The sequence below is a fragment of the Heterocephalus glaber genome, unplaced genomic scaffold, assembly GCF_053883595.1.
Source record: "Heterocephalus glaber isolate CG9 unplaced genomic scaffold, H.glaber_assembly_v1.0 deba00000331, whole genome shotgun sequence".
Taxonomy (NCBI): domain Eukaryota; kingdom Metazoa; phylum Chordata; class Mammalia; order Rodentia; family Bathyergidae; genus Heterocephalus; species Heterocephalus glaber.
Window position 1 is genome coordinate 45,868,163 of NW_028258142.1, and position 243,793 is coordinate 46,111,955.

The following is a 243,793-nucleotide window of genomic DNA, read 5'->3' on the forward strand; positions in this document are numbered from 1 at the left end:
TCCTAGATTGATTAAATTTTATTCCAGGAACAGAAAAATTTTTTATGATTATAGCTTCCTTAATTAGCAACTGAAGTAACTTTTAACTGTGGGTTATCTCCTAAAATATGATTCATTAAAATTGGAGAAACTCTTGATTTATGCATATAGTTTCCTATGCCCTTTGTGATCCTTTATTCAAATTACTAAGTAATCAAATTGCCAAGTTATGTTTACAACCAGTGTTCTAATTAGTTTGGAATGGCAGGTCATTTATATGAAGCCACATTACAAGCCAGAAAAAGTGTCGTATTTTTGAACTGAATGGTTACCTCAGATCAGAGTTCTACTACAATTTTTACCCCCTATTTTCTTAATTTGAAATGCCCCTCTTTTTATGTAAGAGAGAGAGGTTTTTGTATAGTTATTCTTTAAACTTTGCCATTTCCACCCCCAGCAGGTTATCAGATTGGTCATGCGGAGGGTAAGACATTTTGTAGGTAGAGCTGCTGACTGATGTGAAAATTATATATCTTTCTTTGTAAAATTTGGCAGGCAACACAGTGTGGTGAAAAACAACCTGAATTTTGAAGTTTGGCCAAGATTACAATCTTGAGGTACTAATTACTAGTTACTTTATACAGTTTACGAGGTGTGTATGTACATTGGAAATTATGCTTTCTTACACACAGTTGCTTCAAACATAAAATAGGCATATAATTTTTATGCTGCTAGGGAGTGTAAAACGAGAGAATACACAATGAGCGAGAAATAAAGAGAGAACACATACAAGCGCTCAGGCCGTAGCTGTTATCTGTGGCTTTCAATTTGGCCTTTCATTAAATAAGCAGTCATCAAGTACCCACTATGGTTTCGGTATCATTTAAAAATAAATCTTCCAGATGACTTCTTAATAAAAGCATACATCATAGAATATTTTATTATAGTAAAAGAATAATTGATAGTTTATCATCTGGCAAACTCTCTTACTCTATATCTGCATATTTATTATATAATAATAATGATTAATATTTGTTAGGGTCCCCCTAAGCACAGAGCATCTTTCCAAAGAACTAAGGATAAGGTAAGTCATATGATTTCATTTTTAAGTATTTTTTTATATTCTCATTCCTTCAAAATCAGAAACTCATAGGTTTGTGTTTTCTTTTGGATAAAAGCAAAAAGTCCATAGTTTAATCCTATGTATTGCTTTTAACAATGAGAAATACATATAGAAATGTCTGTTGACATGAATATCCTTTTTGTGTAGTCATGTCAGATAACCAGCACATTGAAAATTATTAAGAATAATGTACAGATGTACAGCACTCATTACTCAGTGCCCAGCTCTGTGAATTTCTCATCTAGTCTCGTTTGACATTAACTCACACCATGCAGGATGTATAGTCTTATCCTCATTTTACACAATTAGAAAAGTGGAGGATAAGGTAAATTGTTCAAAGTCTCACAGAAAAGAGGTGGCAGAATCCAGACTTGAAGCTCTTTACTGACATGCAATTCTAGACTGCAGCTTCCCTTGATGTTTTTTATTTTGCCTTGTGCCCAAATCCTTTTTCTCTGAATGTTTCTAGGGTAAAAAAGTGAATTATGCCTTATTCTTATATGTGTTGTAATATACAAGACAAGACTATTTCAACCAGTGGGAAGAATGTGAGAAAGAATGATGTGAGAAAGACACCACATCACTGAGGTTGATGGGGTAAGAAGGCCACACCAACGTTAACATCATTGTTGAACATGTGAGGATTCAGCACTGTGAGAGTCTATTGTGCATCATTTCCTTAGGTCATGGCCAGAGTGCAGTAATGGAAACAGTACATTTCCCTTCAGTAAAAAACAAAAGAAAAGAATGAGAGGGCTTGCTAATAACCTCTGCAGAAAGGTAACTGGCAGCATCAGCCTGTGACTGAGTAGCCTATACAGCAAGAAGACGCCTTTAATGTTGGCAGCCACTAGACCTGCTACATGTGTGCTGTGTGCCTCTCTAGCCCTGCCCTCATTTGTCAAATTCTATGCTGCACCCGCAGCCAAAATAATATTAAGAACAAGCTCATTTGAATTTGGCTTTACAAAAATTATTTTTTTACATAAAAGGTATAGTTGAAGATAGCTTATGAGGATACATTTACATGCTGTTTTATGTCAGTCCTCAATGGGCAATATTGCTGAATTGTTTGTTAACGGTGGTATGTTTCAGGAATTAAAACTTGGGTTTGAATCATTATTACCGTCCTAATCATTTCTAACTTAATATCCAGGGCTCAGATTCCTCTTCTGCATGATGGGGATCCAAGTACCTCAGGAGGTTGCTATGGGGATTGTATAAGGAAACTTGAATTACACATATAAAGAAAATATAAATTATATAAATAGAGCAAACAGAATGACACTTGGCTTATAGGTACTCAGTAAATGATGATAGAGCTCCACATCTTTTGTTCTAAAGCTTAAAACAGCTAAAGCAAATGTAGACAGAAAACATCACCAGGAGACACAGAAAACAACAAAAAGATTGAGTTTAACTCAAAGAAAGTGAGTTTTTAGTGAAACCAAAGTGAGAAATGTGAAGTGAAGGCAGCTAGGTGTGTTTGAAGTGGCTCTCCAGGTCCTGGGGAGGGCTTGGTAGAGGAGCAGGATGGAGGTGCTGTTTGATAGAGCTGCTGCAGAAGTATTGCTTTGGAGGTACCTCAGATGCCGCAGTGGGTCACACACTGTTCTGTGTTGAGATGCTCTAGTGTTTAATTATGTAAACGACTTCTCCAGGGGATATTCCGGTTGCCTGCAAAGCCACGTCCACTATGCCTTGTTTACCACAGTAATGAACACACAAGAGTCTTCATATTGAAAAAGACGTTAGTTTACAATGGGGAGTGGGAGCTGCAGAGGAAGGGTAACTGAAAATGCTGTAGAGCACATTATGGCAGTTACAGGATGGCCAGGTGCAGTCCTTGACCTCAAGCAAGAGGAGGACTTTAAATGAAGGTGTTAGTATAAAACAAAGAAGTATTTTCCCAATCAGAGTTTTCCAAACAGCAATTGAAACAAGAAAAAAAATCTTTTAAATGATTATCATCAATCTTCAGAACTTGAAGACAGAAACTAATCTTGTAAGTAAGCTATTTTCTCATTGTAACAGTTTATATTACATTTCCTAGCACAGAGCCTCACACATAGTAGGGCTCCCTTGTTTTCTTCTCTGTCCTTTTGTGTCTTTCTGATCCAATGAAAACTTCAGAACTTATTAGGGACCCAGGTCACAATGCAACAGTGGTATTCCCTAATGGACGCCAAGGCACATTTGCATGATAAAATATCTTTTTTTTTTTAACTTACAAAAAATGTCCTGCATAAGATTTGTGGACCCCTTCAGGGTCAAGCATTCTCTGTTCTCACAGGACATGAAAGTGGAAGCATTTTAACAAATAGAAAGAGTGGGGTTTCTTTTCTCTGTAGTAAAGGCAGTAGAAAAGTTCACGGACTTGTCCTTAGGTTTTATGAATGGGATGTGAAAACTCCCACTTTCCTTTCCCAGAGGCTCTTTCAGAGAATAACTCCTTTTCTAGTTCTGCTTATGTTCTAAATCTTTGCACAAAGCTAGTAATTTATAATTGCTTCTTTGAAATTGCAATTTGACTGAATGTATAACCTCGGTCTTCAAGCATTTCAAATTCTTTTTGGCAACTGCAGGAGTTTCTGTTTCAAAAGGGAAAGCTCAGTTTACTTTCTTCTTTAATTATGTGGGTTGCTGGTGGTTTTAATCTTACTAAAGAGGTAAGTTTTGATCAAAAGAAGAGATACACAGTGAAATACAAAATCATGTGGAATGTCAGGCCAGCAGCACCTTACAATTGAACTCCTCTCCTTAATTCTCTCAGAACACCAACAGTCAGGATTTGTTTGCTTTACTCTGATTTCTAAGAGATAACATTCCAAATTTCAGATATATGATTATTTATAGTGACAAAAGATCATCTCCTTTTATCCAGATAGCCCATACTTTTCTATTAAGGGAGAACTTTGGGTTAAGTTTTTCCTTTTTTTTTTAGTTTGTAAACAGTAAAACTTTACATCTTACATTTCTAGAGGGTGGGAGGTCCAAGAACAAATTTTCGTGTCTGACAAAGGCCACGTTTTGGATTGTGCCTTTTAATCTTGTCTGCACATAGTGGGAAGTCCTATATTTTTATCTCAGCAGTCACTAATTTTACCTGACATATGACAAGTTTTTAAAACAGTGACTCTTTTTTTTTTTTAAATAGCATGTTTGTTAGCATAGTATCATCCTTAATTACTTCTCAGGAGATACAGCAACATCTAAACTTACAGCAAATTTGGACAAGGTGTTGGGTGATTTTCATTTACTAGAAGTCAGGCAGCGTTCCAGTCAACCCGAGAATCCACTGGCTGAAGAGCAGCAAGAATCATCTGCTTTGGGTACAGCCAGATTTGGAGAGCTTGAGGGTGTCTCTGGAAGAGTAGATGAATTTTTGAAAACTCTAGCAGTTTAAAACCTCACCAAAGAGAGTTGCAAGGCCTCTGTGGTCAGATTGCCTGTGTCTAAATTCTAGCTCTGCCCCTTAGGAGTTGGACAATCTTGGAAAAGTTACTCAACTTCTCCATGTCTTGGTTCTCTCACTTACAAAATGCTGGAAGATAATACTCACTGAGTGATTTCAAGGATTAAATAAATCATTTTAAAAGCCTGATAGGGCATGGCAAATAGTGATTGTTTATATTTACAGAAGAAAATCCCAGATAATGGGAAAACCAATGTAATCTATAGCGTGGGTTGGTAAACTATGGCCCAGAGGCTAAATATGACTGGCCATCCATCTTATATAAATAAAATTTTATTGGAACACTGCCATGCCTATTCATTTATGTACATATATGGCTATTTTCATGGTATAATAGCACAGCTTAGAAGTTGCCTCTAAACAGAGGTCATATAGCCTGCAAAATCTAAGATACTATTTGGCCCTTTACAGATAAAGCTTGCAGGGTCTAAACTATAGTCTTCTTTCTTTTGCACGGATGTATTTCCTTTGTTCAATAGTAAATTCTTTTACCACAGATCTGGCAGAGGTACTTCCAGCTACTTCTTCCCTCCCCAGAAGCGTGAGAGTCTGTAGGTCATGAAACTCCCATGAAGCAGCACATTGTACCACCAATGAAGCTGACAGGCTGCCCAATGTCATAGAATGAATTGTGACTGGATCTTTTGTGGTAGTACTGTGGACCATTGAGACTAATACGAAAATTATCTTCAGAGCATTTATGCAAGATAATTTAATTTAGAGCTCATAAACAAGATCAGAGTTATGTGGTTTAACAAAAGGTCTCCTTATGTGTACACACCCTTGCCAAAACCATGATGAAATCCTGAAACATGGCAATCTTAATGTGCTCTAGATATACATGTGGCAAACAGAACTGACTAGTCTATCTGTTCGTAAATACTACTGTTGCTATTTGAAGGCACTTGGAAAACATGGGAAATTCTATTAAATATGAAAATGTTCTTCTTCACTATGAGATCCATATCCTAATAAATATGTTCATACCAAAGTCTTGATATGAAGTTAATTTTTCTTTAAAAAGTTTTGTATTCCATAACAAACATGGAAAGAGAGGAGTATATCTGTTTCCAGCATCCTTCATATTTATTTGAATCTGTCCTTGTTACACTGCATGCTTATTTCGAATAGGAATTCCTGTCTGGGGACATGTCGTATAGAGACTGTAAAGTATAGAGCTGGATAAGAATGGTTAGGTCTACATTAATCTGAGACTCAAATTAAAGTTCTTAAGAGACATGCAGCCACTCAGCAATGCGCTCAGCGTTAGGGCCTTGCTTTTTGTTTTGTTTCAGTTCTGGGGATTAAACCCAGGGCTCTGTGCATGTGGTAAGTGCTCTACCACTGAGCTAAATCCCCAGCCCCAGGGACCATCAGTGACTTGTTTGATTCAGCAAGTTCTTATTTAGAACAGCCTCTATGTAAAGTATGTGTGGCCATAGTTCTTTATGTTGGACTAGATATATTGGTATATGTGCTGCTGAAGCAATCATTGGACTAGGTATATTGGAACTGTAATTCTAATACCTGCCTACAAGATTCAAATAAAGATATTTTAAGTTTTTGATTCTCTAAAATAATATATAGAATGTAAGTAATCACTAAATATTATATCTTATTATAAAATCCATATTATATAAAACATTATCTACACCTAAGGGAAGCAGATCAAAATAAGACAAAGTTTTAAAATTTACAGATTGGCAGAGATGATAATGTTTGATGATAGGCCATGTGTTGGATCTGAGGGGAAATGACCGCTCTCATACATGGTTGGTAGAAGTTTAAATTTGACATTTTTTTGGGGGGGAGATTTGGCAATAATTATGTAAACACATTCCTTTCACCCAGTATTTCTACTTCTAAAGTTTATTCTATTGACATTCTAATTAATGTACAAAGACAATAATAAATGTATCAAGAGCCTACGACATATCAGTTATGAACTGAATTATGTCTTACAAAATTCGTGTGTTGAAGTCCTAACACCCTCAAATCTTAGAGTTTCACTGTATTTAGAGATATAACCTTTAAAGACATAATTAAAGTTAAATAAATGAGGTTGTTAGTGTGTGGCCCTAATCTAATATGACTGCTACCCTTACAAGAAGAGGAAGAGACACTAGAGGATGCCTTGCCATTTAAAGGACTTGAACAGAAATATTCACAGCGATCTTTATTTTACTGTTTAGATTCTCATAAAAGAAAGAAGACTAAAAAGTAAGAAAGAAGACTAAGCTCTAGACATATGAGACCTAGAAAGAAAAAGTGTGCAATTTTTGAGCGATCAAATTTCATTGGAAATGATTGGTTTTATATTTATTTATAAATATTTAAACTAATTCCATACCATAATATAAAATATAATACTATAGGGAAAAAAATGAAGCAGTAAAGAAGAAGTTAAGGGATACTACGTAACAGAGACTTGGATTTCAGGCAACCTCACAGACTATAATAATGATTGAGTCCAATTATCCTAGAGCTTGAAAGCATGATTTTTGGAGTCAAATTTTGTAGATTAGATTTCTAGCAGGAATCAGCAGACGTGTTCATATTAACTTAATTTATGGAATATTTAATACAGGGATGGAGAGAATCACATGGAGTAGACCTATCAACAGCAGTGGTTACTGTCTGGCTGGAAGAGATGAAGGCATGGGGTGAGGGGCTGGTTCCTGGATCTCTGAGGGAGTGAGTTACATAGAGAATGCTGTTCTGAGAGGAGCAGAATCTTCAGTTGAGGGACACAAAACCTGAGGTCATCCAGCAGGGAGGGAGCCCAGGGAAAAGCACCCAGCCGTTGTCTCATTCCTCCCTCTCATCTGCTGCCTAAACTCACTTTAGTTGGAACTACAGGAATGTGGAAGGGAGGCTCACCCATTGATGCCACTCATAGAGGTTTACCACCTGGCTCGGAGATTAGGATGGAGAGTGACCCCTAAATATCAGGGCATTGCTGAGGGCTATGTGTCTCTCAATAACTTTAACTTGAAGATTATTTTCCTGTACCAGTGCTTTTCCAGTTGACATGTAGGCATGACCTGGCCCGCTGTTTTCAAATTGGGTATCTGGAGGGGCAAATGAAGAGGTCAACACAAGCACCTTTCTGAATTTGTTTCATAGCCTTGCTATCCCTTAGCCATGTGCCTTTGGACAAGTTATTCAGTCATTATAAGGTATTTCCCAATATGTAAAATGGAGTCAATAATATCCCAGAGGGCTGTTGTAAGGATTAAGTGAATTAATTTATGTAAAGCCCTTGGCATGATGCTTTACTCAGAGAAACGATCAATCAGTGCTATTTCATTGGTACTACCACCCGGCCTCCCTTCATCACTATCATTGTATTTAATTCTCCAGAAACATATATTGTTGATGCATGCCTGTTCTGATCTTGATCTTGCAAGGACTGAGACAAAACTCACCTAGGGGCTGCTTTGATCTCCTGCAGAGAGGGAACAGCATTTTGTCCTGTCACTTGGCCCAGAACTGTCCTCAGTTAACTATGTTTTGGAAGCCTCAGTGTGATTCCTATCAGAAGTCTGACAATCATAACAATACCATCCCCGAGTAAAATTTCTTTCCTTTTTTCTTTTCAATTTTTCGTTTTACATGAATATATTATATTGTCAGAGGGTGACAGTGTTAATATCCCTTGTCTGGTAATAACTTCTGGAATGTCCATGAGACACAAAATGCCACCATAGTTAGGGAAAGGACAATCACTTTAATTGTTTTTTTGTTTGTTTTTGACACAGTGTCTCGCTATGTAGTTCAAGCTGGCCTTGAACTCATTATGTAGCCCTGGCTGGCTTCAAACTCATAGTAATCATCCTGCCCCAGCCTACTGATCGCTGGGATTATAGACGTGTATCACCATGCACTGCAAGAACAATCACTTTACTACATTAGCTGTCAGTATCCTCAGATAGTTTTAGAAACACTTTGTGTAGATTTTTTCTGGACCATTCATTCTATTTTTGTTTATAAGTGTGGTATTTTAAAGATACTTTTGAAAAAAGCACCTGTGTGCCTCAAAATAAGAAAGGGAATAGAACATGTAATTTCATTGAATTGGGGAGATATTAATTTCTCAACAGTGTATACAGCTTAATTCACTATAGAAGGCAGATACATGAAAAAATTTTAGGGTAGCTTATCTTCACGAATTTTGATTTCTTGGCTTCTGATTATTTTTATAACAACCATTAACCAAAACTTCCATTTTGAAATATAAGATTAGCCTGTGAGCAGTGTATTTTAGCTATTTGTTGGATACACTCTCAGTTTTTCCATGAGAATCATTAAGCCCCGTCTGTGTCTCCTTTTAGTTTGATTTTCCCTTCTCATGTTAAGCAAAGGAACTTCACTGAAGTTTGATCAGTGTAGCCAGCCTGATAAATATTCCCTTCTTTATATTTCTTTTGAAATCACCTACATCAACCAGTTCTTACTTGTTCATGACTGTAAGGGATGCTGTCAACCCAAGATTCTCACCTTTGCCTGACTTCAGTTACTGTAAGAGGTGCTGGAAATGCTAGCGATGGAGTAGCTTTACCCTAAAGAGCAACACACTAACATTTTAGAAACGGAGCCTTTAGAACATGACAGTAAGGCATTGTGATCACCACAAGTCTTTTTCTGGAATAAAATCTAGTAAATCAATAGATTATGAAAAAAATATTAGTTCCTGTATGTCTATGAAGCATTGATTTAATTATTTCAAATAATATTCTGAGGAGAATGTTTTCTTCTCTACAGTAAGGAAGAATTATTTAATTTTGCCATCTTCACATTAATTTGAATTTAAAATGTTATGAAGTCATTTACTACCTTTCCTGTTTTGATGATAAATTTGGTACCGCCACCACAGCAGCTATGATCTACTGGGTCATGGTAGGGTGGTTTTCTGTCATTAATATGCAGGGGGACTTGACTTGTGAAGTAGAGGTTTATAATGCTCAAATGAGCAGCAGGAAAAGCAGGGGATCTTTAGGATCTTGAATGGAATGGATTGGCAATGGTATAAATAAATTATTTTTTAGGGTAATAATATGGAGCTCTCTATGTTGCCTTTGTTCCATTTTCATTACTCCTTGGATTCTTGATTCTGGAGGAGGGAGGTTTTTGCCAGTTCTTTTTGGGTTACCAGAGCCCATTGGCAGGATACTGGCTGGATTTGAACTGGGGGAACAGAATTAGATTACCAGTGCACTAATCCACCGGTGATTATCACAACTCTATGATCCAGTCACCTCCCCAAAAGCCCCACCTGTGAGCCTATGAGGCTTTTGGGGGACATCTAGATATAAACTATAACAGGCATCAATATCCCAGCTCTCTCTACACTCCTTTATACCACCAAAAGTTCTTATAACATACTGTACTATGGATTCAGTGTTAATGTGAGTCCAGGTTTTTCCTGCTTTGGGAAGGGAAATTGAAGGTGAATTTCCTTTAATGTTATTCTCTTGGCTTATTAAAACTGCTTATATGTACCAAGCACTTTCTCTGTTCAAACAGTTAATGTCAGAATGATATAAAAAGAAAATAGAGATTAACGAGTGTGTTTGGCTATTGTGGATTTCTTTTTCTAATAATTCAAAACACTTTATAACATATAAAAATTTCATATAATATTGGATTTTAAATAAAATCTTATGTCAGTTCCCTTTTTTCCACCTCTAACACACACACACGCACTCACATGCACACATAGCCATGTGCCAAAGAGGAAATCAGCTTTGTTCTTAGACACAGTGGTGTTTGGTTAACTAAAAATCTGAGTACAACCTGGATCTCATCCAGTGTCCAGGCGCAAATGTGGAAAATCAACTCCAGAAGACATTTCCCAACTTCACCAAGGGGTTTATTTTTTTTTAATAATGAAAATCTATCATAGTAATTCAAACACTCTCCAAATCGTGAATTGATTTTGTTCCAAAAGTCCACTTGTAAGACTGTTGTCAGTGCTCTGAACTCATTTTTCCATATAAGCTATGATATAATGTTAGTTCCGTTCCCACAGGAGCTCCTAGAAGCTTATTTAACACATGTGCATTGAAGAATGCTGCTCTAAAATCACTAGTACTTGAAGAGTCTTTAGAGATTTTCAACTTGGCAAAACCATTTAACTGCACAATGGATCAGAGTGGCAAAGTGACTTGCTTAGGGTTATCCAACAGGGCCAAGACTTTCAGGCCAGTGACCATTCCCCTACGGTGTAATTTATAAAATTGGACCACTTTTTACCCTTACGTGTCTGAAAAGGCTACTTGTGAAAAGCACCTATCATTTTAGCACTTGGAAGATCCTTCCCATGCATCAGGCTCATGAAATCTTTACAACAATCCTCTGATGATCATAGGGCAATCCTCCAATGATCGTAGATCCAAATAGGGATCTTGTCCCTATTTTAAGGGTGAAAACTCGGAAGCTCCAGGATGCAATCTAAATTGCCCATAGGCACACAGTTACTAAATGAAAGACTTGGGACTCAATCCTAGCTCTTGCTAGTTGGAGGCCAGAGTCTCCTCCTCACTGACCTCTAGCAGGAGTATGGCCCTGAGGCCTCCACATTGGGGTGCCCCAGGTAGGGACCAGCACCAGCTGTGTAGGTGGGAGGTGGGGATGGGAGGGATCTGCCTGGAGAGGCTATAGTTTTGAAGGAACAGAGAGAGGAGGAGAGGAGATGGGAAGTGAAGACTTAGGGCTCTGATGATTGTGTGGCTTAGGGTGGTTTCCAGGACTATGGTGAGGTTGGCAGTTGGTTCTCAGTGATAGGAGGTCGAGATAATTGCAGAGTGCGTGAGTTGTGTTTACTCTTTTACATTCATGTCACTTTTCCTCAGGAACAATCTATCATCAAGGGCACTTTTGCATTAATAAATCATCTACCTCATGGTTGATGTTTTCATGAGAATATTGTGTAGGCCACAGTACCTTGATGTAAATTGTTGTTAAGGATTTAAACTAAACCCTTATTGGGCAATATAAACTAAAATTTTCAGTAAATCTCCCTCTACAGCTTTATGGATTTTAACTTCTCCCTTTTTAGAAAGAAACATTTACATCCAGAAAAGGAACTTATTGAATCTGAAGGAAAAATTGATTTCAGCTGCGGATTTAATAAGGATCTGATATTATTTATATGTTGTGATTTTGATTTTATCGTATTCCATGAAACAGAGGGGAAAAATGCTCAGGACCGCGCCCCTTTCTGCTGATGTGTGTTGCTGAGGCGGAGCCCAGTGTGTCATCACACTGGTTCAGATGTGGGGAGGGGTGATGTGGGCTGGGGATGCTCATGAAGATTCCTCCTGCTTGTTCAGTAGTAAAGATGGAGTCAAATTCCAGTCTGCAGCCGGGTAGACTAAGGATGGAAGAAATAAAATCTGTAACAGCAGCCTGTGGTCTGGAGGCTCACTGCAAAACTGAAAATGGTTCCAGAACAACATCATGTTTCAGTGCCATGTGCGGCATTTCTAAGTATTATGTCATGTGGGGATTTAATTTGCATTCCTCAGTGCTTAATTTTCATTGTGAGGGGTCTGTTTGTTCACTGATGCTTTCAATTTATTGCCCTGTTGTTGCAAAATGTATCACTCAGAGTTGCTGATCCTGTTAATGTCAGGAAAGGGAGGGAAAATCCCATATGGCAGGACATGGAATGAATTTATGAATTGGCTAGAAGGCTGTGTCTACCTTCCTTTATGTCATTTATTTCATCTTATTATTTCTCTGTCTCTTTCTAATTTTTAACTTTTCTTGGACTGTATTCTTTTTATTTTTCCTAACTCTTGTCTTTTTCCATCTCCAGATTTCACTCATATCTTACCTATTTTATTCTTCCCTTTAAAATATAGTCACTTCTCTCCTACTCTCTCTTCTTATCTGTTGAGTTTGAGTTCTCTCCCATTCCTCTTCCATAACTTGCTCACAGTTACTGCCTACCTACCTACTCTTTTTGATTTATTTCCTTTTCCTTCTTTGTCCATAATATTTATTGAATATGATGCCCCTTATTATTTCTTTTATTTGCTGGGTATTGAACCTAGGGCCTTTGCACTAAGCTGCATCCTCAGCTTTTTCTTTTATTTTTTGTTTAATTTTTCAGGGTCTCACTAAGTCACTCTATCGATGAGGCTGGGCTTCAACTAGTGATCCTCCTGCCTCAGAATCCCAGTTCTGGGATTACAGTTGTGCATTGCCATGCTTGGCAGCATGGCCTTGTTTTTAATCCTCTTGGATTGTAAGAACAAGGCTGGCTCTCAGCTTAGTGGCTATATCCTAAAATATTTTCAGGGAATAGGGGATAGTTTTCTAAATCTCCTAGACTAGGGTTGTTGAGCCATCTCAAAACATTGGTAAAAAGTTAGTATATGAATCCAAAATATTTGTCATGTTTGGATTATTAGCCATACTGATGATAATTCTATTTAGTCATGAGTGTTTTCTAACTTGGACATATGATAGTAAAACATGTAATGCTTTCTGTTTTGTGGAATATTGGGGAAAAAAGATGGAGTACAATATTGTGGAAAAAAATGGACTTTTGGGTAAAACATATGAATTTTAATTAGAACTCTGCCCCTAATTAGCACTGTATTATAGGCAAGTTATTATCATAATTTATTGATTTATTATTATTAAATATCTCAAGCTCATAGAGTACTATATATTAGAACATCTGCTTAGTTACCGTTTAGCTTTGTCAAATCTTATCATTTTGTCATATTAATTTCAGATCACTTTCTTTTTTTTAAGGATTAAAATATTACACGAATTACTTATTGCTGTGATTTGGAGTATCTTTAACCCTGAAATAGGTCTAGTCACCTATCACCCTGGCTCATGAGAATTAGCAGAACATATCTAAAGTGTCTACCATATGGTAAGTGTTGAAAAAGCTAGTTTCTTCCCTTCGTATGTATAGCATCATGAGTAAATAATTATTAGTAATCTTGCAGACCCCATATGAATTTTTAAAATGTAACAGAAGATGCTTTTCATAACAAAAGAGGTAACATGATATAATTTGCTGGCTATAAGTAGCCCCTAATATTGATTTTGTTGTTATAAAAGTAAATGTGGGGCCGGGGATTTAGCTCAGTGGTTCCGGCACCTGCCTCGCAAATGCAAGGACCCGAGTTCGATCCCTGGTACCAAAAAAAAAAAAGTAAATATGATAGTTCTACCACTGACTTAAGACCTTGGACCAAAATTTAATATTTCCTAAAACTAAGTTTCTCAAATGTTAAATTTTGATAAGTATTTGAAATTTTAAGCATAACCTAGTTCCTTACTAAATGCTTTTTGAAAACAGTATTTTCTAGTCACTTTATTATTTGAGTGTAAAATATTTAAAAGGTTTTCCTGGGACATAGGGTTGAAATGCATTCTAAGTGAGTTTTCCAGCTGTTGAGCTGGGAAGCATTTCTTTTGGTAGCTGCTATAGCACCTGCCCTAATAATAAGCTACTGTCCAGGCAAATGAGGAAATCGTCCCAGATGGGGAGGGGGTGGCATATCAGGGAGGCTGGATTACTAGGAGAATCATTGCCTAGAAAATTCCATGGGTGTCTGAACTTAGCTGAGCAGCACAGGCTTATCATCATCTATTCACATTTATTAAGTGTCTACTGTCAGGCACTATTCTATGCATTTGATATATAGCAGTAAATGAACAGCCAGAAATGGAGCTTAAATTAAATGGAACACTCATGAAGTGTTGAGGATGAGGAAACATTACATAATAGAAATACAATGGGCCCTCGAGTTACAACCAGACCGACATATGAAAAACTTGGGTTATGACTGGAATTTTAGTTTTAAGTTACAACCAAAGTTTTGAGTTATGACCTGAATGCTGGCCGCTTATGCTTCCAGATGGTCTCAGATGCAGATTTAACCCTTAAAGAGTTCTGGAAGGAACACTGCAACATCATTTCTGTTGTGGGGTTAGTTGAAAAATCTGGAGCCAGTGTCTCTCTAAGGTTACTGAGATCTGCCTGGAAGAAAGTGTGGCCTAAAACTGTACAGGAGGGAGATCTTGAAGGCTGTGTAGAGGAGCCTGACCAACTTGAGTTACAACCAGCCTTCAAGAACGAATTGAGTTCATAAGTCAAGGGTCCACTGTAACTGAATTTACATGTTAGAAGGCTGTAAATGCTATGGAGAGAGAAAAAAAGAAGGGGAAGTGGTTAGGAATTGCCATGTAGGGGCAGGGTTTACAATGGCTGTGGGTTAAATTGTGTGTTCATTGCTTCGACAGATGTGTTGAACAATCATTCCATTTAGTCAGTGTAGTGACAGATGGTCCAAGATCTGTGTGATCTTGGAGTGACTTGAAGTTCACTAGGGCATTTTATGTGTGGCAGAGTGTGACCAGGTGTGACATAGGAAGATAGAAGAAGGGATACCTATATTTCAGCTCTTTAGAGGTCAAGGAAGGATTTTTGGGCAGAGGAGACAGTGTAGAGTGATGATAGAGGTGGAATCTATAGGACATGACTCCAAGTTGGGAATGATTGAGGCAGGAACGAGGCCTGGTTCCTGCTTGGGCACCAGGGTGGAGGTGGTTCTGTGGGTGGAGTCTGAGAATACAGAAGGAGGAAGTGGGTTTGGAAGAGGGTTGGGTTTGATGCTGTAGTGTTCTGAGGGCAGTCTGACAGATGAGCTCTGGTCTCTCCTGAAGAGGGTTACCAATCAGTGGCTTCAAGCATTCTTTCTGGAGTTTAGATAAGTGGATTGCCTGTTACCTCTACTGGTTTTCTGTTCTAAATACTTGAATGGGACAAAATGCCTGTATCTCATCTCTCCTCTCCTGTTCCAATTCAACTTCATCTATAACACATTAGATTCACAGTTTCTGTTATAAACCGGAAAAATCAGTATCTATTGATGTCATGAGTGTCAAAAAAATATATATATATCTGATATATATCTATATATCTGTATCAACAGTTATATCTATCTATCTATCTATCTATCTATCTATCTATCTATCTATCTCAGAATTTGAATGTAGTTTCTAAGGTCTTAATGTAGAATTCCTTCCACTACAGTTTCTGATATGGTTGCATATTTGAAAGGAATGGAGACGAACTTGCATTTTCCATCAGAATGGTGTTTTTGTTTTTGAGTCAGAGTCTCACTGTGCAGTTTAGGCTGGCCTTGAACTCACTGTGTAACCCAGAGTGGCCTCAAACTCATGGGGATCCTCCTGGCTCAGTCACTTGAGTGCTGGAATTACAGGCATGTGCAACCATGTCTAGCTGGTGTGCTGGTTTTAAAACATACCTTCATATCTTTTGACAAATCTCCTCCTGTTAAAAAGTGAAATCTAATCCTTTCTCTTTGAATATGGGCTGCCCTTAGTTTCTTGATTTTAGAGAATAGAATGTGGCAGTGTGACTTAAAAGGCTAGGTTAGAAGAGGTGATACAATAGCTGGCTGGCTGTGTCTTGGGATGAGTCACCATGTTGGGATGAAGCCAAGGAACATGGAGAAGATTTCTCTTGTGACTCTTATTCAATGTAGTACTTGAAACATTAGCTAGGGCAATCAGGCAAGAGACAGAAATAAAAAGGATATGAATAGGAAAGGAAGAAGTCAAATTATCATTATTTGAAGATGCCATGATCCCTTACATGGAAGTCCCAGAAAGTTCTATTATAGGCATCCCAGTTAGATAAAAATTAATATATGGCCAGAAAGGGACTGGACTCTCAAGGAATTCAGTGAAAAGTGGAGACATCAGAATTGTGGTGGAGGCACATCTGAAGATAGGCCTCCAGATTAAAATGACAATAGCCAGATTTACATACTTCCCTAAAGAATGAATGAAAGCTTAAGCTTATACTATCTTGGTACCATCCTTTTAGGATTTCACATAGAAACAGACCATTATCTCACTAGGGGTGGACCATCCTCCCTCATCCACTAAGCCTAAAACTAAGCCTAAACCTAAGACTAATATTACTAAGACTAAGACTAGAGACAAGACTAAGACTATAGATTATCAACCAAGGTTAATGATGCCATCTGTATGCCCTTGCTACGTGCCCCGCTTCCATATTGGATCAATATTAGCTAAGCGACTATAATTGTAATCTTATTGGTTGATTATAGTTTTACCCACCTTGTGACTTTGCCCTATAAAACATTCTCAGAGGAATGACTCAGCAGCAACCCACGTGGGACTCCTCCTGTCTCTCTGGAGCTATTCCTATTCCCTAATAAACCTTTCCTACTCTTTTTTTTGGTACCAGGGATCAAACTCGGAACCTTGTGCTTGGGAGGCAAGTGGCAGAACCGAGCTAAATCCCTGGCCCACCTTTCCTACTCTTAACATGCTTTGGATTTCATTCTTTGACTTCAGGGGACATGAACTCAGCACATCTGACATCTAGCAGGTTGGGAGTTATCTCCTATATCAGTTCCACCAAAGGATTCTTAGAATTACCGAAATTCAGCAATGTGGCAGTATAAATAATCAACACCCCCAAATCAGTAGCATTCCTGTGCACCAATAATGAACTCACCAAAAAATAAATTAGGAAAACAATACCATTCATAATAGCATCAAGAAAAATTACATAGAATTTAACCTAACCAAGGAAGTGAAAAACTTCTAGAACAAAAACTGTAGTATCCTGAAAAAGGCAATTGAAGAGAACATCAGAAAATAGACATCCCTTGTTCCTGGATAGGCAGTACCAATATAAGCAAAGTAGCCATACTACCAAAGGTGACATATAGATTTAGTGTAACCTCAATCAAAATAACAACAGGATTCCTCACAGAACCACAGAAAAAAATCCTAAAATTTATATGGAACCAAAACAGACCTAGAATAGCAAAAGCAATCCTGGATAATGAGAGCAAAGCAAGAGGCATCACAATCTTGGACCTCAAATTATTTTACAAAGCCACAGTGATAAAAACAGCATGGTACTGGTACAAAAACAGACATGTGGACCAGTGGAGCAGTGGATACAGAAACAACCCCAGACACATCAAGGTACCTGATCTTTGACAAGGGAGTCAAAAACATGTGCTGGATGGAATGCCTCTTTTGCAAATGGTGTGGGGAAAACTAACTATCAAAATGCACAAGATTGAACCCAGACCCATATTTCCCACTCTGTATTAAACTAAAATCAAAATGGTTCAAAGATCTGAATATTAAAACAGAAACGCTTAACCTGCTGGAAGGTAAAATAGGTAAAACTTTTGAAGTCATAGGTGTAGGCAAGGACTTTCTGAACAGAACCCCATTTGCAAAGAAGTAACATCAAGAATCAATAATGGGAATATATTAAATTAAAAATCTGCACAGCAAAGGAAACAATCAGAAGAGTGAAGAGACAAGCTACAGAATGGGAAAAAAACTTTTGCCAACTACTCCTTGTACAGAAGATTAATATCTAGAATATATAAAGAACTCAAAAATATTAGGCCCTTCCAAATAAAAATCCAATAAAAAATGAGCAACTGAAATGAATAGCTATTTCTCAGATGATGAAGTACGAATGGCCAATAAATACATGAGAAAATGCTCAACATCTTTGGCCACTAGAGAAATGGAAATTAAAATGAAACTGAGATTTTATCTTATTTCAGAAAGAATCACTACCATCAAGAAATAAAATAATGACAAATGCTGGTGAGGCTGCAGGGAAAGAGGAACCCTTACACATTTTTGGTGGGACTGTAAACTAGTACAACCATTATGGAAATCAGTCTGGAGAGTCCTCAAAAAACTAAAACTAGAAATTCCATTCAACCCAACTATTCCCCTGTAAGAGATCTTCCTGAAAGAGTGAAAGATATCATATTACAATGATTCACACATACTCATGTTTATAGCAGCAGAATCCATAATAGCTAAATCTTGGAAGTGCTATATGTTCACCAGCTGATGGCTAGACAGAGAAAATGTGGTATATAAACAATGGAGTACTACTCTGCTATAAAAAAAGATAAATTTGAGTCATTTGTAGGAGAATGAATTCACCACAAATCCATAATGTTAAGTGAAATAAATTAGACACAGAAGGTTAAATATTTTATAATTTCTCTTATACGAGAACCCTAAAGTATAAATAGATTAAAGAGCAAAATAAAAGACAGATAATAGGAAACAGGAGGATAGATCTTTTGCAAATGGTAAGAGGACCAAGAGATGGAGGGAGAGGGAAGTGGGTAAGGAGATGTAAAAAGAATTAAGATGCATTATGTGCTGTGCATGTACCGGCTACCTACAATAAATGTATTCATTATGCACTGCAAATATGTACTAAAAAAAGGAATGTATTCTGTTGTTTTGGGAGAACACTGGAGCTATCTATTAAGTCTATGTGTTTGAAGGTGTGATTTAATTCTATTTCTTTGTTGATTGTTTTGTCTAGTTGATCCATTTGTGATGGTGGGGTATTGAGGTCCCCCACTTCAATTGTGTTGATGTTTACCTGATCTTTTATGTTTAGCAATGCTTGTTTTATTGAAGTTGATTGTGCCAGTGTTCAGTGCATGTATATTCATGATTGTTATTTCTTTCTGTTGAATTGTTCCCTTAACTAATTTGTACTGATCAGCTTTGGTTTGAAGTCTTTGACAATAGAATAGTTACTGTGTTTTTGTGTTCCTGTTGCATGAAATATTGTTTTCCATATTTTGATTTTTAGTCTATGAATTTCTTTTCAGAGTAAATGTGTTTCTTGTACACAGCATTGTAGGGAACAGGGAAAGGGGACGTTACTAGAACCTCTGCAGTAAATCCTAGTCTACTGCAAGCCACGGCAGCACAAGGTGAATTACAGGAAAGGTAGAAAAATGAGACTGAGAAGAAGCTGAGTTTTGGCTCTGATCAGCGCTGCTCTGGGCAGCAAAGACGAAAGCCCCCAGTTTACTGCACCATTCAATACGTTGGGAGAAACAAATGTAACAAATGACTTGCAGAGAGTTCAGTACATCCGGGTAAACAAGATGTAACAATCCAGGAACAATGAGGAACTGAGTAGATGTTTGTTTCTCCCAGGATGTTTTCAGCTCCCAGGATGTTTCTTGTCCTGGAGAATCACAGCATCACCGGATCATTGAGGTCTCTCAGTTGTGACCGGAGGACAAAATGGAAATATGTCTCGGAAGTCCATAGCTGGGCTGTAGGCAGGAGAACTAGGCTAACCAAATGATTTTTCCCTAAGATTATGTAGCATTGCTCCCAACACAGCATACTGTTGGCTTTTGTTTTTTGATCAAATTTGCCAATGTTTCTTTTTTTTTTTTTTTCCCTCCATTAAGTTTATTGGTACATTTTCGGTATAAAATACAGTTACATTCATCATTGGGACCTTGTACCTTTACACGAGTATCTTGGTTCTTATTTTTTTTCCCTTCCCTTGCCCTCCCTTCTCCCCCTCCACCTTTTCCTATTTGCAAAGACCTTGTTTCCATTTTTTTTCCTCTTTTCATATTTTTTTCCTTTCCCTTTTTCCCCTTCCCCTACCCCTCCCAATTCCCCTGGTCTTTTAGACCTTTTCTTCCTGTTACACAATATCAGTTATACATTTTTTAAATTACAATATTAAGATCTAGGAGACATTACCACAGATTTTACAGAATTTAAAAGGATATAGAAAGCATATTACAAAAATCTTTTTTGAAATAAATTTGACAACTTCTAAGAAGTACCTTGGAAGACAAATTAATGAAACTAACTCTGGAGGAAATATAAAATTTGAATAGCACCTATTAAAGAAAGTATATTCCTAGCTTGAATATATGACAGCAGGCTCATAAACATTTTAACTGATAAATTATATCAAAGCAGAAAAAAGAAAGAACACTTCTCCCCTCATTTTAAGAAATCAACATTGTGCTAATCCTAAAACTGGATAAAGATAATAGAAGAAAAAAGTATGAACATAGATAGAAATTTGTTTAACAAAACAAACTATTAGAAGTCAGATCTGGCAGGATGTAGAAAGTGGTTTTGTTATAGGGATGGCAGTGTTGGTTCAGCATTGGAAGATCCACCCCCAAAAGTCATCATTTTAACAGAGGAAAGGAAAAAGCCATATGATCCTGTCACTAGTTGGAGAAAAAGTATTGGACTAAATTCTACAGCTGTTCATGATAAAAGCTATCAGGAGCCTAGAAGTAGAACAGAACCTTCTCAACAAATTAAAGACATGTACTCCATACTTCCAGCGAGAATGCCTTATATAAATGGAGAAGATACAATGCTTTCTCCTTAAAGTGGGGAACAAGGGCAGATGTGCTTACTCTTTATCTGTCCATTAAACTTTGAAACCTAGGCCCCACCAAAATAGTCTGGCAATAAAAATGACACAGCTAGGATAGGATTGGCATGGCAGAAGCAAAATCTTTATATGTAGATGAAATGATCATCTCCAGAGAAAATACTAAGAAATCTCTAGGAGCCCCTAGAACTTGTACTTGAATTTAGCAGGATTAGAAAACACAAGGTATATATAAAAATTCAGGTCTGTGTATACTTGCTATAAATGAAGAATTGGATATTTAAATTTAAAAGTTATGTAGGAGTATAAAGGACCTAGAAAAGTTAAAAACAAAAACAGTGTTGGAAGACATTTAGTACCTAATTTTAAGATTTCTTCTAAAACTACAGTAATCAAGGCAGTGTTGGTGTAAGGAAAGACATATAGATCATTGGAATAAAACAGAGAATCTAGAAATAGAACCACACATATATGGTCCATTGAATTTTGAAAGATTATTTAACATTAGCATTTTATAGAATATAAACTCAATTCAAGAGCCAAGGAAGAGATAGTGTTTGCAGCAGACAGCACTAGAACACCTGGTATCCGTATATAAAAAATTAACCTCAACCCTTTACTTCCGTACATGAAAATAACTTGAAGGGATCTATGAACCTAAATAAGAAAGCCTAAAAGTATAAAACTTTAAGAAGAAATTATAAGGGAACATATTTATGAATTCAGGGTAGGCAAGAACTACCTAGGATACAAAAAAGATGATGTATAAAAGAAAAAAATTGATAAATGAGATTCCATCAAAATTTAGAACTTTAAATGACATCATTAAAATGAAAAGTAGTCCTTAAACAGACCATATTTACAATGCATATAACCTATGAGCAGAATATATAAAGAATTCTTAGAGCTCATTAATAGACAACCCAATTCAAATGTAGACATAAAAAGATGATAAATAGCCAGTATAGGACAAGGAATGGTGTGCGACTCTAGAATCAGAAAAATACTAATCAGTACAATAATAAGATTGAATTATACACTCAGTAGGGAGATGAAGCTCAAAGTCCTTGTCATGACTTTTTCTTTTTGTTGGATTCTCCCCCTTTGCGTTTAATTTGTCACACCCAATGGAGTCATTCTGCTGGGTTTCCTGGGGTTGTGATCTTCATTGTCTTTTCCTAGGGTATTGTCTAAAATTTTTTGGAGTGCCGGTTTGGTATTCATGAAGTTCCTGAGGTGCTCTTTGTCATGAAAGTATCTTATTTCTCCATCAATTTTGAAAGATAGTTTTGTAGGGTACATCAGTCTGGGTTGGAGGCTGTTTTCCTTTAGGGCTTGAAATACATCACTCCAAGCTCTTCTTGCCTTGAGGGTTTGCATTGAGAAGTCTGCTATGATTCTGATGGGCTTTCCTTTGTATGTGACTTGTTTCTTTTCTCTCACTGCTTGTAGAATTTTGTTCTTCTGTTGGATTTCTGGAATCCTAACTATAATATGCCTATGTGTAGATTTTTTTGATGAAGGCTAGCTGGAGTCCTATATGCCTCACTTATCTGTATGTCAAGTTCTTTTCCCCTCCTTGGGAAGTTTTCTGCCATCACTTCTGTGAAGTTTTTTTATGTCATCTGCACTCTCTGCTGTTTCTTCATTGACTCCAATCAGTCTTATGTTATTCTTCTTTGCATCGTCTAGCAGCTGCTGGATTGATTTCTCGTGTTCGCTTACAATTTTAAAGCAATTTTTCTTTTCCTGGTCACTAATTGCAATCTTATTTTCTATATGTGAATTTCTATCCTCACATTGGTTCATTCTGCTGTGCAGACATTCAGTGGAGTTTTTAATCTCTTGGAAATCTGTTTGTATCTGTTTTATGGATTCCATTTGTTTTCTATGTTGGGATTCCATCATGTTCCTCAGATCCTCTATTTTTTTATCTGTGTCCTCTCTAGATTTATTAATCATGTCTTGCACCATGAGCACAATCTTTGATGTTATCTGAATAATTATTTCTTGATTTCATTTTTCCCAGATCCTCTTTTGCCAGTTCAGAGAGTCCAGGTGGTTGAGTATCAGATTGTTCCATCTTGATTCCCTTTGGGGTTGCTGTAGGTGATCCAGAAGTCTGTTTTTGAGACTTGTTTACATGTCTTCTCATTTCCACGGGAGAGGGTGCTTCTGGAGCCCACACGGCTCACCTTCTCTGCTCTAGGAGCTTGGGATGGCGGTGGGGGAGCTTCCTTCCGGGTTCTGGGACCAGCTCACCTCCTCTGTCCTAGGAGCCTGGGATTGATCTGTTTCTTTTGACTGGGGAGTTGAGACTGTACACATTGAGGGCCAGGCATTTAGCTCAGTGGTTGCGCCACCTGCCTCGCAAGCGCAAGGTCCTGAGTTCGATCTCTGGTACCAAAACAAAAAAAATTGTATTGAGAGTTATAACTGAAAGACATGGACTTATTCCTGTCATTGCATTATTTTCCTGTTGCTGATTCCTTTTTATTCCCCTTCTGCTTAGCTGCTCACCCTATCTGGTGTATTTATTTCATTAGACTTTTTGACATTGTTGGCTTCATTGTCTCTTGCTAGAATATCCCTGAGAATTCTTTTACAGTGCTGGTTTTGTGACCATGAATATCTTAAGGTTCTCTTTGGTCATGGAAAGACCTTATTTCTCCATCAGTTTTGAAATATAGTTTTGCAGGATATATCAGACTAGGTTGGAAATTGTTTTCACCATTAAGTATGATGTTATAACTGTTGGATATTTGGAGATGCCTTTTATCATATTAAAGTTCTCTTTTAGTCATAGTTTGCCGAGACGTCATTCTTTTAAAAGCAGGAATGAATTTTAAATATTGTCAAATGAGGTTTTTTTCAGTACCTGTTAAGATGATCATGTGGTTTTCTTTTTTAGTTTATTAATAATGTGGTTTACATTGATTGGTTTTTGAAAATTAAACCAATCTTGCATTCTGAGATAATTTCAGTTTAGTGATGACATATTATCCTTTTAATATATTGGATTTTTAAGAGATGTTTTTGCATCTCTGTTCCTAAGGGATATTCAGTGAATCTTTCTTTTATTCCATTATTTTATTCTTTTATTTTTATTTGTCTCAGTTTGATTTTTGCATCAGGATAGCGATGGGCTCATAGAATGAGTTGGAAAGTGTTCCTTCTTTTTCACTTTTCTCAAAGAATTCATCTCCTCTCCTCAGATATTTGGTAGAATCAACCAGTGAAGTCATCTGGTCCAGGGTGATTTTTGTTTTTCTTATTTTTAAAACTTCTTTAGTAGTTGTAGGGCTATTTAGGATAACTATTCCTTCTTGAGTGAGCTTTGAAATTTGCATCTTTCAAGGAGCATATATATTTAAGTTGTTGAATTTATTGTCGTAGAGTTACTGATAATATTGCCACATAATCTTTTAAATATATGTAGATTCTATAAGTCATGTCCCTGCCCTCTTTGCTGATGTTGGTGATTTGATTCCTCTATTTCTCTCCCTCCCTCTCCTCCCCTCCCTCTCTCCTTCCCTCTCCCTCTGCCCTCCCCCCTCTCCCTGTCTTTCCCTCCTCCCTCTCTCTCCCTTTCTCCCTCTTCCTGATAGCCTGCCTAGAGATTTATCAACTTTATTGACCCTCTTAAATGATTAGGTTTTAATGTCATCAATTTTTCTCTGTTATTTTTCCACTTGCTATTTCAACTCTGATCTTTAGTATCTCCTTTATTCAACTTACTAAGGGTGAATTTGTTTTTGTTTATCTTAATCTGGTGGATGCTGAGGTCATTGATTTGAGACAATTCTTTTATAGGCTTTTGGAGCTATAATTTCACTTTAAGTACAGCTTTAGTGGCATACTTTGGTACTCCTTCCCTGCACCATGGCTGCCAATTCTCTCAAGTCAGCAGTTGGGTAAATAATGGGGTTTTGCCTCATTTATTTCTTATCTCTCAGGAATTACTGTTCTTTATCACTGGATGCTCAGTATTTTGAGAACCATTGTGTCATATATGTAGTCTTTTAAAATCTTTGAAAATTCTTTCAGGTAACTGTAAACCTGACCGGTTAATCCATCATATGTGGAAGTAGTTCTTAGGATTTTTAAACAAATGTGCTCATTTATGAGCATTGCTTTGATTACTTTGGAGTCTATTATTCAGTATATTTATTCAAATATAAAGTAGACTTGGCATTCTACTAACCGTGAGGCAGTGTAGGATAGTGGTGCTCAGACTTCATTCCTCTTTGTGGATTTCTGACTTTCTAGTTTCCTACATAATTTGCTTATTTGTTTACCTTCTGTCCTTATCCCTCCTTATAAAGACTTTGAAGAAAAGGATTTTTGCCTGGTTGGTTTCTGCTGAGGTTCACATGCTGGCTCTGTCAGTTTTACTAGCTAGCCAAAATACTTAACCTCTCTGTGCTCAGGTTCATCATTTGTAAAGTGGAAATAATAAGTTGCTGTGAAGGTTGAATGTGTTAACATATGTAAAACACTAGAAACAGACCCTGGTATGTAGTAAGTCATTGTTGTTAGCGATGTTACTGAACAGCTCTCACTAAAGCCTGGACAGGGCAACAAGAGATGATAAATACAGGCTCAGCTCTTGCAGCTCAGTTACAAGCCAGCTGCATTTAAAACTGTGAGAAAGAACATTGAAATGGACATCTTTAGTGCAAATATTAGCTTATTACTAGATATAATAGCTATACTTTTTCCAATTAAAAGGAAATTTGGTCTTGTTAGTTTGTTTGGGCTGCCATTTAATAACACAGATGCACACAGACTTGGTGGCTTATGCAATAGACATTTATTTTTTTCACTGGAGGTTGTAGAGCTTAGCTATCCAGGATCCAGGTTCCAGGGTTGGTTTCTGGTGAATGCTGTCTTCCTGGCCTGTAGATGGCCATCTTTTCACCATATCCTCACATAGCCTTTCCTCGTGCTTGCGAGGATGGAGAGAGAATTTAAAAGACTCCAACATGAATTTTGTGAGGACACAATTCAACCTATAACAAATATTGACTAATAAATTACGAAAGGGCTCCGATGGCCCAGAGGAATATGGAATGAAATTGTATTATTGAATCTGTTTCTTTATCTGAAAAGTGAGGATATTTGAAATCCTTTTAGCTAGATGTCTTTTGGAATTCAGATCATTTTTACTTTAAAAAGAAAAAAGTGCATATACTCCAGAGTACATAATATATTACCTCCCTGCACAGTTTGGAGTGGAACCCTCTAATCAAACACATTTAAACCATTTGACAGCAAAATGTATGAATGTTCACCTTAATTGGATAAGTAAAGATTATTAAAATCCTGAGTTGGTTCTGGTCAGAATTTACTGCTGTATGCTTAGGGAATAATGTTTGGGTTTTAAGAGCTTTATGTATTTTGAAATTATTCATATCCTTTATAGAATGTTTTGGAGAGGAATAAATATGTAAAGTGCCTGACATATAATCCAAACTCAGTAAATTATTACTGGTAGCATCGAGTCCTATTCTTAGTCTGATGTTGCAGTAGTATCACAGCAGTAGTTATTGTGGTACTATAAAAATGAAGAGTCTGCTAGAAGTGTCCCTCAGTTTCCCTGGGCACTCAGGCCTAGATGAACTATAGATTATGTTTTAGTGAGGGTTTGGTGGAAGTCAAGGGCCTGGGATACCCACTCTCAGTGAGGAATGGGGGAAGAGAGGCGCTGTTTAGAGTTGTGACAGATGGAGCTCTAGGTTACACTAGTTCCCAAAATGCTAGGAATGATGAGAGACAGGTATTTCTCAAGGAGTTCAGAACATATGTGATTGTGGAAAGAACCTGAGATTTTGTAACAGAATACCTGGTTGGATTCCAGCCTACATTTTACTGGCCTTGTGATCTGGAACAAATGACTTAATCAGATTTTAGATTTATTGTCAGTAAAATGAGGATTATATGGAGATTCTTTTTTTTTTTTTTGGTACTGGGGATTGAACTCGGGGCTTTGCACTTGTGCAGCAGGCGCTGGAATCACTGAGCTAAATCCCTGGCCCTAGGAGATTATGTCAACCTCTCAGGGCTGATGTGAAGTTCAAATGAGAGAATGTAGGTGGAGTCATTTTGTAACACTTGATAGTATTGTCTTGTAAACTTATATTTTTCTTTGCCTTTTTGGCAAAAGTATCCCAGGTTTTCTTTGAAGGGGAAAGAGTTAATCAGAAGGCAGGAGTTTGAATTCAAAAGTAACCTCCTACTCATTTCCTGCCAAACTAGCATTTCAGCTAGACGCAGGGAGGGGAATTCTGTCACTGAAGGCACTGTGTGTGTGTAGCTACTGTGAGAGATGAACCTCTGAAAATGAAGTAAAATGAATAAAAGAAATATAAATTTCTGATATTGGCTTCTCTCCCTTGACACCTAGCTCGTTCCTTGCAATATATCTGTCCTACCTTCTTCTGGGGTTTTCATTTATGTAAATTAATTAATTTCAACTTATATAAATTAGATAAGAAATACATATTTGAAAAATAGTGAATGGTTGTTGTTCTGTATATTGATGATGCAATCTTGGCTTCTGCTAACCTGGGATCATATTTTTTCTTCTTGTTGCTGTGTCATCAGTTGTTTTACTTTAATCTTAAAGCTACCTCACATACTCACCTTTGGTCTAATAAGCTCTTCAAAACCAGCCTAGTGTTTCCAGAGACACTGGCTTAATGACTTCCATGCCCCAGGCAAGCCAGTCTGGTGCAGTGGCAGGAGTTCAGGTTTGTCATCCTCAAACCTGGCTTTGCATTCCAGCCGTTACTTAATAACGCTGTGACACAAAAACATAAGTCATCTCTCTTAACTTCATCTTCCTAATATGGAAAACAAGAAGACTTCCTACCTCTTAGGATGAATGGTGTAATAGTTCTAAATAGTTTAGAACAGTGCCCAGTGCAGGGAAGTTATGTTTATTATTGAAAAACTTTGGAATTTGGCTCCAGTTCATAGTCTACTAGCTGTGAGAACTTAGGCAAGTCCCTTGTCATTTCTGAGTTCTTGTCCTGCCTTATGTGACAAAGAATAACAGAAATACCAATCTATGAGGTTCTGAAATTTAAAGAAAACTACAAATAAAGCTCTGGAATGTAATGGAAACTGGGTGTTTTTAATGCTAGATGTTCAGTGGCTTAGTTGGCAGCCAGGAGGGTCTGGGTTTAAATCCTGATCTGCTGCTTAGCCCTTTTTAGCCTTTTTTGAACTTCACCGCCTCCCTCCAAGTAAAATGGAGGATAACACCTTCCTTGCATAGTTTTTGTGATGATTAGAGAAAATGTCTAGGAAAATCTAGCACTTTAGTAAAACTGCTCACTCAGACAAAGAAGTAAAAGCAGCAAATAAACATATGAAAAAATGTTCAACATCACTGGTCATTCAAGAGATACAGATGAAAACAACACTGAGATTCCACCTCACCCCAGAAAGAATAGCTGCTATCAAGAAATCAACCAATAAAAAATGCTGGTGGGGTTTTGGGGAGAAAGGAACCCTTCTCCATTGTTGGTGGGAGTGCAGACTGGTACAACCATGGTGGAAATCAGCATGGAGATACCTCAAACAACTAGGACTAGAGGTCTCATTTGACCCAGCTATTCCTCTGCTGGGTATCTTCCCAAAAGAATTAATTACTTATTTTTTGTCTAGTTGGTCTATCTATTTGTGACAGTGGGGTACTGAGGTCCCCCACTACAATTGTATTAGTGCCTATATGATTTTTCATGTCCATTAGTATTTGTTTTATATAGTTGGGTGCACTAGTGTTTGGTGCATAGATATTTATGATTGTCATCTCTTCCTGTTGGATTGTTTCCTTAACAAGGATGTAGTGTCCTTCTTTGTCTCTCTTAATCAGTGTTGGTTTGAAATCTACTTGATCTGCAAAGAGGATAGCTACTCCTGCTTTTTTTTGGGTTCCCGTTGCATGGAGTATTGTTTTCCACCCTTTAACTTTCAGCCTATGAGTTTCATTTTGAATGAAGTGTGTTTCTTGTAAGCAGCATATTTTTGGATTTTGCTTCTTGATCCATTCTGCCAGTATATTTCTTTTGATTGGTGAATTGAGACCATTAACATTGATGGTTATAACTGAAATGTATTGACTTATCATTGTCATGACTTTTTCTTTGTGTTGGGTTCTCCCCCTTTACATTTAATTTCTTGTTGCACCTGATGGGTTCATTCTGCTTTGCTTCCTGGGGTTGTGATCCTCCATGTCTGTTCCTAGGATATTGTGTAAAATTTTTTGGAGTGCTGGTTTGGTATTCATGAAGTTCCTAAGGTGCTCTTTGTCATGAATGTATCTTAATTCTCCATCAATTTTGAAAGATAGTTTTGCAGGGTACATCAATCTGGGTTGGAGGCTGTTTTCTTTTAGGGCTTGGAATACATCACTCCAAGCTCTTCTTGCCTTGATGGTTTGTGTTGAGAAGTCTGCTGTGATTCTGATGGGCTTTCCTTTGTATGTGATTTGTTTCTTTTCTCTAACTGCTTGTAGAACTTTGTTCTTCTGTTGAGTTTCTGGAATCTTAACAATTATATGCCTTTGTGTAGACTTTTTTTGATCAAGGCTATTTGAAGTCCTATATGCCTCTCTTATCTGAATGTCAAGTTCTTTCCCCCTGCTTGGGAAGTTTTCTGCCATTACTTCTGTGAACAGTTTTTTTTTTTTTATGTCATCTGCACTCTCTCCTGTTTCTTCTTTGACTCCAATCAGTCTTATGTTATTCTTCTTTGCATCATCTAGCAGCTGCTGGATTGATTTCTTGTGGTCCCTTACAATTTTGAAGCAATTTTTCTTTTCCTGGTCATTAATTGCAATCTTATCTTCTATATGTGAAATTCTGTCCTCACATTGGCTCATTCTGCTGTGTAGACTTTCAGTGGAGTTTTTGATCTCCTGGAAATCTATTTGCATCTGTTTTATGGATTCCATTTGTTTCCTATGTTGGGATTCCATCATGTTCCTCAGCTCCTCTCTAGATTTATTAATCATGTCTTGCACTAGGAGCACAATCTCTGCTATTATCTGAGAAATTATTTCTGATTTCATTTTTTCCAGATCCTCTTTTGTTGCCAGTTCAGGGAGTCCAGGTGGTTGAGTATCAGAGTGTTCCATCTCGTTTCCCTTTGGGGTTGCTGTAGATGATTTGGAAGTCTGGTTTTGAGACTCATTTACGTTTCTTATCATTTTGACCCAGGGTGGGGGGTGTTGTGGGCACCCACATGGCTCACCTCCTCTGAGCTGGGAGTGGTGGGACAGTGGCTCAGAAGCCCCCTTCCTCTGGGCCAGGATCAGTGGGTTGGATAGCGGCCCGGAAGCCCCTTCTTCTGGGCTGGGAGTGGTGGAATGGATGGTGGCCCAAAAGCCCCTTCCTCAGGTCTGGGAGCAGCGGGATGGACAGCAGCCTAGAAGGCCCTTCCTCTAAGCCAGGAACGGTGGGACAGTGGCTCAGAAGCCCCTTCCTCTGGGCTGGGAGCAGCAAGAAGCTTCCCAAAAGAATTAAAAGAATCATACCACAGTGATAAATGTGCACCCATGTTTATAGCTGCACAGTTTGTAATAGCTAAAGCTTGGAAACAGCCCAAGTGCCCATCAACTGGAGACTGGATAAAGATGTGGTTTTTAAAAAAAATAAAATGGAGTAGGACTCACCCATAAAGAATGAGAAACTAGAGACATTTATAGCTAAATGGATGCATATTCTTAAGTGAAATAAATAGGACACACATGTGTAAATACTGAATAGTTTCTCTAGTCTGAGAAACTGAAAGTGTAAATAAGGATTAAAATGATTAAAATGAATAATTGATAATTTGAAATAGGAAGAAAAGGTCCAAAGGAGTAGGGGAAGGGGAAAGGAAAGAAGGGAAAGGAAAATTATGAGAAAAGGAAAAAATGGAAAGAAAGTCTTTGTAAATAGGGAAGGGTGTGGGGGGGAAGGAAGCACAGGTAATGGAGAAAAAATAAGAACCAAGGTACATCATGTACAGGTACAAGCACCCAATGATAAATGTATACGTATTGTATACCTAAAATGTACCAATAAAAGAATTTAAGCAAAAAAAAGTAAAACTGTTCAATAGATGCTAGAATTATAATTTATAGTATTAATAATTTGTGTCTCTGATTTCCTATGATTCTTAATTTACTGAAAATTACTCAATATCTGAGAAGCATGATTAAACATTAATTATTCTCTTTTCAAACCTGTGCACATTGCAGTATTGGAAAAAATGAGTTCTTTTTTTTTTTCTTCTGGTACCTTGGGCTTGCGAGGCAGGCATGACACCACTGAGCTAAGACTTCAGCCCAAAAATGAGCGCTTGACATTTAGTTCAAGGAAGCAATGAGATTGGGAAGCTGTCGGTGGGTCTGAAAGCACAGTGGAGCAGAAAGCAATTCAAAATCCTTCCTGCCCAGAATTCTGTTCTCATCCTCACACCTAGAAAAGATCTAAATAGCCCGAGTCTCTCAGCCTGCCAGGGAACTGAGCTGAGTTTATACATAGAGTTTATACATGTAACTCTTATTTTTTTCCTTTTTGAATATGGTTTGGACCAAGTTACCAAAAGGTTAGTTGTATATAACCCAGAAAATAAGGAACTGGACAGTTGGTCTACTCAAACCTGACATTTTAAAAAATTTGATCCAATTATATTGAACTGAGTTATAATTGGAAAACTTGAACAATTTTCCAAATTTTCTTCCCTCATGTATATTCAATTTAAATATATACTTGCTAATTTAAATGTGCAATGTTTTTTGACTTTCAGCTTTGTAGGCCAGCTTGCCTGGAAAAGTGATAAAGGCATTGAGTGATATTCTCTTGGAATATAAGGGAAAGACAATTCCCTTATTTCCCATGATGCATTTTATCAGTGAAATGATTATAAAGTAATAATTACTAAGATATTTGAGAAAAAAGACAATCAGTTGAGTAACTTCAGTTTCATGGAACATATGGCAACTTGAATAATTTTAAATCATAGATATCTAACCAGATTTCAGCTCAATCTGTAGCCCCCAAACAATGAGTGTATTAGTTTCCTGGGGCAGCTGTGACAACAAGACACAAACTAGGTGCAATAAAATGACAAAATTTATTGTCTTACAGTTCTGGAGGCCAGAAATCTGATATCGAGGTGTCAGCAGGCCATGTTGCCTCCAAGGCACTAAGGAAGATGGATTGTGTGTGGCTTTTGGTAGCCACAGCTATTCATTGTCTCCACTTACCCTGTCTTCATGTGCTCTTCCCCATATGTTTTCATATCATCTTCCTTCTGTGTGTGTCTGTTTCTCTGCCCAAACTTTCCCCTTTTCTAAAGACACAGGTCATATTGGATTACGGCCCACCCTAATGACCTTATTTTAACTTGACTTCCCCTTTAAAGACCTTATTTACCAAAAAGGTCACATGCTCAGGTACTAGGGCTTCATCATATATTTATTGGGAGACACAATTCAACCCATAACAGTGAGTTCTGAATTTCTCATCCAAGAAAGCTCATGAATTTTTCAGTGTTTACCTTACCCACAGCCAAGAAACTCACTGGTATTCTTCTCTTCCTCTTCATCATCTCTGAAAAGCATGAAACATTCACATATTCCAATGGCTATGGTTTTTCCAAAACTAAGAATGTTCTTGATGTGTTGTACATTTATTTATTTATTTATTTTTGTATTTTTGTACCGGGGATTGAACTTGGGTCCTTGTGCTTGTGCAGCAGGTGGTGAAACCACTGAGCTAAATCCCCAGCCCTATTTATTTATTTTTTATAATCTATAGAGTTCCATAACCCACACAGCATAGGGTCCGAAGCTGGGGAGAGCAGTGGGAGATGAAGAAAATTAAAAAATACTAAGAAAAAAGGATACATACCAAAATTATGGTTTATAGCTGGGACCAGGTGGGGCCATAGCCTGATGAGCTAATGGCTGCCTGGAGTCCAGCGTGCTCTTTATCTATAGTGTAAGACAGACAAGAGAGAAGGCAGGGTAACTAGTGCCACATGGGCCACATGACCTAGGCTGAATGTGATTGTCTCTCGATCCGGGCACGTGCAGAAAGGGAACAAGGAAGAAGGATACATAATGTAACGGTCTCCTGGGGCTGTGCCATCTGGGGCCTACAAGACTGTGTCTTGTTTGACTATCTAGTCTATGGAGGAGAAAGGAAGTAGGAATTAGGCAAAGGGCCATCTTTAGGCTTGGCCTGCAGCAGTAGAGGAGAGTAACTGAACATTCATACTATGCTGTTTACTTAAATGGTAATGTAATATATTTAAAGGAATCAAATCATTAAAAAATTTTAAAAACGAAATTTATTTATTTTTTGAGACAGGGTCTCACCATATAGTTCAGGCTGTCCTTAAACTCACTGTGTAGCCCAGGCTGGCCTCAAACTCTTGGTGATCCTGCCTCAGCCTCCCGAGTGCTGGGATTATAAGTGTGTGCTACCATGCCCAGTTCAAAATGAAATTTTTTGAGAAGTAAAGAACTGAGAGTTTAGTTGTATGCATGCATGATTTAACATTTACAGAGTTGGCAAACACAGAAGCTAAGTAAAAAAAAAAGTATTGACTAAGTGTATACATACCAGTAGCTAATAGGCAGAAATGTAATAGTTTCCCTGAGAGAGGTTTTATAGTGAAGCTTGAAGGTAGGAAGAGAAGTACTCATATTGCTAGAGAGATTGGGGAAAGTTAGTCTAAAAAGTGAAAAGTGATGTAAAACTTTAGAAAGTCGAATGGGCAAATTGGTGGACTTTAGTCCATAAATGCTTACAAAGTATTGGCTCTCTGCCTGTGTTCTCTGCACTTGGAATATATCATGAACAAAAAACTGTCCTGTGTGTGTGTGTGTGTGTGTGTGTGTGTGTGAACATATGTAGTGAGGAAAAAGAATACAAATAAGTAGATGACATAGTACATTGGAAGGTGATAAATGCTTTTGAAATGGAAAATAATGTATGATAGAGAAAAGAGGACGCAGAGAACTACAGGGAGGGAGGTTGTAGTATTACATGAACATTCAGGGCAGGACTCACTGAGAAGGGAACAGCTAAGCAAAGACTGGAGGAGATGAGGGAAGCAGGTGGCTCTCTGGGGGAAGAGCAGTGTAGGAAGAGAGAAACACCAGTTCAAAGGGCCTGAGGAAGGAACATGCTGAAACATTTAAGGAACTGGCAGGTTTAAGCAAGGGGGAGAAGTAGGAAATGAGGCTGTTAGGAGGACTTGTGTTTGTATCTGATGGAAATGAGTAGTCATTAGAGGTCTGTTTAAGCATAACAATGACATAGACTCACTGATTTTTAAAGAGGGTTTCATTGGCTCTCTAGGAGGCAAAGATAGGAGCAGGGTCATTTGGGAAGCCATCGGGTATCCCAGGTGAGGAAGAGTATGCCTTGACTAGAGTGGTGGCTATAAAAGTGAGAAAGGAATGGATTAGATTCTGGATATATTGTTCTCTTAATGGTGTTCTTATAGCCAATAGCTTTTTTCTAATGGAGGAAATGCGGAATATAAGAGTCAAGTGTAACACTAAGGTTTTCGTCTTGAGCAGCTGTTGGATGGAGTTGTTATCAGCTGAGAATTGGGGTCTATAGGGGTAGTATGTTTGTGCAATGGATGTAGACAGAAATCAGGAGTTCAATTTGCAGTGTGTTAAGTGTGAGATGTTTATTAGACATCCAATCGAAGATGTTCAGTAGGTAGTTGATAGAAATTTAGAGTTTGGAGCTGAAAATGTAAATTTGGGAGTCGCTGCCATATATAGATTGGATGTGCTCTCCAAGGGAGTGAGTGATAACAGAGAAGAAAACCAAGAACTGAGTTCTAAAACCTTCTAGCACCAAGGGGAGAAAACAGGAAGGGAAACTGAGTAAGATTAACTAGTGAAGTAGAAAGAATAACAATGGATTTGTTTTTGTAGTAGAGGTTTAATAGGCTATTGGTATAGGACAAGGAATAAATAAATGAAAGGGTTGAAAATCAAACATAAAATCTAAATTTATTAGACACTGAAACTGAGGTAGTTGATAGAAGACTTGTTAGCTGGGTGTGGCCTGTAGTCCCAGGACTTGGGTGGCTGACGCAGGAGGATTGCTGTGAGTTTGAGGCCAGCCTGGGCCACATAGTGTAAGGCCAGCTTGAACAACATAGTAAGACCCTACCTCAAAAAGAAAAAAAAATCCTAGTCCCTTGGTTCAATCAGAATTTTAGGAGCTTCTGAGAAAATTTTTCTAATGTGCAAGATTTAGGATATATACCTTATTCTATCATAGAATTTGGTGAGGGGCTGTTTCATTCTGAGTTGTTCAAAATAACAAACTCTTGACCAATGGTAGATTTTAAAGAAGCTTTCATAGAGATAGCCACATGTAAATCAGCATCATTTCCTTAAAGGCTGGATAAGGAAGAGGTTGTAGGTGCACAACTATAGACTTAAGGATACTTTCCTGAATGCTGATGCTGGCCTCATGCTCTTTAGTCTTTGCTGTGGTAATCTGTGCTGCTTGTTGACCTTTGATCCATCAAAGGCTTGGGTTTTCTTCTTGCAGTGTGAGTTATGAAATTAAAAAACACTTGATTCCAAAAGGCGACAGAAGTAATATCTTTTGAAATTTAAGTGTGATATAGGAATATACTAGAAAAGAAGATGTGGAAATTCAACAACATCTCTCAGTGAAATGAAAATGGGAGGAGGTGCTTTGCTACCTCCCAAGACACACGGACCCTAGTTATGTCTTCCTCAGCTTGGAAAAACGCTTGAACACTGTATAGAATTTTTATTGATTGTTGCTTGTGGCTGTTGGGTAATTGCCGACTAAATTGGTATTTCAAAGAAATACTAAGTGTTAGCATTTAATAGCTTTTGAAACATGCTGTAAGACATTTTGGGTTCCATTTTCTTTGTTGCTTTTTTGATCTAGACTCTCAAGCTTTTTCAGAACTGCAGCAGGAAATTTAGATTTAACCTCAAGAGTCAATGTTTTGTCTTGTGTCTCCTCTAATACAACACAGATGTGAGGACGGCTATATTTTACTTGAACACTTACTGAATTTCTGCCCTATTCCCCTTCTCTTTTAAATGGGAAACAGTCTAACTCCAGTGTTCATTAAACTCAGAGAATAAAAGTTATAATCTTGAGTATGTACATGGAGAGAGGATATATTTAGGTTATTTACTTAAATTACAAGCCCTTTAATTGAAGGAATAACTTTCCCACTGAGAAAAAGACATGGAAAAACAAATGAAAATATGAAAGATGAAAAAATCGCCCTCCTAAATTGTTCTTATTTTGCCTGGTATGAGTGTCAGTTCATTACTTGCACAGCCTGTAGTATGGATGAGATGTCACTTTTTAACATTCATATTCTAAGTTTACAATGCCTAAACATTATAAAGGTTAGTTTTTTTTTGAATTTCGGTATTTCAGAGGATATCACAAATCATCTGGATAGTTCAGTAACTTGTACATTGCCCAGTTTCAACTGTTTGCTGCTTATACCCTTGCAAGGTCATCTGGTCAGAAGAGGATCCAATCTGTCCAGTGACGGTGGGTATAAAACAAAACAAAGCAACCTAGCAGTTCCTTTGCCATACTGCTACATTTGCCTCTCAGTACTGAATCAACCATATGGAAAAATGTTTAGGTCAGTGGCAATTTTATTTGAGGGGAAAAATCCACTGCACAGTATAGATGCATAATACAAGCCTACTTCTGTTGCTTATGCATTGTTTCTTTACTGGCTTAGTGACCTGAACTGGTTCAACTAACCTAAACTAAATGTGTCACAAATTATATTTGTACTCTGGCTAGAGATAGTTGATTGCAGACATCTCTATTTGTTACTGAGGAAAATATACACAAAGCCTTGTCCTCAGACCAGTTACTGATTTGTTTACTTTGACAGTTAGAATTAATCATGCAATAGTCAGTGCTGTCCAAAGAGAGAATGGTGGCCTCTCCTGGGATGTAGTGAATTGTTGGTCAGTGCATCCAGGTGACTGGTGTGGCTGTGGCATGCACCCACGAGACTGCACGGCAGAGATCTTATAAAGAGACTTATCCACCGAATGGCTGGTTGGTCTGTTTGACATTGGTCGCCACTTCTAGGTGCTCTATTGGTGCATTCCATTCATTCCTTTCAGGATGAACAGTATCTGGAGAGGTTGATTATTAAATCAAAAATCTGAATTCCTATTCAAATCTGGTCTGTTGTGCACCAGTGGACTTGCTAATTATGATATATGTATTCTTGGCCATGGTATATAGAATCAGCACTCTGTAGGAGGCACATTTAAAAGTATTTATTGGTTTGGTGTTGACATTTTCTTTGAAATTTAAAATTTTTATCATGTGCTCATTAGGAATTCTGGGCATCTGTTTTGAAAAAACTCAAACAACCTGTGTTAGCTGGTACTTCTAAAGTAATTGGTGTGGTAATAACAACACCAATAATTGTTAGTGGTTCCACTACTGCTGCAGGCAGCAATTTAGTGTAGCTAGTAAAGAACTATATTATTTTATAATAAGACAGTAAAATATTTCTACTATTTTTATCTTGGTATAACTTATCATTGTAGAATTATAATAAATCTTCATTAAATGTGTAGCTTTTTTCTCTTGCCTGCCACATAGAAGTCTTTACATAGTCTTGCCCTTACTTAGACTTTGTACAGCATTTACAGGTAAGGTGAACCCAGAAAGGTAAAAAGGTACTAGATGAGAATGTAACAGGCTATTGGTTCATAATAACCTGAATTTGAAGCTCAGCAGTGAAACCGATTTGCAGCGTGGTACACTTTTCAATTTCTTTGATTTTTTGGGAAAAGACAGTGGACCTCACAAAATTCTGGCTGACATAGGTTCTGTGTCCGATGAGAGACATTTTTCCTAAGAGGGACCATTTCTCCAGCTGAGCCTGGGACATTAGATAAAGAAAGAACAGTGAAATAGCTTAAAGGCAACATCAGACCTTCTCACATCCTTTTCTCCTCTGTGTTATGGGCTTGGTCCTTGTTCAGTGGGAGGGAGGAGGTCAGAGTTGGGAGTGAAAAGAGCCAAGAGGGGTGGAACCGCGGGTGTGCTCATCAGTGAAGATCTTGATGTTTTTGCTAGATTGTATTTAGCTCAAATACTCCTGGTTGGCAAAGATGAAAACCTTTTAGACTTTGATGAGCACATCACTAAAATGTCTCCTCCTAACACGCATTTTAATCTATTTCTTTGTAGGGTTTATTTGAAGAAAACCTTGAAGAAAGTTTTTACGAAGCTCTGCTCGCTTTGGTGCCTCCAGCATTCTTGTTTTCTCGGTTTACTCTCTTGGTGGCCTTACCTCATGTGACATATTCACCAAGCAACCTAGAGGGTTTATATTTGTAACTGCTCTTGCCTTCTCCAGTGTGACTAAAGATTGCCAGGCCTCAGTAGTGTCGTTTCCCTGGCAAAGGCTCTTCCACAGTGGGTGTGTGAATCCTTAAACCAAGCTTGCTTTGGTAAATCCAGACAGTTTCTATATTGTATATTTAATAGCTCTCTGTCTTTTGAAAAGACATCTCAAGCCTTGGGCCAGGGATTTGGCTCAGTGGTTTCACCACCTGCTGCACAAGCGGCAAGCACAAGGACCTGAGTTCAATCCCCGGTACCAAAAAAAAAAAATCAAGCCTTCAGGTGCTGAAGATGGCTGAAGTTATCTCAGGATACCTTGTGCTTTTGGAATCTTATGTAAAGGCTTAGATTTTATACAGGTTGGTATATTGAACTAAATTAAAGAGCTAGGGATTTATAGAACTTCAATTTAATTCCTGTGACTGAGATGATTAGACATTTAAGGTTACTTATGGTGACATTAATATTCTATTTTATAATTAGTTTATTGTGGTATAAATAACAGATTTAAATTTGTTTGGTAGTACAGGAGATGACATGCTTTATATTTCAACAGCAGCATCAAAAAGACCTCTGTGTGTGATGGCTTTTGTCAGCCACACTGGATCAGTGGATGACTTTCTGTTTGGCAAACTGTCAAACTTGGGTGGCCCTGGCGGAAGCTCAGTATTGTTGGAGAACACCTGTAGTTGCGACTGGTTCACATCCAAACCACTCCACCTGGCAACTTAGATTCTCAGGGTCAAGGAAGGGGAAGGACTGGACTTGCACTGAAGAGCAGAGAGCCATGGGAGATTAAAGGACAGCATTCAGGCCTAACCTCAAGTAGGGAGCCAGGCCACGTGAGAAGTAAGCAAGAGCAAAGAGAAAACACTGAGCATGAAGCTACAGCAAGGTATCTGAGGATGCTAGGCTGAGCAAATGGCTACTCAAGGACAAGTAGGAGGCAGAACTCTAAAGGGCCCTGGGAAAGGTTGAAAAACTCGGGTAGATGGAAAACTGTAAGTAACCAGCCTACTTACTTTGAAATGAAAACATCTTAAGGCAAATACACTGTGCAAAAGATCAAGTCACTGGCTGATTGGGGTTGCAAGTTTCACTGTTCTAGCTTTGGGAGGCTGTGCTCCAGAAACAATGCCTAGTGTATTTGGGTCCTGCCATACTCTACCTAAAAAAATGAAATAAATACCAAACTTCATAATAGGAGTCGAGAAGGGTCATCAAGGTAAATGCTAAAGGAGAGGCAAGAAACCGGTCCTTTGCAATTGATTTGAAGCTTTAGACTCTGGCAGTTACAGATACAGTGATTCCACATTCCCTTTACATGCTTTTACTATTTGCCCACAATATTAAAGCAGTCTGTTTTTTTTTTAATGTAGTGTGATCATTTAAATATTAGAAATTAACAGTGAAGCAGACAGGGGCATCTGAGTGCATTAAGTCATTAGATGGTCTTGTGGTTTTTAGTTTCATTTTTATTAAAATGATAATCTGCTCATTAATTTGTAATACAAAGAAGCTATTGAAGTGGAGGAATATTTTCATGTTCTCTTACCAGAGCCAAATCAACAAAACATTAAGGAATAGTAGTTGAAATTGTTTCGAAATCAGAGAAAGTCATACTCTCTATAAATTTCTCATTCTGGTTACTATTTATATTTTTTTGTGGAGACTGAATTGTGGTTGTCATGGCAATTCATTTTCCTACATGAAGCTCTGCTACTTGGATTTCTACTATTTGTACCACATAGCAAGAAAAGATCTCTGTTCAGATCTAAATATTTCCTTTTAAATGATATCTGACCAGAATAGGTCTTTTAACCTTTACCTCATTGCCTTGACATTTAGTCTCTGATCTCTGACTTATAGGATTCCATTTTGATGGACCAGGAAAGAGCCTTATGAACAGGATGGTGTGAAGCTGCGTGTGAGTCCTGGTACCCACAGTGCTTTCTTTGCCTTTGCTGGGTCTGTAGCACGTTCAGTGGCTTAGAGGTCCTTGAAGATTTCCTTCATGTCTGTATACAGTTGGTCTTTGCTTAAATACAGGAAATATTGGCTGGATCTTCTTTTCTTTCCTTCATCTTTAAAAATTTTCTTCCTTTTGCTTTTAGACTTTTTTTTCCCATGTAGTTTTCATGTGTTGTTTTGACCTCACTATTCAACTAAAAATTCTCTTTGAAGCTGACAATGATGTAATGCTTGTCAAATCCCTTAGATTCTCAGAATTTACCATTTCTGGCTTTTCTGTGTCTTTGATACTGTTAACTAGCCATTGTTCCTTGAATCTGTTTTCTACTTTCTGTCTTTTGTCCTTTCTTCCATCCTTACTATCACTCATCGGCTGTGTCATGCTGAAATACTTTTCAGGACCCTGCATGATTCTGATCTTTGAGTGGGCCTTTCCCAACATCTCCTACTCCAAAATGTACTCTTTCCCCCTGGGTTCTTGTTGCATGTTTCATCTTCACTTGCTTGGTGGATTTACTCATGTTTGAGATGCTACTTGTCACTACAAAGGGATAACCTTCAAATCCACACCAAGGGTTCTGACCACTCACCTCCACTGCAGTTCAGTACTTTCCTTTTTTAAAAAAATTTAATTTTATTGGAACATTTTAGGTATACAAAATAATAACATTCATCATTGGAAGTTTGCACCTTTACCTAATCCATCTTGGCTCTTATTTTTTCCCCCTTCCCCTGCCCTTCCTTCAATCCCTCCATCCCTCCCTATTTACAAAGACTTTGTTTCCATTTTTTTCATTTTCTCATATTAATTCCATTCCCTTCTTCCTTTCCAATACCCCTCCCACTTTCCCTTCCCCTTTTCCCCTTTTCTTCCTATTGCACATTATCTATTATACATTTTAGTCATTATTTACACTTTCAGTTTCTCATACTAGAGAAACTATTGGATATTTGCACATGTGGGTCCTATTTATTTCACTTAAGAGTACGCCCTCAATGTGCATCTATTTAGCTATAAATGTCTCTAATTTTTCATTTTTTGTGGGTGAGTACTATTCCATTTTATAAAAGAACCACATTTTCTTTATCCAGTCTCCTGTTGATGGACATTTGGGCAGTTTCCAAGTTTTAGCTATTACAAACTGTGCTGCTATGAACATGGGTGCACGTATATCACTGTGGTATGATTCTTTTAATTCTTTGGGGAAGATACCCAGCAGAGGAATAGCTGGGTCAAATGGGACTTCTAGTCCTAGTTCTTTGAGGAATCTCCATACTGATTTCCACAGTGGTTACATCAGTCTACACTCCCACCAGCAGTGATGCAGTGTTGCTCTTTCCCCGCAGCCACGCCAGCATTTGTTATTGGTTGATTTCATGATAGCAGCCATTCTTTCTGCTGTGAGGTGGAATCTCAGTGTTGTTTTCATCTGCATCTCTCAAATGACCAGTGATGCTGAGCATTTTTTCATATGTTTATTTGCTCTTTCTACTTTTTTGTCTGAGAAATGTCTGTTCATTTCAGATGCTCATTTTTGGACTGGGTCTATATATTTGGGAGGTCTGATTTTTTTAAAGTTCTTTATAGATTCTAGAGAGTAGAACTTTGTCTCAGGAACAGCAGGTGAAAAATTTTTTCCCACACTGTGGGTTTTCTCTGCATTCTGTTGGTGGTTTCTCTTGCTATGCAGAAGCTTTTTAGTAAGAAGAGATCCCACTTGTTGATTGTTTGTGCTAGTTCACAGGCAACTGAGGTTTTGTTCATAAAATCTTTTCCTACACCAATGTTTTCAAGAGTTCTACGTAACCTCCATTCCAGCTGATTCAGCGTTTCTGTTTTAATATTTAGATCTTTAATCCATTTCTATGTTAGTTTAGTGCATGGTGGGAGATATAGGTCTAGTGTTAATCTTTGGCAAATTGAGACCCAATTTTTCCAGCACCATTTATTAAAGAGGCTATCTTTCCTCCAGTGAGGGTGTTTGGTTCCTTTGTCAAAGATGGGATGGCTGAGTGTGTCTGGCGTTGTTTCTGCATCTTCTAACCTGTTCCACTGGTCCTCAGGTCTGTTTCTTTGCCAGTACCATGCTGTTTTTATCACGGTAGCTTTGTAGTATAGTTTCAACTTGGGAATTGTGATACCCCCTTCCATGTCTCTGTTACCTAGAATTTCTTTTGCTATTCTGGGCCTCTTCTTGTTCCAAGTGAATTTTTGGATTGTTTTCTCAAGGTCCATGAAGTATGCTGCTGGGATTTCAATTGGGATTGCATTGAATCTATATAGCAGTTTTGGAAATATGGCCATTTTCACTATGTTGATCCTTCCTACCCAGGAGGAGGGGATGTCTTTCCATTTTCTGATATCATCTTCAATCTCTCTTTTCAGAGTGCCATAGTTTTCAGAGAAGAGGTCTTTGATTTCTTTCTTTCTTTTTTTTTTTTTTTTTTTGGTACCAGGGATTGAACTCGGGTTCTTACGCTTGATTTCTTTTGTTAGGTTGATTCCTAGGTACTTCAAATTTTTGGATGCTATTGTGAAAAGAATTGTTTTCCTCATTTCTCTCCCGGTGAGTCTGTTGTTCATGTAGAGGGAAGCTATTGATTTTTGTGTGCTGACCTTGTATCCAGCTGCTTTACCAAATTTGGTTCTTTTCTCTAACTGCTTGTAGAATTTTGTTCTTCTGTTGGGTTTCTGGATCTTAACTATTATATGCCTATGTGTAGATTTTTTTGATCAAGGCTAGTTGGAGTCCTATATGCCTCACTTATCTGTATGTCAGGTTCTTTTCTTCTGCTTGGGAAGTTGTCTGCCATCACTTCTGTGAACAGTAGTTTTTTTTATGTCATCTGCAGTCTCTCCTGTTTCTTCATTGACTCTAATCAGTCTTACCTTATTCTTCTTTGCATGGGCCAGGGATTTAGCTCAGTGATTCCGGCGCTGGCCTCATAAGCTCAGGGTCCCGAGTTCGATCCCTGGTACCCCCAAAAAACCCAAACCTCATTATTCTTCTTTGCATCATCTAGCAGCTGCTGGATTGATTTCTTGTGGTCCCTTACAATTTTTTTTTTTTTTTTTTGGTTCCAGGGATTGAACTTGGGTCCTTGTGCTTGTGCAGCAGGTGGAGAAACCACTGAGCTAAATCCCTGGCCCTGGGCCCTTACAATTTTAAAGAAATTTTTCTTTTCCTCCTCACTAATTGCAATCTTATCTTCTATATCTGAGATTCTGTCCTCACATTGGCTCATTCCACTACATAAACTTTCAATGGAGTTTTTAATCTCTTGGAAATCTGTTTACATCTGTTTTATGGATTCCATTTGTTTCCTATTTTGGGATTCCATCATGTTCCTCAGCTCGTCTATTTTTTTTAAATCTGTGTTCTCTCTAGATTTATTAATCATGTCTTGCACTATGGACACAATCTCTGCTGTTATCTGAGAAATTATTTCTGATTTCATTTTTTCTGCATCCTCTATTGTTGCCAGTTCAAGGAGTCCAGGTGTTGAGTATCAGAGTGTTTCATCTGATTTCCCTTTGGGGTTTTTGTCAGTGATCTGGAAATCTGGTTTTGAGGGTTGTTTATGTGTCTTCTCATTTTGGGGGAGGGGTGCCGTTTGTGCCCACAGGGCTCACCTCCTCTGTGCTGGGAGTGATGCTACAGCGAACCAGAATCATCCTCCTTTGTGCTGGGAGCGGTGCTACTGCAATTCAGTATTTTCAAATGTTTATAAGACATCACCACTTTCAGAACCTGCCGTCCAATGCTGGGTTCAGTTCCTCCCCCAGTTTCAACCTGGCTATTTGCAATTCCTTGAAGCACCACTCTGCTGATTGTTAGACTGTTGTATCTGCTCCATTCTGTCTCCTCTGATATCACTCCCTATGTAAATGTGGAAAAGACCTACTGTATACCAGTGAAAGAATAGGATTAGAAAAGGGAAATAATAGTAATTTAGTGTCAGCATGAAGATAGCTTAATTCTGAGGACTCAATGAAAGGCTCTCAGGGACCTCCAAGTTCTCAGGATCACAGTTTGAGAATTACTGGTTTAGTAAGTCTTTTTGTAATTTGATATTTTAGTTTTCTTGTTCATGACCTTTCAATTTTGGTTCTGAGGTTTAAGAAAATCTCAAAATTAAACACTATCATATAGTTATAATCTAATATTTACTGATGGAATTCAGTCACCAAAGTTTTATCACGTGATAAAGTGGTAGCTTTTAAAAAAATCATGATGCTAAATTTCCATTTTCATGAGAGCCAGTTTACACTTCATTCTGCTTTCAACTTTTTTTTGCTGCCTCCTGGATTGCAATTTTCTCTAGCATAAAATTAAATTTTTGTTCTTTGTGTTAACGGAGGGCAAAATGCCTACATAGGAATAGCTCTGATGTTAAATTCCATCACTGCACCTTTCCCTTCTTTCTTTTATTTTTATTTAATAAATTGAGTTGTGAGATGTGCTCAGAATTGCTGGATGTGAGGGATTTTAAATATATAGAAAAATTGATCCATCTTTGTATCATGGCCTAGTATAAGGAGAGGCTTCAGTGCCAGGGATCACAGTGTAACATGTTGAGACATCTAACTCCTTAAAGAGAAAACTGGTGACACTACTTCTCTCTTCTAAGATGATGGTAGGTGACCAGTTCTCTTCATTTCCCTTTCTGTCAAAAGAGCCCATTTAGAAAATGTAGATCCAAAGATTTCCAATGCTTTGTATTCAGCAGGTTTATCATCGACTAGTTAATTGTGGTACTCTTTATTCTTCTGGGGATTGAACATAGGTCGGAGGTGTTGAGTATATGGCTGGGGGTAAACTGCCCTAAAAGGGGGGGGTGGATTTAGAACTAGGACTGAAAATGGCAATACTAGTGGGGATCTAAGAAGGTTAAAAATTGTAAATACTCTTTGGTGGGTGCCTCAGTCTCTGGAGAGCAGTGAAAATATCTTCTTTTCACATAATACTTTATTTATTTTTTGAGACAGGTATTGCTACATAGTCCACATTGGCCATGTCGTCTTCCTGCCTTAGCCTCTTGAGTACTTCACATCATACTTTAGTTCAGACTTGGACTGAGAGAAACAGCACTCATGTCACCCCCACCTCCACTGGCACCACTAATGGCAGCAGCCAACTGTGTGCCAAATATTAAGTATTTTCTAAGCACATTGCTAAACTCTTTGCATGTATTATTTTATTAAATTCTCATAGTAACCTTATACCTAGTGCTTTTTTATTGGTCAATATATTGTGTATCTTTGTTGTATCAGTTAGTGTGGTACATTCTAGGGTTAGGATGGTGAGCCAAACATACTCCAAACGGTTACAATACATGGAGTTTACTAGTGAGGAGGTTATAAATCAACTAAATAATTTCATTAATAAGTACACATAGGTGGTTATGCACAGCATGGAATGCCTATGTGTATAATTATTATTTATTGAGCATTTGTTATGTACTAGGCTGCAGGCATAAAAGAGGGTTACTGTTGTCATCCTATGTTTCAGATAAGGAAACAGTAAATTTCAGTAAATAACCCATAACTTGTCAAACTTCAAAGACACATCCTTATCTGGTGTGCTAGAAGAATCACTGGATGCATGTAGAAAGTGTCATAGAATAGACTGGCTGTGAGGTCACTGTTTTACTCTGTTTTGTGCTGCTATAATAGGAGAATTCTTAGGACTAGGTAATTTTTTTTGGTACCGGGGATCGAACTCATGTCCTTGCACTTGTGAGGCAGGTGGCAGACCCACTGAGCTAAATCCCCAGCCCAGGACTAGGTAATATTTATTTACAGTTCTGGAGGCTGGGGAATCCATGGCTGAGGTGACCTGCATCTAGTTGTGTCATCCCATGGTTGAAAGAATCACATGGGTGGAAGAAAGCAAGAGATTGAGCTTATGGCCTCAGAGCCTTTTATAATTAGCACTAATCCATTCACAAGTATGGTGCCCTCATGACCCAAACTTTCCCATTTGGTGCCAGCTCCCAACCTTGTTGCACTGGGGATTAAGTTTCCAATGCATACTTTTTTAGAGGACATATTTAAACCATAGCAGTTATCAAAGGTGGCTAAAGCAGAATGTGCTGTTTGTGTGTGAATGGGGCCACAGCTAGCTTTTCTTCTTGGATATCCACAACTTGGGAATACAGAGAAAAGTGTGTAGTGTGGTTTCTGTATTGAAAGTGAATAGTTACGTTCAGTAAAATATGTGTTCTAAGATACTGTTTTTTAAAATCATTACCAATGAAGAAATCTGTCCAAAAGAAGCATTTCCAATTACCTTATCATGGGAAAGAACCCAGGTTTTCTAGTCTTCAATACAAAGAAGGCATTTTTAGGAGAAGGAAGTTTGGGGGAAGAGATCGAGGCAGGAAGAACAGAAGCTTTTACAGCTAATAGTGGATTTTAATGAGCTTTTTCTAGCCTATGTTGCCTCCCTGGTCCCCTGGATGCACACTCATTTAATCATCAGTACAGGGTGATGTTGGCCAGGTAAGTGACACCAGAGCCCTTTCACTAGCTGTTTCTCCTGCCCCTGTGGTCCTCCGTACTATTACAGGGCCTTAGGAAGGGCTGGAGGAACTGGTACTTGTCCCATCCACTGCTTGAAAAACTGTGTCATGCCATGACAGAGGGTACAAGGTAAATATATGATTGTTTATTTCTTATGGGGAGTGAAAAAATAGTGTCATAAATGTGGTGGACCATTTGCCTTGCAAGCGCAAGGTCCCGAGTTTGATCCCTGGTACCAAAAAACAAACAAACAAACAAACAAAATAAATAAATGTGGTGGAGGCAAGAAAGGCTACCCTCATTGTGGAGAAGAAGTTATGTGGAAGATGAGTGTTGTGTGTAATAGATGACTTACCTGCAGCTTCCTCCAAGAGCCTTGGAGGAACAAAGTGGGCATCTTTTTTTTAAAAACCTCAACAAATTCATGTTGAAAATTCACTTGGAACCTGTCTGAATTTATGGTTCCACTTTCTTATTTCATTTGGGTATGATGTAACTTCAGATCAAATAAATGAATGAGGAAAACAAATTAAACCAAAGTACCTGTGAAAGTAACATTTCAGTTCATACATTTTTGATACCTACTCTTGTTATCCTCTGTTTCAGAAAATAGCCTATGAAAGAATAGTTTTATTTGAGCTCTCCCCTCTTCCCCCACCTCTAGGGTAGGGAAGTGATTCCTGGCTGAGGGAACTCACCCTTCGGGGCTATGATTTTTGGATTGTGTAGTTTATTAGGAATCAGGATTTTTAGGATCCAAATTTCAAAGATTACCTAGTCTAATTCTATCATTGTACATTTATATTTTACCAAAATAAAGTGATGTGCCCAAATTATTTCATAGCTGTTACAGCAGAAATGTGACTTTCTTTTTGCATGATATTTATGTAAAGTAAGAAAATCTGTTCTTCATGACTATTTTTGTTGCTCCAGTCCTCTATTGTTGTATAACAAGTTATTCCAAACTTTGTGACTTCAACCTATTTCTTATTGTTTTTCACAGTACCTGGGATATCTGCTTGGGGTCTCATTATGGTTGCTGTCACATGGACAGGTGCGTGGAGTTCTTTGAAGACTGAGTGGAGGTGGATCTTCTTTATGCATATAGCCAGCAGATGAGCTGGCTGTCAGCTAGGAGCTCAGCTGGGCTTGGCACTGAATCATCCTCAAAGTCTCTTCTGTTCTATAAACTTGGTAAAGGTATTCCCTCTCAAGAGCCTCAGTGCATGAGAATGTCTTAGGTTTCAATGAAGAGATATTCAGTTACTTCTCACTTACTTTAAGATTACACATACATGTGATTTCCATAAAACTGATTAGAACAATTATGTCACCTTGGCAAAAGTATTATAATGAGTGATAACAATAGCATCAAACACACCCTAGAGGACTGGGGATTTAGCTCAGCAGCACAGCACCTGTACAGGGTGAGGTCCTGAGTTCGATCCCTGGTACAAAAAACCCCCAGAACCCTACAGAAAACAAAACACACACAATAGAATATGACAAACTGTGATAACTATTAATTTGCCACCTTTAACTATATGAACAGGATTTGTAGTTATATAACCAAATGTGAAACAAACCAGAAAATTGTGTATAGTAAATATCCCCTCAATATGGCAATTTTACCCTCAGGGGAGAACATTTAAAAGGGGTTAGGGGAAAAATAGGGAAACAGAAGAAGATAAAGAGATTAGAAGCAAGGCTGGAGGACAAAGGAAGATTATGCAAGCTTTAGGAACTGGTGAAGAAGATGGGGAAGAAGAAGGCAGAAAAGAAAGAAGAAACAGAAACAACAACAAAACAAACAAAACTCTAAAAACAATGTTCTTACTCATATAAAAACAAGATCAAGACAAATAGAAAAAAAATAAAATTTATAAATAAAAAAGCAAAGAAAGGAAGCAAAGCAAAAAAAAAAAAAAAAAAAAAGCCCACTTCAAGGCATGTCTTTGCTGTCACTGGTTTACAGAGGGGCCAAACAGAGCCCAAATCCATGTTGATTGATCCCAGCAAGCCAACAGTTGAATTATGGTAATGGGGGATAGTCCCAGCAAACCTGCTCCTTTAATTCCACTGAAGTTCAGGCTGCTTCTGGTTTTGGCTGTGAGGCTGGGACCTGAGTTATTCAGCCCACAACACCACGAGTGACTCCTGTGGGCTTGAAATCAGCTCCCTGTTGACTCGAATTTGGTTGTTCCTCACCCTGACACTTGGAGCCACTAGATGGAACCCACCTGTAGCTGCTCTGAGTTCTGACTTCCATTGGCTCCTTTCCAAAATGGCTACCAGCCAATTGCTCTCTCCTGGCGGGTGGGGGAATCTGAACCTAAATAACTCACTAGCCACTGAAGTCTCTGTTCCACTATCATGTTTCTCCGTGGAGGCCTCTGGGGTTCTAGTAGTAGTTGCATGTGCACTCTGCAGATTTGAGCTGCTCCTCCCAGGCTGGGAGCTGGTGCTCAGGAAGAAAGCTCCTCTTGCCACCTCTCTCCTCCACATTGTGATCCCTCTCTTCACTCTCCCTATGGGCTCTAATTCTTGCTTCAGATCCTTGTTGGGTCCCAAGGACCCACTTTCCTCCTCCTTCTCTTCCTCACATTGCTATATTCCAGTGTCTGGATTCCAAATATCAGAGAGGTTGTTTCTGTGCTGCTCACCATTCTGCCATCTTCCTGGAAGTCCCCTCCATAAAACTGATCAACTGGAGTTTAGAAAATCTTAGCTAAAATGCCCCTTGCTTCTTTCCTGTCTACTTTCTTTTGCTTTGGCTACTTTGATCTTTTTCTATTTCAGAGCAATTGCTTATGTTTAAGGTCTGCTTGCCACAATCCTTTTTTGTGGTTCCCTTCTCTCTGGAACCTTTCAATGGGGACCACCCACTTCCAACATCCTTCATGCTCAGTATAAAGAAGAGTGAGCAAGAGAAACATTTAATTACTTAGCTCAGACTGAGACTATATGGTTGCTGAGAGCCCTAAATACTGACAAGCCCTAAATACTGACTACCCCTGGGTTAGAGGTCCCCTCTGGGCCATGTGACACATGCTGCCTAGGGCTGTGCCTGCTGCAGGGGCACTGGGAGCAGGGGTGCTGCTGAAGTGTCCAGAGCCAGTGTGATCATAAAACTGTTATAGACCTGTGTCTGTCTTCCCACAAGACTGCTATCAAACCAGATTTAGTAATAATAGCTACCATTTACTAATAATCTACAATGTGCAAGATATTCTTTACACATTATTTTTCTAGACAACTTTGCAAGGTAGGAATAATCTGCATATTCAGATGAGGAAAAGGAGGTAAAGAACTGATGTACAACTTACTGAAAATTCCACAGCTGGAAGTGGTGTAGCTGGGATTCGAATCTAGATAATTTTCAAAATACACTTTTTCTTCACCTGGTTATCATGTGTGAATCCATTTGCAACCTTTAAAGCATTGTATAGATTTAGTACAAGTGCCCTTTTTCCTACAGATGTATTTTTTAAATTTATTTTTTATTAGTACATATTTGCCTTACATAATGATCACATTCATCATGGGGAATTTGTATCTGTACATATTTTGATTCTTCCTTTTTTCCCATTCTCTTTCCCTCCCATCAACATATGTTTTGACTTGGGAAACACACCAGTTTTCAGTGGGCTTTTCCAGGATAATTTTGAGTGTTACAGGAGTAACAGCCAATAGTTTCATAATCTATACTGAAAATTTCCCTGTATATAAATTGCCAAGGATAATGGAAAAACCAAACAAGCAAAAACAAACTGACCTTTACCATTTTTCTGGGAAAAGCTGTGCCTCTGGCCCAGTAGTGTGGTGGCTTGCTTGACCCAGCTTCTCAGCTGTTAGCCTGCAAGCAGCCCCACCCCTGTTTGCTGATTGGTAGGCAAAGCCCAGGTCCTAATCAGCAACATTCAGCATCTGCCCTCTGGTACTTGTCAAGTGATGTAAGGTCACTCTGCCACTGAGTATTTAGCTGAATTGACACTGCAAGGTGTAGAATTTGTTCTCCCATTGTCCTTCTGGTACACTACATATAACCTGAGAGGCAGCCCAGCCTCAGGAACAGTTTTGGCTTCTGGTAGTCTGCTTTTTACCGAGCTGCATCTTGGCATTGTGTCATCAGGGATAGCTGGAAGCAGGCTTGTTTGATTGCCACTCTGTGCTGTGAGATGCTGTGAAGGTCAAGCTCTTTGCATCATTTGATTTCTAAGTAGGAGGAGTCATGCACAGATTTCTCTCAGGCCTAGGCATCTACTCCCAAGTAACTCTGTCTTCATTTCTTGAACACTTTAAATTCAGTAATGATTTCACTCTCTTTTTGTTTGATCCCTTTAGTCGTGGGAGGTCTAGAAGACCTAAGGGCATATGTAAGACTAGAATTTCCTTATGTATAATACGCTGCTTTCACAAGGCAAATGACTTCAGTTTACCACCCTGGACTAAAGTAGGTGACCTAAATTTAATGGCCTCTTCGCATAGGGTTCCATTAGGGTACTTTAAGGATAGTAACAGGGTATTTTAGAAGTAAAAGGTTGCTTTTGACTGTTGTGCTTCACTTACACTTGGTGCTCAGCTTTTAAAACAGTTAAATTGGAGAAGAAAACAAAGACACTTTTCCCTCCTCATTTTTGTTTTTCAGTTTACAATTTGGTTTTGGGTCCTTAGGTGGTATTAGTAGCTTTATTGGATGTGTTTTAAACTTAAAGATGATGTGTTTGGTAATTTTTCATCTATCTCTTCTTGGGGAGATAGCTATGTTGACACTTGAATGTAGACACCATTTTCAGAAAAGAAATTTGACCTTGAGTGACCTGTGTGAAGCAGCAGCTGGTTCCTTGTCTGGTCTCCAGGGCCTGGTTTCTCCAGAGCAGTGACATCAAGGAACCAAATGACTAAAGACCATTACACTATGCGCCAAATACCAGTCTTGTGGAAAGTGCAGTCTTTGCACAGTGCTCTCTATGGCCTTGCCTCCTGCCCTCCTCTTGGGCCCCTGGCTCCCTTCTCAGGGCCTAGATCTCATCTGCCTACTCTACAAGTGAGCGAGCAATGCCTCCTCCCCAGAGGAACTCCTCTCACTGCACAAGGGCTGTCCTTAGTGGGCAACCTTGTGCTTATGATCTGATCAGGTCTCCGGCAGGCTATTTTAGGAACAGGAAAAGTGACGTGAAGGATGCAGGAGTATTCTTATAATGTGCTGGAAGGCAAGAGAGGGACTCTCTCATATCATTGTCACCTTTTCTACTCACCCCCTTCCCTTCAGAATGAAAACTATGGAACAGGACTTCCTGGGAGTTAACCAGAGAGTAGAAAGACACACAGGCACAGCTCTGATAGGCACAGTGGTGAAGGAGCCCTTGTTCCAGGTTTTCAAAAGCCTGTCATCAGTTTAGCGCCACAAAACACCAATATTGGGCTTAGGAGTGCTTCTCTACAAAAATTCACTGCTCTCCATCCCCTTTCATTTCAAGGAATTCAGCACAGAGTGCAATTGCACAGGAAAGTGATGACAGAAACCGGGCATGATGGCATATACCTATAATCCAGGACTTTGGGAGGCTGAGGCAGGAGGAACACAAGTTCAAGCCTAGCCAGGGCAACTTAGTGAGACCATTTTAAAGTTAAAAAGCAAACAAACAAGAACTGGGTATATAGCTCAGTGTGAAGGCCTTGGGTTCAACCCAAGTACTAAGTACAGTAATGAGGGAGAGGCATTCATAGCAGCTAGAAAACCAGTGTGGGCACAGAAGCATGCTGTATTATCTTCTTAGCCTCCAACATCATTCCATAATGTTATGTGCTGAGTAGTGCAGGATACAGTTTTTTTTAGCTGTATAGTGCAGGATACAATTTTTAAGTTGAGGGGCCAGGGATTTAGCTCAGTGGCGCCGTGCATGCCTTGCAAGAGCAAGGACCTGAGTTCAATCCCCGGTACCAAAAACAAAAAATTTCTAAGTTGAATGGAAACTATTATGTAACAAAATCATGTGTTCTAAGTAGGAGTTACCTACATTGTAGTCTTTGGTTTGTAAAAACTATAGAGATATGGATAACATGCTTCTAAATTTCCACCATTGTATGCAAATGTAACAACATATATCTGAGTCTTTCAGATCTACCATGGGTATGACAAATACAACTATTCACTCCGTGCCTTTTAAATCCTTGGTTTGAATGGGGAAAAAAATAAGAACCAAGATACACCATATAAAGATACAAGATCCCAATGATGAATGTAACTGTATTGTATACCTAAAATGTACCAATGAACTTAATGAAAAAAAAATCCTTGGTTTGAAAGGAATGCTTCTCACCTCTAACTAAACATATCCAAATTTTTAAGAAAGTGAAACCAAACAAAACCTGGGCTATTTTAGTGATGCTGTCTTATTAGTTACGACCGGGCAGCATCTTACAGTATTTCAAAGCCCTCTCAAATAACTGAAAATGTTCTGGGGTAAAATTCACATTTCCTTATCTGTTTCTAAGCTCAGGCAATTGGACAATGCCTGTCTGCAGGACAGGAAGGTTCCTGAATCTATCTTGACACCACTTCTGGGTAAGAAACGAACACACTGCCAGGTATACTCATAATCCCAGCTACTTGGGAGGCTGATGCAGGAGGACCATGCATTTATTTGAAGCCAAACAGGGCAACTTATTGTGACCTTCTCCCAAAATAAAAAAATAAGAAGGGGTGTGGGGGTACAGTACTTGCAATCCAAGGTCCTGGGTTCAATCCCCACTACCCCTGAAAAACAAAACAAAGAAAACAAGAGAAAAGAAACTATCATGTAAACTCATTTTCTGTGATCTTTATTTAGAATATTTTTCAATCTAGTAAAAATTGTTCCATTAATAGGAAGCCACAGTTCATCTGTGTAATAAATACACAGCATTGGAAGAGAGCATCCTAAATATTAAGCTGTGAATTGGGGTCAGAATAAAACTTTGAACATATTTATGAGGACTTTTCATTACTTTCTAATTCCCGAAGTTTCATTTAAGCTGTCTAAAACCTTTTAATGACCACGAGGAAACATATCTTTTATAGATAACTTTGAAGACCCAAAGAGATGTCATAGTCTGCTGCTCAGAAGGAAGTGTGTGTTTAACTTTGCAACTCTCTGTCAAAGAACACATTGAAGTACTGGGCTAGTTTCTACTGAAAATCATAAAGTAAAGGTACATTAATGTGTCATTACCCTTTAAAATTACTTAATTTGCACCCAGTCTTGATAAAGGAGCTACAAAACACTACAAGAAAACCTGTTTTAGAAATTACAACCTGGCAAGCTAAAAAGGGTTAACATTTTTTTTTTCAGTGGAGTAAAAACGGCCTTCAACAAATTAACTTCAGCTGGGCCTTCCATTCTGCTTGCCTGTCTACACTGACCCAGGGCAAGCTCAGCCTCCGCTGAATACCTTCTGTGCACACCACCTGCATGGACATGGGCTCCAGTCAGGGCCAGGAGTCCTAGCCTTGGGCAGTCTTAGGGTCCAAATTCCTGGTGTCATGTGAGGCCCCTCCTGGCATCAGTGGATTTTCTCTTCAAGCTTTGGTTCCCTGTAGGCAAAATAAGCCAGCATTCTTGTAATGAATGGAGAACATCTTTTATGAGTTCCCAGTTCAGCAAAACAGGAGTTGTGAGACATCCAGAGAGGTGCTGCAATCCAGCACTTGTGCTGTTTGGCAGTCCTGTCTTCGTGCTCAGAAATTGGGTCAGTCATGTTTACTAGTGGTAGCAGCCATAATCACAGCTGTGTTCTTACAGTCAGAACGACGAGCGGTCTTGCAACTGTGTTTAATTTTATAGAACTGGCGTTTTAAAAACTCAAATTTAGTGGAATTCTATTAAAACTCTGGACTTGTGAGCTTCTCCTTAATATCAGTAGCACCACATTAAATTTCTAGAAAGATCTCAGGTTTAATGAAATAGAACCAGCATTATTTTACCACGTTTGAATTGCTAGTGATAGGTTTACTAGAGTCTGCTATTGGTGAGTGAAATGGGAAACACACGTTTTGAGCACAAGATTTCACAAAAAAATCAGGCAGTGACTCAGACTTCCATCACATGTGCTCTGGGAGAAATGGATGTAGATGGAGAAGTCTATTAGAGTATTTGTCTTTTATTATCCCCCCCTTAAAAGTAATGGAAGAGTTGCCAAAGGGCAGTACAGGAACACAATTGGCCTCTAGGTGGTGCCTGAAAGCAATTTAGTGACGGTTGACCCATTTCTAGGTGGAAAAGGTATGGAGAGTTTCCCCTTCTGCACCTGCCCCTCCAGGGCCAAGTCTTCAACACAGTCATCTGTTCTACAGTCTCCACAGGTGGCTCGCGGGGGGGGGGGCTGTAATCTATTCCCCCTTTCACACATTCCTGTGCCTGTAAATTTGTATTCCATTTATATTATTTCAATAAATCATCACTGTTTAAACTGAACAGACAAGAAGGAGAAACACACTTATTCAGAGAGCTTTTTCCAATCAGGTTCTTTCACAAAGAACTTAGAAATACCTGCCTGAGTCTCCCTCAGCCTCCCACTTATCCAGCACTGTCCTGTCTAGACTGAGCAGGCTCGCCTTGTGGGAGCTAGATTTTGTTTGCTGGCAAATGGCGTGTTTCCTAAGGGAATGCCTTATCTTTGTAATTTTCTTGGTAGTTTTTAAAAAAGGTATTATAGCTGCTGTATTTGATACCAAATAAGAATCTGTAATTCCTGTTGAAATACTAGCCATTAATAAAAACAATGACATCCCCTTTCCCTGTGTAAATGTGGGCAGATGTGTGAATCTATATAAATCTCATATACATGTTCACCAAAGAGAAGCGTTAGCATAAAAAATGAAACATCTAGATCCACATCTTAACATATATTTTTTTATTAAATATGTAAAAAGATCAATGCAAGTCAAGTTATTCACATATTCAGACAAAAGACTATTCTACCATGCGACAGTAGGTGGGTAATGTAACATGAATGTGATACATCTGAATAAGATTTTTTCATCTGTTATGCCACTACTTATCTATATTTATAATTAACAATACATATGTTTACATTCCTTTCAGTTTACATTTAATATATAACAAAAGTTTTATGGTGTACTATTTAGTAAAAGTAATCTGAATGCATATTAAACCGTAACGGAAAAATGGAAATACTCACCAGGGAAGGGAGGAATTCTTGGTTCCCTTCTGGAGTTTTCTTCTCTTGGGTCAATAGGGTGTTTGTCTTTTTGTTTTTCCTGCTTTTCTGCTTAGAATGAACACGAGCTTTCTCTTTGCTCCCTACTTCGATCACTTCCAATCTGACAGTGGTAATGGAAGCGCTACAACCAGCCAACAGTGGGCATGAAGTGATAGTAAGAAAGAAGTCAATCTTCCTGAGATGGGAGGAGCAGGGCACACACCTAGGGATACCTGTCCACCGAGCACAATGACATGTGACTGGGTGCGGGGCGTGGAGGAAGCGTGCCCTGAATTGTAAGATGAGAGCCATGATGGGGCCCACCACCCAGGAAGCGAGTGGTGGTTGTATATAGGCAGGGGTTGCAGCCCAAGACTGACTGACTCTGAAACAGGTGTTAAGATTCCCCAAAGCATCCATGACATTATCTGGGGTGCAGCCCAACAGAAGATTTTTAAGATGGGAACAGAAAGAGGAATTCATAGCTCTTCTCTAAATGGTCTGCCCCAAGCCGTTGAAAGGACAATGGAATACAGCTCCTGGGAGAGGTCCCTGCCGGTATCTATAGCTTAGAAGGTTGCGGAGTTGGAGAGGAATGGAATGGTTCCAGCAAGAGTCATCAGAGGTGTATGGAAATAATAGTGTCAAGTGGTTTTGGAGAAGATGGGATCCTGACTCCCTGGTATCTGTTCATGTGCATCCACATGATAGGGGTGTGGTCATGAACCACCTGGCACTGGGTACTACTGAGACGTCCAGGGCAGATGAAGAATATCCTAGGAACCACGGATAGTATCTGCAAGGAGTTATTTATTGTGCCTCTTTACAAGAGCTATTTTTACAGTCAATGAGTACAATGGGTTGAGGGGGCAATACACCGTTAAGCATGATGTCGTACATAGCACGACCACTACCTATAACCAGGTGTGGGAGGATGTCACTGCTGGGAGCCAAGCTTTCTAGCCTGAGAAATGAGCTGCTGCTATAGTGCAGAGCGAGCAGGAGAGAGAAGAAAGGGAAACCAAACACCACAGAACATCTGCACATCAATTCTGCACAGTGTGTTGTAATAATCTCAAAAATACAAGCCATCTTTTCCACATATAACTCAATAAATACCACTTTGCTGCAAAAGATTTATTTTGGAACGACTTCTTTTGGTGCAAAGCTTCAATGCTAAAATTTAGAATTATTTCATCAATAAAGAAATTTCAAAGTTTTATAATACATTATTCAGAAATTTATTTTAAGCTTTTCAATTAAGCAGAGAGTCGGGTGGTCACATTTGTTTCTTATTTTTGATGCACCTGCTAATAAGAAAGTAAATCTAAAGTTAGAAACCGCGTGAAATGAATGATCCAGGAAGGGAGACCATCTGTTAAAAGGGGGAAAAAAGAGGCAAAGATTTTGGAAAGAGACTAAGAAAATGTGCAAATATTAGTTAAAAAAATAAGGAATGCTTTTAATTCATTAATGTTTCCTCTGTTTATGAATTGCCATGGTTTAGCAAATGTCAATGACAAGGAGGGCCCTTGTGTTAGGGGAAATTCCTCATTCCAGAAGATACTGGGAGTCATACGTTTTTCTGTGCTGTTGTTCCAGTGTCAACACCAGACCGCAGAACTATGATTCTCCCTTGGAACGAATGCTCCTCTGAATGAGGTCTTTGGGTCCAGCCTTTCAGCCAGCGTGCAATCTGATGTGGAGCCCAATGCAGCTCAAGCTGCACACCTGGAAGCTGCCCTTCGGGAAGAACTCCCTAGTGTGAATGACAGGATCTGGGCTGAAACCCATGTGAGGAGGAAGAGGGATGAGGCAGGAGGATCTGTACCCACCAAGACCCTCTTCAGACTAAAGATAACTGATGACACTTTGGGGAGAGTGGCTGCCCACCAAAGAGGACCCTGAGAAAGAAAATAACATGAGAACCCAGGAATTGGGGAGGCAGGCAGGAGGGCAGGAGCAGAGACAGGGAAAAGCTGAGATAGTGTTTTCCTTGAGTGAATGTCTTTCAAAACTAACATCATACTGTGTGGTTGTCTAACATGCTGCTCTATGAACACTGGCTGGGCCTTGAAGTCCTAGTTTCGCATCAATTTTTTTCCTTTTATTGTTGTGAGTAGAGGGAAGAACTGACCCTACGTTTTTCCCCCAACACAAGTCACTGTCATTATGGCTTTCATATCAAGTATCTGTTTCCCTTTGTTCCAATTATTTGACCAAATTCATGTTCAGAAGTTAGACTTGCAAACATCAAAGCACCACAAATGCATGTGACATCTAGTGACACTGGGTTGAGAAATGCCAATATAAATACCATATATCAAATTACTATAGTTTCACACCAGGATAAAAAGGGGTGGTGGTGGTGGTGGTGGTGGTAGTTTCAGGGCAGGGAAGAGTTGCTCTGGAAAGAAACGAGGAAAAGAGCAGAACCAATCTCAAGCAGCCAAGTGAAGTTGAAGGTCTGTGACCCTATGATCTCTCAGGCAGGCGGCAGAATGGCCGTCTGCTAATGCATCTTGGCAAAGGAAATGGGGACCAAGTGCAGTGGCTGGCATATGCAACAGTGCGTGGATGGTTAACGGCAGATTGGGAACAACTGGTTTCTCTTGAGCTTGAGGCCGCACATTCCAATTCTCCAGAAGAAAAGTTCCCATGCACAACGGAAGTGTCATGAGCTGCCAAGATGGTTCAGTACTCTTCCTGCTGTTGGGGCTGCTGGTCATGGGCTTGCTCCTCTGCTTCTGGCTCTTCTGTGTGGCCCTCCTGTGGGGCGGAGAAGAAATTTCAGCAGAAATAACTTACTGCGTCTGAGGGCCTACAGGGTCCTAGGCCATAATCTCTGTGCAGCGTGGTGCTGCTGGGCTGTGGAGATGCCAACCTCAGGCACAGCTCACCGTGCAAATGTCTCCCGGCTCCGAGTGGCCAGCACACATGCAGGGACGCCCTCACATCCCTGTGCCATCAGAGAACAGTGGCCTGGAAAGCACAGCCATTAAGCTTTAAGTTCCAAACCTCTCCTCCAAACATCTTGGAAGAAAATTTTCCTCGAACACAACATATACTTTCCTACCCTCTGTAAAAGAACCAATCACAGGGACTCCACACGTCATGATAATCATGAATGAGCCGGCAGGGACATAATACAGGACCCCAGGCCTCTGGACCGTGTTGGACGGCTGCCCCTACACCAATGGCCCACAATGTGGTGCTTTTGATCTGATTCCTGTTTCTTCTCTGCTGTCACTCTTCTTGCTTGTCTAATGTGGGCTTAGAAACCAGAGAAGCAATCTGCTAGAGCTTCTGAGGGGAAGAAAGGATAGAGGCTATTTCACGGCTGCTGTAGGCAAGGAGGCCCTTCTCAACAGACAGTGCAGGAGCTCTGGCTCACGGACTTTGGGGCATATGTTTAGGTTGCTTTAGGCCTTCCTTGCTTACTCTCTCTCACTGACTGTGAACCTGGTAAGTGAGGTGATTCCTCTACTTGGCTCCCAATGACCTATTTATTCATCTGCCCAATCCAGTGAAGAACATCAGGAACACCAACTTAGCCAAAGCTACAAATTCTTCCACTTTTTCACCACATAAGGAATAATTAGTTCTTTATCATCCAAGCAGAAGAGTGAGGCCAATCAGTAACAGCCAACTGCCTCCTCAATACCGGCACAGGGCTTTGGGATGTAGCCTGGCATGTCCATGGCACACAGAGAATTGCTCAGGTCCTCACGCACTTGGGACACTGACTCCCAACACATCCAAACCCAGGATCCTCTCCACATCTGAGCCCTACTCCCCAGAGCCAGAGACATGGCTGTGAAGATCCATTTCAAATACATTATGATCATCTCCCCAGATCCCTGAGCCAGAATAACACCTCTCCTTTCTCCTGCAGCAGTCTGTTCTTCCTGGGCTACAAAACTCTGACTTGGAATCTTGTTTGTGTTGAACTTGGCCCCAGCCACCAGATCCTGAGGTTCCTGCAGTAGGGATTGGGCCTCATCAAACTGTGGCGCATTTCAGTCACTACAACATTCAACACATGTTGTGTAGAAAGGAAGAAATCAGAGGACTTAGGAGTGGATGACCAAGACTATCAGACTACCAGCCAACGTCACACAATGAGTCTTTTCTGAGAGGCAGTCTAATTGGAAGGTTAGGAGCATGGGCTCTGGAATTCACATCCTAGTTCCTCTATTTACCAGCTGTGAGACGTTGGGCATACAATGTAACTGCTCTTTGCCTCAGTTTTGTCTGTAAAGTGGGGGACAATAAAGAGTCCCCATGAAACAGAGTTTTCAGCATGTTTCACTATTACTGCATTGAATCCAATTGAGGATTTAATGAGTTAAAGCTAGCAAAGTGCCTAGAAGAGTGTTTGGTACATAGTAAATATTTTAAGTGTGAGCTGAGCCTATGATTTCTTAGAGGGAGAACTCTGAAACACATTCTAGATGTACAAATAATTTTTTAAAAACAGCAACCCTTTCTATAGAAAGTGACATCATACTGAAGGCCTAGGATCAAATGTAGCACTTTTCTTTCCTGGCTCTGTACCAATGGGCACATTATTTTGTAAATGTGAGCTTTCCCCATGTCCATGCCCACATCCTGTTATCACCCCCCAGCACTGTTCTATTCTGGAAAGTTAAGGCCCAATACCTACTCACTGACCACCTCCTGCTGTCCTTCTGACCCTCAAAATCCTTCCTTATTGCAGATGCTCTTTGGCCCGAGCCTGTAGTACCAGATGGGGCTGGGGCTGTGCTCTTGGCAGCATGCTTTGCCACTGGCTTTGCCCATTGCTTGGCACACGTGAAGGTGGTCCTCTCAGCTCAAGAAGCACCCGAGTTGACACTGCGCTCTCACAGGGAACAGGACGGTGCTGTCCTGAGGCAGCCCAAGATAGGGAACAGGCACTGGCCTCTGTGCGGGCAGGAGCTCTCCTCTTGCATAGGGGATGAAGGAAACTAATGCTCGCAGGACTTTAACAGGAAGGGTGCACTGGAACTCCAGTTCACTGTGCTTGGGCTCCTCTGTATTATGAGAACACTGGGAATTCCTGAAGCCAATCTCGCTGCCCCCGTCCCCACATGGCTCCTCTAAGCCTTGCACACCCCATTCTTGCTGCTGGCAGAGGTTGTACATGGTCCTGTGAGTGTTCCTACTAAGTGGATTAGCGCTGGGTATTTAGCTCAGTGGTTTCGCCGCCTGCTCCGCAAGCTCAAGGACCCGAGTTCAATCCCCGGTACCAAAAAAAAAAAAAAGAAACCTACTAAGTGGATGCTTGTCTTCCTCTCCAGCTCGGCTCTGAGCCTCTCTGGGTTGGGATGCTGCTCTTTATTCATCGTCCTAACTCTTCAATCTAGTGTGGTGTCTTCCTTTCTGTACCAATCAAACTTCAGCTGCTGTGAAGTATGCTTTTCTTACATAATTGCTTTTGTGGATATTAAACTGCTAAAAAGAAGGTCTCAGAAATCAGAATCTGTTTTACATTTTATAGAAAATTTTGTCACAGTTGGGAGTTAAGTGTGGAATAATGGCGTTAACCCAGAACTGAAAGTTGGAAGAGGTGAATTAAGTTTAATCTGCAAGTTGCAGGATCAGGACCCACTAAATAAGGCCCCTCCTCAGGCATTCTTTCCAAACATGTTGAAAAAGAAGGTAGGCTTGTCACCCTTTTCTGTGGCTCTGGGGTCCCCATCTGGCCAAGGGTAGCTCCCATGTGCACTGGGTGAAGTTATAGCCACAGGAAACCGATGGTGAAGTTAGACATCCGCAGGAACAGCAGACTCCAGACCATGCTTATGGTACTGGGAAATTCTGGCATGAGGAGAGAATCTTCCAACTACCAATGGATACTAATGCTTAGGGTGCAAGTTAAGGCAGCCAGAAACTGTGGCAGCACATTTCTGTCATTCTGCAATGTCGCATATCACTAGCAAGAGCTCCCAGCCCTTACAATGCTATTGCGGGTTCCCAGAAAAACAAAACAGAAAGTATTTTCTTACTCCTCATATGAAAATGAAGAGTTTTAAAACCTACCTGTAAGTAGGAGGCCAGGCAAAACCTATGCCAAATGTGGGACTAATGCATTGGAGTGGCATCTACTTAATTCTAATGTTTCTACATCAACCCCTTGCATCTCTCTGAATGTTTAGCTGTGAGAGCTGTTAGATGTCTTTGCTCTTATTATAATCGTTAGAAAGAGAGGCAAATTGGAAGACAGTACTGAAGAAGGGTCCTGGGCACTGTGGGAGGCAAACAAGGGCAAAGGAGGGAGGGGTTTCTCCAGAAGTGCTGGCTGCTGGATGCAGGAAGTGGCGTCAGTCACATCACCACTCATGCTGGCCACAGCCGGCTGTTCTTGCCTCTCTGCTTTGTTTGTGCAGTTTCCTCCTGCCTGAAGAACACTCTCTCCATCCTAGCTTTATAGCTGTTGATATTCCTAGTCATCCAATGCACATGCCATCTTCCCTTGACAGCTCTGCTTGGCCCTTCAGGTGGAGTCTGTGTGCTCCCACTTAAGTTCATCTATGTCTCTGCTATTGCAATTATCACAATCTGACAGCCTCCAGTTAGTTGTGTCCCTGCCTCTCTCTCCCTTGGACTGTGAGCTTTCCTGATGAAGGGCTTGTGTCTTTTTCTGCGTATCCAGTGTTGAATCTAGTGGACTGCAAAAGCCCTCCAACAACAGAAATATGTCTGTAATCAAAAAGCGCTGAGGAAAAGAACATCTTTTTTTCTTTCTTCCCCCCAGTATAGTACTGAGAAGTGAACCCAGGGCCTTCCCACTGAGCTACATCCTCAGCTATTTTTATTTTTACATTTTTTCTTTTGAGGCAGGGTCTTGCTAGTCACCTAGGTTGGGTTTGAACTTGAGATTCTCCATCCTCAGCCTCCCACAGTGCTGGGATTAGAGGATGTCCCACCACACCCAGCTGAAAGAAAATCTTCAGGTTATTGTAACAGTGGCTTCCGTGACCATCAGTACCCTGGGAAGCAAGCACCTATTTATAAGCTGGTGCACCCCAGGTGACAGAATCCATAGGGGAGCAGGTAGCCAATGACTAAGCCCAGACACCAGTGGCCCAAAGAATCCTAACAGAATGAGAATGAGAGAGTCACTGAATAGCCAGCTGGTGATCTGCTCTAAAAACCTCCATTAGAGCTCCACATCTGGGAACTGAACCAACAGATTTCACTACTCAGAACTCCCAGTTGGACTTGTACATCTTCCAAGCGTCATATTTTAGGACTGCTTGACTATAATAATCAGAGACCAGTCACTACCAAACAAAAATATAAGTCATCACTTGGGGGAAGAGATCCCTCCTACCAAAAACCCCTACCTGAAAAGCCAACCCATGTTCATCTAGTCTAAATGAAGAGCACACACAACAATCCAGCCTTTGACTCTTCTGCACCTTGCCATCTCAGATCAACAGCATCATGAACACAGTACTGACACTTCTTCCTGGACACCACACACACCAGACCTGTGCATACATGCAAGAATGGCTGGCTCTGGTAGGCAGCAAGGTGGGGTTGGGGTGTGTGTGTGTGCTGATGATGGGAATGGGAGAGCTAAACTGAGTATGGACATCTAGGCAGGGCTCCCTGGAGTCACACCCATAGGTAAGAGTGCTTGGCCGAGGCCAGCCTGCCTGTCCTTAGCCAGGAATTCAGCAACTCAGGTCAGCTGCAAGATCTGGCATAGAATCAGAAGGTTCTCCTGCCGCTGGAAGCACAGGACTGGGAAGATGTGAGTTTGCATGCCAATCTCCCTCCAGCGCTCAGGCATCACAGACAGCAGCTCCGTGTGCTTGGTCTCCTGGTGCTGTGCAGACCTCATCTGATTTAGCCTTAAACAAGCTTGTGAAGGAATAACCATAACTGATCTCGTGCCTGACAGGCTACCGAGCAGCCTGCATGTACAGAACATTATGTTTATGCCACTGTGGTCACAGACATGCCACTCAACAGCCTCTGGCTTCTTTAATCAGAACGGAAAATATAGGAATTGTATTTTTTTTTTTGGTACCTGGGATCGAACTTGGGACCTTGTACTTTTGAGGCAGGCAGCGGAACCACTGAGCTAAATCCCTGGCCCCCAGGAATTGTATTTTATGAAGCCATCTTGGCCTCAGGAACCTAACCAGGAAGAGTCCCAGTGCTTCAAAGTCTACATTCTGAGCTACTGGCAACCAAGAAAGATGTTTCAAAAGCAGTATTAGGAAAATAATGAAAGTGGTGGTGGGCTCCCAAACCCCAGACACTGTGCCTTACAGCATAAGCAAATTTCATCGCTTAATGGAGTAAATAAATGTTGCCTGTTACTCAGTTGCAGTAAGACAAAGTAAACCTGCTGGTGACTTGTTACATTCCATGGAAATAACAACTGACACATGACTGCACTATGGCATCCTGTGAGGATCCATAGCACTTTGGGTCAAAGAGGCCCAAACACTTCCATCAGCTTTGACTCAGCACACAGAGGTGCTTCAAACCCCAAGCCCTGGTCTCTGCCTTCCACATTCGGCTCAATAGAAGGCGACATTCCACCAGCTCTCACTTCTGCCTCTGGGTGCTGGGCCTCTCCCTCCCCGCACAGACAGACTGGGCGACCCCTCCCCATCTCTGCCAATTGTTCCTCCAGGCTCTGCACATCTGCTTTTTATCACCTGGACAGAGCCACATCCTGGGTCTCCCCCGGCACATTCTCTCATGAGCAGCAACTGGTGATAGGTCCTCCCCACAAAGGAGGCCCCAAGAAGTATTTTTAATAAAGGGCTGCCCCATGGTTCAGGCCTTCCCGGCCATGAGTTACCAAGACAACCAGCTATGAGATAAAAACAGAAGGCTGTGGGGCTTAGAGTAAAGGGAAAAGTATCTAGATGTTTTTCTTCTTTAACCATACTCTGACCTTTCATGAAGAAAGAAGAATCCTTACACAAATTCTTACTGTTCCTTTGCTCAGAGGTGAGAACCTCTTGGAATCTGGCCACACAAGTGCATTTCTCTTGCAGCCCCACCTTTACCCATTTCTTCCTGAATAACTTATGGATGTCTCTCCCAGGCACAGATCAATGGATCCCAACAACAGTGATACACACTCCTCTGGGACTGTCAGGTGTGCTGGCTGAGCTGCACTTCTCATGCGGCCCCAGGGAAGTGTTCGAGGGCTCACGGACCTGCTGCACTCCAACCAGGAGGGCTCCGCATACTTACATGTTCTTCTGAAGCATACAACACTTCCATTAGTCGCTGCACGAGGTCATCATTTTCCTGCCCATGCTCCTGGCAGAGCAGCTCAATTTCTCTCAGCTTCCCAAAGTAGAAATCCCTTTCCTTTTCCACACCTTCAAGGGCAAGTTTTAATGAATGTACCTGTAAGAGAGTGAGGATAGAGAAGAAAACCCCAAAATATACAAGGAAAAATAAGCAACCAATTGTGACTGTGAATAAGGACCTGAAACATGTAAAGAGAGGCACAGAAAACAAGTGGCAATTCTGATGGAGACAACAGGGCTGTCATCTGAGTTCAAGCTGGGGCCAAAATGTACAATTTCAGGAGCATGCTGGTCATTCCTTTCAACTGAGTTGTTTATCAACTAGTCAGAGCAACCTTTCTGCTTGCATGGTGCTACCCAGGCTGAAGGGAGCCTTCCTTCTGCTAATGTGGGCTGGACCACACCTTCTAACTCGCTGCTATGATCTGAATGTTTGTGTGCTCCCCTCCTCCCCTACTCCTATGTTGACACACTAAACCCAATGTGACAGCACTAGGACGCAGAGCCTCTGGGAGGCCATGAGGTCAAAAGAGTGGAGCCTCATGAATGGGGTTAATCTCCTTACGAAAGAGGCCTGAGCAACTCTTTATCTTTTCAGCATAGAAGCCACAGGGAGAAGGCAGCATTCATGAGGAATAGGCTCTCACTAGGCAAATGGATCCGCTGATGCCTTGATCTTCAACTTATAAAACTTCCAGATTTATTTCCAGAGAACTAAATTTGCTGTTGATAAACCACCCAGCTGATAGTATTTTGTTATGGCAGCCCGAACAGGCTAAAATATTCTGCAAGGAAAGGAAAAGAGAATGGAAGAAAGGAAGGAAGGAAGAGATGACAGAAAGGGTTCTAAGTGTGGGTAGATTATTCTGAGAACCCTTGCTTTAGAACCCTTGCACTAAGAGCTAACCTTGGTTTTCGGTTCCTTCAAAAATGATTCTGAACCAAAATGGACAAATGCTCTCCACCAAGAAATTAGGTCTTGGAGCACAAGAGTCCTGAGCAACAGTGAAAGGCTAGCTGGGTGGATCTGTCTGAACTTCTCTAGGTCTGGGTTTGGTTGCATCATTGGAAAGGTGGGGAGGTAAGGAAGCTCCACCTCCTCAGCAAAGCAACTCTCATTTCCTGTTTCCCTCTTGATGCTGGTTAAAGGGTCTTCCAGCGATGTGCAGCTTCTCACACTGTTTACACGGTATAAGCGGTGGGGAGGCACTAACAATGTAATCAGGGCCCAATGCCTGCTTCGGAAGAAACTGGGGTGTGGAGAGAGCTTACTTCAAATCTCAGGCAGCCACACTCCTGTGAGTAAAGCAGCTACACACAGGGTCAAACATTCACACTGTGGCTGGTCCTCCAGAATCCATTCCCTTTTAAACATACTTTGTTCATTTAGACATTATAATGTATAATCTTTGGGAAATAAGTCATTAGGGTCTTCCTTAGATGAGATCTCTCTAGCACATTAAAAATCACCCTTGGGGAAAAAGGCCGAGGGCTTCTGAGACTGTTCTTGCAGAGTGTTTTCTTCGAATTCACATTTGTTTCTCCCATTTAGAAATTTTGTCAGAACCATGGCCAAATACTCCTACGTAAAGTCCACCAAACTCATGCTCAAGGGAACGAAAGCCAAAAGTAAGAAGAAAAAGAAAGAAAAGACGAGAAAAAGAAGAGGATGAAGAAACCCAACTTGATACTCTTGGAATGTGGTGGACAGTAGCCAACTTTGGTGACATTTCAGGAACTATAGCTATTGAAATGGATAAAGGAACCTATATCCATGCACTTGACAATGGTCTTTTTACACTGGGAGCACCACATAAAGAAGTTGATGAAGGTCCTAGTCCTCCACAGCAGTAAAAAATTCTCAAATTGTCTGATTCCAGAATTGCCCTGAAATCTGGCTATGGAAAATATCTTGGTATCAATTCAGATGGACTTGTTGAGCATTTGGATGCCATTGGACCAAGAGGACAGTGGGAACCAGTGTTTCAAGATGGGAAAATAGCTTTATTGGCCTCAAACAGTTGCTTTATTAGATGCAATGAATCAGGTGATATAGAAGCAAAAAGTAAAACTGCAGGAGAAGAAGAAATGATAAAGATTAGATCTTGGGCCGGGGATTTAGCTCAGTGGTTCTGTCGCCTGCCTTGCAAGTCCAAGGACCTGAGTTCGATCCCTGGTACCAAAAAAAAAAAAAAAAAAAGATTAGATCCTGTTAAAAGGGAAACCAAGAAAAAAGATGACATTCCAGAAGAAGATAAAGGGAATGTAAAACAGTGTGAAATCAACTACGTAAAAAAATTCAGAGCTTCCAAGACCATAAACTTAAAATCAGTAAAGAAGACAGTAAAATTCTTAAAAAGGCTCAGAAAGATGGATTTTTGCATGAGACTCTTCTGGACAGAAGAGCTAAGTTGAAAGCTGATAGATACTGCAAATGGCCAGGACTTTTTTTGTTTCTGCCTACTTGTTTTGTTTTCTATGAATAAAATATGCAGTGATAGTGCTTTTATAGAAAAAAAATCACCCTTAGAAGAGTTTTCAAAAATTACATTTGGGGGTTGGGGATTTAGCTCAGTGGTTCCGCTGCCTGCCCCACAAGTGCAAGGACCCAAATTTGATCCCTAGTACCAAAAAAAAAAAAATACATTTGAGCTGTAAAATTTCCTTTTTTTTTCAGTACCGGGGATCAAACTCAGGACCTTGTGCTTGCGAGGCAGGTGGCAGCACCACTGAGCTAAATCCCCGGCCCCAAAATTTCCTTTTTTTAATAAGTCTGGGCTTCTGCACGTGCTATTTATCTGTCTGGAATCACTGGATCCTTCAAAAATACACAGAGCACATGCAACAACCATCTGCTTGTTGTGCACCTGGCAAACTCAGATCCATCCTAGAAGACTTGGGAATATGGTCTTTCAGTGTTAACCTCGTTGATATACACTCATGTAGCCAAGGCATGGAGAGTTGATTTGCCAACTCTTATTTCTGTTCATACTAGATCTTGGACATGTGCAAAAACTGAAGGCAACCAGCTTGAATTTGACAAAAAAGAAAACTTTATTTTGGAAATCCTTTCTTGTTTTAAACAAACAAGCTCCCTATTTGTGCTCAGCCACAGAAATCTGTCAACCCTGAGTTGGTGCCATCAGATGGATCTGTGGCATCAGGTATGCTAGCTTACCCCAACCACGCCAGGACACAGTCCACTCAAGAAACAGGTCTGTTTGCCTCCTGAGTGCTTTGGTTTACACAATGAGCAAATGGCTGAGGCTGTTGTGTAAATACTCAGCCCAGCTGAGCTGCAGTGGTTTTCCAGACGTGTCAGGTAAGAGGTGCTCAGCTACAAACATTCCGTGGTAAAAATTGTCAGCAGCTAGATGATATAATGAAAGATCAACTAGCAAATTAAGTTCCATGTTCATGGTCCCCTCACAAAGACTGATGCCAGGCTCATCCCTCATATGTCACGGCAGACGCCTGAGTGACAGAGGAGGCACTGGAGATGCACCCTTGGGAACAGTCGAGGGCAAGGGCCACAGAGGGGAAGGTGCCTTGTCCACCGACTCAGCATGTCCACCGACTGCTGGTCCCCTGGGGCTTACAGTCCACAGGACAGTCACAGCCGCTGTCTGGGCTACCCAATGCCTACCCCACCTCCACCAGCAGTTCTCCAGCCCAGCACGGCCTCTAACCCACTTCCTGCTGGCTGACACACTGTCCAGAAAGTGTTCCTAATCACTGTCTTTCCCACCCCTGCAGCTTTTGATTCATTTCTATCATTGAATTATCTAGCACAATGTTACTTTTATAGTATATTATGGGAGACTGTCTGAATAAAGGCACGAGGCCAAGCAAATGAAAATTCTTAAAGTTTACAGCACTTGTCACTTTCTCTATTACTACTGTAATTCATGCTTCTGTTTAAGCATTTCCACTTGGCTCCTCCTGGTCCTGGCATTCTTAGCTCCAACTCTGTGATGCCTGTGTGGCCAACTATTAGCCTCAGGGGGCCTTGTGTAAACTTCAATGACAGGAAATGGAGGGAGCAAGCACATCACTAGATCACCAGAGACGTGCATCTGTAGCAAGTGCTCAATACGTATCTTGAATAAAAGCCTCCCAATTTAGGACGTGTCTGACCTTCCCCCTGACAGAGTGGGTTGGGGAAAGACCCACTTCTCCGTGTGAAGGTGCCAGGGGGCAGGAAGGGCAAGAGCAACCTCTTGAAGTAATAAAGGGATCACAAGTACAAGGAAGGCCAATGGACTGTTCCTCTCTTCTCCCTCGCTGTCCTCTCTAGAGTGGCATCTTAGATGGCAGGATAGTGTAGCTGAGGCATTTTGAAGGTCTGGGGATGAGAGGGGTGACTCTTTTTAGGATTTGGACAAGTAATGAGAGCCAGTCCCAATGAGACAAGCAGGCTGGCTCTGGGCTGTAAGAGACAGAGGGGCAGGAAGGACCTCGGGGTTTCCATGAGGCCAGAATTTGGTCTGGAGGGTGGGAAACCTGGGTGTGATGGAGAGAGACCTCAGGGAGGAGAGGAACCCTGAAAAACATGAGGTGATAATATCAAAAGAAACTGTGTTCCTCAGAAGAGGAGAGGTATAAATCCAAAGAATGATTGACTCATGCCTGGTTTAGGTCAACTTCAACTTGCTTGGAGCCTTAGGCTTGAGGCCCAAGTCTCATTATTGCTGTCCTTACTGCCTTTTATCTGAGAAGTAGTTATTACTAGAAACTGTCTTTGGGCTCCAACTGAGGATCAGTAAGTAATCAGGATATTCTAGTTTCTAAATCAAAATCTTATCTGCCGGATGACAAAGTGTTACCCTTTTTCATGAATGCGATCAAGATAGTAAAGAAATACCCGTTGGTTAAACAACTGCCTGGTTTTCAAACTAGATTCTTGATTACAAATATACAATTACCTCAAAAGCTGTTTCCAGACTCTTGCTGGGTCATCAAAGATTAATCACTGGGTCTGGCCGGGTGAGTGGCTGGGAACAGCCTGAGCACCTGAAGTCACGGCTGCTCTTATCATGGTGGAAGGGCCAGGAAGGAAGACTCTAGCACACTCGGAGGGGATGAGGTGCTTCTGTGGTGGACCCTCTGCCCCCAGTGTTTTATTACACTACGTATAATTTTAGGCAAAATTAGCTACTGCTAATTAGAAAGTGGACCAAAGCCAGTAGAGCTAAATTGACTATTAAATTAAAAAGTTCTACTTAAAATACTGCTATGGGCTTGCAACCTTCCCAGCCCTGGGTTCAGTGCTCTCAGGGCACCCAACTTCTGCCACCGTGAGAAGGGTTGGGTTTTTGCTTTGCATGAGTAACCATTTCCTGTGCATAACTGCGGTCTGAGGGAAGGGAAGGTATCTATCCTGTTACTATTATACCACTGGGATTAAGCACAGTATCTGGCACATAAAACAGGCTCGACAAATAATTTCCTTTTGCTGAAAGGAAAGAAAGAAGGGAGTGAGAGAGAGGGGGAGGAAGGGCAGGAAGACAGGGAAGGAGAAGGAGAGAGTCTGAGCCTAAAGCAACCTTTAACACTCTTTAGACTAGCCAAAAGTGGGGAGGTCAGACTGCGGTCTAGCCTGGAGCTCAGGACTGACACTGAACAATAGAGGCGGAGGAGGTGATGTGCAGGCCTGCAGCAATGTGAATCATCTATTCCACCTTAATGTACAGCTTTAAGATTTGTGACTAACATCTTTCACTCATTATAGGCTACTGGCTTTTTCTTCCCGAACAATTCCTTTTATTCATTTTTGCTTGAAACCACTGATTCTGCCTTTCCTCCCTCTTCCTTAGCCCAGGCCTGTATAGGTTTGGCCTCCCTCCCCCTTATACATGTTACTGCTCCCAGAGACACAGCTAGAGATAATCAGTTACCTGCTCATTAAGCTGTATGACCTGTGTTTCTAAATCTTTATCAGACTTGGTTGCTGAGCCACTGGATGAAGCCCTTTTGGCAGACGAAGGACGAGAAGGTGTGGAACCTGGTTTAGATGCTGGACTTGATTTAGCTGCGCCTGAAAGCAACCAGAATACATTATAAATATTGGCAACATTAAAATGATTTTTAGATATATGGCCAATGTGTGGTATAAAAGGAATTTACTAAAAAGTACCAGGGATCCAGTGATCCCATTACAGAAGAAGCATAAATATGTTTAAAAGAACTGAACATGATTAAACTGCAGTGTTATATTGGGTAACTGATTTAAGTTTATGAAAACAGGTTTTTTCTTCTCGGATAATAAGAGGTTGATGCAGTTGTGCCTTCTCCCTCCAGATAAAGAGTAACACCTAAAAGGGACTTCAAGGTTTTTAGAAAGAAAGGTTTTAGATAACTTCAAATTATTACCCTAATTGAGTTGCTAACAAACAAGAGAAAAGGTCTTATCTGTCTCTCAGATAAATACTATAGAAGAAACATCTAAACAAATGTCTATGTTTTTTCTTCTCATACATTTCCTAGCTTCAGCCACTAAAAGAGCCCAGGAGCAATGGCATCTCCATAGCTGTGAGCACCCCGGATGCCCAAATCTTGATTTCTAAATGTTTTTCTACAAAAACAGGTTTCTTAAGAAATTGCTGAGCCTAGGACACCTTGAGTCAAAAAGCAAGGATGTGCTCAGGTACTCTTGTCAAGAGGACACAGTAAGCCACTTGAAGGAGCTCCTGGCCACACGGGCAGTTTGCACATTAGGAAAAATGATGCTGTAACTTACTGTGATGCACTGAAACATAAACATCCATCGGCACATAATGGGGTGGGGTGCAGGAGAAGAAAAAGGATGTAAAGATCTTTACAGAACACTGGCAGCCAGTAAGTATAGAAAAAATGTTGGGAAAATCAAAATTTTGCATTATCCATAATTAACAGCTGATTCTAAAAAGGGTCATCAAAACATCAAATGGGAGGTTTTTAGGGAAGAAGATATTCCTAAGTGTCAAGATGTCACCTTATAAAGTTCTGCACTTAACTATAAAGGGGGAAAATGAATCATTACAATGGGGATTTGGGCCATGGGTGAGCACCTGAAACCAGAGTTCCAAGAAGTATCTCTGCTAATGACATCAATAACAAACAAAGAGCACTGCTTTCAGGTCAGCCCTCACCTCTGACACTCAGCTCACAGTGGACGTATAGACTGTGGCACAAACAGAGATGGCTTCTACAGCCAAGGCAGAAATCGCAAGTTCCATGCAGGGAAGCTTGTGTGCTTCGTGGGTTAAGACCTTCCGGGTCACTGCTGGGGACCTGCCTCTCCCTTTTATCCTGGACGCAGTTTCAGGGAGGGGCAGCTCTGTGTCCACCAATCCCTGTCTGGTGTAGGTGACCCTCCTGTGTGCTCCATGGCCTGATTATCCCCCTCCACACCCCCATACTCTGCCCTTCCAGAAGGCTCTTGCAGGGCAAGGAACTGTCTTATTCATTATAACCCAACTGCATCACACAATGCTTGATGGAAAGACATTCAGTGAAGGAACAAATGTTTAAATAAATACATGAACAAGCAAATAAAACCGGTTATGTGGCTTCCAATTTTACCATTTATTTCCAACTTTATAGTTCTCAACTTTTCTGTTTTCTGACACATTAGAAAGAGGCAAGGGGTTATAAAGGCAGGTATGTGACAGCAGTTACAAGTTTCAACCAATACCCTAATTACAAAGTAGCTAACAAGAAGACTATAAAAATTTGTATTTGTGTGCTTCAGGTGCCTGGAGTCATTAGTTACAGATGCAAGTCAAACACACCCTTGAGAAGCACTGACAGCATTATAGCTGTTAAATATTTGTATATGCCACTCTGTTGTACAGAGGAAAAAAAAACTTTAAAAACTAGGGAAATGCTCAATATACTTTAAAATGGAAATACTATATTGAGGATGATTTAAAATAGTCCTGAGTGTTCTAAGACTAACTCTGCAGGGACCTGGAAACCTCACTTATGCCACAGGGATCCTGGGGATTGCAGAGAGCTGGGGTTTGCTTATCCGTGAGTGGTACACAGCTCTAAGGAAGGACCCTTCCCTCTGAAGAAGCCCGCAGAGAACACTAGTGGGGCCTGGTGTCCCACTGAGGAGTCATTTACGAACTCCCAGGCATGGCACTCTCAGCATTCTCAGAGGAAGTTAGTGTCCCGTGACTCCACCACCACCCTTGTGTGACTTGGGCTGTATTCCCTCCTCCCCGCTCCCACACCTCCTCGAGTGACTAGGGCTGCCATCTTTCAGGTCTCAGCTTAGATGTTCCTTCTTCGGGGTGGCCACAGCATTCTGGGCACTTTGTTGAGAGGGTGTACCAACTGAAATGGTGGCCATGACGTAGGAATTACATCTGCTTTGTCTGGCATGTTGCATACCCATGGCCAAGCACAGTGCCTGACACAACCACAGTCCATACCTTTTCAGAACTCATTAGACAACTCCTAGCAGAGGCATCATGCCAGCAATGACACCAGGGAAATCTTGGAGAACCAAAGATGAAGTCAAAGTCACTTGCCAGAAGAGACAGCAGCACATGAAAGAGCCCAACAAAAGGTGTCAGCCTCCCAGAGAGAGAGTCCTTCCCTGGTTTCCTTTTGAAGCTGCCTGGTGCAATTACACAGGCCCCTTAGCCATGCGCTCAGAACAGGCTCAGTGGGCATGTGCAGTAGGTCAGCCCTTGAGCCTGGGGAAGAGCCATGTGGTTTGGCCTGGGCTGTCTAAGTCTCTGCCACATTCACTCACCTCTTCTGAGGAGAGGAGCCCTGCACAGGGGCTTCCCGAGGGCAGCCCTCCATAAGGCAGGCCAGCAACTGTGCTGTGGCTGGTTGCGGTAACCAAGTGTGGCTCATCAGACACACTCATGTTCTTAGCCTCTGCCTTATCCCATCTGACCTCAATTAAAAAAAAAAAAAGAAGGAACAGAAGCTAACTGCTTGTCAAACAGGGCCACCACTAATTATGTTTCCAGGTATGGAAGGCATCTTGAAATAAAAGTTCAAGTGTTTGATAAGAAGGAGGTGGAGGAGAAGGGGCTATGGGAAGCCACAGTCCAGGACAGCATGGGATGGGGAGGAGCGGGCTGAAGAAGCACTTAGTATGCTGGCTGAGAGACACAGGGCAGGGGTGACACACTCGACGTGGCTACAGCAGAGAAGAGAGCTGCTGCAGTTACTGATGCTAGCTAGCATGGCTCCTGCCTTGAGGAAACACATTCCTGCTTCAGAGCCCAACTTAAATCTGCCTCGGTGGGTCTGACTCTCTGAGCGGTTTCCAGAGTTTCTGCCTTAAAGTGGCATCTGTGTTTCTCCAATTCTGTAAAGGTCATTTGGGGCCAAGGGCCCAGGTCTCTCCCACTGGGCCGCATGAATGTCCTTTATGGCTGGATACCCCTGAGATGGGAAAGGCAGGAAAATCAGATACGGTATCCCCAGCTGCTCCTACACACACATGCACACATGCACGAGAGAAGAACAGTTCCCCTCCCCTGGCCTTCAGTCATGGGTGACACAGTGCAGCAGAAAAAAGGAGGAATGGAACCGAACACAAATGTGAAATCTCAGTAACAGATCAATTAAATAAACAGTTACTGATATTTAAAATTAGAGGGGTTCTGAAATTCTACTAAGTTGTTTGGAAAGAAACTGACAGCAGGAAATAAGTGATAAATGAGGATTTAAGAGGCTGGCACTAATTAACTGTACATCTGTACCACTCTAATGAATAAACAGGGAGAAATTTATAAATTGGAAAGATGGCTGGAAGGATGCTAGTATTGTCAGGTTTAGGGTTTTTAAATACATAGTTCACTAAACTTAAATCCAAGTGGATTAAAGATCTAAATATTAAAACAGAAACACTAAACTTGCCGGAAGACAAGTTAGGTAGAACTCTTGAAGACACTGGTATTCCAGGAAAAGACTTTATGAACAAAACCTCAGTAGCACGGGAACTAGCACGAAGAATCAACAACTGGGATCTCATCCTATTAAAAAGCTTCTGTACTCAAGAGAAATCACCAACAGAGCTAAGAGACAACTAAAATGTGGGAAAAAATTTTACCAGCTGTTCCTCAGAAAAAGGTCTACTATCTAGAATAGAAATGTCTAAAGGAATAGGGGAAGTGGGAGGGGCAGGGGAAAGGAAAGAAGGAAAAGAAGAAATATGAGAAAAGGAAAAAAATGGAAACAAAGTCTTTGTAAATAGGGAAGCATGGAGGGGTGAAGGGAGGGCAGGGGAATGGGGAGAAAATAAGAACAAAGATACGTCATGTAAAGGTACAAGATTCCAATGATGAATGAAACTGTATTTTATACCTAAAATGTACCAATAAACTTAATGGAAAAATAAATAGATACACAGTTCAGGATTAAACCAAAAACTCATCTTCAGAAGAATGATTTGATATGAAGAAATTTACTCCTTCACAACTGCCTCATGATTAACATACACTAAGAAATACTAAATGTAAACACAAAAAATAAAAATGAAATCTCCTTATAATGGCCTCCTTATATTCAATTCATGTTTTACTTTTTAGAATTAATAACAGTGACAATATCCTAAGGTATAGCATACCCTTTAGATAGTTCAGAATAAAATTTATTTGCTTTATAGATTTTACTGTTTTAAAGTGTACCTAGCTGCTGAGGCCAACTATTCTTTCTCACATCATCAGTCACTATTGTAAGGATGTTATTACAAAATCATACAGTTTTTAGACAAGAGGAAAGAAATGGGGGTGGGGATCAGGGTGGGTAATGGGAGAGACAGACACGAGGAAAATAAACATAATGAATCTCCCCAAATGTGAAGCCAGGCGGGAAGGCAGGGCTAAGGGGAAAAGTGAAATGTCAGGGTGAAAGTGATCGCAAGTGTGTTTGTGCCTGTACATATTTAGCAGAGAGAAGCCGATGAACTGAATAACCAATTAAAAAAGGGGGAAAAGCCCTTTAAAAAAGGAAAACTACACTTAATAGGAAGAAAAGGGGCAAAGGGGAAGGGGAAGCGGGAGGGGTAGGGGAACAGAAAGAAGGGAATGGGATTAATATGAGAAAAAGAAAAAATGGAAACAAAGTCTTTGTAGATAGGGAGGCGTGGAGGGGTTAAAAGGAGGGCAGGGGAATGGGGAAAAAATAAGAACCAAGAGAAAGTATGTAAAGGTGCAAATTTCCAATGATGAATGTCATTATACTGTATACCTAAGATGTACCAATAAAATTAATAAAAAAAAAGAGCATTAAAAAACTTGTCAAGATACCTTTACATAAGCTACTATCTGCGTTGCAATCCTGTGACGTGACCACACAATGTCCTGCAGTGTCTGACCCTAGTTCTAGATAACGAGGTCCTGAATGGCTTGCTTCCCAGAATGCCCCACTCCGCTAGGGATCCCACTGCTGTGCCTTCCCCTGCCTCTTCCCTCAATGGTACTTATGTGAAAAACATTTACATAATGGCTTTTGAAGAGAGTGCAGCTACTCTGTCTACAACACAGATACAGATTTTTTTTTCTTGCAGCTATTAACCATTTCAACTTTTTTCCAAGCTGTGTTTGATGATGTTCTGAAAACATAATTAGCGGTAGCCGCATTTTACAAGCAATTGTTTTGCCCCCAAACTTTTCTCTTCCTCCTTAATTTTCCCTTTCAAAATAAAAAGGACATTCAGAAACAGAGGAAAACAGACATAAATTCTGAACAAGTCCCTGTAATTCTCTGAATTTGCCCACTGGATATGGACATGATTCACAATGGTAGCCTTTGAGCAGTTGTGTCTTAATTAATGCCTTTAGGACTTGGGGTTTAAATAAGATTCTAAGACATTTTAACCATAGTTGTAAAAAAAACAGAGTGACTGGTCTGATTCATTGCCTTAGTGAAGCCGGATCATCACTGCATCTAATGTCAGTAATTAGTAGCTTGCTTCATGTTTATGGAAAATGCTACAACATTTTGGGCATATGAGGTGCAATGGATTCAGAAGGGTGAAGCAAATAAATATATTGTACTTGGCTTTATCTTCCATGGTCAGGGCTGTACTGGAATTCAGAATTTCTTCTTACATAATCTGGTCTCTTCCTTTTGCCAAAATCATAAACAGAGGAGCTAAAAATATGACATTAATACTGTTGAAAAGAACCACAGACACAGTAGAAACATGAGCACGTGCGCACACACACTGAGGAAGCCACGGTTCTTCTAGTCATTCTCAACTTCTTCCCTAATTTGAGACTGTTCCTCTCCATGCCCCAACCCTGCCGTCCTTCCCATTCATTTTAAACCCTACAGGATGACTGGAATATGGCAGGAGATGCATCGTATCTGCATTGATTAGTAATCTGTGGATGGATCTGACATTGCTCTCTTATCCTTTTCACTTTGATGAACAGATTTTATTTTTTAGTTGCAATCATAAACTTGCTTTAAAATAAAAAAAGGAGGCCACTGCTCGGGGAAGGCATGTAGGCTTGACTGATGAGAACAGAGTTCCCACAGGAAGAGGACTTCCTCAGTGACATCAGGGGCATCAGGCTGACAGCTCTTACACAACTCTGATGACTGCCAACTCAAGACAGCCCAATCCTTTCCTTCAAAAACAGCTCCTAGGTTCACTACAGATTCTGTATCTGCTCTGCTCTGGGGGTGCGGGGGTGGGGAGACCTCCGTGGCCAGAGCTCAGTCCTAATGGAACTCTAACAGGGCTCTGGGATCCCTGGTTCATGAGGTCATTCAAAGGTTGGTTCTTTCATTTTGGAATCAGCAGTTCATAGCCCTTATGGCTCTATCCTTAGCAGCGCAGCCAGTGGCAAAGTCTGGCTCCTCTTCCTTTTTACTACTTCAGTGTCAGCTTGTGAAAGTGGGCAGCTCCCTTCTGAGCAGCTTTGGGCGGCTCTGTACAGCCAGCATGAGCTGTGTTAATCATGTTGGAATGAAGACCTGGCATGGGACTGGTGAGGACCGTGGTTAGGAGTGGGGTGCTACATCTCAAGGGCCTTCACAGGAATCCTGCCTCTGCTCCATGCTGAGTGGGGTGACTCTCACTGCCCAGCTTGGTTTGGGTTTAGGGGAGGAATAGCAGTGCCTGCGTCTCAGAGTTGGGAGGAGTATACGAGTTCATACATAACAAGTTCTTATACAAGAGCCTGGCACATAGTAAGAGCTCAATAAATATTAGTCTACATTACTATTCTCACTCAGCAAATGGGCCTGATTCTACCAATAATGCAAAAGCACAGTGGTTTCCCATTTCCAGATACTAGCAAAATAAAAATGAAACTGCTGAAATAATAAGGAAATGAGAACCTTCATAAAATTCCAAGAGAATCTTCATAAAAACTGATGAGCCTTGGGGCTGGGGATTTAGCTCAGTGGTTCTTCCACCTGCCTCGCAAGCAGAAGGACCCGAGTTCAATCCCTGGTACCAAAAAAACCCCCCAAAACTGATGAGCCTATAACCCAACAGTGGGCTTGAAGGCATAGGATCCCCTATTCCATGCATTCTCTGACTACAGTAAAAATCAGTGGGGCTGCAGCTCAAGTCTCTATGCTCCTTAAATCTATCCCCTCCTCTCCACTCCCCTCCCCTTCCTTCCTTCAACAAATATTTATTGATCCCTTATTGTGTATCTGGCAAACAAACCACTGGGGATAAAGGATGAAATGCAAAAGATGCCTGTCCGTGTGGAATTCACGTTCTAACAGGGGTTTAGACAATAAACCAGACAAATGAATATGTGACAGTAAACTAGAAAACTTGGTGCTATGGAAAAGAGGAGAGTAGAGCAGGGAGAGGTACGGAGGGTCGGGGTAGCTGAGTGATTGTTTTATATAGGATCTTGGTCTTCTCCAGTTTCAAGTGCTTGCTTTAGACCCACAGGCCATGCTCAGGCAGAGTCCACTCAGGACAGAGGTCAGGAGCACCAAGCACCAGCAGGGCAGTCTCAGATGTACTTCTGGGCAGGAATCCTGCAGCACCTCTGCTGGAAAGCGAGAGCCACCAGGCAGGCGTGGGGGTCACCCTGGCTCACAAGCCTCAGTCCTCAGAGGCTACTAGCTTTGGTTACAACTCCACAGTCATAGCTGCCGGGACCCCTGCAAGGGACACAACAGAGGCAGGAGTACTCCTTAGGTCTTTAAGGCCCTGCTGAGAAAGTGAGGTCTGAACCAGGACCTGAGGGAAAGAAACAAGGTGGCCACCTGGACAGCCAGGTGTAGGGCAGTCCAGGCAGAGGAGAGGCCTATTGCGGTGATGGTGAACCTTTTAGAACTTTCAACGATAACAAACAGCCCACTGTGGCATGCATGCCGTAGGTTCACCACCACTGGCCTATTGGCTGCATAAGGGTCCTGCCACACCTGTTCAGGAGCCAGGTCAGGTGGTCGGCACAGAGGGTAGGGGGCACTGCAGGCAGGGAGGCAGCCAGAGACACACTGCACTCATGGGCTACTGTGAGAAGCCAGGAGCACAGTGACTGTCCTGATGCTGGCTTTAAAAGGCTCATTCTGTCTGCTGTGTGGGGCACAGACTAAGGGCAGATGTAGAAAGGCCAGTTGGGAGGCTGCTGCAAGCAAGTCCTCTGGGCACAGGCAAGATTAACTTTGTTTTGTTTTTTCGTAAAGTACTTGTAATGCTATAGTGGAAAAACCCTACTCTATCCCGTGTAGAACAGTCACCAAATGCCAAGTCATTTACACAATCTATGTTTTGCAATGTTAACAGAAAAAAAAAGACATTCTGTGATTGATAGCATTTGCTGTTGATTCCTGGGCAGCGGGGAGGGCTGAAGGAAAACTAGGCATGGACAAGAGCTATGAGTCAGCCTCGTGCCTTGCTCACGGCTCAGGGGTCAGCACACCGCACAATAAATGGCTCTGTGCTGGGGAGAGAGCAGCCAGTGAGGCGCGCTGCAGGCTGGGGCCTCCGAGGGCGTGGCTGCTCTCACAGAGTGAGCAGTGCCATGGACCCTCCTGGCCGTTCCTGCGATGCGCAGACGGCGACTCCATGGAGCAAGTGGGAATACTCACGTACCGAGTTCCTTTTGCCCTGCTTACTGTCCCCGCTGGAGATGATGTGCTTATTTTTAGCCATCATGTGATTCTCCAGTATTTTCCAGGCTTCGCTTGAGTCACTCTGGTTTCAGAGAATTTTTCATAGGGGGATAAATGCAGGAAAGCAGTTCACATCTTGAAATGGCTTGGGTCTTAAAAATTCTAACTTTTAAACTGTTATTTCAACATGGTGTGTATTTCTTTCTATAAATTACTGACGTTGCATGCCTCCTGCACCTCGGTAGAAAATTAAGCATGCTTGGAATGTATTACATAACGAATCCAATTACCACCTCAGTTTAAATTCTTATTTTTCAGCTGTTCTCAGAGAAAGAGAAATGATCCCAATAAAAACCACACACATCACATCACAGCAATAACTGGGAGCAGCAGCCCCTGGCCTATTGCTGTAGGAGAAGGGAAGGTAGTGGTTGAAAGGGCCCAGCAGACTGAGCCAGCCCACGGAGCATAAAGACACAGTGCATTACCATGACGACACCATCGTGGGTTCCAATGAATTTCTGGCATGCAGCACTCACTTCAGCAAGAGGCTTATAAACTAAGATGACCATTTTGGGGGGTAATCTAAATACTTTATGATGTACTGTCCTTTAATTTCAGTCAGAGTCCCTGCTGATATACAATGTCCCCTTTCTGATGGTTAGTAATGCTCTTATTCAGACTTCCTAGCACAGACATGGTCTGCAGCCACCCTGCAGGTTGGAGCTCAGGAAATTAGACTATCTATAAGCAGAGCCCACCTGAAAGGGCTTCTCTCCTCGGCTTGCCTCAGCTGGCTCCTGCTCTGGGGTTCTCGTTACACCAACCAACCACCAAGCCAGGCACAAGTTGCCACTTATCCTGGGCTTCTTCCTTTTCGAATCTCCATTAACCATCTCGTTGTTAGGCCACTACCCTTTCCCACATGGTCAGTCTTCTGAGTTGTAAGCGTGTTCTTACTCTGTGTCCTCTATAAGCAGAGCAAATTTCTGCTTTCACTTCTAAGTAACTCCTAGTCTGCATTATAATGCACAAATTTGCAAATCTCTGTGACCAACAGACCCTAGGGTGAGTCCCGCCTCACCATATGGATCTCAGCCTCCTGGTGTTCACATGTTTGTAAGATATCCCCTGGCCCCCTGGAGTGTGTGTGTGTGTGTGTGTGTCTGTGTACCTGTGACTCACTTCTAACCAACAGAATATAGCAAAGATGATGGGATGTTACCCCCACCATTATATTACTCTGTGCAGGACTCTGTCCTGCTGGTAGACATGCTAAGGGACTTTCTTTACTGGTCTTGAAGAAATCTCTGCCATAAGGAGCACTCTGCTGGGAAAGCCCACAAGGCAAGGAAGTACATCACTAGGAACTATGAGGTTTCCAGTCGGAAACCAAAACCTCTCTCCTACAGCTGCAAGGAAACTGCCTACAACTGGGGAGCTAAGAAGTGAATCTTTGCCTGGCTGAGCCTTTGATGAGACCACAGCCCTAGTGGGTATCTGGACTGCAGGCTGGTGAGACCCTAAAGTAGAAAATGCAGCTAAGCTGTGTCTGAACCTCAGAATCTGTATGATAATACAAGTGTGTTGTTTTAAGCTAAGTTTGTGATTTTCTTTTTTTTGTTTTTTAAAGCAGCAACAAGGACCTGCCTTACCTCTGCAGCCTTATGTTGTAAAACATCCCTAGAGAACACTCAGTTCACTGAACAGAGCGCGCTTTCTCCTGACTCAACATTTCCTTTCTGTCTGGACAGCTTATCATCACACTCTTCATCTGACCAGCTTCCACTCCTTCTTAAGTATTGGTGGAACTTCATTTTTTTCTAGGAAATGTTTATACAATATGCAAGACCCACTCAGGTGAACTTCCTCTACACCCCGAGTGCACTTTCCTTACTTTATTGTCACCGTCATTTCCCCACCCAGTAGGCTGTGACTTCTTTAAAAACAGCAGTCTTGCTGGAATCACTGGATCTCCAGAATCCCTTCCAGTGCCTCAACAAGAGACTAAATGAATTAATGAGAATTCCAGTAAAGCATTCACAAAAAGGGCAAGGGCTCCAAGAACTAGGAACTGTTTGCAACTTTAAGAAATATTTCCTGAGCACTGTAGTGCTCTCAGGTGATGGCTGGAAAGACGTGAAAAACTGCCACATGTTGGCTCATGGACTGCATCTTCCTTGACCCAAACGAACACTCAGTGATTCAAGTGCAATCAACTCATCAGATACTATGGAGTCTCTTGTGTATCAGCCTATGGGGAAACCATGATTAAACAAGGCAGAATTGGCTTACAGTTTGGGTCACCTGATTCAAAGGGATCCTAGAAAATTCTTCAAGTCAAAACTGTTTTCTATTCTGCTCAACATACCAAGCGACAAGGAAAGGAACTGGTAAAAAAGAAAAATAGGTTCACTGACAACCTGTGATATTCTACTTATGGAAACTGAGAGTGAATGCTGTGTCACTGTCTTTTGAGAACGGATGAAGTTTACTGTCAGGGTGAAGAGCACACTCTTACCTTACTATACCTATAAAGAGAAAAAGGATGATTGGTCAGAGAAACACATGGGCTTGGTTTCAGACTCAACAAACATTTCAACATATCCACGGAGCAGCTGTGTAAGAATGACCCATGCTGGTTATGAAAGGACCCAGTGCTGTTTAAAAGGCTGGGATGACCACTTCTCCCAATGCAGGAGGGACAATCATGGATGCCACCAAGCTTCTTAGCAGAGCCCTGTCTGGAAACAGGAAATACGTGTCAACTTTGTCTCAAGGGCTTACTCTTCACTTTGAAATCCCTCAGATCACCTGCCCAGAGATATCTGAATTGAAGGATTAAGAAATAAGAAATCAGTAATCCAACTGACTGAGGACTCAGAATTCGGGCATTTATGATTGCTGCTTTGGGGGTGATAAAAAGCCTGGAACAAGTGGCTTAATATTTCCTGTATTCATAATGTAAACAAAATGTAGTAACTCTTACTCAAAACCCTATTATAAAGATTAATGGGAATGTTTTCAAACTTTTAAAGACTCACTGCTTTAAAAAAGATAAATGCCAAAGTAGGTATTTCAAGTGATTCAAATGAAAACAATGCTGAGATTCCACCTCACCCCAGAAAGAATGGCTGCTATCATGAAATCAACCAATAACAAATGCTGGCGGGGCTGTGGGGAAAGAGGAACCCTGATCCACTGCTGGTGGGAGTGTAGACTGGTGCAACCACTGTGGAAATCAGTATGGAGCTACCTCAGAGAACTAGGACTGGAAGTCCCATTTGACCCCACTATTCCACTGCTGGGGATCTTCCCCAAAGAATTAAAAGAATCATACCACAGTGATATACGTGCACCCATGTTCATAGCAGCACAATTTGTGACAGCTAAAACTTGGAAGCAGCCCAAATGCCCATCAACTGGAGACTGGATAAAGAAAATGTGGTTGTTTTTTTTGTTTTGTTTTGTTTTTATAAAATGGAGTATTACTCGGCCATAAAGAACGAGAAGCTATAGACATTTATAGCTAAATGGATGCACATTGAGGCAATACTCTTAAGTGTAATGGGACACATATGTGTAAATACTCAATAGTTTCTCTAGTGTGAGAAAGTGAAAGTGAAAATAAGGACTAAAAGGTATAATAGATAATGTGAAATAGGAAGAAAAGGGGCAAAGGGGAAGAGGTAGTGGGAGGGGTGGGGGAAAGGAAAGAAGGGAATGGAATTAATATGAGAAAATGAAAAAATGGAAACAAAATTTTTGTAAATAGGGAGGGATGGAGGGGTTGAAGGGAGGGTAGGGGAATGGGGAAAAATAAGAACCAAGATGGATTATGTAAAGGTGCAGATTTCCAATGATGAATGTCATCATATTGTATACCTTAAATGTACCAATAAAATTTAAAAAAAAGGTAAATGTCACAACAGAACAGCAAATATTTGGTTATTTCAAGCATGAGTAATATTGACAGCTTTTCATTTACTCCATGGACCCTGCAATATGAATTGTTTGGAAAATGCAGTGTGTGGGGGAGATAAGGACATAAAGCTCACGACCATATACGCGCTATGTGAGGAGGCAATATAATCTAATGGTAAAAAGTGGGAGCTTGGGAATCAGCACCAGGCTTCTAATTTCGAGTGACCTCCTTCTAGTAAGGGACCCTGGCAAATAACTGAACCTCTGACTCTGTATTTTAGTTTTCTAAACTCTAAAATGAGGAGAACAATAGCAGTTTAGGATTGCTGTGAAGCTAAATTGAATGACAGGTGCAGTCAATGTGTGCTCAACAGATACTTGCTAATACTACTGAATCCTACATTTTAAATGTTTTCCTTTCCTTTAAATTTCATGGAAAACTTTTTAGATTTAGAATTTAAGAGTTATATAATAATAGTACCACATCTTGTAGGTTTAATCTCTAGGCTTAAAAAAAATTCTACTTTTAAAGAAATTATTTGTCTACTTTGATTCTAGAAAGCTAAAATAATTAAAAATTACAAATTGAATTAATATCTGTCAAAAATACTCTCTCAGTAGACAGACAAATTGGGATGGAAATGAAAAATGCCTGGCTCTTCCACAGACACTGTGAAGAGATTCCTCCTGGAAAGCTAAACTCTTGTTGATTTTGCTTTTATCTGTGCCCAATATTCTAAATACACAGATACTCAATATCAGGGCAGGGCAGAGTACTACTCATATCTTATGCTGTGGTTTTATCAACATTATACGTAGGTGGCTATGGTCTGAATGCTGCAGCCTGCCCCTCCACCCAATCTCTCATGTTGAAACCTGATCCCCATGTTGGTATCAGGAGATGGGGCTTTTCAGAAGTGATTAGATTATGAAGGCCAAACGCTCAGGAATGAAATTAGTGCCCTTACAAAAGAGGCTCAAGGGAGTTTGTTTCTACCACCATCTGAGGACATGGTGTAAAGTTGCCACCTATTAAGAGTTATGAGAAAAGGTCCTTACCAGATACTGGGAGTGCTGAACCTGCTTGCATTTTGTTCTTGGACCTGAGGCTTCCACCACCCAGAACTTGTGAGTAATAAATTTCTACTGTTTATAAGCCACCCAGTTTATGGTATTTTGTTATAGTAGCTCAGGCAAAGACAGTAGGGAAATACAGATTTAATTATTCTTTGAGAAGAAAGTATCTCAATGCCTAGCAGTTCTTCTTATACATCTTACATATGAGGTATGTAAGTGAAAGAACAAAAACACCAATACTACTCTTCTTCCAGGGAGTGAGGGATCTCCTCTAAGAATTTAATTAGCTGGGCCATTAAAGGGTCTCTGGATTTTCTCCAGGTCTTAATGTAGCTAAGGGAGCAGCCACTAAGAGAAATGCAGCTTAGTAATTTCTTATGATGAGCAGGCCAAAGGAACACTGTGCTGATATGGGACAGTGGTTGAATGAAAGACACAGACATTGTTCTGTACAATGAGGGCTGCTACCATCTGTCTGAAAAGAAGCCTTGCTAATTATGGTGCTGGTAAGGAACATGTCTTTCATTGTCGTACTGAGCTGATATTGTACAACCTCTGAAAATTAACATTTGATCCTTGAAGTAGGAAGGTAGTGATTAAGAGGATATGTGGTTAGGTGACTAAGAACAGAGATAGCAGTGTCAAGCAAATATCTGTTGGGACATTATAAGGATAAACAGGACTGACTCATCTTGAAGAGGAGACCATGAAAGGACAAGAAATGTGCCTGTGTCTACCTTACCTGGATTTGAGAAATAAAATACCATCATGAACTGTACTGGTCTAAAGAGCAGACATGGGAAAATGCATTTCTTAGAATCTTTGGGATGAGATCAATACTTGTGGCTAAAGAGTTTCTCAAAGGGTGAGTTATATATTGGCAATAATAAGGAAAAAAAGCCTTGCATCAAGGCACAGGCCTGTTGCCAAGGTTAGGAGCTCCCCAAGTTGCATTTAACAACTTCTTGAGTACTTTTCCCTTGGATTCTATTTAAGTCCCTATTAAATAAAAAAACATCAATACTCTTTGCAGCAATGTAACAAAATCCGGTCCCTACAACATTAACATGAACAATATCCAGGATGTAATTCAAACTATTTGACATATGAAGAGGTAGGAAAATGTGACATATTCTGAAAGGAAAAGACAACCAACAGACGCCAACTGTGAGGTGACCAGGATGGTGAAGTAGGCAGACAGGAACTTTAAAGCAGCTACCATAAACACGTCAGTTAACAAGAAGGCAAACATGCTCATAATGAATGAAAAGATCTGCAAATTCAGTAGAGAGGAAAAAAAGAAAATTAACAACTGAAAAATACAATAGCTAAAATAAAAACTGTATTCAATACTAGAATGGAGATGCCAGGTAAAAGAGAGAATAAACTTGAAGATATATCAATGGAAAACATTTAATCTATAGAGAAAATAAAGACTAGAAAACAAGAAAAATAACATCTCAGAAACTTCTTGCATAATTTCAAAAGCTCTAACTAGGAATAAATGGAGTTCTAAAAGAGTTGGACAGGATGGAACTGAGAAAATAATGCTAATGGAACTCTAATTCAAATAAAATTATATGTTTAGGTATGGCACAGTCATACTGATGGAAACTAAAGATAAAATCTAAACCCTATAAAACATATTTACCTGATAAAATATTTTATATAGGAGATGGGTAGTTAGAATGAATGTTTCTTATAAAATTTGTAGGCCACAGGCAGTGGATAACATCTTTAAAGTGACTGAAGAGGGAAAAAATTGGCTTAAATCCTTCGTCTAGTAAAAATATTCTTTAAAAACAAATATGAAGACATTTACAGAAAGGTATGCTACCACTGAACCAGCACTGTAAGAAATATTAAATATTCTTCAGTCTAAAAAGAAATGAAATCAGTAGGGAACTCAAGACATTCAGAAATGAAGAAATTATAAATAGCAAAAATGTGAAAAATAGATTTTTTTCTATTTCTTTATAATACATAGATTATTTAAAGCAATACTGCCTAACAGAAATACGTGAACCACAATAAGTAACTTAAAATTTTCTAGTAGACACATACAATAAGTTAAAAAAGATTAATTTTAATGTATGAAAAATATGTGAAATATACTCATGATTCCTACATATAATCAATGTAAATTAGATATTTTCAAGTCCTTTCATATCCAGCATATATTTTATACATATCTTAATGGAGAGAAAGCACATTTTAAGTGCTCCAAAGCCACTGTTGGGCAATGTGAGTTTAAAGCAAAAGTTGTACCATTGTTTTGTGGGTTTATAATGCATACGACAAATATATCAAAGGACAGTGGGGAGGAGCTTTGCAAAGTTTCCACGTCTACATAAGGTTTATAATATTAAATATACTGGGGCCAGGGATTTAGCTCAGTGGTTCTGCTGCCTGCCTCGAAAGTGCAAGGACCCAAGTTTGATCCCCGGCACCAAAAAAAAAAAGTAAATATTAAGTATACTGTAAAAAGAATACATAATTCTTAGAGCAGGTACAAAAAATGCAGAGGCATAGTTTAAAAAATAATAATTAAAATTAAATTCTAATTTTTTTTTAAAATCCAGAGGACAATAAGAAAGGAGAAACAGCAAAACAAATAAAAAGAATGAGAAAAAAAAAGATGTTAATTTGGTAGCTCTAAATCCAACCAAATCAATAATTACATTAAATATAAATGAATACTAAAAGGCAGAGATTACCAAAATGAATAAAAACACAAGATCCAACTACATGCTACCTACAAAACACTTTTTATGAGTCTTTCACATATGCAAACAGTTAAGTATGAGAAAGCTAGAGTGGCTATATTATCAGATAAAATAGACTTTAAGACAAAGAATATTTTCAAAAACAAAGTCAATTCAACAGGATGATTTAACAATTATAAATGTATGCATCCGACAACAAAAGAACAGAATTAAAGGGAGAGACACAGACAGTTCCATAATCAATGCAGGAAAATTTAACATCCTCTTTGCAGGCATTGTTAGAGCTAGACCTAAACACAGCAGCAACAACACCCTCCATCCACCCCCAAACAAAACAACCTATTTAGATTATAGAGGATCTAAATAACAGCAACCACCTTGACCTAACTGGTATTTCTAAAACATTATGCAACCAACAATTGCAAAACACATATTCATTTCAAATGCAAATGGTATGCTGACCAAGAGAAGACCATATTCTGAGCCATAAAGTCAAGATCGGAATGAGGATAAAAACCATTCCCACTGCTACATCTCACCATCCTTTCTTTCTTTTTTCTTTTTTTCTTGGTACCGGGGATCGAACTCAGGACCTTGTGCTTGTGAGGCAGGCGGCGGAACCACTGAGCTAAATCCCCGGCCCCTTATCATCCTTTCTTAAAAAACAACTGCCCCAATTCTCCTGCCCCCAAACCAAAGAAACAAAACTAAGAAAAAAAAGTAAAAACGACCGGTTTTTCCCCACAGGTGAGAGAGGTAATGTTTATTTAGATTATAGGTGCTCAACACATGTTCATATATTACTAAACAAATAATGAATACATATTTTAAGATTGTGTGACTGCCCTAAGAGCATCCAAAATTAAAGGAAATTGAGAATGAGTATTTAAACATTCAATATAGTTTCTGAAAAACCTGACAGAATTTATTTAAATCTACATTTAGGGATTTAATCATGATTATTCAAATATGTTATTATTCTATCATACTTCTTAGAGGTTGTTTCCTTTTTGCAACCACTTTTCTACATTTCCATTAACTTAATTTTAAGGCTGAAACACTGAAGTGCCTGAGGAAAAGAGAAAGCTCAGAGTCAATTCCCAAAGCAACTCTAAATCCATCACACTATATTTGTATACTGGAGTTTGATTTAAATACATTAATGTATGTGAATTTCCAAAGTGGCTAAGCTGTAGTTGCTATAGAAACCATGACTTTGAATTTCCTTTTAAGTTTAGTAAGTGCTCACACATAAAAACTGATCTCCCTAGACAGCTATCTCAAGTTGCAGATACGGCTTGTGGCAATAAATTCATAAATATCATGATTCACGATGATGTGTGCACTTAACAGATATCTATCATTATGAAAATGTATTTTTTTTTCTTTCTTTTTTTTTTGGTACTGGGGATGGAACTCGGGTCCTTGCACTTGTGAGGCAGGCGGTGTAACCACTGAGCTAAATCCCCGGCCCTATGAAAATGTATTTTAATGCATGCCCTTGGTTAGTAGATCAAAGGCAATTCAAGATGCAACTTCTCAGAATCAAATTTACCTGGAAGCCATCTACTCTTATATGACACCTTTGCTTATGTTACAGTTGATTACAGTACAGGTAAGTCACCCAACTACACACAGACACCAAATTAGTCTATGGCGTCTCTGAATCTATACAAGAAAAGTTTTTATCTGTATTGAAATAGCAGAAAATCTAGCACCTTCTCTCAAAAACAGAATGTACCAAATACATGGAATGTATGTATTTTATACAGAAGCAAATCCCTTCTTGTGTGTGGCTATTTAAGCACTCTAGATGATGTAAAGGCACAATTTCTTTCTTACTAATGTAAACAGTCTTCTCAATTATTTATCATATGGATAATCCATTCTACAATCACTTTTTCCACTCTAATCTATTCCCTGTTATACAAGCTGCTCCAGCGCTACCATTTTCTGCTCTTAATGAGTAACAGGGCATACAAGTTAATTTTAATATTAGCCTAGAGAAATTTTGGGGGGGGCAGATAAATCTACTGCAAAATTAATCAAGTATTCCAAAGCCAAAACCAAAAAATAATTAAAGACTACTTTCTATTTTTGATTATACCAGCCTCTGCTGGTTTCCACTAACACAGAAAATTAGGAGACGAGGAACTCTTAGAGGTGAGATTAAGAGTTTCTCTGGACTTACATATCTCACCATGTACTAAATGAAAATAAAAATGGATCAAAGATCTAAATGTTAAAACAAACAATCTGCTGGAAGATAAAAATAAGTAAAACTCTTGAAGGCATAGGTAAGGACTTTTTGAACAGAACCTCACTGGCATAAGAAAAAGTACCAAGAATCAACAAATAGGATCATAAAAAATGTTTTTGCACAGCAAAGGAAACAACCAACACAGTGAAGAAACAACCTACAGAATAAGAAAAAAATTTTTGCCAGCTATTGCTCAGAGAACTAGTATCTAGAATATAGAAAGAATTAAAAAAAAAATCACACTCCCCAAAATAAAAAGCCCAATCAAAAAAATGGGCAACTCAATAGACAATTCTCAGAAGAAATACAAACAGTCAATAAATACACAAAGAAATGCTCATCATTGCTTGCCACTCGAGAAATGCAAATTAAAACAACACTGAGATTCCATCTTACCTCAGAATGGTCATCATCAAGAAATCAAATAACAAAAGCTGGTGAAGCTGCAGGAAAAAAGAAACCCTTCTACATTGCTGGTGGGAATGTAAACTAGTGTAACTGCTATGGAAATCAGTATAGAAATTCCTCAAAAAACTAAAGACAGAAATTCCAATTGATCCAGCTTATTACTGTATAGTGTTACAAGAACACCTATGTTTATAATAGCACAATTCATAATAGCCAAATCTTGGAAGGGGTCTATATGTCCATCAATGGATGAATAAATAAAGAAAATGTGCTATTTACACTCAATAGAGTACTACTCTACCATAAAAAAGGATAAAATTGAGTCATCTGTATGAAAATGGATGCACCTCGAGACCATAATGTTAAGTGAAATAAATTAGACATATAAGCTTAGATATCATGGTTTCTTTTTTATGAGAAGCCCAAAATATACATAAAGGGCCGGGGATTTAGCTCAGTGGTTCCGTCACTTGCCTTGCAAGCGCAAGGACCTGAGTTCGATCCCTAGTACCAAAAAAAAAAAATGTGTACACACACACACACACACACACACACACACATATATATAAATAAAAAGCAAAATAAATGAAAATACAAGTAGGGACATAGATCATCTTCAAATGGGAAGGGGAGCAAGAGATGCAGGGAAAGAGCATGAAAAAAGAACGGAGATGTTATGTATGTGGAATGTAATCAATATGTAATGCAAACATGTACTAATAAAAAATAAAGAATGAGGGCTGGGGATGTAGTTCAGTGCTGCCATGCCTGCCTGGCAAGCGCAAGGTCCCAAGTTTGATCCCTGGTACCGAAAAAAAAAAAAGAATGGAAAAAATATTACTCGACCTGATATGACTGTGAGATAAACATGAGTTTCCTAGAGACCTGACTCTCATCAAGTACTTTAATTTATACTAACTTTTGAATGGACAAAACCAAGACTTGTGTATGAAATGTGGCCTTGAGTGGTTTCAGACCACAGGGAGACACACCAGTATCAAGACTGTAAAAATAGTTCATGGAGGAAATGGTTCAGGGTCAGAACCATAAATACAGAATTATAACAGAATTCTAAGAATTAAGTGGGACTTATGAGGCCTATAGGGTCATAGACACACTGGGGCAAGTCAGGCATGGAGCAATTTGATCTTTAGGTAAAGATCTCAGGAGCCGGGGATTTAGCTCAGTGGTTCCGCCGCCTGCCTTGCAAACGCAAGGTCCTGAGTTTGATCCCCGGTATCAAAAAAAAAAAAAAGGATCTCAAGATTTGTGGCTCTTCTTTTACTGATGTTTGCATTTTTTTTTGGTACCTAAGTACTCCTGTCCTAATAAGTTATATGCTGAGAAACTATATCCCTGTGTGTATTATAGCTATATCTAAATTAAGAGCATAGAGACTCTGAATAAGAACCTTAGAAACTCACAAGTAAAGTGCATGAATTTTATAGCACATATTTTAAACACATTCTGATTCTTACAATACAGTTTGGCTTACATTTTCTGGGCTGTGTTCCTAATATCTGGATTCATGACTTCTAGAAAAAAAAGGTCTTAATGGGTATACAGAAGCCCTTCTCCTATTATACTTTTTAATAATGATTTTCTAGATGCAATGTGCGCTTTGGTATAATTTTTCCCTGGTATAATTTTACTATCTCACAATGTCCAATAGTTAGAACATTTTATTTAAAAGGGCAATGATTAATTTGACTTATGAAAATATCTTTTCTCCCTGATTAAGACCAACTTCGACTAAAACTTGGTCAAAGTTTTCAGTAACACAGTCTTAGGAATCTCTGCCCTCTGGTACATGAAAAACTAAATTTATTATCTGTTGACTTTAATGTGTTTTTTGAGCTTTGTCATCTGAGAGGTTAAGCTCTGGAAAATATATATTTCGCTCTCAGGTTCATGGACATTCTATCAACAAGGCACAAGTTTCTCTGTGGCTTTTGTGAAAGAGAGACGAGGGAATTCCTAGACAATGAAGCCAAGACAGCATAATGACAGTTCTGCTTAGGAAAGCAGGAACAAAGGTTAAAAGAAATTAAGGAGACGTTATGATTATGGAAGAAAAGTATTTTGAGGTCTGTTCAATTTCACTACGAAACACTTGAAAAAATGGCAGTTGAGTTTCAAGACCAATGTGTCTGTCACTAACATCTATAGAAAGTGACATTAAGATGAGAAATAGCAGCCGCGCTGATTTTCTCACCTTCTTGTCCTCCCACGTGATGTGCCTTGTGAATTCCACTCTGGGGAAGACACACCACCCCTCTGCACACTTGCTCCTAGACTGATGAAAGTTACTGGCCAAAGTAGGCGGTTAATTTGACTATATGAATTGCTGTTTCCCACACTCCTTATGGTTTAATTTTTATTTAATCTCTCTCATCACTTCTGCTCCAGAAAAACAAATCTTCCTTTTCTTTTTACTGCTCTGTGCCTTTCACTTCATTTCCTCCTTCCAGCTACAAGTTCGTGCCCCTATAATATCTCCTCTTTTTCCTATTTTCAACTATTTCTTCTCCATGGATCTTTCTTCGTCTTGCAAAACTGATCATTTTGCCTTATCCTTAAAGAAAACAAAAAAGATCAAGAAGAATACCATTCTCCTTCAAATCTTACTTCATGAAACTTCCAAGAGTTTTTTCCTCCTACACCAACCTAATGTTTTTATTTTTCCTTAATTTTTTCACTGAAAAGTGTCCTATGCTTACCACCTCACTTCCACAACCCTTATGACCTTGCTGAATTGCTGCAAACCTGGCCTCAGCAGTCAACATCTTAATGGACCAATTCTCTCAAGGACTATCAAACACTTCCTAGGAGTCAGATTTCCTTGGCCTATTTTCACAATATGCAGAACTGTTGATGACCATCATTCTAGAAATTTCTTACTTCTATGATATTGAGCTCTCCTGTTTTTTTTTCTTGATGATTATCATGTTCTCAGTTTCCTCTTCCTCCTCTGCATGTAGAAGTATATATTCCTGAAGACTGTGCTTAGTTTCTTAGTGTACAGCTCATCATTCTATAGTTCCAAGACTGGACTTCGAAAGTCTCCATTTTTTTTTTGGCCAACTCATTCTTTAATCTAGATCCCCCCCCCCCCCAAAGCCTCTTGGTTTCATAGGTGGGGCTTTTGGGAGGAGACTGCATCATGGGGGTATGATACTTATCAGTGGATTAGTCCAACAATGATTTTATAACTAAATGTGATTGGGATGATGAAGCCTGGTTGGAGGAGGTGGGTCACTGGGGGTGTGGCCTGGAAGGGTGTACCTTCCTCCCTCCTTTCATCCTACTCTCTGCTTCCAGCGGCCATGCAGGCCTTCTCTGCCATGACGCTCTGCCTTGGAGCCAGCCAACCATGGACTGAAACCTCTGCAACCTGTGAGCCAAAATAAATCCTTTCTCCTTTAAGTGGGTGTATTGTGTCTCAGCAGTGAGACAAGTAAGTAAGACACAGAGCAATCCAATGGACTCCACCAGGCCTCATCTCACTTGACTTCTTAGCAGATTTAGACACTGTAGCTCATTCTGCTCCCTTCTTCCTGCTTCCTTGACATCCTTCCCTACTTTCCTTCAATTCTTTCAGCATCTTTTCTGCTTCCCAGGCAAACTCTTCTTTCTCTCCGCAACCATTAAATGTTAGAGTTCCTCAGCACACGCTCACTTTATCACTTTCTATTCATTTCTAGCTTCAATTCCATGGATATGTGGAAGGCACAAATGTTCACCTCTGCGCTACACTTCTTTTGAGCTTCAGACACAGGCAAACACAGGGATGCACATGTGCACAAACCGCCGGTTTAGATCTCTCCTTAGGTGTTACAAAGGAATTTCAAACTCAGTTTGTTCAAAACAAACTAAGGATTTCTTCCCAGGTCCTATCTTTTCAGGACTTTGTGAACAATACCCTTCTCCTTGCAGGTATGTGAGACAAACTGAGACATCAAAGAAAAAAAAGTCACACTTGATATCTCCCTCTCTTTTACCTCAGTATCCATCCATTACCGACATTCAATCTATTTTACTCCCTAAATGTCTTCCACAGTGGTCTATTCTCCTTTTTTTGTTACCTCCACTTTAGTCCAGACAAGTAAAAATTCATCTAAAATCCTGGAAAATATGCATATTATTTCTCATATATGTATATATATAGTTTTAAAAATAATACCTATTTCTAATGGTCTCAGTTTACCTTGAATATAGCCATAACTCCCAAAATAAGGGTAAAAAAGGCTTAACAGTAAAGAAAACTATGTTTACAAAGCTATTACTATCATGAAAGTATTGTTAATCATTTCTAATCCATTCTGATTGAAGATTGGGCAGATATAAGTATAAATTACTTATTTAACAAGTTTGAATAATGATTTCCACATTTGGGATGGAAATAAACGGTTTCTGGGATATCACTATTTAAATGTCCAAAACCCAACTGATATTTATTTTTATGACCCAATTTTACAAGAACATACTTGCTTGGTAAAGCCTGCTTTTTGTGGCAAGATGTTTACAGTTTAGAAAGGTTTTTATCCCGAAGAGTGTAAAATATTTTAAAGTTTCAGGTATTTATCCTCAATGACTCACTTCTGGATGGGGGTGAATAAATGAGATGTTGTTCCACATTATCACATAAATATTGGCACTGTCTCTGCAGATGGCAGGATGTACAGTTTCTTTTGAAAGATTATAGATGATCCATATGTAACAATATAAATCATTTCACATTATGGTCTGTTCTGCTAGCAATTAAGCAGTAAAATACTCTGATCAAAATCTAAATAGATTACTTGAAATTTTTCTGAAAGATTAGAGAAAAAATATAAATCTATCCCTGGACTATTATTTTAACATCATGTTTCAACAACATAACATGGATATCTCTGCCTTTTTAATAACTTAAGACTGTCAGACTTATGACAAATTAATCCACAGAAAGATAAACGCAGCCAGACAGATAATAATAAAAACCATCCAAGTCCCTAAAATATTGACTGCTGTGAAGCATCACTCATAAACACAGGGGGAGCACAGGAGGGTCTGAGCAATTTTCTGACATGAAAGTGACTCCACAATTCATGGTGATAGTACCTGCTGTGGGGGAGTTTGCATGGTGTGACTTCTTGGGCAGGTTGAAGATCTGTTCGCCAGGGTCAGGGGGAGGAATTGCATCTTGGCCTTGTCGTGCCTCAACCGGATCATACTCCTTCCCATCATAGTTTGCATCGTAGAATTTCTTAAACCACTGAATAAAATCCAGGTTGTCCTGGAAACGTCCTTTCACTAGCTTCTCCACTGGAATCACCTGGGATAAAATCACTATGTGAGTCACGAATCTCATGCTTGTTGGTATTTAATACAACTGAAGTGTTCCCTAAATATGAATATTTCCTACTTACCTGCAATTCATGACCACTGATATCTTCTGAGCTGCTTAGCCAGCTGTACAGTTAATGTAATTTTTCATCCTATTAAAGAAGAACTTACCCAAACATGGTTCTCCTGAAATATTTAATACTTCTGAGCAAACTAGACAAGGAAGGAATACCCTTAGTTGTCCAGAGAGTCTAGCTCTTTCCCTATAGGATCTTGACTGTCAAGGAATTTCTCCACAAAAACATGGGCTTGGGATGTTGTGCTATTTCAAGACTGATGAGCTTTCCTATTTTTCTTTGTAACACTTTGCCCAGTTGTGGGGGATAGATTTTTAAAAAATTAGTACGTGTTTTTACAGTACATAATAATTACATTCCCCATGAGAAGTTTGTACATGTATGTAACACATCTTAATTCTTTTTTACCCTCCCTTCATCTCTTAGTTTTCTTCCCTATTGCAAAAGATCTAGCTCCCTGTTCCCTATTATCTATCTTGTATTTTGCTCTTCAATTTATTTATAATTTGGGTTTCTCATGTAAGAGAAACCATGTGATATTTAAGCTTGTGTATCTGATTTATTTCATTTAACATTATGGTCTTGAGGTACATCCATTTTCCTACCAATGACTCAAGTTTATGGGATAAACTCTTACAAGGATTATAGCTAATAGAGAGTACAAATGAAAAAACTCAAGTAAAAAATGGATATCAATCTAGTGGCTCATATTAAAGAAACTGAGCTTTCCCAGAGCTCATGTGTAATGTAGAGACTAGTATGTAAACGGCTAACCACAACATAGGCCCCGCATTCCATGGGCTCCAAGAGCACAGGCAGCACACCATCAGCGTGCAGAGGAAAAGAGGGAGGCTGACCAAGGAGTCAGAGAAGGCCCCGAGGAGGAGGTGCACAGGATTCCGGTCAGCTTCCAAGACAGGAAGCTCAGCTTTCATGGAGTAACCTTTCCTATCACAACCTGAAGAGTCAACCAGTATTCCCTATAGAGCCCTTATAGGAATTTTTAGAATTATAATAAGGAAAAAATGGAGTTTGATTGCTTAGCTCTAATTCGGTGGGCCACTATTTTTTAAGGACAATGGAAAGGTACTGGGCCCACTGCAGATTTTACTTCCTATATATCTGGGCAGGAATACTGGATGAATGGAGACCGTGAAAAAGTGACAAAACTAAAGGGTGAGTCAGACTCTGCGTGTGTGTATACACATGCGACTTGGACAGAAACCTAGGGCTCAAAGCATGTGGCTTCACTGTGACAATATGAATGGAAACTATATAAATTAAACTTTCAGTGAGGCTTTGCATCCTCGGGAATTATATACCATTCACATTCTAAAATGTACCAAAAGGACATTAAAAAATATTGAAAGACATTAAATATCAGTGACAGTTTGAAAGGAAAAAGTGATTGTTGTATTTTCGGCCATCCATTAAACTAAATGATTGATAATAAAATTCTCAAAAGTGCTTTCTTTACAGATGAAATAAAAACTGAATCAACTACAGAACAAAATAAACAGAAGCAAACTGTTAGAGAGCACATTTCTCAGGAAGACTCTTCTGATATCCGACACTTGAGTGCTGATATTTCCCTCCTCTCACTTCCCTTTAACTCTCATGGGGACAATTCCTGCTATAGATACAGTTAACAGAGTTTTCATTGTACTGGTTACTTTTATGTCTTTTGCAGTTTTAAGCTTTTGTTCATGTAGTCACTGATTATTGTAAAATGACCTCCTAGAGAATACAGCTCTTTAATTAACATTCTATTGTACTTTGTCTACTGCCAGACTGAGAATTTATAGTTTTAGATAATAGTGGTACCTTACCAGTTAAAATAAGGGTCTTACTTATGTTGACTTAACCTTAAACTCCTGTCAAAATGAAAGTTTCAGGGGTATAAGTTCAAAATCTGAGGGGGGTAAACAAAATTTTGCACAGAACCTTCTGAGATACCGTTGGGCTATGACAGACATAACCAATGTGTAACACTCTCTCTCACAGGACTTATGGGTTCAAACAGCTTAGGAAAGCCACAGAGGCTAACAAGGGCCATAAAGGCTAGGCTCCTTCCACTTCAAGAATTTTCTTCAACATTAACAACTTCATCCATTCTCTATGTGCTCACTTCCAGAAACACGGAGCCCATTAATTTGATATATAGCAAATTCCATTAATAAATCTATGAACATGTGGTTTTTTCCTAATGTAGAACTATGAATAGAAAAATGAATGAAAAAGACACAAGTGGAACTGTTAACTTACTAAAAGCAAGGAGAACCTATACAGCTCTGCTTCTGAAAATGTACAGGAAGACCTAATTGGAAGTTAGCCACAGTAAAAAGACATAAAATAAGTTGAAAAGGATTTGAAAGGCTGTATAAGGCATATTTTGAAATAAAAATTCTGAGAAAATGAGAAGCTGGATTTTCTTAATAGTTTGAAAAGAACATTTTTACTTAAAACACTACTTGTATTAAATTAAAAATATATATAATTTATCAAATTCACTTAACCTCTACCTCTTATAATCTAGTATTTATTTCTATTGCCATAGCCTATTGCTATTATTTATTCAAAGAAAAGTTTTTCATTATTCAAAATTCATTTCTTTGCAATCATTCTATGAGATATATCATGAATGAGAAATATGAATTAAATATGTGTTTTAGTAGTAGTAAACATACAGAAAGCGACTGAGTGGATTTAAGCAGTAGTTCTTCATTAAGAAAAAAAGGACTCTACTACCTAACTCCATTAGTATCACTCTAGGACAAAATTACAATAATTCAAAGGGCGAAAAGGGGGAAATGCATGGACACAGAATTCGAGGGCATATACTATGCTGGGCACTTTCACACGTATTCCCTTATTTCAACTTCATAACCACAGGTAAGGGGTTTCTATCCCAGATTTACAGATGGGTGAGCTTAGACTCAACGACTTTGTAACTTGCTCAAGTCATGGAACTGGGATTCAAAGTGATGCTATTTCCACTGTAATGTGTTGTTTTTCCAAACAGCTACTGAGGCATCTGGAAAATGTAAAAATTTCTCATCTGCAATGCTAAAACACAACATTTGTGGTTCCTGTTACAGTTTTTAGTCTAATGGCTACAAGTTTAGACAATCTCTTGAAATAAAACCTCATACAGGGCTAGGGATTTAGCTCACTGGTGCCACACCTGCCTGGCAAGTACAAGGTCCTGAGTTTGATCCCCAGTACCAAAAAAAAAAACCCCGAACCAAACCAAACCAAACCAAACCAAACCAAAAATACCTCATACAAATATGGGAAGTAGGGTTGATGCTTTATGCTATATATAGATCTCAACTTGTTGATATATCAACAAGTATCCTGCTTATATGTTCCTAGGTTTTTGCATTCTGTTTGAAAAGAATTTTAATGAAAGGATGCATTTTATGGAGGTACAAATGAATCTCCTACCTTATCGACGTTCATTCGCTTAAATGATGCTTGCAGAAGTTTAAAATTGTGAATATACTCATGCTCCAACTTTGCTTGAAATTTTACTTTCTTCAAACTAATGCAGCCTGGAAAGAGCATGTCCATGAACTGGCAATAGGCCGCTCCTAGAAAGACAAGAAAAGTATGTGTGTGAGTCTTGCTTAACCCAGATGTGGCTGAGGATTGCTATGCAGGAAACAGATCGTGTTTACAGACAGGGTCATTCACAGCAGAGCCTTCCTGGTTGTGTGCATTCCTGTAATCACTGCACATACACTTCCTTGTCCATAGGAGCTAGGTGCTGGAGGGAAAGGACCTTGTCTCACTGAAGCAGCACACGTGTCCTCCCCGCTGCTGGCCACTGTGGAGTGCATGGAATGCATCACAGCACCACGGGTCCCTTACCGACCAGCTTCTTGGCAGAAGCTCATTTGCTGATGCCAAGAAAATCAGGGTAAGGATAATTCTTCCTAACTTCTACCAGAGAAAACAAAGGAACATACTTTTTCTCCTAATCTAGAACTACCATATCTGCTCCATGTTATCAACAGATAAGCATTTAAGAAGAGAAAGAACACAAATATAAACATGAGAGAGCTACAAAACTTCCCATGAAATGTGTAGCACAAAATATATACATATGCGTAAGACATTTCCCATCCACCTTGCAAAATAACTGGGGTAAAAACTGTGTCACTAAGCTGTCTAATATCAAAAACAATTGCATACCAATTTAATTGTGGTCTGGAGCAATAGAGTTCCCACCTTAACACAAAGGATGAAGTCAAGGACTCCATGACACTTACTGAAGTTCAGAGTCATGCTGTTTATGACTGAGAAATAAATATAACAGAAATGCTCAATAAGTCCCCTGAGGAAATGGTCATAGGACAAGGTGTTTTTTCCAATTTAAAGAACTCTTAGAACATGACAATTTCTTGAAAATCATGGTGTTTAGTAAAAGAAATTCAAAGCCAGAATTCTTTTTCAATAAGAAAAGTAACTGAGAGGCAAGAACGGAAACCAGTGGCCATTTAAAAATTCTTTGCTCATCCGGATCTCTTGGTCTGTTTTTAGAATGTGCAATGATCAGTCTTTCTGAGGTTGGCTTCCCTCATCCTTTACCACTGAGGCTTCGGTGAGAAGCCTTTCCTTCCATGTGGGCAAGTCACTTTTAGATGGGAAGGGTCCACTCTGTCTCTTATGCCACATAGGTGTGGAACATCCTTTAAGGAGGCAGAGGCAGACAACCCACATAAGAGAGAACAAAAACCCCAGGGACCTAAGGGTTGTAAAACAGGAAATACTGGGGGAACTCATATTTTGTAGGCAAGGGCAGAAAGCGATGAAATCTAGACCATGATAAAATCTCCAGAGTCCCTAAATCTGGCTTCCACTTAAATGCCAGTACCCTAAATACTAGCTAGTGAGTTCCACATCAAGATGAGTTTTCTTAAAAACAAGACCAAATACATTAAACCAAAATCAAAAACACCAAGGGGAGGGGGACATTTAAGAGAAATATCATGATATGGGGGCATTCTTATAGTCATTCAATTTTTTAGTTCATTTTGAAGTGTTATAAGATGTAGTAAATTCCAATAGCCACCTTAACATTATTTTTACATAGGATTGTTTTGTTACTTGCTCTGTAAAGTTTTTTTTAATTTTTGGTACCTGGGATTGAACTCAGGACCTTGCGCTTTTGAGGCAGGCATGGCGGCGCCACTGAGCTAAATCCCCAGCCTAAAGTTATTTTCACTTTTGCAGAGTTTGGGATAAAATTTACTCATGGAAACCCAGGTATTATTCACAAACCAACCAATTAAATCACTCACCTTTAAAAAAAATTAACTTTTGAAAAGAAACATTCCATTTAGAGAGAAAACAAAGGAAAAAAAATCACCTTTAGTGTTACCATCCAAGAGATAACCACTAATTACATTGTCATATGCCATTTTAATCCTTTTTTTGGGAGGGAGTATTATATATTTTTTCTTAAAAAGGTAAAAATACTTTTAAAATATCATATATTATGCATTTTATGTACAGTTTTGTTTTTAATTATTAGTCTCTTTCTGGGTCATTTCAAATTTTCTACCAGTATTTCTTTTATTAGTACATAATCCACCAATATTTTTAATAGCCTCCTGATATTTATATCATGCTTAGCAACTTTTCCAAACCAAGATTACATCAATATTCATGTGTAGTTTCTTTAAGTACTTTTATGATCTCAAATTTTACATTTAAATTCTGAATCCATGTGGAATTTATTTTGGTCTATGATATAAAGTACGGTTCTAATTTTAGTCATTCCAAATGTTAGTCGAAATCTGTCGTTTTTGGCTTCCCTCCATTTGGACACCTCCCTACCTAGGGAGGTGCTATAGGGTATTACTTCCCACCACAGTAGCTGAAGGTGTGCAGGCTTTCTTTTCCAACTCTAGCAATACGGGTGCAGGCCTTTGACCAGAGCTCTGCCTTGGATGTGCCTTCCCAGGTCTCCAAATGGCAGTAGTGACAGAACACAGAGACCATTAGAGCTTAGTCACCACAGCAGTAATGCGACTACAGTCTTGAACAGCAATAGCAGAACAGGAGCACCCTCACCATTATATTCTTATGCTACAACGGAAGTTACGTTCCTATCTCCTTAGCATCCTTTGGTTCTTTCATCTTCTGAGGTTGGCTTCCCATTGACTCTGAATTACTTAATCTCTTTCCTGGAAATTCCTCTTCTGCTTAAACTTGTCAGGATTAACTTCTGCTATTTTCAACTCAAACTGCCAACTGATAAAGTCAAGTAGGTGTTGAATATAAACATTTCACAGGTAATCTATATTTTCCCCACTGACAAGGAGCACTGTCTTTACTATCCTATATATTACTTTCCTAAAACATATGCTTACATCTCTTTCTAGACTTTAATTTTTTTTCTTGTCTGTCTCCGTGACAGTTCCACACTCTCAGTTCTGTATTACTTACTAGCTGTGGGAAAATTTTCCTTTCCTCCTTCTCAAAACTTTCTTATATTTTATCATGAATTTATTCTTTCCATTATATTTTTAATTTGTTGTTCATGGCACATGAAAAATAACAGCTTTTAAAAAAACAAATCATTTTATGATTTAATAACAGCTTTACTGGTATAATTCATACAACACAAAGTTCAACTTTTTGAAGTGTACAGTTAGTAGTAACCACAGAAGTATATATTCATTACTACTAATTCCAGAAGATTTTCATGACCACAAAAAGAAACTGCATACTCATTAACAAAAACTTTCTACATTCTCTTCTTCCCCCACACCCTGGTAACCAGTAATCTATTTCCTGTCTCTATGTATTTATCTATTCTACACATTTTATATAAGTGGAATCATAAAATTTGTGGCCATTGTGCTTGATTTCTTCTATTCAGAAAAAAAATCTCTTCAAGATTCACCAATGTGGTAACACGTGTCAGAATTTCACTCATTTTTAGAGCTGAATAATAATATTCATTGTATAAATATACCACATTTTATTGACCCAATCATCAATTTGTGGACTATTTTGAATACTACTACTACTACTACGAGGATTTGTGTACAAGTTCTTGTGCAGATGTTTATTTTCAATTCTTGTGTGTGTATGTGTGTGTATATATATATAATACAAATATATAAAATATGGAGTTACTAGGTCATGTTAAACATTTTGAACAACTGCTGAACTGTTTTCCAAAGCAGGTTCACCATTTTACTTTCCCACCAGCAATGTATGAAGACCTCCATTTTCCAAATCTTTGCCAACACTTGTTACTGTCTGTTATTTTGATTCTAGCTATCCTAGTGGGTGTGAAGTGGTATTTCATAGTATTTCTGTGTTGTTTTCCCTAATGATTAATGATGCTATACATCTTTTTCATGTACTTTTGATCATTTGTACATCTTCTTTGAGCAAATGAAGATGTTTGTACAAATCCTTTACCCATTTTTAAAAACTGAGTTGCTTTTTTATTGCTGAGCTGTAAGAATTCTTTCCTTCTTCTAGATACAATTCCTTTATCAATATATGATTTAGAAATATTCTCTCCAATTTTCATAATAAATCAGCTATTATATTCCCATAGGATGAGGTCTTTCCCAAACTTGAGTCTGCCTTTGAGTCAAAAAAGGTAATGTTCTCGGGAGGCCAACATTCCAAGAATGTATTAAAAACTGCAATTCTGGAGAACCTGGAAGGAAGCTCCCCCACTGCCATCCCAAGCTCCTAGGGCAGAGAAGCTGAGCCAGTCCCAGCAGCTGGAAGGAAGCTCCCCCATTGCCATCCCAAGCACCTAGGGCAGAGAAGCTGAGCCGGTCCCAGTACCCGGAAGGAAGCTCCCCCACCTCCATCCCAAGCTCCTAGGGCAGAGAAGGTGAGCTGGTCCCAGAAACCAGAAGGAAGCTCCCCTGCTGCCATCCCAAGCTCCTAGGGCAGAGAAGCTGAGCCAGTCCCAGCACCTGGAAGGAAGCTCCCCCATGCCATCCCAAGCTCCTAGAGCAGAGAAGGTGAGCCGCGCGGGTGCCAGAAGCAGGCCCCCGCCCCCCGTGGAAATGAGAAAACACGTAAACAAGTCTCAAAAACAGACTTCTGGATCACCTACAGCAACCCCAAAGGGAAACGAGATGGAACACTCTGATACTCAACCACCTGGACTCTCTGAACTGGCAAAAAAAAGAGGATCTGGGAAAAATGAAATCAGAAATAATTACTCAGATAACAGCAAAGATTGTGCTCATGGTGCAAGACATGATTAATAAATCTAGAGAGGACACAGATAAAAAAATAGAGGATCTGAGGAACAGGATGGAATCCCAACACAGGAAAAAATGGAATCCATAAAACAGATGCAAATAGATTTTCAGGAGATTAAAAACTCCATCGAAAGTCTGTGCAGCAGAATGAACCAATGTGAGGATAGAATTTCAGATATAGAAGATAAGATTGCAATTAGTGACCAGGAAAAGAAAAATTGCTTTAAAATTGTAAAGGAACACAAGAAATCAATCCAGCAGCTGCTAGACGATGCAAAGAAGAATAACATAAGACTGACTGAAGTCAATGAAGAAAGAGGAGAGAGTGCAGATGACATAAAAAAACTTCACAGAAGTGATGGCAGAAAACTTCCCAAGGAGGGGAAAAGAACTTGACATACAGATAAGTGAGGCATACAGGACTCCAGCTAGCCTTCATCAAAAAAAATCTACACATAGGCATATAATAGTTAGGATTCCAGAAATCCAACAGAAGAACAAAATTCTACAAGCAGTGAGAGAAAAGAAACAAAGCACATACAGAGGAAAGCCCATCAGAATCACAGCAGACTTCTCAATGCAAACCCTCAAGGCAAGAAGAGCTTGGAGTGATGTATTTCAAGCCCTAAAGGAAAACAGCTTCCAACCCAGACTGATGGACCCTGCAAAACTATCTTTCAAAATTGATGGAGAAATAAGATACTTTCATGATAAAGAGCACCTCAGGAACTTCATGAATACCAAACCGGCACTCCAAAAAATTTTAGACAATACCCTAGGAAAAGATAATGAGGATCACAACCCCAGGAAACCCAGCAGAATGACTCCATTGGGCGTGACAAATTAAATGCAAAGGGGGAGAATCCAACAAAAAGAAAAAGCCATGACAAGGCTTTTAAAACTTTTAACTTCATCTCCCTAATGAGTGTATAATTAAATCTTGCTACTGTACTGATAAGTATTTTTCTTATTCTAGAGTTGCACACATTTCCTTGTGCTGAACTGGCTATTTATCATCTTCTTATGTCTATTTTTTAATTGGGTTGTCTATTAATGAGCTCTAAGAATTCTTTATATATTCTGCTCATAGGTTATATGCATTGTAAATATGGTCTGTTTAAGGACTACTTTTCATTTTAATGATGTCATTTAAAGTTCTAAATTTTGATGGAATCCCATTTATCAATTTTTTTCTTTTATACATCATGTCTTTTGTATCCTAGGTAGTTCTTGCCTACCCTGAATTCGTAAATATTTTCCCTTATAATTTCTTCTTAAAGTTTTATAGTTTTAGGCTTTCATATTTAGGTTCATAGATCCCTTCAAGTTATTTTCATGTATGGAAATAAAGGGTTGAGGTTAATTTTTTATATACGGATAACAGGTGTTCTAGTGCTGTTTGCTGAAAACACTATCTCTTCCTCGGCTCTTGAATTGAGTTTATATTCTATAAAATGCTAATGTTAATCTTTCAAAACTCAGTGGGCCATATATGTGTGGTTCTATTTCTAGATACTCTGTTTTATTCAAATGATCTATATGTCTTTCCTTACACCAACACTGCCTTGATTGCTGTAGCTTTAGAAGAAGTCTTAAAATTAGGTACTAAATGTCTTCCAACACTGTTTTTGTTATTGTTTTTTAACTTTTCTAGGTCCTTTGTACTCCCATAAAACTTTCAAATTTCAATATCCAATTCTTCATTTATAGCAAGTATACGCAGACCTGAATTTTTATATATACCTTGTATTTTCTAATCCTGCTAAATTCAAACACAAGTTCTAGGGGGTCCTAGAGATTTCTTAGTATTTTCTCTGTAGGTGATCATTTCATCTACATATAAAGATTTTGCTTCTACCTTGCCAATTCTATCCTAATTGTGTTATTTTATTGCCAGATTATTTTGGTGGGGCCTAGGTTTCAAAGTTTAATGGACAGATAAAGAGTAAGCATATCTGCCCTTGTTCCCCACCTTAAGGAGAAGGCATTGTATCTTCTCCATTCATATAAGGCATTCTCACTGGAAGTATGGAGTACATGTCTTTAATCTGTTGAGAAGGTTCTGTTCTACTTCTGGTCTCCTGATAGCTTTTATCATGAACAGCTGTAGAATTTAGTCCAATACTTTTTCTCCAACTAGTGACAGGATCATATGGGTTTTTCCTTTCCTCTGTTAAAATGATGACTTTTGGGGGTGGATCTTCCAATGCTGAACCAACACTGCCATCCCTATAACAAAACCATTTTCTACATCCTGCCAGATCTGACTTCTAATAGTTTGTTTTGTTAAACAAATTTCTATCTATGTTCATACTTTTTTCTTCTATTATCTTTATCCAGTTTTAGGATTAGCACAATGTTGAGTTCCTAAAATGCGGGGAGAAATGTTCCTTCTTTTTTCTGCTTTAATTGTTTGATATAATTTATCAGTTAAAATGTATATGAGCCTGTTGTCATATAGGTAGGTTTTCAAGCTGGGAATATACTTTCTTTAATAGGTGCTATTCAAATTTTATATTTCCTCCAGAGTTAATTTCATTAATTCGTCTTCCAAGGTACTTCTTAGAAGCTGTCAAATTTATTTCAAAACAGATTTTGAAATATGCTTTCTATATCCTTTAAAATTCTATAAAATCTGTGGTCATGTCTCCTAGATCTTGATATTGTAATTTTAAAAATGTATAATTGATATTGTGTAACAGGAAGTAAAGGTCTAAAGGAGCAGGGGAAGTGGGAGTGGTAGGGGAAAGGTAAAAAGGGAAAAGAAAAAATATGAGAAAAGGAAAAAAATGGAAACAAAATCTTTGCAAATAGGGAAGGGGAAAAAAAAAGAACCAAGAAACTCATGTAATGGTACAAGATCCCAATGATGAATGTAACTGTATTTTATATTGAAAATGTACCAATAACTTAATGGGAAAAAAAATTAAAAATAAATAAATAAATGAGAACACAATGATAAAAAAACTGCAATTCCGACCATCATTTTTATTGTCCCTTTACATATTAAAGAGATTAAAAACACAAAAATCCCACAAATATTCTCTTCTCATCTATAGCTTAACTTTCTTAATGGTATCCTTTGAAGTACAAGTTAATTTTGAATTTTTATTGTCATAGATAAGGAACATTGTCTAATTGAAGGTCATGAAGATTTACACTAGATTTTCTTCTAAAAGTTGTATAGTTTTATTATCTCTGTGAACCATTTTTCATTAATTCTTCTGTATAAAGTTGAGTCCAACTTCATTATTTGTATGTGAATACTGTTATCCCAGCACCAGTATTTTTAAAAAGCTATCCTATCTCCACTTAATTGTCTTGGCAGTCTTATAGATCACATTAGCATTTCTAGTAAAGGATATCTTCCATGAATATTTAGGTGCTGGAGTCAAAAGGGGTCCTTGAGAATTTTTCAGAAATATCTTAACTGACTTTCAGGACTATGTGTGTTGCTGTTGCCTGAAGGTACCCATTTAGATACTTTCAACTTGGATTTTCTGAAGGGGACACATCTAAGATATATCATGAAAAGAATACCTTGAAATTAACTGCTTTTACTAAGAACATCTTCAACTGTACCAGGGCATAACCTAAACACGGCTGCTGTACTCCGGTTTCTATCAAAAGTCAACCCTCCATTTATGCTCTGGATCATATCTCCTCTCACCAGAATAACTTCTGCCAATATCCTCACTCTTTATAAATTTCTCTCTGTACATAGTATTCCTAAAGCATATAAATATACTCTAGCATCATTTAAGTTTGACAAAATAAAACAAAAATACGTTTCTTGATCCCACATATCCTTGAGCCACTGTACCATTTATCTCTTCCTTTTTGTAGGAAAACTTCCCGACGAAATTGTCCCTGCTTCCGCTGTTTTGTGTGCCATCCAATTCAATTCACTAAGAGTTCAACTGTCTTTAAATCTTACCACCATCTGATCAAATTCGTCCTGTGTTATCAAATTAGTCACTCTTCTTTCTTTTTCCTATGAAATCTCTTAATAGTATTTGGTCTTAGTATTTCTCATTCTTGAAATTCTGTATTTTCTTCCTTAATTGGAAAAAATAGGTACCAATTAACTAGAAAATTCAAGAATCATTGCCTCTGTCCAGGAAGCCTCAGGTAGAAACAAATCATATCTCTGGGTCATTTACATTGTAATACAATAATGTGATCTACATTTTGCATAGATCCCACTTGCATTACATTGTGCCAAAGGTACCACTGTTCAGATAATCTACCTCTCCTGCTATGAACACATTGGTGTTTTTTGGTGAAACCCAATCTCCTTCCTGGGCCTTCAATGCCATGTGATCAGGTCTCTGTCTACCTCTTCCTTGCCCAATTTCCCTCAAGGAAGCTCTTTTTATTCTGGCTTCCTTCTCGCTGTTCCTAGAATACTTTAGGTCTGCTCCTGCACTGGGACCTTTACATCAGGCTTCACGTGGAACTTCACGTCGCTACTTCCTTCTTGCCATTCAGATCTAGGCTTATATGTCACCTCTTCAGACAGCCCTCCCTTACTGTGCCATCTGAAGTAGTCTTCCAGTCACTCCTATCACTTCAACCTGCTTTATGTCTAGTATGTAACTGTTAACGCATATGTTGGTTCATGGTTTATCTTCTAGGGAATGTTCAAGAGTGCCTGGACCTTACTTGTCTTGTTGTCCTTTCTACCTGACCACTTAATACAGTACCTGGCATAAGAAGGTTTCAATAAATATGGTTAATAAATGAAGACTGGCAGGTTGTAGCAGCTGAATTGCAATAAGGGCTGGCAAACAGCAAAAATTCTAATTAATGTTACTGAACTACAAAATAAGAGGATGACAAAGAGAGTTGCTACATATTCTTTTAAAAACTAGTGGTGGTGGGGTACAGCTAAAACCAAAACAAAACTCTAAACAAAACCAGAACCACTCTGGACATCAAATTTGCATAAATATGAATGATAAGCTTTAGAAAGCAAAATATAAGATAAGTACTTAGGCAAAAGCAATCTGAATTGGAGGGTGTTGTATTTCCTAAGAAGTGGATTATAACAGGTCCATCAGCTCAAGGTGCCACTGTTATATGAAAGTCAGTCAACGGCTTTGGAAATAGGCAGAAGAAAGGGAAACTAGTCCTTCTACAGTGATGTTATATATGCATCTAGAGTCTTATGAATGGTTTCAGTTGTTATACATCAAAAGTGACATAAGAGGACTGACAAGTTTGGGGACAGGAATCCAAAATAAACAATTGGGGGCACTGTATGAGGAAGGCAGAGCTAAAAAATGAACACTCATGCAAAAGATGATGAAAAGCATAACACAATTTCATTTACACCAGATCCCAAGACTTCAACCATACAGCAGTATCATAAAAAGTGTACATTTTAATTTATTTTCTTAAAGTGACTTTTAAAATTTTTATTAGTACATCTGTAGTACATAATGATTACATTCATTGTGGAAAAAATGAACACTTTTTAAAGGAAATCTTTGAAGGAAATATCAATAATAATAAATTTATGGAACATGCATACTAAAATTAAGGAATGAAAATACATTTGTGTAAAATCTGTTAGCGGTTTCACATCTATTTTTATAATTCTGAACCCCATAGTATCCGTCCTTACAAGGGATTTTTTTATATCATTACCTTATTTTATAAATTTAGGAAACAAAGCTTAAAAAATTGACAAGCTAATGAACGGCAGAGTGGAATTCAAACTCTGACCTGAACTCTTGATTTTTTTTTTAAGTTTTTGCTCCTCTCTGTGCTGCTTCTTCGACACTGTAAGTGAAAATTCAAAGATTCAATGAGGGTTTGAAAAAATTACTAGATTATAATTCTAAAAGGAATTACAAAGGAAACTGTAAGAAAACATGAGCCTCTGAGACTGATGGTAGGGGGATCAATTATACCTTGCCTATTTACAGGAGAATCTTAGGCTGGACAGACAAACCATCAGCCTGCCTAATGTTATGATTTTATGTTTTAGCATACAAGTAATATACTCAGAATTTCATTTTACATATATGTGTATATAAAAGTAAAATAAACATTTAATCTCTATATAATTTTATTGCTCTAATATACATATATACAATTCTCTCTCTCTCACACACACACAATCTTAATGCTATCCATAAAACATCTCATATCACTTTTCCAAAAATGTAACACAATCTGAGGAGAAGATATCAAGCCATGTTGAGTTCTGCCACAAACAGCTACTTAAATTGTCCATCTGATTTTCTCACAAGCCAAAGATCGACCATACAGAGATGCCTGTAACACTGAAGGATTTAGCTACAACTTTCCATTTTCTGTAATCTTATTTGGTACTGAAGGGTTAAAAGAAAGAATGACAACTTTAACTTACTAGATACATCTATGTAGTCCTATCCTATATTAACAGGAATTATTGCAGATAAATAATTTGTTTAAAAAAGTGTATTTGCTCAAGCTCAGATCAACAAGAATGGGGAGATGGAGAACAGAGGTGTTGGCCCTTGGATATAAGCCTTCACCATCTTGAATGGGCTGTGACATCCCATCACATCCTCCTGGGCCAATGGTGTTCTTATTTGCAAAACATCAGGGTTGGACAGAGCTTGAAGTTCTAAAATTAGATGATCCTCTAATTCTCAGTTTGTCACTAACTTCTTCTTTAAAGACTACCTGATATTTCTGCTAATTAGGAGATGGTGACATCTCATCTTCATATGACTAAAACCTTTGCCAGGGCTTTTGCTAAGAGCCATCTGCATCTTCCAGTGTAGTTAATATGAGAGAAGATAGTAGTAGGCATATACCCCAGGACCCACAATCCCTCTCCAGATTAAGTTCTGCTGACCCCATCTTCATACACTGCTCTTTGAAATCCTGACATTTATATATATAGTAACATAACTTTTCTGCCATCTTCACTGTTAAGTATTAACAATTACAGATATCTCTCATATTAGAATATCGTTCATTTACAATAATCACAGAATCAGTCTAGCTTTCTTGTTGTATTCAGCCTTATCATTCCTTGAACTGATGCTCCGGCAGAACTGCCTGTTATCGAGGCCTAAACCTTGTGATGAAGCATCTCCTGTGGGAAATCAGGTCTTACTAAGAGGAGAGTGAGGCAGCAAAATACAGGGTTACATATTTCCAACACATCTGCGAAAAGCTCTCTACCTACATAAATACAAGGTTTGGAAGAGATTGATGGCAACTGTGAAATAAGGTTCAGAAAGATTAATGTTTTAAAAGAATTTCAAATACCAAAGTTCAACTGTATCATTCTAATCCAACAAAAATATGATTAAATAAGCAGTGGTGTTGTGTTATTTTTATAGGCATCTTTCATATTCCTGGCATACACAGAAGCTTGACAGCTTCAGTTACCACAGTACTATTTAACTCCCATACTGTGAACTTAGCACACTGTTTACCTTACCTGTTCCTGGTAACAAATGCAAAAATAAAGCTCAAGAGCTCAAAAATCTGGTTTCAACTAAGATTGTTCCCTCTGAATTCCCAGTCCTCAACTGAGCTTCCTGCTTCTTTCCATTTCTTGGAGTTGTCAGAAATTTGTATTACTATTGCAAAACAAGGAGCTTTCCAACTGATTCCAGATAGAGCAAAAGGAGCAATAATCAGTAGGAAGAGTTCAATGCCTGCCCAATGAGAAGGCTTCTGTGAATTGCAGAGTGCTGAAAAGTACCCTATCTTTGTCCTTCAACATACAGAAACTGTCAAAGGACATTCTCATCTCTTTCTTTTATAGAAAAAGCAATAAATAAGCTAGCAATCACTATTCAGGCACATGGGTTTTTAAGAGTACCTGTCGATAAATTAAAAGGCCTTATCAAACTATGTTATTGGTCTTTCACCTGATAAATGCACTGAGGTGTTTTACTAATTCCTGTGATAGAAAACCTTCAAAAGAATCTGTAAGTCTGCAGCATATGGACGTTAAGGCTACCAGCATTCTCTGGCCACAGTCTTCCCTCAAGAATATTTTTTGAAAAATAATGTTACCTTTAGATCAGAATTGTATTGAGAGACTTGCAAGGCAACATTAAAAAGTAGACCTGCCGCAGCAAAAACTGATCTGATACAGTATTAAGATCAATGTACTGAACACTTCTGAATAACCAATGGGTCACAGAGGAAATTTAAGAAATCAGATAGTTCCTACAATTAAATCACAATGACAATATAACACAATGAAAGCCTTCCTAGGAGGGAAATTCACAGCAGTGAATACTCATATTAGGAAAACAGAGCAAGCCCAATTAAACAACCTGATGCTGAACCTCAAGCTTCTAGAAAAAGAAGAGCAGGACAAACTCAAAGCTCATACAAGGGAAGAAATTATAAAGACCAGAGCAGAAATCAATTTAATGTAGACTAAGAGAATGATACAAAAAATTAATGAAGCCAAGAGTTGGTTCTTCGAAAGAATTAAAAAATTGACAAAACCTTAGCCAACCTTATCAGAAAAAGGAAAGAAAAGGCCCAAATCCATGCAATTAGGAAGGAAAAGGGTGAAGTTACAACAGACCCAGCAGAAATCCAGAGGCTCATCCATACCTACTTCAATAAGATGGAAAACACAGAAGAAATGGACAGATTCCTAGACACATATGAATTACTAAAGTTGAACGAAGAAGACCTAAAAATTCTGAACAACCCAATATCAACCAATGAAATTGAAAATGTAATTAAAAACTTATCAACTAAGAAAATCCCAGGCCCTGATGGCTTCACTGCTGAATTCTACAAGACATTTAGAGAGGAACTGCTGCCACTACTGTTTAAACTCTTCAATGAAATTGAAAGGGAAGCAATACTCCCAAATTCATTCCTGGAAGCAAGCATCACCTTGATCCCCAAAGCAGAGAAAGACCCAACCGAAAAGGAGAACTATAGGTCAATCTCACTAATGAGCATAGATGCAGAAATCCTTAATAAGATACTAGCAAATAGAATGCATAAGATCATCAAGAAGATCATACACCCTGACCAAGTGGCATTCATCCCAGGGATGCAGGGATGGTTCAACATACTCAAATCAATGTAATATCAATAGATGCAGAAAAAGCATTTGACAAAATCCAACATGCATTTATGATAAAACCCTACAAAATATTGGAATAGATGGTCTCTACCTCAATCTGATAAAAGCCATCTATGAAAAACCAACAGCCAGTATCATACTAAATGGTCAAAAACTGAAATCCTTCACACTAAATTCAGGAACAAGACAAGGATGTCCACTAACACCACTCTTGTTCAATATAGTTTTGGAGACATTAGCCATGGCAATTAGATAAGAGAAAGAAATAAAAGGAATAAAGATAGGAAATGAAGAAGTCAAATTGTCATTATTTGCACATGACATGATACTCTATATAGAAGACCCCAAGAACACCACCAAAAGTCTTCTAGACTTGATAACCAAATTCATTAGAGTAGCTGGATACAAGGTCAACACACAAAAATCAATAGCTTTCCTCTACATGAAAAACAGACTCATTGAGACAGAAATAGGGAAAACAATTCCTTTCACAATAGCATCCAAAAACCTGAAATACCTAAAAAAACAAATCAAAGACCTCTTCTCTGAATACTATAGCACTCTGAAAAGAGAGATTGAAGATATCAGAAAATGGAAAGATATCCCCTGCTCCTTGGTAGGAAGGATCAACATAGTGAAAATGGCCATACTTCCAAAACTGCTATATAGATTCAATGCAATCTCAATTGAAATTCCATACTTCACAGACCTTAAGAAAACAATCTAAAAATTCATTTGGAACAAGAAGGGACCCAGAATAGCAAAAGCAATTCTAGGTAACAGAGACATCGCAAGGGGTATCACAACCCCCAACTTGAAACTATACTACAAAGCTACTGTGAGAAAAACAGCATGGTACTGGCAAAAAAACAGACCTGAGGACCAGTGGAACAGATTAGAAGATGCAGAAACAACTCCAGACACACTCAGCCATCTCATCTTCAACAAAGGAGCCAAACACCCTCACTGGAGGAAAGATAGCTTCTCTAATAAATGGTGCTGGAAAAACTGGGTTTCAACTTGCCAAAAATTAAAACTAGACCTATATCTCTCACCATGCACTAAATTAAAACCAAAATGGATTAAAGATCTAAATATTAAAATAGAAATGCTGAACTGGCTGGAACAGAGGTTAGGTAGAACTCTTGAAGCACTGGTGTAGGAAAAGATTTTATGAACAAAACCTCAGTTGCCCGTGAACTAGCACAAACAATCAACAAGTGGGATCTCTTCTTACTAAAAAGCTTTTGCAGAGCGAGAGAAACCACTAGCAGTGTGAAGAGACAACCCACAATGTGGGAAAAAAATCTTCACCTGCTGTTCCTCAGACAAAGGTCTACTATCTCGAATCTATTAAGAACTTAAAAAAGTCAGACCTGAGAACACGCCGAATCAGCCCACTGCAGACAGGCAGGTCTGTGCATGCCCTAAGGAGGTCCTGAGTGGCGCGGAAGATGCCGAATCACCCCGCTGCAGACAGGCAGGTCTGCCCACACCCTACCGAGGTCCCCAGTCACGCGGAACACACGCAGAATCAGCCCGCTGCAGACAGGCAGGTCTGTGCATGCCCTACCGAGGTCCTGAGTCGCACAGAAGACACCGAATCACCCCGCTGCAGACAGGCAGCCACCTGATTCCACACTACAAAGACGCAGAGGACACCAGACCACCAGACCAAGGTACTGAGTCCCATTGTTCCCGGCCCAGAGGTAGGGGCTTCTGTGCCGTCGTCCCACTGCTCCTGGTCCAGAGGAAGGGGCTTCCCAGTCACCATCCCTCCCACTGCTCCCAGCCCAGAGGAAAGGGCGTTTGGGCCACCTTCTGTCCCACTGCTCCTGGCCCAGAGGAAGGGTAGATTTCAAACCAACACTGATTAAGAGAGACAAAGAAGGACACTACATCCTTGTAAAGGGAACAATCCAAGAGGAAGAGATGACAATCATAAATATCTATGCACCAAACACTAGTGCACCCAATTATATAAAACAAATACTAACGGACATGAAAAGTCATATATGCACTAATACAATTGTAGTGGGGGACCTCAACACCCCACTGTCACAAATAGATAGATCAACTAGACTAAAAATAAGTAATGAAATACTAGAACTCAATCGAACTCTTGAACAAATGAACTTAACAGATGTTTACAGAGTCTTCCACCCCACAAAATCAGAATACACATTCTTCTCAGCTGCACATGGGTCATTCTCCAAAATAGACCACATACTCACACATAGAACATGTTTAAGTAAGTGCAAAGGAAATGAAGTTATCCCCTGTATATTATCAGACCATAGTGTGATGAAATTGGAGATCCATAGCAAAAGAAACTCAAAAAATTTCATAAGCACGTGGAAATTGAACAACACACTTCTGAATAACCAATGGGTCACAGAGGAAATTAAAGAAGAAATCAGACAGTTCCTTCAATTAAATGACAATGACAATACAAAATATCGGAATCTATGGGACACAATGAAAGGAATCTTATGAGGGAAATTCATAGCAGTGAATACGCATATTAGGAAAACAGAATGAGTCCAATTAAACAACCTGATGCTGAACCTCAAGCTTCTAGAAAAAGAAGAGCAGGACAACCCCAAAGCTCATACAAGGGAGGAAATTATAAAGATCAGAGGAGAAATCAATGCAATGGAGACTAAGAGAACGATACAAAAAATCAATGAAGCCAAGAGTTGATTCTTCGAAAGAATAAACAAAATTGACAAACCTTTAGCCAACCTTGTCAGAAAAAGGAAAGAAAAGGCCCAAATCCATGCAATTAGGAATGAAAAGGGTGAAGTTACAACAGACCCAGCAGAAATCCAGAGGATCATCAATACCTACTTCCAGAACCTATACGCCAATAAGATGGACAACACAGAAGAAATGGACAGATTTCTAGATACATATGAATTACCAAAGTTCAACGAAGAAGACCTAAAAATTCTGAACAACCCAATATCAACCAATGAAATTGAAAATGTAATTAAAAACTTACCAACTAAGAAAAGCCCGGGCCCTGATGGCTTCACTGCTGAATTCTACAAGACATTTAGAGAGGAACTGCTGCCACTACTGTTTAAACTCTTCAATGAAATTGAAAGGGAAGCAATACTCCCAAATTCATTCCTGGAAGCAAGCATCACCTTGATCCTCAAAGCAGAGAAAGACCCAACTGAAAAAGAGAACTATGGGCCAATCTCATTAATGAACATAGATGCAAAAATCCTTAATAAGATACTGGCAAATAGAATGCAGAAGATCATCAAGAAGATCATACACCCTGATCAAGTGGGATTCATCCCAGGGATGCAGGGATGGTTCAATATACACAAATCAATTAATGTAATACACTATATCAATAGAGCCAAGGACAAAAACCATATGATTATCTCCATAGACGCAGAAAAAGCATTTGACAAAATCCAACATGCATTTATGATAAAAACCCTACAAAAAATTGGAATAGACAGTCTCTACCTCAAACTGATAGAAGCCATCTATGAAAAACTCACAGCAAATATCATACTAAATGGTCACAAACTGAAATCATTCACACTAAAATCAGGAACAAGACAAGGATGTCCACTATCACCACTCTTGTTCAATATAGTGCTGGAAACATTAGCCATGGCCATTAGATAAGAGAAAGAAATAAAAGGAATAAAGACAGGAAATGAAGAAGTCAAATTGTCATTATTTGCAGATGACATGATACTCTATATAGAAGACCCCAAGAACTCCACCAAAAGTCTTCTAGACTTAATAACCAAATTCAGTCAAGTAGCTGGTTACAAGGTCAACACACAAAAATCAATAGCTTTCCTCTACACCAATGACAGACTCACTGAGAGAGAAATAGGGCAAATAATTCCTTTCACAATAGCATCCAAAAAACTGAAATACCTAGGAATCATCCTAATGAAAGAAATCAAAGACCTCTTCTCTGAAAACTATGGCACTCTGAAAAGAGAGATTGAAGATGATATCAGAAAATGGACAGATATCCCCTGCTCCTGGGTAGGAAGGATTAATAGAGTGAAAATGGCCATACTTTCAAAACTGCTATATAGATTTAATGCAATTCCAATTGAGATCCCAGCAGCATACTTCATAGACCTCGAGAAAACAATCCAAAAATTCATTTGGAGCAACAAGAGACCCAGAATAGCAAAAGCAATTCTAGGTAACAGAGACATGGAAGGGGGTATCACAATCCCCAACCTGAAACTATACTACAAAGCTACTGTGATAAAAACAGCATGGTACTGGCAAAGAAACAGACTTGAGGATCAGTGGAACAGATTAGAAGATGCAGAAACAACGGCAGACACACTCAGCCATCTCATCTTTGACAAAGGAGCCAAACACCCTCACTGGAGGAAAGATAGCCTCTTTAATAAATGGTGCTGAAAAAATTGGGCTTCAACTTGCCAAAGATTAAAACTAGACATATATCTCTCACCATGCACTAAACTAAAATCAAAATGGATTAAAGATCTAAATATTAAAATAGAAACTCTGAACCAGTTGGAACAGAGGTTAGGTAGAACCCTTGAAGACATTGGTGTAGGAAAAAATTTTATGAACAAAACCTCAGTTGCCTGTGAACTAGCACAAACAATCAACAAATGGGATCTCTTCTTATTAAAAAGCTTCTGCATAGCAAGAGAAACCACCAGCAGTGTGAAGAGACAACCCACAATGTGGGAAAAAATCTTCACCTGCTGTTCCTCAGACAAAGGTCTACTATCTCGAATCTATAAAGAACTTAAAAAGATCAGACCTCCCACATTTAAAGACTCAATCTAAAAATGGGCACCTGAAATGAACAGACATTTCTCAGACAAAGAAGCAGAAATGGCAAATAAACATATGAAAAAATGTTCAACATCAATGGTCATTTGAGAGATGCAAATGAAAACAATGCTGAGATTCCTCCTCATCCCAGAAAAAGTGGCTGCTACCACGAAATCAACCAATAACAAATGCTGGTGGGGCTGTGGGGAAAGAGGAACCCTTCTCCACTGCTGGTGGGAGTGTAGACTGGTGCAACCACTATGGAAATCAGTATGGAGATACCTCAAAGAACTAGGACTGGAAGTCCCATATGAGCCCGCTATTCCACTGCTGGGAATCTTCCCCAAAGAATTTTTTCTTGTTGTTAATTAAATTCTTTTATAGGTACATTTTAGGTATACAACACAATTACATTTCTCATTGGGAATTGTACCTTTACATAATGCATCTTGGTTCTTATTTTTTCCCCATTCCTAGTCCTCCCTTCACCCCCTCCACCCTTCCCTATTTACAAAGACTTTATTTCCATTTTTTCCATTTCTCAGCATTTTTCCTTTCCCTTCTTTCCTTTCCCCTGCCCCTCCCACTACCCCTACCCCTTTGGACCTTTTCTATTTTGCATTATCGATTATTCATTCTAATTATTGGTACATTTTAGGTATACAATATAATGACATTCATCATTGGAAATTTGCACCTTTACATAGTCTCTCTTGGTTCTTATTTTTCACCCTTCCCCTGCCCTCCCTTCAACCCCTCCATTCCTCCCTATTTACAAAGATTTTGTTCCTATTTTTCCATTTTCTCATATTAATTCCATCCCCTTCTTTCCTTTCCCCTAGCCCTCCCACTTCCTTCCCCTTTGCCCCTTTTCTTCCTATTTCACATCACCTATTTTACATTTTAGTCCTTATTTACACTTTCAGTTTCTCACACTAGAGAAACTATTGGGTATTTATAAATGTGTGTCCTATTTATTTCGCTTAAGAGTATCACCTCAATGTGCATCCACTTAGCTATAAATGTCTCTAATTTGTCATTTTTTATGGCTGAGTAGAACTCCATTTTATAAAAAACTCCCACATTTTCTTTATCCAGTCTCCAGTTGATGGGCATTTGAGCTGTTTCCAAGTTTTAGCTATTACAAACTGTGTTGCTATGAACATGGGTGCACATATATCACTGTGGTATGATTCTTTTAATCCTTTGGAGAAGATCCCCAGCAGTGGGATAGCGGGGTCAAATGGGACTTCCAGTCCTAGTTCTTTGAGGTATCTCCATACTGATTTCCACAGTGGTTGCACCAGTCTACACTCCCACCAGCAGTGGAGAAGGGTTCCTCTTTCCCCACAGCCTAGCAGCCATTCTTTCTGGAGTGAGGTGGAATCTCAGGGTTGTTTTCATTTACATCTCTCGAATGACCAGTGATGTTGAACATTTTTTCATATGTTTATTTGCCATTTCTGCTTCTTTGTCTGAGAAATGTCTATTCATTTCAGATGCCCATTTTTGGACTGGGTCTTTAAATTTGGGAAGTCTGATCTTTTTAAGTTCTTTATAGATTCGAGATAGTAGACCTTTGTCTGAGGAACAGCAGGTGAAGATTTTTTCCCACATTGTGGGTTGTCTCTTCACACTGCTGGTGGTTTCTCTTGCTGTGCAGAAGCTTTTTAATAAGAAGAGATCCCACTTGTTGATTGTTCTTCCCCAAAGAATTAAAAGAATCATACCACAGTGATTCATGTGCATCCATGTTCATAGCAGCAAAATTTGTAATAGCTAAAACTTGGAAGCAGCCCAATTGCCCATCAACTGGAGACTGGATAAAGAAAATGTGGTTTTTTTTTTTTTTTTTTTAAATAAAATGGAGTAGTACTTGGCCGTAAAAAATGAGAAATTAGAGACATTTATAGCTAAATGGATGCACACTGAAGCGATACTCTTAAGTGAAACAAATAGGACACACATGTATAAATACCCAATAGTTTCTCTAGTGTGAGAAACTGAAAATGTAAATAAGGACTAAAACGTATAATAGATGATGTGAAATAGAAAGAAAAGGGGCAAAGGGGAAGGGGAAGTGGTAGCGGTAGGGGAAACGTAAGAAGGGAATGGAATTAATGTGAGAAAATGAAAAAATGGACACAAAATCTTTGTAAATAGGGAGGGATGGAGGGGTTGAAGGGAGGGCAGGGGAAGAGGGAAAAATAAGAACCAAGAGAGATTATGTAAAGGTGCAAATTTCCAATGATGAATGTCATTATACTGTATACCTAAAATGTACCAATAAAATAAAATTTAAAAAAAATCAATTGTAGTGAATTGATTTAGAAGTGTGTCATCAAGAAAATGTCACAAAAGAATGAATATTTTCCTTTATCTTTGAAAAGGAAATTTCAGTGTAGTTAAAAACCTAAGTACTAAATACCCTTTGATGAAGATTTAGGTAGTGACATTTATATTAAAAAGTGAAGAAAAAATTAGAGATTATAATAGGTAGAAACATAATATTCACAAGGGAGCTGATATTTTAAGAGTGGTATTTGGAAGAATAATTTTCATAGAAATTATTTATAACTGCATTGAAAACTAGAACATTGCCAAAGACACTGAAATGTAACTGGTCTATTTACAGTTGTTTCATTCAAACAAAGTGTAATTACCTTGTAACTTGGGTTTCAAAATGTTTTAGAAAAAAATAATAAAACTTCAAATCTGCCTAATGATACAGAAAATGATTCAGACAATTGAAGGAATAAAGAAATGGCAGGTGGAGAATTCGCTTGTTGGTCTGAAATATTTTTCATTTGCTAATTAAGGAGCCAGTGCTAGGTGCTCAGTTTCATTCTAGTTCCAAGCACCACTGATTTCCTTTTGCGTAATGTGCTTATCATCCTTCACCTAAGCAAACTATCTGATATATCTCACTTCATAAGATTAATTTGGCTTCACATGGGAGTCAAGAAAGACAGCAGAGGGAGAGGAGCTTGGAGCAGAAGGCTGGAATGGCACATGGTACAAAATGTCACTGGCTTCCAGAAGCCCAATACTGAAACTGGCAGCAAGATGTTCCAGCGGCTGGAGCTGGAGACTAGAGCTAAAATTAGAATCTGGCATTCCAGACAGAGGTGGGAAGGGGACATAAAAAGCCTTTATTGCAAATGAAAAAAACAAGCTAGAAACATACCTATGAAACCTATTCTGAAGGGTTTCTATTTTTTTATTAAGGTTGTGAAAAAGGAAAGTTCCATTAAGCTCTAACATAAAGGGATATAACCTCTCTTATTATATGTTCATCTGTATTATCTTTCTACTTTAATGAACAGAATTTTTTTTAAAGTAGTGTGAGATATATGTTACTATGTGGAACAAAATGTAAAGAAAAGCTTGAGTTAGAGGCAAGAATCTGAAAACACATGCAATTTCCTATGTAATTTCTGTGGTCATAAGTCACCTCTAAAGGAATGCCCACCTATAGATGGTACAGAAGGATGCTATTTTATTAATGAAACACCAGTAAACCAATAAATCCTTACTAAGAATGATCTTACTTTTAAACAAATAATTTAGTTTTGAGAGACCAGACAAATACACATGGAAGAGTCAGCAAAAACATATAACAAAATTATACAGCAAAGACGCATAAATACTAAAAGAATTCAAAAGTTTGCTCAATAAAAACCTAAGAAAGAGTAATAAATATTATCAAACAGATAAAAGTCAAGTCAAACACACAAGGAGCTTGACTCCTATGTGATGATGTAAAACAAGTATTCCATGTTGGAAAGGTCTGCAAATTGGAAAGAGGGAGAGCTCATTCTTGTCGAAGGTGGTCAGGAAGAACAGGAGAAGGTAGCTTTTGAGGTAGGCTTCTAAGCAAGACAGGGAAAAGCGCGCTTGGGTGAGTAGTGGATCTGTGGGGCTGGATGCTGGAGAGGTGGGTTGCAGCCAGATTGCTCAAGGCTTTATATCCCATGAAAAACAGAAGTTTAACTTAATTTGGTAGGTTGTAGGGAGCCATTTACAAGCTCCAATGTTCAGAATCTATTTTTAAGGCAAATTCAATAAGGATAAGAAACATAAAGTAGATGCACTTCTCCTATTCTCAGAGAATTTCTCTCGATTCACTGTCTATATAAATCTAAGAAATTGAACTCAGGTATGGTACTCGAGGCCGAGGCTTTGCGTACATGTAAGATGCAGTGGTGTGATGAATGGACCAGCACAAACCTCCAGTCTACCCTACACAGGGCACCCCTTTCTCAGGCTGCTCTTTTTGTTGCAGAAGTCACCGTCCTTGGGACTGGGAACTCGGAGGTTCCTTCCCAGATCAAACTATTTCACCTTTCTCCCCAAGGCTTACAGATGAAAGCTCCTTCCTTTTGTCGCTCTTCTCAGTCCAGGTCATTAGCTCTCACCCATACCATTAATACCTGCAGCTGCCACTTTCCAGGGGAGGACACTCCTCTCCTCACAGCTCCCAGAGAGGGCCCTAGAGGCCAGAGAGAAAGTCCAGCAGGCTGGGCAGGGCCCCAAAGGAAGCCTCCAGCAACTGGGGAGAACTCAGGAGTAGCTCCCAGGAAACATCCATGCAGATTGTGATACATTACAGAATATTCTACAATGAGTTGCTTTCTTTGTAGCTCCCATGTTAATTTCAAAACACTTTGTTTCCTAAACTTTAATTTTTGTTATTAGGAGGAATTCAAATTAGTATGAGCACTGTACAGTACTTATTTCAGGGATTTAACTATGTGGCCCCAGTAGAAATGAAAGACAAGAGAGACACAGGAAAAGACTTCTGACATTTTAAAATAGTAGATTCTAACACAATTATGTATAATTTTAAAGTTGCTACACATGATTTTATTAAACAATGGCTCCTTCTACAGTTTTCTAAAGTTCTGCCATGAATTGCCATAAGATGTTATCTAGAAGAAATGAAAGTAGAGTATGATTCTCAAGGAGAATGTGAGGAGACATTGCTGGAAACCGTGCTGGCATTCACCTCATCATTTACATGCTTATTGTCAAACAATTGGGTCAGAAAAGCTTATAAGTGTGAATACTTGAGGAAGAACACACCCTTGGAAGGGAAGGGACAAATAAAGAGAAGTATCTTGCTATTTGTCATCATTACGTAATGGTTTCAGGATGGAAAAACCCCAATCTGCAGAGTGATGGTTATTTTAAGAGTTGCAAAGCATTTTATTCTGTTCCCAAGTATGGGATTCCAATATGCCCAAACATTTGAGTGATTTCTGACACTTTTTTTTTCACGTAACATTTATACGTTGGATAAACTATAAATTTTTTTAAAGTTCAGGAAAAAAAGGTTAGAAAAAAATGTTTTCTTGCCAAGCAGCAGAATCTGGGGCTGCCTGGCTTAATCATCTTAATGGCATAAACAGTGAGCGGGCCCACTAGTATTACAGATATCTCCATGCAAACACTGTTCATTACTGTTAGGGAATGTCTGATGGTGACACAGGTTAGGTGTGTACTTTTGTACTTGTTCTGGTTTGCTTTATATTCATGCAAGCTGGAAAAAGGGAAACATCAGTGCTCCAGATAGAAACACATGTCAATGAGAACTCTGGTAATAAAGGAATAGCTTCTAACTGGGTATGATCTATGTTGGTTCTGCATATTGCTGATCCTCTGGTTCTGGCCCACTATCTGACACATTGTAAGTGCTCAGCAAATAAAGTAATAGAGGGAACATCAAAATGATATCTAAATGATACCTTTACTCAAAATTACCATCTTCCTCTTCTCAGCCCACATCTACATGAAAAATCTAGCTTGAATAGCATTTCAATTCAGTTGGACTTGTAATACCTATTAACCATCCACTAAATTTGCATGGCGGTTTGGCCAAAGATCCAAATATGGCTGAGAAAAAGCTTTTTTAGACTGAAATAATCCTCGATTTCTTTGGAGACTTCACGACTTATTATGGAAGCCTTATTGTCCTTTTGCTGTTCTGGATCCCAAGATATACACTGCAGGTGTCTTTTGTATATATTTAACATGCTTAAAACCGACACCTAAACAAAACAAAACAAAACAAAAAAACTGACACCTTCTCCCTGCCTTGATCAATTTTTAAAATCTAAAATGTCCCTTTGTCACCTTTTACGTTTGAATGGAAACCTCATTCTTCCACACTTAGTGCAGGCATCATCTTCTCTATAAAGCTTTTCTGTAAGCAGTGCAGAGCTGTTTCACCACACTGGCTGTGGAAGCCCAAGAGTGGATGGAATCACATTCTAATTAGCTTCTCTCCCGGTTAACTGGTGAGTACATTTTTAAGATTGGTACCTTAGGGAGGTAGTGAAACCTCTGGGAGGTGGGTCCTTGGGAGAGATCTTTATGTCATTGGGGGGAATCCCTCTGGAGGAGACCGTGAGATCCTGGGCATGAGGTGAAAAATTTGTTTCACCATATGTCCCTGCCATGACGTACTGCCTCAACACAGGCCCAAAGAAAGGGAGTCAACTGATCACGGATTAGAACTTCTAAAACTGTGAGCCAGAATGACTTTTCTTCTTTGAAGTAGATTATCTCAGGAATTTCATTCTAGTGAAGGAAAACTGATGAACACAACGGGGGATGGTATCTAACTCATCTTCCCACTGTGCTAGCAGTGTCTGCTACCATAACCATGGGCATCTCAAGAATTTCTACATGGAAAGGGTTTGGATCCTGGAGAATGGCTGAAGCTGGGAAACAGGTAACTCCTTTAAATTTTGCATTAGCTCATCCCTTTATATGTAAGACTAAGAAAACATCAACTTCTCGAATTAAGGGAAAGTACTGATGGAACCTCTTTACATGGCTACCACAGTACAGGCTTCCCAAAATGAATTAAGAACATGGATAACAGTGATATCTTGTTGAGTAAGTCCTTTGGGGGAACCAAGCTTGTAACAAAATTATTCTAGAAGATGTTCTATTTTCCTCAATGCCATAGAACAGAGGAGATGAGGATGTGAAGTCTTCTTGGGAATAAACTTGTTAGAGCAAGTCCAGGTCCACCATGAGGAAAGGGTCACATCTTGGGGTGTAAGTGGCATATCAGCTGTGAATGCTTGGCCTGTCTGAGCTTAGCTAGACATACACACATATATATACAGATTATATATACATCATTGTTCTTCCTTACAGAGTTGTTGCAAGAATTAAAAGAAATAATACACATTAAAAGCACATTGAAAGTGGTAGAGAGAGAGATATAAAAGCTGAAGTATTTTGACATCATTCTGCTCCTAAAGTATAAAAGTATGTCCTACATGCCTGGTTAAAATAGAGACATAAAAATGAATGGATTTGAATTGGACTGTTTCATATACAAAATATGAAATCTTAAAATGCATGTTTTAGATTCAAAGGACAAAAATCAAAGAATAAAATGAAGTCCTTGGCTTCCTACCAGCAAAGAAAGGCTAGGAACACATTGCTAAGATCCTTTAGTTTATCTGCTGAAAAGCACCTGAAGGTTTCTCCAGCTCTGAAATCTTTCCTCAGATAAACACGAGGTGCCTAAGTCATCATAAATTCATTTGTAGAAGGAAGTGACTATTTCCCCCCAAATTTATACTCTTCCTGTAAAAGTCTTTAGATGTTTTAAACTGAAAGGGAGGGAAAGGAAAGAAAAAAAATAGCACTATGAATTCAAAACAATGTTTTATAAGGAACACATCCATCATGTAAAGTAACCAACATCTTGAGAAAAATCAAAATAACTTTCAATATGTTGGAACATACATTTTTTTGCTTCTTGTTAAGATACTGGTTTTTCTAGATCTTGATGAATGATTTCAGAATAAGCATGTCATCGTGTGTTTAAAAGTAGGCATCTTACAAAACACAGACAAAATCAAAAGAGAAGGAGTTCTTTTTTTTTTTTTTTTTTTTGGTACCAGGCATCGAATTCAGGACCTTGCACTTGGAAGGCAGGCGCCGGAACCACTGAGCTAAATCCCCGGCCTGAGAAGGGGTTCTAAAGGTTTCTGTAATTAAAATTATGAGTTAGAAGTCTTAAAACCTATCACGTGTTTGGCTCCAGCAAGGGTTCCCACACCCCTTAACTAAGATCCCTGGCCCTGGAATTTGAGCTCTGGGCCCTAAAGTTATTGGAGTCAGGTCTGGGACGTCCAAGTTTCATCAGTAATACTTTTATCACAGCATTATCTCCAGAGTCACGATAGCTCCCACCCACCATTTAAGGGGAGGTAAAATTCAGAAGTCTTACTACAGTACTTTTAGGAGAGTTTGTGAAATAGCAATATGCTGAATAAGAACCTTGAAGATTGTATTCCGCTATGACCTCTGGGAATTTCCCAGATAAAGGGAAATAGTAAGAGATGAAATTATTCAATTTAAGGAAGAATATATTTTTTTTTACAACTTCCTAAAATTATTATTTTTGTGATCTTATTAAGAATTCAAAGCCAATCATTAGTTTAATTTTTTAATAACACCCATTTGCTTTGTTCCTATTAACTAGATTAAATTCATTGTGATTACATGTTCCTTGATTTCCCATCAAGTATATATACTATCAGCCTTCAATAAAATAATTACATTCCAGCTGATCTATTTTTCCTAGCCTCTTTTACTTCCCTAGCCTTTTTAAAAGCAAAAATCTCTCATTTTGGTGTTTATCACTACCCTAAAAGGAACTTGAGTAGAAATTTGAAAGAACAGGATGTAAAGATGGATTTACAGGTCTAGTCCTGTGAAAAATGCTAATGTAGTCATGTGACAGCTGCCCAATTAGAGACCAAAGCAGTTATCATTTGGCTTCATGGAATTTAAAAATATCTGTTGCATTCCTCACAAAAATGTTAACAGGTTTCCTGAGAATGTCCTGCCTGTGCGCATATGAGTAAAGTAGGACCAGTTTTCACATATTTCTCTGATGAGATCATTAGAAAAACCCTCTCTGAGAGAAGACAATGTGCTTCATGTATCCAGAGCTGGACCTAAGAAATCACTTAATTACCGCCTTGGTTACTGCCGAGAGTCCACATATCTCAAGACAAAGACCACGCTAGCTTGGAGTCTGTCAGTAGAAGAAAGAAACTAAAGCCCTCACACATTCTACACCGAGCTAGTTGTCCTCAACTGACTCCAGAGGACAGCAGCTCTCAAGGGTTTCCCTATCTTCGGCCATTCTGTTGCCCAGAAGCACCTGACCATTCCCAAAGAATCTGAATGAATGTCTTTTCTACCGACTCTCTTTACTTCCTACTTTGTATGTGCCGAGCTGTTCCAAGACAAGATTCACTGTAGTATGGTCTCTAGTCTTTTGCAGGATAGGACTCTGCTGTACTGAGCTATTTGGGGGGTTCAAGGACAATGACCATCTCTTACTTCTCACCTGGTCAACAGACCTGACCCAATCAGGGCTGGAAACATGTTTGTTAAGTTGCATTGATTATTAGAACTGAATCTAGCAGTGATGGGCAGAGATGTGGCCTACTCCTTTCAAAGATATATCATCCATATGTATCAAATCCAAAATGTATAGAGGTGGCTTGGTAAATGAAGGGGAATGCATACATACTTTCCCCTACTATGGTATTTAGCATTACAAAAGGCAGTTAAACAAAACACCCCAAGGAAAACAAAAACACCAATTTATGTTTATCTTCAGCAGCAAAGTGCCAAGATATAAACAAACAAATGTAGAAGGAAAAATACAAAGCCTTTCTGCCTTATATATTCTGCTCAAAAACCAAACTCCCTTTCAGGCCGTGCGTACCAGGGGAAACACCTGAGTATGTTATTGCCCTGCAGCAACTGAACCTGAGGCTGGACCCCCCCCCCCCCATTACCTAGCTTTCCGCTCCAGTTAACTGGTATGCTGAGACCAAGTAAATTGATTTTAAAATTAGCTTACATCAAATAGAACTAGGGAGAAAAACTGTCAGCAGAAACAAAAAGTTCTGTACAGTACATCCAAATATGAATTATATCCCATGATAGTACAATTACCTCTCTAGTAATAGTAACACAATCTGAGATGGCTTAGCTTTCCTACAGAAAATATCAGTTTATAATCTTATAAAGCTAAGTAAACTCGGGCTTGCAGACACTGATGGAACATCTTTGCTTGTTTTCAATAGGAGAGGGCTGATAAGAGCAACTCTACTAAATTTAGCCTCTGAGCTGATTTCATCACTAACCTGTCCTCCTGACAGAGGTCTCTGAGGACAGAAGAGAGGAAGCAAGCACAGGGAACACCCTGCTAGGCTGGGATCAACCTACTTAACAAGTGCAGATCTGCAGCCAAAAATGGTCATGAAGAACACTGTGGTGGGCTCTGCAACAACTGCCATCAGGACAAATCCCAGAGGACCTGTCCCTTGGGTCTCATGGCCACACCTATGTTAACCCCAGAGCACACGGTAGATCCCAGTCCCTTCTACACAGCTATCACGTACCCAGGTTTGTAAATGCGACTACAGTATCATCAGCCAAATTCAGAAGTTTCCTGGAAGATGAAAATACTAGAAACTTGGTCCAAGACAAGCTTGAACCAATTTGGAGAAGTACAAATTGAAACTGAGTCAAATCCTCATCATTTTTCTACCTTTCTTTTTCAAGTCAGTACAGAAAAATACCTAAATTTTTCATCAAAAAATGGTTTAATTTAAATGATGTTTTATTGAATCAGTCAAATGCTCAGGAAAATAAGTGAGCTCCTGACAGCACAGTGACAGCACTGGGTAGAGCGGTAGTACTGTACTGGTGATGTCCTCTCCCAGCGTGGACTGGGTGCCAGCATTTGCTGTAAGTCTGCTGCTGTCTTGTTCTGTGAGGGAGTGGGAAAGAGGGAGGGAAGGTACACAGATACAGAAGGGCAGACTGGGCTGATGGGTTTTGCTGCTTAGATTCAGCCTCAGTGAAAGGAACTGGACACAGGAAAACAGATGTCAGAACTGTTTCAAGGAGGCTTGGTACTTTAGGGAAGGGGAGAGGGCAAGGAAGAGGGAAAGATGCTCTTCTTCACTCCTGTCAGACTCCCTTCCCCATTGCTTTTCCTCCTCTTTTCCATTACAATCCACCATTTTTTTCCCTATTATCTCAAAAAAGATATCTCAAATTGCTAAAGGTGTTCTTAGGGGTTTTTAGTATTATGCTACCCATTCATCTGCTACACCACTTCATAAAACATCTAGTAAAATGGTTTGAGCTGGTACCCAGGCAAAAACACAACATCCACTCCTGCCCCCAAAAGGCAACTGAACAAAAACATAACATACTTCAAAGCCAAACCAATACGTTATTATATATGGTCCAAACCCCCATTCCACAATGGAAAATCCACAATGATTTATCTTTTTTTTTTTTTCCAAAATTTAAAAAATGAATACATTCATCCTGGGGCACTGCTACATGTACACATCACATTTTGTTCCTTTTTGCTTACTCTTCCCATCCCTTCCCTTCCCTCCCCACTCCCACCATCCCTAGATCCCCTTCCTATTTGCCAAAGGTCTAATCTCCTGTTTTCTATCATCTACCTTTAAGACAATGATTCATTTTCAAAACAGATGTAGGTGAGTAGTATATCATCATATTATTATAGGCAATTATGTAGTGGATATCTACAGATCACTGATAGCTCACATTCCAGTTATGCAGCCACTTTTACCTGAAATATAAAAGTTGTTTTTCACAAGAAATAGATGAAAAATATGCACATAAGCCCATGACCCAGATTTAATGCTCAAGGAAAAAGCTCATAAGGTTATATCTTTGGAATAAAATAACAGGATATAAGAATGAATCATTTTCATTGTTTTGCAATTTACTACAATGGGTTCTGAAGTGTTCTACCTTCTTACACCATCTTCTCTTTAAAATTTTTTTTAAAAAATGCTTATATAGAAACAAGAGATGTTACAAAAGGGCAGAATATCTGAGGAAAATGCAACATCAATGTAAAGTAGTATTTCAGCTCTTTATGAGCTGAAGAAAAAATGATGTTAGTTTTAATACTGAGCTACAAGGAGATCTCTTAGCTGGAAATAAAAAAAAAGAAAAGGGGGAAATAATTAATAGGGGAAGAATGCAAAAATGGCATGACCAAGATAGGAATGTAAGTCTTCATAAAGCAGAGTAAGAAATAAAGTTGAACAAGAAAAAAAGTCAATTTAGATATGTAAAAGTATTTTGTGCAGGTTTTTCCAGAGCATGCTACTGAAATAAACCCTCCACAGTAAACTAAAAGGAATTAAAATAAACATTGAAGAAAACTATTACCCCACAAATTTGGCTACATGGGGAGGATAAATCACATAGGTCAACAACATTTAGATTTGTTCTTATCGTAATAGCACTGTCCTAGCTGCCTTAAATGTCTTCTAGAATAATGAAGGGCATAAATAAATAAATTCATAAATAATTAAGAAGATAGCTTCCTCCTGCTAAATGTTGTTAAAAACAAAAGTTGCAGATTAAGTTATGAATAAGGAAACTGTGCCAGACAGATTTTGGATAATTTTTCACTTTTAGTGGTTTGGAGTTTCTCAAAAATGTCCTGCAAGCTCTGGGCTACAGGCAAAAGTATGTGGGCTGCTTTTTACAATGCAGATTTGGAAGCTGCACTCCCAAAGGTACTGACTTAGAAGGTGAAGGGTCCTAGAGCATTTGCTTTTTCAGTAAATACGGATCTGTTCCACAGTTTATACTTTGAGGAAACTACTGTCTAAACTGAAAGACTTCTCTCTAATATGGAGATTAATATGTTTATTTTCCAGCAAGAAACATATTTCAGAGCAGAAGAAAACCTTTAGATCTATTTCTAAATCATCAACCTTGTAACTTTAGGTTGCTAGAAAGCTATCCTAATGAAAATTATGCCTGTTGAGTAGTGATCAAAATGCTGCCTACATATTCTGATCAAATCACACTTGATAGTGGCCATGTAGTTGCAAATGGCTGTCAAATGTATGCCAATGCTTTAAGATAACGACACAAGAATCCTTCACAAATGCTGCTTAAAATTTTATTGAATTTGCCTTGTGGGAAATTTTAGAGATCTGCAAAGATTATATATATTGCTCATCAACATTTACTAGTATATCTTAAAAAATTCTAATTTGCTCTCATTTTATTTGCAACCAAAAACTCTCTAAGTATACTACATGGGAGGCTCCAAAGGGATTCTTTAAACATTTAAGACCAAAGTAGAAATGTTCTCTATAACTCCTCTCCTTATTTCCTTCCTTCTTATTTCTGTTTTTCTTGATAACCAACCTCATTCCCCTTATCTCCACATACATACACCCAGACTGTGGAGAAGATTTACATTTTTGTCTTTCCCTCCTAGTAGCTGCAAACTGCTTTTCATTCATCCTCCAAATGAGCATTTTTGAAGGAACACTGTGCACTGTGGAGAATGGACAATTTCAATATAAAGTGATATGTGCTATTAACAAAAGGATCGCTAACACAGCAAGTGTTTTTTCCTACCAAATTAAAAAGAAAATATTAGAGAGCTCTAGAATGCATAGCAAAAACAAAACAATAATATTTGAGTGAATGGAGTTGAGTAAGATACAGTAAGAGTTGTTTCTGAAAGTAAGTCAGGGTCAATTCATTAGGCCAACAATATATATACCTGGTATATCATCATAACCCTAGTCTACTTTTCTCTAGCTTGCATTGAAGAACAAATAAACTGGTTAGTTACTACCTCTCCTGACCTAAGTCACAGGATTTCATGTTTGAGTCCTAGGCACAGAGAGGTGGGGAAGGGCAATGCCTAGCCAACCACAACGTCTTTCTCACGCGAAAAAGGATTAAGAAGAAAGATATGCCAACAGCAGTGAATGTTAGTCCTCTAAAATATTCTGATCAAGTCCAGACCGAGTGAAGGGAGCATACATAAACTGGTGGGAGCTGGATGCATACATGATCTGAGAGTGGCCACTAGTGCTTTCCAAATTCTGACTGTACAACATGAAATTCTTTTTAAACATGACCCACTGGGAATGACAGCAAAGTGTCCAATACCAATGCATCAGCTGACACTGATGACTCTTTGGTATCTAGTGTCTCTCATGGAATTGCCAACAAACACATTTCAGGAATATTTTCTATTTTCTCATAACATTGTCATGCTAGAACCAGAAGTAGAGAGGAAATTTCTTACCTATTAGTTTACAAGAAGAAAATACTTTTTGTTTCCAAAGAAGGACTATTTATTTCCTTGATAAATACTTGAACCTAAGAATGGATTATTTTACTTTATATATGTCCCTACTTTATTACTGAAATCAAGACTTTTTCTTTTTTACACAAGTTTAACTTAATATGCAATCCTTGCAGATCTACTTGGTATCAAGTAACAGTGCCATGTAGGCATTTAACAAAAAATAAAATATGAGCCTATTCTCAAGAACTCTCGTTACCTTTGGGGGGTAGGAATCAGACATTATATCATAGTGTGGCACTTGTCATTCTGGAGGGGAGGGCAGTGCTCCAGGAACACGCAGGAACCTGGCAGTCTGGAAACCTGGGGGTCGCTTCACTGAGGGCTGGCAGGGGAGCTGCATTTAGAAGTGTGGACAGGACTTTACCCAAAGATGAAGAAGGGAAGAGCCCTGCTAAGCCAAGGGCGTGTGAAAAAAATTCACAGGATGTCAAAGGGGAGGAGTCTTCAGGGAACAAACAAGGAGTGTTTTGTGGGACTGAGGCACAATGGGGAGAGATGTGCAAGGTGAAACTGGGAAGACAGTTAGGTGGCAATCAGAAGACTGAATTTTATTCTGTGGGAGGGACAACATAAACCCCTGAAGGTCTGTAAAGAAGGGTGTCACAAGATCTACTCTATGTTTTAAGCAGTAAATATGGTGGCAAATGGGGTGATGGAGAAGAGGGTAGGAGACAGCATTATAGAGAAGGGTTAAGAGAGCAAGCCAAAGGCAGTTCACAAAACCCGTCAGGGATGGCTCTGCTTTTAGATGTTCAGACATTTTTCTCCCATCTGTTCTTTAGCTATACCTGAATTTTCTCCTTTAAGTATATATCAATACTGATATACATTTTTCCTACCCAAAACCTATCAGGTATGGTTCATAAAATTACATTCTTCAAGACAGTAAACATTCCAGGTAAATACTTCAAAGATGATCTCTTACCTGAACAAAGCTGTTCCACTTTTGTGTAGTTTAAAGATACTATGTCATTAACCCAGGCAATGATGTCATGTCTGCTCATAGTCTCTTGGGTTATTGAGGTAGAATACACATTGACTGCCATTCCCCAGCTAGGAAAAAACAAACAAAAATAAGTTTATTTACCAACACGGAAAAAAAATTAATTTGAATCTAAAGGAGATCATGAAGGAGAGGATCCTGGCAATGCTCTGGGGGATGTAAAAGTCCTGGTGCCTCAGCCTGTTTTTGGCGTACCTTTTTCTTCCTGTATTCCACATAATGTATGTGCCAATCATAATTGAATTTCACAAATTTTTCATGCATCATTTTTTTATATCTCCCCCAAATAGACCACAATTCTTTAGGTCCTGAAATTTCTAATTTATCATTTATTTTTATTTATTTATTCTTTGGTACCGGGGATTGAACTCAGGACCTTGTGCTTGCAAGGCAGGCAATGTTACCACTGAGCTAATCCCCCAGCCTGAAATTCCTAATTTATAACACAATTTAGAGTCTCACTTTTTTTTTTGTCTTGAAAATGCTTTATTGAAATGTGTGACTTATGTGCAGAAGATGTACTTGAAAGACCACAGCTTGAAGACTGGTTTTTGAAACTTCTCAACAACCAACTGAAAATAAGGAGTCCCTACTGGACTTGACTTCTAGTATAACTAGAAGCCTGGTGTAAAATTTTCCTTCAAAACATTTGCCATTACAAAAATTAAAGAAAACAAAGCTCATATTGTATTTGGAAACTGCTGGAGTCTGAAGTTTCAGAGAGAAGCAACAGTTTTTAGACATGTAGGGTGACTTCTTTTTTGGTACATTTGGATGAACATGGGCTTCACAGTTCTCAGAAGAGCACTGGCTGGGTGCTCAAGTCTGTATGCTTGTGTTGAAGAGATGGAGAAAGGAAGGACGAGGATGGGGAGGGAGGGAGAGAGAGAGAGAAGAGAGGAGAGGAGAGGAGACCTAGAAAAGGGCTCAGAGAAAGAGATGGAGTCTCACTTTTGATCTTAAGCCAATGTGTGATAGTAAGAAGTTACCAGATCTACAGCAGTACACCAGAATAGCTTAGTTTTACACATGTCTTCGTAATCACAGTACTTCATTATAAGTACATTATAAGTACTTCCAAGTGTTAGTCTCTTAAGAGTGTGCCCTTCTAATAGATGTGCAGTGGCAAAGCATTCTCTTTAACATTTAAACCTAGGTGAAACTTTACAGCTTCATTAATTTTTTAGAAGGCATAGATATGTATAAATTTTTTGGGGGGGTACCGGGGATCGAACTCGGGACCTTGGGCTTGTGAGGCAGGCGCTGGAACCACTGAGCTAAATCCCTGGCCCCTAGACATGTATAAACTTTTATTTTGGAAACTTTTCAATATATGCAAAAGGAAAGAGAATAAAGTAACAAACCAATGACTGTTCCTTCTTGCCTTTAACAGTTACCAATATTTGATGAATCTTGCTTCATTTATACTAAAAACTGTACTTTGCCAATCCTGCTCAGCCCTGTAAGCCAGTTTATACAGAGTAAATGCCAAGTATCATATCATTTCATTATAAATATTTCAGTGTGAGTCTCTAAAAGGCCATTAAAAATTATCAAATCCCAACAGTATTATCACACCTAAAAATAATTACTTCATATAATCAAATAAGCATTATAATGTCTTACAATTTTGTTTGGATGTGGATTCAAATAACATTCATAGATTATGATGCTTTGGTAAGTTCCTTAGATTTCTATTATCTATGGCTTTCTTAATCTCTAGTCTTCCCTTGTAATTTTTTTAGTGTTGTTGAAGAACTAGGTTGTCTGATAGTTTCCAATTCTGGATTTTGTGCACTGCGTCCCATTGGCGTGGTTAACGCTTCACTCTGTCCTTTGTATTCCTCTAAAGTGTAATTTGATCTAGGGGCTTGATCTGACTCTAGCGCCAATGGGGGTGGGTGGACTCTTTCATGCAGTGTCTGAATTTCCTAATGTCTGGCTGGCTCTTTCTGAGGTATTGTTAGCCACTGATACTTGTCTAGATGTAATGATTCATTAGAAGCTTCAAAGTGATATTCTATTATTTATTCTTGATTTATTAGCTGGAATAATTCTACAAAAAGAAAGTTCCCTCTTAGGTATCCTAAGGTTCAACTCATGTAAGAAGAGCAAAACAGATGCCTAATTTGCTTTATTTACCAGTTCTCCAATCGTGGCCAATGGGGTTTTTATTTTTTGAAGTACTGTACTGTATAATTATGAACTCATGGATTGAAACATTTGATATGTTTTAACTATATAAAACATATTTAGTTAAATATGTTTAACTACATAAAACATATTTGGTGTGTTTCAATCCATCACAGTTGATATATTTATTGATATAGTCTTGCAAGAGCTGGGGTCTTTTGAGTTCTTCTGACTCCTAGCAGTCTTTGGTAACTTCCTTGATTTCTGGTATAAAACATCCAACTTGTACCTTTCCTGGCTCAGAACCAGAAGGAGTCATTTGTCCAAGGGCTCCTCATTCCTTTCAACGGCAAACAATACTTAGAGATATAAAAATAGTATGTTTAGGGCCGGGAATTTAGCTCAGTGGTTCCGGTGCCTGCCTCGCAAGCGCAAGGTCCCAAGTTCAATCCCTGGTACGGGGGGGGGGGGGGGGGGGGGATTATGTTTAAACATGAGCAGATAGGACAGCAAAATCTATAGTTTATAGGTTTTACCCCAAAGTCTACATATTTATGAAATAGTTGTGCTTGGATTATTTACTCTCACTAAAGTGACAGAAATCTGCTCTCTACTTTAAAATGCTAACTAAAGATTATGTGTAGAAATAAAAAAAAAAAATCTATCCACCCACGCTCAGGAGCACCCCTTATTTATAAATTCTCTTCTAAGGATCTGAAAAATCTTACTGCATTGACCATATGTACTGCTTTTCCACAGCATTATTAAAAGTTTTTTGGGGGGGATATGATAATGTCTATCATTTATTAAATTTTTTGCTTTAGAAGTCCAATTAATTTTTACCATCTGTATAAATTACATAAAGCCTTATGATAAATAATAAAAATTTAAAATATTTTGGACTGTTGGATGTAATTTTTGCATAACTTTTGGCAGTGTGCTTTTTTCCCAATGGTTTCTTCTTCATGCAGTAATGAAAAGCTTTTACATTTCCAGGCAATGTACGGATGGCGGGTAAGGTGTCAAGGCCCAGAATTATGCTAGATGGCACTAAACAAAATAAAGATGAACATGTTTTGCTCCAGATGATTTAAAATAAAAAAACTAAACACAAAGCAAGAATACACAAACAGATTGGTGTTTTAGAAAACTAGTCCTTATAGCAGTAAATAAAAATGGTTTGTGATTACATAAGAGAAAAACACAACAAAAGGGCAGGCAGAAAAGTTAAAGGAGCTCTTAAAAAATCCCTGAGAACAAGGAAGAAGTCAATTGCTGCAGTCAATGAATCACTTTCCTCCAGGTCTTCACTAGTAACAGTCATCTAGAGATAACTGTCCTTTCATAAACGAAACATTCGGCATACAAAGGCAAGTAAAGGCACTATATGTCTTCCAGTTTACTAGACAGTCCAGTAAACAATGAAAACAGCAGTGGATTTGTGTTTTGAGAAATTCCAGTTAATCAGCTGGTTAATTATTCACTAGGCTTGTCACTCTCACCTCTGCCATAAGGTTGGCCAACTAACACACCTGCAATCCAGAAGCCAGGTAGCAGGAGCAATCATGTGCTAAGGGACTTGTAGGAAAACTAGGTTAATGGACAGAACAAAAGTTAAGTGTGAGCCAGTGAAAACTGGGAATAATTTTTAAAGACTTCCTAAAGTAAAACACTGACAACACTCAGTGGTGGCAAACCTATGGGATATGCACTGTAGCAGGCCGTTTGTATCATTGAAAGGTCTAAAAGGTTCACCATCACTGCATTAAATGGACTTTAACACCTACCTCAAATTAGCATGGTATCAATATAATTTCTATTTACCACCCATGCTGACTGGACTATTCTGATAATCTACTGTCTCCAAGTTTCATCGAGATGCTTCTACATTCATGTGACTTTGTGGCTGTCTTTTGTTAGTTCCCTATGCAAATGTGCCAGGCCTTTTGATTTTATGCATGATAGCTCTGAGTCCTGACAAGATCTCCTTTGAAGAAGTGCCCTTCTGAACTTCCCATAAGTTACCTGGCTGCCAAGGTGGAAAAAGAACTTTATTCCTATTCTGCTGCCTACCATTTTTCTTCTCAATTCTGTCAGCTCCCACTTTTTCTACAAGTATAATTTCAATATATTCAAACCAAAATTATCAGGGAACCAAAACCTTCACAGGAGAAATATTATGTATTTCCAAATATTAAACCCAGGTGAGAGAATATTAAACAATCTTATCCTTTCCACAGACACACTTCAAAATCTGAGATTTCATTATTAGTTTCTTGTGTCTCAATGTACTGACAATATAAAGCATCCGTCCCTGCAGAGTCTGCAGAAATATTCTATAGTGGACACAAGGAATTTTTACATCATATTAGAGATAAAGTGACTCCAGGTTCCCATTTTGACCCTTGAAAGAATTCTGTGAGGAAAGCAGGGCCAGAATTACATTCCTCATTTACAAATGAGGATGCGAAGTACTGCCTGTTAAGTGAGAGACACAAACTTCAATCCGGAACTCTTTGTCCCTGAGAAGACTACAAAACACATGAATATTCTACTGAAGGTATAAATCCTAACCACTTCAAATATTAATTTCCTATTTAATTAATTTCCAAGAATTAAGAAAAATAAATGGCTTTAAAAGGTAAGGTCATACTGAATATAATGAACTTTCATTCATTGTTCCTGCCTGAAAATAAACTAAAAACCACAATATATTTATACATTGTTTTTGTGAATGTTGGAATGTTTTTCTAGGAAGACGGCAATGCATTTTTTCCTTTTTTTGCAAACAGGAGAGAGAAAACATGCACGCATGCACACGTGCATACACACACACACCCCGGAAATTCCTTCGTATCTCCTTCATATCTCTAAAGTCCCAATACTGGTCCATCTGTGGATAGAGGCTACTGATGTATGACTTCAGAAAAAGGGTAGCCTTAGGCAGAGTGTGCTACTGGTTTTTGCTTAGTTTCATCTTGTATTCGAGATTCAGTAGTGGTACTGGGTAGAGAGGCACAGCAAGTTTATGCTTTGCAGCAATCTTTGAACCATACAAATTAGACACTGCATTTCTCCTTACTAAAACAAATAGAATTACATGTGAGTCAATTGGACTCAAATTATCCTACTGAGCAAAGCCTAGCTAAAGGATGGGCAAGCCCCAAACTGTGGAAACCAAAACATGAATTCTATCACTTTACTAGTCATAAACCCAAAATTCACTTTCAAAGTACCGTCGAAGAAAAAATTTGGCAAGCTTTGCGAATCATTCCAGAAAAGCGTCTCTAGCAAATTAGACAAATATGTAAAATGTCATCATTAGGTGTGTTACTGAAATTATTTCTTATGTAATACATTTTGTATCTCCACCTCACCTCACCCCACACAAACTATCACAGTCATTCTGTAGGGGCAAGGGCTCACTTTCCTCCTTTCCTCCCTTTATGCTTTCCCTGACCATTCCTTTTGGACAACTTGGTGTTTGTGGCTTTTGTTTTCTTTTTCCCTAGCAGGGCTCATGATAGGCCAGGGGTCCTAGGACCCCAGCTCTGGTCCTGTTTTGGGTGTGTGAATATAAGGTAAAGGATTTAAGAAATTAATTTTGGGAATCACGCATGTGGAATCTATTTTGATTTTGATTTTTTTTTTAACAACTAAAGCCTGAGTGTGCCAGGCTTCCCAAGTTTAGACATGACCATCTGCAGAAGAACAACCCTCCATAAGTGGTTGGCTCCTGTCTGCTGCTCTGTACGAGGCCCCCTTTGGCTTAGATTTACTCCAAATCCACTGTGAGGCTGAACCTTTAAAAGCCATTTTGGACTTTATGTCACTTCCTCAAGGATATTCAGTTGGAAACTTCATGTTCATTATAAAATGTGAAAAATTCTATCCACTCCATGCAAATATATTCCATTCACATGTTTTACACTGACAATATCCATGTTTGTGACTGCCTTCTCTCGCATGATGATCTCTATTTTCAGCATGTTCTCCCATCACTAGGGAAAACCATCCTACCAACAGTCTAAGATGAATACATCCAATGCACTTTCACTCAATTTCACACAGATGAAACAAAAAGCAGACTGGAAAAGAGATACAAAGAAATGTTACTTTTCTTTCACTTGAGAAATTTCCTTGAGTCTGGGCATATGATTAGTGAGGCCCTAATAATAATCTACAGCTCATACAGTTTCTTAACTACTGTTTTAAAGATTCCATCACTTCACTGGAAGCCCCATGAGGCTGACCAGGTAGGTGTCCACAACCCTTCTTAAGTGTCTCAGAAGAACTGGTTTGTACCACAGCTCCATACATGCCCAGGTGGAAAAAGCACCGTGACCTATGAGAATGCTTTCCTTTCTGACCACTGGACTCCTATCTGGCCCAGGTCAAGGTCACGTGGTGTTCTTTGGTTCAAGTTTTTAGGGTTGTCAAAATTAGCCTGTTCCTCCAAACCAGGTAAGGGGAGGTGCATTATTACAATGTACTTATAAACATGCTTTTTTATTCTAAAGGAAATTAAACATGGAGCCAAAGGAAGAAACCCCAAGAGTTGCTCTTAAAGAATAATATTGCTTTATGTCTTATTTTCTCAACTTGAGAGGGAATGAAGAGAAACAGCCTCACTCAAATGTGTGAGTTTTCCTCTGAAAAGCCTTGGACACAGAAATGTCCTGCCTGGTGCTTCCTCACAGGCTACCCATAACAAAAGGCTGATGTCAAATCTCCTGTGGCCGTCCCTAATAATGAACTGGGCATCCATAAGGAGTGTCAGTGTAAATGTGTTCCCTGAACCAGAAACTCCTCCGCTTTTCAGCTGTGCATAATTCATTCTCTAAACTCAATACCACAAGGGGTAGGATTTAAACATTTCACCAAGGAAAGGATATCACCAGATCATTCTCAATTCATCACTTTCTCTTTTATCTGTGACCTAAATGTGGGGGCAGGGAGAAAGTTTGAAGACAGAGATGAGGATGAAGAGAAGACAGAGTCCAAGAGGGTAGCACAGAAAGACAAACCTTGATGAGATGAAATCTCCCTGGACAGAGATTACAGATAGCTGAGAATTTCATTTGAAATCAGATAATAAAGCTTCTGCTTAACTAGTGGGCTAACAGATGCATGCATGGATTCTAGGTCTAGGATGGGAATTTAACAGGTTATATTGTGTCTCTAGGTAATAAAAGACATTAAATGCTCAAGGACAGATGTATACCCATTATATTTTTACAGGTTTCCTGGGACGGAATCAAGCAGACAGTGCAAGACTAACTCCTCCAGGCAGGGCCTGTGGGGTGGGAGAGGTCCGGGCACAGTAAGCACTTCTCACAAGGACCAAGGAGAAACAGCAGAACACTGCCCACAGTGACAGAATATACATATTTTATGAAAATAGAGCCACTGAAATGAGCTTTTGCTCACAGTTAGGCATTTGCAGTTCCAAAAGAGTGAAAAAAACCCATGAAAGAAACTTATACTAAGCTGCTTTGAGAAACATTAGACAAACTGAGTTTAATCACAGGGCTGAACTGTCTGTTGTATTCCAGAATGTTCTAGGCTGCCCGCCATTACAATATCAATGTGCACTTTGCTATCATTTGCTGCTTAATGATAATGCTTTTAATGTGGACAGTTTCATTTAGTCTGATAATCAGAAAATTACTAACTCCAGCTAATAATGCCACCTGCCAGAGACAAAGAATAGAAAAATAATGTTCTTTTTTTAGGGTTTCTGTCATCTTATTAACTATTACTTTACAAAACAGATGAAGTAAGCACTTTCTTGGCATATCACCAAGTATTCTATAATATTTTAAAAAAAGAAGAATATGACTAAAATACCCAGATCCCTTCGACTGTCTACAAAAAGAGACTCCATAACTAGCCTTCAAAACTTTCCCTCAGTCTTGCACCCTCCTTGTTGTCGGCATTAATTTTATCAAGTGCACTTCATCAGGTGGCTCTTTGCACACAGTACATCACTTGGCTACGCAGCAATTAAAGGAAAAAGAATAAAAGTTTCAAGGCAGCACTATAGAGATGGATTTTTGTTGTTGTGATTTTTAACTCAGAATTAAGTCAACAGCTATGGCCTTGAATTGGAAACTTGGTTCTAATCCAAGAAATGAGAAAATTCTGGAATTCTAAATAAGTTCTTTGTGGCACTCATAACGTCCACAGATATGAATGAAACTGCATATAATGATAGAGTAGAAGGCTAAGGCTATAAACACACACACTCCTTCAAATGGGCAGAAATGCAGCTGATTATATTTGCCTAAATGCCCATCTGTTTCGGCAGTGGGTGGCTTCATTTGTGCTCTGAAAATAATTCCAATGACCCAGAACTCGTTCCCATGCCACAAGGCTTGGCTGGTCTCCTCAGGGCACCGACTTCTGCTCAGCACCCTGCCCAGCCCTCTTGGCTCCCAGTACCTCTGTGCCTCTTGACCATCTGCCTTCTGTTTACTTTCCCAGCCCTACTTGGCCTTGTTCTCTCTCCCTCAGACCTCTGCTCTCTCCCAGGATCCCAAGTCATTTTCAGTCAGGCTCGAAGCTGCCCTCAAACCATGGCCCCTGCTCAACCTTTGAGCACACGGGGCCCATTGGTACCATAGTGAGTGCTCAGTTCTTAACACTGCACAATGCGATTTTACTCTATCAGAACAGAGCTGGAGAGTGCTTGGTAATTGAATGGACAGGGCCCTGAGGTGGACCTGTTTGGGTGGAAGTGTTCTTCACCTCCAAGTTCTGAGCTCTTCTGTGCTCTTAGCGGTGCTGGGTCCTCCTCAGGTACACATCATCTCTGGCATCTGCAGCCTCTAAACCTTCTCATAACCAGAAACAAATGACGGATGCCAGCTTCAAGGTTAATCCTCAGGGATAACTGGGGCTCCAGGGCTTATGCACAGGAAGAGAGCCTCTTTCCAGCTCTCCCGTACCACTGGCTGCAACTCAGGTTTCAATGGGGCTCAACTGTCAACTCCTCAGCAAGGCCTCCCTACCCACCCCTTGAAGTGGCCTCCTCCAGTTATTGGCACTGCACTGTCCTTTCCTCTCTGACACTAACTCTGTCTGTGATTATCCTGTTTATTTTTGTCTGCCATCTCCTGCCCCGGGAAGGCAAGCTCTATGAAGGCAGGTACTTTGTAGAAGATATTTTACTTATTGCTACAAAAAATGAAATTCTCTCCTGGGCCTAGGGCAATGTCTGGCACATAGGTGGGTGCATAAAACTGAACATCAATGGTGCATGAATATGGGGGAGAGTTTTGTGGGGAGGAGAAAGTCACAGGATGCATGCAACTGTCAACACCTGCCTGCAGTGCTATGCGAGCTAGCTAAAGGGAAATAAATTAGAGTTGAGTGGATTAAAAGACTGTCTTCTATATCTAGGGAAAAACATGAGTAACCGTTTATGCAGATATAAAAAGCTCTCTAGTTGTTCTGTAGCTTTGTGAAAGCTCTGATCTAGGAGTGCCTTCTAGGTACAGAGCTCTCCCACCAACTGGCTGGGTAAACTTGGGCACATGTGCCTAATTCTCTGGCATCTCCTTTTTTTAACTGGTAAAGCAGAGGGGCTAGATTAGATGATATACTATAATAACTAGCATTTACTGAAAAATTTCCACATGCCCAGTACAACAGTAAACAGATCACATGCATTTTCTTATTTTGTCTCCACAACGAGGTCATTAACAGCCACTTTTATGCCACGCGATGTAGGAAAAGGTACAGACTTAAAGAGGGCTAAAGTCCAGTCACAAATATTAAGTGGCAGAGTTGAGATTTGGGCCTGGGTCTGATTCTAGGATTCTTGCTCTTGACCAAATCCCTCCGGTGCTCACACGGCCCCAACCCCCATCCCATGAGAGTAAGTGCAAATAAAAAGAACTCCAATGAGGGCATAATTGTGACATTAATAAAACCATCTTTCTTTTTAAAATTCTATCAAGACCTCACTTTACATTTTAACTAAGATGGTTTTGTAACATAAGTTCCTGTGGGGAAAAAAGCCTGAGATGTAGAGATCTGGGTGAATACTCAGTTTATTGCTGGGAATGGGTTTTGGCTGGAAAACCTACCAGCTGGAACATATAAACCATGCTAATCTTTTCACATTTTGCATTTCTAGTTACTACACACTTTGGACCCAAGTCTCTCAACTTGCTTTTTGTGGTAGATTAGTCAGAATGGACAGAAACATTACGGCTTACAACTTTTTCAAAGCTAACAAAATACTTCAGGTCTGTATCATGACCCATTAAAAAAAAATCTCTCAGTATCTCACTCTTAGAGACTTGTGCCTATCCAAAGGTCTGTATTTAATTGACGGTAAAATAAAATTTTAAATGAAAATGAAGAACCAATAAAATAAAGCCTACTAACAAGATGAGGGAAGTGCAGGTCCGTGTTAAAAAAAATTCCAGCAGATTTCACTTCACATTCCCTCTGCCCTACTGTGCCCATCTGGGAAACAGCATAACATTAAACTTTTCAACCTTATGTTTAGTACTGATCAGTTTCTACATCAAACTCACTCTCCAACCCCAGAAAACACAGTGTAAATGATACACAATATGGGATCTCTCCTGTAGATTCTGAGGAACAGCAAATGGAAATTCTGGTCACTGCCATAGCTGAACTAAGATTATTAAGGTTCAGCCGACCGGTGTAGCTGTGGGAGATACTATCAAAACTAGGAGCATTACTTTATTGCCAGTTCCCCAGGGTCTCATCCTTTCCCAGGTGAAACGATTCTTTCATTTCAGCAAGATTTTTCCCATAACTTCCTACATTTCTACTTCCTGGATCAGAGTTCATTCTTCTTCTCTCCCTATTACTAGTTTTCTCATACTCTTGTTTAGGGAATGAGATACTGTCTGGTATACTGGAGTGAAAAAAGAGTTTTGTTCTTCAATCACTAAAGTAATTTACCATTAGTTTGCTGGAATGAAGAATAAGAAGATTCATAGATGTTTCCATCAGAAGTATCTAGCAGGCCCTGACACTCATTCTCTCACAGTGTCTTGGTGTCTCTCCCTCTCTCCTCTCCACTGCTTTTTTACAAGTCAATAGTAATGCTAATCTTTGTATTAGCATCGCAATTCTCAAAGGGAAGTGCATAAAGGTTTAAGGTCTCCAAAAATTCCCAAGTCTGTGGATGAGCTCAGTACCCAGCTGTGCAAGCTAGGAGGTGGAGCCCGGTTGAAGGTAAGTAATTGGGGGCCTGACCTGGAAGGGTGCATTCCTGTCCCCAGTTCCTGCCTTCTCAGTCTCCGGGCTGCCTCAACCGGAGCGGCTTTCTCTCCCATGCCCTTGGGCCATGCGGTTTCTGCCTGGAGCCAGCCAATTATGGAGTGAAACCAAGAGCCCAAAATAAACCTCTCCTGCTGTAAGTTGCTGGTATTAGGTATTGTAAAAAGGGAAAGTGACTTAAGACACTGATCACCAGGATAAAAAGTGGGTAAGCATTAGGCCATGTTGAAACTGATCAGGTACAGAAATGACAGAGGGGCAGACACATGATAAGACCCTGGTTTGGAGAAGAGAGGTGAGAAATTAAGAGCTTGCAGCCTTTCTACAGACTCTGCAGTTCTAAGATGTAAGGACTTACAGGAGCAATGGACAAGATTTAAGAGATGGTAGTGATGTAACTTATGGGAGATAGTGATCTCTACTGGACCTAGTGTGTTTTATTAAGACTGGGATTCCTAAAGACAGAACAACTGATTAACAGGCAAAGATAATAAAGAAAAAGGAAATTAGTTATGGGAAGACATTATAAACTACTTTACCACACAGAGATGCTACTACAGACAAAATTATCTAAAGAGGGGTCGGGGATTTAGCTCAGTGGTTTCGCTGCCTGCTGCACAAGCGCAAAGGACCGGAGTTCAATCCCTGGTACCAAAAAAAAATGTCTAAAGAATAAGCAGGGTGAGTGGATGAAGTCAGTTTTAGAGTACATATGCGTGTTATAAGTTACTCAGCATTTGAGCCAATGTGAACAGATGAAATTCATAAATTTGGGAACGTGCCTCCATCCTGTTGCCATGTCTAGTTTCTAGGTCCCTAGGATTAATCTTAGAGACCTTGAAACATGTTTAAAGAATTAGGTTTGAATTCAACAATTGAGTAATAGTCATAATTTTTTTTAGCTTTCCAAACTTAAACCAAAGACCTGATACTACACTGTCTCAGTGGCTCAAAAGCAATTTTATTCTACATTATTTCAGCCTCAGCTTTGTTATAATTAACATATTACACATAATAAACACCCAATACCATAAAAACATCAACTGACTCATTATACACAGATTTTTATATTAGAAACCTATCTTAAGTTATTTTCTCATTGCTGAGACAAAATACCTGACATCCAACATTAAAGGAGGAAAGGTTTATTTTTGGCTCACAGTTGGTAGAGGTTTCAGTCCACAATTGGCTAGCTCAGGCAGGGTGGCATGGCAGACAGGCATCACAAAAGAGAAACAGTTCATGGTGGGCAGAAGGTAGCAAAGCAAGCGAGAGACCTTAGCAGCTTTTTTCTGCCCCTTTTATACTCTATCCAGGCTACTGTGATTAGAGTGGTGCCAAACCAGTGGACTGATTTAGTAATCATACACCCTTATCTCAGCATAACACACTTTAGATTCAGTCACCTCTGAAACAGATCTACCTATGACCACGTAAGGCTTGGGCGGGGGGGGGGGGGATCTAGACAAGTCAAAACAAAACCTGTATATTTGCACTACAGAAAATACAGAAAAAATTACATGAAAATATCCATTATTCTTTCACTCAGTTCTAACACATTCCAATCTTTCTAAACTTGTGTGTGTAGTACACTATATGTATTTTTCACATATACACTTTAAAAATGAGTTCATATATATACATGAACACATACATGCATACATACATACATATATCTATAGAGACTTGAAGTGTGCCCCCCCCAGTCATGTGACCTTATGTGGGAGCAGGATCTTTCAAAATGTAGTCGGTCATACTGGATCAGGGTGAACCTGAAATCCAGTGATTTCGTCCTTAAAAGGTGGCCACGAAATAAACACAGATGAAGAAGGCTCTGGGATAATAAAATGTACAAATTGGAGTGATGAAACACAAGCCAAGGAGCACCTGGGGTCACCAGATCAGCAGGACATGGGAAGGGTTCTTCCCTAGACCTCTCAAGAGGGAGTGTGGTACTGCCAACACCTTGAGTTCAGACTTCTAGCCTCCACTAGCATGAAGAGTGTTAAGCCACCCAGTCTCTGGTCATTTGTTATGGAAGCCCAAAGAACCTACGCCAATATACATGTACTTCCATAACAATCAGCTTATTCTGGTCAATACATGAAAATGTTTTATCTTCTTCACATGTAATGCTTGCATCATATTTAACTGTGTATGTATTCCACAATATATTTGATTCTAGAATTCTAATATGTTTAATGCCAAGAATGTATACTTTGATCACTTCCCTCTTTTTGGATAATTATTATCTAAATGTGAGGCAGGCAGCAGAACCACTGAGCTAAATCCCTGGCTCCCAATTATTATCTAAATGCAATAGAACTAAACTGATGGTCACTTAAATGCTAAGTGGCCAAAACATCCTTAGTGAGCTTAAAAATCATGGATTTTTCTTCTCCATCTGTGAATCTTCAGGTGATATTCTGGGGGTTTAGTTGTTTGCTGCAGTCTAAAAGCCAAATGGATATCAACAGTCTGAGTTCCCTAGTGAATAGAAAAGGAAGCAGGTGATCGTCTTATTATTACAAAAAAAAAAAAAAAATCCCATTCTTGGCTATAGTAAACTAAGGGAATCACAGGATGTCCTAATAGTATTTGGCTTCCTTTCATGGAATGTTCTAAAATAAAGCAAAACAACAGTCTCCTCTCCACAAGTCCTCAGATAGCCGTGGCTCAATCAGCCCCAACCAGAACACAGAAAGTCATCGCTTACTGCCTAGAGAGCCAAACACTGCTGCCCTCATGGAAGACAGTAATTCCCTTGAGATTTGGCCTAAAGGTTTTGGTAATCATATGAGTAAGTGAAAAAGAAAGTAAGTTACATTTACAAAATCTACTTAGTAAGTCTAGGGCATTTGTGAAATATATTTTTGGATTCTGAAATATATACGTGGTTAAGAAACTGGGTTTTATCTGGAAAGATTTCCAAACAGTCTGAAAGCCAAGCATCTCCACCCTCACAGAGGACACAGATAAGGAAGTCCTTGGTAGATTTTGCCTTTCAGGTAAACCTGACATTACAAAGCTCCTGCCTGGTCTCTAAATTCAACTTGAGGCAATTTCTCCTTAGGGGCTTAGAAAAATAAGGGGCCAAATTAGCAACAAGAACAAAATGGACAAATCAGGTAGAATGGGAATGAAGTGAGGCAGAGTTAGCAGGCTGGGTGTGTGTGTGTGTGATGATGTTAGCCTCAGAATTTTAAATGAGGGGGCCATCCAACCTTTCATTATTCTGGGCAGTATTTTAAAACCAGGCCAATGGTTCCTTGTTGCATTTAATGATTAAAAAATAATTCTGCACATCCTTTTAAATTTAATAGAGAAATTTGATCTAGCATTAAGAGGATACTTGATATAAAGAATACCTACATAATTATAGCATTTGTCTTCATAGAATTAAAGGAGCATTTTGTATCTGTCAGGACTCCAATTATAGCTCCTAAATTTAACACTCTCATATGAAACTTTAACAGTGGATTTAGTTTTTTTTTAGTTCATATAATTGTTACTATTTTGTATTCAATTTTAATATTAATATGTACAGGCCGAACTTTACTAATTCAAAACTCTAAAACCTGAAATGCAACTCCAAAATTCAAAATACTTTTAATGTTGACATGATGCTCAAAATTTTTTGGATTAGGGATGCCTTTCTATCAGTAGAGCCTCTGGAAATATTCCAAAATCTGAAAAAATTGTAAGTCTGAAACAATCCTGGTCTCAGCACTTTACACATGGGATTTGCAACCTATGTAACAGGCCATGAGCATAACTGCTACCCAACACCATTAGTCATCAGGAAAGTATCAATTAAAATCTCAGTGAGATACCCCTGAATAAGGACGGCCAAAATTTGAAAGCCTGACAATACCAAGTGTTGCCAAACAAGTGAAACAGAGCTCCCATACTCTGCTAATAGGAATGTAAAATGGAACAACTACTTTAGACAATTGCTTGCAGTCACTTTTCAGTTAAATACCAGCCATATGACCCAATCACTCCACTCCTAGGCACACAAAGATATGCACATGAATATTCACAGAAGCTTTATTTATAACTGCTAAAAACAAGAAATATTCAAATGTTCATCATCTGGTGAATGGATAAACAAAATATGGTACTGCTATATGATGGAATACTACTCAGTAATAAAGAGTAATGAACTGCAGGCACACCCAGTATGGATGGATCTCAAAATCATTTTGCTGAGTAAAACAGTCAGGCACTAACAGGCACACTGCATTCTGTATGATTTCATTAATATAAAAGAAATCTAATTTGTGGTGACAGAAACAGAAGTGACCCTGGACAGTGGACAGAAGAGATAAAGACTGCAAAATGTACAAAGAATTTTGGGGGGTAATGGAAAGGTTTAAATCTTGGCTATGGTGATGACATCAGGGCACTGAGTCATATACTTTAAATGGATGCAGTTTACTGTACATAAATTAATTCTTAATTAAGTTGATGAGGGGGGAAAGACTATACATAGTGTGGCTGGTCTGAATTTTTTCCAGACTCAATTTGGCCTTTTAATGAACTTCTGCTATACCATGTATTGTATCAGGTACTCAGGACACAGGGACCACAGATTGTTACAAAGACACAATAAAAAAGCAGATTTAAATGACAAGCATTAATACTTACTAACATTCTTCAAGGAATTTACTTTATACCAGGCAATGCTTAGTGTCCTTTATGTTCTGTATCTCATTTAATACACATAGGAACTCCATGAAGTTGGTGCTGTTACGATTTCCATACGCACAGTAGAAAAATGAGGGTTAGAGAGGCAGTTATAAAGGAGCTGGGATAGAAGAAAAGTCTCACTCCAGAGCCAAGCTTTGTCTAGGACCCCTCCTGCTTCTCCAAGCAGCTTCCAGGCTGGGGACTCAGAGTCCCCAACTGGTCCTAATGAGGGGCAGAAGGGGTTAGGTGGTCCAGGCCATCCTTTCAGTCCAGACCTGGGGGACAGCAGCACACGTTACATAGGTTGAAGAGAAGTTTCCTGGTCCTCCAGAGGACAACTTCAAGTCAGTGCTATGACAATGTTAGCTGCCTGTCAGAAATTCCAAGGACAGGAAAATTGATTTCCCAAGCATCACATCTGTCTCTCAAATTATTGTGCTTTCCAGACCCCAGGAAGAGAACCAGAAGAGTCTTGCTGGCCCCTCGCCCTCCTGTTGCCAAACCCCTGCCTAGGTTCACAGAGCACACATCATTTTCTTCCTCTCCTGGAGACTAAGTGCACATTTGAGGAGCAGGTTTGCCTGAGGAAAGACGGGATGCCAGAAAGCGAGACAGACACGAGGGGAGGCCTGGGGCATTCATCCTGGGAAACCCTCACTTTTCTCTGCGCTGCACACGCTGCCTCCCACCCCACAAACGGATAACTCGGTCTTCTGCTTCTCTTCTAGCAGAGATACTCAGTCACAAGCTCCACAGCCTCTTTAAAGATTGCTGGGTTGCTCACGTGGAGCAGGTCCTGATCCAAAGCTCTCCTCTTTGTTTTTTCTTAATGGCTCAGTTTCGCTGAGGTTTGTGCAGACTGGTGGGTGCGGAGGCTGCGGCAGAGACGCACAGGGAATGCACGCCGCCTGTTTCCTGACCATTGACACAGGATCCTGGGGTTACATGAAGGGCAGATACTGCTCCTTAACTTCTCTAAGGCCGGAGGCTGGGGGTAGCTGAGGGGAGGACAGGCGGTGGCAGCATGGCTAAAAAAGGCAATTACCTGTACCGTCACAGTTCTTGGCCCTATACACTACCTGACAAACAGCAGGGGCTCAATAAATGGGAAGAAAACAAAAGTGTAAAGAGGATGTTGAAAAATAATCCTCTCAGCACAAGATTCACGGAGCATACTAAGCAGGCTAGACACATCACCAAACCCAACACTGGCGGCTCCAGTGTGCGGTGGAGAAAATGAAACAGAATTTGGACGATGGGTTGCTATGTGTGAAAGCTCGAAGGGCTACACGAGGCAGGCGCTGAAACGGCACCGCTCATCTGTGCCTCGCGGTGCTTTAACAAACAAAAGAACGGCACTTGCATTAGCCAAACGGTGAGTAACCACTAAGCGACTTCAGGAGTCCACCGATATTTTGAGATGTTTTCTAACATACTTCTACGCATGAAATTAAAATTCATTTGATTTTTTAAATCCTTGCTGTTGTACTAAATGACACATTACTGTCTGCTTAGGTGATGCATTTATATAGTTTCAATTTTTTTAAAAACAACAAACAGGTACATAGTGACTAATCAACCCAGTCCTCATCCTTCTTAGTTTCTTACCTTTCAGTTTCCCATGTATATCAAGTGAATAGGAATATATACCTCAGTTTTCCTCACTGTATACAGAAGTTAATAAACAGTAATGTACTATTTTTAACCTAGTGATGGCCAATACATACATCACAAAAATCGAGGGATCAAAAGACATGAACCAGAAGTGGTCCAGGAGGTGTATGGACAGGGAGGGAGGGATGAGGAGGGGGTTAAAAAGAAAGGAATTGAGAAATGTCCATGTCCATGTACCAACCCTCCATGATGAATGTAGTCATAATGTACTGCAAATATGTAGCAATAAGAAAGAGATATGTAAGCTTTTTACTTTTCCTCAGTGGCGGCACCACTGAGCTAAATCCCCAAGCCTCAAGAGATGTTTTTAAGGAAGAAGAAACCTTCCTGCTACAAGTTACTCTGCAATGCTCAAGTTTGTGCCTCAAGGTTACGTTAATAAAACATATATACAGGTCACAGTGGGGTATGCACACAGTTTTTACTCACATTCTCCATACCTAAAAGCTTTTCAAAATTATATCAGTGATAATTTTGCCTTTAGCAAGACTAAGAATGGTAACACCAAAATTACTTTTATTAGGAAAGCTGAACCAACTGAAGACTTCTGAACCAACAACAGTCATACAGCAGAAAAAAACAAGACATTCTGGGTGCTCTCTGGGTCCAGGTGTGGGCACCTCTCCACCTTGGACCCCTCCCTTCAGGTTTCCTCCTGCGGACGCCACGGCCTCTAGAAGCTCGTTCATATAGGGCTGTGCTTTACTTATCTTTGTATTCCAAGGGCACAGCATGGAGACTGGCATACTGAAGGAACTCAATAAGTCTCCTGAACAAAGAATTTTATCTCGAACTTTAATAATAATCATATAATACCCAACACTGGGAATTAAAAAAAAATACATTATTAGCAAGCTCAAAACATGCTTGGTCATTCCAAAAAGGGAGTAGATGGTGGGCAGGAGGAGGGCAGGACCTCACTCTCGTAGCTCCCTTTCTTCTGGATTTGTAGGGCACCAAGTGAAAAACACTACAGGGAATTGTGGAGGGCCCTTATGTGAAGGATACCACTGTTTATAACCAAAGTATAATCGTGAACAGAAGAAAGCTTCCCATAGACGTCGATGCCTCTGGCATTACCTCCTAAGGCTTTGCCAAGGTAGGATGACACTAAATAAAGAACAAGGAATTAATGTCTTTAAAACAAAACAAAAGAAAACAAATACCACTTCTAGGAAAAATGAAACAGGATTGCAGAAATCTAAAGTATACCTCCCATGAAGAACACAGTCATTTTATGAAATGACAAACACTGGCCATAAATTTCAAGATTGATTCTGTGTACAATTAAAATATCTCCATAAAGTCTGTCTTGTAGATTTTGTAGATTAGACAAAATATCTTTAGGAAGTACAGTGCTGCTATCAAAACTACACATTGGGAACGATCAAAAGTTTACAGGTCTCCAACAATGTGTGCACGTGTGTTTGTGCGAGCACACTGACGTACATAACATACTCTTCCTTCTTGCCCTACTCACTTTCTGTCCCAAAGTCATGACCAAAATTAGATTCTTTTGTACCTGCTGGAACCAAATGGAGCCCGAAAGCAAAAGAAACACTGAGCTCTTGCCATATTTTCTTAACTAGCTCAGCATTACAGGACACCATCACTAAAAGTTGCCATTGACTTGATCATCCTGTGGATCTGTCACCAACTTCTGCCCCTTTGGAAAAAATAAAACAATACTTTAAGAGAACGTGTCCATGCTTAACTGAGTAAAATCCTAGTAAGCCTGGAGAAATCTGACACTAAGAATGTACTTTTTCAGTAATCTAAGAAATTATTGCTAAGTGGCCTATAAAATTCAACCTTTACCTCACTAATAATTTATTTTTATTACAGTAAATGATCATTTTAGAGATGCATTTAACAAAAACATATTCAGGAGAAATTTCTTTGATTCATCAAGGCAAAAGTTATATATAATTTCTGTTCCTATGCGAATTGTAGGTTTTCATTTTGGAAGAATTCTCTCTATGTAGGCCAGAAACACTGAGAATCAGAATTTTAAAATGAGCTAAGAAACATTGCATGGAGTATTCCAAGAAATAAGGCTGCTTTAAGATACTGGTTGAATAAGACATAACCAATTTAGTATTACAGAGGCAGGAAAGCTGAAAGCCTGAAGTCAGGAAGAATGAAATTATTCTAACATACATACTCTAACACATTTCATTGTGGAAAAAGGTACTTTTGACAGGAGAGATGCAAATCAATTTGTCCTTGAAAATGAAATTGACAAAATTTATAAAGTAATTTTTTATGAGCCAGGATAAACTCTCAGTCCACTTCAGTGGCCACCATCAAGGTGACATCTTCGAACTGTGAGTGTTCCGAGCAATCTCACCAGCCCTGTCTCTAAGTCTTATGGCCATAAACAAGGGAGGATCCTTCACAGTGAAGTACCAGATGCTCTGCTTCTAAGTTTGGGAGGATCAGAATAGTGCTCCACACTGACCACCTTTAAGTCAGACTGCTACCTAGGAAGTGGATGTTCAGATATAAAAGCCATTGTCTGACTTAAGTTCCAGCCCTATTATAAGACGAAGCTGCATTCACTGTTTCTACTCAGAGAAAGCTGTCTGAGTCAGGGAACATCCATCTGCCTTGCCTTGATCCCTGCAGGGTAAGGGTCTTGAGTTCTCTCATAGCCTGTAAATCCTCATTAATTTTGGAGCACTCAGGGTGGGCCACTTGTAGACCCCATTTTCCTTTCAACTCACATTTTAAAACAGGAGGTGGATTCCAGCCTCTGTTCTCAGTGCACTGTTTGTTAGGTAATAAGCCTTTAGTAGTTTCCTATTTCCAAGTTCCTGCCTGCCTTGCAATGTTCCTGTCTCATTTTCCACCACTGCCCAAATGGACAGAGGAGCCAGGCCCATGAAATTATGTCTGATTCTAAAGCCTGTATCTTTTCCCTAAGACATAGGACTTTAGTCTCTTTCAGCATTCTATAGCATACTGGCCTTAAGGATATATTTTCTTACTTTGAGACACTGTGAGCTCAGGAAGTGCAAACCACTTTTGCTAAGCAAAATATGTAAATCTGCTATAAAATGAGCTGATTATAACTTAGACTTTGCTAGAACTCAAGGTCTTTGAAGGAGTACCTCGCAAAGACCTTGGCCAGAGCAGACTCCTACATAACTACTGAATTAATTAATTCTCTGACTGAAATGGCCTATTTACGTTAGTCCCAACATTTCCCCCTCCATTAGTGTAAAGGATTATTTACTGCAGCTTCAAGAAATCCCTATAAACACAAAAAAGGATGCTGCATAAGAAAATCAACTTTCAAAATTCCCAAGGACACTCTCATATTACTGCTCTGCTAAATCATGCACTGTCAACAGACACCATGACCAGCTACAGAGCCTGGGTGAGATTCTCCCCAAGGGCAAGAGCACCCAGAAAACCACTCCATTAATAGAAGCCGTTATAACAGATCCTGAAAAGGAGTTACAAGGTTGGGCACCTAACAAATCATCAAGCAATCTTCTATCTTTCACAAACACTAAGAAAAATATTAAAGGCCAAATCTACATTTTTAAAACCTCCACTGACAGTATAAACCCAGATGATACTAATATGTGCATACTGGAGACACATGAAGCTAGACTTCTGCTATCTATAGCTGCTGTTTTGGGAGATGTGATTTGAAATCTACATTCTGGCAAAAGGCGAGCCATGTTATAACAGTGACTACTGAATGGAATACACTTTCATAACTCCCCATACTATACTCCTCTTTGTTTTCCTTAAAACAGTTTTTTTTTTTTTTTTTGGTGCCTGGGATCAAACTCAGGACCTCGAGCTTGTGAGGTTGAGACTCGGGCACCACTGAGCTAAATCCCCAGTCCAACATTTCATTTTTTAAAATTAGCAAAGCTAAGTGTTTTAGGCCAGTATTTTAGACTTACGTTTTAGTTTGTCCATTTCCTGGGGCCAAGTAATTTTTTTAAAAAAGTATTTGGAAGCACGCTACTGCAGTAGCCATATGTAGTGGTAGCCACCCATTTCTGAATAGTCCTCTAGCCTCATATATTCATTCTCAAAAGCCAGGGGTATGCATACGAAGATGCAGAGGGCAGAGAGCCAGTTAATAAATCTCATTTCCCATCCACATCTGCATAGAACAGAGCTACAGGGAGCATCCTCTCTAGGGAGACCCAGAGCACAATTCACGCACTCTGAATTAAACAGTATCACCTCAAATGGCCCCCTCACCATATGTATCTTTTTAAGCAGTTCTTAAAATATATGGATTTCTAGTGCCCCTAAATGTGGCAAGGAAGCTGAGGCTGAGGAAGCAATCACATAAGAGTGGACATGAGCCGTGGAGATGTGGCTTCCCAGAGCCATTTTTGTACTTGCTTGTTTGAACTGAAATTACTAATCTACAGGAAGCTTGCTTTGCTAATCAAAGTGCACACTACTTTCAATAATGATTTACCACCTATTCTACTCCAGGTTGTGAAAATGGGCTCTGTTTACACTAACAGATACCTGGGTCACGATATCTGGGTCAGGAGTGACAGATGTCTTTTATTTGTGAACAATCTGGTGCAAATGGTATAAAAATAGAAGAGTGACTATTTGCCCCTTAGCTGTGCTGCATGGTCCTATTATCTAGGTGTCCACTCCTCCTAGTACCTGCACTGGAGGCATGGCAAAGAGTTCCAACAGAGTACCTTTCCAGTAACAACTGCATTCTTGTATTTACATTGTTCTTTAAAGAATTTGATTTACATGGTTTTAATTTTTATTTTTTGATGTGTTAGAGATGGATTTCAGGGCCTTACATGTGCTAGGCAAGTACTCTACCTCTGAATTATATCCCCATCCCAGATACCATTTGTTTTAAATGTTTGAAGTTAACCTCACAATATCTCTGTATGAATGGGACCAGATATCTTTATGCCTAACTAGCAAAGGTAGAAAATAAAGCCTCAGATAAAGGGTTTTCTGGGTTCCTATTACAATGGAATTGCGTCTGGCCTTGCCAAGGTCCTGGGCTCACCCAGGGTCCCACGGGACTCCACACAGAACTTCCAAGCACATCTCATTGTTGAGGCTATCCCAAGCTTACAGCCAATGTCAAACTTTTACTTGGTTAAACCTCTACTGAGCTTTCAAACTGCCTTCCAAGTTTCCTTAACAATTAAATGGCTATCTTATTCCAGTCTTGGGATGCCAAAATAATGATGGAACATTTCCGGAAAGAAAAATGTGTCACATTTTTCCTTTCCCTGTGTCTCTTCAGAAAAAAAAAAAAAAAAAGTGGTAGTCGCCTTACATTGGTCATCCACTTTGAAAGAGAAGCAGACTAGTGTGTCTGTTTCCAAGTGCATCCTCTGTATAATGCAAGACAAATCCAATCTTGGAGGCCTCTTTCTTTCCTTCTCCTATGACACCTCTCACTATAGTATCTACTAGTCCTATATAAAAAATACCAACGCAAAGATGCTCTCAGTGACTTAAGAATCTGTTCTGTCAGATCATTATTCAAATTCAGTTTTGCTTTTTATATAATCTCAGGTAGTATTATAGGGACTCAGAAAGCAAACTGGAAATAATTCAGAAAATGAAAATAGTAATTTAGATCAAATTAAAGAAGCAAATAAAATTTTATTTTAAAACAATAATTTATCATGAGAAGGTAACATTTAACCTGTTAAATTATTTTTCATTGCCATTTCAAGTGGGTTCAAACGAGTAATGAAACCCAACCGGGAAACCTCCTTTGGCTTATGTGGTAAAATCTGAACTCCATCCTAAAAGTAACTGCTACATAGTATGAATAGTACATAGTATGAATTAAATCACTTAGGAAATGAGAGTTTCAAAGGTATTACTTCTAAGAATGGTTGAAATAAACGAAGTTCAAAAGCAAATCAAATTTTTTCTTCTTAAATTCTATTTTTAAGTTTTGGGATGTTCACAGAGCACAAAGGTAGAGGAGTAATGAGAGGAGGGGCCGGAATTTCTAATATAGGGTCTTCTAACAAAGAATCCCAGAAGTTGTGGGTCAATTTTGGTTTACATTAAGAGAATAACAAGTACTTGAAATCTCTAAGGATGCCATGTCAACACATTTGTTGGAACCATACCGCATGAGATTTTGGTAACCTCACGGGCACAGCCAAAATTAACTCCAAGTATTTATGTAACTGCCAGGGATGACAGGGCAAAGATTGCTTATAATGTTTTTTTAAGTCAATAATCAATGTGTGCCTTTGGTCAAAGAGAAAGGAAGCAGGATACTTTTGGTCCTATTTTATCATATGCAACATTTATACACACAAAATAGTCTGCTCATAATACCACCTGAATGTTTGGATGAAGGCTTTCAAAAACGTGTTATTTCCTGTTGCTTACTAGCTGAAAGGATGCGCTTTAGCTTTAGTGGTATGTGTGCTCGGCTTCAAAGCAAAAGCATTGTTGGTGGTTATCAAGGTAACATTTAAAAATAACTACCCCATCCTTGGGGGGGGGCAGAAAAATGGAAGCAAAGCTTTTGTAAATAGGAGGGGAAGAAGGGTTGAAGGGAGGGGAGGGAAAAGGAAAAAAAGCAGCAGCAAAATATATGCTGTACAAAAATTCCCTGTGATGAATGTTATCATTATGCATATCTAAAATGTACCCATAAAAAGGAACTATGCTGACAATTAAAAAGAGAAAGAAATAAAAATACCCCAGCACAAAAGAAGTTCAGAGGAAATGTGATCGAATCTATCAGTCTAAGTCTGGCCTTGAGCTGCCTAAGACACTAGCTGCATTCTCCATTACATTGTTATCCTTATCAAACAATGCAAACAATTTTAATGAGCTTATCTACGGGAACATATTGCCAGATACGTTAATGTAAAAATGATGCCAACCACACAGGCCAACTCATTAATCAAAAGGCGCACAATGCAATGACCAAGATCATTCCCATCCTCAAATCAGACCTCAACAAAATACCAGGAATTACCTTCCTACTGTAAATAAGAAGGGCTCCTCCACCCATGCGGAGGCAATAAACTCCTAAGAAAATGCATAACAGCACCAGTTTTTTCCAGGTCCATTACAGTCCACCTCTTTCTTTAAAAAAACCCAGGGTTCAAAGGAGAAAATTTTGGTTTATGTCTGACACTGTGACCTTTGCTGTCAACCCTTGCACCAGTCAGCATGCGGATTTTTTACAAAGCTCCATCAATCTGGCGGTTTAACATCACAGACTGCAGCTTAATCTAGAGGATTCCATCTTTCCCGCACGCTCTCCAGGTTGAGTGCAAACGCTTTCCTCCCCATCCTCCCATCTGTTTTCTCTCCCTTTAGGCGTAGCTACCTAATGGCCCCTTTAAAATCGAAAAGGGAAAGGAGAAAAGGAAGTGCTACAGCCAGTCTCTCTTTGGAAGGGGGAGAAAATAGCATGCATTTTTATCAATGTGGAAGGAAAGAGATGGAGGGAGACCTTTTGCAGGCAGCAAACCTAGTCACAAAATGCTTTTCATCTGCAATCGTGAAGCCTCAATGCATCCCCAACGTGACGCATGGAAACAGCAAATAACCACGCCAGCTTCCACAAATGCACGCCTGTAGCCCGGGTCCGGGCAGTGTCTGCTGCATTATATAACGGGGCGGACTTCCGCGCGTCCCCGCCACCGTCCCGGCCGGCGCCCCGTGCCAGCACCATTACCTGTAGGATCGCTCCCCGCGCACTGTGTGCTTCCGGAAAGGAATGATGGTCCCGTTATCCTGGATGATGTCGTTGTTGTTCTCGCCATTTGGGGACAGGGTTTGGGTCGGCCCAGGCATTGGCGCACTCCCGAGAAAGGGAATAAACCGCTGTCGGCTGGCTGGTGAGGAAGGTGGCTGCGTCTTGCTGCTGCTCGCCTGCTCGCAGGGACCGCGCCTACCGCCTGCTTGCTAGCCGCTGCCGCCTTCTCCTTACTCGGCTCCCGCCCCGCCCCACCCTGCCGGGTCCCGCCCTCCCGGCTGCTGACGTCAGAGCGCCCGGCAGCACACAGGTCACGTGGCCAGCCCGTCACCATAGCAACCCGCTAACTCATCACCTCGCCTCAATTCACACAGGGCCGCGGCGTGACCACGCCGGCGGTTCCAGGCGGGCACCGAGCAGGCCTACATCTGGCATGTAAAACCCCAGGCCACCCCGTAGCCCCCCTCGTAGACTAGCCTTGTCTGAAAACCAGCTCTTCCTCTAACCATTTCCTTTCCGACCCGTGCTCCAACTGCAGCTGTGTACACAAAAGAAGGATTCATGGAAAGGGGCGTGGGAGACCCTTTTAACTCCTTGCATACCAAGTTCCATGCCATGAAAATTAATCTTGGACATTTTTGGGGAAAAAAATCTAAAAAGATCTGGTGGCCAGTTTCTACAAAAGATGCCTGATTAAAGGTGTTAAAATGTCTAGCTTCCTCCTTTACTCTCCAAAGCAGCAACCGCTTCCTCAATAGAAGGAAAAATAAATAAATAATACAAAACACCTAGGAGGAGGCTGTCTTTTCTTCTAATCAATGTATAGCCTTTCCTTTAATAACGTGAGGATTTAAGATTGCAAATTAAGAGATCTTTTGTATAGAAGAGTCACCAAAAAATGTGTTTTTCAAAAAAAAAAACAAAAACCCACCATTTTGGAGTGTCAGTTACCCATGACCCTCCAATTCAAATTCTCTATATTGCTTCCTGATACAGATCATTGATTCCTCGTCATCTATTTTATTTCCATATGAATAACAAGTGACCACCTCATATAGTATTTGGAAGTCTCAACATTCAAGTTGTTCTCTATCACTGCAGTTTTCAAACACAATGGTTGTGAGTCAAGCGTTATTAATATCATCCCCATTTAGAAATGAGTAAACTAGATGGTTTAAATTATTAAAGGTCTCACAGGTAGGAAATGGTAAATAAGACAATGGCACAATGATGTGCACTCAAACTGTACTGATTAAGATGAGAATCAAATACTTTAGCTATGCTCCCAATATGACCACTGTGAAAAGATGACTGTAAATACAATTGCACACATAGTAAAATCTGTGGATTAGATTTTTACATTCTCTACAGACACCAAATGCGTCCAGTACTGTCCTCCAGAAAGAAAAGAGTTTGAAGGATTCTCTACTTATCAGAAGTGACCTCTAAACTTTCATGAGATGGGACAGAAAGAGTTGGGGTATAAAAGACACAGTATAAATACATGTGACAGAAAGTACTAGGCTATGGCTCACTCCCATTATTGTATAGTTTATCAGCTTCATCATTCTGTGATACAGATATTAAAAACAAGTAAAAACTCTGTCATTCCTGACAACTCTTCAGCGTATGTCCCTGGTTATAAGTTATTTCTGGTATCAAGCTTCTGGAATTGGAATCAAATGTTCACAACCCAGATGGTAATGATAATCTCAAACAAGGGGTCCTCTTCTTCTATTTTATACTCTCCTTTTGGGCTATTATTTTCTTTAAAATAATAATAATAATAATAATATTTTCTGCTTCTATTGTTAGTTCCCTGTGTACAAGTGATTCCTCTGTTCACATCTTGATTTATATGACACTTTTTTCTCATATAATGTGTCCAGTTCTGACCTATGACTTACAAGGTACACAGATAAATATCTAAGAAATACACAGCAAGCTTCACATTGCACAATGAAGTAAAGGGACATAACAGGTAGCTGCTGCTACAAAGACCTATGCTTTCTCTTACTATTTCTTGACCCACTGCCGTCAATGTTCTTACTGATTTGTTCCCTTTCACAAAAGGCTCTCTTTAAGGGGTGGTAGTCTGAAGTTGAAAGGCACAGTCTAAAATCAAATATTCAATATTTTTAGAGTATGGTCTCACATTTGGGGGTTCTTTAGAACAGCTTCTTTTCCCATGATCATTCCATATTTAACCAATATGTTAGACATGGTTGGTTTTATCATGAAGACTAAATTGGTCAAGTTTGAATGTATAGCTCGTTAATTATATCAACTCATTTGTGGAACAAATACTCCCACTTTTTTTCTAGGTTGCTCATGAAGGAGGGGAAGATGGCCAAGAATTTGGTTAATGGGCTTACAGGGGAGGGGTAGTGAGTCAGGTGAAGGAGGTGTCTAGGAGCCCTTGTAAATCTTCCTCTTTGAGCTCTCTGAGCCACACTACTATAAAGGGAGCTGGAGAACTCTTGAGACCAGTGATTACCCTCTGAGATGCAGGGGTAACAGGGGTAATAATTTGAAAATATTAAACAGATGTGTTTTCATTCCTCTCCCCATAAATCAGGTTACCTGACAGTCATTCTCCAGTTTAGCCCTGGGGAAAATGGGCGGCAAATTCCACTTTGGGAAAGAGGGTGATACAATATAGGGAAATTGCAGAAGAGACAGGAGGAAGGGAAAAGAAAGGAAGGGAAACCCACACTTTCCCGGCTTAATTGAGTATAGGAAGAAGGGAATGAGGTGGGAAAAAGGAAGGTCACCCATCTGTAGGCCTCTAGGCTCATGTTCTAGAAGGGAAGACATTAAAAAGGCTGAAGACAAAGCCAAAATCTAAGGGACTTGCTTTCGTCTCATTTGATGTATGAGATCTAGGAAACAACTGCCTAGAAAGAATGTTTCAACAACTCTCCTTCTCAAAGAAAGGGATGGCCCTATGATAGTAAAGAGCCCCCTTTCCTGAAAAGGTGGCCCCATCACAGTAAAGATTGATCAATGGCTTGAAATGGTGAGAAGGTAGGCTTGAGTTTGACTCTCCAAAGTATAGAAACATGATGTAGAACATATCCACAAGTTTCTATCTACCCTGTAGGGCACAGGAAGGAGGGTGAGTGCATGGCGCTATCAGAAAGCTGAGTTAATGGTACCAGCGGTGGGAGGGGACATCATTACAACTACCTAGTTCTACAGGGTGGAACTTCTAGGGTAGACCCTAATAAATACAAATAGCCACCTGTGAGGAAGCTACACAGTGCCAGGGATATGTCTATTGGGAGACACTGAAGTTGAAATGTTCAGCATAGGACACTAGCAGAATGCTAATGGTCAGGGTCAGAGCAGCTACTCCTCAGCAGACTCAGATACTATAAATCCAAGGATCAGTCTGAGACCAGGAGGCCCTCTTTGTGTTTCTACCAGCCCCTATTCAATCCTATAGACATCATCTTGTGGAGGGGTTAGGGAAAGGGAAGCAAATCTAAAAGACTGAATATTCATCCAAGTGATGGAGCCATCCAAATATAGCCTAAATTGGAAGAGGCTGTTACATTGTCAGTCATCAAGTTCGAACCTGCTTCTTAAGCCCCCAGCAGCAAATGGAGAGGAACACAGATGGGGGTGTGTGTGTGTGGCTAAGCTATTTTTGTACATTTGACTGTGGATTCAGGTTTTGTTTAATGGATATAGGTATACTTAAAATTAGCATGTGCAAACCACTTTCCTCCATCTCCAAGCGCCCATGGAAAATGACTTCTCTCATCAAGCATCATGAAGTAGGGGCTCTGGCATCTCAGGCAGATCACTGATGATTTAAGTTATTTTATATCTCTAACATTTAGTTTCCTAATCTATAAGGCAGGTTTGATAATAATGGCTCCACAGTGCTGCTGTAGTGTTAAGTGCATTTAAAGCACTTAACACATTGATGGCATACAGCAAACCTCATTAGTGGCAGATGTTATTATATTTAAGTAATATGTTAGGCATGCCCTAAAATGTTCGTTTATTCATGGAACACTGACAACTGGCTTTCTTATGTAGTAAGAGCTAGTAAAACAAGAAGACCTCAAAGAACCCCAGGGTTGTGAGTAAGCAAGGTAAAAACAATTGGCAATTATAACTAGAACGTAACTACTATGGTATCACACAGGGTGGTATGGGACCATAGAAGATAAGCACTGCACACTGGAAACAGGGAAGTAGATTTGAAGAGTTTCCTCAGGTCACCGGTACCCAGCTTGGATGAGTAATAATAGTAGTAGCCTTTCCTGTTTCCTTCCTATGCAACAGAACACAAGTTCCCTTAGGAAATGGGCTCCAAGTATTCTAATCACTGCTGTAGCTTAAGTTCTTAGAACAGGGCCTGGTAAGTAGTAGCTACTAAATGAATGTATAATTCACTAATCTATTTAACAAATATCTAAATTGATTCTCACAACTGCAATGAGAAAATTAAGTCTCAAAGAATAGAAGCAACTTGTCCAGGATTAAATTTCAGGGTTTCTTGGCCCTAAAGCTCACATGCTTAGCCATCAAGCTATGCTACCATTTAAAAGAGGAACAAGGGCTGGGAATTTAGCTCAGTGGTTCTGGTGCCTGCCTCACAAGTGCAAGGTCCCAAGTTTGACCCCTGGTACCAAAAAACAAAAACAAAAAACAAATAAAAGAGGAATAGTAATGCAAGGGGAAGATAACGCAGATATATTTTGTTAGAGGGAGAGAAGGGTATGACATATCTGGGAAACAGTGGGTTTTTTAGTATGGACTGAGAGCAGAGTACACAGGGGCGACAGGGCAAGAGCAAAGGGGAACAAAGGTTTGTGGCCAAACTGAGGAACCGGACCTTAGTTTTGAAGATGATCTGGAACCATGAAGTGGTGTAGGAAGGGAACTGATAATGAAATATATATCAAGAAGGTGTGATGCTGCCAGCAGTATGTATAATATAGTGAAGATGATAAAAAGGAGTCAAAAAGTGATAAAGACCTAAAGTAAAACAGAGGTCAAGGGTTTCTAGAGGAAAGTACAAATTTGAGATATTCAGAGGGTATTACTTTTGGGATCCGGTGACCAATTAGGTGTGGGCATAGACATGGGTGGGAGTTAAGGGTGGGTAGCAAAGGAGAAAGAGGCATCCCAAATGGATCTCAAGTTTATGCTTGGATGACCAAGTGGACAACAGTATCTTTATGCTTGGATGACCAAGTGGACAACAGTATCATTTGTCAATGTTAGGAATACAGATTAAATTGTTGTTTTAGAAGAAAAGTTCTTACAATGTATTCTGGACATAGAGAAATACCTATAGGACATCCTAGTGGTCGCTGCGTTTCATATGTAATAGATGCTCATTAAGTATTTGCTGAATAAGGAAATAAAAGAAATCTTGAAGAAAATAAAGTAGGAAATGAAGTAATTCTTTGCAAAGTCATGAGTCTTCTGATCAAACCAAGATATTCAAGAAAAGAGGAGATACTAAATCAAAGGTCATATATACATATATGTAATATATATTTATATTATATATATATATATTACCAGTAACAAATGGAAATCAAGTATTTGCACTAAAACACTTCCAGCAATATTGGAAATGAACCAACATATTATTTTTTTGGTACCAGGGATCAACCTGGTACCAGGGATTTTTTTGGTACCAGGGATCATGAGGCCAACATATTAATTAATGAGCACCTGCTAGACATCAGAAGAAGTGATACTACTTTTGAGCTCTGATTCTAGTGGGATCTGGATCCCCCCCCTAAAAAAAAAGAAAGAAAAAAGAAAATTAAACCCAATATTTAAATGCATGTTTGGACAGCAGAATTTCTAAGACAGACTCAGAAAACACAGAGCCACAAGCCTGAGAACAATAGCAAAAAAGGAAACCTTTAACAAGTCCCAAACACAGGTCCAATCGAGGGACACTAAATTGGATTCTAAATTTTAATTTTCTTGGTTCCTAGGTTATAACACAATCACATTTCTCTTAGGACTTAGCCCATAGAGTACCAGTAATTACATATTGGCAGAAATTATAGTATCCCTACTTTTCCAGCATGTAACTTTCATCTAGAAAGGGGATTTTTCCATTGACTTGGGTTTGAGTAACTCAAAATACAATAACAGACAAGATACAGATTCACTAGCCAGGACTAGATGTTAATCCTGATCCCATCCCAGAAACACATACTCATCACGAATGCCTTTTCCAGGTTAAAATGTGTTCACTGAAGCTGACAATCATCACTGTCAGAGGCATTCACAGCTGTCACATCACTTCAGATGGGGACTTCCTTTGATTGTTAACACCTCCAAATACAGACAGAAGATCCCATTAGCAGTCACCTCTGCTGCTCTGGGACAAGTCATTCCTCCCATGCATATGTCCTAAGATATTTTCCTGAGGGGAATGGCAGGTACAGGTCATCAATCAAAGGCTTCCACTATGTTCCACGCTCAAAGTGAGTAAGTACATGACTGGCTAGCCAGTGAGACTGGCCCGGAAATCACACTGATGGCACGGAAATGTACTGTATTTGAGGATGTTCCTCACTGTTTTTAACCCAGAAGAATAGGAAGATTTTTATTAGCTCTTCCTCTGGATCTGATGAGAATTTTATGATACACACGTCACCTGGCTTTAAATAATAGCATTTTATTTGAGAAAAGTTCACCAATATTTTCTCCCAGATGAAGAAACTCCTCTTCAGAATCACTCTGTCCTAGTGTATCCTTCCAGTACTGATTTTTGAGATTGTTGTCTTTGCAGATGATGTATCAGCCACATTGAGATCTATGTTGATATATTAAGGCAGAATTTTCCAAATCTTGTCCCAATTCGCAAGCAAAATAGCAAGGTTTCAGTTATGTCAAAACACAGAACAGCCCATTGCATAAGATTTCTCTGCTAGTTTGGAATTTATTTTGCTATCTTCTTTTTCTTAGATTTTCACAAGCTTGAGCTTAATTCTGTGGAATAATTCACAGAACAAGAAGTGAATGCAATTTAAAAACACAGAGCATTATGATTTCTGCAATCACTTGATCAAATCTGTGCAGTGTGAGGTTCTAGTCTATTAAATAAAAATGTGCTTTTGAATTATATCATCTGGTTAAATTTAACATCTTTAAGCATGATTTTCATAAAATACAATGTGATAAATGTTATCATTGAAGAATGTATTAAGTATTATGGAAATACAGAAATTAATTATGCTGGGGGAACTAGGAAAAGCTTCACTGTGGTAGTAATATTTGAATTAGGGTGCAATGTATGTGCTACACATACTGAACACTTCGTATGTGTTAGAAATAATTCTAGACATTGGAGATACAGAAATTTACAAAATAAAATTTCCTGTCCTCATGGAACACATACTCTTGAGTATATTGATAAATATATCTGATGGAATAAAGAGACAAAAAATAATGAAAATATATAGTGTTTTACATGGTGGTAAATGCTACAGGGAAAATAAAGCAAGGAAGTGGGACCAAGAGTACAGAAGAAGGCTAATTATTATAATTTTCAATGGAGTGGCCAGAGTAGGCATTCCTGGAATGGTGATATTTATTCAATGACCTAAGGAAGCTGAAGGAAACAGCCACATGGATATTAGAAGAATGTTCCAGGAAGAGACAACAGCAAATGCAAAAGTTCTGAGGTAGGTGCACAACTTGTTTAACAAACAACAAAAAAGTCAGATGAGTTTCCAGCAGAGTGAGTATGCATATATGTGTATTGTGGGGAGCAGGGAAGTAATTGTAGGAGACAAGGTCCGAAAGATCATAGAGGACTCAGAATGTGCAGGGCTTTGAAAATCCATTGTAAAAACTTAGGCTTAAAACCAAAGTTAGAAACCATTCATTTGTAGTAGCATTGGCAGTGTTGGTCCAGATGTGGAGTGTTCTCTAATCATAGTAACAGCAACAACTAATATTTGAGTACCTTTGATGGGCCAAATGCTATGTTTTACAATGAGTGGATATTTTAATTCTCAAAGAAATGTATTAAAGGGGCTATTATAAGTCTCATTTGTCAGAGGAGATAATTAGTTAAATAAGCCAAATCACGAGCCAGGAAGTGGCAGAACTGGGCATGAAAACACCTGCCAGCTGTCAAAAGACATCATTCTTCTTTGCTTTCTCATCCTGCCTTTTGCTTAACCTAGGAGGAAGAATGCAGAAGCCAGGGCTGGGAGTGGCAAGAACGCAGAAAGACAAAGGATGTAGTTTGCCCATGAGGAGAGAAAGAAGGTAAAGACTATGAGACAGAAAGATCAGGAAGAACTGAGGCATGGACGGTTGCACAGGAAAGCGGTATTCACAGAAAAGAGGGATTGGAAGAAGTGAAGGACAGCAATTGTAAATTATGGTTAAGGAAAATAGGAGGAGGTGGGAGGAAGAAATACAAAGATTTGGGGTTTGCAGTATATATGATTGATAGTAAAATCATTCTCTTACCTTTGTTTATAGTGATTAATGATTTTATGTCTAAGTAAGTCTCAGCTAGCAATGTCCATTTCTTTGATGCCTTCTGAAGGGAGAAGAGACCGCAGGCATTTTTTGATCTTTGTGTTCAAAGCTAAAATCTATCTTCATTTTCTCTATGCCAAGACTGCTATAATTCAAGCATTTGGCTCTAGACATGCCTATTTGAATGCTCTCACTATTATATGTTCATGTCCAAATTTATGAAATTCCTTTATCTCCTTCTCCCACTTCATTTCCATGTTAACATGCATTTTGATGAAGTGACTGGGTCGGACAACTACAAAAGGATGAGAGGCACCTTGGGCTCAGTTGGGTGGCAAGAGAAATGAAGAGACTCTAAGTACCACAAACAGTAATCTTCCAGAAGGTTCTCAGGCTTTCAAGAGAAGATTCCTGAGGGGCTCTCAAATGTCAGCCAACCCACTGGGCTTTGTTGCTGACTTTGATGCTGAAAAGTCCAAACTGCATAAAGAAGCTCAATATAAATACCAAGCCAGGAAAAAGTAGGGGGATGGTTGCTCTAGCAGGTATCAAGGGCCACCAGAGCTTCAGAACCCAGGCCTTCAAGTTGAAATCAGGGACACTGGGATTAAAGGTCTTCCCAAGCCTAGGGCTTCTCTGTCAAGCCTGGTGTGGACCTCAGCAGGGCTGTGGCTCATGGATGGCTCCCTGACAGCATGCGAAGGGAACATGAGGCCAGCAGCTGGGAAGCAGTGTGAGTAATGGAAGAGAAGTTCCCCAATTTCTGACCTCATCCATATAAAATTTTTAAAAAGAAAATTAAAGCAGCTTACTTCATTAGGGAACAAAAACAAAAATAAAAAAAAAGAAGGAAAGAAAAAGAAATGCAACTGGAAATCATGAAGTAAGACTGTTTCCATCAGAAATGTTTTAATTAGAGCTTATTTTTTGTTTCATCATCAAAATGTTTTAATTAGATCTTAGAATGCCAAGTATTCACATTCACTCAACATTTACAGAACATGAATATGAGAGACCCAACTATAGGGTATAGTGCACAAAACCATAATGAGTCACATTCCAGAATCTTCCACTTAGTTTCTATATAAAAGATCAGACCCTAGGAAATCCACAGGGATCTTCCAGGGAGACACAATGAGTCTATCAGTCAGTGGACAGATCTAGAATCAACTTGTTCGAATCAATGAATAGATCTAGAATCAATGCTCTTACATTGCCTGTCTTCATACTTTTCTTCCCAGCCACAATTCCTCTTCAGAGGAGATTTGCCTGACTTCACAGAGGCAAAAGAATCATAAATGAGAAGCAATGGTATGTAGTACAAAGAGCATGTGTAATGAATATTATTTGTCTTCTCCTTCATCTGGGGCATAGTTCTTTAAACCTTGTGGTCTAGCATAGACTAACAACTACAGTATTCCATCTGCCAGAGCTCCCAGCCCAAAGTTCAGAGGTAGACCTATGACCTAAGGCAGGACATTTAGAATATTGCTTTAGGATATTTTAAAACTAAAGCTGCAATGCGTGTGTGTTTGTGTGTGTGTGTGTGGGGGGAGATGCAGTCTTCCTTATTAAAGACAGCACTGAGGAAGAAAATATAATGTAAACTGTATATTTACTATATTTGAATAGAAGAGAGTAGCTGTCTTAGTCACTTTTCCTTATCGATGGGACAAAATACCCAACACTGGCAACTTAAAGGAGGTAAGGTTTATTTTGGCTCAGTTTCAGAAGATTTAGTCCATGTCTGGTAGCCTCAAATACAGAAAATGGCATGGTGCAAGGGCCTAGGCAGAGGAAAAATTGCTCATGTCATAGAGGCCAGGAAGCAGCAGAAAGAAGGGAGGAGCCAGGAGGGAGACACATCCTTCTGGGTCACACCCCCTAATGACTGGCCCTAACCACTTCTGGCCTCCTAACTACAGGTGGGCTGTAGCTTCTTCATAATACAATCACCTTCCACAAGCTTTGGATGTATGAGGCTTTGGGGGGACATTCCAGATCCAAACCAAAATGGCAGCAGAGTAGCTAGAGTTCATGGTTTGGATTAATACAGACTTGGATTTGAAGCTAGGGGCTGGTACTTACAAGTTGTATAGCTTTGGCCAAATTATTCACTTTTCTTAGCCCCAGAGTCTTCATCTATGAAATTATCATAATGAAATTTGCAAGGAGTTAGGGTTTGGGGCTAGATGTCCCCTCAAAGCCTCATGCAGTCATAGGTGGCTTTTTCAGAGGTGGCTGAATCTAGAGTGTGTGATACTGGGAATAAGGGTGTGATTACTAAACCAGTAGGTTGATTGGTTTGGTACCACCCTAATCCTCATAGTCTGGATAAAATAAAAGGGGCAGAAAGACACTGTTAAGGTTCCCTTGTTGCTTTTGCTTCTGTGTGGGTGCCATGAATTGTTTCTCCTCTGTGACACACCTCTGCCAGGTGCCACTCTGCCTTGGAGCAGCCGATTATGGACTGAAACCTCTACAAACTGTGAGCTAAGTAAACTTTTCCCCCTTTAACTTTGGGTGTCAGGTATTTTGTCTCAGCAAGGAGAGAAAAGTAACTAACACACAAGGTAACATCCTGAGATATAAACTCAGATTCTGCTTTGTCCCATGGTAGGGCAGGGTGCTGCTGTTGTTGCTGCTGGCATTGTTGTTGGCCTACACCTTAAAATACTGGTAGCTTCTACTACTTCAGTCTTTTAGCAGTCTACTGCCCTGTGAAAAATCTGATCCCCCTGGGACCACCATGCTCTGAGGACAAGCCATGTGTGGACCCCAAAGGATGAGACTCTCTGGAGAGGAAGAGGGAGAGAGGGAGAGACCAGACAGTATACCAAAACATCAAAGCCATGATTAAAGAAGTATTCTGCAGCTCCAGCTACCAATGCTGATGACATGGATATAGCCAATACTGTGCTGAATCTTGGATTCACAAAATTATGAGATATATCAAAATGGTTATTTTAAGTTAATGAATTTTGAGGTAGTCTCTTATGCAGTAAGGATAACAAAATACGCTGTCGGTTCTCTATCGTTGCATAATGAATCATCCCAAAACCTAGTGGATTACAACATTAGCAATCATCTTATTATACCATTCAGGAGATGACTGGGTTCAGGTAAGTGGTCCTCACTTATGATATCTCAAGTTGCTGTAGTCAGAAAAGAGATGACTACTGAAGTCTTAAGGGTGCCTCAGACTTACAAGTGGTGACTGATACTGTCTTTTTATTTGGAGTTCAGCTGAAGCTATAGTTGGAACATCTAAACAAGCCTTCTTCATGAGCCTTGGAAGCCCTCACAGCATGGTGACTGAGTTCCAAGCGCAATCATCCCTAAAGAGAAGGCAGAAGGGTATGGCAGTTGTAAAACCTAGTCTTCCATCACACCTGCTCAAAGTAGCTACAAAGTCCACCCATGTCCAAGAGGAAGGGATACTGACCTACTTCACCTCCTAAATGGGATTAATGTCAATCTCAAACTGTAAGAAAAATATGGGGGATGGATGATAGCCATCTTTGGAAAACACACCGTACCATACATACCCTAGTCTACCTTCTCATTCCCATTGCATTAGCATGGGGCTATTAAGCAGAAATGCAAGAGATGAAGAGAACAAGCAGTGTGAGTTCCAGTCAGCTTTGTAAGCTCCTGGCAGAGAGAAGCTCATGGCAGAGAACATGAAGAAGAAAAAGTTTTGAGCCTCAACAGCTGACCTTCAAGTTTCAAAAACTTAACGATCCTTTAGAGATTCAGAATTAAAGTTCATGCCATAAGTCACAAGAGTTTAGTGGTTGGCTGGAGACTGATAAGTCAGGGCCTGTTAAGTGTCTCTAAGAAGGGACTCTACTCTCTTTCCTTGTCCTTAGTCACACCCCAGATCAGCTTGGTAGTTTGAGAGCAGGGGAAACCCATACTTTGCTTACATCTGGATGCAAAAGTCTGCAGAGGTTCCTGAGTCACCTGGCACAGAGACAGCAGGGAGCAGATGCATTTAAAGGGGTTGGGACACCACCAGTTGTTCTGCAGAGCTACTGAATAGTTCTGAGAATGGAGGAAGAACAAATCTAACCCCGTGTGGTAGCGACAGGAACATCAGCAGAATAGATTAGGCCTTTGCTTGCTATGCTTATTTTTCTGGGGAAGAGCTGCCACCATGCTCAACTCAACAAATCAAAGGATCCATTTGGGTTCCCAGAAGCACCCTGTAAAACCACAGGCCTGTAGTGAGGGGTCTATATTCATCACCACACTCTCCTGCTCAGTGAGCAAGCGGGCCAGAGGCAGAAGCAGCAGTCAGGTTGGGGACACTGGTTTGGATGACACACCGTGCATTTAGCAAGGAAGCTTCCCCACTACTTGGCTCTCTTTCCAGGTCTGCTTGAGTTGAATACATACCAGCACTCAATTTTGAATCCTCAGAACCTTTACCCTCCCTTCCATCTCTGATTCTGTCACCAAACCTGTTCCTTGCACAATAAACTTGTTCATGAATGTGCCTCCTTTCCCTCACCCTCAGCTCACAGACTACATCAGACATCTTTTTGTGTTTAGCTCCTGAACCTCTCTGGAGAGGTATCCTTGCTTCCTCTCCTACTTCTCAGTGAGTATTTAAATTAATCTGTACCACTTTTCATATTTTATTTCACCACTAGATCTATCTTTCCTTTCTTTTCAGAATTGTTCAGTGGTTCCCTATCACTTTCAAGATAACAATTCCAAGTTTTACTTTGAGTACCTTAGAAATTTACCCTGATCATGTGGAGTAAGAGTGACATTTCATTTGGTTACCTCCTAATCTGAAATGTTAGTTCTGCCTCCCAGCACTGGCAGAAGCAAAAGCTTCCTTTGTTTGAATCCTTTACAAATATTCTTGTAGAAACAGATTCTTCATTTGAATATTCTAGCCTTTAAGTACCATTTGGAAATAACCTTAGCTTCCTTCATTAAACAAAAACCAAAAAACTAGGAGCAGGATAGCAATTTAGTCAAATGAATTACGACAGTGTAAATGTAACAGTATCTGAGGCTGTGGACTCAGTCTACCACCCAATGGACAAGATTCCTTGTCCATTCGAGATGAGAAGAGAGAGTCTAGAATATTCAGCTACCATTGTCTCATCTTACAATTACTTTGAATATAATGAGATTACAACAATAAAAGCAGAATCATGATGTCTTCAGTGAGTTAAAAGAGCTTTAAAATTCACAGAGAATTGCTGAAAGAAATAAAGAATTGTAGCATTGCTATTTCCTGCTGATGGTTAGAATATTCAAAGTTCCACAGAGGGTAAGTTCTGAGGCTGATGACAAGTCCAAAAAATGTTTCCTTGGCCGGTCACTTTGGACACAAGCAGAACAGCAGTCTCACATTCTGCACGCAAAACACTCAACTCTGAGTAAAGTAAATCATTGTGTTTGTGGCCTCCTCCCACATTCACAGAACTCAAGAAGAGTTCCCGAAGTTTGGACACAGTGCTATGGGGCACAGCCAGCAAACTTCACAGCAGTTATGAAACAGCTGCAAATCCATGCTTATGTCATGCATTGTACAAATACTCTATAAAAGACACATTCTGATTAAGAGAAGAAATACAGCTTTGCTAGTACTAATCAAGGTGAAAAGCTGGATTATATTAAAAATACTTTAAGAATAATTCCCTAGTGTCTCCTAATTATGCAAGTCTAAGATTTATAGTGAATCCATATCACTTTTCATACATTATTTTTCCCATGCCCCTTCCTCAGAGCAAGGAAAAAATAATATTTCCATCTTTAAATTTATCACTGTAGCCATTTCCAACATGGAGGGCAAAACGTAACAACAAACTCAAACAAAGAAGTAGAACTGGAACTCAGAACTCCACTGCAGTGATTTACTTGGCAAAAGACAATGCCCTACCTACAGCAATGAGAGATACTGCCATCCTAAATATTGTCTGTGGGATAAAGAAAGACACTGTAATCACCGAAAAATTCTACTTTGATTCTCCTTACATATTAGTAGGCAAATGTAAGAGCCAAGTTTCTGGATAATTTTCTGCATTAGAATCTCTCTACAAGGGGAAATGGAGGTTAAGTGAACTTTTGGAATCTGTCCTGCAGATACTCTTATACATTTTATTAATCTCAGGTTTCTTCTTTCTGTTTGCTGAAGAAAAGTAAGTTATATATTTGTCAGTGAAACTGAAAAACATTTGTGTAAAATGCTTTGTTCTATTTAAGTCTGGGGTGAAATGGCATTTATAGTCGAAAGGCTTTCAGGAAATATTGCAATGGCAATGGATATTCCATGAGAGGAGGAGGATGTTGGATGTAAACAAAAGGGAGAGGGATAGAGTTTGTAATTTACAGAGGGACTAGGAAAGGTCTCTCTGTTGTTCTCAGGTTCAGATTAGGAGCCTGAAAATCTCTAGTAAACTGTATCAAAACCAGGACGTTTTCAAAGTTCCAGTTCATGGTACCAGAGGAAGGTGGCAACTCAGTGAAAACTTAGCAAACATCAATAACCCTGGAAATGGGGTGTTTCTAATACAGTGAGACCCGGGCACCTTCCATGTGCCACAAATCAAATCACTGAAAGATACCTGATATAACTAATATACACTGTCAGCTGGATGCATCAATGCTGTTATTTATACGAACATTTTTACCCAAATGATTTAACTTATTCTTTACTGTGGCATATAGTAGTTCTTTAGTATAATGTGTGCAAAGAGCAATAGGATAATATGTAATATTTATTATGGGGTTTTTTTGTTGTTCTTTTTTGGTACCGGGGATCAAACTCGGGACCTTGCACTTGCGGGGCAGTCAGCAGAACCACTGAGCTAAATCCCTGGCCCTAATATGTAATATTTATGATTAAATAAAAAATAAATATTTTATTTATCACATTCTCATTACAAATGTTTGACCACATTACAAATATTACCTGTTGGAATGGTATATTTTGACTTTTTAACTATCCTAGAGAAATAGTACTGGGTAAGAAACCATAAGGCATCAACAAATTTAAAAATAAATATGTTATCCTAGGTATCATTTTGATATTACCTCCTCAGAGAGTCTGAAAATACAAGTATTATGCATCTTTGCTTTATTCCTTCTTTAGAAAATATCATTCGGCTCAATTTCCTACCCAAACACCATACCCTATCAATTCCCTAACTTCCTCTTTCAATCTTTGTTTCCACCAGATTCGTATTACCCGAAATGTTGACAAGAGCAATAACTTCCAAAAATCTCCCTGTCTCTAGTCCCCTTCCTTCCAACCCATTCTATACATGTAAACAATTTTCCATTTGAAATTTATAAAAGTAATGTATACACTTTAAAAAAAACTGAGGAACAGAATGTATATGAAAAGTAAACACAGCTGTTACTACAACCTCCTACCCCAGTCTCATTTTCAAGAATCAATGGCTTTTTCACTATACCTGTATTTATACCTGTGGCTACAACTGCCTCTCTAAAAATTCATATATATATATCCTACTCTTGATTTATTAACATAGCATCTAGTTGCTAGTAGGAAAGAAATTTAATATACTTCTATTAGTTCTCATCTCTCAATTTTATTGCTAGTATTACTTTTAGTTTTTCAAGTGGTTACATCTACAATTTTTAAGTAACATTCTTAAAGTTATGTTTCTTGTCTTATTCCAAGAACAGTACCTATGGATGCTTCATTATATGTTTCCTCTCAGGCGTCCCTACTTTTTAACTTGTATGGTTTTAATACTGTCTCCTTCATAAAAATAATTAACATTTACATTATGTTGTCTTCCCTGTTTCATTTACAGATTGCTTCTAAGTTTGAAGTCTAGTAAACAGCACTTATGATTATGTAATTTGTTATTTTCTCCAGAATCAATTCTATTCTCTCCAAAGAAAAGGAAATATAATTCTCATTAATTTTTGCAATCAGAAGATAATGAAAACAAAGTCAAATGGATTTTTTTTCACATGCCATTAATTTTCAGAAGTATACCTCATTTTAAGATTAAACTTGAATCTTGACATGTGATTTTTTTCTTTTCCTAGAGCTTTTAATTTTTCCTAGAGCTTTTTGACAGAAGAAACATATCCTATTATCTATTGTCAAAATTACTTATGTTCTAGGTCTATGTTTATATAAATTTTTTTCCTTAAAATATTCTTCATGGAACCTACTATTTTTTTTTTTTGTACCAAGGATTGAACTCAGGACCTTGCACTTGTGAGGCAGATGCGGTGCCACTGAGCTAAATCCCCAGCCTATCTACTACCTAATTTGGACTAATTTCTTTGGTATTACTGCTGGTATCCTGGTATTTCTTGTAACTGAGCTCTTCCATTACTTTTAGCATTTTATGGATGCCATGTTATCCTTTATTTCATTTATTTTTTCTATTTTGCTGGAGTACATCTATAAGTTATTTTTTGATAGGCAAGGGAGATAAAGTCTTCAAATCTTTTCATGTCAGGTTGGCCTTGTACTTGTGGCTCCTCCTGCTTCAGCCTCCCAAGAGCTTGGATTACAGGTGTGCAGTACCACAGCCAGCTGATAATTACATTGTTAATTTATAAGACCTTTTGTGCTTTTTGGCTTAACCTGAGGAACATATTTGGAGAGGGGGACAGGCTAGTAGAGTTTAATGGATGCAATATTTATTGTCTCTTTAAGGATACTATTCACTTAAAAATTTTTCTTCTATTCTTTAAATTATTTTATTTGAATTAGCTACTCTCCTTTTTTCATATTTGCTTTTCTTTTGCTTTTTGGAGTGGGGGTACTGAGGATTGAACCCAGGGCTTCAGCACTTAACTACATCCCCTGCCATTCATCCATTTTTTTTTCTGCCGTGCTAGGAATGGAACCCAGGGTCTCAAGCATGCTAGACAAGTGCTCTACCACTGCACTATGCCCTAAACCTTCTGTTTGTTCATCTGTCTGTCCACCCATCCATCCATCCACCCACACACCCACCCATTGAGATAGGGTCTTGTTAAACTGCTCAGGCTGAGTTTAATTTGTGATCCTCCTGCTTCAGCCTCTGATAATGCTGGGATTATAGGTATGTGCCACCATGCTAGTCTTCTTATACTCTTTATTTTATTTAATTTGCAATATAATCCTATCTCCTCTCCATCTTCTGGAAGGTTGTCAAGTTTATGGTCCCCATTAATGTTTTCAGAATTGCCATAAATTTGTTCTTTTAAAAATTTTAAATAATTCTTTTATTTTTTATTAACATGTATAAATTGTACATATTAATGCGGCTCAGTGTGGTTTTTTTCACATGTGTACAGTAGGCACCAATCAATTAAAATGAGCTAGAGAAGGAAGACAAACTTTCTAGACTGCCATCTTGGAACAAAATTCACTAATATTCCTAGATAATATTCCTAGAGAATATTCACTAATATTCCTTGTACCATGCTCAAGATTTTACCCACAGTCTAAAAAGTATAAGGACCCAATGGGTTTATCATTGAATTTTACTACAACTTCAGAGACGAACTAGTACCAATACTCCTCAAATTGTTCTATGAAACCGAAAGGGAAGATATATGCTTCCAAAGTCATTTGATACCAAAATCAGACAGGGACTCAACAATGACAAAAAAGAAAACTACAGGCCAATACTTTTGATAAACATGGATGCAAAAATTCTCAATAAGATACTTGTAAAGAGAATTCAGGAAATCATTAAAAAGATCATACATCACAACCCAGTCAGCTTCATCACAGGAATGCAAGGATGGTTCAACACACATAAATCAATAAATAAATGGTGTATACCACACAAATAGATTCAAAGGACAAAATCACATGATCATCTCAGTAAAGAAGCCTTTTCTTTTTATTGCCAGACTATTTTCGTTTGGGCCTATGTTCCAAAGTTTAATGGACAGATGAAGAGTAAGCATATCTGCCCTTGTTCCCCACCTTAGGGAGAAAGCACTGTATCTTTTTCATTCATATTAGGTGATTTTGCTGGAAGTATGGGGTACATGGCTTATCTGTTGAGAAGGTTCTGTTCTACTCGTCTCCCGATAGCTTTTACCATGAACAGCTGTAGAATTTAGTCTAATACTTTTTCTCCAACTAGTGACAGGATCATATGGCTTTTTCCTTTCCTCTGTTAAAATGTTACTTATAGGGGTGGATCTTCCAACGGTGAACTAACACTGCCATACCTCTAATAAAATCACTTTCTACATACTGCCAGATCTGACTTCTAAGAGTTTGTTTTGTTAAACAAATTTTTATCTATGTTCGTACTTTTGTCTTCTATTATCTTTATCCAGTTTCAGTATTAGCCCAATGCTGATTTCCTAAAATGAGGGGAAAAGTGTTCCTTTTTTTTCTGCTTTAAATGTTTGATATAATTCATCAGTTAAAATGTGTATGAGCCTGTTGTTGTCATATAGGTAGGTTTTCAAGCTAGGAATATACTTTCTTTAATAGGTGCTATTCAAATTTTATATTTCTTCCAGAGTTAGCTTCATTAATTTCTCTTCCAAGGTACTTCTAAGAAGCTGTCAAATTGATTTCAAAAAAGATTTTTGTAATATACTTTGTATATCCTTTTAAATTCTGTAAAATCTGTGGTAATGCCTTCTAGATCTTGATATTGCAATTTAAAAATGTATAATTGATATTGTGTAATAGGAAGAAAAGGTCTAATGGAGTAGGGGAAGTGGGAGGGGTAGGGGAAAGGAAAGAAGGGAAAAGAAAATATATGAGAAAAGGAAAAACATGGAAACAAAGTCTTTGCAAATAGGGAAGGGTGGAGGGGGTGAAGGGAGTGCAGGGGAAGGGGGAAGAAAATAAGAACCAAGATATATCATGTAAAGGTATAAGATCCCAATGATGAATGTAACTATATTTTATACCTAAAATGTACCAATAAAGTTAATGGAAAAAAAAAAAGGGCCTTTCATAAAATCCAACATCGCTTCATGATAAAAACCCTGATTAAAACGGGTATAGAAGGACCTTACTTCAAACTGATAAGAACCATATATGATAAAGCCACAGCCAATGTCATACCAAATGGGCACATTTTATAACTTTTGGTGAATACACTAGGAAAATTATTGGTATTTCTGATAAATTAGGCACATTATACAACCATTTTTTATTATGAAAATATTAGTTAAGGGGTGCTTTGGGAGATTTGGAATGCATTGTGGGTATTTCCAGTATTTCTTATGGAAAAAATAGTCTTGACTTACAACCAACTTGAGTTACAACACCCCTCGTGAATGAACTGACTTCATAAGTCAAGGGTCCACTGTATGATTTAGATACATGCCAATTCCTCAAAAAACAATGTAACTACTATGTACTGCAAACATACACTAATAAAAAAGATTAAAAAAGACTTGAGACTAACAATAAAAAATAAAATATAAATTTTGAACGACATTCTGGTATTTGGGACTCGGCACAGTTGGACCCTAGTTTATCTTTCTCTTAATCCTCCATTATTAACATTAAAGTCTTTCCCTAGCCTCTTGAGGATTCCTTATGCTTCTGTCGTTGCCTCGAACATCCTTTCTTCTTTACGTTTGTCATTTTACAAAGGTAGCCTCAGCTCAAAGCGTACTTTCTCTGAAGCCATTTACAACCATCATAAAACATCCCTAATACTGTCAGTTTAAAACATATAGTAAACACCATCCACATAAATGATTTTGTTCTTTGTGCCAGCAATGTCAGTTTTTCCAACCAGAATTTTCTCCTCTACCATTTTACCATGTGATCCAAAACAGTTTTACCTAAATAGAATTCAAATTTAAAAACAAATCTTGGTTTTGCCATTTTACTCTACAATAAAAATAACAAAACTTTTTTGAGATGTAGCCTTTTAATACAGCAGAATTCCTGAGTTAGATAATGTTTTTTTTTTTTTTGGGGTACCAGGTTATTGAACTCGGGGACCTTGTGCTTGCAAGGCAGGCGGTGGTACCACTGAGCTAAATCCCCAGCGATAAATTTTATTTTATAATGTAGGGTACATACTTTGTTAAGGAGGAGCCAACAGTGGTTGGATATTCCTAATCCAAGACTATTACAGAAAACAGTTCAATGGAGGCAGTAATGCCATTATGCAATGTTCCAAGCATTCAGTCCATATTTCTGACAAACTGAAACACCAGAAGAGTATGCTAATTGATCAGTCCAGTTTATAACCGGAAGTACTGTTGCATGAATGACATTACCTCATGTGCCCGTGAAACATTTCACTCATCAAGAGGAACAATAATAGAGACACAAGAATTCCAAGAGAGAAACTCAAGCAGGTAAATAAAGAGTCATTGTCTTGAAAAAATCATAACAGAATAACAAGTCAGCATCCAAAGCAGGAGTTGGAGACCAGTTGGAAGATAAAAAGTCTCCAGGCCTGGAAGCAAGTCCTTTAGAGAGGCACTCAGAGGCTTATCTTGACTTTGCTGTTCAAGTTCCCTAGTGTAGTTGGATATTAACCTGACAATCTGTGAGTCATCTGAATAGCTTTCTTGAAGACTGCAGCTTGGCTAACTTTAGAACAGAGACAAGCGTGTCAGGGCACACATTTTGTGCTACCCACAGTACAAGTAGCCAGGTAACCAGATGTGAGCTGATTTTATAGAGCAAAAGCATGTTATCCCGTGCCTAGTGTCCACAGTATAAGTAAAATGGAATGGACCATCCTTTGCTCTTGAGAATATTGTACTTGGAAAGTAAAAACTACACACGAAGAATTTCTTAAAAATCTGAGATAAAATTCAATCAGGAATTCCATAGTACAATAAAAACTGAATTCATAGTGAGTGTGGGGGCACCCAGGTCTGAGACTGCCACTTAGGGGCATAGTATTAATATTCAGTTACCATCTGTAGTTTACAACATACTAAAGTTAGTTTTGAAACAGACTCTGTACAGCATATAATGCCAGGTTATAGAAGTAACAGTATGTAACTCTATAGAATATGTTACAGACATTGAAACTATAATCACAATGGCATGGTGGCACATGGCTATAATCCCAGCACTCTGGGAGGCTGAGGCAGAAGGGTCACAAGTTCAAGTCCAGCCTGTACAACTTAGTGACTTAGCAAGACCCTATCTCAAAATTTAAAAATTATAAATAAAGAGGGTGTAGCTCAGTGTCAAGGCCCTGGGTTCAATCCTCAGTACCGAAAAAAATAAATGAAATAAAGTAAAATAAAATCTACAATCATAAATATGTATAGTAATACGGAAAACTCCTCATGAGATAAAATGAATTAAAAAAGGAAAATACTAAAATATGCACAAAGTCTGGTAACAACTCGGTAGAATTATATGAATAAGAACCAGAAGGATGGGCTGGGGATTTAGCTCAGTGGTGCCACTGCCTGCCTCGCAAACGCAAGGTCCCAAGTTCAGTTCCCGGTACCAAAAAAAAAAAAAAAAAGAAAAAGAGAAAGAAAAAGAAAACATAGCTTACAAAATAACAGGCACATAGGACAAATAGTTCTATAAATCAAATATATAAGAAGACTAAAGGAATGATGAGAGGAATCATGCTAAATGAGTAGATTCTCACTGCTCTTGTCATGGGAACAAAACAAAATAAAAACGGGTAACTAAGATGATAGATGTGCTTGTTTGCTTCACTATAGTAACCTTTTCACTACTTTACGTACCCCACAACATCGTGTTGCATACCTTAAATATACAAAAGAAAATGTTTTCTTTTTTCCAGTACTGGAGAACTCAGGACCTTGAGCTTGTGAGGCAGCTACAGACTGAGCTAAATCCCTGGCCCTCAAGAAAATGTATTTTTAAAAATAAAAAACAATCAAAAATATTTGTTTGGACATGATTATAAATGATGTGCTTTTCATGATTTCTACATTATTTTTGGTCTATTAAATGTTTTTTTTTTTTTTTGGTACCGGGGATCGAACTCGGGTCCTTCTGCTTGTGCTCTACATTATTTTTAGTAGTGAAAATTTTAGAAATCTCATAGAAGCAGAAGAAAAAGTTACACATGTAAGAGGCATTGAGAAGGCTGGTCGTCTAGCTGAACTTCGGAAGATGTTTAATTAAATGACTGTAGATAATGTATTTACTGTAAAATATAAGTATATATAAGTTCCAAGCTGTGTGAAATTTTTGCCAAGATGATAACTAAGATGTTGGAATATGTCTTTGTTTCTCGAGAAATTTTAATCAAACAATTAGTTATATATTTTCTAGACACTAATGGTTGTACTTTTAGACTGGATAACAATAAAACCAAAGTGATGGGGAAGGGAGGGAGAGCAAGTGGGAGAGGAGAGAGGCATATAGGTGTAACTTCTGAGATAATCAAGATTAAACACACACACACACACACACACTCCTATACACACCCCGAGAATGAAAGACATTTACATTCCATTACCTCTGTTCTACCTCCAAGCCTACCCTGGAGGCCTTCTACCTTTTAGGTAGTTCTAAGCAGGTGAATCTAGCTGAGACTACTGCTTGTGGAGGTAGCAAGGTTTGGATATTTAACTGCTTCAGTTCTAATCTTGGCTTTACTGCTTAGTAAACTACGTATCTGAAACAAGAATTTAGTAATCTGACAGAAACTCAGCTTCCCCATTTGTAAAAAGCATTAAAAAGTTTCATACAGGCCACACAAGGATTAATGCGATAAGACATGTAAAGTTGCTAACCAAATGTCTGCTACCTAGTAGGCATCAAATCGAGTTTGTTTTCCCACATTTTCCCCTTTTGTATACAGTTCTCTGGTGTTTACGTGTTTCACAGTGTAGGCAGAAAGGAAAGTGACTCCATCTTGGCTAAAAAGGTTATTTCCAGATCTGGCTCCCCTCACACTGACAAGAGTCCTTAGGCTATCACCAAATTGCTGATGGCAGGACCAGGACAGACTTGTCTGACCATCTGAGATCAGAGTGAGCTTCCTGGAATGGCTCTATTTACATGTTGTATTCAAAATTTTAGTTCGACCTAGTCTGGCTTCTACAGCTGCTTAATATGGTAGCCACCTGCCACATGTGGTTTATACTGAATTAATTATAATTATATAAAATATGAAATGAAAATCACACAATTTCATAACCATATTTGGTATTATCAGTGAGCATATGTGGCTGATTAGTGGCTACCAAATAAGATGGTACAGATACAGAGCATGACTATCATTACAGACAGCTCTGTTCAACAGCTCTCTCAAAGTTCTGGGATATAAAATAAATGTCACAGGGTTAGTCCTATCATCCATGTTCATTAATTTCTTTTTTTACTTTTACCAATACTCAGACCACGAAAGCAAAGTCAGAAGGTGAAGTGGAGTGGAAGAAACACAATTCTTGATTGGGGGCCTCAGTATATGCAACCAAGCCAGGCACCAGCCTGAGAGACATCAATAGCATTCTTTCTACATACCACAGCCCACTTGTAAAGACAATTTTGATAAGATAAGTCAATGTAGTAACTTAGTAATATTTTCCCTAGCAAAAGTGATTATTACTTAACTAGATCATGGTAGTCTATGCAAAAGACAGATTTTAGGGGTATGCAATATACCAAAGGTATGTTAAGCAGTTGGCAGGATTACTTCTATATGCAACACAGTAGTCGCCTCTGGGGTCACAAGTACCTGTGACAAGCAATACAAGTTTTGGTTGAGGGATGAGACCCCATCACACTGTTCAATAAACCGGGCTGGTTCTCAATAATCTATGCAGTCAACAGAGGACTCAGAGGAGTTAGTTACAATCCCCATACAAACACTAATCTTATTATAAGCCAAGAATTAGCAACTCTTAACCCAGTCATTTGGCTTTTATAACATTTTAGGGAGAAAGAATCATGCATTAGGCTACTTAAAAATAAAAGTATTGCTCTGATAAATCAATCTCTACATTTTCCTGAAGAGATATATGTGCCTCTCACAGACTGCCAAGCCGTGCTGGAATGAAAATGGTCACCTGGCTAGAAGATCAGTACAATTGTGCACTCATGGCCTCCAAGCCCAGTGGAGGATCTTCCAGAACATCTTCCCATTTCTTTAGTCACTGCTCTGTCATAACCATTAGTCAGACATTTCAATGCTTTTCAGTTTCCTTTTATCCCTGAATTTATCCCTGCCTTCTTCCCCAGGAGATAGTCTTCCTCTAACTTCATAGAAGCTGGTCAAGCCATTAGATCAAAACCTGTTTAGAGCTCCCAGGCCTACACAGGTACCAAAGGGCACCCATCCTACTTTGTTTCTAGCTTGCTGCAATGATGGAGTGTCCCTCACCCCTGGCCTCCTGCCTTCTCAGAGATCCAATCTAACTTTCCACTGGATGTTTACAGGCCTGTACCTCAGCAGCACTTGAATAGCTCCAGGATGTTCTGCCTTAAATCAGCTCTTCTCCCACACAGTAGCTCTTGTAATGAAGTATCTTAAGAGTCACCTCAACCTATCCCCTCTACTTCTTGCATCTGCCATCCACTCCGATCATGCCATTGAAATCGCCCCCAGCTCCATCACTTACTGCTTCTCTGATGTTAAAACAACAGGCACTTTTTAGTCACTATCTCGCATAACCTCTGTGGACCATTTGGGCTTATCAAACCTTCGCTCATTTTTACAATGCTATTTTCATTTGGCTTCCATGATAACGTGCTGGACTATGGCCTTTCTCCTGGTTCTTGCTAATCTTTATCAGTGTTTGTCTGTCTCTCTCATATAGTAAAATACACACAACAAATATTTAGCATACTAATCTTTTTACATATTTAGTTTTGAGGCATTAAGTACATTCACACTATGCAACCATCACCACCGTATATTTCCTGAACTCCTTCATTTTCCTGAACTGAAATTCCATATCCATTAAGCATTAACTCTCCATTCTCCTCTTCTCCTAGCCCCTGGCACTATAAATCTGACTACTCTACATACTTCATTTAAGTGGAATAATACAATATTTGGGGTTTTTGGGGGGAGGTACTAGCTTATTTCACTTAGTTTACTATGTCAATGTTCATTCATATTGTAGCATAAGATAGAATTTCCTTCCTTTCTAAGGGTGGGTAATATTCCACTTTATGTATCCGTCCCATTTTATCTACTCATCTATCTATGGACATTTAGATTGGTTCCATTTTTTAGTTATTGTGAACACTGCTGCCATGAACATGAGTGTACTGTCTCTCTTTTTCTTAATTTACCCTTTGAATATTGATGATCGTCAATGTTCTACTCTGGATTTCATTTTCTCATTCTATATTCTCCTTGGGCAATTTTACCTATACTTGCAACTTTTTACTTACATGCCAGTGACTTCCAAAACTATATTTCATTTCTGTTTTGGAGTTCAAATCCCAATCCCTTACATTCATCTTAGACACTCGCACCTAAAACTCAACATCTGCAGTACAGAGCTTCTGATTCTTTCCCTCACACTTACAATATTTCCTATCTCAATAATAAAATCAGCAAAATTTCCACTTATTCATGCCAGACACCAGCATCAGCCTCTGCCCATAACAGCCCGGCCACTGGTGGGCACCCATTGAACCCATTGAACCCATGGTCTCCAGAGGACTGCTTCTAACTTTGGCATCCCCAACAGTGTGTTCCCAAGAAAGATTCCTCTCCATTTCTCCCCGCTTGATAAAACAGCAACAGCTCATGCTGTATTCCCTACTTCCCTTACTTTTCTTCTCAGCAATGAAATAGTGCTTACAACATAGCAAGCACTCGGTATGCAGTTCTTGAATTCATTAACCATTGTCCTCTTCCTTTACTCAATCCTGCCCATTTCATCACCTAAATTGTACTCCAGCAAATCTACTTCCCTCTGCCCCAGCTGTCCCACAATAGCCAGATGTTCACTGATTTTCACCTGGTCTACTTCTAATCTTGTCCCTTCCTTCTGACCTATTCTCCACACAGCTGCCAGAGTGACTGTTGCAAGATACAAAACTGGTGTTTTAAACTCGTCTGTTTAAGCCCTTCAACACCTCTTTCAGGATAGACCCCAAAGTCACAAGGCCCTTCCTGATCTGTCCATCCAGGCTTATCTATCTTTCACTCCTGCCTGGATGCTGCAGCTCAGTGCTGAACTTTTTTCATGTCAGATGCATCTCTTATTTTCTCTACAGAGCTTTGGACCTGCTGCTCTTCCCAAACAATTTCCCCTTCTCTGCAGTCCTCTCTCCCGGAACACCTGGCCAGCTCCTCCTTTTCTTGGGTCTCTGACTATAAGTCACTGACCTTGGAAACCTTATGCCAAGGATTGACCTTCTTGTACCAGCTCTGGTTTAGCCCTCCCAGCTACGCGCTCTTGCAGGTCCTGCACATTTCCCACCCAGTACTCCACAGCCAGAAACAGGACTGCCTGCTTTGTTAGCATTTCCTGCAGTGGACCAGGGCAGCATGTTGGCTGGGAACCTGACCACACCCAAATGTGCCCTCTGCTCCCTATGCAGTGATGGAGCCATGGGAGTAGCTTCATTAATATTTAATACATAATTCTTTTCAAAAATGGAAACATTTCAAACATCCAGAAATGTAGGAAAAATGCCTGGGTTATTTTAAACATCCAGAAATGTAAAACAGACTGTGTAACAGCCTAACATACACTCACACTCACCAGCTATATTCAGCAATTGTCCATGTTTAGCTACATTTTCTTTACCTAGTTGTCCATCTCTCTGTATTTGACAAGTCACTGTCAAGTCAATCACAGATAAATGAATTCTTCAGTCTTACCAACACCTCCATAGAACACATAAAATAAGCTACTGAAGAAAAAGAGAAAGAGGAACGAACCATGGACAAAAACCTCTAAGTCCATGTAGGCAGAGTTAAGTGAAACTCAGAAATGAGAAAACTAAGTTCTGTACCAGTATTTCACAAATGGACCATTACTCTACCATTTACTTCACATGAATCTTATCAAGTAAACTTACTAATAAACAAAAGGACCCCTATAACTGGTAGCTTTGGAAGGGAAGGAGAAAGAACTTAAATATTTTCTGAATGTCTATGATGTATCCAACATTCATGTTACCACTAGTGAATCTCGAAACCTAATATGTATTACGTCTCTACTTTTTTTTGAGACAGGATCTCACTATATGTATTAAAGCTGTCCTTGAACTCACTAAGTACCCCAGGCTGACTTCAAACTCTCAGCAATCCTCTTGCCTCAGCCTCCTGAGTGCTAGTATGTACAGGTGTGTACTACTACACCCAGCTATGTCTCTATTTTGAGGAGGAAAGTGGGGCTCAAGCTATTTGTCCAGGTTCTGAAGGAGGTAAATAGCAGAAGCATGTGTTTCAGGTTTTCCTCTTTTCTGCCACACCTCTGTTCATTACTATTTAAATTAAAAATCTAGTTAACATTTTAAATTTAAAAATGTTTGCTGTGGTATGAGGTGGGTACCATATGTTATTGCTTAGGTTTCTTTTCTTTTTTTTGTTCTTATTGCCTGCATGCTACAGACGAGGCAGAGAAAAATTAAAGCAGTGAACACTGAACAATAAGAATGACAATCTGAAGGTTCTGACACTGATTCTGTCACCAACTGTCTGACCCCAGGCAAGTCACTCAGCTCTCCCCACAAGAACACTCATCTATAAAATGAGCAAGCTGGGTTAGATGATCCAGCTGTTTGTAATTTCTTCCAGCTGTTGGAAAAACAAAAACACAAATGAAACTACAATTTTTAGAAATTTGCTTCACTCATTGGCATAGGCCAGGATGTGGGTCTTGCTGATCCCAGGCTGAAGCGCTGGCACTTTGGTAAGGAACTCACTGCTGATGTTGGCCAACTTTAACTAGAAATGCTGGTCAGCACAGCTACCACAGCCTTCATACTTCCAGAAGCAGATCTCTGACATAGTAACTGATGAGGAAGACTGTGCCAAAGGAGGAGCCATCAAAAATCTTTGTTCCAAAGGAAACAGTATTTCACCCCAAGCCCCAAGAGTCCTCTGACAGAATGCTATCCTACTTGTCATGCTCACAGTTATTTTTTAGACTCTCCGTTCCACTAGATAGTATGTGCTAAGGGCTCTCTGTCTTGTTCACCTTTGTATCACAGCTCTTAGCACAGAACTTGGCAAATAGCTGGCAACCAGTAAATGCTTATGCAATGAATGGTAAATATCACCACTCCTGAGTATACAAAACCAACTCATTTTCATAGTTCAGCTCAGATATCATCTTTATCTGCCCCTCTCCAAGCTTCCATAATATTTTAACTATTTTTCCTATGGTACAACTCATTTCCTATATTTTATTATAAGTCCTTTATGTATATAGCTTAGCTTTCCTATAGTCAAACCAAGATAGAAGTCATCTTTTGCTAGCCACTGAAACCCTACAATACTTAGATTACAGTAGGCACATAATAAATGTGGAACGAGTACATCATTCATGTCTGTATGTATATATACATTCCAAAACAATTGGCACATTGCATTACAGGTATACATGCAATAAATTAAATGCTCTTTCTGATTAAGTTATAGAGAAACTATTACCCTTAAACCACATGCCTGTAGATTATTCCTTTTGGGAAAAATATAGTAAATTAGATTAAAAGTCATAAAAAATCATATCTTTGAATAAGAATCACATTTCTAGGATATTGTATTTAGCAAGCAGGTGAACTGGCACAAATCAAACAAAACAATAAAACCAGTATCAAAGTCTGTATAAAAATTTGTAGTGAAAAATTAGAAAGTAGTGAGAATTAAAGTATATGTCATGTATATTATGATATATATTATATTATATTATTATATATTGTTATATATATTGTTATTAATAGCATTATTCTACCATTCTAATGATAGCTCAGATGATTTATGAAAGTGAAAGATGCTTGTCAATAATGCTAAGCAATATACAAAGTTCACATGCATTGTGATATCCATTGTGGACAAACAGGAAAACTTATGGGAAAAGCAAATATGCAGAAATAAAAAACAGTTATTTGGGAATGGTGCTGTTATATATGGTCCCCCAAGTTTCCTATAATATCATTATTATTATTATTATTATTATTTTTTGGTACTCAGGACCTTGCAGCTGCGAGGCAGGTGTGGCGCCACTGAGCTAAATCCCTGGCCATTTTTTAGATAAAAATTTTGCTATAGTCAATATAGTTTTCCTTATATGGTTATATTTCTGATTGATAATTGTTTCATGAAATTAAACTGCCTTCCACATAGCTATTACTTCGGTGTTTCACTCTATGCTCAAGTGATACGTAAATGTCATGAAATATAAAGTACAAGCATATTATGCATGGTGCAGCAACAGATTTGGATGAGAGGCAAGCAGCTCCTCCCAACAAAGGGATCTCAGCAATCATGTAATGGTGATGAGATTATCCACTCAGGGAAGCTATCAATACAGTATGACCATCCCTGCTTCAAACAGCCCAAATCAGAAAAGCTCCAAAATCTGGAACTTTCTGAGCAATTATATGACAACTACAAGTGGAAAATTCCCAATCTGTCTTCATGCGATGGCTCAGAGTCAAATTGCAAGTACACTAAAAATGTCATATGAAGTTTCCTTCAGGGTAGGTACATAAAGTTAATATGGAACATAAAAAAGAATTTTTTGTTTTGACTTGAGTATTATCGCCAAGATACCTTACTATATATGCAAGTGTTCAAAAACCTGAAAAAAATCCCAAACACATCTAGTCCCAAGTATTTCAGATAAGGGTTACTCTACCTGCGCTAGTTTCTGAGAGGGTTAAAACAGGAAGCTGTACCTCAGAAGGGACACGTGAAGAAGAGAGGTGCCAATGACAACTGTCTTTTTGGCTCTCCACCGTCTTGCACCCCCTTATCATTGGTTATCTGACAGGGCTCTGCAAACAGGCCTGTGACCCGGTGTCTTTTTCTGAAAATAATGTTTATCGAACTCAGTCATTTATATAACCCTCTCATTTTATATAACCCATTTTATTGAACCCACTCATTTATATACTGTTTTCACAGGACAATGAGTTGAATAGTTGTAACAGAAGCTGATTGGCCTGCAAGGCAGAAAATATTCACTATCTGGCTCTTTACAGGAAAAGAAGCATTTGTTCTGTAGTCTCAGATACAAGGAGATTTATAACGAAACACCCTACTTAGATTATAATGAGCTACCTTTTTCCATGACTTTTGCTTCAAATATGCTAATTACTGTCATTACAGCAAAAGGGGAAGAGTTTACTCATTCTATTTAAATAACCTTTAATTATTACAAATTGATACAAATAAGAATTTTGTACCTACAAATTTCTCTTGGTTGAATGAAAATGATAGACCATTTCTTTAGAAGCCATTTTGTTTCAGACATCTCTTCTCAAGTAACAATAACCACCACCCATAGCATTTCTTACAATTGGACACCAAAGCAAGTATATTATCCATGGATTTGAGCCTTTAATACTTGCCAATACTAAATGAGGTTTCTAATCGCAGCGTTCCAGAATGTAAAACAAAAGAGGAAAACAACACTTATATCCCACACACCTTCTTTTTAAAGTTAAAAAAAAAATAACACTGTAGAAGAAATAAAACAAAAGATGTTTAGAGCCCCTCTGATGAAATTAGGGCATTATATTTCATAAGTGTTCTCTGTGTGAATAATAGCTACAGCTTTGAAATCTCTCTGACTTTCCAAATATTGCCACCTGGTGGAATTGTTGTTAATTGTTCCTTTGTTCTAAAGCACTCCTACTGGTGAGCCTTGAAGGCATTATTAGACTTAGAGTACCAGTGGGAAATAACTGAAGGTCATCTGTGTCTCAAAAACAAATCCCAAACTGAAAAAATGGGGCTCTCTAAGTCTTTAATCACTAACACAAAATATTCACATTCTTTCTCTCAACTGAAAGAGTGGCTGGCTTTAAAAAAAAAAATACCAAGTAAAAATTATTTGTTCATGGGCTAGGGATTTAGCTCAGTGGTTTTGCAGCCTGCTGAGCAAGTGCAAGGATCCGAGTTCAATCCCTGGTACCCCTCCAAAAAAATATTTGTTCACAAATAATTAGAAATGTCATGAGGTCATTTTGACCATATCTTGACATTTTTCCCCTGCACTTATCACTAATAAGACCTCTAAAACTAAATTTCAATTGGCTTGACCATTTTTAGAGGAATTGCTAATAGCAGTTAATTAGCCCTTAATACACTTGGGAAGTAGACTATAGTTTGAAAAAATAACATTTTAATGGAGCATATTTACTCAAATATAGGTTTTAATTGTATAATGGAACTTTGAAAATAAACTTCTTGCAAAGGCAGTAGTACTATTTGCTTTAATTTAATCTACAGACAGAAGTCATGCAAAATAATTTATATTTCAACCTTACCTTGAGCATCCAGGCACTCTCCCTGGTTGTCGAAGTGAACTGTTCCTCTGGGAAATGGGGCGCTGGGAAGGTAAAAAATGCAAGGAAAAAAAATAGACAAAGTGTTTAATATGATGAAAACATAAAAGCAGAGTTATAATTTAGTCCATTGGGTGTGGCCAATGATAAAAACAGAAATTAAAGAAAAAAAACACACCCAAAATATTCAAAGTCAATTGATTGTACCACTGGAGAGTGACTAAGCTTCCAGACAATAGAATTATGTTCTCAATCTATATTACTGTATCAATTCTTAGATTGATTTACTAAAGTTTGTGAAAATGTAGTATGATGTCACTTTTATGAAAAAAAATGTTTATTTCCCAAATCCCTCATAGTTTGATGTGATGAAAATCATGTGTTAACAGATAACCCTAGGAACAGTACCTCTCCTAGGTTATCAAATGCCAATGTCAATTAGACTTTCCAGGTTTTATATCAAGTATTAAAAGAGCCTTGAAGAACTTCCAGGAAGATGGCAGAATAGTGAGCAGCAGAGAAACAGCCTCTCCAATATTTGGAATCCAGACACTGAAATACAGCAACATGAGGAAGAGAATGAGAAGTAAAATGGGTCCTTGGAAGCCAGCAAGAATCTGAAGTGAGAATTAGAGTCAACAGGGAAAGTGAAGACAGGGATCACAAAGTGGAGGAGGAAAGTGGTGTTTTTTTCTCCCTGAACACCAGCTTGAGGGATCGGAGGGGTGGCTCAAATCTGTAGAGGCATAGTGACTACTGGTGACCCTAGAGGCTTCCATAGAGAAATGCAACAGTGGAATGGAGCAGTGGACACTGCGGACTGCAGTGGCTGGTGAGTTATTTGGGCTCATATCCACCCCCCCCCCCCAGGAGAGGGTGATTGGCTGGTAGCCATTTTGGAAAGGGGCCAATGGAAGTCAGAACTCAGAACAGCTGCAGGTTGGCACCATCTAGTGGCTCCAAGTGTCAAGGTGGGGCCCAACTGAGTTCAAGACGGCAGAGAGCTGAGTTCAAGCTGGCTGGGAGCTGAGTTCAAGCCTGTAAGAGTCACTCAAAGTATTGTGGGCTGAAAAACTCCAGTCCACAGACAGAAACCAGAAGCAGCCTGAACTTCAGTCAAACCAAAAGCCCAAGTTTGCTGGGAATATCTACTACTGCCAGAACTCTAATTCTACTGCTGGCTTGCTGGGATCAATCAACATGGATCTGGATTCTGTCTGGCCCCACTGTCAACCAGTGACAGCAGAGACAAGCTCTGAAGTAGACTTTTTTTACCCCCTGATTTTCTTTCTATTTTTTTCTCTTTTTCTTGTTTGTTCTTGTTTCTATATGAGTAAGAACACTGTTTCTAGGGTTTTTTTTCCTGTTATTTCTGTTTCTTCTTTCTCTATCTTCTTCACTAGTTTCCAAAGCTTACACAATGTTCCTTTTTTCTCCACCCTTACTTCCAATCCCTTTCTCTTCTTCTATTTCTCTGTTATTTCTCCTAACCCCTTTTAAATTTTCTCCCCTGAGAGTAAAATAGCCATATTGAGGGGATATTTCCTGTACACAATTTTCTGATTTAGTTAGATTTGGTTATATAACTATAAATTTTGTTCATAATAGTTACCATATTTTGTTAGGATGTGTTTGATGCTACTGTTATTACTGATTTTACTACTTTAGCCAAGGTAATATAATTGTTCTAATCAGTTGTTTTTCCTTGTATGCCAAGACTGAGATTGCTTCAGGGTCATAAACAATACTACAATTCAGTGCCAGAGAACTAGGGGTTAGGCCAAACAGGCAGCAATTTCTCATCCCCAATGAATTGCAGAGTTAGAATCTGCCAGCTCCATCTGGAAGACATCTCTGAGAAGTAGTCATTTTCTAAGAGTTCTTGATACTAACAATAAAGATACCTACCATAAACAATTTACCAGCATCAATGCAAGAATTAAACTAAAAAGAAAAAAATAGAAAATGATCTCATAGAAGCAAGATGCAACCCCAGATTTCCAGCTTGCCAAAGAGGGCAATGAGGTGGAACAATCTGAAGGCCACCCACCTGGACTGTCTAAAGTGGTAACACCAGAAGTAATAAAGCTCTAGAACAAAATCAAATCAGAAATTATTTCACAGACAACTTCAGAGATAATGACCTTAATGAAGGGCATGATTAGTGAATCTAGAAAAGGTACAGATTTAAAAAATACAGGAGCTTATGAAAATGATGGAAACCATGAATGCATGACACAGGAAAGAAATGGAATCCATGACACAGATTCAATCAGACACACAGGAGATTAAAAATTCTATTGAAAGTATACACAGCAGAATGAACTAATGTAAGGACAGTATATCAGTTAGTGATCATGAAAAGAAAGATTTTTTTTAAAATATCAAGTTACCATGAAAAATCAGAGGAGCAGAGGCCCCCAGCACTGCACAGCTGAGCCTTCCGGGCTCCTGTACCACCAGGAGTGGTAAAGTGTAAATAAGGACTAAAAGGTATAACAGATAATGTGCAATAGGAAGAAAAGGGGCAAAGGGGAAGGGGAAGTGGGGGGGGTAAGGGAAAGGAAAGAAGGGAATGGAATTAATATGAGAAAATGAAAAAATAGAATCAAAGTCTTTGTAAATAGGGAGAGTGGAGGGGTTGAAGGGAGGGCAGGGGAAGGGGGAAAAATAAGAACCAAGAGAGATTATGTTAAGGTGCAAGTTTCCAATGATGAATGTCATTATATTGTATACCTAAAATGTACCAGTAAAATTTAAAAAAAATTAATCCAGCAGCTTCTAGATGATGCAAAGAAGAACAACATAAGATTATTAGAATTGATTAGAAAGCAGGAGATAGTACAAATGATATAAAAAAACTGTTCACAGAAGTAATGGCAGAATACTTCTCAAGCATGGTGAAAGAATTTGACATATAGATAAGTGAGGCATTCAGAACTCCAATTAGCCATGATCAAAGAAATTCTACCCTAAAGCATATAATAGTCAAGATTCCCGAAACTCAATATAAGAATAGAATATTAAAAGCTGTTAAAAGAAACAAATCACTTATAAAGGAATGCCCATCAGAATTACTGCACACTTCTCAACACAAGGAGGGCTTGGAGTGAAGTATTTCAAGCCCTAAAACAACCTCCAACCCAGACTGATATACCCTGCAAAACTATCTTTCAAAACTGACTGAAAAATAAAATACTTTCATGACAAAGAACACCTGAATAAATTCATAATCACCAAACGAGCACTCCAAAATGTTCTGAAGGACATTGTAGAAAGAGATAATGAAGACTATAACTCCATAAACCCCAACAGAATTAACCCACCAGGCAAGGAAAGTAATAAAAGAGAGGAGAAAAAAGCAGAACCAACAACAGGAAAATAACATGACAAGGATAAATCAATATATATCAGTTATAACTATAAATGTAAAGGTCTCAATTCAGCAATCAAAAGAAACAGACTGGCAGAATGGATCAAAACAAGTTCCAACAATATGCTGTATACAAGAAACACATTTAACTCAGAAAGAAATACACAGACTGAAAATCAAAGGATGGAAAACAATACTCCATGTGACAGGAACCTGGAAAAAAGCAGGGATAGTTATTTTATTTTATTTTTATTTTGGGTACCAGGGATTGAAGTCAGGACCTTGTGCTTGAGAGGCAGGTGGCAGAACCAGTGAGCTAAATCCCCAGCCCAGGGGTAGTAATTTTATTTGCAGACAAATTTCAAGCCAAGATTGATCAAGAGAGACAAAGAAGGTCACTATATTCTTGTTAAGGAAACAATCCAAAAGGAAGAGATATCAATGATAAACATACATGCAACAAATACCAGCGCATTCAACTATACAAAACAAATATTAACAGACATGAAAAATTAAATAAGCACTAATACAATCATAATGGGGGACCTCAATATTCCACTGTCACAAATAGACAGATCAACTAGACAAAAAAATCAAAGAAATATCAGAACTGAACAAAGATTTTAAACAAATGAACTTAGTAGATGTCTACAGATTGTCCCACCCCACAATGTCAGAATACAATTCTTCTCAGTTGCACATGGGGTGTTCTCCAAAATAGACCATGTACCAGCTCACAGAATATGCTTAGTTAAATGCAAAGGAACTGAAATTATCTTATGCATATTATCAGACCATAGTGCAATGTAATTGGAAATCAATGCCAAAAAAGCCACATGGAAATTAGATAAAACCCTCCTAAACAATCAATGGGTCACAGATAAAATTAAAGAAGAAATCAGACAGTTTACATGATTAAACAGTAACACCAATGTAACATACTATAACTTCTGGGATGCAATGACAGTAGTCCTACAAAGGAAATTTATAGCAGTAAATTCCCATCTCAAAGAAACAGAATGAGGTTAAATAACCTAATTTTGAACCTCAAGCTTCTAGAAAAAGAAGAGCAAGTCAACCTCAAAGCTCACATGAGGGAGGAAATTTTAAAGATCAGAGTAGAAATTAATGCAATTGAGATTAAGAAAACAAAACTCTTAGCCAACCTTATCAAAAAGGGAAGAAAAGACTCAAATTCATGCAATTAGGAATGAAGAGGGTAAAATCACAACAGATCCTACAGAAATCCAGAATGTCATCCATCAATACCTACTTCGAGAATCTGTATTCTAATAAGATGGAAAACACAGAAGAAACAGACAGATTCCTAGATACATATGAATTACCAAAGTTAAATCAAGAAGATACAAAGATTCTAAATATTAACCTAATATCAGTCAATGAAATTGAAGATGTAATTTAAAAAAACTACCAACCAAGAGAAGCCCAGGTCCTGATGGATTTACTGCTGAATTCTAAAAGAAATTTAGAGAAGACTTATTTCTCAAACTTTTTAATGAAATTTAAAGGACAACAAACTTATCCTGGAAGTAAGCACTGTCCTGATAGCAAAACTAGAGAAGGTTCCAACAAAAAAAGAGCTACAGGCCAATCTCCTTAATGAACACAGATGCAAAACTCTCAATAAAATACTGACAAACAGAATACAGCAAATCATCAAGAAGATTATACCATGACCAAGTAGGATTCATCCCAGGGATGCAGGGATAGTTCAACATACACAAATCAATAAATGTAATACATCATATTAATAGAGCCAAATACAAATACCACATGATTATCTCAATAGATGCAGAAAAAGCATTTGACAAATCTAACACCTATTCATGATAAAAACTCTACAGAAAATTGGAATAGATGATATTTATCTCAATCTGATAAAAGCCATCTATAACAAACCAATAGCCAACATCATAATAAATGGCCAAAGACTGAAAGCTTTCACTCTAAAACCAGGAATAAGTCAAGGATGTCCACTATCACCATTCTTATTCAACATAGTTCTGAAAACATTAGCCAGAGCAATGAGACAAGAGAAAGAAATAAAAGGAATAAGGATAGGAAAGGAAGAAATTTAATTCTCATTATTTGCAGATGACATGATACCCTACATAGAAGACCACAAAAACTCCACCAAAAGACTTCTAGATTTAGTGGCATGCCTGGATACAAAATCAACACTCAAAATTCAATAGCATTCTTATACACAAATAACAAACTCACTGAGAAAGAAATTAGGAAACAACACCTTTCACAATGGCATCAAGAAAAACGAAATACTTAGGAATCAACCTCATGAAGATAGCAAAAAGACCTTTACATTGAAAACTATAGTACTCTGCAAAAAGAGATTGAAGAGGATATCAGAGAATGAAAAGATATCCCTTGTTCTTGGGTAGGAAGAAGCAAAATAGTGAAAATGGTCATACTTCCAAAACTGTTATACAGATTTAATGCAATCTTGATCAAAATACTAAAAGCATACCTCACAAAATTACAGAAAATAATCCTAAATTTCATTTGGAACTAGAAGAGACCTAACATTGCAAAAGCAATTCTGGGCAACAAAGGCAAAACAGGAGGCATCATAATCCTTGACTTGAAATTATACTACAAAGCTACTGTGATAAAAGCAGCATGATACTGGCAAAAAAACAGACCCAAGGGTTGATGGAACAGACTAGAAGGTGCAGAAACAACTAAATACACTGAGCCACCTTATCTTTCACAAAGGAGCCAAACACCTTCACTGGAAGAAAGATAGCCTCTTTTATAAAAGGTGCTGGAAAAACTGGCTTTCCATATGCCAAAGACTAAAACTAGACCCATCTTTCTCACCATGCACTATACTAAAATTGAAATGGATCAAATATCTAAGTATTAAAACAGAAACAGTAAATCTGCTGGAAGAGAGAATAGGTAGAACTCTGGAAGACATAGGTATAGGCAAAGATTTTATGAACAAAACCTTGATTGCACAGGAAATATTGCAATCAACAACTAGGATCTCATCTTATTAAAAGCTTTTGCACAGCAAGAAAAACCACCAGTAGAGTGAAGAGACAACCCACAGAGTGGGAAAGAAAACCTTGCCAGCTGTTCTTCAGACAAAAGACTAATATCTAGAATATATAAAGAACTTTAAAAAATAAGACCTCCAAATTTAAAGACCCAATCCAAAAATGGGCATCTGAAATGAATAGATACCTCTTAGATGAGGAGGTAGTAATAGCAAATAAGTACATGAAAAAATGTTCAACATCACTGGTCATTTGAGAAATGCAAATGAAAACAATGCTGAAATTCCACCTCACCCCAGAAAGAATGGCTGCTATCAAGAAGTCAACCAATAACAAATGCTGGTGTGGCTGTGGGGAGAAAGGAACCTTTCTCCGCTGTTGGTGGGAGTGTAGACTGGTGCAACCACTGTGGAAATCAGTGAGGAGATTCCTCAAAAAACTAAAACTGGAGGTTTCATTTGGCCCAGCTCTTCCCCTTCTTGGTGGTATCTTCCCGAAAGAATTAAAAGCATCCTACCACAGTGATATATGTGCACTCATGTTTATAGCAGCACAGTTTGTAATAGCTAAATCTCTGAAAGAGCCCAAATGCCCATCAACCGATGAGTGGATGAAGATGTTGTTTTTTTATACAATGGAGTACTACTCTGCCATAAGGAAGGATAAGATTGAGACATTTCTAGGTAAATGGATGCACCTTGAGACGGTACTCTTAAGTGAAATAAATCAGATACACGTGTTTAAATATTGCATGATTTCTCTCATGTGAGAAACCGAAAATGTAAAAAAGGACCAAAATGTATAATAGATATTGTGGAACAGGAAGAAAATGTTCAAAAGGGAAGAGGAACTAAGGAGGGGGAAGGGGGAAATGAAGGAAGGGAAAAGGAAAAAAAGAATAGAAGGAAAAAATGAAAACAAAGCTTTTGTAAATAAGGAGGGGAAGAAGGGTTGAAGGGAAAGGAGGAAAAGGGGAAAATAAAAGAATCAAGATATATCATGTTCAGGCTGGGAATGTAGCTCAGTGGCAGCGCCTATGACTGGCAAGGGCAAGGTCCTGTGTTCAATTCCCAGTATGAAAACAAAACCAAACAAACAAAACCTTAACTAGTCAAACCCCTAGTTATATATGTAAATAAATTGGCTGTTTGGGCCAGGGTTGTAGCTCAGTGGTGCCATGCCTGCCTGGCAAGCTCAAGGTCCTGAGTTCGATTCCTGATACAGAAAAAGAAAAGAAAAGAAAAAGATATATCATCTTCAGGTACAAATTCCATACAATGAATGATGAATGTTATCATTATGTATATTTAAAATGTACCAATAAAATTAATAAAAAATAAAGAGGTGCAGCCCCTCCCTACTAACTTCCTAATTTTGAGGAATTTAAAATGCAAATTTCTTTAAAATTCCAGTTCCCTTTAAACCCTGTAAGCTGAGCAACTGGGTTAGGGAGCCTGAGTTCCAGCAGTCATTTTAAATCCAGAGCCACCTGTGACATGGGGACCTGGGTGATGAAGCAACTCCTGCGCTCCGCTCCACGTAGCTACAGGAAGCTCTCCTTGGAGGGGCTATCACTCTGCTTCCTCCCAGGTGCTCTTTCATCTTGCTTTTTTCTCTTTCCCTAGGCCCAAGCTCTCTCTGCAGAGCGTTTCTCCCTCACTCTTCACTTTTACTTTTTCAAATCAACTTTTCCACTACTAAAGAAAAGAAAAAAGAAAAGAAAAGAAGAAAGCAAGCAACTCTGGATCAGAGGCATGAGTGGTGAGCCACTCAGGACCCCTCCTGGAAATCTAGGAGCTATTTTTCTTCTTTTTTTTTTTTTAATCTGAGATCATTTTCTTTTTTAGTACATATTCAGGAGCTACTTTTCTTCTCGCTTCCAGTGAACACTCTCCTAACATATCAAAAGAAAAAGTACAACTTTTAAAATTAAGATGTTTCTTGTCTCCTTTCTACCTCACCCCATCCCCAGACTTTGAGCCCTTATTCTTTTTTTAAAAATTCTTTTATTGGTACATTTTAGGTATACAATACATTTACATTTATCATTGGGTGCTTGTACCTGTACATGATGTATCTTTGTTCTTACTTTTTCCCCCATTACCTGTGCGCCCTTCACCCCCTCCACCCTTCCCTATTTACATAGATTTCATTTCCATTTTGTTTCTTTTCTCATAATTTTTCCTTTCCTTCCTTCCCTTTCCCCTTCCCCTCCTGCCACCCCTGAGCCCATATTCTTAAGGGGTGCAGAAGGATCAAGGGTTTGTCTTTTAACTGCTTCAGACAGAGGAGGGGGAGCACGAGGAGGAGGAGCATTGACCTTGCCTAACCCAGAATCCAAAATCTCACCCACCAGACCCAAAGGATAGGAGGGAAAGTTGGTTTGGTTGTTTGATGACCCATCTTCTTTTTTTTTTTTTTTTGGTACTGGGGATCGAACTCGAGTCCTTGTGCTTGCGCAGCAGGCGGTGAAACCATTGAGCTAAATCCCCGGCCCTCCATCCTCTTTTGATAGTCAGGAAAAGAAGACACGAACATCAGTAAGTCTTTGACACTTTAGCTTCATTTTTTTTCTCTTTTTTTTAAGCTTCATTTTCTAACCATGTTATATAAGCAGGGGCTGAAAATCAAAAGTACAATCTTCGTAACTCAAAAAGTTGTTGAAGTCAGACAAAATTAGGCAGCATTTGGTATAAGCCTTTCATCTGTGTGTGTGTGTGTGTGTGTGTTAGTTCAGGCTGTCCTTGAACTCACTGTGTAGCCCTGGCTGGCCTTAGACTTGCAGTAATCCTCCTGTTTCAGCCTCCTAAGTGCGGAGATTAAGCCTTTTGTCTTTAATATTAACTTCTATTTATTTTGAGATGTTTATCCAAATATAATGAGTAGGGTTTAAGAGTGTGCAGACTCCTCATTTTGTCAATAAGAAATCTAATGCCCCACTGTTTTAATCAAAACATTAGTGAATAAAGACACTAAAAAATATGAAAAAAACCCCCAGCAATAATCTAGTCAAAAAGCTTGTTTGTGACAGGATAAGCATTATAAACAATGCCAGACTCAAACTCCAAAATATACACATAACAAGAAGAAATTTATTTTTTTATATGAACTAGAATTTTTTCCAAAGCATGCTCTGGCCAAGTGATAAAACTGAAGAGAGGGCCCAGGGATTTAGCTCAGTGGTTCCGCTGCTTGCCTCGCAACCACAAGGTCCCAAGTTTGATCCCTGGTACCAAAAAAATCCCCCCAAAAAACAAAAAACAAAAAACCAAAGAGAGATCCAGTTCTGGAAGTGAGGGTGAGAAATGCATAAGCTCCAGGTTTTAAGGGACCAAAGTTGGGGGGATTGATGGTTACAGGGGAAGCTGTTCAGAGTTCAACCAGATGCTGCTAAACATGACTTGACGTGCATATGTGAATAATCCTGAAGTGTTTTCCCCAAACCCCAAGTAACAGATTAGACAATGATCCGCCTTCCACCCGAGCTCTCACCCTGCACACTGTGCCTGTCTTCTGTGACCATTTCAGAAATGCTTTTGCTGCTTAGTTTAAAACCAAGTGTATAAAAATAAAATATTTGTGGCAGATCTAACACCCTGTGATTAATACAAGACAAAGTTCTAAAGATGTCACTGGGAGAATAATTTTTTTAAGGAAATGGAAGACATTTTATACTCTTTCTATAAGGGAAGGAAGAGGTTTTGTGTGTGTGTGTGTGTGTGTGTGTGTGTGTGTGTGTATTTTGCAAAGAACAAAACGGTGTTAGAATAAAACTAAAAGTGACAGCTGAACTGTTAATATTATAAAGGCTGAGCATCTCTAATCTTAATGTCCTTAATCCATAATGTTCTAGAATCCAACTTTTTGAAGGCTGTGATTCTAACGTGGAAAAATTTCACACCATGAACTTTTAATGCAAAAAATTATTTAAAATACTATATAAAATAACTTTGAACTATGTGGTATATAAAATGTTCAGACTCGGGTCCCAGCTTCTTATTATATATATGCAAATATTCCAAAAACATTTGAAATCTCAAACATTTCTGGTCCCAAGCATATCAGAGAAGGAATACTCAACCTGTCGTGTTCAAAGATCTCAGAAGTAATCTGTATAACTTTGGCTTATTTAAAATCAGAAGATCAATGGTTTCAATAACTGGACTCATGTAGACTATAATTTTTTACTTCAGAAAATTTTTTATTTTATAGCTGAGTTTAATTTTATAGATATTTCATCTCTTTCCATAATTTAATATTTAATAGACAAATAGATTTTGAAAATATCAGTTCTTATCCATGTCTTTCCCAATTCTTTGGAAATTTTATCAGAATAAAATTTTCCTTTATTTTATTTAACTAATATTCAGTAGTTATTACTGTGCACAATATTGGTCACCAAACTAGGAAGCAGAAGCGTAAGTCACTGGTTTATCTATAAAGCAGATCATCAGCCCTTCGAAGGCTGTCTGATCTGCGTACAACTGGCCTTTCTATTTCCTTGCAACGACCTATTGCTAATTTTTCAGCAGCTGCAATGGATCAGTTTGGAGAAGAATGAGATCATTTAGGGGACACCCTCTATACTAATTATTTCACATGTTTTATCTAATTTAATTCTCAAAACCATCTTATTACAACTGAAGAAACCACGTCTCAGTGTAATGGAGTGTTTCACCCAATACAAGCAGCAAGAAAATGACACATTTTAAGTCTCACAGACTGCCGCACCTGCTCTCTCTTTTGTCTACCTCATGCCACCCTAAAAGCCTGTTTTTTGGTAGAGATTGGAAACAGCTGCAGAGCTTTTGCTCCACTTGCATTCTAAGTGCAGGCCCTAGCTTCCCCTCTTAGCTTTTGCCAGTGGGACTAGGGGTTGGTGGCAGTTTTTCTGGTGGTGTTTGGCAGGAATAGAGAGAGAGAGAGAGCAGTTATCTGCAAGTCCCACACATTTCATACAGATTAATCCAAAATGCATCGTGGGATAAATATAAGCTATAACACTAGAAACTTTGGAAGCAAAGAGAAAATCTTCGAGATCTAGGACCTACTGGTGTTCTTACCCTAAAAACCAAAAACACAGTGTGTAAAAAGGAAAACTGATAAAATAGGCTTCATTAAAATTAAATTTTGACCATATGAAGTGGATATAAATACAAGATATAAATGAGCAGAAAATATTTGCAAATCACTTCTCTGAGAAAGAACTAGCACGTAGAATATATTTAAAAACTCAGCAGTGAAAAAAAAAACCAATTCTGTTAGAAAATAGGAAAATTTAAAACATTTAACTGAAGAGGATATACAGAGAGTAGATAAGCACATGAAATGTTATTCAACACCAGTAGACATCAGGTAAATGAAAAAACTACAGTAAGACATTACTATACACCTATTAGAATAGCTAAAATAAAAAACAAGTGACAACACAAAATGCTAGCAAGGATTCAGTGACACTAGATCATACATATGTTGCCAGTGAGAATATAAAATGGTATGGCTAGTTTGGAAAACAATTTGGTAGTTTCTTTTAAAAATAAAATATGCAACTGCCTCAAGAATGGATCAATACCATTATCACAGGAGTGGGTTCGTTACTGTGGGAGTTGGTTCCTGATAAAAGCATGTGTTTGTTCTCTCTCCTTCTTCTTCTCCCTGTCCTCCCTTTCTCCCTTCTGCCATGGGATGACATAGCACAAAGGCCCTTGCCAGGTGTGGACCTTTCAATCTTAGACTGCCGAGCTTCCAGATCTGTAATAAATCTCTGTTCTCTATAAATTACCCAGTCTTGGGTATCCTATTACAGCAGCATAAAATGACCTAAGACACTATGAAATACTGCTCAGCTATAAGAGGACATCAACTATGGCTATAAACAACAACCTGGATGGAGAATTATTATTATTTTGGGGAATTATTTTGGCGGAAGAAAGCCAATTCCTAACAGTCATATATGATTCCATTTATCTGACATATGGAAATGATAAAACTACAGAAATGGAGCACATGATAAAACTATAGAATGGTTCCCAGGGGCTAAGGAGGGGTCAGGGCTGGAGGGAAGTGAATATGGTTACAAACTTTGTTCTATAGTTTTGCCAGATGTTACCATGGTGGCGGTGTGATAATGTCAATGTACATTATCTTGAAAAATTTAAATAAGACTTTGGACAGCAAGATACCTCACTTTTATTGCTTTTTTTCAGAGGAAAACAACAAAGCTTCGAGGCAGCGGATAAGGTGGGGTCATAAATTGGCTCCATTTTGGACAAATCCAAGAAAAAATATCTCACCCTTGATCTCAGGAGTCAAAAATTGCTAGCAATTGCACACACTTTCAATCTGGTTTAACTTGGCATTTTCTCTGGCATCCTCCTTTTCTATGTTTACCTTCCTGATTCCTCATTACAATCCAAAATATGAATACAAATACACATCCAAGACCAGAAGGGCGTTCTAAACCCCAGTTTGATCCACCCTTCATTTTTTAACTAATTCCCCCTACCCCTGGGTTCACATCACTTAGGAATTTCCAAAAATTAAAAAAATGTCCACATCTTATTTGCACGCTAATAGAATTTTATCCTTTGTGGGTTTTTGTAGACAACAAACCAGGTGTGGCTTTATTCTAAACAGGACCACACTCTAAATAAGGACATAATCTTTGTCACTAACACACAAAGAGTTTGCACAGTCTCCTGTCATGGTGATTTGCACTCCTGCCACTTTGAGTACTAGGCAGCTCCTCAGAAATGAGCAGCCATAAGTCAGCTGCTTTCTCTGGCTTATTTGTTGGTTCTATATAATTTCAAAGGTCAAATTTCTTTACTAGGATCAGAGTCATGACATGGTGGAACCCTTTAACAAAGAACATTATCTGTTTCTACAAACATCCATCCTCTAGAAATTTCAAGTCTTCTTTATTTGAACAAACTCAGAATTCTAGCAGCAGGAAATGTGTCCTAGCTATCAATTCCCCCCAGAATGACTGCTGCTTCTATGCCTGGCCACAAAACCACAGGAACATAAAAGATATAGCAGCATGAAAAATGGTTCTAAAATTATTTCCAATCATGCTATGCCATTGGTAGATTTCACTCTTTTTTCCACTGCTGCGTAGCTAGGCAATAAGACTTCTGATCAACCCTAGGTCAAAGTGTTCTCTTCACCAAGAAACAGCATCACTGTCTCCTGAGATGTTCACAGCTTTTCCAAGAACTGAACACCACTGGGGCCAGAGCCTGAGCTTTCCTCTCAGGAATCGACTAAGCTATCTTTGTCTGTTCAGAAAAAACTGCATCCTGAATCCCAAACTCCCCATGGCCACTTGAGATACCAGATTGCTTCAGCTGTAGATCATATTCTCTAATGTGGGAGGTCCATGGGTTTCTAGGAACAAAGCAACTTATACGCATTAACAGAAAGTCACAGCCTATTAATCCCGAGGCTGATCCTGCTCGATATCAGCCTTGCAGAGAACCCTGTCTCCAGCCAGCACCACATCAATTAGTGGTCTTGGTTGGGCTTGTGGCCTTTCCCAGGGGCAGCCAAGGGATCCCCAGGGCTCCACTTCTGGGAAGCACAAAGCCGAACCCAGACCATGGAAACCAAAAACTGAGAATATCTGGCAGGCAAGGGAGGTCAAGTTACACTGAATCTTGGATAGTTCGACTCATTCTCCTTAAGAAAGACAAATTACCAAATGACTCATATTGTATATTTAAAGACTTTAAAAAATTGCTAGCTGATAAAGGGATTTGGGTGGTACATACTGAAAATGGTAATGATGTTATAATCTACTTATGGTTGCATGATTTGTGTTTCTATAAATATAAAATATACCCCAAGAAACCACCTAAAGTGATAGCTACAATAAAAAAGAAATTCAGTTCTTTCCCTACAAGCATAGTCTAATGTTTTCCTCTTGGAATCCTTATTTATCTATCTGCTACTTCCTGTGTGAACCAAAATTAAAATGATTTTTAAGATTGGCTTTTCTATTGTAGAATTTTAAAAAAGTGTAGGGCTAAAGGTACAAAAGTAAAATTATTTAAAAATAAAGACATGAGACAAACTGATAATACATGTGTATAATTATGTGAACATTTTGAATACATTATTTACACTTATCCTTTTATTCATTTATAATCTAATATCCTTGAAAATAGTGCAGTAGGAATAGAGTAGTTCTTTCCTCATGTGTGTGATTGATATTGAAATGTGGCAGAAAGCTTGTAAAGCAGGAAAGTAGCACAGAGAGGTTCGAATTCAGGTTCAATTTCAGAGTTTAGGATTTAAATTTAGTGTTTGGGTCAGAGTGGAAACTAAAACCCTGCTTTTCATGTGTCCTGACGTTGTAATCTGTTATTCCTTTGACCTTCTGAAAAAGGAACACAGTAGCATGCTAAAAGTGTTAAAAGCACAGCACCAAGTCTTTGGCAGTGGTTAAGAGGGTCGTTAGGACACTGAGGGTTGAGAGTTGCTATGCTTTCCCTCAAAAATGGGTAACCTCATCTGTGTGTGGCATGATCTGGGAAAATCTTTCCAAATGATTATTTTGAGCAGAGTCTATTAGAAATGTTAGTGGACGGAACTTGCAGAAATGTGCAGGAATGTCTGCATAGCCTGTGTCCCCAAATTCCCTGTGTGACTCCATGTGAAGACCCCAGAACTCTGATATAACAACAAACAGCACTGGTATTGGGGTCCCTGTTGTGGTCTTTGCCTTGTAGAGGAATCTACTTCCAAAAGACTTCGTGGGCTCTATCAGTAACTGAATTCCTTGATGGGAAAAATACATGCTGAATTCCACCCAACTGGGAAGTAAGTATCTTAGTGAAATTCTAGAGCTGAAGATCCAATTATGCAGTGAGAAATAAAACAACTCTGGGGGAAATCAATACTGTACACTGGAAATCCAACTAAAATACCCAATTTGAAACTATTTCTTAAAGGCTTTTTCTTCCATCGTTGTAGATGTCTGCTGATCTTCATTTTGCAAAAATTCTTTCCTATATATCAGCTCACCCAGAACTCAAAACTAATTCTTTTGCCACTACCTCAACAGCTTAATTCTTCTTGCCTTTTGGCGGGGGAGCTGTTCTCTCCTTTATGATTCCTCCATAGAAACTCTCACGGGATATTGACTGACTTGCAGATCCAAACCTCTAATTCAGCATTTCTCAACCCTGTTTTCATTATTCTCTCCCCCGTTCACCCCTACCCACACGGACCCTTCAGATGTCTGGGCCCTCATCTCACCCCCTTCCTCCAAGAAATTAAATGCTAAGGATTTTGCCCTTTGGGGTTGGGCCTTGGAAGGCCACCATTATAATTCACTCTTCCCTCTCACTGGGAGTGCATACTCCAATCCCACTGGTCAAGTCTACTTCATCAAACATCTCCCATCTGTCAAGCCCTGTGCTAAGAGGCAGGGATGCAAAAATGATCAGACGGGCCTTGGCTTCCTATATGCAAGTTGTAAAATGCTTTTCTGTATAGCTCCATGGAATACAGAGGATTAGTGATCCTACCGTTATGGTGAAGAATCCATTGCTCAGGAAGCCTGGTTCTTGCTGATCACACAGCTACACAGCTGGGACCCACACACTGGTCTTCTGAGTTCATATCATATGCTTCTTCTATTAACTGATTTTAATCTATCCTTTCATATTATTTGAAATTTAATTTCATAATTATTGAAGCAACTGAACACCAGGCTCTCATCTTAAAATTGTTTATATGAGGTTATTTATTCACTTGTTCAACATTAGGTACATAAGAATAGCTACACTTACAAACAGGAGCAGTTAATAAGCATCAGCTGCTATGCTAAGTGCAATGCATGCATCACCTCATTAATCCTAGGAGGGATGATTTTTTTTTTTTCATTCTCGTCTTATAGATGCACAAACTGAGGCTTGATGCAGGGTTAGGATCCAAACCTATGTCTGTGTGACTTGGCAGCTGGAGCTTTCAGTATCATCTTATATACCCTGTCATATGCCAGGCACTGTACCAGGCACTGAAGCTAAGGACGAACAAGACACAGTGTGGCCACAAAGGAACTTATAGTCTTGTTAAAATGCAGATTATGATTCAATAGGACTGGGGAGGGGCCTGGAAGTCTATCTTTCTAGAAAATGTCCAGGTGATGCTGATGCGGCTGTGCAGGAACCATGCCTGGAGTGGAAAGGCACATGATCTCACTACTTCAGAGCTCATTCCAAAACCTGCTTCTCTGGCAAGCTAGTATGTGCTTAGTCAGCTGGGCCACTCATGTGGCTGATCCCAATTCAAATTAGTCTATAGCTCAGAGCTTGCCACCAATGATGGCAAGGGGATTCTTAGGGAATCTAATCTTTTCTTGTTTTTCCTCTGCCCTCACTCTAGTCCTTTTGTGGTAATGTACTCATCTAGAATTTAAGATCCAGAAACTTCTCCCTTTTCAAAGTGATATTACTTAACTACTCTGTACAAATGCATTAGAGACTGCTCATAAAAAAATTTTGTAATTCTTCTTTGCTGTCCTGAATGGCAGCAGTCTTGTTACATGGGCACCTTTAATGAAGGTGCTCTTTCATTTCATTGTGTAGACAAATGAGTCATCTAGAGCCTCCATATATATATACTTAGTGTACTTGAGATACTGGAGATAGAAGGATAGAAGGATGGTCACATAACTTGCCAAACTGTCAGAAGGAAGCAGTGAATTGAAAACTTAGAAGCTCTTTATTATTGTTTTCATGACTATACAGTATACTTGGATCTTCAATCTGCCTAAAAGTATCAGGTTCAAATGACTTTTGAGATTGCCTGCATTTTCTAACCACATTCTTGAACAACTCTTATGTCCTCACTTTGTGAACTTCTACTTACAAACTGTGAATTTTGAAAAGTGTCTATGAATGCCAGGATGTCAGGAGTCCTCATCTATGGTGAGTTGTGTCCCAAAATTGTGTTTGGCAACTCATTTTAAAACCCTGTGTATCTTTCAATGGGAAACATGGGGATAGTTGGAGGTTAAGATCTTGGTATAATTCAGTATCTTTATAAGTTAAAAGGACCTTTGGGAGACACCCAAGAATCCATCTATCATTTATAACCCTGTCTGGTATAAAGAGCATTGGACCTGGAGTAAAATTTCTTGAGTTTCAGGTTTTCCCAATTATATGACTTTGGGCATGCCATTTGAACCCTAGGCTCCAGTTTTTATAGTTTCCTCTAAAATGTGGCTACCTTTGAGAGTTGCTGAGGCACATAAAAATTCTTTTGCAACTATAAATTTCTATGTAAATGGAAAACACTCAAGTCATCATTATGATTAAATAGTCGAATTTGAACACACCTCCTTGGGAAACTGGACAAGAGTATTACAAGGCCAGGAAATAAAAATCCACTTTAGGAAAAACCTACAACTCAAACTGAACGGGAGGGAACTTCTATGTTAAGGGATCTCATAGTGTAGCCTTGATGAAAGGGGTCTTAAAGCATTTCCAGGACAGGATCCTCACTGGCTGTTCTGAGGTCTCTGCTGCCTGCTTTGTAGCACACGACCTTGGCAAACCCCACAGTTCAGCCACCATCTCTCTAAGGTTGGCATCCTAGCCCACAACAACAACAACAAAAATAACAATGCCCCCCCCCCCCCATTTCATATTTTTGAGCACAAGTGAAACTTCTGGGTTTTTGTTGAATGGTAGTAGCTCATAAGACTGCAGGGATTGTGTACTTTGAAGATATCACTTCATTTAACAGTGTTTAATAGTCTTACTTCCTTCAAATCTTTTGGACCCTAGAGAAGCTTGGTCTTCTGTCTTTTCATCTTGCTCTTCCGCATGCACAGATGCCCCCGTCTCTCCATGGGGACAGCTAAGCTATCCCTTAGTCATTCCCATTGGTACAATGTACTGTACTTGAGAGCCAGGAGGAAGTGTAGGTGAACTGCCAGGCACTGTCAGAAGCAAAGGATGAGCCAAAAACTTGAAATGTTTGTAATTACTAAGTGCCTTTAGTAGGAAAATCTCCATGGCTGAGTTTTTATCAAGTAAATAATGGGAATGAATGAAATGATCTCTGAGATTGCCTGTGCTCTAAAATATTTTTCACTGCACTTGGTGTGACTAATGAAAGGCATATCTTTTAGAGAGCCATGTACTGACTTTGTGAGCTCCTCTGTCAAATGCACTTGTTCAAGACAGGTAGAACATTATTACCTCTGATCATTTCCATCAGGAATAGGAAGGTGTTGGGGGCTGTGCCTGAGATCAGAGATCAGAGACACTATCCCAGGCAAGGGAAGATTTTGCTGATTATAAACCCTTCCTTGAGCACCACTAGGCCTAAACTTTCAGGCTCCAGGGTGATAAACGCAATAATTCCTACCTCTGATTGCAACTGTTCACATGAGGTCTTTCTATACCAGTGGTGGTGAATCTACAGCTGTTTGTTATCATTGCAAGCTATAAAAGGTTCGCCATCACTGTTCTATACTCACTAGTACAACTCAACTACATCCTTAAAACAGGGACCTCCTTTTGTACTAGGCTAAAAGAAAAGCTTTGCCATGGTTGGCTCACTCCCTGGGTTCTAAGTCTTTTTTTTTTTGTCCTATTTTGCATGTTCCAGTGCCTTCAGGTGCCATATATCAATGTCCAGTAATGGTGCAGCACCAGGGGACCATGGGATGCAGGTTCTCTTGTGTTTACTTTTTAAAAATATGTTACTGGGGATTGAACCCAGGGCCTTCACACTGAGCTACATCCTCAGCCCTTTTTATTTTGAAAGAGGGTCTAAGTCACTAAATTGCCCAGACTGGGCTTAAACTTGAAATCCTTCTGTCTCAGCCTCCCAGAGTGCTGGGATTACAGGAATGCATCACCACATTTGGCTTTACCTGTATTTTAAAGCAGCACAATACAACTCACTGGTGGACCTGGTCAATAGTTCTGCTTTTTCCATGTCTGCTTGAATCTCCAGCAGGACACAGCAGAAGGCCTCTTTTTCTTTTCTTTTTATTCCAGGGCCTTGAGCATGCTAGAAAAACATTCTAAAACTGGCCCCAACTCTTTTTAAATTTTGAGACAGAGTTTTGCTCAATTGCCCAGTTTAGTCTTGAACTTGCGATCCTCAGACTTGTGAGCCTCAGACTCCGGAGTAGCTGGGATCAGCACTGTTCCCAGCTAATAGATGGCCTTTATTTCTCAGGTGGTGTCCACAATGAGGTGCAAGTACAGCAGCAGACTCCAAAAGGGGCAAAAAACGCCACATAGTCTTAATATGGACAGGGAAATGTGAGCTCAGGAAGGTTTCTGAGTGGATGGTTTTAGAGAATGTAGTGCCTGCTCTGCCAGGAGTCACACTGCTTTCAGGTTTTGAGGAGGTATAATGGCATTCTCCATGTTAAACGGATCTTTAAATTTGCCACTATCTTTTACTATTCCAATTTAATGAAATAACTCAATACGCTAGTGGATTATCCAAACTATATATTTCCTTCAGGCTTAAAAAGTAATTTATGGACTCCCCAAAGGAAAAACAATATAGTTCTCCCTGTATTTTCTGATTTTATTATAAGAAAGGTGAATTAATGAGCACCTCACAGAACACTGAGATTTTGTGGGGAGAAATGTGGAAAGGTGTGATACCCTTCTTTCATTGTGGAGATGGGGGCTACAAAGGTGAACTGAGTTATTTTGGGTTGCACTTTAGGCACAGCTGAAACAAGAACCAGGTCTCCTGACAATCAGTTCTAATTGCCTTTATTGCAAATTTTAAAAAATAATGACACTGCGGTTAAGATTTTTAGTAAAGAATATTTATACTTAAATTTTTAAATTAGGGGGTTAGTTAAGGACATCCCTTCTTTTTTTGTGGTTTTTGTTTGTTTTTTGAGACAGAGTCTCATTATGTAGTCCAGGCTGGCCTTGAACTTTCAGCAATCCTCCTGCCTAAGCTTCCTGAGTGCTGGGATTACAGGCCTGTGCCACCACACCCTGGGGATCCTTTTTGGATCCTAACTCTTCTTTCTCTTTGACTCTCATTTTTCTAGTTCTCCTTATCTGCAATGCTTTTAACTTGCTGTTTTAATTTTAAATCTCTAGAATCTCTACTCAGGATCATTAGTCACAAACATTTGCATAATTTTCAGATAGAAAAGTCTCTCAATCAAAGTCATACAAAATTATTAGTAGGATAATAATTCACAGATTAATAGGAAAGCCCAAGTTTATCAGACATTGTTTAAGATTTAAAAACAAATCTCCCAAATGTGGACAAAAAACCTTGCAGTTTTCAAATTCCAAGAGCACCCCCTAAAATAGCACTAAGCCTCAGAGGAGTATATTGCTCAAAATCTCTTTTCACTGGGATGGGCCACAAACCCTATGGGAAAATATGACTCAAGAAGGGCCTGGTTGAATGTTACAGGACAATGACTGTTCTACTCATCTCACTAGGTTCACCTGCGTCACATTGCTCAACAAGGTACACTCTAAAGGTGTCAAGATGACACTTACAAACCCCACCCAAAGTCTTAGGTCTTGGCAAATTACCATGAATAGTGTTACCTCTGATACTCAGGTGAGGAATTCAGGACAGAAAGACAATCCAATACACTCTTCCACTAAAAAGAAGGACCTCAGAGTCACAACTCAGCCATACTTGGTGTCCATGATGATGGACAAGTACAGCAGCAGACTCTGAAATGGGGAAAGGCCATGCATTCTTGAATATAATGATACCCCTTTTAGTCTTGCAGTCTGTTTGGCTGATTGTGAGGGCTGTTAGTAAGCAGTACCAAGAGCCTCATGTTCCTTTCAAATAAGGCAAACAATAGCCTGTTGGACAGAAGTTTCTTGTTTGTGGGCACAGTTTGATTCCAAAGCTCTAATCAGCCTCTCCTCACTTCAAAACAGGGCTAAGAGGCTGAGCCTCCCTTACATTGTCTGGCAAGTTCACAGAATATTATATCCACAATGTGAAGAGCCAGCTTCCAATTGTTGCTTAGTTTTAACATGAGCTTAGAACCATCAGTGTAGAAATACCTGCCCTTTCAACTGTCCAGAAAACAAACATATGAGGGGAAAAATCCCCAAGGTGGTTCATTTTGAACAGAGGGCCAAATAAAATTTGTCACAGATGTGAGGCAGGACATGGGAGCGGGATTACATCCTGAGATTTTTATAGATATGTGTTTTTTTAAATGATTCAAGATAAAAATAGTCTAACAAGGGCTGGGAATATAGCTCAGTGGTTCCATCACCTGCCTCGAAAGCACAAGGTCCTGAGTTTGATCCTTGGTACCAAAAAAAAAAAAAAAAAGAAAGTCTAACATCTACCAGAGCTGGAAGCTGTTCCCAGGACTCCACCATTTATTTTTTCTAACACTGACACCTTCTCCTATCAGACCACCATTATCTCTATGTCCCTCCCTTTAACACTTACTCAAACCTACCAACTCTCATGCCAGGCCTTCAGTATAGTTCCTCTCAGAGGTACTGGTATTTAACAGGTATTAATATTTTAAGCAGAATGGATGATTGCAGCAGTGGGTTTTCAGAAATTTGCAGAGCATTTCCCACGTTTTGAATAGTAAAGACAACAATCAAAGGGAGCCCTCTGACAAAATGCATGCTGATGAAGAACACCCTAGGAGAGTACCCCACTTTTCAGCACACAAGAAGACTCTCATTCATGATCATTTACAAAATAGTGAGGTCCAAAAACCGAGCAAACATTTCCCCCAGCTGAACTCCTAACGGTTACTGTTAAGCACTGTGCTAGGGTCTGGGGATGTGTAGATGAGGAAAAGCCCATCTCCACCTTCAGCCAGGTCCTCTTGTCCAATGTGAATGCCTAATAACAGACCACCTGGGCATCTCAGCAAGGCCGTGATTCAGATTGAGAATGCCTGGGGAGGAGCCTGAAATTCTGCATTTATTAAGACGCTCTGACAGCACGCTGGGGCCACCTGTCAGTGAGTAGCAAGGACCTAGAGGAGTTCATACCTGAGATAAGACCCAGCCTGACCTTGAATTACTCAGGGAAAGGCATCTCAGCAGAAACACCTAGCAAAAGTTCAGCTAGAGACACTGATCTCAGAAACATGTTGGATACAGGAAATATTAAAAATGCTAAGAGGGGGGCCGGGGATTTAGCTCAGTGGTTTCGCTGCCTGCTGTGCAAGCGCAAAGACGCGAGTTTGATCCCCTGTAAAAAAAAAAATTGCTAAGAGGGAGATATGTTATGTAAAAGACCATTGAATATGAATGCAGACAAGAGCTCTACAGAAAAATTGCTGTATTAGCTGTAAGAAGGTGGCAAAATTACAAGTGCCACTCCTCATATCCTTCCTCACCTTCATGAGTCGCTCACTAATGAATTCATGCTTGTTAATTAAAACAGCAAAAAGAAAAATGAATTTCTCCCTGTATGCTAGTGAGGGGAATTGTGTCCTGGGGAGTTTCTCATAAAATGGCCATGTAACCATTTTCCATTTGAGGTTGTAGAATTGGATAAGATAAAAATCTACTTAATAACATATCACAATTATGTAATAATGTGCTTATTTATGATGGATACTTAAAAATGTGTTTTTGAAGGAACATTTTATTCAATTTTTTGTCTTCTTCTAAAAAATGTGCAATGGCCACAAAAGAATACTATTAAATAAGAATTTAGGAACACCTCCCACCCCCCAGCACCGAGGAGCAGAGCTGCCCCCAGTGCTGAGGAGGGGAACCTTCCAGGCTGCCGCACCACTGCCCCCAGCACCCAGGAGGTAAGCTGTGCAGGCGCCAGCACCACACATCACTCCTCCCACCACTCCCACCCCATGAAATGAGAAGACATGTAAAGAAATGTCAAAACCAGACTTCCAGATCACCTAAAGCAACCCCAAAGGGAAACGAGATGGAACAATCTGATACTCAACCACTTGGACGCCCTGAACTAGCAACCAAAGAGGATCTGGAAAAAATGAAATCAGAAATAATTTCTCAGATATCAGCAGAGATTATGCCCATAGTGCAAGACATGATTAATAAATCTAGAGAGGACACAGATAAAAAAATAGAGGAGCTGAGGAACATGATGGAATCCCAACATAGGAAACAAATGGAATCCATAAAAAAAATGCAAACAAATTTCCAGGAGATTAAAAACTCCACTGAAAGTTTACGCAGCAGAATGAGCCAATGTGAGGTCAGAATTTCAGATTTAGAAGATAAGACTGCAATCAGTGAACAGGAAAAGAAAAATTGCTTTAAAATAGTAAGGGACCACAAGAAATCAATCCAGTAGCTGCTAGAAGATGCAAAGAAGACTAACATCAGACTGACTGGAGTCAATGAAGAAAGAGGAGAGAGTGCAGATGACATTGAAAAAACTGTTCACAGAAGAGATGGCAGAAAACTTCCCAAGCAGGGGAAAAGAACTTGACATACAGATAAGGGAGGCATATAGGACTCCAAAGAGCCTTGATTAAAAAAAATCTACACATGGGCATATAACAGTTAAGCTTCCAGAAACCCAACAGAACAAAATCCTACAAGCAGTTAGAGAAAAGAAACAAATCTCATACAAAGGAAAGCCCATCAGAATCACAGCAGACCTCTCAACGCAAACCCTCAAGGTTAGAATAGCTTTGAGTGATGTATTTCAAGCCCTAAAGGAAAACAGCCTCCAACCCAGATTGATGTACCCTGCAAAACTATCTTTCAAAATTGATGGAGAAATAAGATACTTTCATGACAAAGAGCACTTGAAGAACTTCATGAATACCAAACCAGCACTCCAAAAAATTTTAGACAATATCCTAGGAAAAGACAGCGAGGATCACAACCTCAGGAAGCCCAACAGAATGAATCCTTCAGGCATGACAAGAAATTAAACACAAAGGGGGAGAATCCAACAAAAAAGAAAAAGTCATGACAATGATAAGTCAATATGTATCAGTTATAAATATCAATGTTAATGGCCTCAATTCACCAATCAAAAGGAACAGACTGGCAGAATAGGTCAAGGAGCAATATCCAACACTTTGCTGCATACAAGAAACATGCTTAATTCAAAATGAAACTCACAGACTGAAAGTTAAAGGGTGGAAAACAATACTCCACGCGACAGGAACCCAAAAAAAGCAGGAGTAGCTATCCTCTTTGCAGATCAAGTGCATTTCAAACCCACACTGATTAAGAGAGACAAAGAAGGACACTACATCCTTGTAAAGGGAACAATCCAAGAGGAAGAGATGACACTCATAAACCTATATGCACCAAACACTAGTGCACCCAAGTATATAAAACAAATACTAACAGACATGAAAAATGAAATAAGCACTAATACAATAGTAATGGGGGACCTCAATACCTCACTGTAACAAATAAGTAGATCAACTAGACAAAAAAAGCAATGAAATACTAGAACTCAATCAAACTCTTGAACAAATGAACTTAACAGATGTTTACAGTGTTCCACCCCACAAAATCAGAGTACACATTCTTTTCAGCTGCACAAGGGTTGTTCTCCAAAATAGACCACATCCTCACTCACAGAACATATTTAAGTAAGTGCAAAGGAATTGAAGTCATCCTCTGTATATTATCAGATCATAGGGCAATGAAATTGGAGATCAATAGCAAAAGAAACCACAAGAATTTCATAAAGACATGGAAACTGAACCCACTTCTGAATAACCAATGGGTCACAGAGGAAATTAAAGAAGAAATCAGACAGTTCCTACAATTAACTGAAAGCAGACTTACAAGGGAAATTCATAGCAGTGAATACTCATATTAGGAAAACAGAGCAAGCCCAATTAAACAATTTGATGCTGAACCTCAAGCTTCTAGAAAAAGAAGAGCAGGACAAACCCAAAGCTCATACAAGGGAGGAAATTATAAAGATTAGAGCAGAAGGGGCTGGAGATTTAGCTCAGTGGTTTCACTGCCTGCTGTGTAAGCACAAAGACCCGAGTTTGATCCCCGGTACCAAAAAAAAAAAAAAAAAAAAAAAAAAAAAAAAAAAAAAAAAGATTACAGCAGAAATCAATGCAATGCAGACTAAGAGAACAATACAAAAAAAAATCAATGAAGCCAAGAGTTGGTCCTTCAAAAGAATAAACAAAATTGACAAACCCTTAGCCAACCTTATCAGAAAAAGGAAAGAAAAGGCCCAAATCCATGCAATCAGGAATGAAAAGGATGAAATGACAATGGACCCAGCAGATATCCAGAGGATCATCCATACCTACTTTGAAAACCTATACACCAATAAGATGGAAAACACAACAGAAAAGGACAGATTCCTAGATATGTACGAATTACCAAACTTGAACAAAGAGGACCTAAAAATTCTAAATGACCCAATACCAATCAATGAAATTGAAAATATAATTAAAAACTAATCAACTAAGAAAAGCCCAGGTCCTGATGGCTTCACTGCTGAATTCTACAAGACATTTAGAGAGGAACTACTGTCATTACTGTTTAAACTCGTCAATGAAATTGAAAGGAAAGCAATACTCCCGAATTCATTCCTGGAAGCAAGCATCAGCTTGATCCCCAAAGCAGAGAAAGACCCAACTGAAAAAGAGAACTATAGGCCAATCTCACTAATGAACATAGATGCAAAAATCCTTAATAAGATACTGGCAAATAGAATGCAGAAGATCATCAAGAAGATCATACACCCTGATCAAGTGGGATTCATCCCAGGGATGCAGGGATGGTTCAATATACGAAAATCAATTAATGTAATACACTATATCTATAGAGCCAAGGACAAAACCATAAGATTTTCTCCATAGATGCAGAAAAAGCATTTGACAAAATCCAACATGCATTTATGATAAAAACCCTACCAAAAATTTGAATAGATGGTCTCTACCTCAAACTGATAGAAGCCATCTATGAAAAACCAACAGCCAATATCATACTAAATGGTCACAAACTGAAATCATTCACACTAAAATCAGGAACAAGACAAGGATGTCCACTATCACCACTCTTGTTCAATATAGTGCTGGAAACATTAGCCATGGCAATTAGACAAGAGAAAGAAATAAAAGGAATAAAGATAGGTAATGAAGAAGTCAAATTGTCATTATTTGCACATGACATGATACTGTATATAGAGGACCCTAAGAACTCCACCAAAAGTCTTCTAGACTTAATAACCAAATTCGGTCCAGTAGCTGGTTACAAGGTTAACACACAAAAATCAATAGCTTTCCTCTACACGAAAAACAGACTCACTGAGACAGAAATAGGGCAAACAATTCCTTTCACAATAGCATCCAAGAAACTGAAATATCTAGGAATCAACCTATCAGAAGAAATCAATGACTTCTTCTCTCAAAACTACAGCACTCTGAAAAGAGAGTTTGAAGATGATATCAGAAAATGGAAAGATATCCCTTGCTCCTGGGTAGGAAGAATGAACATAGTGAAAATAGCCATATTTCCAAAACTGTTATATAGATTCAATGCAATCCCAACTGAAATTCCAGCAGCATACTTCACGGACCTTGAGAAAACAATCCAAAAATTCATTTGGAACAAGAAGAGACCTAAAATAACAAAACCAATTCTAGGTAACAGAGACATGGCAGGGGGTATCACAACCCCCAACTTGAAACTATACTACAAAGCTACTGTGATACAAACAGCATGGTACTGGCAAAGAAACAGGCCTGAGGACCAGTGGAACAGATTAGGAGATGCAGAAACAACTCAAGGCACACTCAGCCACCTCATCTTTGACAAAGGAACCAAATACCCTCACTGGATGAAGGATAGCCTCTTTAATAAATGGTGCTAGAAAAAGTGGGTTTCAACTCGCCAAAGATTAACACTAGACCTGTATCTCTCACCATGCACTAAACTAAAATCAAAATGGATTAAAGATCTAAATATTAAATCAGAATTGCCGAAGCAGCTGGAACAGAGGTTACGTAGAACTCTTGAAGCACTGGTGTAGGAAAAGATTTTATGAACAAAACCTCATTTGCCCATGAACTAGCACAAACAATCAACAAGTGGGATCTCTCCTTATTAAAAAGCTTCTGCACACCAAGAGAAACCACCAACAGTGTGAAGAGATAAGCCACAAAGTGGGAAAAAATTTTCACCTGCTGCTCCTCAAAGGTCTACTATCTAGAATCTATAAAGAACTTAAAAAAAATAAGACCTCCTAAATTTAAAGACCTAATCCAAAAATGGGCATCTGAAATGAACAGACATTTCTCAGACAAAGAAGTAGAAATGGCAAATAAACATATGAAAAAATGTTCAACATCACTGGTCATTTGAGAGATGCAAATGAAAACAACACTGAGATTCCTCCTCACCCCAGAAAGTGGCTGCTATCACAAAATCAACCAACATCAAATGCTGGCGGGGCAGTGGGGAATGAGGAACCCTCCTTCACTGCTGGTGGGAGGGCAGACTGGTGCAGTCAATGTGGAAATCAGTATGGAGATACCTCAAAGAACTAGGACTGGATGTTCCATTTGATCCAGCTATTCCCCTGCTGGGTATCTTCCCCAAAGAATTAAAAGAATCATACCACAAGTGATATATGTGCACCCATGTTCATAGCAGCACAGTTTGTAATAGCTAAAACTTGGAGACAGCCCAAATGCCCATCAACTGGAGACTGGATAAAGAAAATGTGTGGGTTTTATTTTAAGGGAGTACTACTCAGCCATAAAAAATGAGAAATTAGAGACATTTATAGCTAAACAGATGCACATTGAGGCGATACTCTTAAGTGAAATAATTGGGACACACATGTGTAAATACCAAATAGTTTCTCTAGTGAGAAACTGAAAGTGTAAATAAGGTTTAAAAGGTATTATAGATAATGTGCAATAGGAAGAAAAGGGGCAAAGGGAAGAGGAAGTGGGATGGGTAGGGGAAAGAAAAGAAGGGAATGGAGTTAATGTGAGAAAATGAAAAAATGGAAACAAAGTCTTTGCAAATAGGGAGGGATGGAGGGATTGAAGGGAGGGCAGAGGAAGGGGGAAAAAATAAGAACCAAGAGAGAGTATGTAAAAGTGCAAATTTCCAATGATGAATGTCATTATATTGTATACCTAAAATGTACCAATAAAATTAATTTAAAAAGAATTTAGTAATTAATTGTAGCATGTTTTATTAATCCATTAATTAATATTATTCTTGAGAAAGAGCACAGGAGCGATTATACAGAATTCTGGCAGGAAAAAAAATACACATTAGGTATTTTGATGCCTAATAAGGAATTAATTACTTGGTGTCCTGGAGCATTTCTCTGTTCTCAGCCATGAAAAGAACTAAGTTTATGGGGCAGAGAAGGGAAAGTTTGTGGTTGACTTAGACACACAACCATGAGCTACAAGCCTGGAAGACACAATTTTTGATTTTGCAGTGCTGAGCATGGAACTCAGACCTTTTATCCATGGTAAGCAAATATTTCGACCACTGAGCTACATCACCAGCCCTGCTCTGTGGTTGTATTTTCCATGCACAGGGGTAACCATTAAGATGAACACACCTGTCTTTCATATTAGGGGTGTTGTAGGAAGCCATATTCTCCAACAATCAACTGCTAGCCTTATGTGAAGCAGATCACTAAATGAGTCTGACCACATCACCTATGTCCTAGTCATGAAGACCCACACCCACATTATCTAATTTGATCTTGACAACAGTCTCTACAGACAATCATTGACTCCACTGCCTCTATCAGCAGATTAGAAAACTCAGTTTATGAGATGCTGATGAAAGATGTTAAGTAACACCTCCAAAATCACCTGTGTGCTACAGAACCAGCTTCAATACTCAGCCCTTTTGATGGTTGATCTAGCTCTTTCTACAGTGTTACACTGTAACTTTAAAAACAACCAATCAACTACTGGCAGGCATTAAAGAAGTGAGGGTTTGGAGCCCAAGAAGAATGATCTAGGAACTTAATAACTTTTAAAAGTTAGAATTTCACAAAGTTAGAGTAGTTTGGAGTTTGCCAGTGGCCCAAATTGTATAGTCTGTCCAGTTTTAGAGTAACCTACTGGTAGGAATACAAGTACATGAAATGTGGCTGTGGCACATAAATATTCCTAACTTACAAAACATGAAATGCAGAAGCACAAAAGAGATTTCCTGACGACATGAGGACCTGAAGTGATCCACCTAACCCGATGAGGTTATTAATCAAGGGCAACCCAGAATGCTATTTATAAGAGGCTGTCAAGTTAGTTCCTATGAGTCTTTTTCAAACTTAAATTTGTCACATTCAAGGCCCTGGGTTCAATCCCCAACATGATGCCTCCCCTCCCCCCAAAAGTTTACCTTATTTTTATACATAGGCTTATCATAAAACAATGTTAGAAACTGTCATTTGGCTTTTCATATGAATACATAGAAATATAATTATTCCTTGGAGGTATTTGAAACCACTTCTTAGGTGTTAAAAAGAGATAGTTAAGGACTGTTCAACAAGGTATTAAAAAGACCAGTCCAATGTGTGAGGAAAAAAAAAAGAATCCTCTAGTTTACAGCTTCTCAAACTTTAATGTGCATAAGAATCACCTTGGGGACTTCTGTGGCAGTGAAGATTCCAGTAGGAAGTCTGAAGTGGAGCCCCAAATTCTGCACTTGCAAGAATGCCTCATAAGGCTGACCCTGCAGGTCCTGGGACTTCACTTAGGCACCATCACTGGAAGTGCTCTTGACGCACATCACACTATGGGTGTGATTGATGAATTTTGTATCTTAGCCCCTTTGAATTAGCAATTTGCCTACTGAAGTATCTATTCTACTAAAAGACCTGTGAAAGAACAGAAAATACTTCAAAATACCTCACAACATAAAAAGATCGATAATTTTCTAGTACTGATTTAATTTTTTTAATCTCTCCCCTTAATGAAGCAAACTGCAGAAACTGCAGCTTAACACTAAATGATTTTTTTCTCCAGAGAGTGAAAGTAGCTTAGATGCCTAAATTTATTACCTCAGAAGTATAACCTCAGGCCAGATATCTTACAGGTCAGGAAAGCTAGTCATTTTGAGATTTATTATGTAATGAAAGCAGGGTCACCAAGTTTAGCATAAGTGGAAATAAAACAAATGGCAAGATGGTGTGCTTATTTAAATTAGAATTTTGGATGACATTTTCAGTGTAAATATAGTGCATGTAATATATGCAATATAGGGAGCACCTTTACCTTAAAAAAAATCATTATTTACCTGAAATTCAAACTGAAGTGATTATCCTGTATTTTATCTGGCAGCCTCAGACAAAAACAGCCTCCCAATTTACCTCACAGTACTGGGAGGGCAGAGGGCAGAGGCCAGGATGGAGAACTAACAGCCCACTGACAGTGTTGTTTAAATATTCCCCTGTACATGGAATTGTTTTCTGGGGTTCTCAGTGTTACCTAGAGCACTTGGTTATTGCTGCTGTTGATTTGTGAAAGCTCTCTTTTAGAGGATTCGTGCTCCGTAGCTTGTTTTCAGGGAAGGACCAGGTAGGGTAAAGCAAGTGCCTTTTATCCCCAGTATCCTCACTTTCACTCTATAGAAGACTGAAAAAACCTTAGTAGGAGAAGTAGATAGTGCCTTCTTGGTTAGAATCATGAAATATTTTTCTTCTTACCTTATGGCAAGTTGATTAGACTTAAAATGATATTTGGAAGGAGAGTGTAAAGTGGTAACAGGTACTCTCTCACCTCTTACTAGCTGCTAATTTTACAGAGCTAATCTAGTCCTCTGACCTCATTTTTATCTAAGCCATCCAGTAGTTTTAGATTCTTTGGCAGAATTAAAGCAAAAGTTAAAACTGCTTCATTTTCCAGCTTTTTCTTGTTAATTTTCTTTCTCCTACCTACTTCAAATAGCAATAGGCATTCCTGTCACGATGTTTATAAGACCTTAGGGCTGAAGCAAGCAAAAGACTCATTAGAGAAGTCCCAACTCTAAGAACAATACATTAAATCCAAATAGTTCCTAGTCTTACTAATTTAGAGGAAAACTATTAGTGCTCTATGTACAGCATAAACTATATTAAAATGTATTTGGTAAAAATGTGAGATCTGGATTGTCGGGGAGGAAAGTTAATCTGAAAGATTGGTTCCTTATCAAATCAGCAAGGGGGATTCACTCTCTCCTCCCTTGATTATTCCATCAGAAGTGCTAGTAAATTACTTCTGCAGTTAGAGATTTACATGCCATTGCTATGGGTATTCCTAGGATGAGATTAAACTCACAATTTTTGTTGTTTTTAGCAATCATTTAGTTGGGCTGGGCATGGTGGCACATGCCTGTCACCCCAGCACTCGGGAGACTGAGGCAGGAGGATAAGTTCAAGGCCAGGGTGGGCTACATAGTGAGACCCTGTCTCAATAAATAAAATTAAGCTGATGTTAAATACCTCAAAATTTATGACAATAACGTATAATTTGTTTTTTTCAGGCTCTAACTTGCAGGTGTATTGATTCTGAAAGGGATAGAGGACCCTTTATAATTGCTCTACTAATCTAAGTGAAACTTATTTGCAAGCTCCCAGTCTATGGCAGTAGAAAGTCATCAAAAGCCAGAAGTTCTAGTAACTGAAGGAAGTTTCATGACAAGCAAGACAATAAACAAATTGAGACAAGTTCATACCAATGTGATTACTGTTTTAAATATTCTTTCTAGAATCTTAATGTAATCATTCCAGCAAAAGGTAAATTGTTTGAACTTCTGGACCATAATCTGGTCTACTTTTGAGTTTGAATATTTTTTGTTTTGTTTTATTTTTGGTACCAGGGATTGAGCTTGGGTCCTTGCGCATGCGAGGCAGGCTGTGGAACCACTGAGCTAAATCTGTGGCATGAGTTTGAAGATTTTAAAACAAACTGCCCATGGCACAACGTTGACTTTATTATGTTTAATGTGTACTTCAGAAAAATGTCATTTATAAAAGCAAGTTTCCACATCCTGTTCTAAGTGTATAAAGCGATATTCAATAAAATATTTCTAAATCTGAATAAATTTCCAAAAGTATACAAATTCCCCCATGAGCTGGAGAACAAGGAAGTTCCTACTGCTAAACAGTTATGGCAAGTGTTCACCATGGGATTGTTCTCAGTTTCTAGAACTCTAGAGATAATGACTAGTTAGTATCACATCAACACTTGTTTAGGGTTTGTTTAGATTCAGAAGTTTACAGTTGATGAAATCACTAAAATTCACATATTAGATCATGATTTTTTTTTTTTTTGGTACCAGGGATCGAACTCTGGTCCTTGTGCTTTCGAGGCGAGCGGTGGAACCACTGAGCTAAATCCCTGGCAAAATTCACATATTAGAAATGTGCTGTTTTTGCAAAGTAAATACATGCACAAGAAGAATATGAAGACAAACTGACTTCTATCTTTAATCCTTAGTTGACCTACTTAGTAACAAATTTTGCCTACCTCGACTAAAGGGAAATAATTGAAAAAAAGACAAAGGCTTTAAGGGAGCAAATCTTTGTATTGAATTGGAATATGTTGAGTCGGAGTAGAGGTGTACAAAGTTTTTCTGTAAATACTGAGCCAATACTTTAGGCCTTGTGGATCACACAATTTTGGTCCACCTATTCCACCCAGTCATACTTGCACAAAAGCATCCATAGACAAGGTGTGAAAAAATACGCATGACTGCAGTCCAGGTAAACATTATTTTGGACCCAGAAGTGTGAATTTTACATAATTTTCAAGTTTCCCCAAACAGTTTTCTTTGTATATTTTTCAATTATTAAAAAATTATAAAAACCAACCTTACCTAGAAGGCCACATAAAAGCAATGGGCTATAGATTGCTGACCCCTGAAACAGAGGAACCATGGGTTTCAGCTGAGTAGAAGCTCAATGTCAGTACAGTATATGAAGTTTGTCAATAGTAATTTTTGAGGTGTGTAGATTAGATTGTTTTACGAAAGCAAATTCGCCAATAATTCAATTCTATAAAGTTCTGATGTAACAAACCATAGTTTTGAATACTTGTCAACTTTTGCAAACGTGGAATAAAAATTTTGAGGAATTAATAGTTTTGAAATATATAGATTATCTCAGATTAAGAATAAATTTCTTTTAATTTCATGTTAGGAGGTGCTAGGGATTGAGCACAGGCCCTCGTGCATGCTAGGCAACTGATGTACCACTGAGCTACGTTCTCAGCCCTTTCAGTTTTCATGTGGTTGCGGGTGAATTACATGAGAGTTGAATCACTCTTTATGGCTTTAACAGATGAGCTGCAAAGAGAGCTTCTCATGAGGGAGACATTTGGCCTGAACTGGAGAACTCCTCAGTGAAGATGTTGCATAGGTTACTGAAACTTCACTGGGTGATGAGACTAACCTGAAAGTGTTCCTGAAATAAAAGTTTACGCTTCTATAACTTGGGGAAAGATTTAAAAATGAACTTACTACTTTGGTTAACCAGAAAAGAAACTAAAGGTGGCCCCAGATTAAGGTCATCTCTGTCCAAAGGTTGTTTAAGAACAAAGTTGGCAAGACCATGACAGATGTGAATAGTTTCATTTATTGTAAGGAGGGAGGAGATAAGAACTGATCTTGTCCAACCAAAGCCTCTAGGCAAGACATCAAACCTACACGAGGTAACAAATATGAGGAAAGGAGTCAATAACCCAGGGTTCTAGCTGTGTCACTGCCACCCTGGAGACTTACTTCACTGTCTGCATTTACCCAATTATGTTTAATCTCTCATAAGACCAAAGGACTCTCTAAATCCAAGGTAACTGGGTGACTCTTAAAAACTCCGGAGCTTCTAAAATAAGGTGACACCCTTTCTACTCCACCCCTTCTGGTAAATACTACTGAGCTAAAATACATACCAAACTCTGAAAAGTTTCTGACTCATGTGGATTAATCCTTCTAGACTTATTTTCCTAGACTACATTTCTGTCTTTCAACATCTTATACCTCCTAATCAAAATTTGAAAAGCACACCCCTAGCTCCTTTTCTAAGCTACATAAAAGAAAGAATGGACGCACTGACATCCTTCTGGCCCTTGGAAATTCTTGGTAGCATCTATTTTTGATGGCATCTATCAAAGAATGCATTCAATTTCCACTTTTAAATATGCTGCCTAATGAAATGTACTTAAGTATAGTTAAGGTACTTTTTTGTGATACTGGAGATTGAACCCAGGGTCTTCCTCATCCCAGGCAAGCACTCTGCCACTGAACTACACTGTTAGGCCCTACTTGTCCTATTTTAATGATAGTGGGTAAGTGACAATAAAAGTGCTGTGTTCTAAATAACTTCTAGCTTAATAAATTCCTTAGTTGAATATTTTTTCCAAGCAATGGATAGAGGGTAAACTTTTGTTAAATGAATCTTTGACTCATGAGAGCATGGTTAAATGTTATAGCAATTATTAGTATGCTCAAAATACTGTCTGTGAAAAAAGCATTAATTGAACAAAGTAACTACCATTTTATAGCATTTAAGAATTGTAATCAATCTTTGCCTTCTACAGATTCAGAATATCTGTCTTGGAAAATAGTAAAACGGAATGTACTTAGGAGGCATTGTTTTCCAATGTTCCTTCCACTTTCTGATAATCTTCAATACAAACAAGCAGCATTTATAACACAAAGGGTCTTAGACGCTGTGCTCTGGGGCTGTAGACACAAAGGTCAGTAGGGGATAATAGCATTCTAAGGAGGGTATGTAGGTGCTACAGGACAGGTTCCAGTGAAGTTCAACAGCTGGCAACACTGAGCCCTTGTTATGTGCCAGGCACTGTTGTCTCCTTTAAAGAGACTGAAGATGAAGAGCCCACCATGGCAATGTAAAGAGTAATAAAGACAGAAAGATGTATAGAAACTCAAATAGCAACAAAAATAGGAAGAGTAAGTTTACTTAATAAACCATGTGCATCTTGAAAGAACTTAAGAGTCACCTTTTGGGGATGACTTTTTTTTTTAAAGCAAGAAACCTTTGGTCAATACCCAGCAAAACTTCATATGAAATGTTAGGTATGACCATTTCTATTTAAATAGCTCTTTTAATGCATCGTTGAATGTATGCTCAAAAAATATTTGACTTTTTTTGTATTCAAAATGTATGCACTACAAATGATTCCTATTTCACACACTGAAATAACCCAAGCCAGTTTACACTTTCCCATCAGCTTTGCATACATGCTTTCCACCAAGGAAATTACAAGATGCCTAGTTGGCTTGAGTTTCCCTTCCAACAGCACAGAGTGTCACATGAAGCAGGTGGAATGGGGGGTTGGAAAAGGGAACTGCTCTTACAAGCAAACATCCTGATCAGACACTAAAACGTGCTTTCAAAGGACAGAGTGCCTGCCTGTCAATAAGCTGCTCGCTGTAATTACTTCCTATTCACTGGGCTTGCTTTGGAGCGCAGCCTGCTGACTCACCAGGCTGCTCCAAATTTGCTGGGCTGGGTTTCCCTGCTGCCTGTTACAGGGCGTCGTCATCACAGGAATGAAAGTTTGTCTCCCTTAACAACGGTGCAGAAACCAGGCACTGACTGTGAACTTCAATCTTTCCAACAACTAGACTCTAGTCAGGGAATGGGAAAATGATGTGGCAAGTAGGTGTCACCGTCTGCCTCCCTCTGGACATTAGTCACCAGCACCCCAGTTTCAGTGTCTTTTCTCTCACCCACTCAAGCAGTTAACCTGGCTTCTTGTTTTGCAACGCCTGCTTTTGTGGCCACTGAACTCTTTGCAAAAATGGTTCCCAAATTCTGCTACACGTTGGAATCACTTGGAACTTTTTTTTCTTCTTTCAAACACCAATGCTTAGTTCTCATTCTTAGGCTGATCTCAGTGTTTGGGATGTGATGTAGAGGCAGGCCCTTTCAAAGCTGCCAGGTGATTCTAATATGCAGCAAAGACTGGGAACCAGTGCTTTGGCAAAGCATCGCTTTTTCTTACCAACTAAAACAATTACCAGCTAAATGCATCGAGAGACCACAAGGTGGTCTCTGAAGCGCCTAGTTTTCTGACACATGGTCTGATGTCTTAGTTTGATGTCTTAGTTTGGCAGACAACGTCAGCGAAACAAGCCAAAGGGATCCTGTCTAGGAACGACACTGGCTGGGCAAAAACCATTCCCCTCTTTGCTAGTGTTCAAGAGAAACACATCACATGTTTCTATTCTAGTTACCTTTTGATCTCTGTTCTGTTTCATCCCAGTGTCCTGTTCAGCCAAGTTGTAAACCGCGAGTCCTCCGGGATTAGAACCAGCTTGGACCTCAATCGGGACAGTTCTGTGAGCTTCACCAAGGCCGAGACCACACCTCCGCCTCGCAGCGCGGCCCCAGGGCAGATACTATGCTAATTCAGAAAGTTCCTCCAAGCCGCGCGCGGGCTGGCGCAGGTTTGAACACTTAACCTTTGATTTTACGTTACCAGCGCTGCTGTGCTTTTAATAACCTCTTACATCGTGGGTCTGGACCACTGGACCACTTTTTTTTTCTTTCTTTCTTTTTTTTTTTTTCTTTTTTAAGGGGGGAAAGTAGGATTGGAGGCGAGAAAGTGAAGGATAAGACCCGCGGGGAGGGGACGGCAGCAGTGGCAGGTGCGGAGGTGAAGGGATCGCTACCGTTTGGAGTATTAATTGCTCCACGCGCCGCTGGCCTGGCGCGGACTAGGATAAGGGGAGTGGGGGTTAAGACAAAGGCTCCGCCTGATCAAACGTCTGCAGCGCCCTTCCTCGGAGGCCACAGCTCTGCCCTCGGCTCTGGAGGAGCAAAGAGGCTCCGGGGTGACCAACGGCTCGCCTTGCGGGGCCTAAAGCTCTGCACGCGCTCACGTCCCAGGTTCAGAGGGGAGGGTCTTTTTTTGTGTCCACTTCTCCTTTCGGGTCTTTTGTGGGACTCCTGGCTTCCTTGCAAAGTTAGACAGAATTTCCCACTAAGAGAAGGTAGTCCTGAGCCGCTTTCGCCCCGCGCTCTGGGTGCGCCCCGCGGCAGAACCACTCGGGGGCAGACTCATCACTGCCTCCTTCGCACCCGCCGGGGATCTGAGTCCGGCGCCAGGAGCGAGAGCTGGAGTAGGGTGACTGGAGTCCTGTCCGTCCAAGAGGGGAGCGCGGGGGCGGCCGCCGAGGGGGAGGCCGACCCGGGGGTGCAGAGGTTGCTCCCAGGCTCTGCACTTCCTGGTCTGCCCCAAAGCGCAAAGCTCCTACCAGCGCCCCAGTTCTCAGGCCTGGAGGGCCACGCGCTTCGGGCGCACACCTGCAAGACCCTTCGTCCCCGACGCCCACTCCTCCTATTCTGTACAGCCCCAGCCCTCACCCTCAGCCACTCCACTTTGCTTCTGCCAGCGTGGCAGCCTCGACTCCTTCCCGTTTCGTGGGGTCAGCAGAGCAGGACCCCCTGTAGGAAAAATGAGGCCTGCAGGAGCGCGGAGGGGTGCACACCCAAGGTGCCACAGCGCAATGCGCGCACAACTTCTTGCTGGGTCGGGGACCACCCCCGGTTCCGCCTACTCCGCGACCACAGGCGGCAGACCCGGGGTGAGTGGCAGGAGGAGGCGCGGGCGGCACCAGGCCTGGGAGGGACTGCGCCAGGGCAAAGGGTGTTGGGGTGCGCCGGGGCGGTACCGCTTTAAATGCACTTGACTCACCTGCTCCGGCGCTGCCGCCTCCAGCCTCTGCTGACAGCTGGGGGCTTTGTTTTCTCCACCCACTTGGCTGGCCGCGCTCCGCCCCCGCCGCGCACGTGACGCGCCGTCTGCCACCGCCGCGCCTCCGCCAGTCCACTCGAGACCGGGCCAGCACCGCCCCTTCCCGGGGGTGCGGGAGCAAGTGGAGACCCCAGAGGGGGAGGGGTGGCGAGCCGCACAGGTCCCGGGTTACTCGTGGGAAGACTTTGGTTTGGGCCTTAGGAAGCCAACCTGAGCTGGTGAAGGAAGAAAGTGGCTGCTGGCGAAATGAACCGGACTGGTGGGCTCCACCCGAGCGGGAGGAGGGGCGGAGGAGGCTTGAAAAGGCGGCGCCACACCCGGAATGGAGTACCTGCCGCCCGGGGTCTGGGCGTCCAGCTCTGCTGCTTTTCACACCGACTGTTTGCACTCACACCTAGGGCGTGACTGATAAAGAGGGGCAAACTAGTTTTATCACGAGCACTCTGAATTAAACGAAGAAATTCTAAGCTCAATATCAAGACCAGCGATTTCATAATTGGTCGTTTTTCGGTGGTTTCAGATCTGCCTGTTGATGATGTTGGTATTTGGATTCCGTTCGGAAAACGGAATCCAGGCTGGAGACTCAACTCCAGAAGTTTATTGATGTGGGCGCTCGTCCATTTGGAACTGCACCTATTTTTAATGAATTGAGAAAATGTTCTGGCTTCAAGACCCAGCTCAGAATTTGCTGCTTTGGAAGAGGTCCTGAAGTTTGCCGATCACAGTACTCTGCAGTGTCTGAAACTGCAGGAAGTTGTTGTTTGAATACTTCCCTTAGCCCTTGGAGAGCACAAAACATACCTTTATTTTTTGGCCCTAAATTGTTACTCATGGAGAAGATTGCATCTCCCTTAATATTCGTGACAGCTAAGTCTTCATGATGCAGTGATTCAGCACAGTGCTTCCTAAACTTCAATGTGCAGAGAATCCCCTGGGGATCTATTTAAGACCAAACTCTAGCTGGAACTGGTCATGCATTCGTGTAAGCCCAGAACTCTGGGAGGCTGAGGCAGGAAGATTGAAATTTCAAGCCCAGCCTGGGCAATTTAGAGACTTTAGCAGAACTCTAAGGAAAACACACACACACACACACACACACACACACACACACACACACACACACACACACACACACACCAGGCTGGGGATGTAACTCAGTGGCAAAGCTCTGAGTTCAATCAGTACTGCAAACAGAAAAGTTCTGATTGTGTGGGCTGAGGGTTGGGCCTGAGAGTTTGCATTTCTAGCAGGCTCCCAGGTAATCTCTGTGTCCACCCTTGAAGTAGGAAGGCTTAGAGCGCTCACTTTGACCCTGGCCAGCCCATTTTGAGCCCTGACTCCACCAATTGCTAGCTGTGGGACCTTAGGCAAGTTTCTACCAAGCTGTAAAATGGGGATGAGACTAAGCCCTCATAGGGCTGTGTTGAAGATCAAACGGGAAAACCCATGTAAAGCACAAAATGTAGTGTCTGGCACATGTACTAGGGCCTGGAGAAGTGTTAGCTAATTAACTGGCAAGGTCCTCCTTGCAGGGGCAAGCCTAGCACAGAACACAGGGTGCCTGCCAGGGGAGCAGTATGTGAAATGGGCACAGGGATAAAGTGCCCAGCCCAGGAAGAGTGGCTGTGCCCCTGTAGCCTGCCAGATGTGCTAGACATGGAGGGTGTTGGCTCAGTAAATGAATATACAGCAGGGCAAATCATACATGTTCAAAAAAGTTCTTGTTTCTACTTTAAAACTTGATAGATTAGTTCTGAGACATTGAATTAAAAATCATTTTGCTTTTTATTACAGATAATGTCCAGCTGCCTGTCAGATGGTAATCTATTTTAATATTGAAGAGAGTAAATGGATTGTTAAGGAGTAGTACATTTTTTATCCTCATTAAAAACCTTGAAATTTAAATTTAAATGAATTTATTAATGAGGATATGATATTCTTAGCTCTCAAAATGAATGGCTGTTGTCATCATAGTTTCCATCTCTTCCTTCCTTTTTCTGCTCCCCTCTCTCTCCCAAATCTGGGTGTTTTTCTAAGACTCATTTCTTGGCTTCTGTCCTCTACCATTTGCCTCAGAAATTTTATTCATGTTTTGTGTTCAATTTTCAAGTGTGTGGAGATACCTTCTGAATTATTCTCACATTCCTAACCTGTTCCCAAGTCCTATTTCTGCATTTCCAGCATTTCCACTAAATTCTTCACTAGCCTTGAATGTGTCCCTGCCGTAAAACTGATACCTCCTTGGTGATAAAACAATATGACAGTCTGCATTGAGAAGCTCTGTGAGAATCCAGGTACCTAGCAAGGATATGGGACACATTATGATTTATCCCAACTACTTTCTTGGGGTTCCCAGGTATTTCTTTGAGTCTTTGCCCTCAATAATGACCAGTCAACTTATGTATGAATGCAACTTACTGATTTATGAGCCACGTATGTAGCTGTGGACCACTGCATAGTGAGAGTTGAGCTAGTGAGACTGTGTGAAGCAGGAGAGACTAGAACATGCTGCTGTAACAAACGCTACTAAAATCTCAGCTGGTTAGTGCCCCTAAGTTAGTTTCTTGCTCATGCAGACTCTCCCAGAGAGCCATCATGATGACTTAACTTTGCAGCTTGCTTTATGCCTGTGATTGTCCATGAGTACTGGGGCAGAGAATATAGAAAGTGGGGAAGAATATGGAAAAAAAAAAACAAAAACCTGAATGCTTTCACCCACAAGTGACATAGGTCACTTCTCACATTTCATCAGTCAAAAGAATCATAGGAATGAGAAAGTAGAAATCTTGGCAAACATGAGTAATATCTTCCATAGAGATCTATTTGATGTAGGAGGGTTCTGGGCAAAATCAACCCTTAAATACCTAATATTACCTTTTTGGTAACGTTATCACGTTCAGTGGAACATGATAAAATTTTTTCTCTTGAAATTCTTGTTACTTGAAATTTTCTAAGTAACAGAATTTCATGCGAAAATTCAAAAAATTGCAATCTTTGGTGTAAAAGGGTTAAACTAAAAATAGTATAATATGGAGTGAGCACAGATTATCAGTTCAAAGAAAGTAGCCAGGTACATGTGGAGTCTTTGGGAGGCATTAATATTGTTGTTTTTACCATATAGTATTATTTTAAAAATGTGAAAAATTCTTTTTCTCTGCCTGTGAGGGTCATTGTATGACTTAGCCAAGGTCAGTCAGTCCAGACTGTTCTGTGACATAGCAGCCAGAAGTGACTAACTACTGCTTCTAGCTAGTAATCTGGGAGGCTGAGGAAGGAGGATTACAAGTTTGAGCCCAGCCTGGCCAGCTATGGGACTTACTAAGATCCTGTCCACAAGATAAAAAAGGGCTGAGGATGTAGCCCAGTGTGGAGACCCTCAGTTCAATTACCAGTACCGGAGGGGATATTTTTTCCAGCTTGATTACTCCCTGGTGAACACACCTGCCATTATGTAAGGTTACAGCACAAGAAAATGTTCCAATTTTGATGATATTAATGCTCATTCTCTATTGGAGGTGTGAATGCATGTATGTGAAGAATAAGATCTTTGAGATCTTATGATCAAATGTCCCATGTTTTCCCCATGTTTGTCTGAATTATGCCTTTGATGAGTTTTCTTGCTGTGTTCATGGGAATGTTGAAATAGCTTTGTGAGTAAAAAAAAATATCAGTTCTCAAGAAGAAAAATTGCTGGTAACAATATAAGAAAAATAAAATTGTGATTTTCAACGTTAAGCCTTTCCCGAAGGGCTGAGATTATGTCAACTAAACTTGCTATATAAATCTCCCAACACTTCATATGTGTAGAAGAGAAAGCACTGATAAATGCTATAAACTCTAAAATTCTTTGGAGATGTAAGATAATAATGTTGCTGGGCAGTGTTTTTGATCTCAACAGATTTATGTTGTGTCTTCCCACACCCACTCAGTGACATCTACTTCACTTTTAAAACATTTACCTCTTTATAAAAGTGTTCCCAAATAAATATCTTTATATAACATGATCATTTTCTGAAAGCTAATATTTGAGAGCTTCAATTACACATTTCCACAAATATCTAGCACAATTAAAAAGGAGAGGCAGAGTTTATCAATTAATGTTGTAAACTGTTTGCTTAAATCCTTTTCATGTTATCTAATTTTTACCTCACAGTCCTTGCTAAGTTGCAATACTGCTTTAAGTATAAACCATAATCTCCTGGGATATGCTGCAGTGAATCACGTGTACACATATCAGTAATGCCATGTTAAGATTGAGATGGAAGAGTTCATTACCAAGATATGACAGCATTTATTAAGATGGATAGTCAAGGTGGCATAAGATGACAGCTCACAAGGATGACTTGTGATGACTCTAGCATCTATTCATTGAGTAAGTATTAAAAAATATTTCTACCTTCAAGCCAAGTGTAGGCTCTTAGAAGTAAACATTAGCTAAAAAGTATCATCAATTTATAGATGAAATTTAGAAGAGAACTATGATTCCTCAAACAGTGGTGATAGTGATGGAGAGGAGACGTTACCAAAGCATGTGTGTGTGGGAGGGGAGGGGGAACCAGGCAGAGAGCCAGAGCCAGAGACCGAGAAAGGACTGTGGGGGCGGGGATACTTGCTAGTCTGAGAGGATGGCAGAACTAGAGGATGAAATGGGATATCAGCAGACATAGAGTTCGGTTTAGGAAATGTCAATCAGAGATGGCCAGGGGATGCCAGAACGATGTCTAGAGGGGGGTTGAAATAAAAATCTGAAGATCAGGAGAGTTTAGAGACACCAATTTGATAGGGGCTCTTTTTTCTCCACCTGTGGCCCTTTCTACAACTGCTGGCATTAAAAAAAAAATCCCTTCCTTTAATGATCTATAACAGTTTAACATTTACAATTATTTATAGTGAACAGAAGGTGATTAAGAATTGGCTACTGTATTGGATAATGGTAATGGATCATTACTAAACAAACATCCTAGAATTTTAGTTGGACACCTACACTAGATTGGTGCTCTGCTTGACCTCCCTAAAAATATATTATCTATCCTGTGTTAGGTTTCCATGTTTACTGTTTGTTATTCTCCAGGTGTTCTCTAGACTAATGTTTGTTGTAAGGTAGTCTCTCTGTCGTATACCTTATCTGTCTTTTCCCACCCAAACCTTGTTTTTTAACCCAGCCACTTGTTTTCTTTTACTATAGAAACTGTGAATGTTTTTGATTCTGAAAATACACGTTCTCTTCTTCTGGAACCACAAATATTGTAAAAATATGTCATGAAGTCCATTTTAACCTTCCACTCACCATAGCGTTTACTGAACAACGTGTACCAACATGCTCTTGCTAAGCTATGATGGTGTTCCTCATTGCCATGACATTTCATAAAATTCCTATCTATATTTTAGGAATGTATATATTCCTAATATATATAATTATATACACATTTTTTTTTTCTGCCCCCAGTTCCTGGTACAGAGCTCCTAAAACCTCTTAATTTCCCAAGTGAAGGGGTGCTAGATCTATCTTTTGTTCTAATATTTAGTCTTTGAGCCTGGCTCCTGACACAGAGCTCCAATTCCTTTGGAATTCGTAGGGTGAGAGCAGCATCTTTTGTACTAATGAGGTGCCTCTTGGTGTGTTCCTGGATAGGGGCTGATCATCAGAAAAACCACGCCATGATTAGAAGCCAGTAATTTTTAGCTCCATCCTCATTCTTCAGATTGGAAGAGGGGCTCGAGATTGAGTTCATAATGAATCATGACTATGTGATGAAGCCTCTAAAAAAAAAAATCCCTGCGCTATGAGGTTCAGAAAGGGCCCAGGCTGTTGGACACATGGCGAGCTCGGTGGATGGCTCACCGAGAGAGGCACTGAGGCAGAATTCCTTCCCATCCATCTGCATCCTTTGTAGTAGCCTTTGTAGTGATCTGTGAAACATAAGTAAACTGTTTCCCTGAATTTTCGGAGTCAGTTTAGCAAATTAATTGTACGAACGGAGGAGATTGTGGGAATTTCCAATTTATAGCTGATTGTTTAGAAACGGTGACAGCCCGGCTTCTTTATGATCGGCGCCTGAAGTGGGAGGTAGTCTTTTGGGATTGTGCCCTTCCGCTCTGGGACCTCATGCTATTTCCAGGTATACAAGTGTCAGAATTGAATCAATCGGTCGGTGCCTACTGGAGGGAAGCTTGGTGTGTGGGAACTTCTCCCACCACCACATTTTGGTGACCGGAAGTATAAAAATATTATCTGTGTAAGAGAAAAAAGTTTATTTTCCCCTTATAATTACCTTGTACTTACCAAATATCAGCAGGAGATAATTTACCAGTGTAGTTTTCAGATTTCATACAGTCCTATTTCTATCCAGTTATCTCATAAATAAGGTCTTGTAGTTAAGTAATACCAAATACATATTTATCTAAAAATTGGAATTTCTTGTGTTGTGGTTTTGTGGCATGTTATTATTTAATATCTTAAGCACTTATGTTCTGTTCTCCTTATTAAATTAGAACTTGTTTTTGTGCAGGGGTGTCTCTTCTCCAGAATACAAAGCCCTGGAGGGCAAGGATGTTTGTCCACGTCCTTCACTGCTAAATCTCTAGAGTGCATAGCTCTCTGGAACATGGCAGATGATAAATACTTCGGAACAAATGGGTGAATCTATAAAAATGAAGTAACAGGAAAGATTCATACGACATTTTTTTAAATGGTAGCATCCTTCTCTTTATTTATTTATTTATTTATTTATTTTTGGTACTGGGGATGGAATGCCAGACCTTGCGCTTGCAACGCAGGTGGCAGAACCACTGAGCTAAACTCCCAGCCCCCATAAGACATTTCTTGATTTGAATTATTTTTCTATGTCTTTTCAATCCAAATTTTTTTTACTATATTATTTCTCTGTAATCTAGCAATTCCATTATTAAAGAAAATCAGTGTTGTATGCTTAATATAAAATAGTAACTTTCAGGCTGGGCATGGTGGCGCATGCCTGTAATCTCAGCACTCCAGAGGCTGAGGCAGCAGGATTGCTGCAATTTTGAGGCCAGCCTGAGATACATAGTGAGTTCAAGCCCAGGCAGAAGTACATAGCAAGAACCTGTCTCAAAAAACAAAAATCAAACAAAAAAAGATAGTAACTTTCATATATCCAAGAAGTTTTATTGTTTCTATATGTAGGAAGAAGGTCTTTTCAACATTCTTTTAGCTAACAGACATCCCTAAGACCACAAATGCAACTTATGTGAGTCTCTGAATAATATTTAGGTAGGAAGTTTAAAATTAACCCCCTGAGAAAGATCCCAAATCCATAAGTATTTTAGAATATGAGAAAAAAAGTAAAAAGGAAAAGTGAAACATGTATGAAAATGATAGAATGTGAGATCTTGAAACCAGTTTCTTAAAAAGTGTGATCTGTACCAGTGAAATGCTAATCATATACTACATTTCAAAGCATTGTTAAAATAGCATTTAAGCTCAACTACAAATTGATTCTTGTCCTTATTATCACCATTTCACAACATGATCCCCCTCCTATCTAAATCTGAGAGGAGCAATTAGGAAAAATGCCACTTAACTGTCCCAGAGAAATCCAGCTGCTGCAAGCGTGCTGGCCCTGGGGATTTGGATCAGGGCCTCTGCAAAAGAGGATAATGGATGGAGAATAAAACCTGCAGGAGAGGGAGAGTTGGGCACTGAAACTCCCAAGGCCACTGTGCTTTGAGGAGACACTAACGTGGTTTGCCATGCTACCATGTGTTTCTTTGTTCTCCAAGAACATCCATGCTGTTCACCACTCGTGAGCGCACACTGAGTTTTATCTCATAATTGGGGGTGCAAATGAGTAAATATGGAATGTGAAATATGTTCCTGCAGGTCCATTTATAACTCCCCTTTTTATTTTCGTTGTTGATTTTCTTTCTTTTGAGCATCTTATAAGCTTAAAGAATAAAAAAAAAGATTCAAAAGTCATAAACATTGCTATGTTACTTGATAACAAAAGTGTGATCATAACAGTGGTGATGATGGAGGAGCAGGGATCTGAGATCCACATCACTGCCGCAAAGACCTTTTGGCAGGTACGGATTGTCATATTTTTTGATGCCAGATCAGACTGACTCTGGTTAAGGGCTGACTTGGCAACACACTCCTTATTCATAATGAACTGTAGCTTGTATGAAGTGGAACCAAGTGCGACACTTTTGATCCTGCTCTTCAGAAACCAGATTTCAGAAGCATTGCCTAGTCAGATTTTCGAATCAGGAGAGAGCACTGTGTACTTAAAAAAATAAAAAGAAATTATTGAAATGCTCAGAAATAGTCAAATGGTTAAATGGATTGTAATTGTGTGATGGATTATTTGACAACTACTAAAAATCATATTTAAAACACTGAAGGGCATGGAAAAATAATCACTTTAATATATTAAGGGGCAAAAATAACATTCAAAAGTTTTGAATATTATATATCCAATATGATGCCATTTGAGTAAAATAAGTTCCTTTATGTTTCTGTGTATGGAAATGTAATTAATTAGATCAATAAAATTGAAGAAAATATTTAAAAATGTCAACGTTCATGGATTATAGGAGGTTAGTGTTCTCTTTTTATGCATTTCAGGTTTTTACATCAGTAAGGAAAGAATGTATTTTTTATTAGTACATGTTTGCAGTTTATATTCTCTTAGGCACGTTTAGACCAACACTTGAACATAAAACTGGGTGCCATAGTCCTGCCAAGTTGACATGTAAAATTAACCATCACAGCTTTCAAGTATTCCTTTTCTCTTTGTTTTTCTAGTAATAGATTTTTTTTCTATTGGATGTTACTACCTTCCTCATGTCATCCATATACTCTTTTTTTTTTTTTGGTACCAGGGATTGAACTCTGGTCCTTGCACTTGCTCAGCAGGCGGCGAAACCACTGAGCTAAATCCCCGGCCTTTACATACATTTAAAAATTTTTCCCAGTAGTTACAATTCAGCTGAGATAAGATGACTTAGACGACCTTGATAGGGCAGGTGAATTCTTGCTTGGAATGCAAGCAGGGGAGCAACTGTGCTATAGTGTGGGGTGCAGGTTGGACACCTGGAACTGATATCATGAAGAGAACTTCTCTCAGGGAGGCTGATGCCATGGAAGGCAGAGCACAGAGGTGCTTTTGTGGTAACTGTTAAACCCTGAGTTAGATTACCCCTAACTTTTGTTATCCCTCTAGATTTTCAATTATGCAGACTTTTATGTAACCTAGCTTTTCTGTTGCTTGCAACCATGATCCTGCTAATGCACAGTATTTTCAAGAAATATGGATTATTTTTATAATTGGCAAGTAATTATGTTCATCGACTCTAAGACAATGTTTTTCTACACTTCACTCTATGAAATTGGCAGGTATCATGCAATCCATGACATATCATAATTTCATAGAACTCTTATAGTGTGGGGAAAAAAAAGCTTGAAATGACCTAGCAGCAGTTGATTTTTAAAATTTCTATTTATTTTTTATAGGACTCTGGTTTTGTATTACATTTAGTTTCAAATGGCTTCAAAATTAATTTCCAAAACCATCCATTTTTCAAGCTGTTACACATATAATTATTAAAATAATAAGATCATACCTTGAATCACACACACACATATATCTTTTAAGTGCAATTTTAAATCTACTGTATAATTTGATTCCCCTGACATTTCTGTGAGTTGGGCAAGCTATTATGACCCCGTTAGTATTCAAAGAGCTTGCTTGCTGTCCCAGAGTAGGGGTAGAGGTGGGACTTCCAGTGGACTAGAAAGAAAGGCTGACAAGTGAAGTTTTATCTCATGAAGTTATGATCTGTGTCATTAGCAAAGATAGAATACAACTTTGAAGTTTTTGAACCCTGGTTCAAGGTTATCACCATTAATTCATAACTGTTTCTTTTGTTCACAAATACATTCGTGCCACTAAAAATGGTCATTAGTGAACTGAGGCCATTGATTTACTAATTTTTAAAATGCTCATTTATTTTGTGCTCACATTGTACTGTAAATCAATAATGAACTGTCTCAAGAACTAAGGTTTTTAAGCATTATTATAATTTATTAGATTAATTTGAATTTAGAAAATGATTTAGAATGTTTTTCTTTGACTAGAATTGATTAACTATGCCTATAATATTCCTTTACAGCATGACAAAATTATATGAACAATAACAATGTAAAAATTTTAATGTTTTGCTGTGAAAGACTCAATCAACATCTGTGATAAAGTTTGTTAGTGGCAAATAAAATCAATCATATTTTATTCTCTGGTCCTTGAGTAATATAGATTTGTACGTTAATATACATTTCATTTTGAATTACATTATATTATCTCAATGTGTTAATTTAAGCAAATTGTTAACACTAAATCCTTTTCTTATTTTTATTTTATTTGATTACAGTGTGGTGTTGCTGAGAGAGTAACTAAATGTTCACTGATTTAAAAGCACTCAGTAAATGCTGCTCTATCATTGTTTTTTCACCATCTGTTAAATTTTCTTCAGAGTATTTAAAATTGATTTTTTCCCCCTGCTAAACAGTAGGCTCATGAAAACAGATTTTCTATCTTGGCTACCACTGTACAGTCAACACCTAGATTAGTGTCTGGTATGAAGAAGGGGTCAGTAAATATTTGCTGATGGGAGAGAAAAAGAAAGAGAGGGAGGAAGAGAGGGAGGGGGGAGGAAGGGAAAGGGCGGGGAGAGAGAGATTGATTTCTGATATGTCAGTGTCCCAGCTGAACCTGTACTTGGCCTTCCAGCCATCTCTGCCAAAGCACCAGAAATATACATGGCCACCTTGGATGTTCTAACTCAGTGGTGTCCCAGCAGTGGGTGCCCCAGCGAACATGCAGCCAAGTCCAGTCGACCCACAGAATGGTGAGAGATTGTAGCATGAGTGTTGATTTAGGCTACTGAGTTTTGTGGTAGTTTAAAAATATATCCATATTTAACCCAAAATACTAGGGTTTTTTGGACTTTTTTTTCTTATAGAAGAAGTCTTAGAAAGGAAAGGATAGTGGGATGGCAGGGAGTGCAGGATGCTAGAAGGAAGTAAATCAGCTAATACTAATACTAATAAAATATATTCTTGACTTAGATTTTTCTTTTAAATTTATCTGTATTTATCTATTCATCCTATCTAACCACACTCACGTGAGAAAGAGAAAATTAAAGTTTTTCCTTTTAAAGAATCAATAATAATAATAATATTTAAAATAATAATTCAGAAATGGAATTTACTATTATAGATAATAGTATTTTTTTTCTTCTTTATAATCAATGACCCACATGTTTTTCTTATATTTCCCTAAACTAGATTAGGCAAGAGTTAGACAACAGACAGGAAAATAATAATAAATTAGGAGATAGGTAGTAGAATGATTTCAGGGAAAAACTCCAGGTAACTACCTCTTAATCGTGCTTGTTTTTATAAAAGCTCTCTTTCGCTTGTGAATCACTGTTTTATCTCTTTCCAATTTGCTTTATTATATTTTAACTGTTCTTTCCTCACATCCTCTTCCTTTCCTGATTAGGAGTTTCTTGAAGGCAAAACTACATCTTTTTTCTCAGGCATATTTTTTTTCCTAGCAAACTGCCTATCACATAGCAAGTGCACAAGATAATGCTAGCTGAACGGCTTTGCAGCAACAAAGAAAAGACTTTGTATTCTTGAAGTAGTTGAGCTCATCTGTCCAGAATTAAGTAGTAGGACCAGGTATGGGGATTGAAAGAAGAAAGGGGAAATTTCTAAGTTTGTCACAGGATTTCTAAGTAGTCCTGAGATTCCAGAAGAGGTGGATAGCCACAGGCTTTGGATTTGGATTTAGGTTTGCTGTGGGACAAATGAATTCTCAACTGACTCCTGCATCCATGTCGTGTAAAAAAGTGGCAGTGAGTTAGGTGGAACATTTAGGTCTTTCAATTTCTGACTGATTTATAACTGTGAACAGTAACCAGCATTTTAAAAAGTTTAAGCATTGTACTTATTTTCTTTGAGAAGCCTATTTATGTAAATCAAACACAACTATTACTTTTCAGTGCTACCTAGAGAAATAAGCACCTTGTTTTATTTATCTGAGTAATGCCCTATAACCTTCTAGGATATGTATGGAAAGAAAGATTCGACCTAATTAGGTAAGAAAATTAGGTGAGCAATTAAAGTAAAAATGAAAATGAATGAAAATTCCCCACATATACATTAAGTCTTGAATATAAAGCAATTTTATTTAAAGGAATTGGTACTTATTCCTCATATACTTGTGAAGATTTAGTTAATTAGTATACCATACAGAACAGTGATATTATTCTGATTTTGTGTGTGTGTGTGTGGGGGGGGAGGTTGGGCAGAAACAACAGAAATACAAAGTTCCTTGCTTACTTTAAACTGTGGGTAGTGAGATGTTGAGAAGGGTTAGGGTTAGGGTTAGCTCTTCATTAGAGCAGTAGACCAGATATTTGCAGAATCCAACTGAGGTTCATCTTAATATTTATTGTGATCCTCACTGGAAGAACATGAAAATAATTCCCCTGAAGAATCAGACAGTATGTAGATTAGCTGCAACCCTGACATGATGGTGAAGAGATCGAAAATACAAATCATTGATAGCTAGTAATGCAGGGTAATTGGCGGCTGTTAGATTGTCCCCTTTTAAGATGTAAAATCTCTGGTGGTTGTAAACATAGGCTGACTGAATCCCACTTTATAAAGGTTGGGTCTTCTGGTTGTGTTTGAGAGCAGCTCTTGTGCATAAAAAAGATTATTTATTCTTATTCAGATTTTTAAAGATTAATAGTTATTAATTAAAGTCACAATTCCAAACTCTAGTCTTTCCTTAAGTTTTAAATTTGTAAATCAAATTACTCAGTTTATATATCTATTAAAATTTAAAAATTAATTTTAAGGAGCAGATATAAATTTAATGTTTGATATTTTCCAAGCAATTAAATTATTGGAACAAACAAGACCTTCTGGAGCATTTATTGTTAGACTCTATTAAATATATTTATAAGCATGAAGAATCTATAAATGTCAATTATTCAAAATGTTGTTATAATGCTTATAATCCCATCATTTTTATACAACCCCTTTTTTATTAGTACATGTGTGCAGTACATAATGTTTACATTCCTTGTGTGGAGTTGGGACATGGACATAACAGATCTTAATTCCTTTTATTATCCCTTTTCCCTCACTCTTTCCAACATCTTATACAACTCCTTTTTAAAATTAAAAGTCTAAAAGAATAACCTAATTTTTACATGTTTATAATTAGAATCACAAGATTCTTCTAAAAGATCCTTTATTCCCTTATTATTGTACCCTTATGCCAATTATGCATATGTTTTTCTAACATTCAAAGAAAGAATACCATGTATTTGACTTACTTTTTCAACACTCTTCTTCAAATTTTCTTAAGGGAAAAAAGAGGGGAAAATTTCTACCCAGGGAATTGGGGTTACTGCACCAAGACCTTCTCAAACAGACAAGTTGCATATCTGATGGAAATTTTGTTTGTATCAGAGGGTATTTATTGTCCTGAAACACTGTCAAGGACCAAGGGCAGCATAAAACCTTTACCTAGTTGCTAAACAAGGCCTCTGTCTCCGAAGGAGTACACTGATAACCGACTAATGTCCCTAAAAGTCTGTTTATACAAAATCTAATTTTCCTTTGCATAATTGCTTTCCCAGGTGGTAGAATTTAACTAATCTCTTTATCCCCTGAACCTATGGTGAATTCATTTCTATTTTTTCTTGCCTTATAGGTCCCAAATCTTGTAAATGTTTCAGCCATATCAGATTGGATTATGCGTATTCCTCATGGCTTTGCCTGGTTCTTTAGCTACAATATTGAAGTTCTATAATTGATGGATAAGACTATTTGATTTTCTTGAAGCGGGCCTTGAAACAAAGAGTAAGTTTAAGTAGGATGTAACGTGAGCAATGGACATGAGGCAGAGAAGGAAGCGAGCCTGTAGGAATTGTTTTATTAAAGTTAGTATGGGCTACTGGAACTTAGTGCTGACCTTACTGCTGAGGAAACTCTGGGGCCAGTGTAGAGCACATGTCGGAGTCATCTCTTCCAAGGGGTGAGGGAACTGGGATGTTCATACATCAGTTCCTGTCCATCATGGGTTGAATGTGCTCCAGGAGGTCATTAACTCCCAGCACTTTCAGCCTACTGCACAGAAGGAGCAAGTGGCCTCAATGGTCAGAGAACCCCCTCAGGCCAACGAACACAGAAGCTGGTTGGTAGGGGTTTGAATCTGTCTTATTTTCTTTCTTCAGAGCTTCAGTTGTGCTTAAAAATGAAGCATTTTTACATAACAAAACAAAACAAAAAACCGAACAAGCTTTAATGTCAATTATTCCCAAATCTCTCAAATGCCAGAGATATCTAGTATGTCCTTTTCCACCTGTTTCATGTAGTGATTCATCCCAGGTGAGTCTCAGTAGCTTGGTTACCACAGCACTCCTAGAATTGTTGCCACTTTGCTCATCACCAGTAATGGAGCTCTTGTCATTTGGGTAAGGAATTGTTCCATTCTATACTATACTAACCATGTTCTTCTCAGGACTTCTTGTCTCACAAATGTTCTTTTTTATGTATATATTAATTGGTACATTTTAGGTATACAATACATTTACATTTATCATTGGGTGTTTGTACCTGAACATGATGTATCTTAGTTCTTATTTTCCCCCCCATTACCTATGCGCCCTTCACCCCTCCACCCTTCCCTATTTACATAGACTTTGTTTCCTTTTTTTTTCCTCTCTTATAATTTTTCCTTTCCCTTCTTCCATTTCCCCTTCCCCTCCTGCCATCCCTACACCTTTGGACCTTTTCCTA

The 243,793-nt window shown here is 39.1% G+C and overlaps 1 protein-coding gene and 1 pseudogene across 4 annotated transcripts; one reads left to right on the plus strand and one right to left on the minus strand.

Moving 5' to 3' along the window:
* Positions 1-55,641: 55,641 nt before the first annotated feature.
* Mapre2 (microtubule associated protein RP/EB family member 2) lies at positions 55,642-228,976 on the minus strand. 4 transcript variants are annotated; one of them, XM_021236671.2, is made up of 8 exons: positions 228,877-228,976; positions 190,812-190,873; positions 133,408-133,535; positions 99,563-99,708; positions 95,814-96,027; positions 71,162-71,301; positions 65,203-65,361; positions 55,642-58,740 (listed from the first exon to the last, which is right to left on the minus strand). In XM_021236671.2, exons 3-8 carry the CDS (start codon positions 133,526-133,528, stop codon positions 58,666-58,668), a joined length of 855 nt encoding a protein of 284 aa, XP_021092330.1. In that variant the 5' UTR covers positions 133,529-133,535; positions 190,812-190,873; positions 228,877-228,976; the 3' UTR covers positions 55,642-58,665. The 4 variants fall into 4 exon arrangements, with proteins under 4 accessions (XP_021092330.1, XP_004855267.2, XP_004855265.1 ...); XM_004855210.4 differs by lacking the exon at positions 228,877-228,976 and adding an exon at positions 227,414-227,522; XM_004855208.4 differs by lacking the exons at positions 190,812-190,873; positions 228,877-228,976 and adding an exon at positions 158,939-159,235.
* Positions 66,830-67,750, plus strand: LOC147830123 (protein FRG1 pseudogene; annotated as a pseudogene).
* Positions 228,977-243,793: the final 14,817 nt, after the last annotated feature.

Coding starts and splice junctions, on each gene's coding strand:
- Mapre2 (XM_004855208.4), bottom strand. CDS start 159,057: ATGCCTGGGCCGACCCAAACCCTGTCCCCAAATGGCGAGAACAACAAC. Junction 71,302..95,813: donor TGCAAACTCCCCCACAGCAG/GTACTATCACCA, acceptor GGTTGCTTTCAG/GCGCAGCTAAATCAAGTCCA. Junction 65,362..71,161: donor TCATACAGCTTAATGAGCAG/GTAACTGATTAT, acceptor ACTCTCTTACAG/GTACATTCATTAAAACTTGC.